This window comes from Leucoraja erinacea, chromosome 20, assembly GCF_028641065.1.
Source record: "Leucoraja erinacea ecotype New England chromosome 20, Leri_hhj_1, whole genome shotgun sequence".
Classification (NCBI taxonomy): Eukaryota; Metazoa; Chordata; class Chondrichthyes; order Rajiformes; family Rajidae; genus Leucoraja; species Leucoraja erinaceus.
Window position 1 is genome coordinate 35,917,437 of NC_073396.1, and position 237,372 is coordinate 36,154,808.

At 43.0% G+C, this 237,372-nt stretch overlaps 3 protein-coding genes across 11 annotated transcripts; 2 read left to right on the forward strand and 1 right to left on the reverse strand.

Moving 5' to 3' along the window:
• The first annotated feature begins 20,666 nt into the window (after positions 1-20,666).
• Positions 20,667-79,211, forward strand: LOC129707083 (bMERB domain-containing protein 1-like). The gene is made up of 6 exons (XM_055651861.1): positions 20,667-20,890; positions 45,733-45,862; positions 64,828-64,901; positions 72,728-72,842; positions 75,819-75,901; positions 77,826-79,211. Exons 1-6 carry the CDS (start codon positions 20,785-20,787, stop codon positions 77,942-77,944), a joined length of 627 nt encoding a protein of 208 aa, XP_055507836.1. The 5' UTR covers positions 20,667-20,784; the 3' UTR covers positions 77,945-79,211.
• A 13,226-nt stretch (positions 79,212-92,437) lies between these two features.
• On the reverse strand, positions 92,438-177,692 carry LOC129707085 (meiosis regulator and mRNA stability factor 1). 7 transcript variants are annotated; one of them, XM_055651868.1, is made up of 27 exons: positions 177,571-177,692; positions 161,755-161,975; positions 160,166-160,825; positions 156,800-156,971; positions 153,567-153,793; positions 150,856-150,973; positions 150,316-150,488; positions 146,667-147,101; positions 130,716-130,870; positions 129,719-129,877; positions 129,368-129,551; positions 126,962-127,140; positions 124,733-124,813; positions 124,069-124,305; positions 123,533-123,652; positions 116,794-116,969; positions 115,055-115,275; positions 109,420-109,562; positions 108,227-108,360; positions 105,965-106,167; positions 104,777-105,004; positions 104,464-104,694; positions 102,196-102,408; positions 99,123-99,183; positions 96,979-97,074; positions 95,552-95,716; positions 92,438-94,669 (listed from the first exon to the last, which is right to left on the reverse strand). In XM_055651868.1, the coding sequence occupies exons 2-27, from the start codon at positions 161,911-161,913 to the stop codon at positions 94,434-94,436; spliced, it is 5,166 nt and encodes a 1,721-aa protein (XP_055507843.1). In that variant the 5' UTR covers positions 161,914-161,975; positions 177,571-177,692; the 3' UTR covers positions 92,438-94,433. The 7 variants fall into 7 exon arrangements, with proteins under 7 accessions (XP_055507843.1, XP_055507844.1, XP_055507839.1 ...); XM_055651869.1 differs by having other exon boundaries at positions 96,979-97,119; positions 106,121-106,167; positions 177,571-177,691; XM_055651864.1 differs by having other exon boundaries at positions 96,979-97,119; positions 177,571-177,691.
• A 106-nt stretch (positions 177,693-177,798) lies between these two features.
• nde1 (nudE neurodevelopment protein 1) lies at positions 177,799-230,403 on the forward strand. 3 transcript variants are annotated; one of them, XM_055651872.1, is made up of 9 exons: positions 177,799-178,012; positions 191,878-191,986; positions 192,595-192,748; positions 205,518-205,666; positions 208,194-208,330; positions 208,424-208,585; positions 210,401-210,483; positions 224,426-224,580; positions 227,564-230,403. In XM_055651872.1, exons 2-9 carry the CDS (start codon positions 191,901-191,903, stop codon positions 227,655-227,657), a joined length of 1,020 nt encoding a protein of 339 aa, XP_055507847.1. In that variant the 5' UTR covers positions 177,799-178,012; positions 191,878-191,900; the 3' UTR covers positions 227,658-230,403. The 3 variants fall into 3 exon arrangements, with proteins under 3 accessions (XP_055507847.1, XP_055507848.1, XP_055507846.1); XM_055651873.1 differs by having other exon boundaries at positions 177,984-178,007; XM_055651871.1 differs by lacking the exon at positions 177,799-178,012 and adding an exon at positions 187,942-188,106.
• Positions 230,404-237,372: the final 6,969 nt, after the last annotated feature.

The window sequence follows — 237,372 nt, forward strand, 5'->3', positions numbered from 1 at the left end:
GCTTTCACACAACAAATTTTGCAGAATTCAGAAGTTCAGATGAATACTTCTAAAAAATGGAGATATAGACACAAAAAGCTGGAGTAACTCAGCGCAGCATCTCTGGAGAGAAGGAACGCGTGATGTTTCGGGTCGAGACCCTTCTTCAGACACATAAAATGGAGATCAGGTTTCAATACACCAGTGCCATTTTGATGATTTATCAGAATTATTTGTTCGAGCAACATACAGTTCCAAGTTTTCCCTTTGTGATATATAATGAACTTTTATCCACCATGAGCGGGGTGGGAGATTGCAACCTTCACCTGCTCCACCCTGTTTTGACTAATGCAATCAACCCGACGTGCACAAGCAATAGATCAAATAGAACAACTTTAGGCTGTGCACGCCATACACAAGAAGAAGAAGATTCACCATGAGCAATGCCTCCAGTCTTTATTAATCGCCCAGAATATGGGAGCAAGAAGAGAAATTGTGTTGAAGAGGGGAGGAAGAATAAGGAAGCAAGCAACTTTCACTGAGTTAAAGTAAATATTTATGGAATTTCCATGAGCTTTAGCAATGGAGCGAAGGAAATAGACAACGTTTCGGGCCGAAACCCTTCTTCAGACTGATGGTTGGGGGGGGGAGAGAAGAAAGGAAGGAGGAAGGAGGGAGGAGGAGGAGGAGGAGGAGGAGGAGGAGGAGGAGGAGGGGGAGGAGGAGGAGGAGGGGGGAGGAGGAGGAGGAGGAGGAGGAGGAGGAGCACGAGGGCTGTGGGAGAGGTAGGAAGGGGAGGAGACAGCAAGGGCTAGCAAAATTGGGAGAATTCAATGTTCATGCCCCCAGGATGCAGACCACCCAAGCGGAATATGAGGTGCTGTTCCTCCAATTTCCGGTGTTGCTCACTCTGGCCATGGAGGAGGCCCAGGACAGAGAGGTTGGATACGGAATGGGAGGGGGAGTTGAAGTGCTGAGCCACCGGGAGGTCAGCTTGGTTAATGCGGACCGAGTGGAGGTGTTCGGCGAAACGGTCGCCAAGCCTGCGCTTGGTCTCACCGATGTAGATTGATGTTGATGTTGATGCTGCTGCACCCACTGAGTTTCTCCAGCATTTTGTATACCTTTGATTTTCCAGCATCAGCAAATGACAAATGTTGGGACAGATTTTCATCATGTAGTTGGCCATCAAATATCACTCTAGATTGAACCCAGATAAAATTCAGGGGAGGAGGATTGCGTGGTTGAGGCAGATCTGACGTTCCATCATTCACCAGATTCCATAACTGGTGACATCTTTCCGACCCGTGCACCTTACAACTAATTATATAGAAGAAGGAAATGTTCCCCTATGCAAGGCCTGTAAGTACCAGAATCTATGACCAATCTGCTTCGCCGAGCAGCAATACACCTCAGAAATTCCAGTTCCTATCTTGGATTAGTGATGGGTTCACTGAGGGAGACCCACTGTTTATTACCCATTCAACTACCATCGGTGCAATAAATGGACTGTGCTGCAAATCTATCCTTGCACTTCAAAATTCCCCAGATCATTCCAACCGCTGCTTTATCCCTGATGGGTGTTGTTTCTTCAAAAGAAGCTGTCTCAAAGAAAGACACAGTGCTGAAGCAGCTCAGCGGGTTAGACCTGGAGAACATGAAGAGGTGCCTTTTTTTGGTCGGGACCCATCGTCAGATCTCTACTGCACTCACACCTCACCAAGTTGCAAGTTCACCATGATGTAGAGCTCTTCTTCTGTGCCTCTGACTCTGGATCCTTTTCTATCATAAGGAGTCCTCACCTCCTGGTAACAACCCGTCCTGCCGTCTCCAACATTCCTTATTATGAGGAAGGATCCTGATCCAAAACCTAGCATCTGAAGAAGAGTCTCGACCCGAAACATCACCCATTCCTTCTCCACAGAGATGCTGCCTGTCCCGCTAAGTTACTATCGACCATCGACGCCCTACACCTAGCCTGGTGTGGTTAGCAATATACTGGCTGTCAAAACAAAGATGGTAAAGGTATTTGCTACAAAGTTTGATCTCAGCGTGGATGCCAACACTCTCAGTGACTACTTAAAAATGAAACTGGGTCGGGAAGTGATATGTAGAAAAATAGAGACAACACAGAGTAGATTCAGCTCCTTCTGTGTCACCGCTGAATGTAATGATGTGGCAGAGCTGTACGATCCGCAGCTTTGGCCCGCTGGGTCTTTTGTCCGACGCTATTATGAGCCTCGTCGCCTTAGAGGAGCAGACTGGTCTGGTCCAGAGGATGCCCCTTGCTCTCAGGATGAGGAGCTGCTGCACGGTAACGATGCTGGGGTGCCTGTCGCATCTGTGGGCGAGGATGGGATGAAGGCCAGCTGTTCCGCAGGGAGCGACAAAACACATTAAATGCATGTTGTTTCATAAAACACTCGCGGTTTGCGAGTAGGACATTCTGCTACTGATAGATCAAGACGTTTGGTGGTGGACACACTGCTAGACCAATGTGACATTCTGTGCCTGCAAGAAACCTGGATGGCGAAACAAGATCTGGATAAGTTGCACACTCTACACATGAACTTCCATGGGGCTGGAGAGTACGAGGCTGGTTCGAGGTAGGATAGCTGGTGGTGTAGCTATACTGTGGAACATCAAATATGATTCACTGGTGAAGGTGGTGCGTCTAAATGTTGACTGGGCCATAGGGCTGGAGTATAATTATAATGGAAAGAAATTTACTGTCTTAAATGTTTATACACCGTATGAATCATATGAGCATGAGGACGAATTTCTGGACAGGTTAGCTTTTATTCAGTCCTTCATAGAGGTCAACAGCTCATCCTGTGTCTACGTCATGGGTGATTTTAATGCTGACATGTCAGATAGCAAATCTTTATTTGCAGCACACCTACAGCAGTTTTGTAATGAGTCTAAACTAATTCTATCGAGTAAAGCTCTGTTGCCTGACACAAGTTTTACCTATGTTAGTGAGGCGTGGCACACAGCATCTCGGCTAGACCATATTGTGACCACAGCTGATGCTCATGCCACACTGGGAAATGTGGAGATTTGTTATGAACTTGCCACCTCTGATCACATACCTATTGCTGCACGGTTAAATGTTGAGAATGTCCCCCTGCTGTCCAGTAATAATAATGTTGCTTCCTCAAGTAAACTGGACTGGTCAAAACTGAGCAGAGAGGTTATGGCTGGATATTCACTGCGAACGGACAGTTTTTTAAATAATATTACATTGCCTCAAGAGGCCCTAATGTGCTCAGATATGAATTGTAAGGATGTGCAACATGCTGAAAAACTCTGTGCCATGTATGATGTTATTGTGAAATGTCTCAATGCCTCCAGTGATCCCTTTTGTAAAAGCAGATGTAAGGTACCCAACATCAGACCTGGGTGGAATGAGTTTGTGAATGAGCAGTACGCTGAGGCAAGAGAGGCCTTTAGACTCTGGTCAGAGGCAGGTAGGCCTAGACAGGGGGCATTGCTAGATATGAAAAAACGCACAAACAAATGCACTTCGTGTTATTAAGAAAAATGAAAACACAATGAGAGCAGACTCGCTTGCCAGAAAGCTACAGAACAACAACCTTACTAACTTCTGGAAAGAGGTCAAAGTAATGAATAACAATAAAACACCCCTACCGTCTGACATTGAAGGTGTTAGTAGCCCAGAAAAAATAGCTGAGATTTGGCGTGAGCACTACTGTAACCTTTTTAATTGTGTTAAAAGTAACCCAGTTAGAATCAATCATGAACATATTGATCTCTCAGCAGATATGATAGTTAGGGCAGCAGATGTCTATGATGCCATTAACATGTTGGATAACAACAAAGCCTGTGGTATGGACTGCATTACTGCAGAACATCTAAAATATGCCAGCTATAAGCTCTGCCCCTTGCTTTCCATGTGCTTTAATGGTTGTTTGGTTCATGGTGTCTTGCCAAATGATATTATGTCTGTAATGTTAGTGCCTGTGATTAAAGACAAGGCTGGTAGGCTCAACAGTATTGACAATTATCGACCTATTGCATTAGCCAGTATCTTGTCTAAAGTACTGGAGAGAATACTGTTGACAAAGCTAGAAATGTATGTCCTTACTAATGACAATCAGTTTGGGTTCAAAAAGAAAGCATGGAACACTGACCTGTGTCGGATTTCGGACATTAAAGAGATTGTGTTCAGGTAATGGAGCCTGAATTCGTAGATCTGTATTTTTAGTTTATTGATGCTGCCAAGGCATTTGATAGAATTAATCATGACTCATTGTTTGTAAAATTGTCTAGTATAGTTTGGAGGCCCCCTAAATTTTAGTGTGGTGGTTTAGTGTTTTGGGGTGCCCATCAAACGTTTAAGGTTAAATGGGACAATGGTCGAAAACACTCCAAACATAGAAATTAGGTGCAGGAGTAGGCCATTCGGCCCTTCGAGCCTGGCACCGACCCCGGCAAATATGATCATGGCTGATCATCCAAATCAGTAGCCCCGTACCTGCCTTCTCTCCATCCCTCTGATCCGGGAATGTCGGCCACAAGGGCCACATCTAAACTCCCTCTTGGGATACCAGCGGGGATGGGCTGGCCTCGGGTACCCCGTGCGGCAGAGAGTTCCGGAGATTCACGACACACAACATGTGAAAAAGTCGCTGGATTCTCAGCCTCGGAGGTTTTAAAGGGCGGCCCGGTTATCCTCCAACCCCGGCTGTGACCCCTGGTCCTGGCTTCCCCAAATCCAGCGACGCTTCCTGCATGTTGTGTGCCGGCGGCCACACCGCTCCGGAATTTTGTACGGTTTCTATAAGATCCCCTGCTCGCTCCTCCTAAATTCTAGAGAGTATAAATCAGGTCTATCCAGTCTTTCTTCATAAGACAGTCCTGACATCCCAGGAATCAGTCTGGTGAACCGTCTCTGCACTCCCTCTATGGCAATAATGTCCTTGCTCAGATTTGGAGACCAAAACTGTACGCAATACTCCAGGTGTGGTCTCACCAAGACCCTGTACAACTGCAGTAGAACCTCCCTGCTCCTATACTCAAATCCTTTTGCAATGAAAGCTAACATACCATTCGCTTTCTTCACTGCCTGCTGCACCTGCATGCCTACTTTCAATGACTGGTTTACCCTGACACCCAGGTCTCGCTGCATCTCCCCTTTTGCTAGTCGGCCACCATTTAGATGATAGTCTGCTTTCCAGTTTTTACCACCAATATTGATAACCTCACATTTATCCACATTATACTGGATCTGCCAAACATTTGCCCACTCACCCAGCCTATCCAAGTCACCTTGCAGTCTCCTAGCATCCTCCTCACAGCTAACACTACCCCCCAGCTTAGTGTCATCCGCAAACTTGGAGATATTGCCTTCAATTCCCTCATCCAGATCATTAATATATATTGTAAATAGCTGGGGTCCCAGCACTGAGCCTTGCGGTACCCCACTAGTCACTGCCTGCCATTGTGAAAAGGACCCGTTTACTCCTACTCTTTGCTTCCTGTTTGCCAGCCAGTTCTCTATCCACATCAATACTGAACCCCCAATGCCGTATCTGCTCCATTCTGTGTTAGTAACGGAGTGCGGCAAGGAGGAATTTTGTCTCCTATTTTATTTAATGTTTATATGGACGAATTGTCAAATCAGTTAAATAGGTTAAAAACTGGCTGTCTTGTGGGCAACACTATTGTTAATCATCTGATGTATGCAGACAACCTGGTCCTGCTCTGTCCATATAGTGCTGGGCTGCAGCAGATGCTGAAGGTGTGCTCTCAGTATGGCCTTGATTATGACATAAAGTATAACGCTAAGAAAAGCCGCATAATGGTAGTTAGAAGCGCTGAGGACAGGGAATCAACTTTTCCGACCTTTTATTTGTCAGACAGTCCTCTAACTGTGTGTGAGGAAATTAAATACTTAGGTCATGTCATATCTGATGACTGGACGGATGACAAAGACCTCTACCGACAGCGCTGTAAAATTTATTTTCAAGCTCACATACTTATAAGGAAGTTTTCTATGTGCTCTGACCATGTGAAGTGTTCCTTGTTCAGAACCTACATCACACCGTTATATACTGCTCAATTGTGGTCTAACTATAAGAAAAAGAGTATGCAGAGGCTCAAGGTAGCATACAATGATGCAATGAGGTTGCTGCTTCATGTCTCTAGGTGGCATAGTGCCAGTCAATTGTTTGTGTCCACTAGAGTGCCAACCTGTGAGGCACTCTTAAGACAGCTGATGTTTAGTTTTATGTGTCGCCTGGACAAGTCAGAGAACCACAGAACTGAAGCCCTAGTCAGCCCTCTGAAAAGCTGCTATAGATTCACTTCTAGGCTAAGATGGCATTGGTGCAATAGCTTATATATCTTATAGGCTAATATGCAATTTTGTATGTATTTTTTGTATCTCCTTATACTGTATGATGTGTTATATGGACCTGTGTCTGAAATAAAAGCTTTATTATTACTCACACATTTTGCGTCTATCTTCGGTTTAAACCAGCATCTGCAGTTCCTTCCTACACACTCTGTATCTATGTTCCCCATGGGTGCTGCCTGACCCGTTGAGTTACTCCAGCACTTTGTTTCTTTTTTTGAAAACCAGCACTTGCAGTTCCTTGTTCCTGCAATCTTAAAGAAGTTGGGTGGCTAATTAATTCATAGATTCAATTGGAGGTAGGGTTAAATTAAGGTTGCCTATATTGATGAGTTAATAAATAGAAGCTGAGCATTGTATTCCCTCATACGTCTGTAAGTTGTACAGAGGGAGATTCGTGTTCTATTAGGAAACTATGATTCTGAACTTGTCAGTGTTTACTTGACCAGGGGTGCAGCCAGGAAGGTTGAATTCACCATCTGGTATCAGAATAGGTATTGGGTGTTTGAGGGGGCGGTGGTGGGAGGCAGGTTAGGAAAGAAAAGTTGACATATCTGAAAGCAAGCAGCCATGGCTTAAAATTACATGTGAATTGCTTTCATGCGAGAAGTCTAGTATAAAATCTCAATGCAGCAATTTTTGTTGTTAACGGACTGCGATGATGGCCTATTTTATTTGGTCTCAAATAAGTACAGTTTTTTTGGTTTACGATACTTTAATAATTTAGGAAACAAGAACGGTAAAAAATATCCACAGATGACAATATCCACCATCCTTTATTTTTATCAATCCTCTAAGCTAGGTATGAAACATCATCCTTACCTCTGCTAGACACAAAATCGTGGAGTAACTCAGTGGGACAGGGAGCAAATCTGGAGAGAAGGAATGGGTGACGTTTTGGATCGAGACCCTTCTTCAGTCTCTCCAGAGATGTTGCCTGTCCCGCTGTGTTACTCCAGCTTTTTGTGTCTATCTTCCGTTTAAACCAGCATCTGCAGTTCCTTCCGTTGCATACAGTTTTGGTCTCCTAATCTGAGCAAAGACATTCTTGCCATAGAGGGAGTACAGAGAAGGTTCACCAGACTGATTCCTGGGATGTCAGGACTTACATATGAAGAAATATTGGATAGACTTGGCTTGTACTCGCTAGAATTTAGAAGATTGAGGGGGGATCTTATAGAAACTTACACAATTCTTAAGTGGTTGGACAGGCTAGATGCAGGAAGATTGTTCCCGATGTTGGGGAAGTCAAGGACAAGGGGTCACAGTTTGAGGATAAGGAGGAAGTCATGAGATGAGAGATGAGAAAAAAACATTCACACGGAGAGTGGTTAATCTGTTGAATTTTACTTCGGAGTCACGTGAGTGATTCCGTGAAGATCCCAGCCCAGTGCGCAGGTGCGGCATTATCGCACAGCTGTGCAACGCGGCCAGCGGGAGTCGGCAGCTCCCGCATCCAAGGACGTGAGGTAAGTACTTACCTTAATCGGGCCTTGTGGTTTTTTTGCTCCAGGGGGAGCAAAGTAGAGAGGAAGCGGCCCCCGTTCGACTCCAGTGAAGGAGCCGACAGTGGAGGGGGAAAGGCGCTAACGGGACCGCACAGGCTGCGGACCGCTGCAGGGAGCTGCGCTGATGCCGGTCCATTGAACAGCTGTTTGATTAACAGCAACGGACCGGCGGGAAATTTAAAAACCCGACCGGCAGCCCAGCAGACCCCTGACAAGGAGAATCGCCGCCCGGGAACCGCTACAATGCCGCCTGAAAAACGGCAGGCAGCCTCTACATACAGGTAAGACAAAAATCTTACCAATTTACAGGTTCTACAGGAGCCAACTTCCTCCAAAACTGGAACAGGTTGGAGACAGCAAAAATAAGAATGTCTGTCTCCCCAAGCCAGAGGAGGTCATGGAGTTCAAAACCTCCAGGAAAAAAGGGGCACTGGCTGAATGCCAAGGGAGCTGACACTCCTACCCCAGTGCTATTGCACTAGCCATCTCCCTTGACGAGGGATTGATGCAACAGCGGAGTTTGAGCTATGCCTCCTCCAATTTATAGCACACCCTTTTGCTCCCTCTTTTGAGGCTAGCTAAGGAGGCCAGGGCTGGGCTGGCTTAAACGCTGGGCAGGTGGACGAGAACAGCAGTATGCCAGGGGAGCAGGATCAGGAAGAGCTACTGGGTGTCGTGGGCCACTACATGGCTCCTCCACGCGACCATCTTCCCAACAAAGCCCTGCAGGAGCAGGCCTTTCTAGAGGCAAATCCGCAGGCAGCTGGGTCAGCAGACTCGCAGACAAGAGCTAAAAGCAGCGAATTCTGAAGCTCCTAACAGAAGGGTCAAGATGTTACCGCCTTTGCTCGTTTTCCACGGATCATACTCACCTGGCAGGCGAGACGCCATGATCACCAAGGTGGTTCTCCCAGGATGAGACTATCCCGTTGCACTACCAGGGTGCTGACGCCTAAGATGTTCCCAAATTTGGGATACTCGACTGAACAATGGTGCATATAAGACCTGCCCGCAACCCCAAATATACGGGGCTATGCAAACCGCTGCTGCGGGAAGAGAGGCAGCTAAACCTGTGCGCCTCATGAGGGCAGGCCATGGAACGAGCAGGACATCGCATCCAACACCCAGCTGGCAGCACCCCTCGGCATCCACCAGCAATATCAAACAAGGACTGGTGAAAGCCTGGCGACCGCTTCACATTACCCCCAAAGTTCTTTTTAGACAGGGGCCCAGAGCGGAGCCGTGGGAAAATGCGCCGCCCCACCGACAGCACCAGCATACCAGCAAACTAGGCCTTCATGAAAAAACAATAAACATGGAGGTAGGTAGTCTGGTTCCTCCCAGTTTACACTAAATAAGGGTGTTCTACTAACTGCGGGGGGGGGCATTTACACTTGTTGATAAAGCATGGGATGCTGTCACAAATAACTAAAATATACTCAACAGTATTAGTGGATAAAAACGAATTCAAATTGGGCATATTACCGCCAGTTCAGCAATGCGCCCAAAGGGCATTTTCTCCCTCTAAGAAAGAGAAGTGAGAAGGTCAAGCTGAACTAGAAAGGCTCATTACTAAACGGATCATGGGAGTAAACATGAACCATTGGAATTTGTATCGAATATATTCACCAAAACTACAAAAGATGGTGAATGTAGCATCATCATTGATCTAATATCACTAAATAAATCTGTTGAGTATATACACTTTAAGATGGAGACGGGTTTTTGTCACTGCCAGACATCTGATCTCCAAAGGATACCTATGGGGAGCATTGATATGGAAGATGCTAACTATCTTATACCCATACACTAGGATCATTATAGATACCTAAAAAAAAAAAAACCCTGGTATACCCATGTATGGGATATTGGTGTGATATTGACATATCTCAGAGAATGGCACCAGCCAGATCCCTCAGCTTGCTCAATCTATGTTAAAAACGCTCATGCTTATGGCTCTCGTACACGCTCACAGAGTCCAGTCACTCCATAAAACTAGACTGGATAACATGGTGATTACCCCAGACGCATCACGTTCATATTCTAGGTCTGGTAAAAATCTAACTCGCAGGTATATGGGACTAGGCGAGATTATGAGTTCGGCACGGACTAGTAGGGTCGAGATCGCCTGTGCTTTCCGTGCTGTAATCGTTATATGGCTATATGGACCAGGAACGCCCAATTCACTGGTGGGATTCCGGGCCTACCCACCAGAGTCCAGGTTGAGTGTGGTGACCCATCTACTACAATATATAGACACAACCCACAATCTTAGAGGGAGAGGAAAGCCTATGGGTCAACCACAGAAACCCCAAGACGGGGTACGAGCCAACCACTCCAAGGTGGCTCAAACAGGTACTGAAAGCTGCCGGAATAGCTAATAATACATTTTAATCCCATTCCACTAGGGCAGCATTGATATCAGCGGCTGAACGAATGGACATCCCGATTGACCACATTCTCAATACGGCAGAATGGTCAAGGGAACGACGTTCAGAACATTTTTTATTATAAACCGTTGATAAACCTGATTTAATTGCAGAAAGAATATTACAAACTGCAATATTAATTTAAGCTCAGGGGAGCTCTTTATGTTGCTATTGTTAGCAAATACCTTTCTGTTTCTTGTGAAAGCAGATCCACTGGTTGATTACGATAACACTTCCTCCCTCAAAAACTTCGGCAGTGAGTGAAATTAAAAACTGTTACACGGTTTGAAATCACAGACCTTTGAAGTCTTCACGGAATCACTCACGTGACTCCGAAGTAAAATAGTAAGATTAAACGAGTACTTACCAGTATGAAGTTTGATCTGTATTTTATGAGGAGTTACGGTGAGGTATTACGTGCCCTCCGCTCCCACCCTCAATATATAGATCAAACTAATAAACTGATGTCTCATGATCTTTACTATCTTACTTCAAATATTGTGTCTATCCTGTGATTTCACACAGCTGCTTCGAAATATGCCGCACCTGCGCACTGGGCTGGGATCTTCACGTAATACCTCACCGTAACTCCTCATAAAATACAGATCAAACTTCATACTGGTAAGTACTCATTTAATCTTACTATTCTCTGCCACAGAAGGTGGTTGAGGCCAGTTCATTGGCTATATTTAAGAGGGGGTTAGATGTGGTCCTTGTGGCTAAAGGGATCTGGGGGTATGGAGAGAAGGAACGTACTGGATACTGAGTTGGATGATCAGCCATGATCATATTGAATGGCGGTGCAGGCTCGAAGGGCCGAATGGCCTACTCCTGCACCTATTTTCCATATTTCTGTGTTTCTTCCAACACATTTTGTCCTAACCTTTGTTCTCACTTTCTGTTGTTATTGTGATGGTAGTATTTTCCGTCAATGTAAAATTCTTCAAATCCATCCTCTCTTTGACTTCCTCAAATAATCTGGCATGGAGAAAAGGCTCACAAAACAATTGTGTTTCGTTTATAATTTTTTCTTAATATTTTCACCTTGCAGAGGATGAAGAGAGGACTGATGTGTGTGAGGTTACGTCTGCTCTCAGTTATACTTTCAGGGTGTCACCTGGTCTGGATGCACGTGTTAAACCAAACAGAGCGTTGCTCTGTAGATAGACACAAAATGCTGGAGTAACTCAGCGGGACAGGCAGCATCTCCGGAGAGAAGGAATGGGTGACGTTTCAGGTTGAGACCCTCTGTTACTACCAGTGCTGAAAGAAGTGCCTGTAAATCTGAAACAAAACTCGATCTTCATAGAAAGGAACTGAAACAGTAATGGCACCATTGATAAGTTATAGGAACGTTGGAAATTGTCCAACATTAGTTTTCAGGAGAGCAAAACCTTTTATAAGTCAGTTTCATTCTTTACAGCGACAAAAAGCTATTAAAATGTTCAGGTGTCATTACTTTATCCATTTGTTCTTGTATGCCGAAATATTGCTTCTTAATTTATGGAAGATCAGCGTTCTAGAATTCCAAGTTGTTGATGTTGAAATTCTAGTTGAATTTTAACATTTTAACTACTTATTTTAGTGATTTATCTATGAACTTCTGATTATCTTATGAATTTCCGTGAAAATATTGGGTTTTATTGTGGTAATCAGTATGGCTTCCTTTGAAATGAAATGGTAATTAATAGCGTTACATTGTATTTCAAGTTCAAGTTCAAGTGAGTTCATTGTCATGTGTCCCTGTATAGGACAATGAAATTCTTGCTTTGCTTCAGCACACAGAACATTGTAGGCAATTACTACAAAACAGATCTGTGTGTCCATATACCATAATATAAATATATACACACATGAATAAATAAACTGATAAAGTGCAAATAACAGATAATGGGTTATTAATAATCAGAGTTTTGTCTGAGCCAGGTTTAATACCCTGATGGCTGTGGGGAAGTAGCTATTCCTGAACCTGGTTGTTGCAGTCTTCAGGCTCCTGTACCTTCTACCTGAAGGTAGCAGGGAGATGAGTGTGTGGCCAGGATGGTGTGGGTCTTTGATGATACTGCCAGCCTTTTTGAGGCAGCGACTGCGATAAATCCCCTCGATGGAAGGAAGGTCAGAGCCGATGATGGACTGGGCAGTGTTTACTACTTTTTGTAGTCTTTTCCTCTCCAGGGCGCTCAAGTTGCTGAACCAAGCCATGATGCAACCGGTCAGCATGCCCTCTACTGTGCACCTGTAGAAGTTAGAGAGAGTCCTCCTTCACAAACCGACTCTCCGTAATCTTCTCAGGAAGTAGAGGCGCTGATGAGCTTTCTTGATGATTGTATTAGTGTTCCTGGACCAGGAAAGATCTTCAGAGATGTGTGCGCCCAGGAATTTGAAGCTCTTGACCCTTTCAACCATCGACCCTTTGATATAAACAGGGCTGTGGGGCCCCATCCTACTCTTTCCAAAGTCCACAATCAGATCATTGGTTTTGCTGGTGTTGAGGGCCAGGTTATTGCGCTGGCACCATATGGACAGTTGCTCGATCTCTCTTCTATACTCTGACTCATCCCCATCAGTGATACGTCCCACAACAGTGGTGTCATCAGCGAGCTTGATGATGGAGTTCACAGTGTGACCGGCTACGCAGTCATGCATATAGAGTGAGTACAGCAAGGGGCTGAGCACGCAGCCTTGAGGTGCTCCCAGGCTGATTGTTATCGCGGCTAATACATTTCCACCAATACGAACAGACTGTGGTCTGTGAATGAGGAAGTCGAGGATCCAATTGCAGAGGGATTTAGTTAACCATTTTGACCTTCACAAAGGCAGATTGCTTTATTTATGACTGGTATCTCCAGGTATTCAGACCTTTCTGTGACAGTTTATATTTCAAGGGGATAACAGGTAATGTTGTTTACAGTTCAGTATTTGTTGGATACCATATCTCATTCAGTTACCACTGCAGAATACACAATAGACATTTCTGGGTAATATCATCTCTACCTTGTTTATCAATTTCAGATTTATTTTTGTTTGCAAATGTATTCCTTAACACACCTACAGAGTGGGAAATTGCATTTGTTAAGGTGGAGATATCATGGACAAGTAACTTTGTGTTATTCTATCTTAATGGATTTTCCGTCGTGACTTAGACATGGCATTAGAGTAACAGCTATATTGCAGAACGTAAATCTTTAAATTTGCTACGGGCAGCTTGTGGAACATTATTTTAATGGGAATTTCAAGCTACAGTACATTTAAAATTTGTCTTGACCTACCATAAACATAAATTATATTCTTTTCAATTTTTAAAAATACATTGTGCAGCAAAATTAGATTATACCTCTTAGATTTAATCCTTCACGAGGCTTGGGAATTAAACTGCAAATACCTGATCTATGGTGTGTAGGAAGGAACTGCAGATGTTGGTTTAAACCGAAGATAGACACAAATGGTGGAGTAATTCAGCGGGACAGGCAGCATCTCTGGATAGAAGGAATGGGTGATGTTTTGGGTCGAGACCGAAGAAGGGTCTCAACCTGAAACATCACCCATTCAGAGATCCAAAGATGCTGCCTGTCCTGCTGAGTTACTCCAGCATTTGTGTCTATCCTGATCTATGGTAGTTGAGCTTCATGTTCTCCTGAGATTCTACATATTCCCCTTCTTCATATTCTCCTAGAGAAAAAAATGATTTTGGATTGTTTCTTGTTTATATTCTTCTTCTCATTAAAAAAACTGATAATGGTCTTCAGTTAGTTTAAGCACTCTTGTAATTGGGACAGATTAACTGTGAGTCTTTGGTGCATATTTGCAGGTGGAATAGTCACTCTTTTATGGGGTTAGGGAATACCAAAACATGTAAGTGACTTATTTTTAAGGGAAGTAAATCCAGAATTTGTGGTGAGGTGAGTGAGTGTTCCACGCAACCTGAGAATCCATTAATGAGTTTTTCTTTGAATTCATCATCATAACTTTCTGGAATAGGAACCTAGCATTTGTCAGCTCATCCCATAAGAAACACGAGCCAAATATTTAACCCAAGTGGCACCTTTCTCTTAAAAATAAGTCACGTACATTGTTTGGTTCATACAGTACACTTTGCTGATTGGGAAATTAAATTTCTCCCAATTAGAAGAGTGCATATAACCCTTCTTCCCGCCCCCTCCAACCCCTACATCAGTCTGAAGAAGGGTCTCGATCCGAAACATCGCCTATTCATTCGCTCCATAGATGCTGCCCCATCCGCTGAGTTTCTCCATCATTTTTGTCTACCTTCGATTTTTCCAGCATCTGCAGTTCCTTCTTAAACATCTGCAGTTCCTTCTTAAATATTACTGAAGATCACTATCAGCTTTTTAAAATAATAATAATTGTTATTATGATTAATAATAATAATAATAATAATAATAATAATAATAATAATAATAATAATAATATTATTATTATTATTACAGGCACCTTGTGGTTTACATTTACTTGATTTATGCAATAAGGCGCTTTAGAATAATGCACTTGTGTAATCACTACCGAAATTTAATTTATGTGATCCTATTTTTGGATTACTGTGCTCACATTCATGCCGTATGGCAGCGTAGGCATGTGCGGGGCCTGGCATATATTTGATTTACGTGCTTTACGAATTACACACTGCTATTCAAGCACTAGCTTCAGCGTAAAACGTGAGGTGCCTGTATAAAAAAGAAGCAAGAATACAATTTATTATTTTACCAACACGTAGACTGTCCATTTCCCCCTCCATGACATTATCTGATGCCACCTGGTCTCAACTCATCTGCTGCTGAAACCTCTATCCAGGCCATGAAAGTTTAAATGCAACCCACGTCAGATCTTTAGTTCCGCCATCTGTACCACTGCAGTCATCCAAAACGTTGCTGCCTGTGTCCCAACTCGCAGCAAACTTTATCTGCCCACTAAAGACAATAGTTAGTGTGCTTGACGTGCCTCACTGGCCATCCTCACCTGTCGTATAGCCCTGCAGACCCAGCCTATATACAGCCTCCCAGTGATCGTGAGGCCTTGCTTCTGTGGCTGACACAAAGTTAGTTTCCCGAGTGCAAACGAGTACAAAAATATACATACAGCCCAAATCTTTTGTTATTTTTTTTACAAATTTCACACAGTTATGGCCTGAATGCAGGGGTGGAAACAAGGATTTATACCTCTTTCGTCAAATAGTGTGTAAAAGGCTTCAGATATGTTCAAACTTTTATTTTGACTGGTTTGTGTATTCCGCCTCTCCCAGACACTGCTCAACCTTTGACACTTCATACTGGAGGACCTTTGTTACCTTACGCTGAAAATAATTTGCTTTGCAGTTTATAATGTCTTTGACAAAGAGAGCGCTTTAAAAACTGTTGAAATTGATTACAAAAATCATAAAGATTAAATATGTATTAAACCAAGTAAGAGGTAATACATTTATTTTAAAACGTATTAAAAAGATTAATTTTATGTCATCGTGAAATATGAACATTAGGATTGTTAATGTACGGTAGTGATGTAAAGAAAAAAATCTTAGCTCACTTTGCATTCTATGGTGAGGATTGGCAGATGTCAAAGAATGGGGCCTCACCAGATGAGCCAGCTATGTAAACCTGAGGGACCACATATCAAACTGAACCAGCCAGCCTCAAGAGTAAGTACGGCAGTGAAGTGAGAGGTCAGATACATTTCCATTTGTCTTCCAGTGATGTCCACACTTCTGCAAAACCGCGGTCAAAGCACGCAAGGAAAATTCACAACTATTGACTCCTTTTCCACCCACAAACATTGAATTTTGTGTGTGTGTGTGTGTGTGTGTGTGTGTGTGTGTGTGTGTGTGTGTGTGTGTGTGTGTGTGTGTGTGTGTGTGTGTGTGTGTGTGTGTGTGTGTGTGTGTGTGTGTGTGTGTGTGTGTGTGTGTGTGTGTGTGTGTGTGTGTGTGTTTTTGTCTTTAGTTCACAGTGAATAGTGTGCGTGGGTGGAAAAAGAAAGCAGCAAAGAGACTTACATTGTTTAAGAGAATGGGAAAAATAATTGGAGAGGGACATCAATTTAAGGAAATGTCATCTGCTGTGACTCCATAGCGCAAATGCACTATGCATTGTAGCCAATGCGTAGTTCTCAGCAGGACTATCTCCCTGCCTTTAACCTGACTCACTCGATAATTAGCACCTTAATTATAAGTTCTCATCCCATTTTTCAAATCCCTTCACGGTTTCTCTTCTCTTTGTTCACCAGTCTCCAAATTATCTATGCTTCATCAATTCTGGTCTCTGATCACCTCATGTTTACTCACTCTCATGCTGGTAGCCATGCCTTTAGCCGTCGAGGCTCCAAGTTCTGGAATTTCCTCTCTAACCTCAGGGATTCACGTACCCTTATATCTTCTGCTCCTCCAAACCCAAGGTGGAAAATATCCTGGCCCATCTTTATTTGGACATAATGGATGATCACAATTACCCTTTCCATCTCCAATTATTTCTGCCTTGCTCTCAAATTATTAATACCTCTTTGCCACTTTCTGTTTCTCCATATGCCATTGGACCAACAGCTTATGAACCATAAATGGTCATGCCTACTTTTATCAACGATTTTCTTATAATAGGAATCGTGAAGGAACCCTTGTATCCTCCTTCAATCTGAATGCATCCGAAACTTTGCTACTCAGTGCCTAACTTGCACCCACTCTCATTCATTCCATCATCACCCTATGTTTGTTGACCATATTTAGTTAAGTTTAGAGATACAGCACGGAAACAGGCCCTTCGGCCCACCGTGTCCGCGCTGATCAGCGATACTCGCACATTAACACTATCCTACACCCACTAGGGACAATTTTTACATTTACCAAGCCAATTAACATACACGTCTTTGGAATGTGGGAGGAAACCGGAAATCTCAAAGAAAACCCACGCAGGTCACGAGGAGAATATACACACTCTTTTACAGACAGCCCCCGTAATCGGGATCGAACCCAGGTCTCCGGCCCTGCATTTGCTGTAAAGCAGCAACTTTACCACAGTGCCACTGTGACTACCCAAACACCTTTGCAACATTGGCAACACCTCAACTTACAAATTCTTGTGGGCAAATAAAAGCAAGAGGTCATAGAGTCATAGGATGATACAGTGTGGAAACAGGCCCTTCGGTCCAACTTGCCAACACCGGCCAACATATCCCAACTACACTTGTCCCACCTGCCTGCGCTTGGTCCATATCCCTCCAAACCTGTCCTATCCATGTACCTGTCTAACTGGTTCTTAAACGTTGGGATAGTCCCTGCCTCAACTACCTCCTCTGGCAGCTTGTTCCATACACCCACCACCCTTTGTGTGAAAAATTTACCCATCAGATTCCTATTAATTCTTTTCCCCTTCACCTTAAACCTATGTCCTCTGGTTCTCGTGTCACCTACTCTGGGCAAGAGACTCTGTGCATCTACACGATCTATTATGATTTTATACACTGAACTATATAATTATCCAGCCATTTTCACTTTGACATGGATGAACTATAACTTAACTTACTATATATATGCCTTTTCCATGGACATCTAATTAATAGAAATGTATGAGGCTCACATTTATAAGCAGCAATTGACTTTAGCATTAAATTCCATTTTACTGGAATGATAATTCAATATTCTACCACATTGCATAAAGATTTATTCTGAAATGAACAGTTGAGATGTCTGGCTCTAACTTTTAGACCACATTTCTATCTAAAGAACACCATATATTTTTTAACAACACATAAGTTTATATTGAACATTCTCCAAACCTATGCACCCTTTCTAAGATGCAGTGCCCAGAATGAAGCAGGGTGTTCTAAATAGAGCTTTGTCAAATCTCTATATTCTGGCCCACTAGGTATGTGGACAGCTTTAGTAGACTTTTGATCAATTTTAGTTCAGTTCAGCTTAGAGATATAGCACTGACACAGGCCCTTTAGCCCACCGAGTCCATACCGAACAGTGATCTCCGCACGCCAACACTTACCTACACACACAAACAACAATTTACATTTATGCCAAGCCAATTAACCTACAATCCTGTACTGTACATCTTTGGAGTGTGGGAGGAAACCGATGATCTGGGAGTAAACCCACGCAGTCACGGGGAGAACGTATAAACTCTGTACAGACAGCACCCTAGTCAGGATCAAACCTGGGTCGCCTGCACTGCATGCGCTGTAAGACAGCAGCTCTACCCCCGTGCCATAATTTCTGTACCTGAATGTGATGGGTCATTGCTGTATTTAGGTTTAGATTTATATTCTTATATTTAGATAGCACTCTGATCTATTTGTATTAGTTCAAAATTGAATGATATCAGGATTACTGGATATATACTGGAAATCTTTTGCAGCAGAATTCATCCTTCCATTGCATTGTCATCTTCACGTCAATAGCAAACTTGACATATGGCTGTGTTTCATAGGGTGGTAGCATCATACAGTACATCATGCAGGCCCTTCGGCCCAATTTATCTATGCTGACAAAGATGCCCCACCCAAACTAGTTCTATTTGCCTATATCCCTCTAAACCTTTCCTATCCATGTAGCTACCCAAGTGTCTTTTAAATGCTGTTCTTGTACTTGGATCAACTATTTCATTGGGCAGTTCATTCCTTCTACTCACTACCCTCTGGGTGAAAAAGTTGCCCCTCAGGTTCCTACTAAATCTTTCCACACCCATCGTAAATGTATGCCTTCATAAATCCTCCACTGGGAAAAAGATTATGTGCATTCACAATCACTATTAAAGCATACAATACTCGTGCTATAACACCAAGATAAGTGCTCAACCAACAAAACCAAGCACTGATATCATCTAAACACTGTGCTGCCCTTTTAAAAAGGCATTCAATAAGCTCCCACACAAAGGTTGCTCAACAGGTTTAGAGTGCATGGAGTACAGAGTAATGTACTGACATGGACCATGAATTAGTCAGTGACTGAAAAGCAAAAAAACGTGATCTGGGATTGAGAGACTGCGTTTGTCAGAGTGGTTCAGTGCTGGGCCCAGGCTTCCACAATACATATCAATGTATTGGCTAAGGGGACCAAATATCATCTTTCAGAGTTTGCTAATGATACTAGACAAAATGGGGCAGTGAGTATGGAGGTGAATATGTTTTAAGGGGGAGGAACAAGATGAGTGAACACGTGGGTACTTGGCAGATAGTGTACCATGGAGTACCATGGCGCATAGTTTGTAGTATTTGATGAGGACGCATCTGGAAAATTGTAGACCGCTTTGGTCACCTTACCTAAGAAAGAAGGTACTTGTCACAAAATAAAGAGTTACTAAATTGGTTCCAGGGATGAGGGCGCAGGTAGAATTCTCCATGTAATGAAAGATTAAATAGACTGGAAGAGCACTTTCTAGAGCTTAGAAGCATGAGAGATCTCATCAAAAGATATAAAAGTTCTTGATGGCCTTTGCCAGGGTTGATGCAGGCTAGCTGTTTCACGTGGCTGGGTGGCAACAGTTTCAGAACCAGGAGAAGGCCAGGAAATGTCTTCACTGAGGAGATGGTGAAGCTTTGGAATTCTCCACCACAGTAAGTCTTAGTTGTGTTCATTCCAAACACAGACCAATACATTATTGGCTATTGAGGCAGAAAACGACCTCACCGCATGTGGCAGGGCAGACTGCAGAAAGGCCTGCTCACATTTATCCTGCACTTGTGTTCCAGGGTTCTGATGGCCTCACTGTGCTGGATGGTTAGTCTAGTGTAGTGTAGTGAAACATCACCCATTCCTTCTCTCCAGAGATGCTGCCTGTCCCGCTGAGTTATTCCAGCATTTTGTGTCTGTCTTTGGTGTAAACCAGCATCTGTAGTTCCTTCCTACACATTCCCTCTGTGTCCCTCAAGTGCAGGACCACGGATGCTCTGGAGCTTAGGTTCCAAGTGTCACTGGACGACTAAGGCGGGTGTGAACTTAGATCTGGTGTGGAGGTGATGAAGGTCGGGGAGCTTGTTGGAGGGAGGTGAATTAAGGTAGCAAGAGAGAGCCAGTAAAGGATTTGTCTGATTGCACAACCGGTTGGCACTCTGAAGATAGACACAAAATGCTGGAGTAACTCAGCGGGACGGCCAGCATCTCTGGAGAGAAGGAACGGGAGATGTTTCGGGTCTGAAGAAGGGTCTCGACCTGAAACGTCACCCATTTATTTTCTCCATATATGCTGCCTGTCCCGCTGAGTTACTCCAACATTTTGTGTCTATCTTCGGTTTAAAGCAGCGTCTGCAGTTCCTTCCTGCACAACAGGTTTGCACTCTGCTTTGGCTTATGAGGCATCCCCGCTTCTTGATATTGGTACTCAGCCGGGGAGCTGTAAGCATGCGTAGTGCCGGCTCAGCTCAGCCTCCGACCAAGCCGCCTCCCCCTCGCCAGCCCACTGCTGCCACACACAGCCTTGTACCAGCGGGACCTGCAGCGCAGCGGCCGGCGGTATGGAGTGAGCGGCAGACAGCGAGCTGAACCATGGAGCTGAAGACATCGCCCTCAGCCTCCCTCGACAGCAAGCGGTCGCTGAGAAGCTATGGGGCGGTGGAAGAGACCGAGTGGAGCAGACTTACGGTGGGGAAAGGCAAGTACTCGCCTGTGGATGGACTACCAGTCCATGTTATACTCGCGGCTCTGCTTTATTATGGGGGGAAATTACAGGACATAGATGGATGCAGCTCACGATGATGTGCGCCCAGAATTAGTGTCCAGTAACCTTGGTTATTGCTCAGTCTCTGTGTAAGAATCCACCAGCAGTATTTCATCTCAGCCGGCGCTCTGGTCATGTTCACGGGGACAGTTACATTGGGAATATTTCTGCACGTTACAGATCAGCGCTGTGTGGGTGGTGTGGAAATCCCCACAGCTTCCCTGTGTAACAAATGGACTTAACCCGAGGCTCAGTTCTTTATTTTGCAATGTAAAAATGCAATTACAATTCTGTTGTTTCAATTGTCATTTCTTTAAGTGGGTTATTTTTTAAACAACAAAGTTTCTAGTATACATGGCTAATGTTTAGTTTGGACAACATGCGTGTTGTTATTTTCGCGCCGGCTTTTTATATGAAGCCATTCACATCCAAATATTCAAACTTAAATGACAGTGTTTGAAAATATCACCAGGAGGATTAAAAATCATTTATATGAGGCAATGGATTATGATTAGGTAAATGTGTTTTAGTGCTAAGTTGATGACAAATATATTAAGAAGCAGACACAAAGATACAATATTTCTGGGTTTTACATCAAGTACAAATACATTAAAATGTTCATTATCATTAAAGAAAACAGGTTCGTGTTTTATCATGATTCCTCTTTTGGAGTTCAGTATATTCAAGTAATCGGGGAAAATTCACATAATGGACACCAACAATTTAATTTCCAAAATCGTATTCCTATAACGTGCTAGTAAATCGGCCAAGGCGTTTGAAGAGTAGGAAGCAGATCTGAGTCAACAAAGATTAACCATTTGAAAAGCTGGCAAGCTTCATCAATAATCCATCTAAACAATCACATCCCTGGATGGCTCACTGGAACCCACGCACACTGTGCAACGCTTAAAACAAAATGTGCTCCATAGTTCGCTGCTTGATGAAGATGGCCGTTTTGTAAAATAACAAAAATCTCTATATAACAATAAAGCTTGTTTTTAATGCACGACTGTTTTGTTTCCATTGCTACTTATTCATTGGAACAATGAAATGCAATGCATGTCATTAAATACTGGATGTTTAAAATGATCAACTGGAATAAGGATGAATGGATTGCAGTGTTCCTGGATGTAACCATTTGTAAACGGTATACAAAATTGCTGGAGAAACTCAGCGGGTGCAGCAGCATCTATGGAGCGAAGAAAATAGGCGAAGTTTCGGGCCGAAACCCTTCTTCAGACTGATGGGGGGTGGGAGGGGAGAAGGAAGGAAAAAGGGGAGGAGGAGGAGCCCGAGGGGGGGGGGGATGGGAGGAGACAGCTCGAGGGTTAAGGAAGGGGAGGAGACAGCAAGGGCTAGCAAAATTGGGAGAATTCAACATTCATGCCATCAGGATGCAAGCTGCCCAGGCGGAATATGAGGTGCTGTTCCTCCAATTTCTGGTGTTGCTCACTCTGGCAATGGAGGAGACCCAGGACAGAGAGGTCGGATTGGGAATGGGAGGGGGAGTTGAAGTGCTGAGCCACCGGGAGTTCAGGTAGGTTATTGCGGACTGAGCGGAGGTGTTCGGCGAAACGATCGCCCAACCGCCGCTTAGTCTCCCCGATGTAAATCAGCTGACATCAAGAGCAGCGGATGCAGTAGATGAGGTTGGAGGAGATACAGGTGAACCTTTGTCGCACCTGGAACAACTGCTTGGGACCTTGAATGGAGTCAAGGGGGGAGGTGAAGGGACAGGTGTTGCATTTCTTGCGGTTGCAACGGAAAGTGCCCGGGGAGGGGGTGGTACGGGAGGGAAGGGAAGAATTGACAAGGGAGTTGTGGAGGGAGCGGTCTTTGCGGAAGGCAGACATGGGGGAGATGGGAAGATGTGGCGAGTGGTGGGGTCACGTTGGATGTGGCGGAAATGGCGGAGGATTATGTGTTGTATTTGCCGGCTGGTGGAGTGAAAGGTGAGGACCAGGGGGACTCTGCCCTTGTTGCGAGTGCGGGGATGGGGAGAGAGAGCAGTGTTGCGGGGTATGGATGAGACCCTGGTGTGAGCCTTATCTATGGTGGCGGTGGGGAATCCCCGTTCCCTGAAGAACGAGGACATTTCCGATGCCCTGGTATGGAATGTCTCATCCTGGGAACAGATGCGGCGTAGGCGGTGGAATTAGGAGTCGGGGATGGAGTCTTTACAGGGGGCAGGGTGGGAAGACGTGTAGTCCAGATAGCCATGTGAGTCAGTTGGTTTGTAGTGTATGTCGGTCAGAGGTCTGTCCCCTGCGATGGAGATAGTGAGGTCAAGGAATGGTAGGGAAGTGTCGGAAATGGTCCAGGTGTATTGGAGTGCCGGATGGAAGTTGGTGGTGAAGTGGATGAAGTCAGTCAGTTGTGTGTAGGTGCAGGAGGTGGCCCCAAAGCAGTCGTCAATGTAACCATTTTAAATGTTGATTGCGTAAGGTGTTAAAACTTGCACATTGTTACTAACAATTTTATTGAATACACTGCTTATAATGTGATAATGAACTTCACATCAGAACTCAGAGGAATGATTCTTGTATAACTTGTACAACTAGAAACTATGTCAGAGTAACATTTAGTATGTTTAGTTGATTTATTTTAATGTTAATTTTAATGGTTATGTACTTACCCTATAGAGATGGTTTGATGACAGTGAAATGTAGTGGCTTTTAAGAAAACACATTTTTCACAATCTAGCTCCGTTAGGATATTCTATCATACCATACTATGGTGAATATTTTGATTAGCAATGATTCATTGTAATGTACAATCCAATTGGAACAAATGAAACAGTAAAGATAAACATTAATTTGGAATATGATATGAAAATGTCCCCCCAAACACTGTGGATTTAATATATTTTTAATCTTGGATAAACATTTCCTTTCTTTAAATACATAAATAGAAAATGTACATTTTATAATTTTACTACCTGACCAGGAAATATTTTTATACCTAAATATACTTTTTTCACCATAATTTGCCACACACACAAACACACACACACACACACACACACACACACACACACGCACGCACGCACGCACACACACACACACACACACACACACACACACACACACACACACACAGAATATGCTTGTGTAATCGATATAAATCACTATAAAGTTCACAGCTGATAGCATTTCTTATTTACCTCCCATAGTAATTATACATGCATGTAAAACTACTATGGGAGTATGTATACAAAATTATACATCCATACTACACCCTGCCCTGTCAAATAATTTTCCAATGCATCTCTGATGATCTGAGATATTTAGAAATAGTTGAAAAATATTTAAATAATTCAATAAAAACTTGTTATAAGAAGTTTATAAGAAGGGCTGCACGGTAGAGTTGCTGCTTTACAACGCTTGCACCTTCAGAGACCCAGGTTCGATCCCGACTACGGGTGCTGTCTCTACAGAGTTTGTACGTTCTCACCGTGACCAACATAGATTTTCTCCAAGATCTTCGGTTTCCTCCCACACTCCAAAGACGTACAGGTTTGTCGGTTAATTGGCTTGGGTTTGTATACTTGGTATAAGTGTTAATTGGCCCCAGCGCGTGCAGGCTTGTGTTAATATGCGGGGATTGCTGGTCGGTGCGGACTCAGTCGGCCAAAGGGCCTGTTTCTGCCCTGTATCTCTAAACTAAAAAACAGAACTAAAGTGGTTAAAACACATTAACCATGTAAATTAATTAGAAACATGAATATTATTTTGAATAAAGTGAAAGGATATCCAGCCATTAACCCAGCAGAGGTCAGTAACCCCTTTCAGATGAATGAGACCACACGAGATATGTTGGCTGCAGTTGGGGTGAAGCTGAAGTGCCAGAAATGAAATATAATCAGCTCAATACTCTACGGATGTCCCTGAATTCACTGGTGAATGTGGTGGTTGGAGGTCAGTGGCACTGTAGTCTCTAGTGTCCAGTGCATTCAATACTCTGCACCACACTGGACCAGATGTAGTCAACGCCATAATGTAGATTAACAACATGGTGGACCTGTCAGATTGTGAATGTAAAATCGAGTTTCACAGGGGAGGAAGAAGGCAAATTGATGCTGCAAAAGGAAACTTTAAAATAGATCATTAAATCTTTGTGCATTTAATACAAATTTAAAATGAAGATATGTGTCTATCAGGGCAGCAGGAGCTGTGTCATTCCTACACCTCACCTCCAACCAGCTTCCAGGTGGAGAGAAGCCAACTGGATAAATGGGAAACTGTTCCATCCACGTTACCTCTATTCCAGACCGACATCCTGCCAAAAGCATCCGAAGAAGGGTCTCCACCCGAAACGTCACACATTCCTTCGCTCCAGAGATGCTGCCCGTCCCACTGAGTTACTCCAGCATTTTGTGTCTATCATGCCAAAGGCAGTCATTGTGCTGCACCACACAATGACTCTTGTGAATGGACAAGCCAAAAGGGTGACCCCCAAGTTCTAGACAACTTACTCACTGAAGCTTATGAGATAAATGGTCTTGTGTTTAACATCAGCAAAACCAAGGACCTCTTTCAACCTTTCCTCTCTGTACAATGCCATCTTCAACACTAACGGATCACGGCCATACCCTGGAATATGTAGATCACTTCCTACATTTTGGTAGCTGCCTCCCAACAAAGACAGACATCAGTATGGATGTTATCTTCAGTGTGCTAGCACATCTGCAGAAAAGAGTGTTTAAACAAAGCTCAAAGTCTGGTGGGAAGCTTTGATCCCTATCTCACCAAGCATGCATTGCCTACAGGGTGCATTTCAAAGCACCAGAGAGAAGTCATTACTGTGTCGTCCACCAGCAGAATAAATGAACCAGTGCCAATGTCCCAATCTGCAGCATACCATGCCTAATTACATTCGGTTGGCTCAATGCCACGTTGTTTGCCTGTCCAACGGCAGAGTTCCAAACAGGTTCCTATCAGAACGTCACCAAGATGAGAAATTGCCAGAGCGTAGTTCAAAGTTCAAAATTCTTCAAACTTCTTTCACTAAATGTAACAGCCCCCCCCCCCCCCCCCCCCCCCCCCCGACTAAGTAATGAGGATCCTGGGGCCACAATTTTCCAAATGGCAAAGGAGACTTTGAATGCATTTTACAACATCAGGTGCTTTCTATGAGAGCAGACACCAAAACTAGCTACCTGCCTGCTCCATCAAGCACCTGCGGGCTCACCTGCATCTCTGCTGCATATTGCCTTCAGCAGCCACCTTGGCACCAACATAATTGGAGCGGAAGAATGTTACCTTTGATCCTGAGGGACTGCGTAAGAAGAGGAAGACACAGGAATATAATTAAATTCTTCAAGTAATCTATGCGATTACTGATTCTCATACTTTTTTTCTGATGCATAAAGAGGTCCTAATCCTCACTGAGTCTATGCTGACTCTCAGAGCAGCCCCACCAATCCTGTTCCCCCACTTATTGAAAGTACCTACCACCAGATTCAGGAACTGCTTCTTCCCGCTGTTATCAGACTTGTGAATGGTCCTCTGAGAAGCTAGAGCTAGCCCTGATGCTTCAACCTACCGCATTACGGATGTTGGATATTATCTCTGCAACTGAAATGCTACGATGCTACAAAACTCAATATTCTGCACTCTGGGCTCTGTCGTGAGAAATTCTGCGATCGACGAAAAATTCAAAACTCATATCAACTGCATGGGCCGCGGGTGTTGGAGAGGGTGTTGGATGGAAGCAGAAGCAGTGGCGTGGACATATGCGGATGGGGAGCCGGGGCTGGCGAGTGTTTGCCGGGCTGGCGAGTGTTTGCTTATTGTAACTGCAGGAAAAATGTTCCCGATGTTGGGGGAGTTCAGAACCAGGGGTCACAGTTTATGAATAAAGGGTACGCCAGTTAGGACTGAGATGAGGACAAACTTTCTTCACACAGAGAGTTGTGAATCTGTGGAATTCTCTGCCACAAAATGCAGTGGAGGCCAATTCAAAAGAGAGTTACATTTAGCTCTTGGGGCTAGCGAAATCAAGGGATATGGGGAAAAAAAAACAGGAAAGAGATACTGATTTTAGATGAACAGCCATGATCATATTGAATGACAATGCTGGCTCGAAGGGCCAAATGACTTATACCTGCACCTTTTTTCTATGTTTCTATGCTTGAGTATATGGCAATAAAACTCAACCACTTGATTTTGAAGCATTCATTCATGGTGGAGCATCAATGTACAACTCATTTGGAATGATGTAAATACATCTAAAAAATAGTTAATTTGTCAAAAAACTGATAAAACTAGTTATGTGCTTGTAATTTTGGTGCCAGAAGACATGAACAATCTTCCTGCTATAGTAGTGGCCAGAGGACCTGGGGTGACGGAGGAACTGAAGGAAATCCACATTAGGCAGGAAATGGTGTTGGGCTGACTGATGGGACTGATGGCTTATAAATCCCCAGGGCCTAATGGTCTTGGATTGGATTGGATTAGATTGGATTCCTTTATTGTCATTCAGACCTTTCGGTCTGAACGAAATTTCATTGCCTGCAGTCATACATATAATAATAAATAACAAAACAATAAACACAAATTAACATCCAACACAGTGAGTTCACCAGGCACCTCCTCACTGTGATGGAGGCAAAAGTCTTAAAGTCTCTTCCCTCCTTGTTCTCCCTCTGCGCTGAGGCCATCCAGGCCTCCGATGTTGTGACCCCACCGGGTGAAGGTAAGTAAGTCCCGCGGCTCAACCGAGCACCGCGAACAGGCTGGTTCAAGTTCTGTGGCCCGGGGTGGTCGAAGCTGTCGAAGCTGCCGCCCTCCAGTCCAGCGGACGCAGCTGTTTTTGCGGGAGCTCCGGAAAAACAGCTCACGAACCTGTAAGCTGCGAGCTCCCGATGATGTCGTCCACTGGCCCGTGGCCGAGCCCCAAATTCAGGTCGCTGCCGCTGGAACGGCGGAACGCCGCCACAGCTCCGAATTCGGCCAACCTCGCGTTGGTAAGTCCTAGCTGGAAGGGGCTCTGCCTCCGGAGCCTCGAGGTCGTGGTCATTTAAGGAAGTGGCTCTAGAAATTGTGGATGCATTGGTGAAAATTTTCCAATGTTCTATAGACTCAGGATCAATTCCTGTGCATTATAGGGTAGCTAATGTTATTCCTACTTTTTAAGAAAGGCGGGAGAGAGAAAACAGGGAATTATAGACCAGTTAGGCTGACATCTAGGGCCGGATTTAGATAAAGAGAGGCCCTCGGCTGTTCCACTTGTGAGGCCCCTCTCAATCCCCCACCCCCATGACTAGAGGAAAATGGTCCACCAGATTGACCGATTTGCAGCCGAGTGTGGCCAATGAGATAAGGGGCTGGAAAGCTGCACCTTTTATTCATTTATTTATTGCCAGTGCTAGTGTCGAGTTATTGGCTTAAAACACTATTATTCTGAAATGGAAGGCAAGAAAAATTACCGAAGGGTTGTTTAGAGACTACAGTGCGTTGTGATAGCGTATGTAAGAAAGGCCTATGACAGTGTCAAAAATATTATACACCTTGCAGGGCTCTCACTTAATTTTGTTTTCTCTGTTGTCAGCCGGGCAACCGTGGCAGCTTTTTAAGTTGCCAAATTACAGTTTAGGTGGCCATGTAAGATGGCTTGCATGACGCATGCGAACTAACTAAACATATTCACCAATCAAGACATGATATATACCACAATGACATGCAGCAAAATTATAATACAGTATCTCAACTCTTTTTATACGTTGCAATTAATGCAATTTCTATTATTTCTTTCCATTTCCAAACAAAAATGTGGTTGGATTATTCAGCGTATGATCTGCCTCGGTGAGACCAAACGCAGGCTTGGCGATCGCTTCACACAACACCTCCACTCAGTTCGCAATAACCAACCTGATTTCCCGGTGGCTCAACTCTTCAACTCCCCCTCCCATTCCGAATCCGACCCTTCTGTCCTGGGCCTCCCCCATGGCCAGAGTGAGGCCCACCGCATATTGGAGGAACAGCACCTCATATTTGCTTGGGTAGTTTACACCCCAGTGGTATGAACATTGGCTTCTCTAATTTCAGGCAGTTCTTGCTTTCTCCCTCCTTCCCCTCCCATTCCCAGCTCTCCCACAGCCTACTTTCTCTGTCTCGTCCTTCATCATCCTGTCCCCCCCACCCTCACATCAGCCTGAAGAAGGGTCTCGACCCGAAACGTTGCCTATTTTCTTCGCTCCATAGATGCTGCCTCACCCGCTGAGTTGCTCCAGCATTTTTGTCTATCACCCATTCACACTAGTTCTGTTATCCCACTTTCCTCACCCACTCTCTACACATTAGGGGCAATTTTACAGAGCCAAGTAAACCTACAAAGCCAATGGGACTTTGGGATGTGGGAGGAAACCCACATGCTTGCAGGGAGAATGTGCAAATTCAACACAGACAGTGCCCGAGGACAGGATCGAACACAGATCTGGTGTGTGAGGCAGCAAGTCTACCAGCTGTGCCACTATATTTTGCTTTCCAACACACAAAAAATTATACGTTGATAACTTTGGTTACTGAAAAAATAAACTATCCATTTTCAGTCTTAAATCTCTAAGTGACGCTATGTACCCCTTTACAGCTACTGTATGTTTTAATTAAGTTCAAGACTATGGGGCAGTACATTGGCCATAACGTTGCTGCCTAAAAGTGCCAGAGACCCGGAATTGATCCTGAATGTGGGCGCTGTCTGTATGGAGTTTGCTCCTTTTCCCTTTGATTGCATGGGTTTTCTCCGGGTGCTCTTGTTTCCTTCCACATTCCAAAGGTGTGCAGGAACCTATTTCAGACCCAACCCAAAACGTAATATTTTCCTGTTATCCAGAGATTCTGGTTGACCTGTTGAGTTGATCCAGCTTTTTGTGTCTACCTTCAGTTTAAACCAGCATCTGCAGTTAGTTGTAGGTGGAGTGCTGACATGGATAGAAAATTGGTTGGCACACAGGAAACAAAGAGTGGGGATTAACGGGTCCCTTTCGGAATGGCAGGCAGTGACTAGTGGGGTACCGCAAGGCTCGGTGCTGGGACCGCAGCTATTTACAATATACATCAATGATTTGGATGAAGGGATTCAATGTAACATTAGCAACTTTGCAGATGACACGAAACTTGGTGGCAGTGTGAACTGTGAGGAAGATGCTAAGAGAATGTCCAAGTCAAAGCAGGTTGTGGGAGTGGGCAGATGCATGACAGATGAAGTTTAATGTGGATAAATGTGAGGTTATCCACTTTGGTATCAAAAACAGGAAGGCAGATTATTATCTAAATGGCGTCAAGTTGGGAAAAGGGGAAGTACAATGGGATCTGGGGGTCCTTGTTCATCAGTCGATGAAAGTAAGTATGCAGGTACAGCAGGCAGTGATGAAAGCGATAGACTGATTCCTGGGATTTCAGGACTTTCATATGAAGAAAGACTGGATAGACTCGGCGTGTACACGCTAGAATTTAGAAGATTGAGGGGGGATCTTATAGAAACATACAAAATTCTTAAGGGGTTGGACAGGCTAGATGCAGGAAGATTATTCCCGATGTTGGGGAAGTCCAGGACTAGGGGTCACAGTTTAAGGATAAGAGAGAAGGCTTTTAGGACCGAGATGTGATAATCATTTTTTACACAGAGAGTGGTGAATCTGTGGAATTCTCTGCCACAGAAAGTAGTTGAGGCCAGTTCATTGGCTATATTTAAGAGGGAATTAGATGTGGCCCTTGTGGCTAAAGGGATCAGGGGGTATGGAGAGAAGGCAGGGATGGGATACTGAGTTTGATGATCAGCCATGATCATATTGAATGGCGGTACAGGCTCGAAGGGCAGAAAGGCCTACTCCTGCACCTATTTTCTATGTTTCTATGATATCATGTTGGCCTTTATAACAAGAGTAGTCAAGTATAGGAGCATAGAGGTCCTTCTGCAGTTGTACAGGGCCCTAGTGAGACCACACCTGTAGTATTGTGTGCAGTTTTGGTCCCCTAATTTGAGGAAGGACATTCTTGCTATTGAGGGAGTGCAGCGTAGGTTTACAGCTAATTCACGGGATGGTGGGACTGTTGTATGCTGAGAGAGTGGAGTGGCTGGGCTTGTACACCCTAGAGTTCAGAAGGATGAGAGGATATCTTATTGAAACATATAAGGTTGTTAAGGGTTTGGACACGCTAGAGGCAGGAAACATGTTCCCGATGTTGGGGAAGACCAGAACCAGGGACCACAGTTTAAAGAATAAGCCATTTAGAACGGAGACGAGGAAACACTTTTTCTCACAGAGAGTAGTGAGTCTGTGGAATTCTCTGCCTCAGTGGAGGCTGATTATCTGGATACTTTCAAATGAGAGCTAGATAGGGCCCCGAAAGATAGCGGAATCAGGGGATATGGGGAGAAGGCAGGAGCGGGGTAATGATTGGGGAAGATCAGCCTTGATCACATTGAATGGCCGAATGGTCTACTCCTGCAGCTATTGTCTATTGTCTGTTGTCTATTGAGACATGATTGTGCTGACAATTGATATACAAAACCAACAGAGAAGTCAACCCTCTTAAATATAGAACATTTGTGAATCCCATGTTTAAACAACACAAGCCAATAATAATTAAATATCATAGTGCACTTAGAGTCACAGCTAAATAATAAAGCTTCACTTAATAATACTCATTAATTCCAATGTTTGAGAGCCAGCAAAATATGGTGGATACAAAAAGCTGGAGTAACTCAGACTTTAGTCTGAAGAAGGGTCTCGACCCGAAACGTCACCCATTCCTTCTCTCCAGAGATGCTGCCTGTCCTGCTGAGTTACTCCAGCTTTAGTCACTATCTTTGGTTGAAACCAGCATCTGCAGTTCCTTCTTACCCAAAATAAGGTGGATTGTGTATAACAGAACAAAGTGATGGAAATGAATTGGAAATAAGTAACTAAAGTGGACAATTAGAAAGCACATTGATGTTACTAACGTGACACGTTTTTAGAATAGTCTACTTACCATGTTAAACCAGTTCTTCCGTCCAACAAGTGGCGTAGAACAGCACAGCAACAATGTCTGTGCTGACCAAGATGACAAATTGAATGAATCCCTTCTGCCTGCACTTTGATTCATATCTCTCCATTCCCTGCATGTTCATATATCTATCCAAATGCCTCTTAAATGTTACTATCGTGTCTGCTTCCATCACCCTCACTGTCTGTGTGTGTTCCATGCACCCATCACTCTTTGTTTCAAAAACACGCCTTGTACATCTCCTTTCAGCTTTCTCATTCTCACCTTAAAGCTATTTACTCTATATCTGACATTTTTACTCTGAGGCCTAAACTCTGACCCAATAAAAGCCTCTCATCGTTTTATAAACTTCTGTCTCCCTTCAGCCTGTGATGCTGCAGAGAAACAGTTTACGTTTATTGAACCTCTCCTTACACTGTAATCCAGGCAACTTCTGCACCCTTCTCGAGGCCCCTATATTCTTCCTGAATATGGTGACCAGAACTTCAGTTTGATAATAGCTGCTCTATACTTCAACTATTTTTACTTGTCCTTTGTTCTATGGTTGTCATTTCTCACTTGTTTTTATAGAATTCTTGCCCTCTATCCGAGGCAGATGGGTTTGTGTTTAAACATCTCTCCAGAAACTTGACCTCAAACATTTTGGCTGAAATTCTATCAAGAGAGCTTTTGTTTGTGATGTTTAATTCTGGCCCTTTTTATTCTCTTGGGTGGAGTGGTAGTAGAATGTTAAAGAACAGGAGTGATAAACCCATGATTCAGCCAATATTCACACCAACTCAAATCAAAATAGATTATTTGCCCCAAATCAAGCATCCAGATTTCCAGGATGACTTTCAATGGAAAAATGTTTAACTATTGTGGATGGACACAAAAACCTGGAGTAACTCCGCGGGTCAGACAACATCTCTGGAGAAAAGGAATAGGTGACGTTTTTCTCTGGAGATGCTGTCTGACCTGCTGAGCTATTCTAGCTTTTTGTGTCTATCTAGGGTTTAAACCACATCTGTATTTCCTTCCTACACAACTATTCGTTGTGTTTATCACATTAGATTTATGAAATCATTCTTGGCATTTCAAACGTTTATTTAACTTATTCATTGTTTACATTTGCACAAAAATCCTCCATGCTGTCAACGATAATATTAATTCATGTTTTCCTTTGTTCTGTGAACCATGTTACACTTTGAGGGTTGAACCTGCTTTCTGTTTGTTTTTTGCTATCTTCCAAGCTTGGTTTTTATTAACATTTTGTTCCAAATACAAGTTTTATATAAATTTAATATTTAAGGAACAGCAATGAACAAAGAATTGAGATAAAAACTGAAAATAATTTTATTTCACAAGCAAGGTAAACAATTTCAAAGCTGACATTAAAAGTATAAATTTTAGCCTGAAGATATTTTGTAATTTAATAACATTATAAAATATCTTAAGGCTAAAAATTATACTTTTAATGTCAGCTTTGAAATTGTTTACCTTGCTTGTGAAATAAAATTATTTTAACTTTTCAACCAAATTCTTTATTCATTGCTATTGATGTCGATTTTACATTTAAATTGTCTAATTATTTTGCCTCATTTTGTATTTAATTGGCAACACCATTTTACATTCGGTGCTGCTGATGTGTTCACCATTTAGCGCTTTCTTTGTTTTTATGCAAAGTGATTCCATTATGCATTTGCAACATAAGGAGGCAATTTCAGCTGCAGGCATTGAATTGAATTGAATACTTTATTGTCACATGTGACAAGTCACAGTGAAATTCTTTGCTTACACGCCCAAGATATGCAAATGGTCGCCACATAAAGGGCGTTGACACAGTAAACGGCCTGTCCCACCAGCATGCGATTGCATGCGTCTAGCGCGACCAGACATGGTCGCTTGAGGCGTACGGCCTCGCGGGGCCGGTCCCACTTCGATCGGCGGAGGCGTATGGAGTTGTGCGGGGCTGGTCCCGACATCGTGTGGGGCTCCAAAAATTGTGCACTGTTCGAAAATTCCGCGCGCCAACTGCCTGTTGGCCCGCAGGCGCATTGAGGCCGTACGCAACATCTCGATGAGCGTACGCAGCGTCTCGATGCCGTACGCAGCATCTGGACATCTTGAGCGTCTTGACGGCGTACGCCTAGCACGTGGCGTTGCGCGATGACGTCACTGTCCGGCATGCCGTTGCGCGATGACGTCACCGCCCGATGCCGTGCAACATCCAAATTCATTCGGCCCGCCTCCTGCCCAGCTGATGGGTGAGTTTGACGTAAATTACGTCACGTGCGAACTTTGCGCATACTTACTGCGTACTTAGCGCGTACTTACCGCATACTTAGCGTGAACTCAACCGCGAACTCCGCTTCCATTTGGTCGCGCTGGACGCATGTAATCGCATGCTGGTGGGACAGGCCCTTTACAAAGTATCCCGCGCCAGGTCCTCTGTTGTCCCCTCACAGCGGTCACCTCACACCGGGTCCTTTGTTCTCCCCTCCCCCCCTCCCACAGCGGTCACCTCACACCGGGTCCTTTGTTTCCCCCCCCCCCTCACAGCAGTCCTCTCACACCGGGTCCTTTGTTCCCCCCCCTCCCCCCCTCATGGCGGTCCCCCTACGCCGGGATTTCCTTTATTCCCGGCGGCGCGCCATCCGACTCCCATGTGGCCCGTCCTCGACCGCCTGCGCCCTCATCCATTGACCTTGGCGACCGATGCTCTTAGCAACCGCTGCACCAGTAATTATCCGAGCTGCATCATTCTGAGAACCATTGTTGTCTCCCTCTCAAAGGCAAATGACCTGAAAATGTAGGAATTACGAATTTGCATGTGTATCATCATGTTGCAATCTCAGAATGCATCAGAAACGTTGCTTCTAACAAATTGCATCCAAGGCCTCGTCCTGGTGATATGTAGACAAATGCAGTTGCAGGCATTGTGTATAGCCAGAGCCAACTGGCAACAAATAGACATTGTATATCTTGAACGTGAGGTGGAGATATTGAGGTGGGGGTGAGGTGGAGATATTGTTAAAGGTCTGGCTAATTTCTATATCTTTTCTATATACTTACATGGCAAAGCTTTGAAACACTACAACATTAGTGCAAGTGACGATGGCTTATCAGAGAATAATGGCCACATTGTCAATGATTTTCTGCCTCTTTCAACATTGCACAAATGCTCCATCTAAATTGACCTGAACATTGGAGATAAAGACTGAGAAGTCAAATCGTGTTGTGCAGCATCTTGTTCTGCTTTGCCATGCATTAGCATTAAAGCAGCATTGTAAAGAAAAATGAAGAACTTGCTGTTCGACAGAGCCCATGGTTGTCCTGCTGGATACTCAATACATTAGACGTGTAGAGAGAAGGAAGAGTTCTGTTATACATAGAGGTGTCCAAAGTGTACAGCTTTAGCTGGATAATATATAATTTTGGTTTGGTTATGCGTGATCCACAGCCTTCCTGTTGCAACATGTCATGAAGATGCATGGGAAGGAAGGACGTGATGAGCCCGTGTTCACCTTCTCTGCAGGTTCAGGTTTAGTTTAGTTTAGTTTAGGTTTAGTTTAGTTTAGTTTAGTTTAGTTTAGTTTAGTTTAGTTTAGTTTGGAGATACAGCATGGAAACAGGCCCTTCGGCCCACCAAGTCCGCACCAACCAGCAATCCCCATACACTTACACTATCCTACACACACTAGGGACAATTTACATTTACAACAAGCCAATTAACCTACAAACCTATACGTCTTTGGAGTGTGGGAGGAAACTAAAGATATCAGAGAAAACCCTCGCGGTCACAGGGAGAACATACAAACTCCATATAGACAGCACCTGCAGTTGGGATCAAACCCGGGTCTCTGGTGCTGCAAGCTCTGTAAGGCAGCTCTCCCAAGTAGTTGTTATAAACAGATCAAGGTCTGGTCAAACAGCATCTCTCAGAAGTATCTGCATTTTGCAAATGATCAGACTACATCAGCTTACCATGATGCAATCACTATAAATCGCTATGCAGTACTTGAAATAAGAGTTCCAGAAGAAGCTTTGGAACAGTCATTGCCAAGAACAAGCCAAGTTTCATTTTAAATATCGCCTCTGATAATAACCCCACCCCAAGAGTTCCATTTACAAGTAATTAGAATCATTCTATTAAAAATACATGGGTGTTACATTTACAAAAGAGTTTCGCACAAAAATACAACAAGCCCAATACGGAGACAATTGTTGTCGGACAGCAATTCACGATTTCTATTTTCAGCATGCTCGTTGAATTTCCAATTCTGCTTCTAGTTCTTGACTTCCTTCCTGGAACTGAATTAGTTCATCCTGAGAACCCTGTGCACTAATAAAGTTGAAGTGATCAAGAGCAGAGCAGTTGCCATACCAGGCTGAGATGCATCCCGTTAAATTATTTTCTATTCAGTATCTATGGACGTTTGAGAGAGATCCATGGGGGCATAACAAATCATCTCACACACCTAAAGAATGTAAATACACTGATGAGCTTTCTTGACCACCGATCATTGGGGAAGGTACTGAATTAGGTTACTGATATGGATGCTGAAAGTTGTCAACCACCTCGACAGCATCTCCATTGATGAGGTTGTGTTCACTCCTTGCTTCCATGGGTCAATAAACAACTCTGTCGTCTCGCCGTTGTTAAGAGCTAGCTTGCTGTTCCGACACCATGACACAAGAATTTCGACATCTTTCCTGGAATTTGTCTCATCAAGGTTGTAGATCTGGTGGATATCAATGGAGATTTTAAAGATCAAGTTGGGCGTTGTACTTGGCCGGGTGTACAGCAGGTGACTGAGCACACAACCCTGATGGACACCAGTGTTGAGGGTCAGGGTGGGGGATATCTTATGACTAATTCTAACTGACTGAGATCTGCCACAGGTTCATTGTTAATTAAAGGAGATTTGTGATTGGCCTCATCAGCAACAACGATGAGCTGGCCTACAGGGAGGAGGTCCAGCACTTAGCAGCATGGTGCGCTGACAACAACCTGGCCCTTAACTCCAAGAAGACCAAGGAGCTCATTGTAGACTTCAGGAAGTCCAGAGGCGGCACGCACACCCCCATCCACATTAACGGGACGGAGGTGGAACGTGTTTCTAGCTTCAGGTTCCTGGGAGTCAACATCTCCGATGACCTCTCTTGGACCCACAATACCTCTACTCTGATCAAGAAGGCTCATCAGCGTCTCTTCTTCCTGAGGAGACTGAAGAAGGTCCATCTGTCTCCTCAGATCCTGGTGAACTTCTACCGCTGCACCATCGAGAGCATCCTTACCAACTGCATCACAGTATGGTATGGCAACTGCTCTGTCTCCGACCGGAAGGCATTGCAGAGGGTGGTGAAAATTGCCCAACGCATCACCGGCTCCACGCTCCCCTCCATTGAGTCTGTCCAAAGCAAGCGCTGTCTGCGGAGGGCGCTCAGCATCGCCAAGGACTGCTCTCACCCCAACCATGGACTGTTTACCCTCCTACCATCCGGGAGGCGCTACAGGTCTCTCCGTTGCCGAACCAGCAGGTCGAGGAACAGCTTCTTTCCAGCGGCTGTCACTCTACTCAACAACGTACCTCGGTGACTGCCAATCACCCCCCCCGGACACTTATTATTTTTTTTATTCAAATCGTTTGCTATGTCGTTCTTCAAGGGAGATGCTAAATGCATTTCGTTGTCTCTGTACTGTACACTGACAATGACAATTAAAATTGAATCTGTGTGTGAAGACTGATGCTGGGAGCTTGTTCTGCTGAGATCACCACCACCACCATCCCTCCCAATCCGTATTCTAGCTTGACCAAAAGTCAGGTTCTCAACCTCTACGCTGACCCTTACATTCTACCCCAACCCAGACTGACCATTAGAAACTTGAGCCGGCCCCCTGCCTACACTCCGTAATTCATCATATCCATCTCCATCCTTGATTGCATCTTCAGTCTCAGTAACCCCGCAAACAAAAGTACAGTGTCTGAAAGTTTAATCTGTTGTGGTTGTTCTTCTTAGTTTACATGTGTTATAAAATTCCATAGCAACTGGAGCTGAACTAGAATAGAGGCATGGAGCCGTTGATCACAGCGTCAGTCTTACTTGTCCATGCCAACCAGGTTGGTACCTAAGCTTGTCCCATTGGGCTGCATTTGGCCCATGTCCCTGTAAACCGCTGAAAACGCCCACTAAATTAATATCCCCTTCCTAACTATTTCCAGACCAAAACCCCTCTTTGAAATCTAACCCAAATAGGGTACAGTCAACCAAAGCAGCTCTCCCTCACTAATTTATTAAAGACTCAATCCAGCATGTGTGCTGGTGTAGACTTGAATCTCGCAGCATAAAGGCAGGGGTTAACAGATCCATTCATCTTATGTTGACCATTCCAACACTAAGTTCTGAAATTCCATGAATAATAATGGGTTTCGAGGAGTTTTACAAATGCCATCATTGGTGAAATGAATGTTTGCAAAGGCTACAGCTCTGCTTTCAATCCCTTTACCTCAACCAGGCTCATCTCCAAACTTGTGGAACTTGGTATCAGCACCCCCCTCTGCAACTAGAACCTCGACTTCCTGCCCAAAAGATCACAATCAGTGAGGATCTGGGATACATCATCCTCTATGCTCCTCAACACTGGTGCCCCACAAGGTTGCATTCTCAGTCCCCTACTATACTCCTCATACACTAATGATAGGGCAGCAATATAGCAATGCAACTCAATTTACAAATTCGCAGACAACATCACCATTCGCAGTGAGCCGCATATAAATAATGATGAGATGGAGTACAGTAATGAGATTAAGAACCTCATAATCTGATGCCAAGCCAACACCCCCACCCTCAGTGTCAGCAAGGCAAAGGAGATTGTGATTGCATCTCTTCCTGAAGTCAGTTCACAAACACCAATGGCGCCAAAATAGAGATAGTTGAAAGTTCCAGGTCCCCCGGAAGAAACATCACCAGAAACTTGTTCTGCACCAGCCATGTCGAAATTGTGGCCAAGAAAGCCAAACACCAATGCCTCTACTTCCTTGGAAGGCTTAGGAAGTTCGATATGTCCCCACCAGCCCTCGCAAACATCCACCACAGCATTCCTCACTGTGGTGGAAGTCACAAAATGTGGCCAGTCCTCCTCCATTTTCCCTCGTGGTCAGGACCTCAACCCTCCGCAGCCACCGCTGCAGGCGTCCAGATGAGTAGACAAGGTAAAAGTCCAGGTAAGTCCTGAATCGGTGCCTCACCAGCGGAGACCACGGCTTCGGGTTGGTGTAGGCCACAGGCCGGCGGTCGAAGATTTAAAGTTCACGCTGCAGCCAGAAGCGTTGTAGAAAGCATACGTTGTAGAAAGCATTTTATTGGGAAGCATCAGAGAATTGTTTGGGAACAGCTCCATTCAAAACCACAAGAGTTGTGGATGATGCCCAGACCATCACGCAAATTAACCTCCCTTCCATTGACTTCATCTACACTTCATGCTGCCTCGGAAAGGCCAAGAGCATAATCAAGAACCAGTCTCACCCCGGTCATTCGCTACCCCCCCCCTCCCCTCTCCCATCAGGCAAGAGGTACAGAAGTATGAGAACGCATACGTCCAGTTTCAAGGGCGGTTTCTTCCCAGCCGTTATCAGTCAACTGAACGGTCCTCTCATCAGCTTGCGTGCCATTCTGACCCGTCTATCTCATTGGAGACCTTTGAACAATCTTTTATCGTGCTTTATCTTGCACTAAATAGGTATGTTACAAAACCTACCTGAATCGTCATTGGGAATCTGCCCACAGCCATGTCCGCGATTTTGGCGCTGTTTGGAGGGGGCGGGTTTAAAACGCGATTTTTACTAGGCTGTTCTAATCGCAGATGTTCAGCCTAGTAAATCATTAACGAAAAATCGCTGCAAGACCCGGTCGCAAAAGGTATTATTAGTTTTATAGGCCTCGGTAATATAGTTATAATAGTTTTAAAATTACTTTCTCATTCCGCAACCTCTCGCAGCCCCAGGGTTTTATAAAGCAAACAATTAAAGGTATGTACCTTATTTTTACATTAAATGGGGCATATATATAACCCTGTTTATCAAGTTACCTATAGCGAGTAGTTCATTTTGGGCTTTTTATATCCCGCAGTATTTTTCTCGGCATTTGAGGGCACTAATCCAGCGCGATGCGAACGTTCTAAACCAGCGCGTTCACATGAACACACTAGAAAGCCGATTTAAATGGGCATTTATTTACAGCAATTGAACACTAAATGCCTTCCATTTGGCCTATAAATTAATGTAAATTAGATATAAAAATCATGTTATATTGTGAATTATTTGTGAATAATCTTTGGACACTTAGGCTATTTAAAAATGTTAATCTTTCCTTAAGAAATTGGCTTTTGACTATCCAAGATCACAGCTTTTTTGTAATGTCCATTGAAAATCAATAGGGAACAAGATGCTAATTTCCGAGTATGAAAATGGCCATAACTTTTTTAATGCTTGAGATATGAAAGTGGTGTCAAATTAAACTTGTTGTTATGCTTTATCTGATGGGATAAATTGCAGACTTGAATTTTAAAATCTCAAATTTTGTAACATTGCTACACTAAATGTTGTACCCTTTATCCTTTATCCAGGCATCTTGATTGTAATCATATACAGTCTTTTCTTTGACTGGATAGCATGCAAACAAAATTTGTTCATTGTACCTCGGTACAACTGCCAATAATAAACTAAACTAAACTAAACTAAAAGTTTAAACTCAGCACCTGAGAGGAAACTGCCTGGAAATATCCTGCAGTGAGATCAGTGAGAGATGCTATTAATTTGTCCGCTGCTGCTGGTTTTGATGCTGCTGGAGATTGGACAAATGCAGCACAGTGATCAGCGTGGGGAATTGGGCTCCCAGTGCAGAGAAGCTGAAGTGAGATTCTAATCTCCTCTCCTCAGTCTCGGGGGAATTTTGGTGATTGGAAGAATAACCTCTTAATTAAACTTCAATCTACAATCGGACTCCATATCAAACGCTGAGGTCAACACTGCAATGTTCACAGGCCCATGATTGAAAAATTAAATTTTTTTTGTGAATCAATTGAGCATGAATTGTGATTCTGAGGCAGATGAGATGCTCCCAGGATAGTCACCTTCACAATATTACAGAAATTAGTTTGCCTGACTAAACCCTATGAATGCCAAGGAACATTATTTAATTTTGCTTCTTTATACAATGATTTTGGCTGTCAGAGCTCTTGGTTCCATATTGCAAAGTTCTTGCATTCAACACACCTAGCATGTTGATGTAACCTTCACGCTGCTTACTCCCACTCTCCTGGGTTTGACTCCACTGGGTCCTAGTGCCAGTCGACCCAGCCTGGTCTACCTCAGTGGCAGTTCGACTGAGTCTCCTCCCCCCACCCCCTCTAACTGTGTGGCCCCTGCTCTTCCCCACCCACACCACAGCCCTCTCACCCCCCCCCACCCCCCTGACCACCCACCACCCCCCCACCACACATCGCCTCGTCCCCAGTCCGCCCACCTGCCTTCCTCCGGCCCCAACCCCCCTCCCTCTCCGGTGTTCACCACCCCCCCCCCCCGACCTCCCCCTCTCCAACACCGAACGGTCTGTCCTCAACAGAGGTCTTACCTTTGTCCCCCTCCGTCCCCACCTCAATGAATTCCGCGCCCACCACGACTTGGAGCGCTTCTACCGTCGCCTCCGCCTCACAGCGTACTTCCATGGGAAGGAGTCCTCGCCCATCACTGATGACCCCTTTTCCCGTCTCCAACGCACCCCCTCCTCGTGGAACCCCCCTCGTGGCCAATTTCCGGCTTTAGAACTTTTTATCAATAACTGCCGTCGCGACATCAACCGCCTCAACTTCTCCACTCCCCTGTCTCACTCCAATCTCTCACCACATGAACGTTCTGCCATCGACTCACTCCGCAACAACCCAGATTTGGTTATCAAACCCGCTGACAAGGGAGGTGCCATGGTAGTCTGGCGTGCCGATCTCTACAAAGCTGAGGCCACGCGCCAACTATCGGACACCTCCTCCTACTTACCCCTGGACCATGACCCCACTGACGAGCACCAGGCCACCATTTCCAGCACCATCACCAACTTCATCCACTCCAATGCCCTACCCGACCGAGCCTCCAACCTCATCGTTCCCCAGCCCCGCACAGCCCGATTTTACCTTCTCCCTAAAATCCACAAACCTGACTGTCCCGGAAGACCCATTGTCTCCGCCTGTTCGTGCCCCACCGAACTCATTTCCAAATACCTTGACTCCATCCTATCACCCTTGGTTAAATCCCTCCCTACCTATGTTCAAGACACCTCAGACACTCTCCGTCGTCTCCGCGCATTCAATTCTCTAGGCCCTCACCCCCTCATCTTCACCATGGACGTCCAATCACTCTACACCTCCATCCCCCACCACGATGGCCTCATAGCCCTCCAGTTCTTCCTCGACCAGAGAAGCAACCTATACCCAGCCACTGACACTCTCCTCCGCCTCGCGGAGCTGGTCCTTACCCTCAATAACTTCACGTTCGACTCCTCCCATTTCCTCCAAATACAAGGCGTAGCTATGGGCACACGCATGGGCCCCAGCTATGCCTGCCTATTTGTAGGTTACGTCGAGCAATCCTTGTTCAATACATACCAGGGCCCCATCCCCGACCTCTACCTCCGCTACATCGACGACTGCTTTGGTGCCACCTCCTGCACCCGCACACAACTGACTGACTTCATCCACTTCACCACTAACTTCCATCCGGCACTCAAATACACCTGGACCATTTCCGACACTTCCCTACCATTCCTTGACCTCACTATCTCCATTGCAGGTGATAGACTTCTGACCGACATCCACTATAAACCCACTGACTCCCATGGCTATCTGGACTACACTTCTTCCCACCCTGCTTCCTGTAAGGACTCCATCCCCTACTCCCAATTCCTCCGTCTACGCCGCATCTGCTCCACGGATGAGGCGTTCCACACCAGGACATCTGAAATGTCCTCACTATTCAGGGAACGGGGGTTCCCCTCCTCCACCATAAATGAGGCTCGCACCAGGGTCTCTTCCATACCCCGCAACACTGCTCTCTCTCCCCATCCCCGCACTCGCAACAAGGGCCGAGTCCCCCTAGTCCTCACCTTTCACCCCACCAGCCGTCACATACAAAAAGTAATCCTCCGTCAGTTTCGCCACCTCCAACGTGACCCCACCACTCGCCACATCTTCCCATCTCCCCCCATATCTGCCTTCCGCAAAGACCGCTCCCTCCATAACTCCCTTGTCAATTCTTCCCTCCCCTCTCGGTCCACCCCCTCCCCGGGCACTTTCCCTTGCAACCGCAAGAGATGCAACACTTGTCCCTTTACCTCCCCCCTCGACTCCGTTCAAGGACCCAAGCAATCGTTCCAGGTGCGACAGAGGTTTACCTGCATCTCTTCCGACCTCATCTATTGCGTCCGCTGCTCTAGATGTCAGCAGATCTATATCGGTGAGACCAAGCGGAGGTTGGGCGATCGTTTCGCCGAACACCTCCGCTCGGTCCGCAATAACCAAGCTGACCTCCCGGTGGCTCAGCACTTCAACTCCCCCTCCCACTCCGTCTCCGACCTCTCTGTCCTGGGTCTCCTCCATGGCCACAGCGAGCAGCACCGGAAATTGGAGGAACAGCACCTCATATTCCGTTTGGGGAGTCTGCACCCTGGGGGCATGAACATCGAATTCTCCCAATTTTGTTAGTCCTTGCTGTCTCCTCCCCTTCCTCAGCCCCCCTGCTGTCTCCTCCCATCCCCCAGCCTTCGGGCTCCTCCTCCTTTTCCCTTTCTTGTCCCCACCCACCCCCGCCCCCGATCAGTCTGAAGAAGGGTTTCGGCCCGAAACGTTGCCTATTTCCTTCGCTCCATAGATGCTGCTGCACCTGCTGAGTTTCTCCAGCTTTTTTGTGTAACCTGTTGATGTAAACATTGGCTTCATAGACAATCAGGGTGCTTTGCTGCTTTTCCTAAATATTTGGTTAAGATAAGAACTGGAGCGGTCAGAAATCACCTGCCACTCCTCCCTGCAGTATCCAGAAAGTGTCTATGTAAACACTAAAATAATATTCTGTATTGGACCTTAGATGCACTTAAGAAGAAATACTTAGTAATTACTTAGTAAAGCTCATGGACTATCTTCTTTCTATACATGCAGAGTGGCTTCTTACTCTGGGACAAATTGTTGGGATTGTGAATAATCTGCATCCGTTCCAATTCTGAGGGATGAGGGATGTTTGTACATGGACTCTTAACACAGTTACACCACATGGACTTGACAGAACAAAGTCTTAGTCCAGTGGCAAGCTGTTTGATTGATCGTACAATAGATAGACACAAAAAGCTGGAGTATCTCAGCGGGACAGGCAGCATCTCTGGGGAGAAGGAATGGGTGCCGTTTCGGGTCGAGACCCTTCTTCAGACTGGTTAGGGATTATGGAAACGAGATTTAGAGACGATGATGTAGAGAGATAAAAAACAATGAATGAAAGATATGCACAAAAGTAACAATGATAAAGGAAACAGCCCATTGTTAGCTGTCTGTTGAGTGAAAACCAGAAGCTGGTGTGGCTTGAGTGGGGGAGGGATGGAGAGAGAGGGAATGGCGTGGCTACCTGAAGTTAGATAAATCAATACTAATCCCACTTAATACCTGTTTGCTGCCCAAGCAAAATATGAGATGCTGTTCCTCCAATTTACATTTAGTCTCACTCTGACAATGGAGGAGGCCAAGGACAGAAAGATCTGTGTGGGAATGGGAAGGAGAATTGAAGTGTTTAGCAACCGGGATTGATCGTGGACCAGGCGACACTGCACAAACATCGAACACAATGCACGTGTGGATCTGTACATAAGCAACACAGATGCACCCCAGCTACACACACACACACACACACACACACACACACACACACACGCACACGCACACACACACACACACACACACACACACACACACACGCACGCACACACGCACACACACACACACACACACACGCGCGCGCGCACGCACGCACACACTCCCACACACACACATGGACACAGACACACACTTGCACACACACTCACACACACACACACACACACACACTTGCGCACACACACACACACACACACACACACACGCACACACACACACTTGCACACACACACACACACACACACACACACACACACACACACACACACACACACACACACACACACACACACACACACACACACACACACACACACACACACACACACACACACACATGATCTTGCCCAGGCTATTTTCCTCACATCCTTCTCTTCACTTCACCTGGATATTGACTAAACTTCTACAGCTCACACGTATAGAAAATTCTAAAGCACTGAATGAAGAAGCATCTTCTCATCTTAGTCCCTGGTTGGCAGCAGTACAGTCCAATGCTTCTGTTCTCAGTAGAAGATTGTGGCAGTATCATGGACTGGGTGAGTACATTAACTGTGGTTCCTGAACCTGGAAATATAGCTGTTATAATTAATTAAAAATGTAGAGTCTAATGGAGCAAGTACATGATTATCTCATTCAACTAATGATTTGTATTTCACAAAAGAATGGCACTGATTAATTAAAATAGAATGTGCTGTTAGAAACGAATTCTATGCAAATTGGGGACATTTGGTTTAGTGTCACTCAATAAAACCACAGCAGAGATTGTTTGGATTCATGAGTGAGGCTGAAACCTGTCATTTTCACACTTTGTTTATCGAGGCTTTGGTTTCTCTCCACAGTTGCTGACCAGCTTGACATCATCTCCATGGCTGATCTGACTGCAACTCCGGATGAAATTGAAATGGAAATGGCACGGATTCAGCGGCTTCGGGAGGTGCTGGTCCGGAGGGAATCGGAGCTCAGATTTATGTAGGTACCCAAATGGCTGTCTGCTTGACCATCAAACTCTGTTTAATGAATTATTTTTATGGATGTTAGAACTGCAACTGTTTGTTCTTGACAATGGAAAATTATCAAAATGGAAAAGTAAATATTATTATGTTGGACCATCTTATTGATATATTTTTTAATTTTTGGTTCTGTTCAAGGGCAATTATCGCGTTTTTATTTTATTGGGAAAAATTGCTTAATTTCAGTTATTAAAAAACATTGGTCAACAAGATGTACTCACGTCAAGTTTATTTTGCCATCTAATAGTACAGCTGACAACAAAATGAAGATCTGTGCACCGTTCCATTTCTTCATCCCTCTGTGATTCCACACGCTGTGTGTTGAAACTCTTCCATGATTTGAAATCCCATTATCCTGGTTTAGAGGAGTATACATACAGGACCCCTGCCATTTGTGAAGCATTGACAAAGGCGGGCTTTAATTCTGGAGACACAAGAAACTACAGATGCTGAAACCTTAAGCAAAAACAGTAAAGTGATGGAGGAACTGAGCAGATGAGGGAGCATCTGAAGAGGAGATGAACAGACGGCATTTCAGGCATTAGTTTAGTTTAGTTTAGAGATACAGCGCGGAAACAGGCCACTTCCGCCCACCGGCTCCACACCGACCAGCGATCCCCGCACATTAACACTATCCTACACACTAGGGACAATTTACATTCATACCAAGCCAATTAACCTACAAATTTGCACGTCTCTGAAGTGTGGGGGGAAACCAGAGATCCAGGAGAAAACCCACGGTGGTCACAGGGAGAATGTACAAACTCCGTACAGACTGCACCCGTAGTCAGGATCGAACCTGGGTCTCTGATGCTGCAAGGCAGGAACTCCACTACTGTGACATAATTCTGATTATTTTAAGGGGATGGTGGAAGTTGCCATTCATGCTGCTGTTCCATTCATAGTGTGCGAGTTGGAGCAAGTTTTCAAGAGAGAGTTAGAGTTTGATTTAGCTCTCAGGGCTAACGGAATCAAGGGATATGGGGAAAAAGCAGGAACGGAGTACTGATTTTGGATGATCAGTCATGATCACATTGAATGGTGGTGCTGGCTCTAAGGATGGAATGGCCTACTCCTGCACCTATTTTCTATGTTTCTATGTTACTTTGCAGTCTAACAGGAAATAGGTTCACCACTAAAAGCGATTGCCCTCAATTGTCGGGCTCATCCGTATCTGTGTGTTTGGATTAATAGCTCTTTGCTTGAATACTGGAAGCTATGTGCAATATTTGTATTAGGCAACACAGCCTCAGAAGCAGAATCCCTCGGAGTGAAAAACTTAAAAACATTTTTTTTTTTGTTTTTTTTTTTTTGTTTATTTTATTAGAAGTTAATACATCACAAAACAGTACAGTGGCACCTAATTTTAGGTGCCAACTATGTAATACCGTAATCCATTCTATGTACAACCTCTAGTTTTATGTTATAAGAAAGAAGTAAGCAGAACAAGAAAAGAAAGCAATAGAAAGGGGAAAAAGTGGAGAAATAGATGGTAGAGAGTAGAAAAACGTGAAGTGTGTATATAAAAAATAAAAAAAGGAAGAGAGAAAGAGGAAAGTAGAAATAGAAGAGAAGGCCCCTTAAAAGAGAATTTTTCAAATCTGTATTCGGAGATGTAGCTCTATCCGCGTCATGAACTGAAATCAGCAATCCTTACGGCACCGCTGCATCACATGATTCCAAAAAGTCGACTGAAGCCAGGATTCTTCTTCAGACAGGACTCTTTAAGAATTGGTCATATTTATCTATTAGTCGGAGTCTCATTTCTTCAAGGCGTGCTATGTCCATCATATTCCTAATCCACATTTTAACAGTTTGGTGTGGTTGTAGATTTTCCAAAATTTAAGTATCATTTTCTTTCTAATTATTAACCCATAATTAAAAAAAACATTTTGATCTTTATTTAAATTGGTATCTTCTCCTATTATTCCAAATATAATCCATTCCGTTTTGGGTTCTATTCTTGACTTGAAAATCTTTGTCAATATATCAAATATATCACTCCAAAATGTATTCAACTTTGTACATCCAACAAATGATTAAAAACATTTTTTTTTCATGTCTTTGCTTTTTCACCTCAATTCCACCTGTGTAATTTTTCCGCATTGTCTCAATGCATCCCACTGACAAAATAAATTGCTCTGCAGACTATTTTCAAATTTTGTGAACCATGCGTAACTTATGAAAGCAAAAAGAAATCCTGCATGGTTGACATTTATTGTTGGCACATGGTTTTATTGGTTAAAAAATCGGAATCGATTTTTACAAGAAGGCCTTTAAGATTACTTGTTCATTTTTTATTTTTAAGGTGAGGCAGATTTAAGAGCTTGACTTATAATCAAACATTTCCCATGCATGCAGTAGCAAACATATACACTAGACAAGGATTTTATACAGAAGAATGAATGGTGGTCCAATGATGCAGTTCGAGCACTGATTTAATACACCAATTGTATGTACATACATAATTGCCAATATTACCCCACTGCACAAGAAGGGAGCAAGGCAGAATAGTGGGAACTATAGGCCGGTTAGTCTGATTTTGGTGGTAGGTAAGATTTTAAATTCCATTATAAAGGATGAGGTTACGGAGTGTTTAGAACTTCACTATAAAATAGGTTGAAATCAGCATGGCTTTGAGAAGGGGTGGTCTTGCCAGACAAATTTGCTGGAATTCTTTGAAGAAGTAAATAGCAGGGCAGACAAAGGAGAGGCAGTAGATGTTGTTTATCTGGATTTTCAGAAAGACTTTGATAAAGTGTCAGACGAGTGGCTGAGAAGATGAGAGCCCTTGGAATCAAAGGGCAGATACTAGCATGGATATCCAGTCAAGAGTGTTTTATTGTCATGTGTCCCAGATAGAATAATGAAATTTTTACTTGCTACAGCACAACGGAATATGTAAACATAGTACACTGTGAACAATATGATAAACGAGAAAGAAAAAAATGTTCAGTGAGTATATATACACACACACTCGCAAGTACACACACATATATATACACATACACACATACTCAACAAACAAATAATAGTCGTGCAATAATAATAATAATAATAATAATAATAATAATAATAATAATAAGTATAATAATAATAATAATAATAGTCTATAGAAGTTCAGAGATTATTTGAGGTTGTAGTGTTTAATAGCTTGATGGCTGTGGGGAAGAAGCTGTTCCTGAACCTGGATGTTACAGTTTTCAGGCTCCTGTACATTCCTCCTGATGGCAGGAGTGAAATGAATGTGTGGCCAGGATGGTGTGGGTCTCTGATGATGCTGGCTGCCTTTTGGAGGCAACGACTCCGATAAATTCCTTTGATGAAATGAAATGAAATGATTCAATTTATTGTCATTGTCAGTGTACAGTACAGAGACAACGAAATGCATTTTTAGCATCTCCCTTGAAAGGGAGACACAGGGCGTCGCGGTGTGCCCGCGCCTGCCGCCATTCCATTACAGGCAAAGGTGGGTGAAGTGTCTTGCCCAAGGACACAACGACAGTATGCACTCCAAGCGGGATTTGAACCGGCTACCTTCCGGTTGCCAGCCGAACTCTTAGCCCATTGTGCTATCTGTCGCCTAGTGGGGAGGTCAGAGCCGGTGATGGACTGGGCAGTGGTCACAACTTTTTGCAGTCTTTTCTGCTCCCAAGTTGCCGAACCAGGTCATGATGCAACCTGTCAATGTGCTCTCTACTGTACACCTGTAGGAGTTCAAGAGAATCTTCACTGACATACCGAATCTCCGTAATCTTCTCAGGAAGTAGAGGCGTTGATGTGCTTTATTTATAATTGCATCAGTGTGCTGGGTCCAGGAAAGATCTTCGGAAACATGCACGCCCAGGAATTTGAAGTTTTTGACTCTCTCCACCATCGTCCCATTGACATAAACAGGATTGTGGGTCCTCATCCTTCCACTTCCAAAGTCCACAATCAGCTCATTGGTTTTACTGATATTGAGAGCCAGTATTGTTGTGTGGAGGATACCAAATATCCCAGAGAAAACCCACGCGGTCACGGGGAGAAGGTACAAACTACGTACATACAGCGCCCGGAGTCGGGATGGAACCCGGGTCTCCGGCACTGTGAGGCAGCAACTCTACCGCTGCGCCACTGTGCTGCCACTTCATTAGAGTGAGACATGGAAAACTAAACAAGTGTAAAATGTAATAAAGAATTCCAAATCTTTACTAAGATGGGAACATAAAAGTACACTTTAAAAAAGATCATTGTAGGAATCATTTTGATGATAAATATTCATTTTAAACGCTATTATTTTGCTTGCTGTTGTTGCCAACCTCCTGTTCTTCGCTGTGATTCAGTATTGTGAAATAGATTGTTTTAAATTTACCACCTTTAATCTCATAGATGATTATTTAGTGTTAAATAAATTCCAAGTGAGTTAACTGGTTAAATAAGCTCCTTGTTGGTTAACTTTGTCAGGCCTATAGATACCCGAGAAAGGAAGAAAAGGTGACAGCTTGGCGGCCTCAGATTTACTGCTAAACCACGTGGGTTTTCTCTGGGTGCTCTGGTTTCCTTCCACATCCCGAAGATGTGTAGGGTTTATAGGTTAATTGGCCTTTGTCAATTACCCCCTGAAGTGTAGGTGAATTGATGAGAAAGTAGGATAAGATAGATTTGGAGTGAATGGGTGATTCATTGTCAACATGGACTCAGTTGGCCGAAGGGCCTGTTTCAATGTTGTATCTTTCAATGAATCAATGAGTAGCATTATCACAAAAATAAAACAGAGTTATATATTTAAAATATATTTGATTTCTGTCACTTCACATAAAAACAGATAGCTTAGATGGCTTGATGGGGTGGCATGTGGTGCAGTAGATAGAACTGTTACCACACAGGTTCTGCGAGTATGTTTTAATACTGACCTTCAGTGCTGTCTCTTCAGAGTTTGCATGTTCTCCTCATGTCCATGGGCGTTCCAATTTATGACTGCCCTACGACATGCTGGTGGCTGAAGTAGCTGCGGTACATTATCCCATTGTCGGCAGGTGATAGAGGAAGCTGGGTGTGGGGCAGAGAAGGTGATGTTACAAGAGTGAGAATAGCTTACAGGGAAATAATTGGAGAGACGGGACTGGTGGGATTGCTCTCGAGAGCTGACACAGAAGCAATGGGCTGAATGGTTTCTGGTGTTGTAAATAAATATGGAAACTAATGTTTTAGTTTAGTTTAGTTTGGAGATACAGTGCGGAAACAGCCCACCGAGTCCGTACTGACCAGCGATCCCCGCACATTAACACTACCCTACACATACTAGGAACAATTTTACATTTACATTTATACCAAGCCAATTAACCTACACACCTGTACGTCTTTGATGTGTGGGAGGAAACTGAAGATCTCGGAGAAAACCCACACAGGTCACGGGGAAAATGTACAAACTCCATACAGGCACCCGTGGTCAGGATGGGACCTGCGTCTCTGGCGCTGTAAGGCAGTAGCTCTACTGCTTTGCCACCGTGCCGCCCCTCTCTCGATTAAACAAATTGATTCTGGAAATGTATATATTTTATACAGAATGATTCACATTTTCCTTAATAGCCTTGGCTTCAGAACTGAACAATGAAAATGTAAAGCTTCTAATGTAATTTGTTCCTCTCATTAATCCTTAAAGCTTGAATTCTAAACACAATGAAGACAATTTTACTGCTGGTGAGAGGTACCGGAAGTTTCAGATTAAATCCTTGAACTGCCCCATTTTTATATGTTTCTATCTTTTTACTGCAGAATAGTTATGTTGCTCACTCATGTTATTAGAGTCATTAAGTCATACTGGCCCTTCTGCCCAACTTGCCCACGCCAATCACGATGTACCATCTACACTAGTCCCGTCTGCCTGCACTTGGCCCATACAAACCTTTCCTGTCCATGTACCTGTCTAAATGTCTGCTAAGTGTGTGATAGTACGTGCCTCAACTACTTCCTCTGGCCGCTCATTCCATATACCCACCACTCTTTGTGTGAAAGGTTTGTTCCTCAGGTTTCTATTAGATCTTTCTCCTCTCATCCTAGTCCTATGATAACTATTAGAGACAAATATTATCAGGGGTGGAGAGAACAGAGAAGATACGTCTTTCTCATGACTCTCGAATGCTCACTGCCTTCCCACTTAATTTTCATCTTAACGTCAATTAAAATGTCCACTGATGTGTATTACCTTCCAAAAACTCATCTAGAAATAATTTGTTTAATAGTCACTGTTGTGACACACTGCTTCTGGGAGTCAATGGCTCACTGCACTTCATCATTTTACTGAACGCAGCCTCATTAGATATAAGCAACGTGGGCTTTGAGCTTTAATATATTTTGAAATAAGAGGTTTCACAAATAGTTATGTGTGAAATTTACACCAGTCTAAGAGTTTGAACGTCAAATTGCCTCCGTGCATTGATAGGGCAAGTACATAGGAGATGATCCCCATATGAAAGTGGATAGATTTCCTTGAGTGCTTTAAAATCCCTATCCGGTTACAATCCCTGTGTAGACCTGCTCCAATGGGAGCCTGTTGCCATGGAGAAGGGCAGGAAACATGAGCAGTTTCAAGTCTGATCATCATTGGAACCCCTCGGGTTTGCACAGAAGCAAAGCCTTAGAAATACAAAACCCCGGACAGATCAAAATGCTGAACAATTGCCTAGATTGTAAAGGACATGTTTTGCCAAATATCACCAGCCGTAAAGGTGTACAGTTGATTAGCAGGATGCAACCTCATTGAGGCTGTGAAGTGAGAAGTACATTTCATATCAACCATTTTAAGGTATTGCCAAAGCTCATTATAACGCATGACAGCACACAAACAAAAAACAGATTCCATTTAAAACACATTTGAAGTTGTGAACATTGCTTAACATTGTTCTCAGATATCATGTATCAAATGCAGCCGTAATGATCAGAGTCAAGAGAGTTAAGATGTTTTATTGTCCTATGTCCCAGATAGAAAAAAAGAAAAGAAACAGCCTGCTGATTCTACTCGTCCTGCAATATGGGTGTCACGGTGGTGCAGCGGTAGAGTTGCTGCCTTACAGCACCGGAGTCCCGGGTTCGATCCCGACTACGGGAGCTGTCTGTACGGAGTTTGTACGTTCTCCCCATGACCTGCGTGGGTTTTTTCACACAGAGAGTGGTGAATCTCTGGAACTCTCTGCCACAGAGGGTGGTTGAGGCCAGTTCATTGGCTATATTTAAGAGGGAGTTAGATGTGGCCCTTCTGGCTAAGGGGATCAGGGGGTATGGAGAGAAGGCAGGTACGGGATACCGAGTTGGATGATCAGCCATGATCATATTGAATGGCGGTGCAGGCTCGAAGGGCCGAATGGCCTACTCCTGCACCTAATTTCTATGTTTCTATGTTTCAATGTTTCTATGTTTCTCCGAGATCTTCGGTTTCCTCCCACACCTCAAAGACGTATAGGTTTGTAGGTTAATTGGCTTGGTATAATTGTAAATTGTCCCTAGTGTGTGTAGGATAACATTAATGTGCAGGGATCGCTGGTCGGTACGGACTCAGTGGGCTGAAGGGCTGTTTCTGCGCTGTATCTCTAAACGTAACTAAATGAAACTCTATCAGAGAAAATTCAATCCTCTCTGCTCCCACATGCAAATCATCCTGGACGTTCACCAGCTGCGTGGGATGAGAATTTTAAAGACAGTTACCAGTAATTCCCATTGTAACATGGTTTGGGATGCTTCCTGCTTTCTGACTCGGTGGCCAGAACTTTCTCCAGCTTGTCAGCTGGCATGACCAAACCCCCCAGCAGCATCGGAACCTTTCCCAGAGTGACGTTCCTGCCAGTTCCTTCCCAACTGATAATCATCAAACCTGCTTGCCAGGGGATTCATTTTGTAATTGGCAGTGTTCTCATAGCAGGTGGAAAAAAGCTGTCAACAGTCACTGCCAGACATTTGAATCAAGCTCATCACTATGCCAACTTCAGGCACCACAAAGGATTTATAAAGCCGTTGATTTGCTGAGAAAATATTACAATTGTATATAACTTCATTCTGTGCTAACACAATTTCAATTAGTCTTTGGGTATTTCAAATGTTTTAAAGTTTGGCTTGATCACTATATCCCACTATATCCCATTACACCCAACTGCTTTGGTTTGATGTTTACATGCCGGTCAGTGAAACAGTCTTGGTCTGGAAGATTACTTAGGCATATGCTGCCATAAGTGATGAATTTATAACTAATCTATACTGCAAGCTTCTCATTTTTACCTTGACATCTGAATATTAGTTTGGAAAGCAGATTTTTAGAAATGCAGAATTTCTTCAACTATTCACAATTGGTGACAAATTCCTGCAGCACAATCAATTCCTGCAGCACAATCAATTCCTGCAGCCCTCAGCAGAACATTACGGAAAGTGCTAAAATAATGGGAGCAGCTTGCAGGTTGATGGTGAACCATTGTAGATTCTAGCTCTTCCCACCCCATTCATTGTTTGACCCCACTACATGGGGGTGCCATGCATGTGTGTAATGAGTCTGCAAGGGTCAACACTAATGTTGTTCCCACATATGTTAATAGTGATAATAAAACGTTTTGCTCATTTAAAAGGGCGGCGTGTTGGCGCAGCGGGATGCTCGCTGCCTTACAGTGCTTTCAGCGCCAGAGACGCGGGTTCGATCCCGACTACAGGAGCTGTTTCTATGTTCTCCCCGTGACTGCATGGGGTTTCTCCGAGATCTTTGGTTTCCCCTGACTATTCCAAAGATGTACAGGTTTGTAGGTTAATTGGCTGGTATTGATGTAAATTGTCCCCAGTGTGTGTAGGATAGCGTTAGTGTGCAGGGTTCGCTGGTCATTGCCCCAAGGGGCCTGTTTCCACGCTGTATCTCTAAAATAAACTAAAAAAAATGTTTATAGGCACATGGAAGAGAACAAACTAGCTATTAATGGTGTGATATTATCACACTTCATTTGCAGGGTGGCAGTGTGCCAGATCTGCTTTCTCAAAGAACATTGGCCCAGAGATGGCCCCAATCATTACACCATTTCCCTCATTCTTCAGTTTAAACCTTTATTTGTGGTGCATTCAGAAGAGTGGTCAATTGCTGATCACTAACGAGTTTGTATATTCTCCCTGTGACCATGTGGGTTTTGTCTGGGTGCTCCGGTTTCCTCCCACACCCCAAAGACGTACCGGTTTGTAGGTTAATTGGCTTAGGTAAAAAATTGTCCCTAGTGTGTAGGATAGTACTAGTGTACGGTGTTTGATGGTCGGCGTGGACTCGGTGGGCCAAAGGAAAAGGGATTAGGTTGAATTAAAGCTAAATCAGATCAGAAAGGTGAGAGCCAAAACAAAAATCAGATTAAGTGAACAAAAAGAGGCAGAAAGCAAAAAAGTAAATGGAATGTAACAAGGTAATAATCCTCAGAGATCTTTTGCTAGAAACTTTCAAAATAGGTTGAGGGGCAGGCAGTGTAGATAATGCAGGGACTCTGCAGAAGGACTTCGACAGGTTGGGATAGTGGGCAGAGAAGTGGCAGATGGAATATAATGTAGCAAAGTGTGGAGACATGCATTTTGGCAGTAGGAATAAAGGTGTAGACAATTTTCTAATGGGGAGAAAATCCAGAAATTGGAGGTGCAAAGGGACTTGGTAGTTCTGGTGCAGGATTCCCAAAATGTTAATCTGCAAGTCGAATCAGTAGTAAAGAAAGCAAACGCAATGCTAGCATTTATTTCAAGAGAGCTTGTATACAAAAACAGGGATGTAATGTTGAGGCTCTATATGGTGCTGGTAAGGCCACATTTGGAATATTGTGAGCAATTTTGGGCACCATATCTGAGGAAGGATGTGCTGGCTCTGGAGAGGGTCCAGGGGAGGTTTCCAGGAATGATCCCAGGAATGAGTAGGTTAACCTATGATGAGCGTTTGACGGCACTGGGCCTGTACTCACTGGAGTTTAGAAGAATGAGGGGGACCTCATTGAAACATACAGAATAGTGAAAGGCTTGGATAGAGTGGATGTGGAGAGGATGTTTCCATTAGTGGGAGAATCTAGCACTAGAGGTCATCGCCTCAGAATTAAAGGATGTTCTTTAAGGAAGGAGATGAGAAATTTATTGAGTCAGAGGGTGATGAATATGTGGAATTCTTTGCCATAGAAGGCTGTGGAGGCAAAGTCAGTGGATATTTTAAATGCAGAGATAGATAGATTCTTGATTAGTACTGGTGTCAGAGGGAATGGGGAGAAGGCAGGAGAATGGGGTTAGGAGGGAGAGATAGATCAGCCATGATTGACTGGCGGAGTAGACTTGATGGGCCGAATGGCCTAATTCTTTCCTATCCCATATGACATGACCTTATAATTTCCATCGTTTTTTTCGAAACAATGCAGTCAAATGGCTATGGCTATAAATCGTATTATTAAGGGAGTCCTTGTGGCACCACCTTTAAAATGATACCTTCTAGATTGCTTTCTTTGTTCTTTCTGCAAGAAAATGTCTCTTCTGGAAGAAAAGATTATGAACACATAACAATTTTGTGGTGGAAAGGCTTGTGCAAGAGGCATTGACCCCACTGAAAAATTCATGCAGCCGGGTTATTTTTGGCCATTCTGGATGAATGTGTAAAAGCACTGTTTTAGACTTTATTAATATGCAAATAAAGTGCTTAAAGGGTTTATCTTACATTTCCATCTCCATTGGGACGTGGGGGGGGGGGGGGGGGGGGGGGGGGGGGGAAGGATGTTGACCTACAACAAGGAAGAATTCTGTGTTTCACATATTTGTTGTACCAGACACAGCTGTTAAGAGTTTGCTGCATTTGATACGTGACGATCGATCTGTGAATAACCATCTACTCCCCCCCCCCTCCACACCAGGGGTCCTAATTGTTCCAACACCCCCCAACCCCCCCCCCCCCCCCCCCACCACCGGGAACCTTGTTCTCGCCACACAACCATCTCTCCTCGGCTTGTCCTGGGCTCGATCACATTTCCCCCTCATGCAGTGCACCTCTCGTTCCTCTCCTTGCCCGTCATTCTGCCTTCTAGGGGGGCACCTCCTGCAGCCGCCCATGAAGGCGCGGGAGATTAGACCTTCCTGGTCCACCTCCCACTGGCCCTTTGACCAGTGTCCACTGATGCCTACCAGGGGGCGAGTGGGAGAGGAGTCTCTGACCCACTCCAGGGGGTTTCCTGCACGATCACGCCGGTGGCTCGGGGCCGGGTTCAGAGGCAGCTCCCACTACGGGCGGGTTCCAAGACTAAGGACCTGATGCGCTGTAGAGCTGAGAACTCCAGTATATTCTGCACTCGATGGCTTTCCCTTTGCTCTATATATGGTACTAGAGTTTGTTTGATTGTATTTGTGCATGGTACATTTCTTCTCCGTGGATTGTCACCTTGTCGTGATGGAGAAGCTTGTGTGGTCCTGAGATCCTGAGAGCGATGCCGTCTGGAGCTATGCTCCTGGTAGGGCCACCCATGGCGGTAATGTCGAGGGGGAGGTCTCTGACAAAGATCCAATCTTACCAAGACCTCAACGGTGGAACAGGCGGAGGATGATAGCTGACCTTAGTGGAGCATCACAACGGCTGGGAAGGCGGATGAAGGCTGCAGCAGAAAAGGGTCTCTGGTTGTCTTGGACTCCATGCCACTGGATCCTGACCCAGATCTGTCAAGGACCGTGTGGTGGCTGTCTGTGCACCAGTCTTCCCACGTTAAACAAAGTCACTCACAGGTGTCCTCCATGAGAGGACGTTCATACTCGTTTCGAGTGAACGCCGATGATGATGATGATATCTGATTTGTTTCCAAGCAAAACAACATTTTTCACCATATCTTGGTACACATGACATTTATAAACCTCAACCTAAAACTAATGTTGTTTCTTTGTTTATGAAGGGAAGTAGAGAGAATCCAGGTAATTATAGGCCAATGAGCCTCACATCAGTGGTGGGAAGCTACTGGATTTAGCTTAGTTTAATTTATTGTCATTTGTACCGAGGTACAGTGAAAAGTATTGTGTGCTATCCAGTCAGCGGAAATATAATGCATGATTACAGTCAAGCCATTCAGATACAGGTACATGATAAAGGGAATATCGTTTAGTCTGCAGTTGGTGTCGTGGTTTAAAAGAGTTTTGAATGTGTGATTACAGATGCACTTCTGTGACCAGGGTACAAAGAGTTGCCTGGCTTGGACGCCATCTTGGACCAGTTCAGAGATGATTCTTTGGCATAGGATTTACTCCCATTTGGAAGAGAATGTGTTAATCAGTCAGCATGGGTTTGCACACGGCAGGTCATGTCTTATTAACTTGTTCAAGCTTGTTGAGGAGGAGACGAAGGTGATTGATGAAGGTAGGGCAGTGGATGGTGTCTGCAAGGATTTTAGTAAGTCCCTCTGTGTAGACCAATGTAGAGGAATACAATGCAGTGGATTAACAGTGATGTTGTCATATAGATTCAGAACTGGTTTATTGATAGAAGATAGATGGTAGTGGTGACAGGACAATATTCAGGCTGGAGGTCCGTGACTTGTGGAATTCCACTGGTATCTGTGCTGGGACTTCTGCTGTTTGTGATACTTATAAATGACATGGACATAAATGTAGATGGGTTGGTGAGCAAGTTTATGGAAGTACCAAGATTGCTGGTGTGTTGGACTGTGGTGGCGGAGGTAGATATGATAGTGACATTGAAGAGATTTTTGCTGGGCATATGGACAGGCAGGAAATGGAGGGATATGGATTCTATACAAAGGGTCAGCCTTGGCATCATGATTGGCACAGACAATGTGGGCCGCAGAGCCTGTTACTGGGCTGTACTGTTCTACGTTATATTGTGTCTCTGACTGCATGGGCGGCTAAAATAAAATTATTCTGGCACTACGCTAGGGCACTTTCCAGTGAAGGAGATATCTGCGTCTTCAGTCAGGCAAGCTGCCTTCAGAGCTGTGATATACCCCAACACTAAATATAATTACAAGGCCCAAGGATCATTAGCAATGAATCATTGGCTCACCCTCTTTTGGTGGGCCTTGGTGAGCCTTTATTAGGAAGCAGATATTTCCTTAAGGGGAACCTATCCAAACATCTCTTAAATACCACCATCGTATCTGCCTCCACCACCCCCAGTGGTGAGTTCCAGCCACTCACCACACTCAGTGTAAAAAGAATACTTGCCCACACAACTCCTGTAATCCTTGCCGCTTTCAACTTAAAGCTTTGCTCTCTGGTATTTGATATTTCCATTCTGGGAAAAGGTCCACACAACCGTCACTAATGGCCATGAGTAATAGGGATGAATACATGATTCTTAATGAACTCATGCACCTGAAATAAAGCATCGATGTCAAGTAAATATTCTCACTGGAAGTTCAGATCCTACTCAAGGGACAAGCGGTTTATTCTCTTGCAAGAGTTTTGCCCATCAGCTATGCGGTTTATATCCTTCCTCCAAGGAAGTCAATTTTAGCATCTCAAGGAACTAGATCAACCAATGCTTCATTGAGACTGAGATCTTGTGGATTATATAACTCAGTACGGTATTGTGCAGTGTCTTATTAACCTAAATTACCAGATGATCTAATGATATACTTATTTAATTATTTTTATGCATGAAATAAAATTGGATTTAGTTTATTTAGTTTAGTTTAGAGATACAACGTGGAAACAGGCCCTTCATCCCACCGAGTCCGCACTGACCAGGGATCCCCGCCACACGTTAACACTATCCTGGACTTTCCTACACACACTAGGGACAATTTTACATTTATACCAAGCCAATTAACCTACAAACCTGTAAGTCTTTGTAGTGTGGGAGGATACTGAAGATCATAGAGTGATACAGTGTGGAAAACAGGCCCTTCGGCACAACTCGTCCACACCGGCCAACAATGTCCCTGTTACACTAGTCCCACTTGCCTGCGCTTGGTCCATATCCCTCCACACGTGTCCTATCCATGTACCTGTCTAACTGTTTCTTAAACAATGGGATTGTCCCAGCCTCAACTACCTCCTCTGGCAGCTTGTTCCATACACCCACGACCCTTTGTGTGAAAAAGTTAATAGGATTCCTATTAAATCTTTTCCCCTTCACCTTGAACCCATGTCCTCTGGTCCTCGATTCCTCTACTCTGGGCAAAAGACTCCGTGCATCTACCCGATCTATTCCTCTCATGATTTTGTACACCTCTATAAGATCCCCCTCATCCTCCTGTGCTCCATGGAATAGAGACCTCTCCCTATAGCTCAGACCCTTGAGTCCTGGCAACATCCTTGTAAATCTTTTCTGAATCCTTTCAAGCTTGACAATATCTTTCCTATAACATGGTGGCCAGAACTGAACACAATATTCTAAATGCAGTCTCACCAACGTCTTATACAACTGCAACATGACCTCCCGACTTCTATATATACTGTGAGTGATGAAGGCCAATGTGCTAAAAGCCTTTTTGACCACCTTATTCACCTGTGACTCAACCTGCAAGGAACCATGCACCAGTACTCCTACATCCCTCTGCTCTACAACACTACCCAGAAGCCTGCGAATTACTGTGCAGGTCCTGCCCTTGTAGACGTCCCAAAATGCATGACCTCACGCTTCTCTGTATTAAATTCCATAAACCATTCCACCACCCAACTGGCTAGTCGATCCAGATTCTGCTGCGATCATTCACAACCATCTTCACTATCTGCAAAACCACTAACTTTTCTATCATCAGCAAACTTGCTAATCTTGCCCTATATGTTCTCATCCATATCATTGATATGGATGACAAACAGTAATGGGCCCAGCATCGAATCCTGTGGCACACCACTAGTCACAGGCATCCCCTCTGAGAAGCAACCTTTCATCATTACCCTCTGCTTCCTTCCATGGAGCCAATTTGCAATCCATTCATCTACCTCTCCTTGGATCCCATGCAATCTAACCTTCCAGAGCAGCCAACCATGCAGAACCTTGTTGAACGTTTTACTGAAGTCCATGTACACAACATCTACAGCTCTGCCCTCATCAACCTTTTTCGTCACGTCTTCCAAATATATCAATCATATTTGTGAGGCATGACCTCCCACGTACAAAACCATGCTGACTATCCCTAATCAGCCCTTGCCCATCCAAATGCCTGTATATCCTTTCCCTCAGAATACTCTCCAATACCTTACCAACTACAGATGCTAAGCTCACTGGACTACAGTTCCCAGCATTTTCCCTGCAGCCCTTCTTGAAAAGAGGTACAACATTTGCCACCCTCCAGTCTTCCAGCACCTCTCCTGTATTTAAGGAGGACTTGTTGAAAACCCACGCAGTCACGGGGAGAACGTACACATTCCATGCACACAGTACCCGTGGTCTGGGTCGAACCCGGGCAGCAACTCTAACGCTGCGCCACCGTGCCACCCTAATAAAATGCTTAATATTTTTAAATGGAAATGTCACATGAATTGTAGATTGCAAAACTAGAGCGATGACATCATCGTAGCTAATAAAATGGATCCAGTGAGCAAGGATATCATCTCCTGAGCAAAGTGCCGTGAGACATGTTCGAGTCGCAGCTGCTCAACTAATGATAGTGACGCCTGGCATGGATGAGTAAATAACTAGTTAGGCTGGCGCCATGTTCTTGTTGATGGAGTGTGGGAGCAGATCCAAGGACACGCTCATACCTCCAGGCATAGTTGGGACTAAGCACTGTACTGAAGAGATGTGTGCTTCACATTGATCATTAAATTAGATTTCAACCGAGTTAATCACTTCAACTGAGTATAAACTCTTGAGGCAGCTTCATTTCTCATGAAATCACAGTGACTCCATTAAAATGCTTGAACATTTTCATTACTCTAGTGGTGATATGTGAAGCTAATAAAGCTGTGACAACTGAGTACTGGAGGATTAAACACTGCCGAGACAATACAAAGTTATGGACTTCATTTGGTATTTAAAGACAAGCATGCTCATTAATATAAATTTGGCTGAAAATGACTAATATCTGCTGATATTTCATGTGGATTGTGGGGCTGATCACAATAGCCCATGAGCTGGGAGTCGCCACACACAATACAACATCATTGTTTTTGAGTGACGTGTGCTGTTCACGCTGTAACTTATGATGCTCATTAGATACACATCAGTCTGAACAAGGGTCTCGACCCGAAACGTCGCCTATCCCTTCGCTTCATAGATGCTGCCTCACCCGCTGAGTTTATCCAGCATTTTTGTCTACCTTCGATTTTTCCAGCATCTGCAGTTCCTTCTTAAACATGCTCATTAGAATGATCGTTATGAAAAATCCAAAAAACTGCAGATGCTGGAAATCTGAAATAACATGTGTAGGAAACAAGTGCAGATGCTGGTTTAAATTGAAGATAGACACAAAATGTTGGAGTGACTCAGTGTCCTGCATTTTGTGTCTATAAAACCTAACATGTTGGTTTATAGCTCTGTCAAAGGGATCCTGGACCTGAACATGTAAACTATTTCTCTTTCCACAGAGGCTGACTGATCTGCTGAGTGTTTCCAGCATTTCCTGTTTTGGGAATGATTGTTGCATCTCACCAGCAAGAACTTACTGTTCATAACATGTACTCATCACCACAGGGCAAATGCTTTGAATGGCTTACATAGTTTAAAACTGGCCTGCATCTTTTAAAGTAAGGGCTGGTGCTTTAGTTTAGTTTAGTTTAGAGATACAGCACAGAAACAGGCCCTTCGGCCCACCGAGTCCATGCCGACCAGCGATCCCCACACATTAACACTGCCTTGCACCCACTAGGGACAACTTTACATTCATACCAAGCCAATTATAGCAACATTTATACCAAGCCAAGCCAAGCCAAACCTGAACGTCTTTGGAGTGTGGGAGGAAACCGAAGATCTCAGAGAAAACCCATGCTGGTCGTGGGGAGAAGGTACAAATTCCATACAGACAGTACCTGAAGTCAGGATCGAACCTGGTTCTCTGGCGCTGTAAGACGATGCCACCGTGCCGCTCCTGGTCCTCGCCCTTTATTCATCTCTGTCAAGTTGCCCGTCCTTCTGACAAAGTAGCTGGCATTGGCAGGTATTCAGCATCCTCCCTTCTTGTCAGGACCACCACTAGCACCATTCATATTACCTTGGTCTCCAATCTATCACAAACCATTGCCTTTGCACTCTCCACCCCCCCCCCCCCCCCCCCCCCCCCTCATCCCCACCACCCTCATCTCTCCACTACTTAAAATATGTTTCTTTCCTCACGTTTCCTGCTCTGATGAAAGATCATTGAGATGGAACTTTAACCCTGTTTCTCTCTCCAGAGACATCGACTGAGTAATGAACATTTTCAGCATTCCCTGGTCTTATTTTGAAATTGTGTGTTTGGAACAGGGTCTGAACTTGTATTTTTCTGGCTGAAGGGATACTATTTTTTCTCTTTTATGGTTCTTGGATTCCAAACTATAAGTGATATAACAGGCTGTGGACACAAGGAACTGCAGATGGTGGTTTACCAAAAAAAAAGACACAAAGTGCTGGAGTAACTCTTCTTGTTCTTGTTCTCGGTTCTTGGGTCCTCCAAAATATTCCAACTGGAATTTAAACTGGAGGTGGTAACTCAGCAGGTCAGGCAGAATCTCTGGAGAAAATTGACATTTCAGTAGACAATAGACAATAGGTGCAGGAGTAGGCCATTCGGCCCTTCGAGCCAGCACCGCCATTCAATGTGACCATGGCTGACCATCCACAATTAGTACCCAGTTCCTGCCTTCTCCTCATATCCCCTGACTCCGCTATCTTTAAGAGCCCCATCTAGCTCTCTCTTGAAAGTATCCAGAGACCCGGCCTCCACCTCCCTCTGAGGCAGAGAATTCCACAGACTCCCAACTCTAAGGACGCCACATGATGGCAGCCTCTGCCTACAGTCTGTCTGGTTTTCTATCTTTTTTTTATTTTTAGTTTGTTTAAAAGTACGTCTTGGAGGATTTTTTAAAGTATTTCTATGTGGGGGAGGGGGTAGGGTAATGGGGAAGCAGTTTCTCAGTCACTTCCTGGCGAGCATGTTTCTCAGTCACCTCCGAGTCTCATCTTCGCCCCACACCTGGATTGGCGCGGCCTTTCCTGCCGGGGACCGGACCAGAGCTTGAGCAGCGGTGCAGCACTGGATTCATCGCAGAGCAGGCGATGCTTTACCTGGATCGCCGTTTGAAGCTCCGGAGTGTTGGGCCTGCTGCTTCAACATCGCGGAGCTGTGGTTTGCAGAGCTTCCAGCGCGGGCGGCACTGACTTCAACATTGCGGAGTCCTGGGATCCCTTTGCCGAGGGCCGCCAGCGTGAATCTCCGCCCAGCTCAGCCTGTGGACTTCGGGAGCCACGCGGTTTCCGGTAGGAAGTGGCCGATTTGGAAGTCCAAGCCGCTGAGAATGTTCTCCCGTTCCGACGTCGGAGTTCCATCATCCGGCGAGAGGGCCTGAACATCGGGCTGCCCGTAGCGGTGACAGTGAGGGGTTCGGGAGCCCCCCCGACCACGGGTGAACAACAGAGGACAACAGAGGACAGAGGAGGATGACTGAACTTTGGTGCCTTCCCTCACAGTGGGAAACTTTGACTCCACTGTGTGGGGATGTCTATGCTAAAGACTATCGTGTTCTGTGCTCTTTTTTATTTGTATGGCTGTGTGGTGACCACAAATATAACTGTACCAATTGGTGCACGTGACAATAAATGTCTCTTGTCTCTTGTCTTGTCTTGTCTCTGTGTGAAAGTTGTGAGTCTGTGTTTCAGGTCGAGACCTTCATCAGATTTAATAATGAATGTGCTGTATTAATCTATTCATTTTCCAATTGATTGCAGGATGAGGATAAGTAGCCACAAATTACAAAAACTGGTGAATACATCTCTTATGGATAATTTTCTTTTGTCAACCTTAAATAATTAATAACACTTATGTCGATTTGCAGGATAGATGACATTCAGCTGTGCAAAGAAATAACGAATCTAAAGCAGGAGCTCCAGATATTCGTCTCCATTCCAGGTAATTGATGTTTTAACCTCCAATGCTCCTTCAGAATTATGTGGCTGGTTTAATTTTCCATTCAACCACAGTATAATTATAAAGAACTGAAAGCTTGGGGATAGTGAGTCGTTTCTGCTCTAATAAATATCCCTTGGGCTTTTGGATTCTCATGTGCTTTTGGAGCTGTTGACAACTAGATGTATTAGGGCTGGTCACTTGTATTAGGCTGCACTACGCTATTAGAAAATGCTGTAGTGTTCTCTGATCGAATGGCAGTAGTATTTGATAAAAATTAATACAAAAGGAGGAAAATCCAGCTGATGACATTTGTAGAAAGCATTTTCTATCGCTCGGGAAAACAAAATCAGTGCCTGGTAAGTAATAGGATGAAGCATCAAATGATGCGATAACATTGCTACTTGTGAAGTGACAGCATCATTGTAGCCGCACGCACTCGGGGGAAATGAGTCCTAAAGCTTTGCAGAAACTGGAAAAGATTTAATTGTGTTTGCTTCAAAAAAAAAAATAACCTAGAGATGTAGTATTTACTTGTTAACTGAAGTTCTACTTTCATTTGTCAGCAGCTCATGGCTCTCAGTGATGGAACACAATCCATTGTCATTGGAAAATATTATGAAGCTGCAACAATCATTTAATGTCTCAGTCTAAAGGAGGGTTTCGACACGAAATGACACCCATTCCTTCTCTCCAGAGATGCTGCCTGTCCCACTGATGTTACTCCAGCATTTAGTGTCTATAATCATTTACACAATCTCAGTTAAGGGCCTGTGTCATTTGCGCGTAATTTATGCGACATTTACTCGTCATGACGCACGATGCGTGCATGGCGTGCATTACACGCGCATGGTACATGGTGACGTAGGCAGTGACGCACGGTAGCACACGGTGACCCAGGGTTCTGGGATTCACAAAATCTTCGTACGCCATCTGCGTGATGCGCAAATGACGCCCAAGTGGGACAGGCCCTTTATGCTCTTTCAGGAATGAATGGGCAGGAGGGTTTTATATTCAACCCAACAAGATTCACAAACATGAGATCATTGTGAGGATTGGATAGAATGAGTTAGTAAAAGCCCAAGATAAATCAGTGGAAATTAAAACACGGTTTCCTGTGTAATCCACCTGTGGCCAGCATGCAGAACGTGGAGATGGCAGCAATCCTTTCTATGCACTAACGTTGCAATGTGGCAGTGCGCCTGGACCACAGTTCTCAAATTTAATTCCATTGTTTTCAATGCAGCCAACTTTCAGAAACAGAGTTTAATGCATTCCTATATCCTATATCGTACCATTACTATCCTGACATGCAACTCTGCTATTTTACTTAGGTCCCAGAATCTTCCTGGTAGACAGTCTTCTCTTCACTGAATTCAAACGACTTATGTCAGAGGATAAGGAAGTGTTCAAATTCTCTCATCCCGTACCCAATCCCACTCCTCATTCATATCTCTTTCTTGTCATTCTCAGATCAAGATGGTTAAATCTAGGCTCCTATTTCTAATACTAGACTAAGTGGGACCCATTGGGTTCCATTGTCACAAGGGAGGTCTGGTCCCCCAACGCAATATTCCATCACACACGCATAGCCTCCAACTGCGCAGGCGCAGCTGATGTGTTCCTGTTGCGACGCCCCTGATCCCCCCTCCTCCCCTCGTCCCCACCCCCCACTCTCCCCCCTTGCCGTTCCCCCCCCCCCCCCACGCACTCACTCCCCCATCCCCCCTCAACCCCCCCCATCCACTCTTAGCGGCTCTCCCATTGGGCTCCCATTGTGACGTAGAACACGCAGGTATTACTGCGCAGACGCAGCTGATGGGCACGGCAAGTGGAAAAGGGATTTATTAAAGCTTAAATGGAATCAAAATCACCTTATCTGAAAATGTCATGCTTTATTTCTCGAGTTATTAATGAAAATGTTCAATAATCTGGCAAAACTTTGAAATAGAAACTGTCAGCTGTCTTTCGCTGATGATGTCACAATGGGTTTGCGCCGTCTTGCTCGCACTCAGAGTGACGTCACCCACCGTCGGTGGGCTGAAGTGCCTGTTTCATTGCTGTATTTTACACTAGTTTACACTAGTTTACACTAATCCTATAATAATCCTCTATGAATCCTCCAAGAAGGAACTGCAGATGCTGGAAAATCGAAGGTAGACAAAAATGCTGGGGAAACTCAGCAGGTGCGGCAGCATCTATGGAGCAAAGGAAATAGGCAACGTTTCTGAAGAAGGGTTTCGGCCCGAAACGTTGCCTATTTCCTTCGCTCCATAGATGCTGCCGCACCCGCTGAGTTTCTTCAGCATTTTTGTCTACTTCCTGTTTATTGGAATGAAATGTGGAAACACTTTATTAGAGAGGTGAAATTAGCACAGGGAGTGGGAGAATTGTCACAGGGTGTCCCTGGCAGTTATATGCAGGAAGGATCTGCAGATTCTGATTTAAACCGAAGACAGACACAAAACGCTGGAGTAACTCAGCGGGACAGGCAGCATCTCTGGTCCTGAGAGTTATTTTTTGTTATTTATAATTGATGGGGACCGAGGAAAAGATTAGTAAAACACTAGCATTAAGAGGCAGTCCGGAATCACCATTGAGTTACTGGAAGATTGGCAAAAGGCCAATGCAATGCCTGCATGCAGCAGTTACAGGCCAAAATGTTCTCATTTGTTTTGGTTTCATTCCATCGAAGGTAATGGAATCTGAGAGTGAACCTGTGTGCAAGAAGCCAAGTCCTTGTTATCTGTGGTCTGTGGACACTGACGGGGATGTCACTGTCTGCCCAGTTTCCAGGACAGAGTAAGATCGATTGCAGTAACTCCAATCCTTTTGATCACCTTGATTACCAAAAGTCTTTTGACCCATTCTACTCATTAAATTCAAAGGAGTTGGATTTGCTGTAATAAGTAACACACAAATAAGAAAAGCTGCTCAACATATTGAGCACATGATAGAGAGGTTACACTGGAATCAGCTTGGCCACTCCAACCTCACATTAACCTGTGGTACACATACAATGCTTGTGCAGATATATATTTGAGGTTATTGTCGGTGTGTTAACTCAAGCATACTGAAGTTCTACACTAAACATCTGCAAAACTCACTTAAACCCCAACTCTAAATGACTCTGATGAGATAGAAAAAAAATCTTACCTGGTAGTTCTTGGTTAGTGATATTGAAATTCAACATCACCTTCAATAAAGCAGCATAATATTTGGCTGTCAGAACCTAAGTATTTGAAGATCACAAACTCAAAGCTGGTGTAAAACCTCTGGTTTATAGGGCCACAATTGATCCCTATCTCCCTGTTTCCTTCTGAAACAAGGATTACCTGGAACGGATACTTTAATACACTGGAGTATTATCACCAACAGTGTTTATGCAAACTCCTCCAACTTCACTGCCCATTTCAGTGAGGGTGGCCTCTCTCCAACCAGCTTTCCCAGCATGGGGACTCTAACCGCTCAGAGCCATCTCAAATGAGCAGGCTAATTGTTCACCATACTGAAACAGGCGTTGCATTCTGAGGTCAGTCTCAGTTAGTGAATACCAGGAGCAAGGAGGCACCAATTCAAGGATGTTCTTAAAACCTCCTTGAAAAAGTGAAACATGCCCATCACTTAGGAGGAATGAGTAGGAAGGAACTGCAGATGCTTGTTTAAACTGAAGATGCTGGGGTAACACAGCGGTTACAGGCAGCATCTCTGGAGAGAAGGAATGGATGACGTTTCGGGTCAAGACCTTTCTTCAGACACTTGTGATCATAGAATAATTTGTGATCATAGAATGATTAATGGCAAAACATAAGTAAAAATGCTGCCAATATTTACCAGGTCAGGCAGCATCCATGGAGAGAGAAACATAAAAGTACTGCAATCATTGTAGGGTCTGGTATAAATGGAGCCACATTATTTACCTATTACATGATGGTTTCTATTACAGGATCCTGGAATCTTCAAATATAATGTTTGCACTTAAAAGGGATTATAGTGTACATGAGGCTCATTTTGTACTTCTGGGACTGCAACAATTCCTGGAAACTAAAGTTAATGCTTCAGAGAAGATTACGCAGGAAATCTAAATATAACAAAATGGATCTGCAAGTTTCCAGCAGCCTGGTAAAACTTTCCACTTCAGGAACTCAAATATTTTAATAATAAGCAGAGGTAGATATTGTTGCCATGTTTATGTAAAGGATAAATTATCATCTGTAAACTGCATTAAATTAATTTGGAAGCAAAACAATACTTATGCAGTGATATCACAGTCTAAGCACCAGAGCTTTCAAAGTATAGGAAGGAACTGCAGATGCTGGTTTGAACCGAAGACAGACACAAAATGCTGGAGTAACTCAGCAGGACAGGCAGCATCTCTGGAGAAAAAGAATAGGTGATGTTTCGGGTCGAGACCCTTCTTCAGACCCTTCTTTCAAAGAGTCTAAATTAAAGCCTCAAATGTTTTGTTTAATTTTTTCATTTTGTATTATGTCAAATGTGATTATATTTTCCCTTTCTTTTTGAATGGGTTTTTAAAACAGGGATATGTTTCAAGTCCAGTTTTTAATAGCTGGGCTGTTCCTTGTTCGTTTCACTTCATTTCAATGTTTATGAGCATTAGACACATCATAGAAATCTAGCAACAAACAGACAATTTCAGTAAACTAAGTGGTTCCCAAAGGCTCAGATTTTAAAACCAGAAGTGCCAAAGGCAATATAATGTAGCCAATAGGGGAATAATAATAAAATAATAGAAGCAAACCGTGTACCAGCGTTTTAAATTTCAAAACATGTCCATGCTTACAAAGACCTGAAAGGATTGTTAGAAGATACAGTTTTAAATCCAAAATGTAAATAAAAACAAAGCAGGAATTGTAGATGAATGGTAATGCATATTGCAGTATATGAAATATGCAGGCATTGACCTTAATAAATTGGTTGGTAATGGGTTTCATTCAGCTCCAGGCATGATAATCAACTTCTGCCATGCATGTAAAACGTGCCCTGGATTTCAGCTTCCTGCTGATTCAGTAAGCTTGTATTAATTAGTTAGAATATAGAACAGTACAGCACAGGAATAGGCACAAGGAACTGCAGATGCTGGTTTACAAAAAAAGGCACAAAGTGCTGGAGTAACTCAGCTTGTCAGACAGCATCTGTGCAGAACGTGGATAGGTGACGTTTTGGGTCAGGATCCTTCTTCAGACTGATTGTGCTGGGGGAGGGAAGAAAGCTGGAAGAGAGGAGGGGCAGGACAAAGCCTGGCAAGTAATAGGTAGATACAGGTGAAGGGGGATTTCAACAGGTGGTTGGACAAAGGCCAAAGATGAAAAGACAAAACAATTGAATTGTGAATTGTGAAGCTGGAGGAAGGAATGTAGGGGAGGGGGAGAGGAAAAATAGGTGCGGGTCCAGTTGGAGTGCAGGGAAGGGGTTAAAAGACAAGGGGGGTGAGTGGGGGGGGGGGGACGGGGGGGGGATTGGGGGGGGGGGGGGGGGGGGGGGGTGAGGGTTGATGGTACTAACCTAAAATTGGAGAATTCATTGTTTCTATCATTGAGTTGTAAACTACCCTAGCAGAATATGAGGTGCTGTTCCACTGGTACACGTGTGGCTTCACTCTGGCAATGGAGGAGGCCCAGGACAGAAAGGTCAGTATGGTAATGGGTAGGGGAGTTCAAATAGTTAGAAGATGGGAGACCCAGTAGGCCTTGAAGAACCAAGTATAAGGCTCCAGCAAAACAGTCATTGATTCTACGCTTGGTCTTGCCGATGTACTGGAGCCCGCATATTGAACACCTGATGCAGTAGATGAGGTTAGAGGAGGCGCACCTGAACCTCTGTCTCATCTGGAAGAGCTGCTGGGGTTCCTGGATGGAGGTGAGGTAGGGGGAAGTATAGGGACAGGTGTTACATCTCCTGCAGTTGCAGGGGAAAGTCCCTGGGATGTGGGTGGTTTGGGTGGGAAGGGACGAGTGAACCAAGGGAGCAGTCTTCGTGGAAGGCAGAAAGAGGCGGGGATGGGAAGATGTGACTGGAGGTGAAATTATGTTGGAGCTGATGGAAATGTTGGAGAATGATGTGTTGGATGCGGAGGCCGGTGGGGTGAAAGGTGAGGGCCAGGGGAACTCTATCCCTGTTCCGTCCACAGGGAGGGGGAGCGAGGGCAGGACTAAGAGTTGAAGAGGAGACACAGGTGGGGGATCCATCTATGACAGAAGGGGAAAACCCACATTTACTAAAGAAAGAGGACATCTCCTAGAATAGAACGTCTCAGCCTGGAAGCGGATGTGGTGAAGATGGAGGAATAATGAGTAGGGAATAGCATCTTTGCAAGAGGCAGGGTGGGAGGGAGTGTAGTCCAGAAAACTGTGGGAGGTGGTAGCTTTATAGTACATGCTAGACTAAGTGCAGACCCATTGGATCTGCCCCCCCAACGCAATATTCCACCACTCACTTGTTCCCCCAACGTAACCCGTTCCCCCAGCGCAATATTCCACCAGCATGCATAGCGCAGGCACGGCTCATTTCCCCTCATTCTCCAGCACTCCCTTCCCCTCCTCTTCACCCTCCCGCTTCTTTCCCCTCTCCTCCTCCCCTCCCCCAATCACTCCCTCACCTCTCCCTCCCTCTCCTTTCCCCTACCCTCAGTCACTTCCTCCCTCCCTCCATAACTACTCTCCCCTCTCTACCCCCCTCCTATCCCTCTATCCCACCTCTCCCCCAATCCTCACCTCCCCTTATCCTCCCACTATCCCTCGTCACCTCTCCCTGTCCTCATATCCCTCTATTCCGCACCCTCTACTGCCCCCACACCCCCTCCTCTTCCTCTATTCCCCACGGATATTGAAATTCGGCAATGATGTCCCACCGCTGCCATGAGGTTCCACCGCCACCACGGCCCCATCGTGGCGAGGCCTCACCACCGCGGTCTCGATGCCTCCTGGAGCGCCACGTAGAAGCCCGGCCGGGGCCTCGCGGGTAGAAGCCCAAGTCAGGCGAAGCGGCCGACGGCGCCCGCGGCTGGGAACTACGGAGGGCGCAAAATGGCCGCTCGCCCGCTTGGCACCACGGAGGTGCCCGCAGATGCAGCTCTAGCCAGCCAAGCTTTATATTCTCCTCGCTGAGTGCCACCCGTGACTGACAGCGGACACGGCCATTCAGTGCGGCGATGGTGCGGGAAGGGGCGTCACTGTCCCGGCGACTGACAGGAGAGGAGACCAATCTGCGCATGTGCGGTTTTAAAGATTTTTAAACCTTAATAACTTTAAATATATACCATCGATCGGAACAAATCGTGTTGCCCTTGTAGCACAGGAGAATGTGAGTATAGTGGTGGTGAAATAGCGAAGCACTCTAGTGTACCGTTTTTGCGCAAATAGAAATAAACGCAAAACCAGAAGGTCAGAGTTTGAGTTATGTATAGATAGAAGATTAGTCGATAGTCTGTCCCCTGTGGTGGAGACATAGAGATCAAGAATGGGGAGAGTGGTGTCGGAGATAGTCCAGGTGAATTTGAGAACAGGGTGGGCGTTAGTGATGAAGTTAATGAAATCTACGAGTTCTGCATGGGTGTAGGAGGCAGCCCCAGATGCAGTCGTCAATGTAGTGGAGAAACGGTTCGGGGAGAGGGCCGGTGTCCGCCTGAAAGAAGGAACGTTCCATGTAACCGGGAAAAGACAGGCACAACTGGGGCCCATGCCAGTGTCCACGGCTACACCCTTAACTTGGAGAGAAGCCAAAGGAGTTGTTGAGGGTGAGGGAGTGTAATCGGAGTGAAATCGATTGGTCTTTATTTAACATTACCTTGCTTTCGATGTTATTTACAGAAAAGGATAAAGGCAAAGAGGACAAACAGAGGGAGGATATACTGATCCAGAAAATCCAGAAATTGGTGGAGAAAAGGGACTTCCTGGTCGAAGATGCAGAAGTGGAGAGATTAAGGTCATTTGATGGTCACTCATTGTATTGACTTTTTTTCATACCTATTTCAATCTCCACGTAGAATAAAAGGAGCATGGAACTGGTCTCCTTGACAACACTGCTAAAGATAGACACAAAAAGCTGGAGTAACTCAGTGGGTCAGACAGCATCACTGGAGAAAATGAATAGGTGATGTTTCGGGTTGAGACTCTTCTCCTTTAATTATTATTAATTCATTATTGCCCAATTTATTTATAGTACTAGCAGTAGTAAATTAAAATAAATGTGATCTGAACAATGTCAGAGTCTATTATCAATGCCTAATTAACCTTGTGGTGGCAACTTTGTGAACTACTGCAGTTGTTTTGGTGAAGATACTCCCTCAGTGGATAGGGAGTTCCAGGATTTAGACGCGGAGACAATGAAGGATTGTGAACATATGGCGGTTGTGACAGGGGCCTTTGTTCATCTTGCTGATGGAGACTGGGGAAATACCGCTGGAGTAGCCAGCAGTGCTCATGGTGAAGGGAATGAAGGTTACATAAAAACATAGAAACATAGAAATTAGGTGCAGGAGTGGGCCATTTGGCCCTTCGAGCCTGCACCGCCATTCAATATGATCATGGCTGATCATCCAACTCAGTATCCTGTACCTGCTTTCTCTCCACACCCCATGATCCCTTTAGCCACAAGGGCCACATCTAACTCCCTCTTAAATATAGCCAATGAACTGGCCTCAACTACATTCTGTGGCAGAGAATTCCAGGGATTCACCACTCACTGTGTAATTTTTTTTTTTCTCATCTCAGTCCTAAAAGATTTCCCCTTTATCCTTAAACTGTGACCCCTTGTCCTGGACTTCCCCAACATCGGGAACAATCTTCCTGCATCTAGCCTGTCCAACCCCTTAAGAATTTTGTATGTTTCTATAAGATCCCCCCTCAATCTTCTAAATGGGTTTCGGTTGGTGGGTGCAGTAGAAACAGTGTGTGCACCTTTTTCTCGAATATTAAAACATTCATGACATTTGATGCTGGCTTGTTTATGTTACTCTGTGTTAATGGGTGAATTAAATCAATACATAACCTTCCAGATTAGTCTATCATGGGGCCAAGGCCAAGGCTTTTTTTGCTAAACTCCATATAAACAACATGCCATTTGGTCCTCTTGGAAACCTCGTCAGAAAACTCTATCAAAAATTTGAGAGACACAATTTCTCTTTCACAAAGCTGTGCTGACTATCCATAGTCAGTCCTTGTCTGCCCTAATGTTGGTAGATCCTGTCCCTAAAATTCCTCTCCAATGTTACCCACCACGTATGTCAGGCTCACCAACCTGTGATCCCTGGCTTGTTCTTGTACCTGACCCTAGTTTCCCCACAAAGTCTAAGGACACGCTGGGTCAGAACCTGAGGAGATTCACCTTAACCTCATTCTCGCCATGGACTCCGGCGACTGTGCAATCCTGCTCCTTCTCGACCTCAGCGCAGCATTTGATACAGTGGACCATACCATCCTAATTGACCGTCTCCGGTACAGGATTGGTGTTGATGGTATTGCCCTGAGCTGGTTTGTTTCCTACCTAAAGAAACAGGAGTTTCTCTACGAACATAGGCAATTCTTTCTCCTCCCCAGCTAGCCTTTTCTGCGGGGTTCCACAAGGCTCCATCCTAGGCCCCATTCTCTTCTCTCTCTACATGCTCCCCCTCGGCCAAGTCTTTCAAAGGCATGGCATTTCTTCCCACTGCTATGCAGATGATACTGAGCTCTATCTCCCCCTGAAACCCAACAAACGGTCTAATTTAAACAGCCTCATGCACTGCCTCGATGATTTAAAATGTTGGATGGCTCAGAACTTCCCCCAACTTAACGAGAGCAAGTCTGAGGTCATCCTACTCAACCCCTCCGACCCCATCAAAACAATAACAGGCGGCCTTGGAAGCCTAACCTCCTTAGTCAAATCGCATGTCAAAAACCTTGGCGTGATATTTGACTCTGCATTAAAGTTTGATAAGCAAGTCAACTCTGTGGTAAAACCTGGTTTCTTCCAGCTTCGTACAATAGCTAAAATCAAATCAATCCTCAAATTCGACGACCTTGAAATAATCATCGACGCATTCATCTTCTCCCGCCTTGACCTTGCAACTCCCTATACATCAGCCAATCATCCCTGTCCCACCTGCAATTGGTCCAAAATGCCGCAGCAAGACTTCTGACGGGTACCCGTAAAAGGGACGACATCACCTCGATCCTGGCCTCTCTCCACTGGCTCCCAGTACGGTATAGAATCAACTTCAAGCTCCTCTTATTCATATAAAAAGCCCTTAACGGGCTTGCCCTCCCCCCATATAAAAAATCTTCTAACCCACCATTCTACCTGCAGGTCCCTCAGGTCAGCCGACTTGGGGCTACTGACTATCCCAGGGTCTAGGTTTAAGCTCAGGGGTGACCGCACTATTCCAGTTGCAGCACCTAAACTGTGGAATAGCATCCTGCTCCTCATCAGAACTGCCTCCACCAGCGACTCCTTTAGGTCACAACTCAAAACCCATTTCTACTCCCTAGCTTTTTTGAGCCCCTCTGAGGGGGGGGCGCTGTAAACAGTTTATGTATGTATTGTTAGGTCTGTGTACCGTTGTATATATCACATTAGTACCTGCACTGATGTGAAGCGCTTTGGTCAACATGAGTTGTTTTTAAACGTGCTATAAAAAATAAATTTATTCTTCTTCTTATTATTATTATTATTATTTAAGACTGGTAGCATCTCCTCTTTTGTAATTCAGCTATGGTTCAATGCATTGTTACTCATTTCCCTCAGTTCCTTTTCTTGCATGACCATCTTAGATGCAAATCAAAAGATGTGTATCCTAAAGGTGCAATGGCAATATGCCAACATTTAATAAATTAAACATTCATAAATCAAGGATGACCCATGTCTGATATTTAAGACTAGAAAATGATTCTAATTCTATTTTGTGGGAATTTATTCTCACAGAGAAAGAGAAGAAGACAAGGAAATGGAAGAATTCCTCCAGTCAAAGTTAAGACCACTAAAACATGTAACTAAAGCACCTCTGGGTAAGTCAAGATTAAAACAAGTCAACTTTGAAAACAGCTTTAACCTTTTGATTGTCACTTTGATTGATTTTCATTCCAGGCTCTTCTGACATCCAGGCCCTCTTCCTCGCTCCTCCTCATTTCATCGTATGATAAAAGGGATCTTGGCATCATCAGCTGGTCTTGGCAATCTTTGCGTTGCCCAAACTGCCTGAACCATGTTGCTTGCTATATGTTGGAAACACACAACAGGTCAGGCAGCATCTATGGTGCGAGGGTCAGAGTTGGCTGAAGACCCTGCTTCACAACTGGGAAAGAGAGTTTTATGTGGTAGAGAAAGTGGGGTTCTCTACCACATAAAACAAAGGATAGGGCAAAGTCAGTTTGTCATTGTGTTATGTTGCAGAGGTCATTTACTCTTGGGATCTTAGGAGACCGTGGCATTGATTTGTCAATGTTGCGGGGATGCAGGCAGCTTCTGCCGGGTGGGTACTCTGTTTGCAGCAACTTCTGGATGGTTGAGTTAAACGCTCTGGTTCAACTGCACATTGTCCTGGGCTGGCCTATATTTTAATGTAAATATATTACCTGGCAGCTGCAATTCTGGGAGGAAAGCCAGGGCAAAGGGAATATCTCTGATAGTGTCAGGCCAGGATTGCTCAGGGGATTCCAATATTTATGGAGCTGGCTGCTTAATAGATTAATGAGAAGAACTGCAGAGAATGATAACAAGCAGAGGGATATGATAACAATGTGGAATGCGGGCCAGAGCTGTTGCTGAACCTGAAACCAGAAGGAGAATGCAGGAAGTGGCCAACAGGTGGGGCAGTGTCTCTGGAGAGAGAAATGCTGAGTTAACATCACAGATGAACTGTGACAGTTCTGGTATAAAGACTTAGAGGGAATATTGATTTCTGAAGGCTGCAATTGTCAATTTTGCCAAAAGTCAATATCAAATTTACAATGAACTTCATTGTAGTAGCACAGAAGACCATGGACATATAGTGACTGGGAGAATAAGACAGGAAATTGACCCGTGGGCTGGATGGCGAGGGCAAGAGGAACATTATTCTTGCTTTGCCAGAAGAGCGGTGAGAACAAAGAACAAAGGTGCAAGAAATATAAGAAATACTGTCAAGGGCTCGTGTTAATTATGGTGGAGGATATGGGAAATGGAAGAAATCTCACAGGAACGAGTGTGGAAAGTCTCGTCATCAAAACAGATGAAATTGAGATAGAAGACCTGGGAGAATGGAATTGGCATAAAAAAGAATGACATTTGAGTTCTATATGAGTGGAGGAAGCTGTCAATATGTGGGAAAGAGAGTTGACGGCCTGAGTAGGAGTGAAACGAAAACCGTTCCATGGGTTCCAGAAAGAGACAGACAGAGCTCAAGCCCATGCAATTTAAATCGACCTTTAATTTGGAGAAAGTGAGTGAAGGAAGAATTGTTCAACATGAGAATGTACTTTCAAGCAGGTGAGTTTGCTGGCAGAAGTGATCAATATCCAGCTGTATTCTGATCAATATCCAGCTGATCCAGAAGTGATCAATATCCAGTATTCTTTGATTACCTTTCTCACTACCAAGAGCTCTGTCAATTTTTATGCCATCTACAAAGTTATTAACTTTACTAATCTAATGCCCCTGTCCCACTTGGGAAATCTGAACGGAAACCTCTGGAGACTTTGTGCCCCACTCAAGGTTTCCATGCGGTTCCCGGAGGTTTTTGTCAGTCTCCCTACCTGCTTCCGCTACCTGCAACCTCCGGGAACCGCACGGAAACCTTGGGTGGGGCGCAAATCCTCCTGAGGTTTCCATTCAGGTTTCCTAAGTGGGACAGGGGCATTAGTGAACATAGGTTGCTCGCTTTATTTTTAAACATGGGAACCGATTATGTACTTGAAATAAAATCCCACTATTTTCATTATTTTAATATTGCAGACACACCAAAAGAGATATCGGCTGTTAATGAACCTCCTCCAAACAAACCATCAGTCGCCAAAGCTGGAATGGCCTTAATCAAAGATTGCTGTGGAACTACGCAATGCAATATTATGTAGTTCCCGCTAATTATGTTTGCATCTCGTCTCTCAGTGTTTGTGAAAGAGATTGGCACCCAAGCTGGATGAACAGCTGACCATACCATACTGTGGTACAACACTGCATTGAAGTGAGTCTGCCCTTCATGCATGGATCACAAACTCTGCATGCTGAAAAGGAAAACGCATCTTGTTTCCAGTGGTAGAATAAGAACTGTTTTTTATACCTGGCATGTGTGATAACAAAGTAGTTTATGAAATTGTTCCAGAGGTAAAAACACGACACAATGCACACACCACGTTTAAAACCTCCTACCTACACTGATAGGATGTTACAGGGCTTGCATGGAACAAATCTTCAAGGCTTATTTCATACGATTCTCTAGATTCTGCCAGGCATTTCAGCTTGGGACACCAAACAATTACAACACTTGCCGTGAAAGAGCACATTCAACTACTGAAAGTCAGGTAACCAACTTTTCAAATTTAAACCCAGTGACTTTACATGCTTGGAGACAAATTCTCTTCTGTAGAGACCAAGTAGAGATTGTGATGTATCATATTTTAAAATGTGTTCTTATTGTGTTACAATCAAGTGTTTCCTTATTGATAACTAGGGGATTGTTAATGTACTATAAAGGTAAATTGAGATGTGTCTGTCATAGAGCAGCAGCATTGATAAAACTTTGCAAGTTAGTTCTGAAATAAAAAGATCTAAGAATTCAAGAGTTGGGGTTTAGGGAAAAGATATTCATCTTTGGGTGGGACTAAAGTTGTGTGGAGGTTGATCACTGTTAAAGTTGAATTTCTTCCCCACGTTCTTTGAAGTACGTAATTAGATCAAATAATATTTATATTTCTTATTTATATTCTTGTTGGCTATGTTTGAATAAAAGTTTGTTTCCTTCCTTTGTGCACCACTTTCTATGCTCAGCACAAAAGCAACTGGTTACTGTCAGGCACTCGCTGTAGAAGGCAAGAAAGAGGATGGTGGGCTAATGAAATGTGACAGAACCACGCAATGCTAAAACTAAGTTTAAAGCATATTTGCACTCACCTGAACTTAGAGGAAAATAAACTTTTGTCTCTCTCCCAACTAATTGTCGTCCTTGTGTTTAAATGCTATCAAATTCTCCAATATTTGTCATTATTTAATGTTGAATCTTTTATCTATTTCGAAGGTCTATTTTAATGAAATGTATAATTATCGAAAAGTGATTAAACAGTTGTGTGTTTAGATCTTGAATATAATAAAGTTATTTGCTTGGGTATGAGACTTTATTTTATTATGCAGGGGGAAATGCAGTGTTCATGTTGGTTGTGTGAAAAAAAAAGTCGCACACGTTGAAAATCTGAAATAAAAATAGAAAATGTTGGATGCATTGAGCAGTCAGGCAGCATCTATATTTGTTCATGTTTTTGGTTAAAGACTCAGAACTGGGAAAGAGAAAACAAATTAGTTTTAAATTGCAGTTTAATCAACTTGGCACAGCAGTAGAGTTGCTGCCTTAAGAGCCTGTCACACAAGCATGCGACAGCATGCGGCGAGCGCGACCAAACCGGAAGCGGGGGCCGCGCGGAGGTCGAGTGAATGACGTGAAGTTCGAGCGAAATAAGCGCGTGACGTTCGGCGTCAAGACGCTGCGTGCGGCGTCGAGACTCTGCATATGCCCGTCGAGCCAGTGCGTACGCCGTCGAGGCAGCTGCGGGCCGGCAGGCCGTTGCCGCGCGGAATTTTTGAACACTGTCAGTTTTTCGGAGCCCCGCATGATGTCGGGACCAGCTCCGCACAACTCCATATGGATCCGGCGATCGAAATGGGACCAGCCCCGCAAGGCCGTACGGCTCCAGTGACCACGTTAGGTCGCGCTCGCCGCATGCGACCTCTCGTGGGACAGGTTCAAATCCTGACTACGGGTTCTGTCTGTATGGAGTTTGTACGTTCTCCCTGTGACCGCGTGGGTTTTCTTGGGGTGCTCCGGTTTCCACCCACACTACAAAGACATGCAGGTTTGTAGATCAATTGGCTGCGGTAAAATTGTAAATTGTCCCTTTTGTGTGTGTGTGTGTGTAGGATAGTGCTAGTGTACAGGGTGGACACAAAAAGCTGGAGTACCTCAGTGGGTCAGACAGCATCTCTGGAGAAAAGGAATAGGTGACATTTTGGGTGGAGACCCTTATTCATACTGATGTACGGGATCATTGCTGCTGGGCTAAAGAGCCTGTTTCTGCACTACGTCTCTACATTCTGAAGTCTAAAGGGTGGGGGAGAGATGGATAGGACAATGAAAGGATATCAAGAATGTTGAATAATGTAGATAGGACATTGACTTCTTCTGTAATCTGTGTTCATATCCCACAAACTCCAAGATCACTCTGTACAACATGGTTGTTAAGGGTCATGCCATTAACTGTGCACTTTCCTCTTGCATTCAACCTCCCAAAGTACAGCTCCTGACACGTGGTCAAATTAAACTCCATCTGCCATTTCTCTCCCCATTTCATTAACTGATCTATATCCTGCAGCCACACTATCCGCAACTCCAGCAATCTTAGAATTGTCCACAAACTTACTAACCAACCCATCTACATTTATGTCATGAGTGCTGGAGTATCTCAGCGGGCAAAGTAGCATCTCGAGGACATGGACATTTCTGGTCAGCTAGAAGTGTCCCGACCCGAAATGTCATCTATTAATGTCCTCCAGAGTTGCTGCCTGACCTGTTGAGTAACTCCAGTACTTTGTGTTTTACTCTAGGTTCCAGCATCTGCTATTCCTTGTGTCTACATTAATGTTCATCACAGATCACTGGAAAACTCCAGTGGTCAGATATTCAGCCTGAATGATTTAATGTTATTAAATCTTACACACACCATTTGCTTTTTGACCAAATGCACCTCTTTGGTCATTGCAGGTTTCCGCACCATGATATCCTTGCCCCTATGTCTTTGGAACGGAACTTTTTTTTTCTTTTTTCTGTTTATTTTATTGAAGGAAAGATACAATACAGCTGACGTAATGCATTACATTTCCCTCCATTTTGGTTTTTATATGTAACAACAAAGTTACCCTCACCCACCCTCCCTGAACACCCCTTGGCAGCTGATGTGTTCGCAATACAACATATCACAAATACAGGTGCACATTTTGACAGCAATACCTCTACATTCTTCCAAGGCCCATACATACCGACAACATGTCAGATGGTTCGGAATACACTCATTCATTATGCATCAACTGTCCTGTGAGGTCATCAACATTTGTGTAAACAAAAATAAGTAAATAAATAAAAGTAACACATAAATAATGCAGATCCCCAACTACAATTAAGTGCCCTCAGTCAGTGGGTAGTTCTTGTAGACTCTCAAAGTATGACAAAAAAGGTTCCCATTTCGAATAAAACTTTTTCACAGTGTAAATTTAATCATATCTAGTTTTAGAAAAAAAATTACATCCTCCAGCCATGGAGGAGTGGTAGATTTCCAGACCAGCAAAATTCTCCTATGGGCCAAAAGCGATGTGAATGCAATGATGTCAGACTGGTTTGTATTTAAACCCAAAGTTTAATCTGCTACACCGAATGCATCTACAAGCGGGCAAAGCCTCACTGTCACCCCAAGGACTTCACTGATGGTTTTAAAAACCACTGCCCAGTAGTTACCAAGTTTGGGGCAGGACCAGAATGCATGAGCTAGATTGGCTAGAGAGAAGGAGCACCTGTCACAGCCAGCATCTGTCCCCGGATATATGTCAGCAAGTCTGGTTTTGCTTAGATGAACACTGTGTAAAACTTTAAATTGTATGAGCCCCAATCTAGCACATGATGACGAGGAATGGACTCTTTTCAGCGCTTCTGTCCAGCATTCCTCAGGCAGATCGATACCAAGATCATCCTCCCACCTAGTTTTAACTTTGTTCAAGTGTTGATCTCCTAAAGACATCAGTTGAGAATATACTAGAGATCAGTCCTTTATTTGCAAAGGTAAGAGTGAGTTTATCCAACACAGTGACAGGCTGGAGATCAGGAAAAGAGGGAAATGTTTTCATGACAAAGTGGCGGATTTGAAGATATTTAAAGAAATGATTATGTGGGAGGCCATGTTTTCTGTACAGGTTATCAAAACTACCAAATATGTTGTTAGTGTATAAATCCGAAATGTACATAAGACCATACAAACCCCACTGTCTAAAGATTGAGTCAAGTGTGGAGGGGGGGGGAGTAAATGGTTACTGTGAATGGGACCCAGAACTGAAGCTGATGTGAACTTATAGTGGCAGCAAAATTGATTACAATTTGAGGGTGGATAGTACGACAGGATTGGATGTAAATCGAGAGGGTTTCAATGGCAGGGAGGAATATACTAAAGCTGGGAGAGACGATGAATAACAAGACTGTGACTCAAGCAGGCACCAGTCTGTATCTGGTCGGTGGAGCCAGAATAATATCTTTTGGATATTGGATGCCCAGTAATAATGAATAAAGCTAGGAAGGCCCAGTCCACCTACTTCACGACCTCTTTGGAGAGTGCACTTATTAACCCTTGGAACCTTGTTACCCCATATAAAGGAGGTTATAGATTGGGTAACTGAGTTAAAAAATGACTTGGATTGGAACAAGTAAAGCAATCTGGGAAGTACAGTCATCTTCACTGACTGCACTCTCCCAGCCATAGTAAGTGTTACGACTCCCGAATGCAGGTACTTCAGAGCCGCGTAACATAATTCAAAAACCAGGTTCAAGTTCAAAAATCTTTTAATTATTCAATGGAACACAAAACCCAAACCTGATTTAAACAACCCAGTCAGGGATATGGATGGACTAACAAACAATTAAACAGTGCTCCAGCCAGCCACGTAATGGACCGTCGAACCGGAGACTCTAAAACCTGCCTAAAGAGATATAACCCTGAAACAAAATACACAAAAACACTAAGGTCAGCCCTTATCCGTCCCAATTCAATATTTGTTACAAGTAATGGTGAAAGTACATAAAGTTCTATGCCATGTGGCCAGGCCTTCCTCAGCTCACACCAGCAGACTGCCCACAAGTCAGGGTCTACGAAGAAGAGAGAGAATCCTGGGACACTCTGGTATTTAAGCTTCAGATGAGTCACCCGTCACCTGACACAGCTTGGCTAATCAGGTACAGGAGCCTTTTAACCCCTTGATTCCAGACTCACAGCCACAAGGCCTGTACTCGGGAGAGAAACAGACAAAGGTAAGTACATAGCATTCACCAGGGGGGGAGCGCCTAACAGTAAGGTAGACTACGCCATCTCTCAACGTCAGCCTTCATTTGGCTAACTTGAGGCGTATAATTAGCTTCAAACAGAGATGTGAAAGAGCAGGTAATGCGTAATCCTAGAGAAACAAAACCACCTTGAGATAAGGGAAAAGGCAAGGATTCCTGTCGGATCTGTAGGCCTAGGTTGATGGGAAAGCATTCGCTTTTTTGGAGGTTTAGTTTATAGCCAGAGAAAGTTCCAAACTGATCTAACAAGGGCACAATTGCAGGGCCACTGGCTATAGGGTTGCTCACATAAAGAAGGAGGTCGTCGGCAAATAGAGACACACGATGTTCCCTGTTTCCTCTCCTAATGCCCTGGAATAATGTGGTTGATCTAAGTGCAAGAGAGAGAGGCTCAATTGCAATTGCAAAAAGAAGCGGAGACAATGGGCAGCCTTGGCGAGTGCCACGTGTTCATAGAAAATAATCAGATCGCAAATAATTTGTCTGTACACATGCTAAAGGTGAATGTTACAATAGCTTAACCCAGGCTACAAATTTTTTGCCGAATCCAAATCTCTCCAAGACTCTGAACAAGTATGGCCACTCCACTTGATCGAACGCCTCTCCGCGTCCAAAGAGATACAACCTCTGGGCATGGAGAAGCACCAGGTGAATAGACCATGCTGGCCAGTCGACGGATATTAGAAAAGGAATGACGATTTTTTATGAAACCTGCTTGATCTTCTGAGATTATTTGGGGAAGTGGGCATTCTAAACGGGAAGCCAGAGCCTTAGCCAAAATGTTTACATCTACATTCAAAAGTGCGATGGGGCGGTATGATCCACATTGAGCCGGAGGTTCCTTGTCTTTTTTTAAGAAAAAGTGAAATAGATGCCTGTGAAAGGGTGGGGGGGGGGGGTAAGGAACCATTTCCCAAAGATTCTTGAGACATTTCTCTAAGAGCTGATGTGAGCTTATCCATAAACCTTTTATAAAATTCTGATGGGTAGCCGTCAGGGCCCGGGGTCTTACCACTCTGCATCGCCATAACGGCATTATTAATCTCTTCCTGCCCAAGAGCCTGATCTAGATCTTCTGCCTCTTATGTTTCAAAGTTGGTATTTCCAAATCATCAAAAAAACATTCCATATTTGTTGTATCTAAGGGGAATTGTTGATTTCTTTTGGATTGCTTGTTATGTCTTGGTGTGTGTCTCTTATCTGAGGAATAAGTCGTGACGCGGATTGACGCTTCAGCTGGTGAGCCACAAGCCGGCTCGCCTTATCACCGTATTCATAATAGAGACCACGAGTCCTGAGAATTAGTTGTTCTGTTTGGTTAGTAGATAGAAGATTGAATTTTGCTTGTAAATCAGCACAGCTTTTACATAATTGAGCAGTGGGTGCCTCAGAGTATTGCCTGTCCAGAACCAAGATGGATTGTGACAGGGTTTGCATTTCCTTCTTACGTTCTTTATTGGCGTATGAGGTATAAGATATGATTTGACCTCTAAAGTAAGCTTTTAAAGTTTCCCAAAGTAAAGGGCATGATACCAACTGGGTTTTATTAGTCTCGAGGAATGTGTCTATGTTAGCCAATACAAAACTGCAGAGTTTCTCATTGGAAAGCAAAAGGGAGTTGAGTCTCCAAAGGTGTCGTTCTCTAATGTTTAAAGGAAAACCTAGGTCCAGTGAGAAAAAACCTTTAGCTCTTTTAACAGGACCATTAAGCCCCTTTACATTCCAAGATATAAACCTCACAGAATGGCCTCCATCAATGTCACCATTAGTCATATTTCAAAAATATACAGGGCCTGCCATCCAAAACAACGCAAAGGCTGCATGTGAGAATACACAATGGAAAAAAAAGTCTAGTGCATTCGTGACATTCAAAGAATAAGCTGCCATTACCCAAAACATTTCCCTAGTCCCCTTCCAATAACAAGAAAGAACATTTAACCCCCAAAACCTAGATCATCTTCCCCAACTGAGGATGATCGCAGGCATTACAAAACAAAAAACTTCCAAAGCGTTCCCTAACTAAAACTTTAAATCCAATTGAGGGTGGCACCCTTCTTCGAAAATTGTACGGTCGTTTGTTCTACCGTTAAGGTATCTGGACTAAAGATAACACAGGTCAAGCAAAGCATTATGAGAAATAAATAAATAAAAATTGTATCCCAGAGAACAATTCTAGACATTTACATTTCCGCTGGTTGAAAGTCCTCGACTCATTAATCAGATTCAGCAGCATGGCAGTTTAGCTCAGTCGAGTTCCACAATTACAAAGATTAAGTTTGCCGCCACAGGAGGCCGTGCCAATGCCGCATAAATATCCTAAAAAGTAATTGCTCTTCACAGCCGTCACGTCCCCAGCGCGAGTGGTAAAACTCTTTGGCAGCCTCTGGTGTATTTATGTAATGTTTTTTACCTTCACGAGTGACCTGGAGCCGGGCAGGATACAGGAGGCCAAACCAAACCCCTTTCTCGTAGAGCAGGGATTTTATTTCCCTAAACGCTGCACGATTTCTCCCCAGCTCCGTGCTGAAATCCTCATGAAAAAACACCTGTTGCCCACGGCAGGACAGTTCCTGCCTCCGTCTGGTGATGATGCGAAGTTTGTCCTGAAAGCAGTGAAAGAGAACCAGGAACACTCTTGGTCTAGGTGGCTTGGTTGGTATGGGTCCATCTCGGTGGGCATGCAAAAGCATGAGAGATCTTGGGAGGAAATCAACCTCCAGCACTTCTTCAAAAAACTTGGTCATAAATTTGACAGGGTCCAAACCTTCCAAATTTTCGGGAATCCCGACCACCCTTAGTCGGGATCTCCATGGCCGATTCTCGAGGTCATCTAGCTTCATAGATTGGGTGAATCAAATTGGCAAGGGTGCTGAGGAAGAGGATTTCTTGGAATGTATGCGGGACAGTTTACTAAACCAACATGTAGAGGAACCAACGAGAGAGCAGGCTATTCTAGACTGGATATTGAGTAATGAGGAAGGGTTAGTTAGCAGTCTTGTTGTGCATGGCCCCTTGGGCAAGAGTGACCATAATATGGTTGAGTTCTTCATTAGGATGGAGAGTGACATTATTAATTCAGAAACAAGGGTCCTGAACTTAAAGAAAGGTAACTTTGAGGGTATGAGACGTGAATTGGCCAAGATAGACTGGCAATTGATTCATAAAGGGTTGACGGTGGATATGCAATGGAAGGCATTTAAAGACTGCATGGATGAGCTACAACAATTGTTCATCCCAGTTTGGCAAAATAATAAAGGTAGTGCATCCGTGGATAACAAGGGAAATCAGGGATAGTATCAAAATAAAAGATGAAGCATACAAATTAGCCAGAAAAAGCAGCTTACCAGAGGACTGCGAGAAATTCAGAGACCAGCAGAGGAGGACAAACGGCTTAATTAGGAAAGGGAAAATAGATTATGAAAGAAAATTGTCAGGGAACATAAAAACTGACTGCAGAAGTTTTTATAGATATGTGAAAAGAAAAAGATTAGTTAAAACAAATGTAGGTCCCTTTCAGTCAGAAACAGGTTAATTGATCATGAGGAACAAGGAGATGGCAGACCAATTGAATAATTACTGTGGTTCTGTCTTCACTAAGGAAGACATAAATAATCTGCCGGAAATAGCAGGGGACCGCGGGTCAAATGAGATGGTAGAACTGAGTGAAATCCAGGTTAGCCGGGAAGTGGTGTTAGGTAAATTGAATGGATTAAAGGCCGAAAAAATCCCCAGGGCCAGATAGGCTGCATCCCAGAGTACTTAAGGAAGTAGCCCCAGAAATAGTAGATGCATTAGTGATAATTTTTCAAAACTCTTTAGATTCTGGATTAGTTCCTGAGGATTGGAGGATAGCTAATGTAACCCCACTTTTTTAAAAATGGAGGGAGAGAGAAAACAGGGAATTACAGACCAGTTAGTCTACATCGGTAGTGGGGAAACTGCTAGAATCAGTTATTAAAGATGGGATAGCAGCACATTTGGAAAGTGGTGAAATCATTGGACATAGTCAGCATGGATTTATGAAAGGTAAATCATGTCTGACGAATCCTATAGAATTTTTTGAGGATGTAACTAGTAGAGTGGATAAGGGAGAACCAGTGGATGTGTTATATCTGGGCTTTCAGAAGGCTTTCGACAAGGTCCCACATAAGAGATTAGTATACAAACTTAAAGCACACGGTATTGGGGGTTCAGTATTGAACTGGATAGAGAACTGGCTGGCAGACAGGAAGCAAAGAGTAGGAGTAAACGGGTCCTTTTCACAATGGCAGGCAGTGACTAGTGGGGTACCACAAGGCTCAGTGCTGGGACCCCAGCTATTTATAATATATATTAATGATTTGGACGAGGGAATTGAATGCAACATCTCCAAGTTTGTGGATGACACGAAGCTGGGGGGCAGTGTTAGCTGTGAGGGGGATGCTAGGAGGCTGCAAGATGACTTGGATAGGCTGGGTGAGTGGGCAACTGCATGGCAGATGCAGTATAATGTGGATAAATGTGAGGTTATCCACTTTGGTGGCAAAAACAAGAAAGTAGACTATTATCTGAATGGTGGCCGATTAGGAAAGGGGGAGATGCAACGAGTCCTGGGTGTCATGGTATACCACTCATTGAAAGTAGGCATGCAGGTGCAGCAGGCAGTGAAGAAAGCGAATGGTATGTTAGCATTCATAGCAAAAGGATTTGAGTATAGGAACAGGGAGGTTCTACTGCAGTTGTACAGGGTATTGGTGAGACCACACCTGGAGTATTGTGTACAGTTTCGGTCTCCTAATCTGAGGAAATACATTCTTGCCATAGAGGAAGTACAGAGAAGGTTCACCAGACTGATTCCTGGGATGTTAGGGCTTTCATTGAAGAAAGACTGGATAGACTTGTCTTGTACTCGCTAGAATTTAGAAGATTGAGGGGGGAATCTTACAGAAACTTACAAAATTCTTAAGGGGTTGGACAGGCTAGATGCAGGAAGATTGTTCCCGATGTTGGGGAAGTCCAGGACAAGGGGTCACAGTTTAAGGATAAGGGGGGAAATCTTTTAGGACCGAGATGAGGAAAACATTTTTCACACAGAGAGTGGTAAATCTCTGGAATTCTCTGCCACAGAATGTAGCCGAGGCCAGTTCATTGGCTATCTTTAAGAGGGAGTTAGATGTGGCCCTTGTGGCTAAAGGGATAAGGGGGTACGAGGAGAAGGCAGGTACAGGATACTGAGTTGGACGATCAGCCATGATCATATTGAATGGCGGTGCAGGCTCAAAGGGCCGAATGGCCTACTCCTGCACCTATTTTCTATGTTTCACTTTCAGAAGTGTGTTTTCACAGAAGTGTGTAGCTATGGAGGCTTTGGCGCTGCCCAGTTTGTCACTGTGGTCATTCAAGCCGTCTTCAACCTCGCAAATGCGTTCATCATGTGTTTCGTAGTAGGACTTAACTTGCTCCAGAGTGGTGTTCACCGGCGACAAAACATCTTCAAGTTCCCTTTTTAGGGCAAAGTTAATGGCTTGTGTCATATTGGCAAGGAGTACTGAACGAAGCCTCTCGAGATCCTCTGGTTGCTCAGGTCCAGCACCAGGCAGTGGCTCCACGGCTGCAGCATTCTTGTTTGACACTTCGCCGTCTTTTCCCCCAGTTTTAGCTTGGCGGCGCATTTTATTTGCCGTTTCGGTGCCCAACAATGCCTCGAATCGTACACAATGTTCAATAGCGGGTTACCTCAAGCATATGACAAAGATGAACAGGTAGACTTTAAGCAGAAATCGGGAGCCACGCTCACAATCACACACACACATCTGTTCACTCCATGTCCAACCCGGTAGCCAGAACTGAACATTATCAACTGGCCTTTAAATGGCTTCCACGTCTTTGGTGCCAACATACTCAATAACATCTCTCAATTTACTCTCCCTAGCTTCTGCCCTATTCCTATTTAGTACCTTCCCCTCACGCCCAGATTTAGCATTATCAAAATCAATCTTAAAACTTGCGTCATCGTGAACACCATCCCCAAAATGCTCTTCCACTAAAGAGTACCACTCACCTGGCCAGACTAGTTTCCCAACACAAGGTCCAGTACGTTCACTTCTTCATTTGGATGTCCAACCCCTTGGATATACCCCCAAATTCTGCTGAACTAAGAGGTCCCTACGGTGGAAAACCCGGACAAGTACAACGGGATTGTGGGGGGGTCATCTGTATATATATACCTGTTCCTCAGTCAACTTGGAAAATAGTAAGCATGCAGGTAAAACAGGCAGTGAACAAAGCAAAAAGCATGTTGGCGAGAGGAGTTGAGTATAGAAGCACAGAGGACCTGCAGTTGTACAGTGCCCTAGTGAGACCACACCTGGAGAATCGTGTGCAGTTTTGGTCTCCTAATTTGAGGAAGCACATCCTTGCTATTGAGGGAGTGCAGCGTAGGTTCGCAAGGTTAATTCCCGGGATGGCGGGACTCATGCTGAGAAAATGGAGCGGCTGGGCTTGTATATTCTGGAACGTAGAAGGATGAGAGGGATCTTATTGAAACACAAGATTATTAAGGGTTAGGACACGCTAGAGGCAGGAAACATGTTCCTGACGTTGGGGGAGTCAGTTTAAGAATAAGGGGTAAACCATTTAGAACAGAGATGCACGAGGAAACACTATCACACAGAGTTGTGAGTCTGGGGAATTCTCTGCCTCAGAGGGCGGTGGAGACCAGTTCTCTGGTACTTTCAAGAGCGCTAGATAGGATTCTTAAAGATAGTGGAGTCAGAGGATTAAGGGGAGAAGGCAGGAACAGGGTACTGATTGTGGATGATCATCCATGATCACATTGAATGGCGGTGCTGGGTCAAAGGGCCAAATGGCCTACTCCTGCACCTATTGTCTATTGTTGGGGGCCTCTAGGACAATTCCTTTGGAATGAAAGATGGCAAGGTGAAATTAATTAGAATGACTGCACTTTTCTTATTTTGGAGCTCGACCCTTGTCCCGAGTGGCTCCATGACATTCTTCCCGATTAGAAGAGCAACTCCTCCATCTCATTTACCTCCCCTTCATATCTAAAGCATCAATACCCTGGAACATTGAGTTGAACTCATGTCCCTCTCACAACGAAGACGTCGCCACACCATCAGTCCCAAATACTGATCCAGGCTTTAAGTTCACTGGAGTTGGTGGCGGCGTGACTCACTGTTGCAGCGCCCCCTACAGACTGTCTGTCTTTTATTATTTTTTGTCTAGTTAAATGTAGTTGTTTGTGTTTTTTAAGTGTTTTTAAACTGTGTATATGTGGGGGGCTGGGTGGGGAGGGGGAAACGTTTTAAAATCTCTTCCCTGTACGTGAGACCCGACCTTTTTCCTGTCGGGACTCCGTTGTCGTTGGGGCCTAGCACCGTGGAGCTGCCTCCAGCCTGAACGACCTGGAGGCTCCAGTCATGGAGCTGCGGACTTACTATCGTGGGGCTGGCCGGCATCGGAGCATGGGGAGCTGTGGTGACTCACTGCTGCGGCCCGACCACGTAGCTCGGAGGCTCCAGCTGCAGGTCCGGTGGACTGTCGGGGTATCGGGAGCTCGCGGGTCCGGTTGGAGCAACCGCTTTCTAGCCCGTGTCGCGGGGTTGGAACGACCCGGAGTGGGGACGTACATCGGCCGGCTCGGCTTCATGGCCGTGGGACATTCCAGCGCCCGCCGGGGGCTCCAACTTTGTGACATTTAGACCGGGAGCGGGGCCGTACATCGCCCAGCGCGGCCTAAAATGGCCGTGGGACTCATCATCGCCCGCCTGGGGCTTCGACATCGGGAGAAATGGAGAACGGGAGAGAAAATACTTTGCCTTCCATCACAGTGGGTTCACTGTGATGGATGTTTTTGTAAATTGAATTGTGTGTATGTTTGTAGGATATTGTCTTTGTTTGTATGGCTGTGGAAACAGAGTTTTGTTTGAGCCTCACTGAGGTTCAAATGACCTGTAATAAATATTGATTGATTGATTTACCCACGACTCTCCTTGCATTCAAATAAGTGCACTTTAGCCCATCAGCTTCAGTGTATTACTTAACCTCTCCCCGCCTGTCCTTCCTTTGAGTATTAGTCTCTAAACTCTACCTTCCCATCAGTCTTTCTATTTACTGTCTTTCCACTCCGCTTCCAACTCCCCTGCTCCTCAAGTTTTTCCAAAGATGGCAAGGTGAACCCTTTGCACCAACTGTGTTGCTCTCATGGTAGCAGTGTCCCATTGTTTAGAACAAGGTATTCAAAGTTTTGCATTACTATTGAAAATGAACGATCTGATTTGCTGTAGACTTTCTACATTTCCCTGCCATTCAAATTTTTCTCCTACAGGAAAACATTTCTAACCTATTTAGGTTGATAAAGAACAGGTTTCCATTTTATTTATTGCACGATTCAGAGAAACAAATGAGTCCACAGTGCAGACCTGGACGCAATATTACACGGACAAATTTTATCCCCAATATAAACCCACTCTCTATTTAAAAAAATAAAAACTAATGTAGAACATACAAGTGACTTGGAACTCTGATAAATGTCATTAAAGATCAAGATACAAGACATCCTCTTTCTGAAATAACTTTGGCAAAGAGTTTTTCAATCTAAAACTTTATCACCATTTCCCTTTCCATAGATGTTGGTTTCCAACACTTATTATTTCCTCCTGGGTTTGCTCATATTTTCTCATTGCAAATTCTTACAATGTCCACAAATAAATAAATTAACTTTAAAAAAAAAAAAATTAAAGTAGAAGTCGATATAGAACTCCAGATGTCCTCATAGGTAGTTCCTAGAGATTCCAGACAATTATGTATGACATGCCCCGACTCCCCCAATTCCAACTCAAATATAATGTAGAAACGTTACACCAACTGTACAGCAGTGGAGCAGCTGGTAGAGTTGCTGCTGCTGCTTCGTAACACCGGAGACCCAGATTATCCTCGGGTGCTATCAGTGTGCGTTCTCTCCAAGATCAGCATATTTGTTGCCATGAACAAGTTGGGCTGAAGGACCCATTTCCATGCTGTAATACTTCATGATCACAAGTGCTTTCTCCTGGTGCTCTGGTTTCCACCCACATATCAAAGTGTGTAAGCTTGATTGACACTTTGGAAAATTGTCCCAGGTATGTAGGGAGTGGGTGTGAAATTGAGATAATAGAATGAGCATGAACGAGTGATCGATGGTTGGCATGGACTCAGTGGGCTGTGGGGCCTATTTCCATGCAGTATCTTTCAATCAAAATAAGACAATCCAAACACAAAAATATGCTTGCTGTAATTTTTATTTATTTATGGCAAAATAAATTTGGTCCAAAACAAAAGCATCCAGCATGATCATTTATTTTGGACTGGTTTTAATTTAGTTGGACATTCATAGAAATGAAACAAAGCAGAAGCCTCTCATATTTTCAGAAATATCCAATACTTAGCCAACATAATAATGTTTGAAGTCGTCAAATCAATCTGTTTCTACCAGTTTACATAAGTGGTACAAAGTTTATTACTCAAAATCAATCTAGTGAATATCAAGACAAATTTATGCAAAACTGCATAAATAAACCACGCCAGAACAAGAACTATGGACACTGTGGATTGTAGATATAACAAACCAGAAACCTAGCATCATGTGACTTGAGTGGCTTGTAATAAAGATAATGTTCCTTTTTGATTAAATTCCAAACAGAGACCGTGAAAAGGTATTGAGCAATAGTTCCTGCAAAGCAGCCTCCCTAGTAATATCTAAACTGCTGCTTTCAGCAAGATTTTTCTTTAAAAACCCACATATGTACTGATGCACAAACATTGTTCAAATTTACCTTCAGCATTTGGGTTCCAAACTTAACATGGAACAGATCTCTATAAAAGTGTTACATTTTATTTTGCAATATTTCTGAAGTTAAGTTCAGTGTTTATGCATGTTATAAACCTGCAGTCACTGGTACATGCCCATAGAAAGAGTTCATTTCAGTAAATACACCTTTTACAACAAAACAACTTGACACCAGTGGAGAACCTCTCTTATATAAAAAGAAAATAGGTTAACTTGAAAACGTGTGTTCTGGCAAATACAATCCATTGTAAAAGCCAGGTTTTTATGCAGAAGGCCTAATGAACCCACTGCCACAGTTTCAATCCTTCCATACTTGTCTAATGTCCTCACACTGACACTGCTATCATAGACATAAAACATCCCAACAGCAACTACTGACAAAACAATGGAATAAAAGCACTCCACAATAAAAAGACAACCTTCAGCGACTTTAAACAAAGCTCCCCAATGAAACATGGCTTTAAAAAAAGGTTTAACAACAAAACCTTGACATTTCCACTTTCAGGGGAGATTCAATTACATTTAACTGTCAAGTGGAAATGATAACTTTTAAACAGTTTTCCATACCTGACCCATGACCTGTGATTTATGCAATGAATGCATATTTCACATTAAATTCACTTCTGAACCAGTGCCACTGGCATCAGACTAGAGACACACCATAAGAGTAGCAAACTGCTAAAGCAATGGTGACTACAGGTTGTTGATGTAATTCACAAGGTCAGGCTTCAAGATAACTGATTAAACCAACTTGCAGTAAAATACTCAACCCAAACTCTTATGGGACACAAGCACACCCCAGCATAATTTGCAATACTGGGAGATTTTTAGATTCATTCTTTAACTACAGGACACTAACACTCATCAGTGAGCAGGATTCTATTCTTTCTACAGACACAAACAAAACTGGAAGCTCATTTGCAATTACAAGCCATTCAAGTGACATTCTAATCATTTCAAATACACCTGTACTATTACATTATACAAGACCTACTGTTGTTCTGTAGGTAGTGGATCAAAGAACCGTAACAAGATTGAGCTGTCAATATTTCCACAGAAGCTGGAGAGATAGTACATGAATTGGCATTTTAATACAAGAAAAATATAGCTTTCTTTGACCTTCGAAAAAGATTGGTCGAACAGGCCAAATAACTAAATTATAACAAACTATATACAAATCTTGGAATCTTAAGTTGAAGCCAAGAAAGCATATGGACTGTTGTAAATTGAACAAATTGTTTGGGTCAAGCTCAAAATACAAATTATGTTTGTTTTCTACAGGCTTTACTTCTGTGGTTCTTTTTAAATAGATTAAATACAGAAATTAGCAGAGATAAAAAGGGTGTCCAATTCTTTGGATTTAGCACTTCAGAATCAATTTTTATGCTTTGAGTAATAAAAACTGCAGGTACAAGGCTTTTCTTAAACTCATTTAAATATTACTGGAAGATGCCATTGAGAAGTTTGCTGCCAACTTCACTTTATTCCTGGGCTTCTTAACAGGGCTGTTAGTCACTTCCACATGTGGCGATCTGGATTCATGGACATCTTGAGATACACTGGGAACATTCTCTTCCATCTGGTTGTTAACGCTCCCGCTGGTAAATACCTCTTCAGTCATAGCTGCAGGAAGGATAATTTTCTCCTCCTCTGTCAAGACCAACATGTCTGTTCAGAAAATTGTACAGCATTACAAATTATTACAATAAAACTTAATTACTTAATAAATTTCCCCCTCTCTATCCTTCACAATTACTGTGGTTTTAACTAGTTCATACTTGATTAATAACCTTTAGAAAGGAGAGGAGGAATTTCTTTAGCCAATCCGTGGAATTCATTGCCACATACGGTGGTGGAGGCCAAGTCATTAGGTTTTTTTTTTTGAGCGGAGCTTGACAGATTGTTTAGTAAGGGCGTCAAAGGTTCGGGGAGAATGCAGGAGAATAGGGTTAACAGGGAAAGATAGATCAGCCATGATTGAATGGCGGAGTAGACTCTTGGGCTGAATGGCCCAATTCTGCTCCTATGACATAACTTATACAACAATTAGATGGACATTACTACTTAAAAAAAAATCTTTTTAAATAGCAACTTATATTTATTTGCTTGAGGTACCTGTACAACGGGGGATTTTTGGGAATCTAGAAGCATACAGGCTGGTTCAGCCAGCACTGTAAGCTTGCATAGGATGAAAGTAAACCTGAATGACCCTGACCCAAAACATCATCTGTCCATTTCCTTCACAGATACTGCCTAACCTGCTGAGTTCCTCCAGCATTTTGATTTTCTGCTCAAGATTCCAACATCTCAATTTCTTGTGTCTACATAAGAGTGGACCTGGTGGGGATGGCAAACGTTTTGGGTGCAGATGCACCAAAGCACTGCCTTTGCGCACCACGGCTGTAAAGGCAGTGTGAAAATATTTGCAAGGACAGACTTTAATAACAGATCGGGTTGGAATTCTGTCAATGGTAGAAATTCCTCAACCTGTCATATCGTGGGATCCAGCTTTAATCTTATTCATGTCAAACAATAAAAAAAGTTTTTAACCTGCAACATTAGGTTCCTCAAACTGAATCAGATCAGCACTTTCAGGAATAACTGGGTCAGGTCTGAGCTGAGGGGATGGCAAGCAGGATGGCACGGGTCCACACAGCAAGTCGATCGGAGAAGGGTTACGAAGGCTGAGAAGCTCCTGTTCAATCTGGTTTACACCTATGAAGGAGATACAAGTTTCAAAATTGTACAAAATTACTGACCACAGTCCAATATTCTATGCATTATCTTATAAAAAAAGTTCTATATTGACATGTAGACTATTTTCTAAATGGTGTGAGAATCCAGAAAATGGAGGTGCAAAGGGACTTGGGAGTGCTGGTGCAGGATTCCCAAAAAGTTAATCTGCAAGTCGAATCAGTAGTAAAGAAAGCAAACTCAATGCCAGCATTTATTTCAAGAGGACCTGTATGCAAAAACAGCGATGTAATGTTGAGGCTCTATATGGCGCTGGTAAGGCCGCATTTGGAATATTGCGAGCAATTTTGAGCACCATATCTGAGGAAGGATGTGCTGGCTCTGGAAAGGGTCCAGAGGAGGTTTACAAGAATGATCCCAGCAATGAGTAAGTTCACCTATGATGAGCGTTGTCAGCACTGGGCCGGTACTCGCTGGAATTTAGAAGAATGAGGGGGGACCTCATTGAAACATACACAATAGTGAAAGGCTTGGATCGAGTGGATGTGGAGAGGATGTTTCCACTAGTGGCAGAATCTAGACCTAGGTCATAGTCTCAGAATTAAAGGACATTATTTTAGGAAGGAAATGAGGAGAAATTTATTTAGTCAGAGGGTGTTGAATTTGTGGAATTCTTTGCCAAGAAGGAAAGAATCCTTGTGGAGGCCAAGTCAGTGGATATTTTTAAGGCAGAGATAGATTCTTGATTAGTACAGGTGTCAGAGGTTATGAGGAGAAGGCAGGAGTATGGGGTTAGGAGGGAGAAATAGATCAGCCATGATTGAATGGCGGAGTAGACTTCATGGGCCGAATGGCCTAATTCTACCTATTCCTTATGACATGAGTTTTGGAACAAATACTGCATGAAAGATTGTGTAAAATTACACACCGCATCGTACTTCATCAATTTGCAAGACAAAATATCACAGTATGTTTTTAAACATTAGTTTAATACCCATCCACAAACAGTTCTATTTCTAAAATAAAATCAAGATATGCTGAAGTATCAGAAATAGCTTGCAGAAAGTAAGCAAGTTCCAGAATATTGGATCGATACCATGAAAGAAGCAGTACGGTTCCAAATCAGGCAGTGGAAAGAAAAATCAGGTGATATTTCAATGCACCTCTATCCTTCTGAATGGATTATATTGTTGGTTTGAAAGGTTCCAAAATATTCTATTCAAGGTCCAGTGGACCAATTGTTTTAATATAATCGATTTACCAAAAAAAAATCTACTACTTACAGGAGTCGGACATTTCAAACTCTGTCTCCTTTTCACTCGAGTTCTCCAAAACCAAGGTTACTGGTCGATTTGGGTTTTCCTGTATCTGCTCAGGTTCTTCAAACATAAGTGCAGGAGAACAATTGGTAGAATTGTTTCGAACTTTGGGAACGAAGAACAAATTATTGGCAATGCAGTTACTTTAGGAGGAAAAACTGGCCTCAATTTTGCAGTGATATGGCGGAGTAATTGCGGTGGACTCAGCAATGACCTCCAGTAAAGCTTTCTGAAAACATGTAGCGCCCGCTATAGTATTCTACTTGTTTGATAATGTTTGCTGTTGGACATCAGTTCAGAAGTAACTGCTGGCACCCAGCAACAATGACATTATCAATGACGTAGTGAACAACAAAAAGGGAAATCGCAATTCAAAGATAATAATTGACATTTTTTATGGTGCAAAATAAAGATCAAAATGGATATTTGATTGAAGTACCAAGTATATGTTAAATGAACGATATTTGAAAAATTAAAAAATTGTTTTTGCACAACAGAAATTAATTTTAGTTAATTAATCTCCCTTCAGCTCATGCAAGATCTCCATTTACAGTATATTTTCCAGCAAGGCAGTTGTTTTCATCATTTAATTGAATTGAGTGCAACAGCCAAGGCTAGAAGACAGTGAAGCTGATAGAATAAAATAAATAGCAATTTCAGGATTTTCACCGTAAACTGCAAATACGCAGAAATCCAAGTTGCCTGTATATTAATGAAATATACCGGCAGTTTTGTGGTTATCAAAATCACAAAACCCAGCCTAAAAGCTCGTCAAAAGGGTAAATATGTGGCATTATAATAAGTTATAAAGAGTGCAATTCAATTCAAAGGCAGGCATGGGTTATTGATCGGGGACGATCAGCCATGATCACAATGAATGGCGGTGCTGGCTCGAAGGGCCGAATGGTCGTCTCCTGCACCTATTTTCTATGTTTCTAATTGCAAATCAGTCATTAAGGCAATCTAAAACAAAACTTGTTTCATCATGATCTTTTTAACGTCTCCAATTGGTCTAGTCTACAGATGTAGAAAACATACCAGAATTTTTGGAAATCGTATTTCTAAATTTGAAAAATAAAATTTGGTATGTATATTAATATGTACAAATCACCGAGAAGCAAATGTAGATGGGTTGGCGAGTAAGTTTGCAGGCAACGCCAAAACGGGAGGAGATGCAGGCAGTGAGGAAGGCTGTTAAAGAGGATACAGCGGGATAGAGATCAGCTGCAGAAATAAGTGGTAAAATATCATTCGGAGTTCAACATGAGCAAATGTGAGGTGTTGCATTTTGGGAGGTTGAATGGAAGTATACAATTACTGGATTGATGTGCAGAGGGATCTTGGAGTCAACTTTCATTGCCCACTAAAGGTGGCAGCACAAGCAGATAGGGTAGTAAGGCAGGTAAATGTTATGCTTGCCTTCATTACTAGGGGCATTGAATATGAAGATTCAGGAAGTAGCTTTTGTTAGGCCCTATTTGGAGTATTGTGTGCAGTTCTGTTTGCCTCATTACAGGAAAGACATGGAAGCTTTGGAGAGGGTTTATCAGAACGCTGTCTGGATTAGAGGGTCTCAGAGGTCACATAGAAAGATTCTTTTCTCTGGAATGTCAGAAGTTGAGGGAAGACTTGATGGTATATAAAATTATGAGAGACATGGATAGGATAAAGTCAGAACCTATTTTGCAGGATGGAAATGTCCAACACTAAAAGGCGTAACTATGTTGAGAAGGGAAAACTATAAGTTAATATTTATGGAGATCTGTGTAGCAAGTTTTATTTTTAAACATGGAGGGTGGCGAGGGCCTGGAACACAATGCTGGGGTGGTGGTGAAGGCAGATACAATAGTGGCATGCAAGTAGCTTTTAGATAGGCACTTGAAATTGCAGGGAATGGAGAGATGTGGATCACTTGCAGGCAGATGAGGTTAGTTGTTAGGCAGGCAGATGAGGTTAGCATCATGTTCAGCACAAACATTGTGGGCTAAAGAGCCTGTTCCTGTACCACACCGTCATATGTTAATAAAGAACATTAATTCCCAACTCAACAATTATATTATTAACAAATGTGATGTGGAACAGGTACTATATAAAAAGTTATATTTTACCTTTCATATCGTTTTTTAAAACCACTATTCTTTTCTGTCCATGACCTTTTATCCAGATGACCTGTTTCAAATGGAAAACGTTGAAAAGTTTGAATAGCTTGTCTGTAAAGCTTTTCTTTAAAAGAAATGGCTGAAATAATCCAATGTATTGATCAAATGTGTTAATCATCTGTCAATGTCATCTCGGTCTCATGCAACACAAATGGCAAAATTCGCAACTGTAATTTGGTCGACATGATCTAAAACAGAAAATGCTGGGAATACTCAACTGAAATTTGACGCTGTCTGAGCTGCTAAATATTTTCAGCATTCGATTCTAATTTGATCATTTTATGGGTTAAAATAACATTTACTATGTTTAAAGAATCCTTCAATAACCCAGGGCAAATATTATCTCACAAATGTACGGCCACTTCAATGAGCAGCAAGAAACAAGATTTTAATTTCAATTTTGAATTCATATCCTGTGGAAACTCATTCTAACCCATCACAGCAAAATGTTTTCATCTAGGATTGAAAAGCAGTTGAGCATAGATCTGATCAAACCCTGTCAGCAGTACGATTGCAAACCCACAAGTCCATTTATTTACAATGGTTGATGGTTGGAGTAAAGCATTACCATGTTAACACTAACTTCCTATTCAGACTTTACAATGCTTATACTCAGATGGTCAGTGTTATACATCACTAGAGTGATTCATTTCCGTGTAGTTTACCCAGTTAAATCATTGAATTGCTCATTTTGCTCACATAAAAGTAATCTACCGAATATATTATTATAGTTACAACTAGTGACATAATGAACGATAGGACAATGACAAATCCCTTAAAATCAACTATCTAATACTTAGAAGCAATTTACTTGTTGAGCTCACTGCACTTCAAGGCTTCTATTGAATTTGTCATCAGAAAATTTCCTATTGAGAAATTTTATAGTGCCCTCCACAATGTCAGTCTGATGAAGGGTCTCAACCCGAAACGTCACCCATTCCTTCTCTCCACAGATGTTGCCTCATCCGCTGAGTTTCTCCAGCATTTGTGTCTACCTTCAATTTCATCCAGCATCTGCAGTCCTTTCTCACCCATCATTTATTTATTTGTCTCTGTACTCCACAATTTGAGATTTGTAATAGAAAATAATCAAATGTGGTTAAAGCGCACATTGTCAGATTTTAATAAAGGTCATTTTTATACATTCTGGTTTCACCATGTAGAAATTACAGCAGTGTTTATACATAGTCCCCCCATTTCAGGGCACCATAATGTTTGGGACACAGCGATGTCACGTAAATGAAAGTAGTCATGTTTAGTATTTTGTTGTATCCTTGGCATGCAATGACTGCTTGAATTCTGCGATTCATGGACATCACCAGTTGCTGGGTGTCTTCTCTGGTGATGCTCTGCCAGGCCTGTTTTGCAGCCATCTTTAGCTTATGCATCTTTTGGGGGTTAGTCCCCTTCAGTTTTCTCTTCAGCATATAAAAGGCATGCTCAATTAGGTTCAGACCGGGTGATAGACTTGGCCACTCAAGAATTGACAAATTTTTAAGCTTTGAAAAACTCCTTTGGTGCTTTAACAGTGTGTTTGGGATCATTGTCTTGCTGTAGAATGAACCGCCGGCCAATGAGTTTTGAAGCATTTGTTTAAACTTGAGCAGATAGGATGTGTCTATACACTTCAGAATTTTACTACCATCAGCAGTCGTATCATCAATGAAGATAAGTGAGCCAGTACCTTCAGCAGCCATACATGCCCAGGCCATACACCCCCCACCGTGTTTTACAGATGAGGCGGAATGCTTTGGATCTTGGGCAGTTCCATCTCTCCTCCATGCTTTGCTCTTGCCATTCACTCTGATACAAGTTAATCTTCATCTCATCTGTCCACAAACTTTTTCCAGAACTGTGGTTGCTCTTTTAAGTACTTCTTGGCAACCTATAACCTGGCCATCCTATTTTTGCAGCTAGCCAGTGGTTTGCATATTGCAGTGTAACCTCTGTATTTCTGTACATTAAGTCTTCTGTGGACAGTGGTCATTCACAAATTCACATCCGAATCCTGAAGAGTCTTTCTGATCTGTCGGACAGGTGTTTGGGGATTTTGCTTTATTATAGAGAATTCTTCCGTCTTAAGCTGTGGATGTCTTCCTTGGCCTGCCAGTCCCGCTGCAATTAGTCAGCTGACCAGTGCTCTTTCTACTTAATGATGGTCCAAACAGTTGATTTTGGTAAGCCTAAGGTTTGCCTTATGTCTCTAACAGTTTTATTCTTGTTTCTCAGTCTCATAATGGCTTATTTGACTTTCATTGGCACAACGTTGGTCCTCGTGTTGATAAACAGCAATAAGAGTTTCCAAAGGTGAAGGAAAGACTGGAGGAAAGACTAGGTGCTGAGAGCTCTCATATACCTGCATTAAGGAGGTAATTAAACACACCAGAGCAGTTACAAACACTGGTGAAGCCTTGTGTCCCAAACATTATGGTGCCCTGAAATGGGGACGGGGGGGACAGGACTATGTATAAACACTGCTGTAAATTCTACATGGTGAAACCAAAATGTATAAAATGTCCCTTTAATAAAATCTGACAATGCGCACTTTAACCACATGTGATTTTTTTTCTATTACAGATCTCAAATTATGGAGTACAGAGGCAAATAAAATGATGGGTCTTTGTCCTAAACATTACAGAGGGGACTGTATGACTAATTAAAATGTTCACTTGATAAGCACATTTTATCATTTAATTCCCCTTTATAATGTCACACAAGCCAACAGTGAAAAGGTTTGCATTTTCGGTGGCGGGGGGGGAGAGGAAGAGGGGGTGGAGAGGAAGAGGGGATGGAACAATATAATAAATAGAAAAACTTTTCTAAAATATATTTTAAGAATAACATTGTAACATTTGCAATATTACTACAAGCAATAATGTTTAATCATAGTAATCAGTGAAACTGATTAGCTGCAACAAGCAAACTGCTGCTCATAGATGAATGGAAATAGCAAGTGATTAAATGACAAGAAATAAAAAACTTTCAAATTCATGGTTTAAAATCAGAAAGAGGCACACCGTACCTGTGGTATAGCAACAAGGAGATCCTCAATGCTTGCATACCCATACATTTTAGGTTGTAGAACCTCACCAGTGTACTTGTGATAAGTAGAGGGAAATTCGGTCAGAAAAATTTGTTGATAGTGATAAGTGCGTAACAAGGCTCGCACATTCTTAGCAAACTGGTACACTTTGGTGAGTTTCACATATTCTTCTCCCTTGTCATCAGTGAATACCTGTAATAGATTGACAGCCCCAAAATTTAGGAAACCATATATTTTTTTCCATTGCAACATCTAGTTAAAAAGCAAACAACCTCAAAATTGAAGTTTGCGGGTGATACCAAAACAGTTGGCTTTGCAGACAGCGAGAAGGCTGTCAAGATAGACAAAGGAATATAGATCAGCTGTAGAAATGGTCAGAGAAATGACAGATGGAGTTTAATTCAAACTAGTGCAAGATGCTGCACTTTGAGGTCAAATTAAATATGTATACAATTAATGGCAAAATCCTGAACAGCATTGATGTAGAGAGATTTGGGTCTCACAGTGCATAACTCCCTGAAAGTGGCAACACAGATAGAGTAGTAAAGAAGGCGTATGGTGTGCTTGCCTTCATCATTTGGGGTATTTGGCATAAGAGGAGGTTGGTCAAACTTGGATTGTTTTTTTCTGGAACAGAGGCCGAGGGGAGACCCGATAGAAATAAAAGATTATGAGGGGCACACAGTCAGAGCAAAGTCAGAATCTTTTTTTCCAGGCTGGAAATGTTAAAGACTAGAGAGCATAGTTTTATGGGGAGAGTGGCAAGTTTAAGGCAGAAACACAGTAGTGGGTGGCTGGAATGCACTGCCTGGTGGTTGAGGCAGATACGTTAGGGGCATTTAAGCAGCTTTTAGATAGGCATATGGATATGCAGGAATGAAGGGATATGTATCACATGCAGGCAGAGTTCACTAAATTGGCATTCATCCGGCATAGACATTGTGAGCCATAGGGGCTCATTCCTGTGCTGTACTATTCAATGTGTAGGAAATAACTGCAGATCTGAAGAAGGGTCTCGACCCGAAACATCCCATTCCTTCTCTCCAGATATGCTGCCTGTCCCTCTGAGGTACTCCAACCTTTTGTGTCTACCTGTACTATTCTATGTTTTGTGATCCAAAATAAGAGACAATATCAACATTAAAATAAATATTTAACTACAATATCGAAAATTACTTTGTCCTTGAGACAAATTCCACCTTTGTCTGAATTTTTCTTTCAACTGAAGACTTAGTGCATTTGAAAAGGCCGGAAATTTGCAACCTGACATCACCAGATAATACTTGCTACATTGCCTTGCCAGGGCCTCTGCTCCTGTATTCTTTACGTTTATCGGGGTCGCTGGGAAAGAAATACCACGTGGCCCACTAAAAAGATGAATTAAACATATTGAGGCATCAGCATGAATAACATTCATTCGTCAGGAAAGCTGCTAATTCGTAGAGCCCCGAGTGTGCCAGTGGTTTCCTATAATACAAACTGAATGTGAACTCTATACGATGGGTTATTATAAAAAGGTCACATTTTACAACAGGGCAGCTCCAACATTAGCAACTCTCACCAAAGTTGTACACTGCACATAAAGGACATACTTGATTACTACAGGTGTCATAGGTTATGGGGTGAAGGCAGGAGAATGGGTTAGGTGAGAGATTGAATGGCGTAGTAGACGCGATAGGCTGAATGGCCTAATTCTACTATTCTTACGACTTCAAATAATTGGTTAAAGTAGTTTAGTTTTGAGAAGCAGGTGTTTCAGGAAGCGAGTCCACACGGACCAGCGATCCCCACACCAAGACTATCTCACTAACACACACCCGGGACAATTTACATTTATATCAAACCAATTAACCTACAAATCGGTCTTTGGAGTGTGGGAGGAAACCTGAGCACGTGGAGAAAAACCATACAGATTGTGGGGAGAACGGCCAAACACATTGGCTCTGTAGTCAGGATCGAATCCAGGTCTCTGGAAGGCAGTAGCTCTACTGCTACGCCGCCGTGCAGCCCAAACCCTCATTTATTAATTATTAATATATCAATTTCTCGAGGGCTGTAAAATCATTTTCTTGCAGGACGATAATGATTGTACATCAGTACGATGGTGTTACATCAGTAAAATTATGAGAATTTCTTATACACAGAGGAACATACAACAATTTCCATGTTGATCTAGAGATTGCACTAGAACAAAACTGACTTTCATACATCATAAGAAACAACGCTAGATAATTCTTGAATTCATACCTCAACCAAGTATGGCACGCTCTTCAACAGCTCTGCCATAGATAAAAAACCATATTCAGATGGGACTAGAGGACTCCCATAAGTGGAATCAAAATGTTTTTTAAGTTCATCAATTGTCAATTGTGAAGTGTCATCCAAAGACATCAACAGCACAAGAAGTTGTGCAGTTAGGGTGCGAAGAGACTTCCTGTTTATCAGTTGGAGCTGCTTACCCGATGGTGTGTTACTAACCTTTAAAGAAAAAAAAACACTTTTATTTACACAAATAAAAACTGGAAAGGAGAATTTGTATCAGACTAGCCATACAATATACCTTTGCAACATGGCAGAATTTTTGCATAAGTTCACCAATAGTATTGACATCATAGTCTTGGAGTCGCAGACTATATCCATAAATGGTGTTATACTCCATAAGGAAATCTGATAATTTCATACAATTGTCCTTCTGTGACCGCAGCAACTTAACAAGTTGGGCTGTCAGTGCCTTTATTTGCTCATTTTCTGTTAAAACAAGATTTTTTTCCTCTCCACACTCCAGGACCTGCGGAGAATATTCACAAATGCATCATGATCGCTTCGATCTTTAAAAATATATAAACGTAATGTACTATCCAAATGATTACTTTTGGGATAGACACAAAATGCTGGAGTAATTCAGTGGGACCTCTCGAGTGAAGGAATGGGTGATGTTTCGGGTCGAGACACTTCTCCTTTTGAAGACGCGTCTCACCCAAAACGTCAACCGGTCCTTCTCTCCAGAGATGCTGCATGTCCAAGTTATTCCAACATTTTGCATCTATCTTTGGTTTAAACCAACATTGGCAGTTCCTTCGTGCATGATTACTGTTGGACATCTAAGTGCTAAAAGTAAGCAAATGGAGCACCAAAAAACTACATTTTGCAAATAGAATAAATGAGAATACAATAAAAAGCTTACTGCAATGTCAATAAATTCTTCGTTGAAGTGGTTAATTGTGAAAGACAGCTGCACTTAGATTTGTTAAAAATATTAACTTCTCTAATACAACAACCATTTGAATACACATTGCAATGTATCAATTTTGCTATTGGGCTAAAAAACCTCAATTACGTATTGCTATTTATTCGTACCATTGAATAAAAATATAAAATTATAAACAATGCAACTTGTTAAGAGTGCCAAATTCATGGAAAATTCAAATGAGTTGGACCAAGTCGAATTGGAACATGGGTGTTTTAAACACTTAACTCTAGATTTAACTAAGCACTTTGTTTGGTGCGTCCACTTTACCGCCAAATTTATAAACACAAGACCAAGCAATAAATTTAATTTTATCTCAAATTTTATGTTTTCTTTACATAATGCTGTTAAATATAAACGGTCAAAACCAAACAATGCAGATTCAATTATAGTTTTTCAGCAGTGCAAGAAGATGGTTTGAATTTCCAGACACTGCTCAATTTATTTGAAATACCAATGTCATAGTGAAGTCTAATTTCAGTTGCATGTCCTTATACTTACCTGCAACACTTCTGGTATCGATTCAAACAGTTCCATGAGCTTGTTAAAGCCATAATATGCAAGTTTGCACTGGCGTCCAAAATGGTGATGGTATGTAGGTATAAATTTACTAAAGGGCATACGGCAATGAGACTGATGTCGCAATAGGTCCACTACCTCTTTTGCAAATTGCTTTGTCCTCTCAATTTCCTCTGGCGTACGATCTAAATTAAAATGTATTAAGTTTGAACAGGTTTTGCAGCTTCCAAAGTTAAAAGTTGATGCAAAAACAAATCACATGTTAAATGAAATGGTAGAAATAATTTAGAATAGTCCCAAATGTTAACTTTTATTTAAAGATGTGCAAGATGGTACGATCACACAAGGTTTTGTAAACTCACTATGTACAGCCAGGCATCTGCTAGCTGTAGCATGCAGTTGTTGGGAACTTTGCACAGGAGATTTTCATTCTAAAATTTCCATACATTTGGCTTACAATAATCAAACGCACAAGTACAGCAGTTTGCTCATATGCTATTGAACAAAAACCTAAATTCAAGTTCAACCCTGGCAGATTATGAAATGGAATTCAATGAAGAAATAAGTGCTCGATGGTCTTAAAAATGTTCTTCTGGATATGGAAACTGACACAATATACCAAATCTGTCCTACACCAGGCAACAGTCACACACCAATGACTTTCTAGTTTTGGAGTAACTGGGAATACCACCAAATCCAAGAATTTAAAAAAAGTAATAACTGGAAGGAGAACAAAACGTGCAGACTTAAGCCTGGATCCAGCTCCACTTCCTCCACAACCCCAAAACATTTATATAACAATAAAAACAAATCAATGCTTTGTGTCGTGTGGGTGGGAAGGACAGAAAGTTTGGCTTGGGTGGGGGCAGGGAAGATCACAAAGGGGGCTATGTTGAAATAGCTCTATCTCCATACTTAAAACAATTTTGCTAAAATATAAAAATAATTGTTGATCTATTTCCTTTCATTCTATCAGAAATCAGAAAAATTAAATTTTCTTTGCCAAGGTAGAGAGAAAAATAATAAGGTCAATAAAAATGGGCACCTCAACAAAAGTTCCCTCCTTGCTCCAGGGAATGATGTCTGCTCAACCAGGACTCAAGGTACCCTTGCAGAGGGACATTTTAAAATAAGGAATTACACTATATTGCACCATCAATTTGTATTCCAAGATTATGTATTAATTATCAAAATTTACAAACCAAGGAAATGCCAAATCAAGTCATCCAATGTTCAGAGGTTTAAATCTATTTAAGGCTTCTCCATATTTTCAGAAAAGCATCTCAGAAGAGGAAATGGTGGCCGATTAGGGAAAGGAGAGATGCAACGAGACCTGGGTGTCATGGTACACCAGTCATTGAAAGTAGGCATGCAGGTGCAGCAGGCAGTGAAGAAAGTGAATGGTATGTTAGCTTTTATAGCAAAAGGATTTGAGTATAGGAGCAGGGAGGTTCTACTGCAGTTGTACAGGGTCTTGGTGAGACCACACCTGGAGTATTGCGTACAGTTTTGGTTTCCTAATCTGAGGAAAGTCATTCTTGCCATAGAGGGAGTACAGAGAAGGTTCACCAGACTCATTCCTGGGATGTCAGGACTTTCGTATGAAGAAAGCCTGGACAGACTCGGCTTGTACTCTGTCTCTCCGTACCCCCTGATACATTTAGAAGATTTGGGGGGTGGGGGGGGGAATCTTATAGAAACTTACAAAATTCTTAAGGGGTTGAACAGGCTAGATGCAGAAAGATTGTTCCCGATGTTGGGAAAGTCCAGAACAAGGGGTCACAGTTTAAGGATAAGGGGTAAATCCTTTAGGACTGAGATGAGAAAAACATTTTTCACACAGTGGTGAATCTCTGGAATTCTCTGCCACAGAAGGTAGTCGAGGCCAGTACATTGGCTATATTTAAGAGGGAGTTACATGTGGCCCTTGTGGCGAAAGGTATCAGGGGGTACGGAGAGAAGGCAGGTACAGGATACCGAGTTGGATGATCAGCCATGATCATATTGAATGGCGGTGCAGGCTCGAAGGACCGAATGGCGTACTCCTGCACCTATTTTCTATGTTTCTATCGAAATCAAATTACCTGGGGATTTATCATTTTATATATTTATACATTTCACTCTAGTGACAAGGATGGCAGCATTGCTGATTTTGGAAAACAGTAATTTATTTTTGATTAATAATGTCACAGTATTACCTCGCATTACATTCACTGCAGCAAGATAAAATTAAAAATAAGATACCTCTCTTAGGGATAGAAATCACCGTGTCTTCATCTTGTTTTGAAATGCAGATTGTAGTATCTGGTATTTCTGAAAGCAGATCAGCCAGTTCGCATACACCGTAGTCTGTAACATCCCAATCCTTCGAAAAACACCTAACATAACCGAATAATGCAGAAACTTTAATATTCGTGATCCAATAAAACATAACTGTTATTTCGAATATGTTCTGTACCTTAGCAATATTTCTATAAATATGCTTCTGTCGTCTTACTATTAAGAAAAACAATAAATATGCAAGTTTGGGACTTTCAAAAAGGTCTGCTTGTTTGTTTCTCTATTTACTAATTAACAACAACAACCATTGTATAGCAATGTCACAGTAAGCATTGATTTTCTGAGCTCGTGGAAATAACCCATCCTCTTGCATTTCTGCAGTTCTCACACATTATTGCAGGTGGAACTCCAGTGCATTTACATCCATTGTCCTCGGCTGTGAAAGCTGTGTGGAAGATGTGGTAGAGGTAGCCAAGGCAGGTAGCTGCAGTGCAATTTGGAAATAGTAGTTATGTTGTGATGGCAGTGGAGGTAACAAAAGTTTAAGGAGCTGGATGGGGTTCCAATCAAGTAGGCTGCTATGTCCCAAATGGGATCAAGCTTTGTGAACTTTTTGATCTGCACTCATCCACACAAGCAGAGTGTTCTATTACAGTCCTGACTTGCACCTTGGTGGAAAAGCTTTAGGGTGTCAAGAGGCAAGTCACTTGCCACATGATATATTTCAGCCTATTTCCTTCGCTCCATAGATGCTGCTGCACCCGCTGAGTTTCTCCAGCTTTGTGTACCTGCCACATGATATACATCTGTTGACCTACTCTTGTATCGAGTTCCCAGTCTGGTCGAGTTTCGCATTGGCATTTCTCAATAAAATTTAGAAAAATAATAAGGTATCCTAAAGAGTTAATTTGAACTTTTAAATCACCACAGTAATCATTAATATATTATAGAAGAAATTTGAGCTACTATAGTTTCAATCCAGCTGAAAATGTGTAAAGGCCAACCAAATCCATGACATTGACACACTTAGAAGTTAGTGGAATGGCTATGGAGGAAATGATACGCCATTGTGTTTGGATTATCTGCTCAGGTTAGTGATAATAGAGAAAGAGAGTCTAAATAATCACATTGAATGTTGGCATGTAAATGATACTTACCAGTGGTATGCTTGTCCAAATTCTCTTATGAATACCTGTTTGCTGGCCTGAGATTTAAGAAGTTTAAGCATATCTTGCGTAAAGCGCTTTACTTGTGCACGATGAGTTAATGTAAGTAGGCGTTTGGTGCCCAACCCAAGGATCTAAAAACAAAAACAGTTAAATGGTATTACAAGATGTTGAGCAACCTGGAGATGACCCTGCAGGAGGAACTCCCACATTTAAAAAAAGATTTTGTTTCAAGAAGTGATCTAGTGACTTACAGGTGCCCTCCATAATGTTTGGGACAAAGACCCATCGTTTATTTATATGCCTCTGTACTCCACAATTTGAGATTTGTAATAAGAGAAAATCATATGGTTAAAGTGCACATTGTCAGGTTAAAAAAAAAAACACGCTATTTTTATACATTTTGGTTTCACCGTGTAAAAATTACAGCAGTGTTTATACATAGTCCCCCCATTTCGGGGCACCATTATTTTTGGAACACAGCAATGTCATGTAAATGAAAGTAGTTATGTTTAGTATTTTGTTGCATATCCTTTGCATGCAATGACTGCCTGAAGTCTATGGTTCATGGGCATCACCAGTTGTCTTCTCTGGTGATGCTCTGCCAGGCCTGTATTACAGCCATCTTTAGCTCTTCAGTTTTCTCTTCAGCATATAAAAGGCGTGCTCAATTGGGTTCAGATCGGGTGATTGACTTGGCCACTCAAGAATTGACCAATTTTTAGCTTTGAAAAACTTCTTTGTTGCTTTAGCAGTATGTTTGGGATCATTGTCTTGCTGTAGAATGAACCGCCGGCCAATGAGTTTTGAGGCATTTGTTTAAACTCGCGCATAGGATGCGTCTATAAACTTCAGAATTCATTATGCTACTAGCATCAGCAGTTGTATCATCAATGAAGATAAGTGAGCCAGTACCTTCAGCAGCCATACATGCCCAGGCCATAACAACCCCACCACCGTGTTTCACAGGTGAGGTGGTATGCTTTGGATTTTGAGCAGTTCTTTCTCTCCGCCATACTTTGCTCTTGCCATCACTCTGATACAAGTTAATCTACATCTCATCTGTCCACAAGACCTTTCCCGAACTGTGGTTGCTCTTTTAAGCAAAGATCATAGAGCCGAGCAAGATGGTCTACTCCTGCAAAATCCAATGGACTGATGTGTCGTACACAACGGAGCGTAACTTCCGCCATTTCAGTAAACCCGACCAGTTATGCCTCTCGCAGTGCAATCAGCGTTGTAGAGGAACAGTCTGTTTACGCTATGTTTATAGTATCTTTGCTTGGACACTATGTAATATTATGTTTATTATAATACTATGTTTATAGTATCTTTGCTTGGAGCCCTGCACACAGACTGTGTATCCAGCCCCCGGTGCAACACTCAGACTCTGCTACCAGAAGGCAGGCTATTAAATCAATCCAGAGTTTAACACTGTCACTACACAGACTACAACACTATCCAGAAAACAAGTTAGAGTCAGGGTGGATTTTCAGTACATAGAACTCTGCTAATGGAATCCCACAGTAGGGATACCAGCCCCAGCGCTAACAGCCCATCTGCGACCTCTCTCATCTGGTAACAACGTTTCCAATAGAAACGACAACCGCAACAGTGACACCGATCCTGGCACTCCCTGCGCAAGATGCTGTTCCTAGTGGAGAGAAACTGCCCTCTCTACCTCTCGTTTCACATTCGTAGCTCCAGGACAGGATGTGCGCAGAGAGGGGTAAACAAACAAACGAGGAATCATCTCACTGGGGAGAGCGAGGTACCTCAGAGCATCTATGATCTTTGTCACAGAGAGGGGGAGAGGACGATGTGGGGTTTTTACACTAAAGGTTGAGAGGGACCAAAAAAAAGTGTGGTAATTGGTAAAAAAAAAAACAAAAAAAAAACAACGCAATATGGAGATGCCATGACCAAAGCAAAGATACTAGAGCGGAGAAGGAAGCCAGTTACGGAACTGGTGCTAAAGATTACCCATGACCTACTACGACTTTTTCGTCGAGTGGACTGTCTGCTTTTGCTATCTCAGAGCATCTATGATCTTTGCTTTTAAGTACTTCTTGGCAAACTGTCATCTGGCCATCGTATTTTTGAGGCTAACCAGTGGTTTACATCTTGCAGTGCAGCCTCTGTATTTCTGTTCATTAAGTCTTCTGTGACAGTGGTCATTGACAAATCCACACCCGACTCAAGGAGTATTTCTGATCTGTCGGACAGGTATTTGGGGATTTTTCTTTTTTTTTTATAGCGAGAATTCTTCTGTCATCACCTGTGGAGATCTGCCTTTTGGACTGCCTGTATAAACTAGCAATGTTACAAAATTTTGAGATTTTAAAAATCAAGTCTGCAATTTATCCCATCAGATAAAGCATAACAATAAGTTTAATTTGACACCAAATTCACTTTCATATCTCAAGTATTAAAAAAGTTATGGCCATTTTCATACTCGGAAATTAGCATCTTGTTCCCTATTGATTTTCAATGGACATTACAAAAAAGCTGTGATCTTGGATAGTCAACAGGCCATTTCTTAAGGAAAGATTAACATTTTTAAATAGCCTAAGTGTCCAAAGATTATTCACAAATAATTCACAATATAACATGATTTTTATATCTAATTTACATTAATTTATAGGCCAAATGGAAGGAATTTAGTGTTCAATTGCTGTAAATAAATGCCCATTTAAATCGGCTTTCCAGTGGGTTTCTGTGAACGCGCTGGTTTAGAATGTTGACAGCGCGCTAGATTAGTGCCCTCAAATGCCGAGAAAAATACTGCGGGATATAAAAAGCCCAAAATGAACCACTCGCTATAGATAACTTTAATTACAGGGTTATATATATGCCCCATTTAATGTAAAAATAAGGTACATACCTTTAATTGTTTGCTCTATAAAACCCTGGGGCTGCGAGAGGTCGCGGAATAAAACAGTAATTTTAAAATTATCATAACTATATTATCGAGGCCTATAAAACTAATAATACCTTTTGCGACCGGGTCTTGCAGCGATTTTTCGTTAATGATTTACTAGGCTGAACATCTGCGATTAGTACAGCCTAGTAAAAATCGCGTTTTAAACCCGCCCCCTCCAAACAGCGCCAAAATCGCCGACATGGCTGAGGGCAGATTCCCAATGGCGATTCAGGTAGGTTTTGTAACATACCTATATAAACACAGCTGTAATTTGTACATGGTGAAACCAAAATATATAACAAATGGCCTTTATTAAAATCTGACAATGTGCACTTTAACCACATGTTTTTTTCCCCATTACAAATCTCAAATTGTGGAGTACAGAGGCAAATGAATAAATGATGGGTCATTGTCCCAAACATTATGGAGGGCACAGTGGAAGAACTGCAGATGCTAATTTACATAAGGCGACTTAAGTGCTGGAGTAATTCAGTGCGTCAGAAAAAACATGGATAGGTGACCTTTTGGGTCAGGACCCCTCTTCAGACATTGTAAGGGTAGAGAGAAAGTTGGAGTGGAGGAGCAGAACTAAGCCTGACGGCTAATACGTTGATAGACGGGGGGGGGGGGGGGGGGGGGGGGGGGGAGCTGCTGTACCTTGCCCGGTGTACAGGAAGGGGGTGCGAGAGCAGGGCTACAGGACACAGAGGAGATGTGGGGCGAGGCATCCATCTATAATAGTAGGGGAGAACCACATTTACTAAAGGAAGAGGTAGAAGATCTTGGAAGCACATGCAGTGAAGCCGGAGAGATTGAGGAGGGAGATAAAACCTTCGCAACAGGCAGGGTGGAAGGAAGTGTAGTCCAGATTACTGTAGGAGTCGTACAAAGTTTTACTGCAAAATTTACACACAACAAATATGGTTAGACTTGCATTCCTAGTTTTCCATTATATGATATGATATGCCATTTATTGTCACTATACATGTACAATGAAATTAAAAGCTGCTCGTACTCAGTGCATACATATAATTTAGTACAAAAAACAGAAAACAAAAACAGAAGGGAGAGGGGGGGGAGGAGATAGGTGCACAATTCTGCGGCGCTATATACATATATACAGATGGAGGTCCGGGTGTTGGGCTGTGAAGTCAGTGCATGTGTGAATTTAGAGTAGTTATAATTTTCGGAAAACAACTATTCCCGAGTCTGTTTGTCCTGGATTTGATGCACCTATAGCGCCTTCCAGAGGGCAACAGGTCGAACAGTCCAAATGCAGGATGGGAGCTGTCCTTGATAATATTCTTTGCCCTGCTAAGGCAGCGGGAGGTGTAAATATCCATCAGGGAGGGTAGAGGGCAGCCAATGATCTTCTGTGCTGTCCTAGTTACCCTCTGAAGCCTCTCCCTGTCTGCCATAATTCAGTTATGAAATCTTCCACTGCTTGCTTGTATCAAGTTCTTAATTACAATGATCTGCAGAAGTTATTTTATCCTGCTGCTTTTATTTGGATCTTCATTTATACCCTTTTGGTACTTTGATATTTGCTAGTCTCTTAAGGCAGACATTTAAGCAGCAAAAGGATATAAATTAATTATATTGTTCAAGATCAAAGACACCTCAAAGACTTCCTGGTTTGTAGGTTAATAGCATCAGTAAATTGCCCCGTGTGCAGGGAGTGGATGAGAAAGTAGGATAACATAGACCTAATGTGAATGGGTGATCCATGTTCAACAAGGACTCAATAAGATGAGGCGTCTTTTTCAATGCTGTATTTTTCAATTTGATTGCGTTTTAAATCACAGCACATCTAAAATATGTTGTGGTCTTTATCTTTTGCATATGCCCGTAAGCACTCAATGACATTTTCTCTTTTTGATTTGTTTCACTCTTGCCCTTTGATGTTTTATGCACATTCTTAAGTTTCACTCCATGTTCTATGTCTTCCTTATTAATCTTTAAAACAATTTGGCTCCGTTTCATAATTAATTTTATTATCCCTATGCTAATTAATTTCCATGCTTCATGTTTGAAGTCACGAGTAACAAGTTCTAGGCTTTTTCCTAACCAGCTCGTGTCCTAATAGGCTAAGCACAAAAACACATGTGATGGTGAGAAAGGAGCAGAATTAGACCAAAAGCAATGGACAAAAACTGGGAGGGCTGGAAAGGGTACTAATAATATCATACAGGATTAAAAAATACAAATAGGTAATGCCATAAAGTAGGAATAAAAAGATTTTGTTGATGAACCAGAATGAAATTGGAATACCTTTGAGCTAAGGCTATTGACAAGAGTGATATTATTTCCTCAGAATAGGCAGTGATGGGCAACAATAATGTCCAGATCACACCCATCCAAAGATTGTTCCAAAGGAAGTAGGGGTACGATGAACAGCAAGGGCAAATACAGGACATAACCAAAATTTGCCTCCTCAATACAACCAATTAGTTCTTTCAAAATAAATCTTGAAAAGGTGTGCAAATTGAGCTTGGAATATTTGTTATCCCCACCAGCCTGAATTGGGCAACCCAAACTACAATTTTTGCCCACACGCCCTACAACTTGTTTTTGGAACTGGAACTTGCACAGTTGCTATAGTTTTGAATCATATCTTTCTACAATTTCTACAACTGTATTTACTGAAAGGAAAATAGTACGGTGAGTCATAAGTACAAATTATTTTCTTGTCATAAAATTCACCTGCAAAACATGAGGCACTGCTTCCAATAATTCCATTAACTTGGAATAGCCATAGTCCGAAACTCTGCACTGTTTCCCAAAGTGATGATGATAGGTTGGAATAAATTTATGTTGAGATATGAGGCAGTGAGCTTGGTTCTTCATAAGATCAATTATTTCTCTACTCAACTGAATGAGCTGAGGATTTCCAACTGGACTCTTGCAGCGCGGCAAACAATGATCTAAAGTGGAAAAAAAAAAAAAACAGGCGAACTGTTACTTAACGCCAATAGTAAGCGAGCGTGAAATGGCATAGCATTAATCCATAATTTATATTATCTGGACCAATACAATACGAAACAAATTCCAGATTTTACCAGCATCTGCTCAACTTTGATTAACAAGTTAACATCATTTTAAATTAAGATGATTTATGTGCAATATCCTGATGCACTGTCACATCATTTACACGGTACCTTTAAAATAACAGAACCTCCAGTGTTTCAGAAAAGGTGTTGACAAAAATAAATAGAATGGCAAAGGCTCATGTAGATCAGTTGGTCTGAATGGTCCAGTTCTGTGTTTTATACTCTAGTCAATTATAAATTACTGTTTTGACATTTAAGAAATGTTACCATCGAACAACTTATCATAGACCACTAGCAGAATTCTGCCAATGCAATGTCTGTTTCCCAAGCTAGTTTTGGTGATAAAAGTGGATGCAGAATATTTATAGAAGTGTATAAGAATACAATGGAGGATTATGCTTGGGACTGATTTATATCCATTTATCCTTCATGCATTAATACACACAATCTCTTTACTTTGACTAGAAATCTGATTGCATAGTGTAATCCGATTGAAATAAGACTTTTTAGATACAAAAACAAACGGCCAGTGTGCTTGTCATGACTTGCGTGCAATTCCCACGGCCACATGAACCTCTTGCAGCAGTGTAATTGCAATGTCCTTAAGGCGTTACAGCAGCCATTTAGCCAGAGGAGGCACTCCTGAACAAACAAGGCTCCCTGACAATTCTGCTTCAAAGATCTGTTCCACTGTCTCAATGTTTTCAATGACTGGAAACATTCAGAAATAATCAAAATACATTTATTTTGAATTATTTAAATGTAAAATTAGATAACATGCATGTTAAGTGCCTTTTAAATTAAATATTAACAAATATTAATTTGAGGGAAAAAAATTGACTTCCTTAATCTTTTCAATGATCATTGATCTAGTTCCCAGAAGGGCTGGCATAATGCCAAGAGATGTGTCAACATAGGCAAGTTGGGCCGAAAGGTCTGTTTCCATGCTGTATGCCTTGACAAAATGTGCCAAGCCCAGGGGCTAGATACATTACAGATCATCTGACCAATATATGCACTCAAATTAGTCAGATAGTCTCTATAGAATCGACAGCCACACAAAATAAACATTTTGCCCAATGAACACTCGAGCTGTTTGGTGTCACTCTGGAAGTTTAACTGGACAGTTAGTTGCACAAATCGTGTTTGTGCACCGGATGTGATTTACACAAGAGACAGTACAACACCCCGGCCCTGTCCATTAGCCACTATTTATATACGCAGGTATAATAATCTATAACTTGTACAAGTACTTACAAAATGAAAATTACAATTTTACCTAAAATTAGGCTAACCAGCGCTATAATATACAAAACTATATTTATTTTCTAGGCCACAGATTAATCAACATTTTCCATTAACTTGCTTTAAATGGAGAACATGTCACCTTACCAGCATTAGGTGGTGGTGGATTGTTATGAACCCATTTTACAACTTTAATACCATTTTGTGCTGTGACAATGTTAACACCAGGGACACAGGTTATGAGGTGTTCCAAAGGAACGCCACCTTCTCCTTCTTCCACTGTATTCAGAACTGTGAACTCAGAAGCATAGCAATCTAAAAAGCTGCAAGGAAAAAAAAAAAAAAAATCAGAATTTCTATGAGAAAAATCAAAATTGGAACAAGACATGAAAGAATGCAAATCTTGGTAACATTTCATACAATAAAGCCCTCTTCCTTATTCAAAAGCACTTTGAAACAGGAATTTTCAAAATAATGTTTGAGAGTCTAGGATTCAAGGAAAATCTCAAACATTTGGCTACAAATGCATTCCATGAACTGTACAAATTGTAAAGCAGAAGGCATAACAACCGAGGGTCTTACTGAATAGATCAGCAAGTCATTTCTTGGCAATTTAGATTATTTTTAAGACCAGCTCAAAAACATCACAGCTTGTAACTGATTTAGGAAGTATGGGGAAGTCATCAACTACAAAGTTGATTAGAGAGAGGTAAGATAAATCTTTTCCTAAAGGCTCATTGAAGCTGAAAATGCACAACAATTGGCAATAATTAATGGAGACACCAATGTGATTTTTTCTTGAAGGCAAAAAGCATTGCCAAACAAAGTTATATAAAAGGCAACATAGAAAACGCTGGCTTGCTCAAGGAATGTGTAGATACGTAACGTGTAAAGTGGTCTTGTGTTCCAAGTTATTTTAATTGCTGGAAACCGGTCGGGGTGACATTTGATAGGTTTAAAATAATCAGGTTTCTGGAATGTGTAATGGAAGCCTGCTCACTTTGTTGGAGGGATTAAGACTGAAGTCACAGCCACAAGGGGAACAGAACGAGGAATAGCATGCTTAAAAGGTGTGTGGTTGCAATATGGAATGTACTGCAGGGGAGATCAGAACTGCTGCGCTGGTTGAACTGCATAAACATGGGGCAAATGGCACTCTTTTATCCATTCTATGGTTTGATGAGCTATTGAACAAGAATTTTACATTCAATTCATAACTGTGTAGTTAACCGATTTCAATTAGCGTTGCAATACTGTACTAAAATTGTCTCATTATTCCTGGGATAAGGATGGGCAAGATTCGGCAGGCTTTAATTTCCTTACTTGATCGAGTGACTGCCTACATTGATAAATGCGCAGATCAATAGAACAGGATATTACAACTGGGCTGATTAGAAATGCTCAATTATTTTTACACACCTATGGTTATTAAATAAATTGTTCACTTTCTAATGTTTTATTTAATTCAGCACATCCCCAATTTGATTAAAAAGGCCTACTGGTCATTTGCAGAACTCCTCACACTATATCCAAATTTTTTCAAGCAACTAATCTCAAAAATACATACATAGGGTGGAATTGAAGCAAAGAATAAGCGAGTTCCATATTCCGACTGTGCATGCTCAGGTAATAGACCATTCGCTATAAACATTGTCGGGAGCTGAGCTGCTGTGTGTTATCAGACCTTCAGTTAATTCGTATTTTCCAGCTTTGATTCTTCTAGATAAGAAAACACAGCTTTCCAACTTTGTTGTATTTATTGTTCCTTCATGCTGCGGTGAGTGAGCGAGATAGTGCTGCTGCATGGGTGTCTTTCATCCGTAGTCGGGGTCAGGCCCGGGTCTCCGGCGCTGTTGAGTTGCTGCTGGGCCGTCCCTGTCCTCTCCGGAGGTGGCCCTGGGCTGGCAGTGAGAGAACGGGTTGGGGGGGGGGGTCGGACGCTAGCTCCAGGGGAGGTGGGGGCGGCCGTTGGCTGCACTTCTCTCCGTGTCCAGTGGCTGTTGGTTTGCCTCTTCGGTGCCGGTGGGGGCCGAGCGCCGGTCATCGGCGGAGATGCACACGGAATGCTGCGGTGGCTCGGCGGGACAGGCAACATTTCTGGAGAAGGATCTCGACCAGAAACGTCACGCATTTCTTTTCTCTGGGGATGCTGCCTTACCCACTGAGTTGCTACAGCGTTTTGTGTGCATCCCCGTTGGTGGCTGGTGCTCTGCTTTCGCTGGGAGAGTTGCCTGGCGGCCGCTGGGTGGTGCAGGGGTGCGGCTGGCAGTCCCAGGCTCGTTGGGGAGCGGGTTCGGGCTAGAGTTGGCACTTCCCCGCATGGCTGTGGGCCTGGGGTCGCCGCTGCTCCAGGCCAGTGTCCTGTTGGTTGCCTGGCGGGGTAGGCGGAATAGAGCTGGGGTTGGCGCTCATTTGCACTGGCTGAGGGCTTGGGGTGCCATTGCTGCGGGACGGTGTCCTGACGGTCCGGGGCTGTCGGTTGGCCCAGCGGAGTCGAGCTGGGGTTGACGCTTCTTCTCTGCACTGGCTATGGGCTTGGGGCGCTGGTGCTCTGGGCCGGTGTCCCTGTCGGTGTCTTGTTGGATGTCTCCGGCCGACCCCGGGCAGGGATGGGACACTCGGGTGGGGATGGGGACGGTCCAGTAGCAATTCAACAACGTTTGCCGTGCCGGAGACCTGGGTTTGATCCTGACTACGGATGAAACGCAGGTCTGTATACATGCAGCAGCTCAGCTGGCGAGAATGTTTATCACGAATGACCTATGACATGGGCATGCTCAGTTGAAATTCCGAACTCGCTTATTGCCACACCAGGAAATGATGCAACTGCTCAGCATGCCTTCTACAGTGCACCTATAGAAGTTTGCTGGGAGTGTTGAGTGACATGCTGAATCTCTTCAAACATTGAAGAAAGTCGAAGAGGTGGCGCATTCTTCGTGATTATATCTATATGCTGAGCCTAGGATTTTCATTTGAGATGTTAATAGCCAGGAATGTGAAGGAAGTGGCCAATGACACCAATTCACTACCCCTCATGCAGTATTCGTTTGGTTCAAGTTGGACTGATCCATTAAGACATTCTCAGTTCAGATTTGACAATTCACGCAGTGTGTCAACAGAGTTCAAAGATAACAACTCACTGTAATTTCAAGTTGCAACTCTGTGGGCTAAATACTGAAAATATATTGATACTGTTGATTTAGACCATCCGGATATCACCAGTACTCCCAGACTCAATAAAAGTCCCCAAATCCTTAGAGTACCAAATCATGGAACTATGGAGCAGACACTCCCTGACTTACACAAAGGTTATGTTCCATAATGCCTTACTCGTCATATTTTACACAAGTTGGAATCACCTTGAAACTAGATAGAAATAAGGAACTGCAGATGCTAGTTTACACAAAAGGACACAAAGTGCTGGAGTAACTAAACGTATCTGTGGAGAACAAGGATAGGTGACGTTTCAAGTCGGGACCCTTCTTCAGACTGATTCAGTCTGCTGAGTTGTTCCTCCAGCACTGTATTTTCACCTTAGAACTAGGCACCGATGTCGCTGGTTTGCACCAGGTGCCACACTGTCCAGTTGACGCAGCTATTGCTTCAGCACATATTGTAGCCCCTAGCCGACAGGGCTTCCTTCAGATCACCGCCACTGACAAGACTCGCTCGTTCACTGTGGGGCTCCCTCCCCTTCACCAGTTGCTGCTTCTTCTTGTCGACCATCACTTTGTCTGCTCACCCTTCCACTGCCACCTCGTTGTCCTTTTTCCCCTGGACTCACCAACAGCTTCCACCTTGGACTCCGAGGTAGATGGAGAAGGCAGCAGAAGGGGTCAAAGCGACAGGAGGGGGGGTGCGGTGGATGCAGCTGGTGAGGGCAGGGAGCCCCATAGTGACTGAGCTCATCCAGTCGGGGCAGAGTAGCTCTGTTGGTGAGGAATGAAATTCAGGCCCTGGCAAGGGGTGACATAGAATCAGGTGTAGTCAGTATGGATTGAACTGAGGAACTGTAAGGGGAAAAAGATCCTAATGGGAGTTATCTACAGGCCCCTAAACAGTAGCCTCGATATAAGGTGCAAGTTGAATCAAGTTAAAATTGGCATTTCGCAAAGGTGATGCTACAGTTGTTATGGAAGATTTCAACATGCAGGTAGACTGGGAAAATCAGGTTGGTACTGGACCCCAAGAAAGAGAGCTTGTGGAGTGCCTCTGTGATAGATTCTTAGAGCAGCTTGTACTGGAGCCTACTAGGGAGAAGGCAATTCAGGATTTAGTGTTGTGTAATGGACCGGATTCGATAAGGGGACTTGAGGTGAAGGAGCCATTAGGAGGTAGTGACCATAATATGATGTTTTAATCTACTTTTTGAGAGCGAGAAGGGTAAATTGGATGTTTCAGTGTTACAGTTGAATAGGGACTATGGAGCCATGAAGCAGGCATGACAGTGGAACAACAATGACAGGTATTTTGGGGAATAATTCAGAAGCTGCAGGAACAGTTCATTCCAAAAAGAAAGATTCCACGGGGAGTACGGGGGGGGGGGGGGGCGGGGGGGAGGAAGAAAGATTCTGTGGAATATGAGGAGGATAGTAAAAGTCAGGGGACACAAGTATCCCCCGATGTACTAGTGGCCAGAGGAGCTAGGGTGACAAAGAAACTGAAGGAAATTCACATTAGGCAGGAAATGGTGTTGGGTAAACGGATGGGACTGAAGGCTGATAAATCCTCAGCCTGATGGTCTGCGTCCAAGGGTACCTGAGGAAGCGGCTCTAGAAATCATATAACAATTACAGCACGGAAACAGGCCATCTCGGCCCTACAGGTCCGTGCCGAACAATTTTTTTTCCCCCTTAGTCCCACGCACTCATAGGAAAGATATTCCCTTCTAGCCAGGAATATTTTTAAAGGATACCAAGGACTGGAGTAAAACCGCTCTCTTAAGGAAGACACATAACCCCTAAAATTCTGTCCCCCTCTTGTGTGAATCCTCCCTATTCCAGAGGAGAAAGCTTGTGACATCAAAAGAAACATTTTGAAGGAAATTCAACTTCTGCGGCAGAGAAATGGTATTCAACCTATCTCTGTAACGTTGTTGGGACTAGTAAAGTACTCTCTCTGATAAATCCTTCCTATAAGAGCGACCGATGGTACACCATACTCCAGATTGGTACCTGATTTTAACATTACATCCCAGCTCTATACTCAAATCATGGAAGCATTGGTGATCATTTTCCAATGTTCTATAGATTCAGGATCATTTCCTGTGGATTGGAGGGTAGGTAATGTCATCCTACTTTTTAAGAAAGGCGGGAGAGAGAAAACAGGGAATTATAGACCAGTTAGCCTGACAATGGTGGTGGGGAACATGCTGGAGTCAATTATAGAAGATGAAATAGCGGCACATTTGGATAACAGTAACAGGATTGGTCCGAGTCAGCATGGATTTACGAAGAGGAATGAAGTACATCAAGATCTTGGGGTCCTTGTGCATCAGTCACTGAAAGTAAGCATGCAAGTACAGCAGGCAGTGAAGAAAGCGAATGGCATGGTGGCCTTCAAAACACGAGGAGTTGAGTATGGGAGCAAAGAGGTCCTTGTACAGGGCCCTAGTGAGACCACGCCTGGAGTATTGTGTGCAGTTTTGGTCTTCAAATTTGAGGAAGGACATTCTTGCTATTGATGGAGTGCAGCATAGGTTCACAAGGTTAATTCCCGGGATAGCGGGACTGTCATATATTGATAGAATGGAGCGGCTGGGCTTGTTTACTCTGGAATTTAGAAGGATGAGGGGATCTTATTGAAGCATTTAAGATTATTAAGGACACGCTTGAGACAGGAAACATGTTCCTGATGTTGGGGGGGGGGGGGGGGGGGGGGGGGGGGGGGGGGGGGGAAGAAAGGAAAGTCCAGAACCAGGGACCACACTTTAAGAATAAGGGGCAAGTCATTTAGAACGGAGACGTGTTAAAAACTTTTTCACAGAGAGTTGTGAAACGCGTGGAATTCTCTGCCTCAAAGGCAGTGGAGGCCAATTCTCTGGATGCTTTCAAGAGTTAGATAGAGCTCTTAAAGATAGTGGAATCAGGGGATATGGGGAGAAGGCAGGAACGAGGGTACTGATTGTGGATGATCAGCCACGATCACAGTGAATGGCGGTGCTGGCTCAAAGGGCCGAATGGCCTACACCTGCACCTATTGACCATTGTGAAGAAAGGCTCAGGTGTGCACCTCATAGGAGATGTTGGCAACGCGGCCTAGAGTTGCTCTCCACTACCTCCCTCATTCTCGCTCACCTTCCCAGTGTTGCACCTACAGTGGCTGAAACTGGAGGAGCAGCGAGCCCAGAAAACACTTTAATATCTATGAAGTGGACAGGATGCCATTGCCATCCTCCATCATCAGGTAGTGCCTGTATTCTCCTTTTTCTAGCCTTCAATTTCTTGCCTCCCTTTAATATGCTTCTTGATTATCAGAATTTACCTTGCAGCACACTTCCCTATTCAGGACTCATTGTCTAGAGTGAACACATTTGCAGAAGTCGCCTGATCAGAATGATTAGCAGTGAATCTTGATAAATGGCTTCAAACTGTCAACCTCAGTTCCTCCAATAGCAGAAACTTTCTAGCCAACACATCACCTTTGAAGTACATGTGTGTGACTGAGTGAAGGATCAAATTAATAGTAACATTGTACACGTATAAAATTAGAAACTTTAAAATTGTGGCATAAAGCCAAATTGCAGTAGGCTTAATAATTTAGGGCGATTAAAATGCAGACATTCTGAAGAGCTTGCATGTAAACACATGGCAATAGTGAAACTTCTAAGACATATTTTCTTCATTCTACTATTATCCCAGGATATCCAAAAGAAGTTCAAACTAACCTGAGAAGTGGCACGGTTCCTTCATGTGTATGTAAAAGACTATGAACCTGCGGTGCAAATGTTTTTAGCGACAATATTATAAATGGTATTTTGTAAGAATCCGGATCAAAGTCATTCTCGCTGCAAAACAAAAAAAGGAAACCAAATATTATGCCGGGCCTCCTACCCTGACGAACATTCATCCTTGCAGTATTTACGGATTTGTGATTTTTATCAACTACTTTAAGAAATATCTCAAGCCGAATGAAACGTGTTCCTTTTTACCCTCTACATTGATTGAAGATGTTAAGAGAAACACATCCACGTCCGAGGTAATCTACAGACCTATCTTTTGGAATGCTAACCAAATATTTCACAAGCAGAGGTCGAGTGCAATTACACAGACAATCGTAATGGAGACATTCACCACGGAAACTGTCTAAAATTAGAGTCGATGCCAAGCGTGAGAAAAAAGCACATTGGTTCTTATTCTTTACAGTTTAACAGCAATATGGTACATCAATAGATGCAAGAACCGATAGAAACAGGATTCCTACCTGTAACCTTTCTCTGAACAATGAAGTTTGCAGATTGGTTCATGATATTCCAGTTCTTCAAATATCACTGGACTACAATTGGCTGACGAACTATCATATGACAATACAGAAGACAACGGACTCTGTCTTGCCTGACTGCTGGGCAGGAGACAAACCATTCGTCCGTTTACTTGGTCACGGATAGCTACGGTGTCAGTTAATTTGTACAAATCAGACACAATCAATTTGTGTACAAATCTGGAGATGAAATAAAACAAAGTTACTTATGAAAAGCTATGGTATTTTCTGAATTCTGTAATCAAGTTACATGGTACAAGCAAAACTAGCATGCCACTGCTTGATGGTACAAATACTGCTGAACTGAGCAAAAGTATATTTGAAAATGTGACCAAAGATAAGTAATTTTAAATTTTGTCTAAAAAAATCAATTTTTTGATATAACTACAAAAATAAAGGAACATATGGACAATAGCATCTGTCGATTTAAAAAAAAAAACTTTATTAGAATTGACTAAAACAAAGAATTAAAATATCAATTCAACATTTAACTTGCATCTAGCACATATATTCAATTCCTTTACACATCTGAATTCAGAGGCACAAAAGTACAGGACTTAATAAACAGAAAGATAGTGCACTAATAACCCAGATTTAAAATTTGTACCTTTTCTCATAGAGTTCGGTGAATTTTAGCAATGGCAAGCAACATGCTGGAGCATCTTGCAGGATCAACATGGCCTCAGAGCTATAATAATAAAAATACATTAATTCACGATATTTATAAACATTGTATCGTTTATTAAGACAGGTTGATCTGCAGTATTTCTTCTTGGGAGTAAAATAGACATGCTGAGCATCCAAAGACCCAGGTGCAAGTGCGAATTTTTGCATTTAATATCTTATTTCAAACATCCAAACTCAACCTTAAATAAAATTTGTCCAGAGTAGATGTTAGAAATTTGATACTTCTATTAAATGCTTCACAAAGCATGCTTCAAAGCTGAAAAGTCTTCATAATTTGTCAGAACCATAGAACGGTATAACACATAAAAGCGACTCTTCTGGCCCACCATGAAGACTAAGTGTGCTAATCCTATTTCCCTACATCTCGCTCATATCTCACTCATGCCTTTCCTATCCAAGCATCTGTTCAAATATTGTAATTGGATTTACCTCTACCATCTCTTCATGCAGCTTGCTCCAGACTACCATCACCCCCACTACCCATGTTGAAAAACATGCCCTTCTAGTTTCCTCCAAGTATATCCCCCCCCCTCACTTTAAATCTGTGCCCTCTACTTCTGGACGCCCGTGCTCTGGGAGAAATAATCTGTCTAACCTATTTATGCCCTCAGAATTTTATAAACCGGTATAAAGGTGCACCCCATAAACCTTCTACATCCTGGAAGAATAAATACAGCTTATCCAATCTCTACTTGTATGGCTCCATCCCAGGTAACATCCTGGTGATTTTCTTCTGCACTATCTCCATTGACACATTTTTTCTGTAGTGTGGCGACCAGAACAGTACACAATAATTTTCCAAGTGTGGGCAAAGAACATTTTGCACAGCTGCAAGATGAAGTTCCAACTCTTATATGCAGTGCCTCGACCTACGAAGGCAAGCATACTAAATGCTTTCTTCACCAGTGTCTCCATTTTCAGGAAGTTATGGACATGCAGACCAGGGTTTTCCCTGTACATCTCCCAAAGTTCCTACCATTTACTCTATATCTTAACCAGATTTCCTGCTCTGAAACGCGACCATCTTACGCTCATCTAGATTAAATTGTATTTCCCGCCATTTCACCCAACCTTCCAGTTGATTTACGTCCCACTGTCCCTTAGACAATCTTCTTGATTATCTACGACTCCACCAGTTTTCATGTAATTTACAAACTTACTAATCAGACAAACTGTATTCCCATCAAAGTCATTATTACAAAGGTCCCAGCACCAGTGCTCAATCTGAAAAAACACCCTCCATACATGTCACCAAGCCAATTTTGGATCCAGTTTGCCAAAGTCCCTCAGATGCATTGCTCTACACTTCTGGACCATCTACCATGCCTAACCTTGTTAAAAAGCCTGCATGAAGTTTATGTAAACATCTACTGTACATTGAGTTTTAAGATACGTGTTTGATCATAATTGGTATAACAGGCTTTTCATTTGAAATAGTGTTACAACTTTTGCAGTTGTTACTTTGTAGTTAAAATGAAAAGGAAATAATTCTTAAAACCAGTTGGCAAAAAACATGCCAGTGCAGCCATGCTGTTGAATTGGATTTGTTCCACTGATCAAACACGACACAATAGTTTGGCGGGAATAAAGAATACACCCTTTGTCAGATCAAAAAAGCAATTATGTACCATTACGATTTTTGCTTATAATTGTTCTCAAAAACAAAAAAACTAATGCAACTATTAATTTTATGAAAGACCTTTATAGTTATCTAAGATTTTCAATAAATCAATATAGGCAACGTTCAAAATGAATAAGCAAATACTTCTGAGCTATTCATCAGTTTGGCTTTGAAATAGAGAGTATAAAGGGGCAGTAGGTGCAGATCATCATTGCTTCAATACAAATATGGTAAGAGAAATCCCTGTAGCAGGGGTGCTAAATTCCTGCTTCCATTCTCAACCCATCAGCAATAATTCTGAAATAAGACCAACTCAGTGGAGTCAGACAGCATCGCTGGAGAACATGCATAGATGAGTCTTGGGTTAAATCCCTTCTTCTGATGAAAGATCCCAACCTGAAACATCACCCTTCCATGTTCTCCAGAGATGCTGCTTCACCTGCTGAGTTACTCCAACACTGTGTTCTTTCAATAGTTTTTTGCAAAATCAAGTGATTTTACATACAGTAGAGGCAGAAACAATTTTACCTAAGTAACGCCAAAGATTTATTGACATTTCCAGTGGCTAATGATACTTGGATTCTCTTGCATCCTATTCGGTATCTGTGTAAACTATTGACAGCTGAAATCGCTTCCTGGAGACTCTCCATCTGAACTGTTGCCTTCAATTGATAGTCAGTGTGAGGACTTAGTTCCACATTCTTCACCTATATATCCAATAGTTAAGATGAGAAAATAAATGTTCATCTTATTTCTAAAAATACAAATATCACTCGGATAAAATGTAAAAACATCAATTTCAGATTATTTATAAAGTAACATTGTAAAAACTTTACAAGTATCACCATCTTCCATTGGATGATGCTGGATAAAGGAATTACAAAATGTATCCAAGTCAGAACGCTCTGCCACTTGGAGGGAGGCTGGCACGTGGCAGTTACAAATGCCTGAAACCTTTGTCCTTTGCGATGATGAGGAGTGGGTGATATTGTTGATATAGTCTCGGCAAGTAAATACAGTGCAAATGGTATATACTGGAGGATAGGGTATCAATAAGGCGGGTGTGTTGTGCTGGATATGTCAAGATAATTAATCAGTGCCAGAGCTACAATCATCCAGGCAAATGGGCAGATTAAAAAATTAAATGTTCCTGACTTGTGCCTTACAGATCGTGGAAAGGCTTTGGGATGTTATTCTGACGTTCAGATACCGAAGATTTTACCTGGCTGGTCAATGGTGATGCCAAGGTTATTAATGGTGGAATACAGTTACTGTAATGTCATTTGTCGTCAAATGTAGACAATCATATTCTTTCATTGTAAGGCTCATTACCTGGTACTTCTGTGGTACAAATGTCACTCGTCACATTTACATAATTGTGAACAGAATTGAACATTGCAGTTAGCAGCAGACATCCCCACCCATGACCTTATGATGGAAAGAATGTCATCGATTGAACAGTTGAAAATGGTTAGGCCTGGGAAAATGCCACAAGGAACTCTTACAGTGATGTCCTTGGAGGTTGGATAATATCCTCCAGCTATCACAAACTTCCTCCTTGGAGCAATGTACAAATCTTACCATTGGAGTTTTCCCCCTTGAAGCACATTGACTTAAATTTTAACCACAACTCCTTGACGCCACTTTGTCAAATGCTGCCCTGTTGTCAAGGGCAGTCACTTGCACGTCACCTCTGGGATTCAGATCATTATTTGTACTAAGTATGTTAATGGGGATTGGAGCCAATGAGCCAGAGCAAACCCTAATGGAACATCAGCTGGGACTAAGTACCACCTTCCGTCACTTTGTTGATAATTGATCATAAACCGATAAGATGGCGATTAAACGGATTAGTTTTGTCATATTTTTGTGATCATGCTGCAAATGATATTGGCTGATGAGCGACTGTGTGGATCTCAGGAATAAAGCAAAGGGGATCATCAATTGGGATTTCTGGCTAGATTGATTTTAGTCTTTAACACTGTGTTTACAATATACTGAGCAGCTTCATACACTATTTCAGCAGTTACTCGAGTCAAGCACATCAGTGGGTCTTGAGTCACAGATAGAGTAGACCAGGTAGGAATGGTAGATTTTCTCCTCTTGAAGGGTATAAGGAAACTAGAAAACCTTGTGATCAATATTACTGACTTGTTTTTAAGTTAGATTTACTGAACTTAATAATTCCACATTGGCCTTTGGATGATTAGCTGGTAACAACTTTACACCATCAGTGTACCCATTAAATTTATTCATAGGAAATCTATTAAATCAACACAAGTCGTGGTCTGATCAACCACGGCTGGGTCGCCTGGATGAGGGCGTCTGATGTTGAAAGACCCGAAACACCCTATGGCCCCAGGTTACATCACTGATGATTTGTTCAGGAGCATCAATAGGTGCCTTTTTATCAAACAGAATAAACAATTTTTTGTTGAACTATGTCACACTGCAGAAAATATTTAAAGTTTAAATCTGAAATTGTTCAGAGATCAAATGCAAGTACATTTAAAAAAAATTGAGGATTGAGCTAACGAGCCAGTTTTTGGATCTCTATTGAAGTACCAAAACCAATTAATTAATGCAGAGCAAGAGCATTATATAGTGTACCAACAATATAGAATCAGATTTAAACAAACATTTCAAATAAGAATAATGCAAATTCTGAAAAATAACAAACATTCTTTCATAGCTTAAAAAAAAGGTATGAAGATTGAGATTTTCTCATTATTAAACTTACTACAGCTCACAGCCAAGAGAGAAGTGTTTACTTCTACCAGAATCCTAATTCATTAGGAAAAGTGAGGAAATACGAAAATGAACATGACAAAGGTTTCACACCTACGATAAACTATTCATTACATCTCCGCTATCCTAGCTGCAAAACAATATTCATTGTCTAGCATTTCTATATTCAAGCATTATGTCAGTTACCTTGCCATGCCTGAAGAAAATATCATGCAATATTTGATGTAGTTCCTTTCTGGACATTCTGTAATCCAAGTTGCTGACCTGCACATCTGCTCCATTTGCAAATGGGTCAGTCTGGGCATCAGAATAATGGTTTTGAGTTGTGCTCAAAGGCGAGGAACGGTTTGAGAGGCTTGGAGATAAACTCCTAGGATATCAAAAGTCAAACATTGTCACATTTAGAAAAAAAGTACCACTAAAGATTTACCAAACTAAACATCAAAACTTTGTAAATGCAGTAATATTCCCATTTATTATAACCCATTAATTTCAAATATTTATCCATTTTAAAGGATGGGTAAAATTGAAAGTTACCTTGCAGACCAGGAACCATGGCACATAATAGGTGGTGTATTATGCCTTGAAATTGTCAACTTAGAAAAAGCAGAAGGGGAACTGATACGGAAGTCAACTTTTTTCTCACTTCTGTCTGTTGGACACTCCAATGGATTTGAAGAAGTTGGAGTTTCTTGCCTATTTAAGAAAACATTGAATAATGTGCTTATTCTTCTTTGGCAGTTTCTTACAACTGCCTATAATACGAAACATTTGTCAACATGAGAAGATTCCGAATATTTCTATATACAGCGGCACAAGAAGAAAAGGTAAAATTAAAATGCTGTGGAAAAGGAGTGCTTGAGTAACAGAGAGTCCAACAGCATCTCTGGAGAACATGGATCAGAGCCGTTTTGGGTCGGGATACTTCTTCAGATAGGTTGTGGAGGGGAAGGAAATCTGGAAGAGAGGAGAGACAGGACAAATGTTGGCAGATAATAGGTTGACTTGGGCGAGAGAGGTTTTAATATGTTATGTTTGGACAGAGGCTAGAAATGAAAAGACAGGAAGTGTGAGACAAAAGGATTGAGTTGCAAATTGTAAAGCTGGAGCAAGAATGTAGGTAGAAGGTGGTTAGAAGTTACCCAAAATTAGAGAATTCAATATTCATACCATTGGGTTGCTAGCTACCCAAGTGGAATAAGATTTTGTTCCTCCAGTTTGTTTCTCTCTGGCAATGGAGGCGGACCAGGGCAGAAAGATCAATATAGAAATGATTAGAGTAGTTAAAATGGTTAGCAACCTGGATGCTGCTTGATCCACTGAGTTACTTCTGCACTCCGTCTTATTTTGCAAACAAGCATCTGCAGTGCCTTACATTTCAAATGAAATATGTGAAGGCAGAAACAATCTTTCATGACTTCTAATCATAATCGGAAAATGTTATGAACAGGGATAGATGGAAGGGGTAGAAAACAAAGTACAAAGTTTAGGACAATTACTCATCAACCAGAGTACACGTTAAATACAAACTCACTTAACGTTTCCATTGAAAGAATTTCCATTTCCTGTCTTTTTAGGAGTAGCTGCAGAACCCACAGAGTGGATTATTGGTGGAGATTCAGTTCCTTGCTTTTTGATCTGAGGTGCTGGTGCACTTGGTTTGGTTTTGGATTCCATACCACAGAGCTCCTTGTAAAATAAATAATGAATGGTTAAAATATATGCAACTGTGTGTATATCAGTAGGTTTTTTTTTTTAAATCAAGGAAAAGGTTTTATGTTTTGAACATGAAAAAACTTAAACGAGGTTAAGCATTGTTAACCCTTTCATAATTGGGAGGGACAAGAGTCCACATATTTGAAAAAGATGTTGCGTCAAAGCTAAGTTTGACAACAACAACAGAAGTCTGAAGAAGGGTTTCGGCCCAAAACGTTGCCTATTTCCTTCGCTCCATAGATGCTGCTGCACCCGCTGAGTTTCTCCAGCTTTTTTGTGTAACCAACAGAAGTAGGAGTTTTATAGACCTAAATTACATAAATTTAGAGTTGAAGACAACCACGTTGTTTTCCTTGAACATTCCAACAATTTGTTTAATACTTTCACAAGCATCAAACTCACTTTTACTACTCAAAGACTTACACACCTGTCATTTATTCTAAAGATACTTGCTTTCATTTCTCACAAATTAGTTTCAAGACATAACTATATTCAGTTTGAAAAAGTATGTAAACTACATTGTTCTCAGAGTTCAACAACCTCAGTGCATATGATCATTTAGTCAACACATTGCTATTAAGCTAAAAGATAAAACATTTAAAAGACCACTGGATATAAATATATTTATAAAGAAATGCAAGCAGAGATTATGAATTGTTTTGACATTTTTATTACTTCATATTGTATTAACTCACCAGTAGAGAATATTGTACTTACCATTTCAAGTTCTAATTATTTCAAGATGGATTATGATAATGAGACATTAAAAGCTAGTCTTTTTAAAATGATTTAATTTGTGTTCACTGAAACCGGAAAGGCTTTTGTAAACCAGTAGAAACACTGATAAAATTCAACTTTCACTTGCAGTGAAGCTGTTTAACCTGAATCCCTCATCACATGGGATATTGGTCAGTCTACCAGAGGACTAGAAGATTCCAATTGAAGTGTTAAGAATATAGTCTAAGCACTACAATGGACCTTAAACTTCCATACTATAAGGCAAACAACTGCCATATCAACAACTTAACTCCAAAGGCTAGGTGAGAAAATGGTTTCTCATCGTTTTACTTTTGGGTGGAGGGGTGAGGAGAGAAAATTGCTTGTTTCTACCACTTTAAGCAGCACACCTGTAGCACTTAAATCTATGATTACCTAATTAGTCACGTGAATTACAAATGCAGAATTAATTACCTCATTGGGAACTGTCTTATTTATTTAATCTAGGTAAGTCTATGTTTGGTTATATCTTGCAACTCTGCATTTCAAAACATACACGAGTCATGACAAAACTGTACAGTAACTAAATCTGTACATTTTGCCAAACTATGTGTATTTTCACTCCATTTAAATTAGCTTGATGTTGAACTTTCTGGACTTTTAAGAAAAAAACAGGGTTTTAAAAAATCAGGGAAATTCTCAGTAACTTTCACAGTTCAGATAAGGACAGACAAAGACATCCTGCTTTTCAGAAAACAGATATTATATACACCATTCGTTCCATCTTAATTAAAAAAAAAACAATTCAGCACGAGTCCCAGTCTTCCACATATTAAGTTTTTATTTCAAGAGAACACCTGTGTAGAATGCCACAGGATTGGGCTTCTTGGATTCTTTTCATATCTCATTTAAAAACTGAACTGATGGATATAAATCAAATGGCAAGATGTGTTTTTTAATTAAATGTTACTAGTGTCAAGATGTTTTATGTATATTAGCTAACTGTTTTAAAACATTGAATATTTTAAGATATCCTGTATATTACACATTTAAAAACGAGTTAATGGCCTTAAACATCATTCAAAACCAGCAACACCTAGATTGGGGCTGTTCCGGCTACGAAAGGTTTACTTAGAAGGATATGGCTCAAACACAGGCGGGGGCGGATTAGTGTAGATGGGGTATCTTGGTCGCATGGGCAAGTTAGGCCAAAGGGCCTGTTCCGTGCTGTATGACTCCATGAATGTTTTCAAGGTGCGTTTCATCAGTACACTTCATTAAGCTCAGGAAATGTTGCTGGGAAGCTTCTGAGCAGGGAGACAGGTAATTCTCATAATTAGTCAAACAAACTGATTCTTTGTCTAGAGGAAAGGGGGTCATTACAAGTCAACATCACCATGCCCTCGTGCAAATTCATGCATGTGATGGATTCCAATAAGGAATTATAAAAATTGATAACGATTTTGGTCAAATATAATTTACAGCCCAGGAATTAAATTGTCAATACAAATAATTTATTTGAAACAATGCATTTCCTATATGGTAGAATAGGATATGTAATGTGCATTCTTTCATCAATGTTTAATGATTATACAGACCCAAAATGAGTGGATTTAAAAATAAATGCCTTTCAACAAAAGCACTAATAGCACTGTGACTTGGCCAATAACCTTTCAGACAGGAATTGGATAACGAGGTAATTTGGCATTAAATTATATTGTTAAGGAGCAGACAATCAAAGGATTTATCTGCATGACCATGAGGCAGTGATGGGTGTGATGTCATTTAAGGAAGGCATGTCTCCTGGTTGAGATTTGAGTGTGGGTATATATATTTCTATTTTAGGTTTATATAAATGTATGCCTCACTTATGCTCGTGAACATTAATGGTTTTCTGTGCTTTACACTCTCTGGGCCTTTATTGGCTGGATTGGCTGATCTTGGCAGTAACTACTGCCATTTCTCTTCTTCAAAACACAACCTGCTGACTGCCAGTTAATGTGAAAGTAACTGGAAAATGGGGGGTGGGTGGGTGTGATCAGCAAATGGTTGAACAAAGGTCAAGATGTCAGCGACAAGGATTAAAGAGTAGAAGGCTTGGAGGGGAGAGGTGCATGCTCAAACATTCATCGTCCCTTCCCACATCCGTCCACGGGTGACTTTTTGCTAAATGTTGCTTAGAGCAAAGCCAATTGTCCGTCAATAATCTACGAGTGCTAAATATCTTGACAAAACCTGTTGCCGCTAGAACGTTCCCGTTACAAAAACTAAAAGATGCTTCACTGCTTGTAGCATCTTGAAGGACCAGTGAGCCAAAGCTCAATACCTCAGTAGGCAGTTATATCAGTCGTCTTTTGCTGTGAAAAGACAGACATTTTCCAGTTATTTTCACATTTCCATGTTATCCAGGGATGCTGCCTTAGTCACCGAGTTACTCCAGCTTTTTGTGTCTTTCCAGCATCTGCAGAACGTTGTTTCTACTGAATGACGGTGTTGCTGCATCAATTTAATGTTGATCTTTCTTTGTTACTGATATCTTGCGGTGTTTAGAGACGTGGCATAGTAATCGGCCCACCGAATCCACGTCGACCAACATTCACTAGTTCTATCCTATGCATTAGGGACAATTTACAGAAGCCAATTAACCTGAAAACTTGCATGTCTTGGCAATGTTGGGGAAACTGAAGCATATGGAGAAAAACCCATGCAAACACAGGGAGAGCATACAAACTCCAGGTTGAGATTGGACCTGGGTCTCTGGTGTAATGTAGCAACTCTACCGCTGTGCCACTGTGCTGCAACATTCACCTTGAGGATTGTATGAGCAAGGTAGGACAAACTGACAAGAGCTCTCCATTTGAGTGTCCTTCCCATTTGTTGAGGGATGGAGAATCTCCAAATCACCAGAGGTATTGTATTAATGAAGATCAGGCCTCTGTTTACCAACCAGATCCTGTTTGATTTGCACGTTTCTGAATCCCTTGATTTACCAAGTTAAGATTAGTTACTAACTATAATTATTTCCATTTGTATTGATGTTCTGTATTCTTGCATAACAGACTAGAGAGAATTGATTGGGCATGTTGAGTGATCCAAAATCCTGCAATGTCAGGAATTCCTAATGCATCCTTCTGACTAGTAAACCCAAGCACTTTCCAAAACCAAAAGGCAATTACTCTAATGCTGTATCTATACTGGTGATTGACTTCAAATGGCTTCAGAATGTAGATTAGTGCTTCCCAATGGAACACAGGAGCAAAGATTTTGTACTTAATTCTGTTCACCAAACACTGTACCACTTTGGTTATGGGTTGCTGTGCTGCGTCAGCAGATGACCAAATTTCTGTCCAAGTGGGAATAAAATTGGATGTAACAATTAAAACATATATGCATGGGGGATCCTATTTGACTAACACAGGAATAATGCTGTGTATCCACAAAACATGAGCATTATCACAGTATCCCAAATTTGATATTTATCATGGAATGGAGAAGGTAAAATGGGGTCATAGCGAGCAATGAGGTCCGGAGAGCAGTGGTGCAAATGATCAGATTATTGGAGACCAAGGCGATGGATGTCACAAAATCACTGGCTGAATGGGACGCAGAATAATAAGTGAAGCTGAGGTGATGACAACTTTGACTGAAGTGATGGCTGGCAAGGTATGTGTCTTTCTCCTGGCCTTGCCACTCCCATTTCCAAAACAGCCATTCGCAACAATAGCCTATCCCAATGAGACGGGAGTCAATTTCACTGTGTAGTAAAAATGTCAAAGTTATCCAATACAGTATTATTGAGTTGGCCTTATTTTAGACTGGTAGATTAATTGCTCTAATGCCTTTCTGAGACATTCCTTTACCTACCTAGTATTGGTGTGCACAGAATGTATATTTGGCATGCTGGACAAAACAGTGAAACGCTACTGGAACAGTGTAGCACAAGAACAGGTCCTTCGGCCCACAATGTCTGTGCCGAACGTGATGCCAAAACCAATTCCTACGTGGCTGCACATAATACATATCCCTTCATTCTATGCCTATCCCAAAGTCTCTTAAAAGCCATGATTGTATCTGCCTTAATCACCACCCCTGGCAGCATGTTCCAGGCACTCGACATTCTGTGTATATTTAAAAAAATTGCTCTGCACATCTCCTTTAATCTTTGCCTCTCTCTTTAAAGCTATGCCCTAGTGTTTGATTTTTCTTTCCTGGGAAAAAAGTTCTGGGTGTCTTTTCTATCTCAAATGTCAAGTGTGTTTTACTGTTGTGCTTCTGCTTGTTTACTGCACAACCACCAATAGCTGGGCTATCTCGTGCAGGTTACGCTCTCATGGGCACTGGTTGCAAAAGGGTTATTTAGATTTTTATGTGGGCAAGTTTGGTGAGATGATCTGTGTCCAAGTTGTCGACCTGTGACTTGAAGAGTGATAAGGTTGGTGCACACCTGGTGGTGTCAGCAAGGAGGTTCCACTCTGGGATAGTCCATGGATATAGTGACTGTAGATCGATATTTTTGTCTGGTTTAATTCTAGTATAAATAAAGTGACCTGAGAATATGCAAATGATACTAAGATAGGTGGGGTTGTGGGTAATGAAGTAGAGTTTCAAAGTCTACAGAGAGATTTATGCCAGTTGGAAGAGTGGGCTGAAAGACGGCAGATGGAGTTAAATGCTGATAAGTGTGAGGTGCTACATCTTGGCAGGACAAATCAAAATAGGACGTACATGGTAAATGGTAGGGAATTGAAGAATGTAGGTGAACAGAGGGATCTGGGAATAACTGTGCACAGTTCCCTGAAAGTGGAATCTCATGTAGATAGGGTGGTAAAGAAAGCTTTTTGTGTGCTGGCCTTTATAAATCAGAGCATAGAGTATAGAAGTTGGGATGTAATGTTAAAATTGTACAAGGTATTGGTGAGGCCAATTCTGGAGTACAGTGTACAATTTTGGTCGCCTAATTATAGGAAGGATGTCAACAAAATAGAGAGAGTACAGAGGAGATTTACTAGAATGTTGCCTGGGTTTCAGCAACTAAGTTACAGAGAAAGGTTGAACAAGTTAGGGCTTTATTCTTTGGAGCGCAGAAGGTTAAGGGGGGACTTGATAGAGGTTTTTAAAATGATGAGAGGGATAGACAGAGTTGACGTGGAAAAGCTTTTCCCACTGAGAGTAGGGAAGATTCAAACAAGGGGACATGACTTGAGAATTAAGGGACTGAAGTTTAGGGGTAACATGAGGGGGAACTTCTTTACTCAGAGAGTGGTGGCTGTGTGGAATGAGCTTCCAGTGAAGGTGGTGGAGGCAGGTTTGTTTTTATAATTTAAAAATAAATTGGATAGTTATATGGACGGGAAGGGAATGGAAGGTTATGGTCTGAGCGCAGGTATATGGGACTAGGGGAGAATATGTGTTCGGCACGGACTAGAAGGGTCGAGATGGCCTGTTTCCGTGCTGTAATTATTATATGGTTATTGTATTGTAGACTTCAGGAAGTCTCGGGGCGGCACGCACACCCCCATCCACATCAAGAGAGGTGGAACGTGTTTCCAGCTTTAGGTTCCTGGGGGTCAACATCTCCGATTACCTCTCTTGGACCCACAATACCTGAACTCTGGTCAAGAATGCTCACCAGCGTCTCTTCTTCCTGAGGAGACTGAAGAAGGTCCATCTGTCTCCTCAGATTCTGGTGAACTTCTACTGCTGCACCATCAAGAGCATCCTTACCAACTGTATCACAGTATGTTATGGCAACTGCTCTGTCTCCGACCGGAAAGCACTGCAGAGGGTGGTGAAAATTGCCCAAAGCATCACCGGTTCCTCGCTCCCCTCCATTGAGTCTGTCCAAAGCAGCGTTGTCTGCGAAGGACGCTCAACATCGCCAAGGACTGCTCTCACCCCAACCATGGAATGTTTACCGTCTTACCATCCGGGAGGCGCTACAGGTCTCTACGTTGCCGGACCAGCAGGTCCAGGAACAGCTTCTTCCCTGTGGCTGTCACACTACTCAACAATGTACCTAGATGACTGCCAATCACACCCCCCCCCCCTCCCCCCAACACTCTGCCCACAGGAAAAACACTATGACTGCATGCATGTAAATAGATATATTTATTGAAATGATATTCTATGTTGCTCCTCCAGGGAGATGCTAACTGCATTTCGTTGTCTCTGTACTGTATACTGACAATGACAATTAAAGTTGAATCTGAATCTGAATCTGACATGAGCGGGCTTTGGTGCGTCGCCATCATGTTTGGGACAAAGACCCGTCATTTATTTATTTGCCTCTGTACTCCATAATTTGAGTTTTGTAATAGAAATAAATCACATGTGGTTAAAGTGCACATTGTCAGATTTTCATTAAGGCCATTTTCAAACATTTTGGTTTCACCATGTTGAAATTACAGCAGTGTTTATACATAGTTGTGATTAATAAAGTCACCAGTGCATGCTTTCTTCTCAATGGTTCCAAACAGTTGATTTTAGCAAGCCTAAGGTTTGGCTGATGTCTCCAACAGTTTTATTTTTGTTTCTCAGTTTCATAATGGCTTTTTAAACTTTCATTGGCACAACTTTGGTCCTCCAATGTTGATAAACAGCAATAAAAGTTTCCAAAGGTGATGGAAAGACTGGAGAAAAGACTAGGTGCAGAGAGCTCTCTTATTCCTACATTGAGACAATTAAACAGACCCGAGCAATTACAAACGCCTGTGAAGCCATGTGTCCCAAACATTATGGTGCCTTAAAATGGGGGAGACTATGTATAAACACTGCTGTAATTTCTACATGTAATTCTAAAAATTACCCTTTATTAAAATCTGACAATGTGCACTGTAACCACATGTAAGTAAGTTTTATTTATATAGCATGTTTTAAGTCAACTCGCATTGACACCAAAGTGCTTTACATAAAATAGATAATAAGTTTCCATACAGACCATAGAAAAAGGTTAAAAAATAAAGTAAATGGACACAACACACTCAACACAAACGTCCCCCCCACAGCAGAATCAAAAATTTCCACTGTGGGGAAAGGCACCAGAAAGTTAAGTCCTCTTCCTCTGAAACACCCGAGGTCGGGGCCCATTTGTGGCCTTGCAGCCAGTCCGATGATTTTCAGGGCCCTCTTGCCGTGAAGATGGAACATCCGGCGTTGGGTGAAACATTCCTCAAGCAGCTTGGAAAGTCTGGAGCGGCTGTCTCTTCCCCGGAGACCGGGGCACTTGTAGCCCTCGGGCCGCGCCGGTTGGAGCTCCGACCCCGGCAACTCGATCCCAGGCTCCGCAGCGCTCCAAATCCAGCACCGCCCGCAGCCACAGCTCCGCGATGTTGGGAGTCGGCAGCCACAGCGTTCCGGAGCTTACCGCACGGCGACTCAGTAAGGCATCGCCCGCTCCCTGTTGGTATCCCAGTGCTGCACCGCCGCCGAAGCTGTAGTCCTGGCCGGTCCCGACAGGAAACGCTGCTCCATTCTTGATGGTAGGCCGCGAGGACGGGGCGAAGAAGCAGCTTGGAGGGATGCTGCCTCTCCGACCAGGTAGGGGACTAAGAAATAAAGCTTCCCCCTTCTCCTTCTCCCCTTAAAATAAAAAAAGGTGAAGAGACGGGCTGCAGGCAGGCTGCCATACACAGACGGCTCCCACTCCTGCACATCCGCCATTTAAGTATGTGATCTTGTTTAATTACAAATCTCAAATTGCGGAGTACAGAGGCAAATAAACATTATGGCATTATGGAGAGCACTGTAGGTCCTAAAATGGAACAATGAAATTCGTACTTGCGCAGCACAACAGGCATGTACATAGTGATCCACAAACACCATATTAAACAAACAATACAAGGACCGAATCGGTAAAAATGATGCCCTCCAAATCTATGCAGTTGAGTTTATTTGGAGGCTGTAGTGTTTAATGGCGTCATGGATGTTAGGAAGAAGTTGCTCCTTGACATTAGTTTTCAGGCTTCTATACCTTTTCTCTGGAGTAAACTGCGAGCATGACCAGCATGGTCCCCAATTCTTCCGTCTATGCTGCATCTGCACCCAGGATGAGGTTTTCCATACTAGATTATCGGAGATGTCCTCATTCTTTAGGAAACGGGCGTTCCCCTCGTCCATTACAGATGAGGGTCTCCTCGATATCCCACAGCTCCACTTGCTCCCCCTCCCCCTCCCCCCATTCACAAGGACAGCCCCCCTTGTCCACACCTTCCACCCCATCAGCTGTTGCATACAGCATATAATCCTCCCAACACTTTCGCCACCTCCAACCCCCTCCCCTGGTACATGCAACACCTGTCCCTTTACCTCCCCCCTAGACTCCATCCAAGGACCCCAACAGTCTTTTCATCTGAGGCAGAGGTTCACTTGCACATCCTCCAATCTCATCTACAGTATCCGCTGTTCCAGGTGTCAACATATGTACATCGGCGAGACCAAGCGCAGGCTCAGCGATCATTTCTCTGAACACCTCAGCTCAGTCCGCCTTAACCTACCTGATTTCCCGGTTGTTCAGCACTTTAACTCCCCCTCCCATTCCCAATCTGACCTTTCCATCCTGGGCATCCTCCATTGTGGCCCAGTGCAAATTGGAGGAACAGCACATCATATTTCACTTTGGTAGCTTACACAGTATGCTTGGGTAGTATGAACATGACTTCTCTAACTTCAAATAGCACTTGCTTTCCCTCTCTCTCCATCCTCTCCCAAGTTCTCCCACCAGTCTTACTGTCTCGGACTACATTCCATCTCTGTCCCACCCACTCCCCTGACATTAGTCTGAAGGGTCTCGACCTTAAACGTCACCCATTCCTTCTCTCCAGAGATGCTGCCTGTCTCGCTGAGTTACACCAGCATTTGGTGTCTTCCCTGATGATGTTGGCTGGCTTTTTGAGGCAGTGACTCCTGCAGACCCCTTCATCAGTGGGGAGGTTAGCACCCATGATGGACGGGTGTACACCAATTTTTGTAGTTTTGTTTGTTCCTTGGCATTTGAGTTGCTGAACCAGGCCATGCTATCAATATGCTCTCTACCATGCACCTATAAAAGTTTTCATTAACATACCGAACCTCCTCAATTTTCTTAGAAGGTAGAGGCATTGATGGACTTTCTTTATGATTGCATCGATGTGCTGGGTCCATAACAAGTGATTTGAAGTTTTGACTCTCTCCGCACTATCCCATCAATGAAGACAGGTTTGTGGATCCTTTAGCCTTGCTCTTCTAAAGTCACCGGTTCATTGGCTTTACTGACATTGAGAGCAAAGTTATTCTGGTATCATTATATCATTTGTTTCGTCGATTGATCTCCCTCCCTCCATTCGGACTCACCATCCTCCATCTTACAACGGTGGTACCGGCAAATTTGAACATGGAGTTGGAACTGTCCCGCTACACAGTTATGGGTATACAGTGAGTAGAGTAGGAGGCTGAACACACTGTCTTGAGGTGCTGAGCAGGAAGTGTTGTCACCAATATGGGCAGCACGGTGCCGCAGCAGTAGACTTGCTGCCTTGTAGCGCTTTCAGAGCCGGAGACCCGGGTTTGATCAAGGATGCTGTCTGAACGGAGTTTCTATGATCTCCTCGAAGGTTTTACCAGAGATCTTCGGTTTCCTTCCACACTATGTACCCATCAACAGAGTGTTAATGTGCGGGGATTGTTGGTCAGCGCAGACTTGGTGGCCTGTTTCCATGTTGTAGCTCTAAACTAAAAAAAATCATGCTGATTGTGTTCTGAGGCCCAGTTCCTCGAGCTTGTAACTAGTGTGGAGGGAATGATGTGTTGAATGCAAGGTGGAGTCTATGAGCAACAACCTAATGTATGCGTATTTATAGTACTCCAGTGCTGGGTGAAGAGCCAGTGAGATCGTTTTCTCCATTGACCTGTGGTGCTGGTAGGAAAATTGTAATGGGTCTAGGTTCTTGTTGAGGAAGGAGTTCATATGCACCTTAACCACATTCTCAAAAGACTTCATCATCATGGACGTTAGTACCACTGGCCAGTTGTCATTGAGGCATGTCCCCTTGCTCTTTTTTGGCACTGGTATTATTGATGCCCCTTTAAAGCAGGTGGGAACCTCAGACCATAGCAATGTGAGGTTGACGATGTCTACAAAAACTCCAGCCAGTTGGTCCAGCCCATCTATGCTGTTCATCATTTTATGTACTTCTGTCAGGTCTTTTCACTACCTCTGGCATTCCAGAGAAAGTAATCCAAGTCTGTCCAACCACACTGTAGCTAATTCCCCATATTCCAGGCATCATTCTTGTGAATCTCCTCTGAACCCTTTCCAAATTCTCCACTTCCTTCCTGTAATGGGACGACCAGAACTGCATTCTTTATCGAGTTGTCTGCTGAAAACGCACTGTACATTAAAGTTTTGGTATACCGAACCATAAAAAGGGAGAGGGGGAATGGTGTTCGTTATTGCTGATTGTCCGCTATAACCGAGTACGGGATGATCATTGTCGTAGAAACAAGGAACTACGGATCCTGGTTAATACACAAAAGTACACAGTGCTGGAGTGAGATCAGGGAGCATTTCTGGAAAACAAAGATAAAGTTATGTTTCAGGTCGGGAACCTTCTTCAGACTCTTGTACTGGAACTGGGTCTAGAATCCAGGTTAGCGGCCAGGGAATAGTCAAGGTTTCAGCGGAGTCAATGGTCACCACCCACGGGCGTCAGGTGTGCAGATAAGGGACGCAGTGGCAGCAGCAGACCCGACTTGGAAGTGGCCAGGAAGGCGGTGTGAGTCAGTGGTGGTGCCAACAGCCTGGGCCAGAGCCGATATGGGTGTGTCGACAGCCTGGCCGAGAAGCAGTCGGGATGGTGTCGGCAGCTCAGCCTGCAAGCAGCCAGGGCTGGCATTGGCAGCCTGGCCTGGAATCGGCTGGGGTGGCAGTGCAGCTGAGGGTGGCATTGGCAGCTGGGCCTGGAAATGGCCAGGGATACCGTTAGCAGCCTGGGTGGCAGAGCGGGGCGTGGGTGACGTCAGAAGCCCAGCCTGAAAGCGGCTGGGGGTGGCATTGGTAGCCTGGCCTGGAATAGGCCAAGGTGGCAGTGCTTTTTAGCGGTGGCAGTGCGGTTCAGGGGTAACGTTGGTAGCCTGACCTGGAAGTGGCTGGAGAGGCTTGCAGGGTTGATAGCCTGGCCTGGAAAGAAGTCCGTAAAAACGAGGGTTTACTGTAGTCAATCTTTGTTAAAAAGAATGTAATTACATTTTTGACCACAAGACATGATCAAAATAGGGCATGGGACTTAATATTGTTTGGAAACATTCAATGCATTCTGATTTCAATGTTAAACATTTTTCTGTATTTGTCAAATGTGCACAATTCAAATTGGAATTTTTTTATTCACATATTTTTAATAATAAGAAAATTCAGGTTTAATGTTACCTGTCAAATAGCAACACAATTTTTTGTTTTTAAATGGTGGGGCGTCTTTAGTGTACCATCAACATGTGTGAGAACTGAAAAGTTGATCTCTTGGACTAGCCAAACTCAAACGCCTGTCTCACGGTGCGAGTCCACCCTACGAGTGATCCCGAGTTAAAAACAAATCAAACTCGTGGTAATCACGTAGAATTAACGTAGCGGGAACGTCGGAGCGCGTGGACGTAACTTAGCGACTCGTTACGCTAACGGCAAGTACTCGGGAAAGTTGTTAACTCGTGAAAAATTTTCAACATGTTGAAAGATTTCCACGAGTCAAATTTACTCTTGAAGGAAATATTTGAAACTTTTAAACTCGTTGTACTACCGTAGTAGCCCATGCGTTTACCGTAGTGAATTGTGAGTTTACCGCATTAACTCATGAGTACTATCAGTATGTTTATGTTGTTTTTTGTGTTTATGCGCGAAAGCTGCCGGTTTTAATCAGCATTGTCTAAGGCCCATCGTTAAAATGCATCAGCCTCTGTGATATTGGAGTCATTCTCCTCAACTGCTTGGCGTTAACGGAGAGCTCCCGAAGCAGAAGGCGTCCCGATATGAATAATGACATGTTTCACTTAACTAAACACACGACCGGATGGCAAACACATATCAAAAGTTAAACTCTGCGCCCGGTTGGAGAGTGGGGATGGTGGAAGAGGAGACAGTTCACATACACCAGCATCAAATACAGTCCCGAGAATTCATGCAGCTATGCAGTAGGGGTAAAAAAGTGAACAAAAAATATATTCCGCTCGGTAACCCCCCCCCCCCAGACCTTAATGACAAAAAACACCGATAAATGAATGAATGTGATTTTAAATATCCAGCTGATATTTACACCGTGAAAGTTTTAACATATAGGTCAAATAAGAAAATGGTGTAAGCTCCAAAGACGTGGGTAGGTTAATGGGCTTGGTGTAAATGTCAATGTGCGGGGATCGCTGGTCGGTGCGGATTCGGTGGGCCGAAGGGCTTGTTTCTGCACTGCATCTGTAAAACTAAAAACTAAATAGGGAATATACAATACAATATTTATTACATGTCATTTGAACCTCAGTGAGGCTCAAACGAAACTCCGTTTCCACAGCCATACAAAGACAATTTCCTACAGACATACACACTATTCAATTTACAAAAACATCCATCACAGTGAACCCACTGTGATGGAAGGCAAAGTCTTTTCTCTCCCCTTTTCCATTTCTCTCCCGATGTTGAAGCCCCAGGCGGGCGATGGTGAGTCCCACGGCCATTTTAGGCCGCGCTGGGCGATGTATGGCCCCGCTCCCGGTCTAAATGTCACAAAGTTGGAGCCCCTGGCGGGCGCTGGAATATCCCACGGCCCGGGCGATGTACGTCCCCGCTCCGGGTCGTTCCAACCCCGCGACACGGGCGGGAGAAAGCGGTCTCTTCAACCGGACCCGCGAGCTCCCGATACCCCGACAGTCCACCGGACCTGCGGCTGCAGCTGGAGCCTCCGAGCTACGTGGTCGGGCCGCAACAGCAAGTCACTACCGCTCCCCACGCCCCAATGCAGGCGAGCCCCACGATGGTAAATCCGCAGTTCCGCAGGCTCCATGACTGGAGCCTCCAGGTCGTTCAGGCTGGAGGCCGCTCCACGGAGCTAGGCCCCAACGACAACGGAGACCCGACAAAGAAAAGGTCAGGTCTCCCGTACAGGGAAGAGAGTTTAAAAATGTTCCCCCTTCCCTCCCCCCGTCCCCCGCATATACACAGTTAAAAAAACGATTTAAAAAACACAAACAACTACATTTAACTAGACAAAAAATAAAAAAAGACAGACAGCGCCGCCACCAGAATATGAAGGACAGTGGGGAAATTGGCCCAGAAATGTCAGTAGTGTGAAGAAAGGTCTGGACCCGAAACGTGGGGGACAATAAATAGGAAGAGCGGCGTGCTTTGTAACTTTGTGTTGAAGAGAATATCTGAGCTTTGTCTATCATTCAGAGGTTCGCGGGCGGGCTGGGGTGACTGTAGGGCTCTGAAAAAGGGCTCTGTTTCCCAGGGCTGGGGTGAGTGTGAAAGGGGTGGTTTCTGTGCAGATCTGCCCAATCAGCAATGTTTTGAGCCACTGCTTTTTATACGGTTTAAGTCGCGAAGGTGGGACGGCTGTTCTGACGGACATACTGGGTGAGTAGAGACACATACTGCTAACCCTCTTGTCTACGGACCTTGCTGTCAGGGGAAAAAAATAACGTTCATGTTCAATTTACCTAATCTTTTTGTTAGAAGTTTACCAACGTTTTGATGAGATAAATTAAGGGAATAAAACAATCTTACTCGACACAAAAAGCTGGAGTAACTCAGCCAAGCCGGCAGCATCTCTGGAGAGAAGGGTCGAAACGTTTTTTCAGTTTGAAGAAGGGACTCGACCAGAAATGTCCCCCATTCCTTCTCTCCGGAAATGCTGCATGTCCTGCTGAGTTACTCCAGTATTTTGTGTCTATCTTTGGTGTAAACCAGCATCTGCAGTTCCTCCCGATACAAAACAGCCTATGCCTTTCAATGATTGATGCCAGATCTTGAACAAATGCAGTTCAAATGGACTTTTGAATGCTTTTGGAAGGATTGTTTCTTGAAACAAACTGCTCTAAAAAGTTTGAAGGAAGGAATTGCAGGTACTAATTTAAACCAAAGACAGACATAAAATGATGGACTAACTCAGCTGGTCAAGCAGCATCTCTGGAGAAAAGAAATAGGTGATGTTTCGGGTTGAGATCGTTCTCCAGGCTGGGTATTTTTATAGTGTAAAAAAAAAAAAACTGCATGACATCATTTTAACAGATGTGATGATTTTTCCACACGTCGGTAGTCGTTGGCTCAAGAGTAACTCGGGAGAGGAACTTGGTATATCGCCGAAATGAGAAGTAAACGTCAAACTTAGACATACACGTGGGCACTCGTTGAAACTCGTGAACATAAACTTGGATCCTCGTAGACAACCACGAGTTTGATTTTTATCTTTCACTCGGGATCACTCGTGGGTGGACTTGCACTGTGAGACAGGGTCATGACCAAAGTAGCACAGGTTTTCCAGAAAGAAATGCTGAACTTCTGGCTTGAGCAGGCTTTGTAAGTAGCCAGCGTTGAGGCTCTTACTACTGGATAAGTGAACGAACAGTTGGTTGAAGACAGGTGGATAGTGATTGCTCTCCAGTATTTCAATGAAATGGCAATCAATTCTGTCAGTGAGAGCAGTGAAATTATTTGGCAATGTTGAGATAACAATTGTGTTCAAGGACCTCTTTGTTAACTGCTGATGGATAAATGCAGACTTTAAATAGATTTATTGCATTGCAATAAGTATGGGAGGTATGAATTTAACACCTTGTGCGTCAGCTGCATAATATTTGAGTCGTGTTACTCCACTCTTAACCTTAAATTCCTTGGCAGATTAATAATCATACCCCATATGAACCTAATAAAATGAAACTTCATGTTATGTTGAATGCAGATACATTACTTCTATCTACCAGTATTATTCAAACATTTTTTATACTTTCTCCATTTGAAAAAAAAAGAAATAAAACACACTCATCTTACTGGCCTGCTTGTGGTGCCATGTATAGTAAGTGGTAAAATAAGTTAACTATTTACCTGTAAGCTTCTGACCTTTCCATTTTTAACTGCTGATCCTTGGGACGTCCTTGTGTTCTTTGCAGCAGAGTTTTTTCCATTATGTGATTGTTCATCAAGGTCTTTATTCAGCTGAGATTGTTTTGTAAGTTTACTCGCCTTTTTGGGGGATCTTGTCTTTTCAACTGTTATGCAGTTAGTTTTGCTTTCACAAAAATCTTTATTTTTCGGTGTAAATGATACAAGGATCTTGTTGCCAAATACATCTTCATTCTCCATTCGCTTCTGTGCACGCTCAGCGTTTTCCTGGCTTGTAAAGCGAAGGATTGCACTGCTGCCAGTGATGCTTAAAACTTTTCCACCACAATTATCAGATAAACGACGCAGTCTGTTGCCGACTTGCTTGCTATCTCTGTTAATCGGCAAATTGTATGCATACAGAAGAGTATGGCATTGCTGCAGAACAGAAAAGAAAGTGAATGGGCAGAAAGGGAAACAAGCCTTCTATCATTTTATTGTTTCCCTTTTCTTATATACTATTTTTCTCTACCTTGTCAGACCAGTATATTTCTTGAGGGCCTGTCCCACTTATGCAATTTTTTCGACGACTTGATGGCACCCGTCATATTCGCAGCAGGCTGGCGAAAATTTTCAAAATGTTGAAAATCCAGAAAAAGGTACTACTCTTTCGGCGACTACTCACGGCCATGCAGGTCACATGTCGCAGGGTGACGCCTGTTTGGTCATGAGTAGCTGCCCAAAGAGTCGTACCTTTTTCTGGTCGCCGCTGGATTTTCAACATTTTGAAAATTTTCGCTGACCTGCTGCGACTATGACGGGTGCCATCAAGATGTCGAAAAAATAGCATAAGTGAGACAGGTCCTTAACTGTTCTGACATTTGACGCAAGACCATCAACCTGATACATTATTTGTTTCCTTCTGTGAAGATGTTGCTTACATATTGCTGAGTAGTTCCACGATTCAGTTTTTATTTCAGGGTAACAGTATTATTATTTCTTCAATCGTGGAAAATTTGATTATTCACTCCAGTATGAAAAAGCCTAGTCAGAGTTCTTGTAAACAAATATGAGTATCACTGGTAACATAGTCATTAAGTTACTGGACTAGTAGGCCAGTGGAACAAACTCCATGGCAGCTGTGACATTTAATTTCAGTCAATGATCTGGAATTTTCCAAAATAACACGCAAAAAACTATTGGACAGCTATAAAATCCCATCTGGTTCATTAGTGTCTTTTTGAGAGAAAATCTGTTGTCATTATCTAATATGACCATAAGACATAGGAGTATGACCATTCACCCCATCCAACATGCAATCACAGCTGATCTATTTTTTCCTCTCAACCCCATCTCCTGCTTTCTCGCCGTTAACGTTTGGTGCCCTTCCTAATCAAGAACCGATCAAGCTTTGCCTTACAAATACCCAATGTGTCAGCCTCCACAGCCACCTGTGACACTGAAGTCCACAGAATTACTATCCTCTCTCTGCCTGAAGACATTCCTCATCTTCATTTTGAAGATGCACCCTTGTATCCAGCAGCGGTACACTCTGGTTCTAGACTCTCCCATTACTGGAAACACCTTTTCATGTCCACTATCTAGGCCTTTCATTATCTTGTAGATTTCACTGAGATCCCCCATCATCTTTCTAAACTCCAGCAAGTTAATCTGCCATTTCTTTGTTCCACATTACAGCATCATTTTCCAGCGGTCCAATGTCCACTCGTGCCTCTCTTTTATTCCTAGCATATCTGTAAAAACATTTGGTATCTGCTTTTATATTATTGACTAACCTACCAATTATGTACCTACATATTTCATGTTTTCTCCCCTTATTGATTTTTTAGTTGCCTTCTGTTGGTTTTTAAAAGCTTCCCAATCCTCCGGCCTCCTGCTAATCTTTGCCATGTTTTATTGTTTCTCCTTTGCTTTTATCCCATATTTGACTTCCTGCCTGCCACGGTGAACTCATTCTCCCCTTGGTATGTTTCACCCTCTTTTGGGATGAAAATATCCCATGTCTTCCTGGGAACTCCAGCCGTTGCTGCTCCACTGCCATTCCTCTCTCACACCTCTGTAGCCACCTTTACCCAACAGTAATACCAATTTCAGCTTCTCCCTCAAACTACATTGAATTCTTTCATATTATGATCACTGCCTCCTAGGGACTCCTTCACCTTAAGCTCCTGAATTAAGCCTGGTTCATCACGCAGCACCAAATCCACAATTGCCTTTTCTGTAGTGGGCATTCAGAAGCCATCTCATAGGCATTTGTAGAATTCATTCTCTTGGGACCCAGTAGCAACCTGATTTTCCCAGTCTACGCGCATATTGAAATCCCCCATGACCATACAACATTGTCTTTCTTACATGCCTTTTGCTGATATAATTTGTGCCCTAGGTCCTGACTACTATTCAAAGGCCTCCTATCGGAACAGCACCCTCCTTACTGATACTGATGCCAACGTCCCACAAATTCAAACCCACTTCTGCAACACCAATCTTTGAGCCACACATTTAACTTTCTGATCTTAATGACCCTACGCCAATTTGTTCATGGCTCATGTAGCAATCTAGAGATTATTACATGTTTGGTTCTGCTTTTTTAATTTAGGTTATAGCTACTCAAGTGCTTCAGCAGAAACTCTTTCCTTGCTTTATCTATGTCATTGGTACCAAAAGAATCACAACAACTGCATCTATACCCCCTACACTAAATTCCTCTGTAGGTCAGACGATTTGTCCCGAATCCAGGCAGGCAGCAGCAGTCTTCGGGACTCGATCCTTGCGACAGCGAATTGTGTCTATTCCCCTGACTGTACTGTCCCCAATTACAACTCTTCTACTCTGCCCTCTTGAATGGCTCCCTGATCCACGTACCATGGTTAAGTTGCGCATCGTTCCCATGGCCCCCACTCTCATCCACTGAGCACGATTTTTAGACCTGTTAGACAAGCTCAAGGATTCTCAAGCCTCTCAGAGGTTCCTACAACACTGTCTCTTGGATTTCTCTCTTCCCTACCTGCTTCACTCGCAGTCACACCCTCTTCCCCCTGAACACAGACCGAGTTGGGAGTAGAGAATCTAATGGGTGTGACTGCCTCCAGGTACACAGCATCCAGGAAATTCTCCCCATCCCTGATATGCCGCATTGTTCTGAAACTCAGATTCCAGGTCATCAAGTTTGAGCCTGAATTTGTCAAGCACCCAGCTGCGGATGTGGTCACCAGGAATCACACTAGGGTCCACCAGCTCCCACATTGCACAGCTACAGCACATCACATAATCCTGCATCCCTACTTTATTTATTCGCAACAGCTCCCTTTCAAAACTCCCCGCGTCTTGAAACCAGGTCTTAGAAATGTGATTGAATCCGAAATGGCACAGCGTTCAAAAGCAATTGGGATTGGGGAATGTATGTTGGGTTTGCCAGCAATCACCATGTATTGAAAAAAGGAAAAAAGTAACTGTGGAAGGAGAAAGATAATATTGCGTCTGGAAAAACAGATAATTTAAAATCAGCAAAGTATCTAAACATTGTATCACTTAAATTCTCATTAGCAAGAATTATAATTTCATGGAAAGACATATAATATTAGAACATTATATAAGAAAAACAAATGCTAAGTTTAATTGAGAAGTGACTTACTTGTGTTTTCTCTGGCAACCTTGGTGGTAAGTTAAAAACAAATTCCTCAAATTTGATATGTTTGTGTGCATGTTGTAAAAGTGCATCTGAAACTTGATTCTTATGAACCAAAATGATCTGAAAACCATGCCGATGTCGAAGGTCACTGAGTTCCGAGGCAAAGTTGACATCAGCTGTTAAATGAGCAAGCTACAATTATTAGAAATAACAAATAATGATTGAAATCTCTTCTATTTTAAACTTAAAAGATGCTGAGAAAAGATTTATCTATATTTAATCATTGGCAAACTATTCAGAAATTATAACGTATAACATTCAATGGACCTTCATTGCATTGATATAAATCCAAAAATATTCCTGCTCTGATCAAGACTCAATTTTCATTATGCTATGCATTCTGGATCTTCAACACCTAACGCTACATTTAATACAACTCGCATCATTTCCAGTTAAGCATCCTCCTACTGAGTATTGGCTGGTATTCTGATGATCAATTTTACCAAATGTAGTTAAATTTGTCTTATTGCATCGGTTACTTACAGGATACCAAAACAACCGTGGATGGAGCTGTGTGAGTTTCAGCAAATCGCCTTAAACTCTGTCTAAGCTTGTCATCTGCAGCATTCTTTGCAGTTGCATTGATATGAGCAACTGTAACCTGGGTCAAAAAAAAGCGATTACTTTTTTTTTATCACAACTTCATTACTAAAATGTATATAGAAACATAGAAATTAGGTGCAGGAGTAAGCCATTCGGCCCTTCGAGCCTGCACCGCCATTCAATATGATCATGGCTGATCATCCAACTCAGTATCCCGTACCTGCCTTCTCTCCATACCCCGATTCCCTTAGCCACAAGGGCCACATCTAACTCCCTCTTAAATATAGCCAATGAACTGGCCTCAACTACCCTCTGTGGCAGAGAGTTCCAGAGATTCACCACTCTCTGTGTGAAAAAAGTTCTTCTCATCTCGGTTTTAAAGGACTTCCCCCTTATCCTTAAGCTGTGACCCCTTGTCCTGGACTTCCCCAACATCGGGAACAATCTTCCTGCATCTAGCCTGTCCAACCCCTTAAGAATTTTGTAAGTTTCTATAAGATCCCCTCTCAATCTCCTAAATTCTAGAGAGTATAAACCAAGTCTATCCAGTCTTTCTTCATAAGACAGTCCTGCCATCCCAGGAATCAATCTGGTGAACCGTCTCTGCACTCCCTCTATGGCAATAATGTCCTTCCTCAGATTTGGAGACCAAAACTGTACGCAATACTCCAGGTGTGGTCTCACCAAGACCCTGTACAACTGCAGTAGAACCTCCCTGCTCCTATACTCAAATCCTTTTGCAATGAAAGCTAACATACCATTTGCTTTCTTTACTGCCTGCTGCACCTGCATGCCTACCTTCAATGACTGGTGTACCATGACACCCAGGTCTCGCTGCATCTCCCCCTTTCCCAATCGGCCACCATTTAGATAATAGTCTGCTTTCCCATTTTTGCCACCAAAATGGATAACCTCACATTTATCCACATTATACTGCATCTGCCAAACATTTGCCCACTTACCCAGCCTATCCAAGTCACCTTGCAGTCTCCTAGCATCCTCCTCACAGCTAACACTGCCCCCCAGCTTAGTGTCATCCGCAAACTTGGAGATATTGCCTTCAATTCCCTCATCCAGATCATTAATATATATTGTAAATAGCTGGGGTCCCAGCACTGAGCCTTGCGGTACCCCACTAGTCACTGCCTGCCATTGTGAAAAGGACCCGTTTACTCCTACTCTTTGCTTCCTGTTTGCCAGCCAGTTCTCTATCCACATCAATACTGAACCCCCAATGCCTTGTGCTTTAAGTTTGTATACTAATCTCTTATGTGGGACCTTGTCGAAAGCCTTCTGGAAGTCCAGATACACCACATCCACTGGTTCTCCCCTATCCACGCTACTAGTTACATACTCGAAAAATTCTATAAGATTCATCAGACATGATTTACCTTTCGTAAATCCATGCTGACTTTGTCCAATGATTTCACCACTTTCCAAATGTGCTGCTATCCCATCTTTAATAACTGACTCTAGCAGTTTCCCCACTACCGATGTTAGACTAACTGGTCTGTAATTCCCCATTTTCTCTCTCCATCCCTTCTTAAAAAATGGGGTTACGTTTGCTACCCGCCAATCTTCAAGAACTACTCCAGAATCTAAAGAGTTTTGAAAGATTATTACTAATGCATCCACTATTTCTGGAGCTAGTTCCTTAAGTACTCTGGGATGTAGCCTATCTGGCCCTGGGGATTTATCGGCCTTTAATCCATTCAATTTACCCAATAACACTTCCCGGCTAACCTGGATTTCACTCAATTCCTCCAACTCCTTTGACCCGCAGTCCCCTGCTATTTCCGGCAAATTATTTATGTCTTCCTTAGTGAAGACGGAACCAAAGTAGTTATTCAATTAGTCCGCCATATCCTTGTTCCCCATGATCAACTCACCTGTTTCTGACTGCAAGGGACCTACTTTTATTTTTACTAATCTCTTTCTTTTCACATATCTATAAAAACTTTTGCAGTCAGTTTTTATGTTCCCTGCCAGTTTTCTTTCATAATCTATTTTCCCCTTTCCTAATTAAGCCCTTTGTCCTCCTCTGCTGGTGTTTGAATTTCTCCCAGTCCTCCGGTATGCTGCTTTTTCTGGCTAATTTGTACGCATCATCCTTCGCTTTGATACTATCCCTGATTTCCCTTGTTATCCATGGATGTACTACCTTCCCTGATCTATTCTTTTGCCAAACTGGTATGAACAATTGTTGTAGTTCATCCATGCAGCCTTTAAATGTCTTCCATTGCATATCCACCGTCAACCCTTTTAGAATTAATTGCCAGTCAATCTTGGCCAATTCACGTGGGTCTATCCTCCAGTCATAACGTATGGAAATTAAATTAAATCAGAGATGATGATACTAACCTAAACCATCTTGAAATCAATGTATTCACACCGACTAACTCTTTTGCAACACATCTAATTTTGACGTCAATGGTACGTAGCATGTGGTGTGTGTGTGTGTAAGGGGAAATGCATGGGGCATAACCATATATTTTACTAAGGTTCAAAACTTTAAAATGTTAACATTCTTCAACTTCAGAAGTTTTTTTTAAGCTGAAGTTCAGCATTAAAAAAAAAATAACAGCATATTAAATTCTTCAGGTTCAAAAAAATATGACCACTGTTATAGGCAAGTTGTGCAAATGGCTTACCTGGCAGTTGTTAAGTTCCTGGATAACTTCCTTATTCTCTTTGCTGATATCACACACACACATGAATTCTGCCTCTCTGTGGCCTTGGAAAAACTGTTGACGGATTCGCTGTACTATTGTCATGGCTGATCGCCCCGTTGGGACAGAGCAATTTTCTATATCCCAAAACACCCCAATAGGTGGTAGATTTTCCTGTTGTTGACCTGGTATTCCCACATCAGATGAGCCTGTTAATATTTATTAAAATTAGTCCCATTTTCTACTATACTTCCTCAATAACTTGCATTGCTGATGGTTTCTATTTTTATTGTTGTGTTACTGAATAAAATACTTCTAAACTGCTTATTAAAACATCATTTACATTCAACTTGCATCTGCTTATCAGGGCATCTGCAACATTTTGATAAACAAGTATAAGAATAATCAATCTATTCATACGCCGTATAAAGAAATACCATGCGAAGTAAATAACATTCTTGGACAGCATACAAAAAAAGGAGCAAAATTGATTTGTTTGTGGAATGTGTTTTAAACTGTTTTGAAATAAACTTTGCCAGGGAAATAAATAATGATACATTTGATATTTTGAAGTTTCAGAACAGTTTCAATCATCAGATTATCAAAATTAAATCAACTTGCTTCTTAAATCTAACAGCGATTTACTGTTTATCAACTGTAGCAGATTGTGGCCTGGCTTTGGTGATTTTGGACAAATTTCACTGGTGGAAAGCAGCAACTAATTGTATGCAATTTTGGACCAATGCATATTAAACAAAAAATATTCAAATATAAAATTGTGTGCCTAATTAATAAATTAATCTTAAAGATACCAGCTTGTACATTTAAACACAACTGCCTATAAATTGGACCAGTTGAGATGTTTTTAATGCTTAAATCTAATAATTAAAACACATTTTAGTTACCTGTTTGCTTCCATTTCCTGTTGAAGTCTCACCCAGAGTGGTGAATCTCTGGAACTCTCTGCCTCAGAGGGTAGTTGAGGCCAGTTCATTGGCTATATTTAAGAGGGAGTTAGATGTGGCCCTTGTGGCTAAGGGGATCAGGGGGTATGGAGAGAAGGCAGGTACGGGATACTGAGTTGGATGATCAGCCATGATCATATTGAATGGCGGTGTAGGCTCGAACGGCCGAATGGCCTACTCCTGCACCTAATTTCCATGTTTCTATACACAAATTGACTGGTATAAGTCTGTGACCAGTGAGCAATGCAGGGACCTTTGTTAATGATATATATTAACAACTTGGATGTGCATGCATGATCAATAGTTTGCAGATGAAACAAACGTTGGTGGTGTTGTGGATAACAAGGAAGGAAGTTTAAGGCTGCAGCAAAATATAGATCTAATGAAATGTTGGGAAATGTATTCATAAGTGATAGGGAGCACAATTTGGCCATTTGGCCCATCAACTCTCACACTAGTGGAAACATCCTCTCCACTTCCACTCTATCCAGCCCTTTCACTATTCGGTAAGTTGCAATGATATATCCCCTCATCCTTCTAAACTCCAGTGAGTAGAGACCCAGTGCCGTCAAACGCCCATCACATGTTAACCTACTCATTCCCGGGATTATTCTCGTCAACCTCCCCTGGACCCTCTCCAGAGTCGGCATATCCTTCCTCAGAATTGCTGACAATACACCCAATGCAGCCTGACCAGCGCCTTATAAGCCTCAGCATTACATCCCTGTTTTTGTTTTCTTGAGGAAATATTATATAAATAGAACCGCCTGGATAGTTACTTTTATATAAGCTAGGTCATTTGCAAAAGAAAAACAAAGTTTTCCTGAACTGAAATAAAGTGCAAACAGACAGATACACACAGGCAAAGATGAATCAAAACATGGAGGCCTGAACCCGAATCTGCTTGGCTTAGGTTTATTGCTGAGGCACTGGAGGAAATTGTATTTGATATGACTTTGTGTTGAAGAATAGATAACTGAAAAGGGGCCTCTTCTTAGGCCAGAGGTCAGTTGTTCTTAGTTGTTCTTTCCTTTGTGGACATTCTTGAGCTGTGAGGTTTGGGCTGAGTGTGAGATAATAGGCCCTGTAGATAGCCTTGGCTATGTTGAATTCGGATGGATATGAGGGGAGTAGTTGTAAAATACCTTGTAGAGATATAGCAGGAAAAGGGGAGGCTGTAGGTTAAGCTGTATGAAGTCTGTAAGTTAAGTGAATGAAGCTGTATCCTGGAACCAAACACTAATTAAGTAAATTGACAGATTTACGACCCATGTATCTTTGGATGGGAGATGGAAATGTGCGTTTTGAACTTAGAAACTGTAATTCAGCAAACTTATATTATTAATGTTTTAAAGACATAGGTAATGGTATTTCAAATGGTGTGTAAAATTATAGTAACACCAATTATGAAATGTATTGTCTTAGTAGAAAGGTACACTTTAGACTTACACAAATTGTTTAGATTTATAGAAATATATTTTCTCTTGGTATAGAAAGTGTGTATCACTTGTGTGATCATTGTGTTATATACGTATCTTGTATTTTGAGGAGTGGTCTTTCATAAGAGCCTACTGGGGTTTTGCTGTGTTGAAATAAAATAATTCTAAAACAGTTATAAAGCACAGGCAAACGAAGGCTGTAATTAGGCCAGGGAAGGGGGATCATGTGACTGATGTTGTAAATCCCCAGAAGGACTCAGATGATTGGTTACTAGCTTGACATACCCTCTGTATCTGAAATGACCAATGCCTATATAAATGCCATGAGTTTGTATCAAAGTTACTCCTCTCTGGACTCGCTCCAGAGCATCAGCTCTGTGTTGGAAGGTTCAAGAGACTAGTCTCAGCTGAATAAAGAATTGATTTTAACAGCAACAAGTGTTTGAGTCAAGTTGACTTTAGATTGAAAGAACTCAGTTTAACATTCTAGTCTTCTTGAAAGGAGTTTTTAAAGAAGATTGTGGGGAATTTATGCTTTATATAAAGAGATCTGTTAATAATCTGGAATTTGCTGCCAGATAGTGGAAGCAGATACAGTGTCTATATTTAATGGACATGTGGACAGGCACTTGAAAGGGCAGAACATAAATCAATGGAGATCTAATGCAGGCAAATGGGTTTGTGGAAATGGGTAAAACGGTCAGCATGTTTGCCAGCTGTCAATACAGAATTTTTTAAAAACTGAAAGAATTCTCACAATGTCCTAAAATTAAGAATTAACATGAATGGGAAAGAATATTAAAGCTCGTACCATACTTCTGAGGCTGGAGGCCCAAGTTTCCTCCTGTTAAGATTGGCGCCTCAGTCATTTGACTTTCGCTCTGAGCACCATTACATGTTGACATTGAAACTGGAGCAGACTGAGTTGATGGGGGAATATTTGGCCAAATCTTCATTGCATCCAAAACAGGACGCCTAGATGGCTGCAACAAAAATTGAAGAATGAATAAGTTAGGGCTGCACTTTAGACTTCATGTTTGCAAGTCATTTTGAGAAATGCATGCAAAACAGTTAATTCTGTAACTAATTCAACATGCAATAGATAATCTATGGCACAGATAAACCAGACGCTACTACACAATGCAAACGTTCTGCTTTACAATATTTATATAAGATTTTGGGAGAAAGAAATTATCCTTGAATTGCACCTTGTTTGAACGATTACAACATCTTCTAACATCATGAGGTGTATTTGCTTTTATATTTCAATAAATTGACCACTGAGTGATGAATTACATATTTTTCCTCCACATTAAATCAACAGGAAATCAGTTCAATACTTAATAGTATTGGGAATAGCAACTTATTGAAGGGCTATTACCTTTGTTCCAAGTTGTGGCAGACAGGAACAACAATGGACAAGGTTTAGGAAGAGTTATGCATCAGAAAAGTATAAGGGAAATAAACTGGAGATACGAGAGACTGCAGATGCTGGAATCTTGAATAAAAAACAAACTGCTGGAGGGACCTAGCAGGTCGGGCTGAATAAGGGTTGACACAAGATGCGGGAGTAACTCAGCGGATCAGGCAGCATCTCTGGAGAGAAGGAATGGGTGATGTTTCGGTCCGAATGGGTTGAAAAAAATCGCCCATTCCTGTCCTGCAGAGTTACTCCAGCATTTTGTGTCTACCTTTGATTTAAACCAGCATCTGCAGTTCTTTCCTACACAGGCTGAATAAGGGTCCTGACTTGAAGCATAAACTCCACAAATAACCCTCCACAAATGCCTTGACTCTCCACTAATGCTTCATGGCCCAATGAGCTCCTCCAGCAGTTTGTTTTTTATTTGAGAAAGAAATTAGTAGGCAATCGCATATGTTCAACATATGACACAACAAGGTGAATAAATGTACAGTAAATTTAGTTAACGGTTTCAGCCCACATCCAGGTACTGAAATGACTTTTTGAAGAACATCTTATGGCCATCAAAATACAAAGTATTTTACAAAATCTGTGGAGGGAATGGTTGGATGATATTTTGGGTCGGAACCCTTCTACAGACTGATTGTAGGGAGAAAGCTGGAAAAGAAAGGTGGTGGTGTGCCAGAACCTAGCAAGTAATAGGTGGACACAGGTGAGGGAGTGGGGGAATTGATTGGCAGATGGGTGGTATAGGTGACAAAGGCAAGAGATGAAAAGGAGTCAAAAGGGTGAGAAGCCAAACTGAGAGAAATAGGTGGATGGGGACCTGTGAAAAAGAGGGACAGGAGAGTGGGAGAAATGGCCATGCACTAGGGTAGGGGGTGGCAAAGGAATGAGAGAGTGGATAGTGGGAGTATTACTTAAAATTGGAGAATTCAAAGTTCATACCACTGGTATGCTACCCAAGGAATATGAGGTATTGTTTCTCCAGTTTGTGCATGGCCTCACTGGTAAAAGAGTAGGCCAAGGACAGAAAGGTTGGTAAGGGAGTGGGATGAGAATTAAAATAGTTAGCAACCAGCAGATCCAGAGTGTATTTGACAAAACAGTTACCTAGTCTACGTTTGGTCTCATCGATGACTGAGGCCAGAGATACAAGAACAAAAACATGATTTTTAAAAAATTTGCTTGTAGAGGATTTGCACATTAATATTATTGGTGTAATTATATCAAAACGGTTGCCTTAATGTCTGCAATACCTTGTAACACAACTGAAGGAGAAATGCATCATTAAAGTGGCGAGTGGAGTGCCGCAAGGCTCGGTATTGGGGCCGCAACTGTTTACCATATATATTAATAATTTGGAAGAGGGAATTAGGAGCAACACTAGCAAGTTTGCGGATGACACAAAGCTGGGTGGCAGTGTGAACTGTGAAGAGGATGTTAGGAGGTTACAAGGTGACCTGGACAGGTTGAGTGAGTGGGCAGATGCGTGGCAGATGCAGTATAAATAGATAAATGTGAGGTTATCCACTTTGGTGGCAAAAACAAGGGGGCAGATTATTATCTCAATGGGGTTAGGTTAGGTATGGGGGAGGTACAGCGAGACCTGGGTGTCCACTGAAAGTTGGCGTGCAGGTACAGCAGGCTGTGAAGAAAGCTAATGGAATGTAGGCCTTCATAACAAGAGAATTTCAGTATAGGAGTAGAGAGGTTCTTCTGCAGTTGTATAGGGCTCTGGTAAGACCACATCTGGAGTATTGCGTACAGTTTTGGTCTCCTAATTTGAGGAAGGACATCCTTGTGATTGAGGCAGTGCAGCGTAGGTTCACGTGATTGATCCTTGGGATGGCGAGACTGTCATATGAGGAAAGATTGAAAAGACTAGGCTTGTATTCACTGGAGTTTAAAAGGATGAGGGGGGATCTTATAGAAACATATAAAATTATAAAAGGACTGGACAAGCTAGATGCAGAAAAAATGTTCCCAATGTTGGGCGAGTCCAGAACCAGGGGTTAGTCTTAGAATAAAGGGGAGGCCATTTAGGACTGAGGTGAGAAAAAACATTTTCACCCAGAGAGTTGTGAATTTGTGGAATTTCCTGCCACAGAGGGCAGTGGGGGCCAAATCACTGGATGGATTTAAGAGAGAGAGAGAGAGAGAGAGTTAGATAGAGCTCCAGGAGCTGGTGGAATCAAGGTATATGGGGAGAAGGCAGGCACAGGTTATTGATTGGGGACGTTCAGCCATGATCACAATGAATGGCGGTGCTGGCTCGAAGGGCCGAATGGCACAGAGAGTGGTGAATCTCTGGAACTCTCTGCCACAGAGGGTAGTCGAGGCCAGTTCATTGGCTATATTTAAGAGGGTGTTAGATGTGGCCCTTGTGGCTAAGGGGATCAGGGGGTATGGAGAGAAGGCAGGTACGGGATACTGAGTTGGATGATCAGCCATGATCATATTGAATGGCGGTGCAGGCTCAAAGGGCCGAATGGCCTACTCCTGCACCTAATTTCTATGTTTCTATGGCGTCCTCCTACACCTATTTTCTATGTTTCTAACATCATTACATACTTTTAAAGTGACTTGTGAAAAAAGAAATGTGTCATATAAACTGAACAAAATGCTCAAGTGCCAGCGTCAATATTTCAAAAGGGAATTCAAGCCTGCGAGCTAAAGAACTGAGAATATTTAAAAATAACTTGTAAACTTAATTTTATATTCAAATCAAATAAAATGAAAAATTAAACAAACCTTGTTTAAACAATCATCACAGCGGTGTGAACTCTTCAGATACATAGAACCCATGTGCAAAGGTAAAGGGTCAGTGCACACACGTTTAAGTTGGTCAGCTTGTGTCCCGTGGTCTGCCAAGCGCTCACTAACTCCAGCAGTGAGCTCTGTGCAGGAAAAGAGACTAGACGTGTTGTAGCTCTGAAACATAGGAACTTGATGCAGTTGTGGAACACTGCCATGGTAGGGTTTGAAAAGGGTTCCACAACAGGACAGCTTCTGGGAAAGTGGTGACTGAAGCTGATAGCTGGAAACAATATTCTCAACATACGGACTAGTCAGGTGGCATGGAGCTCCATCTAAATGGTTTTTAGCAATTGCTGTTTTACAAGACTTTGGTGTGTGGAAATTAGGCCTTGAACTTATTTGACATGTTACAGTTCCAGTATTTGTGTGTTCTAAAGCTCCACTACGTACTGAGTGAATGCAACCACCACCATTGTGAATTTGGGGGGAGCAATGTGGACACCAGCTTACTTTCATGCCACTTGACGGCTGCTTTGGAAAAGATTGAAGGTCAGATGAGGGGGCACTTGCAAAGAAATTAGAATTGGTACGATGAGAGGGAAGTGAAAAATCCTTTAACTCAAGCACGGGTTTGTTGCTCTCCATGTAATTTTTCTGGAAGAAGAAAAGACAAATGTCTGGATTAGTATTTTTCACACAAGCAAAGAACGTTGCAAATGGAATTCATACGCAAAGTATTGGGGCTCAAAATGTTACGTAAATTACTGTAAATAATGATATTCAATTTAATGTTTCCGCAAAGAACAAAAAACAGCCATTTAAATCAAACATTTTATGGCACAGAATATGTGCAAATATATGGAAACAAAGGTAAGGCACGTGTGTAAGGATTTATTTTTCCATGCTTTCAAGTTAGAGGAAAATGTGCATAATACCTGCTAATATTTGTTTATCATTAACCATGTCTGAGAAACGTGATGAATAAATTTTACTTGACTTTTCCCATACCTCTTCACCGCCCCAGTTACAGCAATTAAGACTTCCCCAGTCCTTTGTCTACGTCAGCTCAGAGTTCCCATTTTTCCTTCTACACTGCAAAAGCCAGAATTGTGCGCATTTATCTTCATTATTGCATGGACATAACCTTGTAATCTTACATCATTTTCTATCTGATGCAAAGCCACTCACTAACTTAAAATCAGGAATACATACCAACCAAAAACAATTTTCAAATCTAATTTATTATTCTAGCAAGTAACATCATGGGACAATTAATACAGCAAACACTATTACATGTCTTAGACTGATAACATTTGTTTTCCCTGATTCCTACTTAGAAGACTTTAGAACAGACAAAATAGCTAAAAGATAATCTCAAGACTATTATAAAGATACTTTTTGCTACCTTCCGACATGACTGTTCAACTTCAAAATTCAACTCCTTATGGAGAAATCAGAAAAAAACATGATTTGCACCAAATAGGTGAATGTATTCATGCAACTGCTACACTTTGTCAGTAACAGTGGGTGTTTTATAATGTTCAGAAATGTAGAAGATGCAACAGGTTGTAAAGAGGATTTACCGTTTTTTTATTAGATGGTAATATCTGCTCAACTGTTGAAAAGCAATTTGAGATTTTCCAGAGCCACTGTTTAGAAACATTACCATCATCATTTGGTAGATTCAGGCTTCCAACAGGCCTACTGCAGAAATCATTCTCTTTTCTGTTGCCATCCATCATATAGCCTTACATACTTCCTCAGCATCATTTCATCTGTCTTTCCTTTCATTCTTTTCTCCTGTCTTTAAAAAGTAAGCACATTTTGTTCAAAAGGAAATTATGAAACAGCAGTTGGAGTTTTCTACATTTGTTTTTTTCCAACCTGCGTCACTTTCCAATAATACCAGAAATTTAGATCTGCAATAGCAAAGTCAACATGTGGCCTCGGTGTCATTAGACAATTTGGCACATGAATACGTAATGACAGCAGATACGGGTTTATACCAAAGAGAAACACAAAATGGAGCAACTCAGTAGGTGAGGCAGCATCTCTGGAGAACAAGGATAGTTCAGACGATTTGGATAGGGACCCTTCTTCAGTCACAAAGACATGAATACTTCACTCGCGTGCACAAAGCAATAATGGTATGTACAAATCAGAGTTGCTCCTTCCCAATTGGGTTGTGAGATAGTAGTAACCAAATTAACTTGGAGACAGCTAATTTTACAGCTGTGTGTTTGGAGGGCCTTCAATCACATGGAGAGCAACAAACCCGTGCTTGAGTTAAATAAAAACAAACTTGCTGTCAACTTTAGATTTTGTACTCTACAAAAATGTGATTTAATTAAACAGACACACAAGATATATTATCACAGCCTAAGACACCTTAAGTGTTCCAATCTTGTACTAGACCAAGTGCAGACCTGTTGGGTCTGTTCCCCCAACGTGCGGTTGTTGTGGGGGGGTGGGGGGGGGGGGGGGGGAGGCGGTGCAGGGGGGGGGAGAGGCGGCATGCAGCGTCACACACACTATTAACTACCCCCCCCCCCCCCCCCCCCACCACTGGTGCTAAGCCCCCAACTTGCCCCCCTTGATATTATATTAATATTATTAATTTGCTCCTTTTACCCCATAACCACCCTATCTACTGACGAATAGCCCCCAACTTGCAGTCTTAGGGGAGGGACGGTGGGGAGGGGATGAGGGGGAGGAGAGGGGGGGAGGGGGGAGAGGGGGGGAGAGGGGGAGTGGGGGGGAGAGAGATAGAGAGAGAGAGGGAGAGAGAGAAGGAGACAGAGAGAGAGAGAGGGGGAGAGAGAGAGAAGGGGAGAGAGAGAGGTGGAGAGAGAGAGAGAGAGAGGGATAGGGAGAGAGAGAGGGGGAGAGAGAGAGAGAGTGCCTTTTTACTTCAACCCAAACAACCATTTGCAGGCAGTGCTTTTTTTTACTTCAAACTAACCATGTTTTCATTTTCAAACCACATTAAGGGTACTCACAGTTGTGTAGACATTTGTTCAGTGTCATTCAGAGCTCAGAGTGACCTCCATCTTGCAGAGACTGATTGAGGCACACCACTTCCTGGTTTTGTAGTCCCTCCCCCTCCCTCCAGCAGGGGCAGCAGAGAGAATGGTGAATTATTTAAAATCATTAATTTCTCTCTGATTTTTCATCAATGGGAAAAATACTCTGGTCCAGGAAGGCCGACGTGGGCTCTGATCGAGGTGGCCAAAAATGACGGCCGTAGGTGGCGGCGTTCTCTCGGAAATTGCAGCACAGTGGGCCAAAAGCGGTCAAGATCAGACTTTTAGTAATATAGATGGTCTTTAACATCTACTCATTGTTGCTACTTAATTCACTATTTGAGCAATGAGCAGCACAAATGTGGCATTTTGGATCTGAACAAGGAAAATTGAGGTAATCCTATCCAATCAAAACAAAAATAAAAATGACTACTTTCAATCCGGTTATCCAAGTCAAGTTGGGTCTATTGTCATACAATCTGATGAGGTAGAGTTACAATAAAAATCTTCCTTGCAGCAGCATTAAATTCATTCAGCACAAGACAAGATAAACCATGCATAAATCACAGGAATTCGGCAAGGCAGAAAAAATTAAAGACATTATTGCAAAGCACAATGATATAAAAAAAACAAGCCCATGATAGTGCAAGGGGTGATCTGTACTGTTCTGAGGTTGGATTAGTTTTGTGCCTGTTCAATTATCTGATAGTTGTAGTAAAGTAGGTGTTCCTGAACCTGCTGGTGTGTGACTTCAGGCTTCTGTAATTCCTGCTTGCTGGTAAAAAGCAAAAAGAAGGCACGAAAGGTGGCGATTCTTGATAACCTTCTTGAGGGAATGCCGTAAGTAGATGCTTTCGATGGTGGGTTAAGTCCATCACTTGTGTTCCTGTACGTTGGAACTGCCGCACTAGGCCATGTGGCAACTAGTCAGGATGTGTTCTACAGTACATCGGTAGATGTTTGTTAAAATATTTGGGGACATGCTGAATCTCTTCAAGATGCCAAGTGGAGGCACTGGTATGCCTTCTTCCTGATTACACTTGGGTGCTGGGCCTGTGAAAAATCTTCCTTGCAGCAGCATCATATTCATTCAGCACAAGAAAAATAAACCATGCATAAATCACAGGAATTCGGCAAGGCAGAAAAAATTAAAGGTTATTGCAATGCACAATGATATAAAAAAATTAAATAATGAAAATGTTGCACCTGTACACCATCTGTACAAAAGATGGATGGAAAGCATGAGGGAAATCTTTTTATGATGCAGAGGTTCTTGCTTCGTATCGAATGATGCCTAAAATTTTCTTCATTGCCGTTTCACCCAACTTTCAGAAACATCTGTTCTTCTCATGACCCAAGCCGAAGACCTCAATGGTGAAACAGGCTGGTGGCAGGGTAGCGGGTGAAGCACCACAATATTGGAGAAGATGGAAGAAGGTTGCAGCAGGGAGTGATGCTCAAACTATGTAGTCCATGTGATTGGACTCTGGTCTCTCAGTCAAGGATTGTATAGTGGCAGTATGTGCACTAGTCTCCCCATGTTAAAAGATGTCTTGCATCCACCAGAAGGGATACACCATATGCACAAATGGAGCTGTGGCTCCAGGATTGGCCACTTCAAACATCTCAAGAGGCACAGAAAATACCTATCAGGAGGACAATCAAACCCAACTCTGAGTTCTCGAGTACTGATGATGATAAGCATTTGATTAATGAGGAGATACAGAACAGTTTGAAATTATTTAAGCCGAATGAGAACTGAAACATGTTTGTTGAGGAAGAAAAAGTAACATTCAGGGAAGTTACACCCACTAATTTACACAGTGGTTACTGAACAGATGCAGTGAACTACCTAGATTTAGTGAAAACAGATAGTCGAAGCAAAATTTAATAAAACGTTTATATATCTTATTTGGTGACCCTGATCTGCTCAATTAAATGATTTACTGTTCAAATTAAATTTGACTACAACATTTTGACAAATATTCTGAGCAACTTTTTTCCAAGCCAGAATTTGTTTTTATCAGTCACCCAGATTCAGGAAATAATTATTGGATAAAGAAACCCAGTCATTGATAGACTTGGGTCCAGGTCCACAGAACAATGGATATTTTGAAAATAAGTTTAACAGATTCTATTGCATTAGGTGACTCAGCAAGAAATCATCTACCAAAAGCTCAACTGGGATTATGCAATACCTGCAACATGTTTGAATTACATTACAAGTCTTAGTTAGCATTATAACTTAGAAAGCATTATAAGTCTTAGTTAAACAAAACCACATTAAAAAGACTTATGAAACATTGCCATCCGGTACTGCAAAATATTTTCATAACATGATGATAGCCTTTGTGGAAAAAATACATGATATGCTGAACATTAAGGAAGGCAAACGCAATGCTAGAATTTATTTCAAGAGGGCTAGAATACGAAAGCAGGGATGTAACGCGGAGGCTCTATAAGGCAATGGTCAGGCTGCACTTGAAGTATTGTAAACAATTTTGGGCCCCATATTTGAGGAAGGATGTACTGGCTCTTGAGAGGGGCCAGAGGTTTACAAGAATGATCCCAGGAATGAGTGGGTTAACATATGATGAATGTTTGACGGCACTGAGCCTGTACTCACTGGAACTTAGAAGGATGAGGGGCAAACCTCATTGAAACTTACTGAATAGTGAAAGGCTTGGATGGAGTGGATGTGGAGGCGATGTTTCCACTATTGGGAGTGTCTAGGACCAGAGCTCATAGCCTCAGAATTAAAAGACGGTCCTTTAGGAAGGAGATGCGGTGGAATTTCTTTAGTCAGAGGATGGTGAATCTGGGAATTTTTAGCCACAGAAGGCTGTTGAGGCCAAGTCGATGGATATTTTTACGGCAGAGATAAGATAGATTCTTGAATAGTACGGGTGTCAGGGGTTATGGGGAGGGCATGATAATGGGGTTGGAAGAGAGAGATAGATCGGCCATGATTAAATGGCGGGGCAGATTTGATGGGCGAATGGCCTACTTCTGCTATCACTTACGGCCTTATGACCATGTAACTACAATAAATCTATAACAATATAAACCATTCAACTTTGCATTCACACTTTAGGATATCAGATCAGTTTGACTCTATAACTAAGTGCATAATTACACCCACTAACCCGCAGTGTTAGTTGTAGCTCAGTGGCAGTGTTACATTTAAAGATGCCACCGTTTGAATAAGACATTAAACCTAATCTGCCTGCTTTCAAGAATGCAACTAAAAATAACAATTTTTAAAAAGACCAGGGACATATTCCTCATTATCCAGATCAATATTTATCCCTCTTGCTATTACCTACACCAGAGTTCGGCAACCTACGGCCCCCGGGCCGAATGCGCCCTTAACCCGAAATTATCCGGCCCGCATGCATATCGCTCCCCCCGTAATTATCCGGCCTGCAGACTTCTATCATCTCCGGTACCTCCCGAGGCCGCGGCGCAAGGAGGCCTGCGCTGGTGGCCGCAATGGCGGAGCCGCCGAGCAACGCCGACTGCTAGCTGTACCACGGCCGCGTACCTTCTGTGTCTGGGCTTCACTGTCGGGATCGGGGTTGTCAATAGGCCGGGACGAGTGAGTGTACCGCCTTCAGGACAGAGCCACGGCAATGGTCCGTAGGTACGCCATGTTCGTGAGCGCCCGTAACTAGGGGCCAGTGCACCGGGTGGGGTCCTTGAAGGGCGGGATCTCTGTGAACACGTGATTGGATGCCTGCCATCCGGGGCGGGATCCATGTGTACACGTGATAGATATGGCCCGCCATCCGTTCACAACCATGCGTCCTAGCCCCTAGGCAGATCTAGGTTGCCGACCCGACCTACACCTTTCCTATGTTACAATGACTGCACTAAATAATGTGACACTGCTGGAGTCCTTCCCTAGTACAACCTTAGTTGCAAAAGGCATTGTATAAATGCAAGACTTTTTTCCTTCCTCCCAAAAGTACAAAGTGTAACAATTCCCTGTGTGAAATGCCTTGCCATGAAACTTGATCAGGACTCAAAATTAGCGGTTGCCCGGGTGCCACTGACCACCAAAGTGTCGCCGGGCAACCTAAAAGCCGAGTCATTTTGCCCGGCTTGGCACTGCAGATACTGGTTTGTACCGAAGATAGACGCAAAAAACTGGAGTAACTCCGCGGGTCAGGGAGCATCTCTGGAGAAAAGGAACGTGACGTTCCGTGCCAGCGACGGCTGTATTGCAGGGCAAAGATGCTAGATGCGGGGTGACGAAGCGTCCGAGCGAATGACGGACCCCGAACAGCGGCAGCAGCGGCCGCGACAGCGGCTCCATCCCCTCCTCCTCTCTGACAGCGGCCGCTGCGTGCAAATCCGCTAACGCCGCTTTCAAAACAAACTCCCTCCCGCACACCGAGGCCGGGAGAAGGGAGAGGCCTCGGCGTGGCCGCTGCTGCCGCTGTTCGGGGTCCGTCATTCGCTCGGACGCTTCGTCACCCCACATCTAGCATCTTTGCCCCGCAATACATCAGGGAGGAGGAGGAGGAGATGGAGCCGCTGTTGCGGCCGCTGCTGCCACTGTTCGGGGTCCGTCATTCGCTGTGCGGACACCTTTAAACATATTACCAAAAGAACATTTGCTGCAGTTATGTCCTTTAGCCATCTCTTGTCAGTTAGTGTGATGTTTAACCTGTCAGGTGGGTATAGTCGGTTTTAACAGCTATTATCATGAAATGCCTATAGAAATTTCCTTGCAACCTGTATTTTTTTTTTTGGATAAATTATGTGGGAAGCGAGAGTGTTTCTGTACCAATAGCAATAATGACCCATGATAAGGCCATGTCATGATAATTTTCGGTCCTTCACAGAAAACATGCTTGCTTCAATCTGTAGTGTGCATGGTTAAGCATATATGTTACCATGGTCCAGGATTTATTGACACAGGTTGAAGCTGCCAAGGTTGCCCGGCTGGCAATAGGGTAAAAAAGTTAAGTGAGAGCCCAGCTGATATTGCTGTAACTCACAGCACTGTTATAAATAAACTAACATAGAAACATAGAACATAGAAAATAGGTGCAGGAGTAGGCCATTCGGCCCTTCGAGCATGCACCGCCATTCAATATGATCATGGCTGATCATCCAACTCAGTATCCTGTACCTGCCTTCTCTCCATACCCCCTGATCCCATTAGCCACAAGTGCCACATCTAACTCCCTCTTAAATAAAGCCAATGAGCTGGCCTTAACTACCTTCTGTGGCAGAGAATTCCAGAGATTTACCACTCTCTGTGTGAAAAATGTTTTTCTCATCTCGGTCCTAAAAGATTTCCCCCTTATCCTTAAACTGTGACCCCTTGTTCTGGACTTCCCCAACATCGGGAACAATCTTCCTGCAATGTATCAGTTAATAAACAAATTGTACTTAAACAGGTGTCCCACTTGGCACTCATACCTTCCTCAGTAGGTCAGTTTTAACAGATCAATCAAATGATAGCTTCAGGGAAAAATAAACACAAGGCATTGAACACATACACTGAGAATCCCCACAAACTAAAATGCACTCTAACAAAATACAAACATATAAACACATCACAGCAGCATTATATATTATATTTTGGACATGAAGTGAAATATGCAGCTGGGAAGAACAAGAAATAAGGAGGAGATTATTGGGATTGCATTATGGGAACCAGCATGAACCTAATGGGGCTTACTCCTGTCAGGATATTGCTGCTGCTTAGATTCAGTGGCCCAATTTTCTCCACATCCTAGTCATCTTAGAAGGTTGATATCAATCGAGCTTTGAGTTTAAGGTAATTTTCCCCACAATAACATTTCACTTATTGGGCAAAAATATGAAATGAACCAATGCTGCAAAATAACTCATCTCATCTACAGTGAAGACAACCTGGGGAGATTGCTGCCATTTGATGATGACTTTGAGGCTGTCAAAGAGTACTTCCAGACTGACTGCTTGCAGTGCTTGCAGCATCACCGGATGGAAATGTTGCCGTTACTGAAATGTTTATATTCCGGCACGTGGATAAAGATGCTGCTGGCTTTCTCTATCATCAATTTGACATGAAGATATGTGGTGGCATGACTGATTTCCCACATACATGCGAAATCTGTCAATTTTCTCCACAAAATGCTCACTGAACAAGTTAACCTACAGAATTAATCAAAGGTAGACAAAAATGCTGGAGAAACTCAGCAGGTGGGGCAGCACCTATGGAGAGAAGGAATAGGTGAAGTTTCTGGTCTCGACCCAAAAAATATGTTATCGAAAGATATTGTCAAGTTTGAAAGGGCAGATAACACCAACGTCTTATACAATTGCAACATGACAACCTCTATACACTGACTGATGAAGGCCAAAGTGCCAAAAGCCTTTTTGACTACTTTATCCACCTGCGACTCGACCTTCAAGGAACCATGCACCAGTACTCCTAGATCCCTCTGCTCTACAACACTACCCAGAGGCCTACCATTTACTCTGTAGGTCCTGCCCTTGTTTGATGTCCCAAAATGCAACACCTCACACTTCTCTGTATTAAGGTGTGGAACTGCAATAGAGTTGTTGCCTTACAGTGCTTGCAGTGCCAGAGACGCGGGTTCGACCCCGACTACGGGTGCGGTCTGTACACAGTTTGTACGTTCTCCCCGTGACTGTGTGGGTTTTCTCCAAGATCTTTGGTTTCCTCCCACAATCCAAAGGCGTACAGGTTTGAAGGTTAATTGGCTTGGGTTTGTATACTTGGTATAAGTGTAAATTGTCCCTAGTATGTGTAGGATGGTATGCAGGGCTCGAAATTAACGGTTGCCCGGGTGCCAATGACCACTCAAACTACCGCCGGGCAACCTAAACGGCGAGTCATTTTGCCCGGCTTGGCAACTTGGTTTATACCGTAGACACCAAAAACAGGAGTAAATCCGCGGGTCCGGCAGCATCTCTGGAGAAAAGGAACGTGACGTTTTGTGTCGGTGACGGTTGTGGGAAAGATGCTAAGTGTGGCGTGACGGAGGGTCAGAGCTAAAGACGGGCAGCAGCGGCGGCGACTCCATCTCCTCCTCCTCCCGTACCGCCCGGCCTGTTAGCGGCAGCTGCTGCCACTCCGCCAACGGCGCTTTCAAAACAGACCCTTGGAGGGAGGTGTCGGTCAGAGGCGGAAGTAGAGTAGGGGGTAGGGGAGTGGTGAGTGGAGGAGGGAGACGAGCCAAAACACTCTTGACAGACCTGCACCGCAGCCAGGATCCATCCCGGTCTCCGGCGCTGCAATTGCTGCCGAACCACCACTGGACCATCCCCGTCCCCGCCCAATGCCGCTGGCTATCCCGGGGATGGCCAGAGGCGTCGGGTGTCAGACGGGCGCAGAGAAGCAGCGTTAAACCCAGCTCACTCTGCCTGTCCCGCCAGGTTAACCTGTAGCCATGTCTGGATTGAGACAGGGCTGTAGGCGAGACAGGCAGTTGAGCTGCATTTAGCGCTGGTTTGAGATGAAATTACTGTTCACAGAAGCCTCCAAAGCCTCGCGCGTGTGTGTGTGTGCGCATGGCCGCTAAGATAATCTGTCCGCTGTCCCCTCTATATTTTGGTTGCGATTTATGTGCCTGACAGGTGTTGTCCAAGGAGCGTTGGCCTTCCTTCCCACCTGCCCCTTCCTCTCTCTCTCTCTCCCTCATACGGCCCCCTCCAATCCCCTTATCCTGAGACCCCTCCTCTCCATCCCGCACTGATCCCCATTCCTGTCTCTATTCAGTCCTCACTGACATCCCATGTGCTCCCCACTCACCCCCCCCCCCCCAATCTATTCATCCTGCACTGATCTCCCTAGCCACTTCGCATTGATTCTCCTGCCACTCCCCATCAATCCTACACTGGTCCCCCAATTCATCCTGTACTGACCCCCTTCCCATCCATCCTGCACTGCGCACCCCTTCATCCTGCACTGCTCCCCCCATCCATCCTGCACAGATCCCCCCCATTCAACCCCACTGGCACCCCCCCGCGCTCTCCCCTCATAATTTTACCTACTCCAACCAACACTCACTAATTCCCCTGCCTCAATCCATCCAATCCACACCGATTCATGCACCCCCCCCCCCCCCTCCCGACCCTATTGTGCTGGAAATGTCTTCAGAGCTAACATTAACTATGTTGATAACGGAATGCAATCAAATATGTTTTAATTCCCAATGTTATTATTTGTTTTAATCCATAAAGATGGATTAATTAAATTTTGAACACGTGAAACATTAAAACCGCAGTGTTCTATTGTCACTGACACGTTATTACAGAATTCATTTTAATGGCAAATCAATGCTGGTAATATGGAGTATCAGTACTGTAGTTATTTAATAAGCAACATTCACAACTATACGTTGGATTTATCCAGGTTTTACTTCTACAGTCAGTCATATACATCACAAATTTGGTCAGGAGATATTTCAGTTGAAATTTTAATGTTAATTCTGAAATGGGAATGATGGAAAATGTTTTTTTTTTAAATGGTGCTTACAAACTGGGTATCTTCATTGCCACATACATCTAATCTGAATGTCTGGTAATGTGGCATCTTGACACCTTTAAATATATTACCAAACATTTGCTGCATTTATGTCCTTTGGCCATCTCTTGTTAGTTAGTGTAATGTTTACCGTAACCTGTCAGATGGGTATAGTCAGTTTTGTCAGCTATTATCATAAAATGCCTTTAGACAATTTCTTGCAACCTGTATATTTTGTTGTGGATAAATTATGTCGGAAGCGAGAGTGTTTCTGTACCAATAGCAATAACGATCCATGCTATGGCCATGTCATGGTAATGTTCGGTCCTTCACAGAAAACATGCTTGCAGTGTGCATGGTTAAGCATATATGTTATCAAGGTCCAGGATTTATTGACACAGGTTGATCATACGCTGAATAATCCAACCATATTTTTGTTTGGAAGTGGGAAGAAATAATAAAAGTTGCATTAATTGCAATGTGTAAAAAGAGTTGAGATACCGTATTATAATGTTGCTGCATGTCACTGTGGTATATATCATGTCTTGATTGGTGAATATGTTAGTTTGTGACTTTATTTGAAGCAGAAATAATTTGTGAATGGATAATTCCGACTGGTAACTACGCACTTCGTCCGAGCACGCGTCATGCAAGCCATATTAAATTACCACCTAAAATGTCATTTGGCAACCTAAAAAGCTGCCAAGGTTGCCCGGCTGGCAACAGGGAAAAAATGTTAAGCGAGAGCCCTGGTATGGATGTGCGGGGATCGCTGGTCGGCGAAGACTCGGTGGGCTGAAGGGCCTGTTTCCGAGCTGCATCTCTAAACTAAACACAAAACTAAATTCCATCAATCATTCCTCCGCCCATCTGGCCATGGTCGATCCATGATCCTGCTGCAATCTTTCACAACCATCTTCAGTCTGCAAAACCACTAACTTTTGTTTCATCAGCAAACTTGCTAATCTTGCCCTGTATGTTCTCATCCAAATCATTGATGTGGATAATCCTCCGACATTTTCGGAGGATTATCCAATGGGATCCCGACACTAGTCACATCTTCCCATTTCCACTCTTTCTGCCTTCCGCAGAGACCTTTCCCTCCACAACTCCCTGATCAACTCATCCCTTCCCACCAAAACCATCCCCATCCCAGGTACCTTCCCCTGCATGAGATGCAACACTTGTCCCTATACCTCCTCCCTCGACTCTGTCCAGGGACCACAACAGTCCTTTCCGGTCAGACAGAGGTTCACTTGCACCTCCTCCAACCTCATCTACTATATCTGCTGTTCAGATGTGGACTCTTAACATCGGTGAAACCAAACGTAGATTAAGCGCTCGTTTCGCTGAACATCTTCGCTCAGTCCGCCTGGATCCACCTGAACTCCCAGTTGCTAAACACGTTAATTCTCCTTCCCATTCCCACACTGACCTTTCTGTCTTAGGTCTCCTCCATTGTCAGAGTGAGGCAAAATGCAAATTGGAGGAATAGCATCTCATACTTCACTAGGGCAGCTTACAGCCCAGGAGTATGACCATTGATTTCTCGAACTTCAAGTAACCCCAGCATTCCCTCTCTCTCCATCCCTCCCCCGTCCAAGTCGCATCAGCTTCTCGTTTTCACCCAACAGTTCACAATGGCCTGTTTCCTTTATCATCATTACTTTTTTTCATATCTTTCAGTCATTGTTCTTTATCTCTCTACATCATTGTCTATATCTCGTTTCCCTTTCCCCTGACTAGACTGACGAAGGGTCTCTACTCGAAACGTCACCCATTCCTTCATTCCAGATATGTTGCCTGTCCCGCTTAGTTACTCCAGCTTCATTTATTACTACTTCATTTGTGAACTTAGCTGTCAAATTTGAGTTGTGACTGCCTCTAGTAAACAACATTTTCCAAATAAATGGAAGTTGTGTTTAGTATGTATATTTCAATGTATGTTTAATTGACTAGTTTCAGCATTTCCCTTGTGCTAATAAGGTTGGTTTGTTCTGTTTCGTAATATAGAACCACGTGATCTTGATGTAAATCTAATCTAAAACTAGGATTAGTTGTGAAACATCTGCAACTACAATATATATTATTGAATTTTTTAAGATTTATTGGCTCAGATTGTTTTAATAAAATATCATAATATTTTTCTAGATATATCAATTTGAACTCTTTTCCGACATAACTACATTAGATGAAGGTACCATTTTGCCAAGTTTGAGGTACTTTCCTGACCAACAACAAAGGAAACACAGCGAAATGAAACTGAATGTAATTCCTCTATCAGAGCATCAAATACAAGTGGCATGTCAGATTAACTTTTGGGCAGTCGGCTGACTTCCTTGTTTAACTGTTTTTTGTAGTTTGCAAAAAAAACCCATCCTTTCTGAGCCTGATCCATGTCTTCTTTTTTTGGATGGTATTTGTTGTTAATGACATTAGGCTGTCTTTTTGAGGCAATGCTTCCCGTGGATCTCTTCAATGGTTGGGAGATCAACACCTGTGATGGACCAGGCAATGTCTACCACTCTCCGTAACCTTTCATTCCTGAACGTTCAAGTTACTGAACCAGACTATGATGCAACCAGTCAGAAAGCTCTGTAGGTAGACAAAAGTGCTGGAGAAACTCAGCGGGTGCGACAGCATCTATGGAGTGAAGGAAATAGGCAACGTTTCGGCCGAAACCCTTCTTCAGACTGATGTAGGGTGGAGGGGGGGGGGGGGGAGAAGAAAGGAAGAGGAGGAGCCAGAGGGCTGAGGGAGAGCTGAGAAGGGGAGGAGACAGTGAGGGCCCAATAAGTCAATGTTCATGCCGCTGGGGTATAAACTGCCCAAGCAAAATATGAGGTGCTGCTCCTCTAATTTCCGGTGGTCCTCACTCTGGCCATGGAGGAGGCCCAGGACAGCAAGGTCGGATTTGGAATGGGAGGGGGAGTTTAAGTGCTGAGCCACCGGGAGATCAGGTTGTTTATTGCGGACCGAGCGGGGGTGTTCGGCGAAGCGATCGCCAAGCCTACACTTGGTCTCACCGATGTAGATCAGCTGACATCTAGAGCAGCGGATGCAATAGATGAGGTTGGAGGAGGTGCAGGTGAACGTCTGTCGCACTGGGAACGACTGCTTGGGTCCTTGAATGGAGTCAAGGGGGGGGAAGGTAAAGCGACAAGTATAGCATTTCTTGCGGTTGCAATGGAAAGTGCCCGGGGAGGGGGTGGTAAGGGTGAGAAGGGACGAATTGACCTAGGAGTCATGGAGGCAGCGGTCTTTGCGGAAAGCAGACAGGGGAGGAGATGGGAAGATGTGGTGAGTGGTGGGGTCACGTTGGAGGTGACGAAAATGACGGAGGATTATTTGTTGTGTCACGGCTAGTATGGTGGAAGGTGAGGACTAGGGGGACACTGCCCTTGTTGGGGGGAGAGAGAGCAGTGTTTCGGGGTATGGAAGAAACCCTGGTGAGAGTCTCATCTATAATAAGAGAGGGGAACCCCCGTTCCCTGAAGAATTGTGGAACATCTCATCCTGGGAGCAGATGCTGCGTAGATGGAGGGATTGGGAGTAGGGGATGCAGTCCTTACAGGAAGCAGGGTGGGAAGAAGTGTAGTCTAGAAACGTCATGGGAGTCAGTGGGTTTATAGTGGATGTCAGTCACAAGTCTATCACCTGCGATGGAGATAGTGAGGTCAAGAAATGGTAGGAAAGTGTCGGAAGTTCCCTACTTATAGGGTGGTTTCACGGCAGTCGGGTCACAACCCATGACCCGTACTGTTGCTACGCTACTCCAAATGGAGTACACGCGATGAACTGCAGGTAGGCACTTACCATTGTTTCCAGCGTAGCAGGCCTGTTAAAACCCGCCGAAAATGTCAATTTTTACGCTGTAAATAATTATGGAAATCGGGGTTTTATGGTAGATTGAAGCGAGAGCTGAAGGGACAACAACAGCCAGACTGCTTAGCGAACATTGGCCGTTTGCTCACTGCATTTCATCAACTAAGGCATTATTTGTGTTTTTTTCTTGATTCCTTTGGCATCTAAAAAGTTTCAGAAGTGATAAATCTGGCTGTAATTTTTTTTAATCGCCCATGGTTCTCAAGTGGGTTTTTACAAAATGAAAACGCATCTGAAGAAAAATGTACAGCCAGATTTATCACTTCTGAGACTTTTTAAGATACCAAAGGAATCAAGAAAAAACACAAATAATGCCTTACTGTTGATGAAATGCAGTGAGCAAACGCGATAATTCCCAATATTTTCAATTCCGATATTTGCACAGCCAATGTTTACCAAACACTTTAGCTGCTGTTGTCCCTTCAGCTCTCGCTTCTCTTTACCTACATTTCGCTTCATTTTTGAAATTGTGAAGTTGTGTAGATGTCTCTCACACTTACCCCGACTTCCACAATCTTTTTCGTCGCAAAAATTCAACATTTTGGCGATTTTTAACAGGTAGGAAAGTACGCGTTTCTTGCATTAATAACATATACCGGAAGTTACGGATGTCATCCAGATGGATTGCGCGGCTCTGGCGTCAAGCCCTATCACCCAGTGACCTTACGTGCGACCCCCCTATAAGAACTCAGCAATCAAGCTGGATATATGGAGGCAAAGGGCGACCCTGTGTTTCTCCCCGAAATGGCAACTGCCCCATTGTGGAGTTCTTGGCAATCCGGCAATGTCCCCGTCAGCTGTAGCAGAGTTGGGTACAGCCCGGTCCCTCAGCTCACCCGCACCAGACCCCCACACCAGGGTGATTTACCACCCCCCCCAGGCCGCGGGGATACATGATCCAGGGCCCGCGAGTATGGAATCAGTCAGCGTGGAGTCCGAATGCTGGCTGTACTGGCAGCCATAGTGCTTACCTGACGTTCACCGCTTGTACTCCAGAAGGCGTTGTGTGACAACAGTACGGGTCACGAGTCGTGACCTCGACGGCTGTGCAACCTCCCTATTAATCACTGGAATGTTCTACTCCAGAGGATAGCAGATGATGAATCATTATGTAAACTCAAAGCTAATAGTAATTCATTCTTGGACTATAGGGCAAGCAAAGCTCATGGGGAACAGGTGGAAAAGCGGAATTAAGGTCAACGATCAGTTGATTAAATAACTGAGTGGGATCAAAGTTGTTCTATAAATCACCATTTCTAAAAGCAAAATTCCAGTAGTACAGCTTTTTTTTAATTAAAAAATCTGCTTAAATATCCCGACTAAAGCAGTCAAAAAATGGAAATATTTATTTCTGAAATCCAAGCTGAAATAATTCCAAATGGACGAAAGATGTTGTTTTCAAAGAAACAACGTACAACATCCTCTCAGTCAGAGAAGTAAACAAAGCCACACACGAGACGTGATGCACACCAATCCCGATGGGCGCGGGAGAGCCAAAGCAACTACGTGCGGGGGCGCGTTATTAAATTAAGTTAATATTTATCTACATACAGACCATTCTGTTATAAAACGGGCCTGGTCTTTTCCCCTCGAGCCACTGATCAAACTGAAAGTAAAAGCTTTGACGCAGCAACATTTCGGTTTCTTTTTCTCCCTCATCACAAATAAAACCCTGATTTGTGTCGGGTCTCACCCGAAACGTCCAGAGATGCTGCCTGTCCCGCTGAGTTACTCCAGCATTTTGTGTCTGTCTTCGGTGTAAAACCCTGAGGTTGGTTGGATTTTAATTCCTCGGCCGATGGATCTACCCCGGTCCCTGCCCGGCCCGGCCCGGATTTCATCGCAATCTGGCTCAGCAGCCGCCACATATCCCCGCTATCTGGCCATCCAGCCGCCCTGCCCCGCTCACCGCGCCGCGCTCCTCCTCGGCCTCCCTCTCCAGCCGCTCACCCCGCTCCGACCAGCCGCTCACCGCGCTCTGCCCGCTCCGACCAGCCGCTCACCGCGCTCCGCGGGCCGTCCAGCCGCTCTGCTCTGCTCTGCTCTGCCCCGCTCCCCGGGCGGGCCGCGCTTCTCCTCTGCCCCGCTCAACGCGCTCCACCAACTGCCGCAAAGGTGCGCTGTCGCAAAGAGACTCGGGCCTCGCCGGGGTTTCTCGGGTGTGCGGGCAGGGGCAGGGGCAGGGGCAGAGCGCGGCCCAGGCGCGGCCCCGCTGGAGGAGGAGGAGGGCTGTGTGACTCTCACACTCTCACTGGTTAGATTACTTCAGTTGGGCTCAGCATGGTGGGACTTTTCCAGCTTCTGCAGATGCCTTCTGTACACTGTGTTTCGTACGGCTGACACCAGGCGCTGAAACAATCACGCAGTTCCGGAGATGGACACAACATACTGGAGTAAAAGCGGGCCAAGCAGCATCTCTGGAGGATAAGACACACACTGGGTCAGGTAGCATATCTAGAGAAAAAGAATGGGTGACATTTAGGATACCATTCTTCAGACTGAGAGTCAGGGGAAGGGGAATCTGGAGATATGGAAGGGTAAGGCATGAAAACGACAGATTAAAGCAGAAGTTCAAATTGAAAAGGAAATGTAGAATGGTTCATTGTTAGCTGAGGGGAAGGTGTGAGATTATATGTGATAAAACGTATGGGATGAATGAAAGACTAACGCATCAATTTTAACACGAGGAGCCAGATTAGTAAAGCAGATGACTTGGAGTGTTAATTAGCACATGGGAGTATGATATTGTTGCCATTGCAGAGACAGTTGAAAGAAGGTCAAGACTGGCACATCAACATGGTATAGAATCTTCAGATGTGTTGTAAAATAGATGGTGGTATTGTAATATTGATTGAGGAATCCATTGCTGCAGTAATGAGGAAGGATATCCTCGAAGGTTGTTCAAATAACATCTTATGGATGGAACTTAAGAAGAAAAACAGGATAATCACTTTGCTAAGGGGTTTACTTATTGGCCTCTAAACAGTCAGCAGGTGTTAGATGAGCAGATGTGTACAAAACTTGCATAGAGATGTAAAAGTAATGGGGTTATAAATGGTAGGTGATTTCAATTTTCCCAATTTTGAAAGTTCCCACTCTGAACTCTCTTTAATCCCCAATATTGCTTCAACAGAGTGTAAACTTTATCTTCTGCTCACACACATATTTGATATTCAATTTAACAATTTCAGGTGACAACCTTTTCCGTTTCAATATATATTTATTTTTGTTTCCTTCTGTCTTTTAACTGCTGATTTTAAAATCATTTATTACCTGGAAAGCTTTCCTCTCCATCCCAGGAACATTCCTTCTGTTGTCACTATCCCATCTCCTCCTTGCAACTAATAACACATGATTTCGGTTCTGATGCAGGGTCACAAACCTGAAGGTTGAGTTTGTTTCTCCTTCCACGAATGCCACTTGACCTGCTGTATGTTTCTGACGTTTTCTGCTTCCATTTCAGTCTATCAGTTTGACTACTTGACCATCACAAGTTATTCCATCTCTGAGTACTGTACATGCTGAATCTTAAGTATACCCAAAGCTTTTCAAATACAGATATCAGATATTATGGAGTTTAATCAGGAAAATGTTGAGGCCAAATATCAGATCAACCATGAACTCATTGCATGGGTGAAATAGGTGTGGCATGATACGGCCTACTGTAAGTATTTTTATTCATAAGATTATTGCCTCATGTAGGTAAGATTTGCCCAAGCTTACTCCGCAATGTAATAAGATCATAGCTGGCCTTTCAACCTCAGCACCAATTTCCTGTTCAATCCATTAATAATCAATAGTCTAATATTCAGAAATCTATTAGTCTCTGTCCTTAATATATTAAATGACTGAGCTGCCATGACTCTCTTCACCACAGAATTTGAAAAATTAGCTGCTTGAAGACATTTCTTCTCATCTTGGTCGTGAACAGTCGACCTATCATTTTGAGAGTTTGACTTCTTTAAACTGCTCTCCTAGGCAGGGGTAGAAGTTTTCCTATCATCATTCCTACATCTACCCTCTCAATTTTCATGAGAATTAGCTGAATCACCTTTAATTCTTCTCAAGTTCAGAGTTATCAGCTATATCTTTGGATGCAGAGAAAGCATTTGATCAGGTCGAGTGGCAGTATTCATACACAGTACTCCAAAAAATTAATATGGGAGATAATGGTGAACAGAGAGTGGTGAATCTCTGGAACTCTCTGCCACAGAGGGTAGTTGAGGCCAGTTCATTGGCTATATTTAAGAGGGAGTTAGATGTGGCCCTTGTGGCTAAGGGGATCAGGGGGTATGGAGAGAAGGCAGGTACGGGGATACCGAGTTGGATGATCAGCCATGATCATATTGAATGGCGGTGCAGGCTCGAAGGGGCTGAATGGCCTACTCCTGCACCTAATTTCTATGTTTCTATGTTTCTATAATTTTATTAGATGGGTAAAATTACTACAGGTATATGATAATAACATATTTCTCTCTTAAATTAAAAAAAGGAAGTTGTACAGAGAATGTATTATGATAACATAATTTTGACAACCTGTAAAAAGGTACCACTGTATTGTACTTCTAATAAATAAATTTTAAAAAAAGAAGACATTTTTTTCTCATCTTGGTCGTGAACAGCCGACCTATCATTTTGGGAGTTTGACTTCTTTAAACTGCTCTCCTAGGCAGGGGTAGAATTTTTCCTATCATCATTCCTACATCTACCCTCTCAATTTTCATGAGAGTTAGCTGAATCACCTTTAATTCTTCTAAAGTCTAGAGATAATAGGCCCAGACTTTCAATTTCTCCATTCATGGCTTAATCTGGTGAACATTCACTGGTAAATTTTTCCTTGGATATGGAGAATTGACCTATATGCAATATTTCAAATACAATCCCACCCGACCACATCTAACAGACCCTAACTAATTTATGCATGACATTTTTAATATTTTCTTCAAATCCTCTTGCAATAAAGGTCGACAAAAATGCTGGAGAAACTCAGCAGGTGAGGCAGCATCTACAAAGTGAAGGAAATAGGCAACCTTTCAGGTCGAAACCCTTCTTCAGACTGCTGTGAGTGTGGGGGGGGCGGGAAGAAGAAAGGAAGAGGTGGAAACAGTGGGTTGAGAGAGAGCTGAGAAGGGGAGGAGAAAGCAGGGACTACCTTAAATTAGAGGTCAATGTTCATACCGCTGGGGTGTAAACTGCCCAAGCAAAATATGAGGTGCTGCTCCTCCAATTTACGGTGGTCCTCACTCTGGCCATGGACGAGGCCCAGGACAGAAAGGTCGGATTCGGAATGGGAGGGGGAGTTGAAGTACTCCGGTAGGTTAATGCGAACCGAGCAGAGGTGTTGGGCGAAGCGATCGCCAAGCCTATGCTTTGTCTCACTGATGTAGACCAGCTGACACCAGAGCAGCGGATGCAATAGATAAGGTTGGAGTAGGTGCAGGTGAACCTCTGCCGCACCTGGAAAGACTGCTTGGGTCCTTGAATGGAGTCAAGGGGGGGGAGGTAAAGCGACAAGTGTTGCATTTCTTGTGGTTGCAAGGGAAAGTGTCAGGAGAGGGGGTGCTTTGGGTGGAAAGGGACAAATTGACCAGGGAGTTATGGAGGAAGCGGTCTCTGCGGAACGCAGGCAGGGGAGGAGATGGGAAGATGTGGCTAATGGTGGGATCCTGTTGGAGGTGGCGAAAATGTTGGAGGATTGTTTGTTGTATGTGACGGCTGGTCGGGTGGAAGGTGAGGACAACATAGAAACATAGAAAATAGGTGCAGGAGGAGACCATTCGGCCCTTCGAGCCAGCACTGCCATTCATTGTGATCATGGCTGATCGTCCCCTATCAATAACCCGTGCCTGCCTTCTCCCCATATCCCTTGACTCAATTAGCCCTAACAAGGGAGACTCTGCTCTTGTTACGAGTGGGGGATGGGGAGTGAGAGCAGAGTTACGGGCTGTAGAAGAGACCCTGGTGAGAGCCTCACCTACAGTAGAAGGGGGGAACCGCCGTTCCCTTAAGAATGAGGACATCTCCGATGACGTGTGGAACACCTCATCCTGGGTGCAGATGCGGCGTAGACGGAGGAATTGGGAGTAGGGGATGGAGTCCTTACAGGAAGAAGTGTAGTCCAAATAGCCATGGGAGTCAGTGAGCTTATCGTGGATGTCGGTCACCTGTGATGGAGATAGTGAGGCCTAGAAATGGTAGGGAAATGGCGGAAATGGTTCAGGTGTATTTGAGTGCCGGATGGAAGTTAGTGGTGAAATGGATGAAGTCAGTGAGTTGTGTGTGGGTGCAGGTGGTAGCACCAATGCAGCGGAGGTAGAGTTTGGGGATAGGGCCCTGGTAAGCCTCGAACAAAGATTGTTCGACGTACCCTACAAAGAGACAGGCATAGCTAGGGCCCATGCGCATGCCCATAGATACGCCTTGTATTTGGTGGAAATGGGAGGAGTCAAACAAAAAGTTGTTGAGGGAATAAAAGTTGCAATAAAGGTCAATATACTGTTTACTTTCCTCATTTTTTCCTGTCCCTTTTAATGATGCATATACAATGACATCATAGACCCCCAAATTCTAACATCTGTCAATCTCTCACATTAAAAATAAACATTTTGCTAATATTATGCCTAAGTAGATGACCTCACATTTTCTACATTATTTTCTAGGTGCCATAACTTCACCCATGTATTTAACCTATCAATTTCTCCCTTGAAGCCTATCTGCATCCTCACAATTTGTTTAATTGGAAAACTTGAATATATTATACTTGGCTCCCCAATTCAAGTTATTGATAAGGATCAGGAATAGACGGCATTACATACACTTCCCATTCCAAACATAGTTTATTCCAACCCTGTTTTCAGTCGATTAACAATTCTTAATTCTGGTTGGCTCTAATTTGCTTTGGTGACCTACTGTGTGGTATTTTAACAAAGACCTTCTTAAATTCCAAATACAAGCAACTGTGGTTCGTTCTTATCAATGACATGGCATTTATGATTCCCTTTTGCAAATAGACATTAACTTGGGCCTGACCTATTATTATCCAAATGAAGGGTTTTGACCCAAAAAAAAACACCTATTCGCATCCTCCAGTGATGTTGCCTGACTTGAGAGTTTTGCTAGCCCTTGATTTCTCCTCCCCTTCCTTAACCCTCGAGCTGTCTCCTCCCATCCCCCCGCTCTCGGGCTCCTCCTCCTCCCTTTTTCCTTCCTTCTCCCCCCCACCCCCCATCAGTCTGAGGAAGGGTTTCGGCCCGCAACGTCGCCTATTTCCTTCGCTCCATAGATGCTGCTGCACCCGCTGAGTTTCTCCAGCATTTTTGTGTACCTGCTGCCTGACTGGCTGAGTTACTCCAGCACTTTGGGTTGTTTTTTTTAGTAAACCAGCATCTGCAGTTCCTTTTGTCTCTGCTACTACTACTTTAATAATAGATTTCGGCATCAATGTCAGCTAACTGGTCTGAGTATCCCCTTTTCTCTCACCCTTTGTTATTAAAAAGTAGGACTTTTTAATGAAATGTTAATTTCTGTTACTGGATAGCTTGGTTACATGTGCGAATAGTTTTTGAGCATTGGAGCCTTTGCTCTCAGTATATTGGGATATGTTGATATACAATTGTAATATGGCTGTCAAGTGGATTGAATCAAATTGAGTGAAGACTAGCTTCTGGGATGAATGCTGCCAGGTAGTGGGTCATCACGATATGATACGATCAAACTTTATTCATCTCCGGTGGGAAATTGGTCTGCCTACAGTCACAACACACAAGGTACACAAAAACTTGAAATTAAAAGTGAAAACATAAAGATAAAAGGAAAAAAATTGTTGGCTGGCTGCCGTGTGCACAGCGCCTTCAACGGAATAAATGAACAAACAAACAAACAAACACAGACGTATCCCCTGGGCAGAAGATTCTAAACTAGAGTGCCCCCTCACATCCCCACACACCGGGTCCCCCTTTGTTCTCCCACCGTCCCCCACGACGGGTCCCCATTGTTCTTCATGGCAGTCCCCCCAAGCCGGATCCCCATTGTCTACCCCTCCCCCCTCACGCTCATTGACCTTGAGGTCCCGCCGCCACTGAGGCTACCGCTGCTGCCAAGGCCCACGCTGCTGTCGAGGCCAAAGCTGCCACTGCCGAGGCCCCACTGCTGCCACCGAGTCTCCCGCTGCTGCCGAGGCACCCCCTGCCGAGTGTCTCCCATGGCACTACTGGCTAAAGCTGATTGCGGATGCTTCAGTTTTCTTGTGCTAAATTACAAAGAGTATCTAAGGTGACTTTCCAACCTATCATGACCTTTCTCTCTTGCTCTCTTCGCCACCCATCCCACCTGACATTTCCATCTTTGGTTTAAGCCAGCATTTGCAGTTCTGTCCTACACTTTTAAAATCTTGAATCTTGCTTTATCTCTAACTTATCAGTTCTGATGTTTGAATGGTGTACAAATAGGGACATAGCCTGATATCACACAGATATGTGTCCTCTCCATTGGATACGCCAAAATTTATAAATTGTATCAATTAAAAATAAATTGTACTGAGATGTTAGCAGATTGAAAACATATTTTCCCTGAACTTTATGTTCCAGCAATCCTGTTTGATTATATAATGGTTGACTGTATTTGGGTAATTCATGTGGCATTTGAACACAGCAACATACTTGTTACAGCTTTGTTTCTCCCGTAAATTATGTTCCTCACTGGAAGAAGAGAAATGCTATGGGAGATTCGAAATATGCAAGAGTGCTTTACTTGAGCTGGGAAAAGCTGTCTTGCCATGCATTGTTTACAGCTCACATTGAAAATGTATATACTGCATTGTTCAGCACCACCCCTCGTGGTAATTTATTTTAAAAAGTTAAGCTTCTCCATTGTTCATGAAGAATCTGCATGGAACAAGGAAGTGCATTTAATAGAACGTTGTTAACAACTATCATGGTCCCCAGTAGAATAAAATTGAATCTTTGCTGCTAACCTTAATACAATCGGACTCCAGTTAAATGCCTCTCCATTCATGTTGTCTATATTTTACAAATCACATTTTCAAGCCAAGAACTATCACTCCTGTTTTACTTTTAAAGGTTGTTTCTAATATCCAGTTATCAGCTAATAAACTGGTATTTGTTTACTTGTGCACCTTTCCGTAGTTCTGTAGTTATTGTCATTTAGCATTGCAACCACATTATTGTTTTGATATGCACCATTTCCCTGCACATTGATGGGAAACTTGGATCTGAAGTAACACCACTAAATACTACAAAAGGGCGCTTGGTGGGAACTCCATTTGCATTTGAATTTGCTATTTATGGTGATCAATAGATTCCTTTGTAAAATGATTCTATTGAAAAAGGGTGGTGAGAAAAGGCGTTGTTTGTAGAAGACACTGAAAGATTTCTTTGCTTGAACCCAGTAACAATTTCTCATGGAAACAGCGAGAGACTTGACCATGCATTAACATTTGTAATTTAAGAAATGTTGACATGTCAATTTATTCATAACAGGAGGGACAATGCAAGTAATAAAAATGAATATGCAGCTAGTTTTAAAGTCTCTGAAAGTATGTTTCGAAATGTTAATTGTTATTCCCGACATCTAATTTTTAAATTGCATTTCATAATGATTAATATCTTTACAAACCTTCCATATTCAACATAGACCACTGGAGAATCAAAACATTTACATTTTCATAACTTTTCCTCATAAATACAGAGAAAGGGAACACGATGAACATGGTGATACAACACGAAACAAGCTCTTTTTCCCCATCAAGTCAATGCTAACTATTATGTAGAGGAGAAATAAAGAACTGCAGATGCTGATTTACAAAAATAAAAGCAGCGTTTTGGAGTAACTCAGTTAGTCAGGCAGCATCTCCAGAGCACATGGACAGGTTATGTTTTGGGTCGGATTCCTTCTCCAGCATTTTATGTCTAACTATGAATTACACATTTATTCAAATTCTGCATTAAACTTTTATTCTCTGCATATTCCCTTCAACTCCCCAGATTTGACACATGTGAGGGCTATTTATAGTGGCCAATTATCAACTCACAAGTCTTTTGGGATGTGGGAGTAAAGTGGTGCACCCAAAAGAAACTAACAGAGACTAACCTCCAGATAATCAGCGCTGAAGGTCGGAAATTAATTTGGGTTGCTGGTGTTATGAGGCATTGTGCCACACAATTTGAATTATAGAACACTTTCAATTTTGTTCTCATAGTCAAAATAATTATAGAAACATGGGCAACTCTTAAATTATATTACCTTGCACTACCAAGTAGGTTGCAAATTAGCCCCCACCTTCTTTCCAATATGTTCTGCAATCCATTATATCCAATATTTGTCAATTATCATTACCTGTAGGGCTACACATTTTAAGCAGTGAATAGTTAACTACAGAGGCCAATACTGTTCTTTATAGAATTCCTGGACCTTATTGAATGCAGGCCATAGACTACAGAATCCCAATTATTTGGTTTGCTTCAGTTAACACAATACATAACTAGTGAAGATGAATTTCTGATAGTTGACCGAAATATTAATTTCCTGATATTGGCATACAATGTTAAGGGGAAATCATTAAGCTAATTCTTGCTGGAGGATCACTACTGCCAAATGTAATTTATGGTGCAAATGCTATTTTCAATTTTTCAATCTAAGTCTTCTTGCACAAGCCTTGTAGCAGTGCACACGTACTGCTTCATCATCTGATGAATCGCAAAAGATTACTGTGGAATTGTCATTGACAATGGCGGTTCTTGAATTTGTGATGCAGGGAGTGAGATTTCAGATGAGTTGACTGGCCCCGTAACAATAGGCATATTTAGTAGTAAACCTAATTCTAGCAATCAATGCCTTTTCCATTGAAGTCTTCTGACTAATTGTATCGGGGATATCTGGTGTCCCATCCTTAATGTCAATATAGTCAGTCACCTTAAATTTATTTCAAGGCTTATGTTTAAAGGCTACAATGAAATTTTGAACCGTTGTTAGAAACTCTAATTGAGGATTATTCATATTTTGGACTGGTTGACTCAAATTGAGCATTGTTAAGTAGGTTATTACTGAGTTAGGGCTTCTTAGAGTTATGTAAAAAGTTAATTAATCAGGTCCCTTTTATTTACTCTTTCACTCCTCCCTTCCTGTATCCCCAAACTCTTTCCTTTTCCCTTACATTTATCTGTATTTGCAATCCCTTCACCCATGGCAATTGTGAAATCAAACATCTGGTTATCAACATTAATTTTCCTTGTTCATTTCTATTTCTATCCGGGCAATCCACCTCGGCAATTTTTAAACAATTTTACTAGGTTATGAAAGATCTGCTTTAAGGAACATCTACAAGTTCTGAAGAAGGATCTCGACCCGAAACGTCGCCCATTCCTTCTCTCCAGAGATGCTGCGTCCCGCTGAGTCACTCCAGCTTTTTGTGTCTACAACAAATTCAGACATGGCTGGGAGTCATCCTAATGCACATTAGAATGTCACGGCAACAGTGGACATTTGGAAATCATTAAAATAAATTCAATTATTTAAATATGCAAGGGTATCGAAATTAAGAAGACCCAAAAAGGCATTCTGTTTATCCCAACGTAATTTAAAACCCCTGCGATCTATTCAGGAAGTCAATTGTATTCAAAGGTTCACATGTGGAATTCACATGAATATTCATTCTCTGCAAATCTTGAGTATTTTGCATAATGACATTGCTTCACAAAACACAATGTCATTGTTGATTTATTTTGATTACATTGCTATCATGAACTGTTAGTATGTCTGTTTAGTCTTGCATACGCTGGGGAATAATTTATATTTGAAAATGATAGTCTGGGCATTCGATGACAAAAAGATGTTTAGAATGGCAAATTTAAAGTTTGCTTCAAGTCACATGGTTACAGGGCCAAAAAATATTACATGGTTACAGGGCCAAAAAATAAATTAGGATTAATTTCTATATTGCATACATTTATAAAATAATGTAGGATTAATTTCTATATTGTATAACTTTATAAAACGATTAAATAAAAGTCGGCTGTTATGGCAGAAGGATTGTGAATCATTCTCCAGCACTTTGTGCCTGTCTTTAATCAGAAAAAGAAACTGCGTTGGATTTTGGAAAGAAGCGATCAGCATTAGAAATGCGTGTTGTGCAAGGGGAATTAAACAAGTGAATGTTTCAGAGGCGAGAGTCGGCTTTGAAAGTGGCAGTAGACAGGTGGGAGGCTCAGCTGATGGGAATAAAGGTCAAGGGCGCTGCGGAGCGGGCTGCCATTCATTGAGCGAGGCAGCTGAGTGCTGGAGCGACGCGGCTCCCAGGCCGCCTGCAAGCGAGGGTGGGTGAGTCAGTCAGTCAACGCTCCGCCTGGTTGGCCGCCGCCTAGCGTATGAGCTGGGTTGCTCGGAGCCGGCGGCCAATTGCGGCCGAGAGCTGCCTGGTTGTGATGGTTTGGATTTAAAGAGCTGGGAGCCGGCGGTGAGGTGACAAACACCGGTGGTGGTGGTAGTGGGCGGCGACCAGCGAAGAGTGGTCAAAGGGACAAGCGGTGAGTAACGGTGGCTGCCTCCCTCAACCACCCACAGGCTCTAGGACCGGGCACCGGGGCCCGGCCCGCTCATATCTCCAGTCTCTTTCCCCCTCTGTCTGAACAAGGGTCTCCACCCACAAACGTCACCCATTCCTTCTCTCCAGTGATGCTACTCGTCCCGCCGAGATACTCCAGTGTGTTATCCATCTTCAGTGTAAACCAGCAGCTTCCTGCACCCCGGTAGTGGCTGCGGCCGCCGTACAGGCCCATGCCTTGGGGGAGGTTGGCGTCACCCTGTCGCCCCCACCCTCCCCCGCCCCTGTGCCCCACCCGCTGCCTCTGTGTGTGTGTGTGTGTGTGTGGTGCGGATGAAGCACCATGTTATGGGCACCGAGTGACCGAACATCGACTGCTGCCGTTCAACTGAATCTGTGGACAGGCGCGGTTTCCGGCCCAGTCAATCCCTGGTTTCCCTACAAACCAATTCCCGAATTCCCTGACTCCACGTCCTAGGAATTTGCCACGTGTCTGTTCTTATTCGGAACTTCTCCCTAACTTTTGTGTTGAATCAATTCTCGTTTGAATTCGCAAATCATTTCGTTGAAGTTTTTTTTGTAGTAATGTAAGATATTTGGATCAGTAGTTCTGTTTAATTGATGCTTTGCTTCCTTCTGTGAAATACATAACCCCCTCTGGTCTCTTTTTGGACGGATAGTCCAATACAACGTGAAATAGTCGAATTGGCTGTAGTGAGCATCCGCACCTCTGCAGATACTGAGGATCTTGTGGTTAGTCTGCTGCCCGTTACAATGCTGCCTAATAGAATGGAAGTAGTCATTAATTACGTGGTTGACTTGCAAGTTAATTAAGACACAATGTGGCCATTCACAGCTGTGTATGGTTTAGTGACAGTTATGCATATCTAAATCCACGAATTGTTTACTAACAGATCTAATCTCTTTTTTTATATTAGATCTTAGCTCTATTCAGATGTAATTAGATGTTTCTAACTAATTAACAACCAACTATTCCCTTCTCTACCCCTTTGAGACATGGCCACTGGAAATAAATGATTTCTGCGGAATGTTGCTTTTTCAGTTTTATTTTCCTTAAAGTTGCATGTGAGCACAAAATATCTATAAATACCCACATAGACTGCACTTGAGTAACTCAGCGGGCCAGGCAGCATCTCTGGAGAGAAGGAATGGGTGACGTTTCGCGTCGAGACCCTTCTTCCGATACCGACCTATTCGGTTGGAGGGATGCGCCAGGCTATATTGTCTGTGCTGTGATGGTTATACTTTTTAAAGAATTGTGTGAATTTCGTTTAGTTGTGCTTTATGGAAACAATATTAATGCTACTTGTGGAAAGTGTTTTAATTTTTACTTTAAACTTGCCATAAAATTGAACCAATATAAAAATGAACAGAAATTAAATACTTTGAATGCATGATAACTGACCCTCAAATCTAGATAATGTCTTTAAGTCCAGAGATGGAGGGACATTATGTGTGATTTGCTAAAACTATATTTAGTTTTATTAGGACTGAATTTGAGAGAACTGCTTTGTAAAGTTGGTGAGTGGGATCAATGAATGATATTTGGTGAGTGAGAGGGGGAAGATTGGAAGAGAGACTAAAGGGAAGTGTGTATGTACTTATCAAGTTGTTTGATTTGTCAAGTAAGCAAAATTCTCTACATCCAAGATGATTTTTAAGACCCTTTTGAAGTTCTTGGATTCCAGCATGGAAAGAGGTGTGTGACAAAGAATGAGTTAGTTTAAAGTTATGCATTTCATTTTTTTTAATTGGTTCGCTTATTAATTGTCCATAAATGCTCCAACCCCATTATTTTCACTGATGTTGTTTTATTTGTCCTTTACCCTGCGTAATGTACTGGGTACAGTAGATGACCAAACTAATGGAATTGATATATTGTCATTTTGATTAGGCCTTTGGAACAAGCCCCACATGATGTTAGTGTGCAAAATTAATGCGCATTAGATTAAGGGCATACTAATGAAATCTGGCAGTCATGAAACTGCATAGGAATAAATGTTTTTTGCAAGTAATGGCCTATGGGTTACTATGGGCTAAAGAACAGTGCTTGTGCTGCAACCAATTTGGTTTGGAGAGGGAACCAAATACAAGTTTAATTCAAAATTGGGCAGGGTTATGTGGCGAATATAAAGATGTTTAAAAAATCAATTAGACAAGTTGAGTGAGTGGGTAGATGCAGTACAATATAGATACCTAGGAAGTCATCCCATTTGGCAGGAATGCAGAAGAGTATTAAATAATGATTGGGAAATGTTGATGTATAGAATCTGGATGTCCTTGTACACCAGTCATCGAAAGCAAACATGCTGGTGCAGCAAGTAGTTATGAAGGTAAGCAATGTGCTGGTCTTCATTACAGAAGCAAATATGTTTATGACAAATATTCAGAGCCATTGTGAAGCTACATAGAATGTATTGGCTGCAGTTTTTTTATCTCCTTGACTAAGATCAGCCATGCTGTGTGTAATGTCCACCACACTGATTTCATGTGATGGCAGGACCATTGTATGAGGAAAGTTGAGGTGGACAAGACCTGTAATAACTGGTGTTTGGAAGAATGAGAAAAAAATGTCATTGTAATGTGCAACATTATAATTGTTTGATAGGTGCATGTTCTTACAGAGGGATGGAGGCCAATTGATTAAATCTATTTAAGTAGATGGCTGAATGCAACAGGATTTGGATGCAATTGATTTGGAAGAATGGGAATATGGTGCTGAGATAGTCAGCTATGATTATATTGTATTGGAGGGTAGGCCAAAAGCCCACTATATTATCAGGATTTCCTTGCCTTGATTTTGCAATTCTCAGTTTGTTTTTCACATTAGATCTATTCCCTTGAGCACTCTTGCTTTCATGTCGACTATTTTGGGTATTTTGATTCCAGGTGCACTAGCTAATGATTTTCTGATCTCTGCTAACTTATGTTATATCTACATTTTGGCCGTGATTGGTGGATCTGAGATTTTCTTCCTCCAATTCCCTCATTGAATTTTCCAGGGCTTAAGGCCATTTGGCAACCACGCTGACCTGTTGCCAAATGGCCTGTAGCATCCAATGTAGTTCATAACGCCCATCGTGCCCTTTTCCAGTTCTGAGATTGCATGGTTTCACTCTATTGCAGCCAATGTATCTCCAACCAATTACATATGTTCCTGGAAATATAACTAGGTTTTAACATTGTATCCATGCAATTTTCCATAGGAAATATGGGTTCAGATGATATTGAGCTTTATTTTGTAACAAATTATATACAGTACATGAAATGGCTAAGGAGCAAACATTCTTTCTGCTGAAGTTGTTTGTCTATTCCCTTTTCAGTAACTATATCCTTTCCTATCCACTTCCTGCTGCACTAAACTATGGTAACTTGATAGACTTGGATCTAGACCTGTGACTGTTAATTCCATTCATTAATTTGTTCAATTATACTTGCATAATATCACATCCCACAAAATTCCTCCCCATGGTGTTGTTATTTCTCACTTAATTTATTTTCCTCCACAATTATTCTTGCTACTTGAATTCATGAATTCTAATTTGTTCAAACTTGATAAACAAATGACTTGTGCTCAATTTACCAGTTGCTATAGTTTGCTTTTGTTTAATGTCTTACATTGAGTAGATCCTCGTGTGAGAAAGAGTACAAACTTGTAAGTTCTTTGGATTTGTTGTTTTGCATGAAATATTTACTGAATTCTAACAAACCCAATTACCTTTTTGATTTTTAGGTAGCAAATTTGAAATAGTCGCAATGGATGATTTAGAAAGATGTAATTTCAATTCGGTTGATGAAGAAATAAGTTATTGGAAAGAGCTTGCTCTGAAATACCAACATTGGTAAGAAAAAGTCCATTTATGGCCTCCGAGAATGCTGTTATTGTAAGATGTGACCCATGGTAGCACTTTAAAAAAAAATATATATATATATATTAATGCAATAAATTTAGTCTAGTCATTTTACAAAAAGCCAATAAGGTCTGCAGATATTCTTATTTGTCGATTGACATAATTTCAACATATTTCTCACAGTTAATATAGATATAGATATATATACACATTCATTTATACAATAAAGTGTGTGTTGACACAGTTGTATAAGAACGTATGGAATTTGAAAATTTACAATAAATGTTAGGCTGTTTGGCTGGTAATTATAATCTGTGTGGTGCTGGCTTGAAGGGCCAAATGGCTGCCTCCTGCACCTATTTTCTATTAACCCACAACTTACTCTGTTCATTTAAAAAAAATCTAAAGCTATTTTAGTCGTAATGGAGTAATGCATGTAATAGGAAGTTGCACCTTCTGATCAGTCACCAAAGAAAATATTTGGAGATGACATTACTGGATTTATTGCTGATGCTGGCCTTAAATTTGTATCTGAGTGGAAACAAAGAATAATATTAAAAGGAAATCTATGGCTTTTCCTAATTTGTCAACTTTATTAGTGCACAGAATTCTCGGGATGAACTAATTGAGTTCCAGGAAGGAAGTCGAGAACTAGAAGCAGAATTGGAAATTCAACTTGAGCATGCTGAAAATAGAAATCGTGAATTGCTGTCCGACAACAATCGTCTCCGTATGGAGCTTGAGTTGTTTAAGGTATTTTGGTGGGAAACTCCTTTGTAAATGTAACAGCCATGTATTTTTTAATAGAATGATCCTAATTACTTGTAAATGAAGCTCTTGGGGTGGGGTTATTATCAGAGGTGATATTTAAAATAAAACTTGGCCTGTTCTTGGCAATGACTAAATCACTGTTCCAAAGCTTCTTCTGGAACTCTTATTGCAAGTACTGCATAGCGATTTATCATGATTGCATCATGGTAAGCTGATGTAGTCTGATCATTTGCAAAATGCAGATACTTCTGACAGATGCTGTTTGACCAGACCTTGATCTGTTTATAACAACTACTTGGGAGAGCTGCCTTGCAGTGCTTGCAGCACCAGAGACCCGAGTTTGATCCCAACTGCGGGTGCTGTCTATATGGAGTTTGTATATTCTCCCTGTGACCGCGAGGGTTTTCTCTGATATCTTTAGTTTCCTCCCACACTCCAAAGACGTATAGGTTTGTAGGTTAATTGGCTTGTTGTAAATGTAAATTGTCCCTAGTGTGTGTAGGATAGTGTAAGTGTACGGGGGATTGCTGGTCGGTGCGGACTTGGTGGGCCGAAGGATCTGTTTCAGTGCTAGATCTCTAAACTAAACTAAAATAAAATATATTTTTTCCTGAATTTAGAGATATTGGTGCATGCTGCCAGCATCCTACTTTGTATTAATTTGGGGAATAATTGCTAATTCAGTGAATTATATCTATTAGCAGAGAAAACTCACTCGTGATGCTTAATGAGTATGATTTTCCACATTAATCATCCTTAAGCTCTCTCTGTATAATGTGTGGACTAGAGCAAGATGTATTACCCTGAGAAACACATTAATGTTGGTTGATTTTGGGTTTCAAGGGACATAATCAATACAAGCAGGCTGTCTATTCGTTGTTGGCATAAAACTCTGTCTATGGTGGCTCTTTTTATCATGGTGCTAAGTTGGCACACGATCAGGTCATTACTGGTGGCAAGAGATTTGTTCCTTAAATGAATCTAATCATAGTTTGACACTGCAAATGGGTTTTAGATGCATTCACTAAGATGGGTTTTCAATGGGTTGGTAGTATTAAAAGATTTGAAACTAAATGTTTCTTTATCTGATACGATTCTGTCTGGGTACACATTTTAACATTTGACATACTTTTTAGCATTTGTTTGAAGCTTAAAATATGCAATTCACTTTAATCTGCATGTTTTCAATTTCCTGTAGGAAAATACTTTAAGATTTTTAAAATCTGTCTCTTCTATTAAAGTTGCTAACTTTTGGGTTTCCAGTTAAGACATATTTTTAGAGCAAACCGTATAGGCATTTGTTACTGAAAACTTTGGAAAAGACTGGTTGGAAAAAAAAGAATTGATTGCTAAAACAATCAAAACAAAAGATGAAGCATACAAATTAGCCAGAAAAGGCAGCCTACCAGAGGACTGCGAGAAATTCAGTCCAGCAGAGGACAAAGGGCTTAATTAGGAAAGGGAAAATAGATTATGAAAGAAAACTGGCAGGGAACATAAAAACTGACTGCAAACGTTTTTATAGCTATGTGAAGCGAAAAAGATTAGTTAAAACAAATGTAGGTCCCTTGCAGTCAGAAACAGGTGAATTGATCAAGGGGAACAAGGACATGGCAGACCAATTGAATAACTACTTTGGTTCTGTCATAAATAATCTGCCAGAAATAGCAGTGGACCAGGGGTCAAATGAGATGGAGGAACTGAGTGAAATCCAGGTTAATCGGGAAGTGGTGTTAGGTAAATTAAATGGATTAAAGGCCGATAAATCACCAGGTCCAGATAGGCTGCATCCCAGAATACTTAAGGAAGTAGCCCCAGAAATAGTGGATGCATTAGTGATAATTTTTCAAAACTCGATAGATTCTGGAGTTGCTGAGGATTGGAGGGTAGCTAATGTAACACCACTTTTTAAAAAGGGAGGGAGAGATAAAACGGGGAATTACGGACCAGTAAGTCTAACATCGGTAGTGGGGAAAATGCTGGAGTCTGTTATTAAAGATGGGATAGCAGCACATTTGGAGAGTGGTGAAATCATTGGACAAAGTCAGCATGGATTTATGAAAGGTAAATCATGTCTGACGAATCTTATAGAATTTTTCGAGGGTGTAACTAGTAGAGTGGATAAGGGAGAGCCAGTGGATGTGTTGTATCTGGACTTTCAGAAGGCTTTCCACATGGTCCCACATAAGAGATTAGTATGCAAACTTGAAGCACACGGAATTGGGGGTTCGGTATTGATGTGGATAGAGAACTGGCTGGCAGACAGGACGCAAAGAGTAGGAGTAAACGGGTCCTTTTCACAATGGCAGGCAGTGACTAGTGGGGTACCGCAAGGTTCAGTACTGGGACCCCAGCTATTTACAATATATTATTGATTTAGACGAGGGAATTGAATGCAACATCTCCAAGTTTGTGGATGACACAAAGCTGGGGGGCAGTGTTAGCTGTGAGGAGGATGCTAGGAGGCTGCAAGGTGACTTGAATAGGTTGGATGAGTGGGCAGATGCATGGCAGATGCAGTATAATGTGGATAAATGTGAGGTTATCCACTTTGGTGGCAAGAACAGGAAAGTGGACTATTATCTGAATGGTGGCCGATTAGGAAAAGGGGAAATGCAACAAGTCCTGGGTGTCATGGTACACCAATCATTGAGTCATTGAAAGTAGGCATGCAGGTGCAGCAGGCAGTGAAGAAAGTGCATGGTATGGTAGCATTCATAGCAAAAGGATTTGAGTATAGGAGCAGGGAGGTTCTACTGCAGTTGTACAGGGCCTTGGTGAGACCGCACCTGGTGTATTGTGTACAGTTTTGGTCTCCTAATCTGAGGAAAAACATTCTTGCCATGGAGAGAATGCAGAGAAGGTTCACCAGACTGTTTCCTGGAATGGCAGGACTTTCATATGAAGAAAGACTGGATAGACTCGGCTTGTACTCGCTAGAATTTAGAAGATTGAGGGGGGATCTTATAGAAACTTACAAAATTCTTAAGGGGTTGGACAGGCTAGATGCAGGAAGATTGTTCTCGATGTTGGTGAAGTCCAGAATAAGGGGTCACAGTTTAAGAATAAGGGGGAAGTCTTTTAGGACCGAGATGAGAAAAACATTAGATGTGGCCCTTGTGTGTCGGCACAAATGATGGGAGTTGTTACCAACTAAAGTAATGTGACAAATGTCAGATCAACTCTCCTGAGAGCAAATGCCCACAAAGCACCTGACCTGGGAGGTCCCCTGTCTTGTGCTTGGAAACTGGGCGGACTAGTTGGCAGCAGGTTTTCAAGAAATCTTTCACTCTCCCTGTTCCATTCCACTACTATCAATCCCATGCCAGAGAAAGCAAGGTTAACTTGTGGAGTACCACACAGTGGCTCCAACCTCCTTCATCGTGAAATGCTTCAAGGTATTGGTAATGGCGTACATCAACTCCAACCCCCAGATGAACTTGATCCTTTGCAATTTACCAATAAGTGTAACAGGTCCACAGCAGGTGCCATTTTCCTGGCCCTACACTCAACAAGGAGACCCATGTCAAACCCCTATTCCTTGACTAGAGCTCCGCCTTCAACATCATTATCCCAACTGAACTCTTGGACCTAGGGCACGACGCTCCCTTCGATAACGGGATAATTGACTTCCTGACCAATGCAATGCAATCAGTAAGGATTGGCGACAATACATTCTTTGTGACAATTCTCAACACTGGCACCCTGCAAGAATGAATTCCCAGCCCATTATAATACACTTGTACACTTGACTTGCTGCCAAATTGTGATCTAACTCCTTTTGCTAATGACACAACCATAGTAGGTCAGATCTGGAATAATGAGATGGAATACAGGAAGTGGATTAACCTTAGTAGGGTGGTGTCAAGACAACTCCCTTAGTGTCAGCAAAAGACAGGAATTGTGTCATTGATTTCAGAAATTGGGGTGGAATACTTGCCCCAACCTGTATCAATGGTGCTAAAGTTGAGATGGTTGCGAGTTTCAAGTTCTTCAGCATAAATATCACCAACAGTTTATTGTGGTACAATCACATTGCTGCCACAGCAAAGAAAGCATACCAAAGCCTTTACTTCCTCAAAAAAACAAAGGAAATTCAGCATGTCTCAAATGATTCTCACTAAATTCTATGGAAGTACAGTGGAAAACATCTTAAGTGCAGCACGGCTTGTGTGGCAACTGCTCTGCAAGAGACGGCAATAAATTGTGGAGAAGTGAACAAATCTCTCAAGCATTCCTTCAGATACGTCCTTGTATCCTATTTTCTTTCTACCTACCAAAATGCAGTACTCGCATTTTTCGAAATTGTTCTATTTCACGAACCTGCCCTTTGCAATCTGTCCATCTGTTCCCATTGTTCATCATGCCTCAAAGCTCTGTTATAGTCAGAGTGAAACAGTGTGGAAACAGGCCCTTCGGCCCGACTTGTCCACACCGGCCAACATGTTCCAGCTACACTAGTCTCACCTGCTGTGTTTGGTCCATATCTCTCCAAACTTGTCCTGTCCATGTACCTGTCCAAATGTTTCTTAAATATTGGGGTAGTCCCAGCCTCAACTACCTCCTCTGGCAGCTCGTTCGATACACCCACCGCTCTTTGTGTGAAAAAGTTACCCCTCGGATTCCTATTAAATCGTTTCCCCTTCACCTTAAGCCCATGTCCTGTGGTCCTCAATTCCCCCACTATGGGCAAGAGACTCTGTGCATCTACCCGATCTATTCCTCCCATGATTTTATACACCTCTATAAGGTCACCCCTCATCCTCCTGCGCACCAAGGCTTAGAGACCCAGTCAACTGAACCTCTCCCTTTAGCTCAGACACTCTAATCCTGGCAACATCCTCGTAAATCTTCTCTGAACCCTTTCAAGCTTGACAATATCTTCCTATAACATGGTTCCCAGAACTGAACACAATACTCTAACTACAACATGACCTCCCAACTTCTGTACTCAATACTGATCAAGGCCAATGTGCCAAAAGCCTTTTTAACCACCTTATCTACATGCGACTCGACCTTCAAGGAACCATGCACCTACACACCTAGACCCCTCTGCTCTACAACACTTCCCAGAGGCCTACCCAGGGCTCTCGCTTAACTTTTTTCCCCCTGTTGCCACCGGGGCAGCTTTTTAGGTCGCCAAATGACAGTTTAGGTGGTCATTTAAGACTGCTTGCATGAAGCGTGCGATTATGTGCGCGGACGAAGTGCGTAGTTACCAGTCCGAATTATGCTCAATGAGGCATTCACATATTATTTCTGCTTCAAATAAAGTCACAAACTAAACATTCACCAATCAAGACATGATATATCCCACAATGACATGCAGCAAAATTATAAGACGGTATCTCAACTCTTTACACATTGCAATTAATGCAATTTCTAGTAGTTCTTTCCACTTCCAAACAAAAATGTGCTTGGATTATTCAGCATATGATCAACCTGTGTCAATGCATCCCGGGCCATGGTAACATATATGCGTACGTATAGTTGTGACTGTTGCTCATTAAATAACTACAGTACTGATACTCCATATTAATAATAATAATACATTTTATTTATGGGCACCTTTCAAGAGTCTCAAGGACACCGTACAAAAATTTAGCAGGTAGAGGAAAAACATGTAAGGGGAATGAAATAAATAGTAGAGACATGAGAGTCAAGTCAAGAGTCAATTTAGTTGTCATTTGGACCCCTGGAGGTCCAAAGGAAATGCCATTTCTGCAGCCATACATTACACACAAATAGACCCCAGACACAACATAATTACATTTTACATAAACATCCATCACATAGCTGTGATGGAAGGCCAAAAAAACTTATCTCTCCACTGCACTCTTCCCCCCCCCCCCCGATGTCAAAGTCAAAGCCCCCGGCTGGCGATGGCGATTGTCCCGCGGCCATTGAAGCCACGCCGGGTGGTGCGAGGTCGCACACCGGGTCTTGGTGTTAAAGACCCCGGTGTGCGCTCGCAAAGTTCCGCGGCCATTCCAGCCGCGCGGGGCAGTGGTGTCAGGCCCCGCTCCAGGAGCTCTTCAACCCCGCAACACGGGCGGGAGAAGTCGCCGTTGCAGGAGCCCCGAAAAGCGGTCTCCCTCCAGGGATCCGCGGGCTCCCGGTGCCGCCGTCCGCAGACCCGCAGTAGCAGCCTCCGCATCAGCAGCAGCAGCAGCATCGGCAGCAGCAGCAGCAGCAGCAGCGGCAGCAGCAGCAGCAGCGCTCCTCCACCGCTCCACCCGCTCCGGTCTCGGCCAGCTCCGCGACGGCAACGGTGAGTCGGCACCAGAGTCCCCGGCTTCTTCCCGTTGGAGGCCGCTCCTCGTTGCGGCCTCAACGACACCTGAGACCCGACGAGAAAAGGTCGGGTCTCCAGTGCAGGGAGAGATTCAAAAGTTTTCCCCCCCCCCCCTCCCACCCCACCCCCCCCCCCCCCACACACACACCCCAACATAAAATAACAAAAACTACATAAAAACACAGACAAAAAATAATAAAAACGCGGACAGGCTGCAGAGGCCGCTGCTGGCCAGAGCCGCGCCGCCTACCGGAGTTATGTGATTTACTAGTACACAAAGTAAAGACAGAATTCAATTCAAAACACAATACGAGGCAATTAATGCACAGATGAAAAGGGAGGGGGACGTGGGGCTAAGGATAGGCAGAGGTGAAGAGATGGGTCTTGAGGCAGGACTGGAAGATGGCGAGGGACACGGAATTGCGGATCAGTTGGGGGAGGGAATTCCAGAGCCTGGGAGCTGCCCTGGAGAAGGCTCTGTCCCCAAAACTGCGGAGGTTGGACTTGTGGATGGAGAGGAGACCGGCTGATGTGGATCTGAGGGACCGTGGGGGGGGGGGGAGAGGAGGTCAGTGAGATATGGGGGGGCCAGATGGTGGAGGGCTTTGTAGATGAGGATAAGGATTTTGTAGGTGATCCGGTGGGAGATGGGAAGCCAGTGAAGTTGTTTGAGGACTGGAGTGATGTGATGCCAGGATTTGGTGTGGGTGATGAGTCGGGCGGCTGCGTTCTGGACCAGTTGGAGTCGGGTTGATGTAGGTGGAGCTGATGCCAAGGAGAAGTGAGTTGCAATAGTCCAGTCGGGAGGAGATGAAGGCATGGATGAGTCTTTCAGCAGCGGGAGGTGTGAGAGAGGGTCTGAGTTTGGCGATGTTGCGGAGATGAAAGAGGGAGGTTTTAATGACATGGCGGATGTGAGGCTCAAGGGAGAGGGTGGAATCAAAGATCACGCCAAGGTTGCGGGCCTGGGGAGATGGGGAGACGGGGAGACAGTGGTGCCGTCGTTGGTGAGAGTGGGGTTATTGATTTTGCTGAGTGTGGCTTTGGAGCCTATGTGGAGGAATTCTGTCTTATCGCTGTTGAGTTTGAGGAAGTTGTGTTGCATTCAGGTTTTTATAGCTGACAAACAGGAGTTTGTCATTGTCATTTGTCATATTAAGAGCATTGATTTGCCGTTAAAATGAATTCTGTAATAACGTGTCAATGGTAGCAGTGACAATCGAACACTGCGGTTTTAATGTTTCACGTGTTCGCAATATAATTAATCCATCTTTATAGATTAAAACAAATATTAACATTGGGAATTAAAACACATTTGATTGCATTCCGTTATCAAACATAGTCAATGTTCGCTCTGAAGATAATAGGGTCAGAGAGGGGGGTGTGTGTGAAAGTGCGGGATGAATAGATGGTGAGGGGGGGGGGGGGGGGGGAGGTTAGAAGGCAATCAGTGCAGAATGGATGGATTGAGGCAGGTGAATTAGTACGTGTTGGTTGGAGTAAGTAAAATTGTGATGGGAGAGCACGGGGGATGTCAGTGGTGTTGAATGGGGGGGGGTTCAGTACGGGATGGATGGGGGTAGGAGAAACTCAGCGGGCGAGGCAGCATCTATGGAGAAGAGGGATCGGAACTGGAGCAAAGGAAATGGGCAACGTTTCGGGTCGAGACCCTTCAGACTGTTTCCCCCCCCCCATTCTTCTTGAATGGGAGGATCAGTACAGGATGGATGGGAGGGGAGATCAGCGCGGGATGAATTGGGGGGGGGGGGGGGGGGGATCGGTAGTCAGTACAGTGTGGATCGGAGGGTCTGTGCAGGATGGATGGGTGATCACTGCAGGATGAATGAGGGGAAGGTGCAGGGTAAATGTCAGTATGGGATGAATGCGTGGATTAGTACAGGGTGAATTGGGGAACCAGTGTAGGATGGATGGGGGGGGGGATGGCAGGAGAATCAATGCAAGGTGGATAGGGTGATCAGCGCAGGATGAATAGATTGGGAGGGAGATGGGGAGGGGTGCACAGGGGATGTCAGTGAGGACTGAATAGAGGCGAGAATGGGGATCAGTGCAGGATGGAGAGGAGGAGGTCCCAGGATATGGGGGGGGGGGGGGTGGAGGGGGCGTACGAGAGAGAGAGAGAGAGAGAGAGGGGGGCGAGGGGGGCCAAGGTGTGGAGGAAGGAAAGGCAGCGCTCCTCAGACAACATCGCCCCGCTGCCTTGGCCATTGGGAACTCCTCGCCACCGCCTCCCTCCTCCGCCAGCCAACAGCAAGGTGCAGGGCCGAGCAGTGCAGCTCAAAGATCCTATAGCTATAGGATCTATGGTGCAGCTGCTTCAGAAGTGTGGGAGTGAATGACGGGCCCCGCACACCAGCCGCGACAGCGGCTCCATCTCCTCCTCCTCCCTGTTAGCAGCAGCTGCTTGCAAACCCGCTAACGGTGATAACCGCTTTAAACAAAAACCCGCACGCCGAGGTCTCCTCTCTCCCTCTTCCCAGTCTTGGTGTGTGGGAGGGTTTTTTTTTTGAAGCACCGTTGGAGGGTTTGCAAGCAGCGGCCCTTATCAGGGCGGGGGGAGGGAGGACGAGGAGATGGAGCTGCTGCTGCCGCTGTTCGGGGCCCGTCAATCGCTGCATCCCTTCGTCACCCCGCACCTAGTATCTTTCCCACGCATTACAGCCGTCACCGCCGACACAAAACGTTGCGTTCCTTTTCTCCAGAGACGCTGCCTGACCCGCGGAGTTACTCCAGTTTTTATATCTATCTTCGGTACAAACCAGTATCTGGTTGCCAAGCCGGGCAAAATGACTCGGTGTTTAGGTTGCCCGGCGGCGCTTTGAGTGGTCAGTGGCACCCGGGCAACCGTTAATTTAGAGCCCTGCTACCATTCACGGTGTAGACGTCCTAAAATGAAACACCTCAATTCTCTGTTTTTAATTCCATCAAGCGTTCCTCCGCCCACCTGGCCAATTGATCAAGATCCTGCTGCAATTTTTCACAACCATCTTCATTATCTGCAAACCCACCCATTTTTGTATCCTCAGTAAACTTGCTAATCTTGCCCTGTATGTGCTCATCCAAATCATTAATGGAGACAACAAACAGTAACGGGCACAGCACCGAACCCTGATGCACACCACGACTCGCAGGCCTCCAGTCCAAGAAGTAACTTTCCACCATCACCCTCTGCTTCCTTCCATGAAGCCAATTTGTTATCCATTCAGCTATCTCTCCTTGGATCCCATGCAATCTAACCTTCCAGAGCAGCTTACCATGTGGAACCTTGTTGAATGCCTCACTGAAATCCATGTATACAACATCTATAGCTCTGGCCTCACTGACCTTTTTGGTCACATCTTCAAATAAAACTCAGATTTGTGAGACATGACCTCTCACGTACAAAACCATGCTGACTATTCGTTATCAACCCTTGCCCATCCAAATGCCTGTATAACCTATCCCTCAGAATACTCTAGTAACTTTCCAACAATAGATGTTAAGCTCACTGGCATATAGTTCCCAGAACTTTCTCTGCATGCTGTCTTGAATAGAGGCACAACATTTACCATCCTCCAGTCTTCCAGCATTTCTCCTGTATTTAAGGACGACTCGTAATTTTATCTGCAAATTAGTATATTGTATGTGGCACACACTGGGCATATGTGCAAAAATGACCATGTGCATAGAGAGAGACCCCTCCAATCGAATAAATAAATAAATTGCGACTATTTCATACTAAATTAGCAAATGGTCTATCTCTGGTGCACAACTTCCGTCAGCTTGAATATTGGTGACAAGCCTATTATGCCATTTTAGAACAAAGAAATAACACATTTTCACTACTTCAAAAAGATTAATCAATTTGGGGACTAATTACCATTAGTAAATCCATGCTGGTTTTCTCTGATCGATTGATTCATGTACTACAGGTGCACAACCTTTTATCCGAAGTTCCAAATAACGAAAAGCTCTGAATAGCGGACATTTTTTCGGTCCTTGAAAAAAGGTCCTTGAAGACGTTCACCGAGGGCGGCCCGCAGAGGTGACTGCGGAACCTCCGGTCGGTCCTCGAAGAAAGGGGAACTAAATCCCCATTCATAAAAGAGAAGGTGAGGGTATATTGCGCAGGAGGGTTAATAATTGACAATCTGCTGCTGCCTGCCCGCTGAGTTAAAAATGTTCCCATGGTAGACACGATACACAGTGTATCGTGAGTCTTGCGTGGGAACTTTTTAACTCAGCGGGCAGGCAGCAGCAGATTGTCGCTCCCTTCAGTTTCACCCCACCTACACGCCTCTGCTTCCCGGCCACGTGTGTGACCCCTTCCCTCCCCTCTCCAGCTCCCCGCCCATTGCACCGGCGCGGGGGCTTTGCACTGTCTTCACGTCGGAGCCAGTGCCAGTCACCGGAGACGTCTGGACCAACGGTACACCGGCCCCCAGGCCCACTGCAAGCACGGAGATCCCAGAGACCCACAGCCAGCAGCAGCCCAGCCCCGCTCCAACTACAGAGGAACACGCTCCCCGTAGGGACAGAAGCTGATGGTGTGCAAAGTACGTCTTGGTCTTGGGGTTGCGGATGAGGGGGCGCAGCTCGGGCTGTGACGTCTCCGGCCACCCCCTATACAGGAGCTGAGACTGGGAACTGTGGAGTTGTTTGCAGTTGCAGAGGGAGGGGGCAAGGGCGGTACAGTTCCCAGTCTCAGCTCCATTCTAGGGGGTGACCGGAGACGTCAGGACCAACGGGACACCGACTGCAAGCACGGAGATCCCAGAGACTCACAGCCAGCAGCAACTCTAGCCCAGCCCCGCTCCAACTCCAGAGGAACCCGGGTTGCGGATGAGGGGGCGCAGCTCGAGTTGTGGGCGAACTGCCACTTGTCGCTGTAGCGGCGCATCGGGGAGCGGGTTCCTGTTGGTCCTGACGTCTCCGGCCATCCCCCTGGACAGGAGCTGAGAGACGTCAGGACCACCAGAAGCCGCTCCCCGATGCGCCGCTACAGCGACAAGTGGCAGTTCGCCCACAGCCCGAGCTGCGCCCCCTCATCGGGACACCCACCCCCAGGCCCACTGCAAGCACGGAGATCCCAGAGACTCACAGCCAGCAACAACTCTAGCCCAGCCCCGCTCCAACTCCAGAGGAACCCGGGTTGCGGATGAGGGGCCGCAGCTCTGGCTGTGGGCGAACTGCCACTTGTCGCCGTAGCGGCCCATCGGGGAGCGGATTCCTCCGGAGTTGGAGGGACAGGGAGACACAGCGGCTTTTGAGAATGGTGGGCAATCACTTCCAAAGTTCTGCCCACACAGTCAGTACACCTCTCCTACACTTGTCTCTCGCACTAAGATCATCTCGCAGAGAATGATCCCAGCCTAACCCTCCCTATTCTCTCCTATTCTGCAAGAAAAAAACTACATTGAAGACTCAAACTCGCGATTGAGTAACTGCCGGGATCGAGGCGCAAACTCGCGACCTTGCGGATATGAGCCGAGCACTCTACCACTACGCTAAAAATCTTCCATTCCGAAAGCCGAAAAATTCTGAATTACGAAAAGTGTCTGGTCCCAAGGCTTTCGGATAAAAGGTTGTGCACCTGTACTTCTGTTGTTGACTTTTGTTTGCAGAACCACTTCCATTAAGGGCTAAACTGACTAGTCAGTGGTTGCTGGATTGATTCCGACATATTTTTTATTGAAGGATGCAACGAGTGCAATTTATGATATAGGGCTTCATCCATGAATCTTTAATGCATGCAGAAATGCATATGGAATTTACATTATAGCCAATGCCTCTGCTTTCTTCTTTCAGCAGCTTAGGATGTATTCCATCTGGGATACTTGCAAGTGCATCTAGTTCATCTCGTACCTCCCTTTTTGTTATTTTAGCACATCCAGCATTTTAACTACATCCTTTCAAAGTTTAGTTAATTCCTCAGAATTGAAAATGAGGTCAGATTCCCATGGCAAGTGAATGGCCAGTGCTGCAGGTGTTTCTTGTTGAATTTGTCTAATGGTAAATGCATTAAAAAAAATTTAAATCCAATAGATGTCATTTAATGGCAGATATTGCCATCTATTACAAGAGCAATTTGAATATGTTTTTCAATTTTCTATTCCTCCTATTTTCCAACAAACAAAATATGGCTCGGTGTTGGTGTGTGGTGCTTTGGGTGGTAGGAACCTCAGTAAGCTATTGCAGATGGTACATATTGGCTGATCAAAGACCTGCTAATGCTGGAAAACAATAAACAAATGTTGGAGGTACTAGAGTAATTCTAATGAAGGATCATTGATATGTAATATTAGTTCTTGATTCTAGACTTGATTAATTTGGACAAAGGAGAAATGCATAAAGAATTTGAGCCAAGGAGAAATTGCTTTTATTTACCCCATATTAGACTAACACGGTGAAGCAAGTCATCAGTCCTTGTTAAACCGGCTCCTCATTTTTGTATTTCAGGAAAAGCTAGAAGAACACCATTCGGAGAATTATAAACGCATTAGTTTTCTGCAAGATGGGCTCACTGAAACCACAGCAGTTAAAGATCAACTGCAAAAGTACATCAGAGAACTGGAACAAGCCAATGATGACTTGGAAAGGGCAAAAAGGTATTGTTTCTTTGCGTGTAACACTGTGTCGAAGGTTTGCAATAGCTGTTAGTTTATGATAAAAATAAAAGGGACCTTGGGTGAGCTGTTTCCATTGGCTGGAGAGTTTATAAATTATCCACGTCTTAAAGATAAAGGGTCAACTTTTAAAAAATTGTTTGTTTTACTACTTTGGTTTTTCCATGGGCTGAGTGCTTAGAATACGGAGTATATTTAAGCCAGACTAATACGTTTTTTAAAATACTAAGGATAACGGGGATTGGGCAGGAAAGGGGGGGCTGAAAGAGAAGATGAGGGAGTAGGAAGGAACTGCAGATGCTGGTTTACACTGACAATAGACACAATGCTGGCATAACTCAGCGGGACAGGCACCATCTCTTGGGAGAAGGAGTGGGTGACATTTTGGGTCGAGACCAGACAGAGTGGGAGGAGAGGGAAACCTGAGATATGGGTAGGTGCAAAGAGAATGTAAGGTGTAAAACAACAAATCAAAGCAGACGTTGATCAGGGAAATGTAGAGTGGTTCATTGTTGGTTGAGGGGAATGTGACAATGAGGTATGCAAACAGTAAAATTAATCAGGAGGACAATGATTTGTGACAGACAGAGAACTAGGGTGGGGGAAAGATGGGGAGGGAAAGCACGGGTTACTTGAAGCTGGAGAAATCAATATACATATTACTGGGACATGATCTGTAAAGCAAACAGAGTCCCAACAGTTTATTGCTATGTTCTTGGGTTAGCATGTGAGAGAGATGAGCTATATGGATGTATTGGTGGGGCTTCATTACCTAACAATGCTCCTTTGAACAATTGCACATTATTCAAGGAATTCAGTGAAGTTGTAAACTTGTACAACTTGTGATCAAACTGTTTTTGACGAACTATCTATGATCAAAATTGAAAGCTTCATTCTTCAATCTCAGTCATAGTTTTCACATGGAAATGAGCCCTTCAGCCCCACTTGTCCATGCCAATCTAGATACCCCATCCAAGCTAGTCCTATTTGCCTGCGCTTGGGCCATATCCCTCTCAAACCTTCCTATCCATGCACCTGAATGAATGTATTTTAAATGTTATGTACCTGCCTTAACCTCTGGTACAATTATGTAATCTTAATCCGGCTTCCATTCTTGAATACCATTGAGGATGATGGTCCTTGAACAAATGACTGGATAGGGTGGACATAATACAACATGGAAATGCATCAGTCTGAAGAAAGGTCTCAACCCGAAATGTCACTTATTCCTTTTCTCTAGAGAGGCTGCCTGAATTGCTGAGTTACTCTGGCATTTTGTGTCTATCTTCTGTATAAACCAGCTGCACAGAAATGGTTCCTGTTGGCCAAGTCACAGTGAACTGCAGGGCATTCAATACACAAATCCTATTGCTACAGAATTCAGAGGCAGAAAGGCCTTTGATTGTTGCCAAAGCCAAGATTCCTGATTTGTCCACAGTGAATTAAACTGTTAAATGTTTGAATGCATCCAATAAATAAAAATCCTTGAACTATTATGTGTTAAACTAGTAACGTTTATACTTTAACGTTGGCAAATGATTTGATTAAAGTTTAAAAGTTTAACAATTTAATATGAGACATTTAAACTTCCAAAGCTCATAACTCATATATAAATGCCTTAATATTTATCTCCCTCTGTCTTTCTGGTCTGTTGGAATAAATGGCGTTCCTGTTCACGATACGAGTTTAGGTGTATTTATATGGAATTTCAGGAAGTTTGTTTAACAAAAAAAAGACTGAGCAGAAGGAATGCAAATGTTTAAGAATATTTCGATGGTATGACTTTTAGTAAGTTTATTAACCAATTATTAAGGAATCGAGGAGTTCTGTGATTTGTTTTTACAATAAGTGTGGTTTCTAGCTTTAGCTTTTCATGAGCATTTATTTCTTGAACAGTTATGACCAAAATACCTTTTTTAGTTTGAGAGTCATCTAATAACATGCAGCTTTAGTGACTGTGTCCAGGTAGGGGGCCTTTCATATATGATAAACAGAAAATGGTCCATGCCTACTTGAAGTTAAGTAGTCAAATACAGACAGTGATTTAACAATAGATACTTTCAGGTTTTCACTTTTCCGAGAACTGCGCAGCCATTTGTTATTAATTGTTATTTGTATGGAATAATAAATATTGACAGTTATTGTAGTACATATTTTAATGTACAGATTTTTCACTGTCAAAGTGAGCATATGGAATTTTGTAACCAACATTGAGAATTTTTAAAGAACCATTTTATTACGCACACTTTTTAAAAACAAATTCCATACTAGTTCAACAATGATATAGAATCTAATTGTATAGTGAATTAACAAGCATTGGTTTAAGAGACGATTAGGAAGTATTTATATTGTAATAGTGTTTGCAATGTACAATTTTTAAATTTTATTGCAGTTGTACTTGCATTTTAAATAGAAAATCATAACGTTGCCTTTGTTTTTGGACCTTTGTTGTCTTGTGAAATTTGGTACTTGTAGTTATTGATCCTATATACCTTTATAATTCTACTAGAGCGACTATTATGTCACTGGAAGACTTTGAGCAGCGCCTGAACCAGGCAATTGAGAGAAACGCCTTCCTGGAGAGTGAACTCGATGAAAAAGAAAACCTTCTGGTTTCTGTACAAAGACTGAAAGATGAAGCAAGAGGTGCATGTTTATTTTATTTTACATGTGCAATTACATGCTTGAGTTTTGTCAGAACATTTAGCACTTTAAAAAAAAAAAAAAATGTCCTTCCAGATCTGAGACAAGAATTGGCAGTACAGCAAAAACCAGAATCGATCGGAAAACCCTCCGTGGAGTCTGAAAATACATCATTGCAAGCATCCACAATACCTTCAACCCCATTCCTCTGCAAAGGACCCAGCAGTGTGTTCCACACACCTTCCTTAATTACAAAAGGTAATTACAAAACTTTTATTGATGTTTTAATGATCTGAGATGTTTTGGCATTTGTTTCTATCAGTCATTAAATATGTCAAGAGAATCATGACAAGAAATTAATCTTGCAGGATTTGTGAGAAATATGATAGGTGTGGAAAATGAATGATTTTCTATTTCCACGAGTTTTATTTATATTTAAAAAAAAAATAAAAAATTACAGTGGGCTTGTTTAAAGTTGGATTTAAATCCAGTTGGTGACAAAAGACTACTAAACTATATTGGGCAGAATGGTGGCCGTTAACCTTAAACACCTGTTTAAATGGTGCACTTTGGATACTCATGCAGTGATATATTTACATTGGTAGCTTGGAAGAAAGGGCTGATTGTACTGTATCCAAGTTTGATTAAATAATGTAGGTGGGAAATTAACTAAAGGCTGCATAGAAATGTATAAGCAGGTTTAGTGACTATGAGCTGAAACATAAAATGGGGAAACAAGGGTTTTTCATTTTAGTTACATAACAAGGCACAATTTATATATTGGTGTTCAGAAGCAACATGGGTGGTACTGTCTGCTAGGAAGAGTAAAGCAAATGGTTCTGCAGCTTTTTATCACAAGTTATTAAATGGGAGTTGGCGTACAAGTAAGAAATTCTTGCTGCTGTTGTACCAGGCTTGAGACCAGAGACCAGATGCAAGATGCATGTTTTGGTCTCCTTTCTTGAATGTTCTTGCCTTTTGGAGGAAATGCAGTATAAAGTCATTTCCTCTGCTTGAAATTGCCTTTTATGAGAAAAGTAAATAGATGTTTACTTGAGTTTAGAATCTGATGTGGTCGCATTGAAACTAGTTAATCACACAATTGCATAATTAGCTGAATTAGGCTGGCTGTAGACCCTTGTGTGCAGAGCTTTCATCCCAGAAAAGTTTGGCCATCTCTGATAAAGATGAAGGTACACAAAAAAGCTGGAGAAACTCAGCGGGTGCAGCAGCATCTATGGAGCGAAGGAAATAGGCAACGTTTTGGGCTGAAACCCTTCTTCAGACTGATCGGGAGTGGGGGGGGGCGGGGAGAAGAAAGGAAAAAGGAGGAGGAGCCAGAAGGCTGGGGGATGGGAGGAGACAGCAGGGGGACTGAGGAAGGGGAGGAGATAGCAAGGACTAACAAAATTGGGAGAATTCGATGTTCATGCCCCCAGGATGCAGACTCCCCAAGCGGAATATGAGGTGCTGTTCGCTGTGGCCATGGAGGAGACCCAGGACAGAGAGGTCAGAGACTGAGTGGGTGGGGCAGTTGAAGTGCTGAGCCACCGGGAGGTCAGCTTGGTTATTGCGGACTGAGCGGAGGTGTTCGGCGAAACGATCGCCCAACCTCCGCTTGGTCTCACCGACATAGATCTGCTGACATCTAGAGCAGCGGATGCAATAGATGAGGTTGGAGGAGATGCAGGTAAACCTCTGTCGCACCTGGAACGACTGCTTGGGTCCTTGAACGGAGTCGAGGGGGGAGGTAAAGGGACAAGTGTTGCATCTCTTGCGGTTGCAGAGAGGTTATCATCTGATAAAGGTGACTTTGGACTCTCAACCATTTAATATATGTGAGATAAACTCCGATTGTTAGATGCCAAAGAGAATAGAGTTGGTGGGGTGGTAATGAATTGAGGATCAATCTTTGGGTGAGGGGATTAACTCAAGCCTCATGTTTAAATGGCCTTATTCCCTGTAAACTAAAGTTTCAAAGCACTTTGGTATGCTCAATGAGTCTTTATCAGTCTATGATTTGGTTAATATTATGTCTCCTAATTATTTGTCTCTTTGTTTAATCTTTTCCAGATGGTTACACTGGCAGTCCTCTGACTCCATCAGCCAGGATATCTGCACTTAACATAGTGGGAGACTTGCTTAGGAAAGTTGGGGTAAGAATCGCAGCACTAAGTGCAGGGTTAATTGAATATCTTGGTTCTTTAACTCTTATCCTCGCCTTCAGTAAATTTATGACTATATTGCACAAACATTAGATTGTGGGCAAGTCTGGGCATTTCGCACGGATCAGTGGCAGCTCATTTTTCCTGAAATTACGTATTTAAATGTTTAATAATACCTGCCCTTTTTAAAAAAAATTTGTGAGCTTGTGATGAGAGAATCTTTTTGAACTCCTGTGGGCCTTCAAATATCTACAAGTTTTGCAACGCACTTTTATCACATTGAACATTTTCTTCATTCTGCAGTAATTTAATGATTTATATTTCACTAATTTATCCCTTGGTGAGTTAAATAGAAAAAGCTGAAAAGTTGAATTATCCAGAATATCTGCAGGAATTGGTTGATGTAGTTCTCTAAAACAGCAAAGAAGCTGACATTTATGTTTTGCTCTGGTGTTCAATCGTGTGCAGTTGAGGATGTATTTCTTTCTTTCCTGACTCTGAAGTCGGACCAAGTTGTTTTTTGTTCATGGGTCATTTTATATTAAATGGTTTGCACCATGTTGTGGCACTGGCTGCCTGTTTCATTGGCCCTGTTGCCCTTGCTAGGAAGCTTCACTGTTTACACTCTTGTTATTGCTTGTGGTCACAGTGACTCTTAAAATCAGTTGTAGATTTTATGCCATTCTTGGGGCAATTAAGTAAGGGTGGAGGGGATTTGGGATCGATGTTAATTGAGGTGAAGAGCCTAGCTCCTTGATAAATTAATGTCTTTATATTAACTATTTCACAGTGTGGCCTATGTTCATAAGCAACTTGTTAGAAAAGTGTAATCGTTCATTGCTTGTGGAATTATGTAATTTGACCACTTGAAACATGCCATATTCTTTAAAGAATCTATTGGTAATTTTATGCAATGTTTTTGGCGATGCAATTAAAAATGGGATGTTTTGGTTCTGATATAAATTTGATGGCACCAGAGCTGAACTATTCAGGTGAAGCATCTTGACATGTTTGTATGTACTCATTGTTACAAGTTTTGGATGCAAAACACTGAGTGTTATGATGATGTGGAATATTCTGTTTAAGGCATTTTGAAAACCATTCCTATTTGAGTCATCTCCAATATCTCATAGCTTCTCTGTCAATGCAAATTATTTAAAGTCAACTGCTATTACAGGCAATGTGAAAGGATATTGCATCATAAACAAATTGTAGATATTGTATATTTGCTTCCGTGTTAAATTAACTTTGATGCCTGGATTTGATGTATGAACTATAGGTTGCTTCCAGGTTTGATACTTTATTAGGGTTTGATACTTTGAATATTTTGTGAAGTGTAAAGACTATGCTGAGAATTATTTAAAAAAACAAAACAATAAATTGTACCATGTAATTCAGTTTTCCAATGTATTGTGACTGTTTGCAAAGTTTTGCCAATTCATCAACATTCATACCATTTATACTGAAGTCAATTAAAATATGTGTGTACAGAATGAACAGCAAATCTTGCAATAGATAAGTTAGGGCAGTGCAGTGGTAGAGTTGTTGCTTGCCATGCCAGAAACCTAGGTTCGATCCAGACTACGGGTGCTGTCTGTACAGAGTTTAAACGCTCTCTCTGTGGGTGCATGGGTTTTCTCTGGGTGCTCAGGTTTTCCTCCCCCATTCCAAGCGCTTGTAGGTAAATTGGCTTCTGTAAATTATCATTGGCGTGTAGGATAGAATTAGTGGTTGTTGGTCAGCACAGATTTGCTGTGCCAAAAGGCCCGTTTCCATGCTGCATCTCTAAAACTAAAACTAGATACAAACAGCTGATCCCAATTGCTTTGAGAATGTGTGATAGTAAACTGCTCAAGAGATATGAGAATCAAAAGAAAATTGGCAGCCAATAGGGCATTACTTTTTTAAACTTGGAAATTCTATTGGAATATTTATTCCATTCTGTTGGATGGTCAGCATTGTGCATAGGAAACATGTCTCATTTAACCATATAACCATATAACAATTACAGCACGGAAACAGGCCATCTCGGCCCTACAAGTCCATGCCGAACAAATTATTTTCCCCTTAGTCCCACCTGCGTGCACTCGTACCATAACCCTCCATTCCCTTCTCATCCATATGCCTATCCATTTTATTTTTAAATGATACTAATGAACCTGCCTCCACCACTTCCACTGGGAGCTCATTCCACACCGCCACCACTCTCTGCGTAAAGAAGTTCCCCCTCATATTACCCCTAAACTTCTGTCCCTTAATTCTGAAGTCATGTCCTCTTGTTTGAATCTTCCCTATTCTCAAAGGGAAAAGCTTGTCCACATCAACTCTGTCTATCCCTCTAGGATAGAATTAGTGGGTGTTGGTCTCATCATTTTAAAGACCTCTATCAGGTCCCCCCTTAACCTTCTGCGCTCCAAAGAATAAAGCCCTAACTTGTTCAACCTTTCTCTGTAACTTAGTTGCTGAAACCCAGGCAACATTCTAGTAAATCTCCTCTGTACTCTCTCTATTTTGTTGACATCCTTCCTATAATTTGGCGCCCAAAATTGTACACCATACTCCAGATTTGGCCTCACCAATGCCTTGTACAATTTTAACATTACATCCCATTTGATTGAAAATCTTGACAGGACGAAAAGGATTAATTAGGGCCTGATGGGTATGTGCTGGGTCCAATGTTTGTCATTAATCTTAACACCTTTTGAGAATGTATTAAGTAAATTTGTGGAAGGCATAAGTTGGTCGGCTGGTAGATAGTGTAATCTTAAACTTTGCCTAGATCAAAGTGGAAAACGGGCCAAAGAGAAGCATATTGAAGTGTTGCAGTTTGGTAAGTTATAAGTGGGTAGGACTTCTGGGCCCTGCCATTTACAGTGAGTGTTGTAGACCTAGAGGTATGAATACATAATCAGCAGCACAGGCAGACAGTGCTGCTTTAAGTGGTCAGAGGGACATACAAGTTGCAACTGTACAAGAGGTTAATGAGATTGCACTTGGAATCATCGAGCATGGAAGCAGGCCCTTCTGCCCAACATACCCATGCTATCCAAGATGTTCTGTCGGCATTTGACCCATATCCCTCTATATATATTTCCAAATGTATTTTAAATGTTGTTATAAGCACCTGCCTCAACTAGTTCCTCTGGCAGCTCATTCCATAAACCCACCACCATTTGCATGGAAAATGTTGTCCATCTGGTTCCTATTAAATCATTCCCTTCTTGCCTTAAACCTCTGTCCCCTGTTTTTTTGTTTTTCTTTTCCCCCTGCTGTGGATAAAAGACTGCATTTACCCTAATCTATTCCCCTCGTGATCCTGTCCACCTCTAGTTTGGTTGGTTTAGCTTATTGCTCTGCGTACCGAGGTATAGTGAAAAGATTTTGTTGCGTGCAAACCAGTCAGCTGAAAGAAAATGCATGATTACAAACAAGCCATTTACTGTGTATAGATACATAAGGGAATAACGTTTAGTGCAAGGCAAAGTCTGATCAAGGCATAGCGTTGGTGTGCTTTCTTGGTCATTGCTTCGATATGGATAGTCCAGGAGAAGTTGTTGGTGATATTGACTCCTTGGAATTTGTCGTTTCAATCATCTCTACTGTGGCGTGTCAATGCACACTGGGGTGTGTGTGCCACTTCACTTCCTGAAGTCGATGACTATCTTCTTTGTCTTGCTGACATTGAGAGAAAGGTTGTTGTCTCGACACCAGCACAAGGTTGTTGTCTCTTTCCTGTACTACTTATCATTATTTGGTATCCGACCCACAATGGTGGTGTTGTCTGTGAATTTGAAAATTGCATCAGATTTGTAGATGGCTGCACAGTTGTGGGTGTACAAGGAGTAAAGAAGGCGGCTGAGAACGCAGCCCTGCAGAGCACCAGTGTTGAGGATTATCGTAGAGGACGATTTGTCCCCTATCCTCACTGATTGGGGTCTGTGGGTCAGGAAGTCGAGGATCCAGTTGCAGAGCCTCGACAGTTTGGTGCTTGGATGGTGTAATGTTATTAAAGGCAGAGCTGTGGTCTATGAATAGGAGTCTGATGTACGTGTCTCTCTTATCCAGGTGTTCTAGGGATGAATGTAGGGTGATGGCATCATCCGTGGAACTGTTATGGTGGTAGGCAAACTGCAATGGTCAAGGCCGCTGGGTAGACTGGATTTAATGAGTCCAAATCTAGCCCCTCAACGTTTCATGATGGTGGATGTCAAAGCCACAAGCCAATGCCATCTTTTAGGCATGAGGTCTTGGTTTTCTTCGGTACTGGGATGGTGATCTTCTTTAAGCAGGTGGGTATCTCTAAGATTACTCATCATCCTGCCCTCCGGCAAATAAATTCCAACCTCTCTCAATAGCTGGGGCCCTCAAGTCCTGGTAACATACTTGTAAATCCCCTGCTGTCCTATAGGTGGGTGACTAAAACCGAACACAATACTCCAAATGCTGCCTCACCAACGTCTTGTGCAACTGTAACATAACATCCCAACTTCTTTACTCAATACCCTAACTGATGAAGGCCAATGTAGCAATAGACCTCTATTTACCTGTGGTGGCACTTTCAGGGAACTATGTATCTGCACTCCTCGATCCCACTGCTCTACAGCACTCCCCAGGACCCTATCATTCAATGTGAAGGTCCTGCCCTGGTTTGACTTCCCAAAACACCTCACATTTAACTGCATTAAACTATATTAACCATTCATCAGCCCACTCGCCCATCTGATTGAGATCCTGCTGTAATTTTTGAATATTATCTATGACACCACCTATGACTAATTTTACATTCTTGTCCAAATTGCTGATATAAACCACAAGCAGTCATTGTACTGAAAAGATCCACAAATATGTTATCAGGACTAGCGGGGTTATGTTATTAGGAGAGACTGGATAAGGCTTGGGTTTTCACCCTAGGAAATTGGAGCCCGAGATATATAAAATCATGAGGCACATAGATTAAAGTGGTCATTCTTTATTCCAGGGTTGAGTCTAACATCAAGGTGTGTATTTAAAGGAGAGGAGAAAGATTTAAATGGAACTGAGCAGTAACTTTTCCCACGCATGTGGAATACATGGAGCAAACTGCTGGAGTAAGTGGTAGAGTTAGGTACAGGTGCAACATTTAAAAGGCATTTATTCAGGTACATGACAGGGAAGGTTTATGAGGACGTGGGCTGAATACTAACAAATGGATACAAAATGCTGGAGTAACACGATGGTACAGGCAGCATCTGTGGATAGCATTCCTTCTATCCATGGAAGCTGCCTGTTACTCAAGCATGTTTGTGTCTATCTTCGATGTGAATCAGCATCTGCAGTTCCTTCATATACAAACAACCGGGACTAGCTAGAGAAGGTAACTTGGTAGGCATGGACACGTTGGGCCCCAAGGGTCTGTTCCTGTGCTTTGACTCTAACTCTATGAATAGCAGTCTGAAACTGCTTAAATGTCAGCTGAAAATGACATTTAATATGGAATAGATCAGTTTTGGAATTAAAGCTCTCATTTGTTTTACTTCCAGGATGAGAATTTGGGGTAGCTGACTTAAAGGACTAATTTGCATGTGGGCTGAATACTTGCACGGAAAGATTCCACAGCAATATCTGGAGGCATTGGTTTATTTATAGTGTTTCTGACAATGTGTATCATATTTTTAGGTTTGAATTGTTGCTTTGTCCTGTGTGTTTTTTGCCTAGTCTTTAGTTTAAAGTTGTAGTCGGACTTTTACTGGTGTACTTTTAATGCTCTAATGGATTTGAGCTAAATTCATATGCTATGGCAATACTGTATATATATATATTTTTTAAACATATTCAATTGTGGGCAAGATATATTAAGATTTGGCTTGGGTAGCTAGCCCAGGTAACTGCCACAATGCCCAATTGCTGATCAGATTTGTTAGTGCTGACATCTGTTTACTGTTATTCTTCCCACTTCAATTGCAGGATTGTCCCTATTAAGGGATAGTAAGTAGTTGAGATGATTTTTGTGTTGGAGTAATGATTTGTGAAGTATTGCACAGAAGGAGCCATTTAACCCATCCTGATTGTCCATCCTTTGAAAGCACTGGCCAAATACGTGGATAGTATGAGAAACTAGTTTATTCCCCCAACAGCAGGAATTATTAATAATAATAATAATATATTTTATTGTCATTGCACGTCAGTGCAATGAGATTTAGTATGCAGCTCCAACCAATGAAAAAGAAAAGTAAAATAAATAAATAAGCTGTGTGTCGTGACCATCCGAGGGAGAAAGTCCAGGGTTGGGGGCACTCAGCAGGGCCGGTTCAGAGCCGCTATAGCTCTTGGAATAAAGCTGTTTCTGAGTCTGGAGGTACGGGCGTAGAAGGCCTTGTAACGTCTGCCGGAGGGAAGTAGTTCGAACAGTCCGTTACAGGGGTGTGATGAGTCTTTATGGATGCTGACGGCCTTCCTGAGGCACCGTGTGTGGTAGATGCCCTCCAAGGCTGGTAGCTCTGTCCCAATGATCCTCTGTGCACTGTGGACGACGCGCTGAAGAGCTCTCCTCTCCGCATCCGTGCAGCTGAGATACCACACAGAGATGCCATACGTTAATATGCTCTATGTGGTGCAGCGGTAGAACGTTGTCAGCAGCTGTTGGGGCAGACCAGTCTTTTTTAATGTCCTCAGGAAGAACAGTCGTTGCTGTGCCTTCTTGACCAGTGCAGCGATGTTGGTGGACCATGTGAGGTCTTCAGAAATGTGAGTGCCCAGAAACTTAAAGCTGGACACTCTCTCCACACTTTCCCCGTAAATGGAGATTGGGGCATATTCTCCATTATGTGACCTCCTGAAGTCAATAATCAGCTCCTTTGTCTTTGAGGTGTTTAGTGACAAGTTGTTACGTGTGCACCAGTCCGCCAGGTTCTGCACCTCCGCCTTGTATTTTGTTTCATCACCGTTGGTGATCAGCCCAATCACTGTTGTGTCGTCTGCAAACTTCGTGATGGTGTTGGTGTCGAATGCAGGAGCACAGTCGTGAGTGAAGAGGGAGTAGAGCATGGGGCTCAGTACACAGCCCTGTGGTGTGGCGGTCGGTGCTCTTTAATGTTTCCAAGAGAATGGTCAGTAATCTCAACTGGAGAATAGATTAAGAATACAGAGGATTGCAAATTCATCCCTTGTTTATTCAACCCCCTTTTTAATCAATCTGTTTCTGCTATCATTTACTAAGTCTAGTTGAGCTCATCACAAACCCCACATTGTACTTTAAAATAAACTTTGTATCCTGGACATCCGGTGGCGCTGTTGCTAGCTGTCCCCGCCCACGGTCAGGCTGTCTTTTTTTATTTTGTTTTGTTGAGTGGTTTTTTTTTTTTTCCTTTCGGTATTTTATGTGGGGGGAAGCGGGTAGGGTAATGGGGAAACCGTCCTTCAATCGCTTCCTGGCGAGGATGTGGCTATGATCCGAGTCTCGTCCTCGCCCCCACCCCCACCACCTCACGGCCTACCAGCTGGATTGGCGCAGCCTTTCCTGCCGGGATCGGTGCAGAGCTTCAGCTGCGGTGGCGAGGCACTGAAAACATCACGGAGCGCGCGGGGCCTTCCTGGGATCGCTGCTTGGAGTGCTGGGCCGCTGCTCCAACATCGCGGAGCTCCCAACGTGGGCGGCGCTGACTTTAACATCGCGGAGACCTGGGACCCTTTGCCGGGGGTCGCCAGTGCAAATCTCCGCCCAGCGCGGCCTGTGGACATCGGGAGCCGCGGACTCCGGTGGAAGGTGGCCGACGAGAGGTTCCTGGTGAGAGGGCCTAAACATCGGGCCGCCTGTAGCGGCAACTACGGGGTGCTCGGGAGGCCCCGACCACGGGTGAACATTGGCGAGGAGGTTGACTACACTTTGGTTCCATCCCTCACAGTGGGGAACTTTAGTGCCGCTGTGGCGATGTTTGTGGTGTGAACTATTGTGTTCTGTCTCTTCATTGAAGACAATGATTATAAATTAAATCAGACCAAAATCGTATCATTTTTATACATTTCGGTCTCGCCATGTAGAAATTACAGCAGTGTTTATACATAGTTTTTCCCTCCCCATTTCATGGCACCATAATGTTTGGGGAAACAGCAATGTCATGTAAATGAAAGTAGTCGTGTTTAGTATTTTGTTGCATATCCTTTGCATGCAATGACTTCGACAATAGACCATAGGTGCAGGAGTAGGCCATTCGGCACCGAGTCAGCACCGCCATTCAATATGATCATAGCTGATCATCCACAATCAATGCTCCGTTCCTGCCTTCTCCCCATATCCCCTGACTCCGCTATCTTTCAGAGCCCTATCTAGCTCTCTTGAAAGTATCCAGAGAACCAGCCTCCACTGCCTTCTGAGGCAGAGAATTATTGACTCGCAACTCTCTGTGAAGAACTGTTTCCTCATCTCTGTTCAAAATGGCTTGCCCCTTATTCTTGAAGTCTGTGATTCATGGACATCACCAGTTGCTGGGTGTCTTCTCTGGTGATGCTCTGCCAGGCCTGTATTGCAGCCATCAAAGCATGCTTGTTTTAGCCAATAAAGAATTTACCAATTTTTTAGTAGTGAAAAACTCATTTTTTTTAAACGGTATGATTGGGATCATTGTCTTGCAGTAGAGTGAACTGCCGGCCAATGAGTTTTGAGGCATTTGTGTGAACTTGAGCAGATAGAATGTGTCTATACACTTCAGAATTCATTATGCAACTACCATCAGCAGGTGTATCTCAATAAAGATAAGTGAGCCAGTACCTTCAGCAGCCATACATGCTCGGGACTTAACACCCCCACCACCGTGTTACACAGATGAGGTGGTATGCTTTGGATCTTGGGCAGTTCCTTCTCTCCTCCATACTTTGCTCTTGCCATCACTCTGATATGTTCATCTTTGTCTCATCTGTCCACAATACATTTTTTCCAGAACTGTGGATGCTCTTTAAAGTACTACTTGGCAAACTGTAACCTGGCCATTCTATTTTTGCGGCTAACCAGTGGTTTGCATCTTGCAGTGTAGCCTCTGTATTTCGGTTCATGAAGTTTTCTGCGGACAGTGGTCATTGACAAATCCACGCCTGAGTCCTGAAGAGTGTTTCTGGTCTTTCGGACAGGCGTTTGGGTATTTTTCTTTATTATGGAGAGAATCCTTCCGTCATCAGCTGTGGAGGTCTTCCTTGGCCTGCCAGTCCCTTTGCCGCTTAGTAAGGTCACCAGTGCTCTCTTCTTAATGATGTTCCAAACAGTTGATTTTGGTAAGCCTAAGGTTTGCCTGATGTTTCTAACTGTTTTATTCTTGTTTCTCAGTCCCATAATGGCTTCTTTGACTTTGGCACAACTTTGGTCCTCATGTTGATAAACAGCAATAAAAGTTTCCAAAGGTGATGGAAAGACTGGAGGAAACACTAGGTGCTGAGAGCTCTCTTATACTGCATTTCGGAGGCAATTAAACACACCTGAGCAATAACAAACGCCTGTGAAGCCATGTGTCCAGAACATTATGGTGCCTTGAAATGGGGATCTATGTATAAACACAGCTGTAATTTCTACATGATGAAACCCAAATGTATAAAAATGGCCTTTAATAAAATCTGACAATGTGCATTTTAAACACATGTGATTTTTTTTTTCTATTACAAATCTCAAATTGTGGAGTACAGAGGCCAATAAATAAATGATGGGTCTTTGTCCCAAACATTATGGAGGACACTACCTATTCCTCCGCAAATTGGGATGCATCCCATTGACATCAGAAGTTTGTGGTTCCATTTACTTCCAGAGTTACACAGCATGGAAACAGGCCCTACTGCCCAATTTTGTCCATGCTGATCAAGTTGCCTAGCCAAGCTAATCCAACTTGTTTGCCCCTTATCCCTCAAAACCTTTCCTATCTGTGGACCTGTGCAAGTGACTTTTCATAGTACCTGCTTCTGGCAGCTTGTGTTTTCTATAGTTAGTTGTAAACCCAAGGCAACATTTCATCCTTGATCCAGTGAACAGTTACAATCCTTTCACTGTCCCAGCCTGGAGTTGAGCTGCAGTCGGGAGAATTAACATTTTGAAATAAGATTATCCAATTTGGTAGGTAGGATTAAAAACAGTAGACCACTGGTGTTGTGAGATTCATATGCGTTGGTGTTCAAGGGAGTTGTTGGTATTCACGTATATAAAATTAAGTTAATATTGATAATACATTGCAAAGGAGATTGAGTACCAAAGTAGAGATTCCTTGCTCCACTGGTTCTGCTGACTCCAAATCTGGAGTATGATATGATCTCTTTATTCTTGGTATTGGTGCAGAGAAGGCTTGCAGAATTGATAACTGTGGTGAGGTAGTTGTCCTGTAGGAAAGTACAGTGCAGTTGTGCACCCAGTAAAGAACCCGCCTCAATATCCCAGAGGTCAGGTCTTTTCCTGATCTTGGATGCTTGAGTGGGTTTGCACATTCTCCCTCTAATATTGTTTTCCTCCCATGTCCCAAACGTAAATGGGCCATTGCAAATTGCCCCAGGTATGTAATGAGTGGTAGATTCTGTTGGAGTTTGTGGAGATGATAGAGAAAAAAAGAGATTGGTGTAAGTGACACAATGCCTCAGCAGATCAGCCAGCATCTCTGGCGAAAAATAATAGGTGATGTTTCGGGCCGAGACCCTGCTTCCGAGGAAGGGTCTTGACCCGAAACATCACCTATGTTTCCTATTCTTTTTCTCCAGAAATGCTGCCAGACCTATTGAGTTACTCCAGCATTTTGGGCCTATCTTTGGTGTAAACCAGCATCTGCAGTTCCTTCCTACACAAGACTTGCAAATGGGTCCTTTAAGCCATTGTGGTGTGTATCTCTGACCCTATTTCTCTGAATGTAAAGAGTAGATTAGGACTCTATTTGTGATTTGTGGAGATCTTATGGAAACTTGTAAACATGACAATTGGTATGAAAATGTTTCCCTTTCTAGGAGAGTCTATAACTAATGAAGGTGGGGGGGTGGGGGGGGGGGGGGGGGGAGGAGAGGAAAGGAGAACATTAGTATTCAAATGGTTGCCTGTAAGACAGAAGAAAGATGTGTGAAGTTTAATGACCAAGATCCATGGCTGCCTCAGTGTGAGACATGTGGGTCATTCAATATTTTAGAAACATAGAAAATAGGTGCAGGATTAGGCTATTCGGCTGTTCAATGTGATCATGGTTGATCATCCAAAATCAGTACTCCGTTCCTGCTTTCTCCATATATCCATTGATTCTGTTAGCCCTAAGAGCTATATCTAATTATCTTGAACACATCCATTGAATTTGCCTCCACTGCCTTCTGTGGCAGAGAATTCCACAGATTCACAGCTCTCTGGGTGAAGAGGTTTTCCCTCATCTCAGTCCTAAATGGCCTAGCCTTTATTCTTAAACTGACCCCTGGTTCTGGACTCCCCCAACATAGGGAACATTTTTCCTGCATTTAACCTGTCCAATCCCTTAAGAATTTTATGTTTCTGTAAGATATCCCCTCATCCTTCTAAATTCCAGTGAATATAAGCCCAGTCGATCCATTCTTTCATCTTTTTGGAACTAACAAATATTGAGGGTTTTAAGATAAGGTAGAAAAGTAAATTGGGGCTGAGATCATACCAGCCATAAATTCTTTTACAAATGGTGCTGTGGCAATTAAATTAAACCATTAATCGGTTCCCTCTAACAGTTACGTCTAATTGGGAAAATGTCAGCTCTTTTTTGGTATCTCCATCCTGAATTAACAGTTTGAGATGCAGCCATCTGGACCAGGTGACATTCAATCTAAGCATAGCCAGTCTGTTTAGTACATCCTGCCTGCCAGCTCTCAATCGACAGTCTGCCAGCTCTCAATCGACAGTCTGTAATACCAATCAGCATTACCTTGTTCAAGTACTGGCACAAAGTACTTAAATCTAGTCTTCTAGCCTTGCCCCATTCTTATTGACATATTATCTTCTTAATTGTCCCTGATAGTTCCCCACGACCACATGCCACCTATTTTTAATTTCCTTATAAGATATTAGGGTTTGTTTTTGTTAACTTCCATTTTATTCTCTCATTAAGCTAATTATATTTTCCTTTATATCTTTTCTCAGCTTTTTGTAATGTCAGGTGCTTGAATTTACCTGATGTACATTATACACATTTTAATGTTTCTGCCATGCCGAGCCTCTTCCTCAAAAAATAAATGCCTCAAGACCACTTGTTGCTCTGTTACATTTTTCCCTGTCGGCCTTTGGTTCCTCTTTACCCTGGCTAGTTTCCTTCTTATCCAATTGAAGTTGGTGTTCTTTGGAGTTAAGTTGATTTGGATTTAGTAGAAGTATAAGGAATTGTGAATAATCCGTCTCGATGTTCTCCCACTCTTCCACTAGTGTGAGAGTCTAGGATCACAGGCCACAGCTTCAGAATAAAAGGATGTACCTTTGGAAAGGTGATGAGGAGGAATTTATTTAGTCAGAGGGTGGTGAATCTGTGTAACTCATTGCCACAGACGGCCATGGAGGCCAAGCCAATTGATATTTTTAATGCAGAGTTTGACAGATTCTTGATCAGTACGGGTGTCGGGGGTTATGGGGAGAAGGCAGGAGAATGGGGTTGAGAAGGAAAGATTGATCAGTCATAATTGAATGGCGGAATAGACTTGATTGGCCGAACGACCTACATAAACTTATGATATTTGATCCATCTGTCTTGCCTTGTTCCTTGCAACTAATTGCGACCAATTTCAAATTCTACACGGTTCCCAAAACCTGAGTGAGTTCAATAGATATTCGGTAAAATTCCCTGTACTAACATAAAGCAGAGACCAATAATTCCCAAATGGGATTGTAAGTGAAGCAGATGCTGCCTTGAGGGCATAAAGTGGATGATTATGGAGATTTGAAGATTTTTTTCTTTAGTTCTATGGAGTGAGCTTCAGGAAACCAGGGAACAGTCAAAGCTTTTACCCAACAGTACCTTTAAAGGTAATCCAGAAAATCTTTGAAACTGGGCTCAACAACATTATGTTCCAAACATGCAACCTCTATCATTAAAAAACAAACAAACAAGGGCTCCTGCCTATAGAACACGATTATCTGCAGGTTCCCTTCCAAACAACATACCATCCGAGTTGGAAATGTTGTTCCTACATGTTTGCCATATCTAAATCTTGAAATTCGTTCCAGCAACATTCCACAAGTACCTTCACTGGTAAGCCTTCAGCTCGCCATTACCTTGAAGGTAATTAGAGATGCATTTTAACAAAGAAAATGCGGATTTAGCCTAAAATAACCAAATTTCCCCAACCCACCTAAAACAAAAATTCAGTGCAGAGGTATCAAATTCGGCATATTTGCCGCACCACATCCCGTTGTTTAAAAGTTCTAACTTTGCTAACTTTTCTAATCCTTGGCCACAGGACAACTTTGGGCAAGCTTTTAAGTGCCAATGATATTTTCAAATTATGAAGAGAATTTTATTCCAAATTCATTAAGAAACACAAACTATCTGTCGCCTTCAGTTTTTTTTTTTGTGCCATAGGACCTTATTTCAAACCCAAGTTGTTGATATGAGAGGAATCTAAGGTTTTTTTCAGTAGGTGAATTCTCAAATTTGCTAAAAATCTGATTGAAGCATCCATCCACTTGAAGATGGAAAGGAAAATCATCTACATTTGCTTAGATGTTATTAGATTACTTAATAAAAATATAATCAGATCTAAAATGCACAAAAAAGCAATCTACTAACAAATAATGAAACCCTTGAAATACCAACTATGGTTTAATGAAAAACTGGTAGGACCAAATGCTTCCAGTGATTGGGTGATCACTCAGCATGAAAGTAGGCAGTTTAGGGTAAGAATTTGACATCTTGCAACGGAATTGGGATTGTGACCGTCTCTGAGCAGTGTTTGTTTTCATTTACCTCTAGGCATTTCTAAATTTGGAGTTTGTTTTTTTCAACAGGCTCTGGAGTCCAAACTTGCATCCTGTAGGAATTTTGTCTGGGATCAGTCTCCAAACCGTGGAACTTTGCCATCTGCTCAGAATGGAAACCACTCCATCAAAGACAACAATGATAATCGGATGTCAAATGCAAACCTACCCCAATATGACAAAGGGTCAGTGAAACATTTTAATAGACTTGCATTGTGCATAGCTGAAGTAACTAATGTAACTGTAAAATATTACTTATGGAAGTTTAGCCAGATCTAAGTTGCTTCCAAGTTTAAAAAAAAAAAAAAAAAAAAAAGGGTTTCAGACGTAGAAGTTTTCTTCAACAAAAGGTGCTATTAGGCCAAACATAAGCATTGTCAGTGGTGTCCAGGCAATATTTTAGGGGAAAACCTAGAGGTTGATTTTTAAAGTGGCTTGAGGTGGTGGAAGTCCCAAAGTGGCAAAATTAAAAAGCAAAACTTTAAGGCAGAAGATGTAGTGTAGTGCAGAACAAGTACTGTTATTCTATGGGAATGGACATTTGAGTGAATGATTGCAAGTTTCATCGAGCATGGGAAGCTGTTCCAGAGCAATGTTTTCATTAGTGAGTTTCAGGGGGCAAGATTATGCAGGTGTATTTAGGCAATCTTTTGAAGAGAATATGGTCTGAAAATTGACCCGCACAACTCATTGGCGTAAAGAACTGAGATTGACAGTGGCTGTAATGGATAAAGGAAATTGTAAGAGGACGTGATGAGAAATTCTCACACACAGTATGTTCCTGATTTCAAACTGAAGCCGAGCATCTGAAAGGAAAATATCCATAGCAGGGATGGGCAGGGAAGCTGGTTCAGCTGGATGGTACTTGGATCTGGCATGGGCTGTAAACTTTATAATTCTATATAATTCCACTTGAGAACACAAATCTACACTGCATTATAGCAGCAATATGCCATGCAGTTTGAACAATAAATGTTGGCTTTTGGATGCTCTCTGCATGACTGCAATTGGAAAATTGCACTGTGGACAGTTTTCTATGCACTCAACCCCACCATGCAACCCCCCAGCAATACTGGGGAGGGGGTATGTATGCATTGTTATTCGTGGGACACTGCTGTAGGCACATCTTATTTACATGTTTGTGTGCAGAATGCTGTACAATAATCTCATACTCATACTTTATTAGCCAAGTATGTTTTGCAACATATGAGGAATTTCAGGTTACATGTGCAGTCTTTTTTAGGGTATAATCTGTTAAACAAATGTTGTTGCCATAGATAATTGTGGTGAGATAAATGAATGATGTGAATGAATAGTTTACTGTATATTCACTTTATCAAATCGCTAGAAAATTGATTTGCCTTGGCTTGGGGTATCACTTTGGGGGAGGGGGAAGTGAATTGTGGTATCACTGACAGACAATAGCATCAGAGATCGAACCCGTTAAACCTTAATCCTAGAGATAGGAGCAGAATTATGCCATTTAGCCCATTGAGTCTACTCCGCCATTCAATCATGGTTGATCTATTTCTCCCTCCTAACTCCATTCTCCTGCCTTATCCCCATAACCCTGACACCCGTACTAATCAAGAATCTATCTATCTCTGCCGTAAAAATATCCATTGACTCAGTGGCCTGCACAGACATGTGTGGCAAAGAATTCCACAGATTCGCCGCCCTCTGACTTAAATATTCCTCCTCATCTCCTTCCTAAAGGAACGTCCTTTAATTCTGAGGCTATGACCTCTGGCCCTAGACTCTCCCACTAGTGGAAACACCCTCTCCCCTTCTACTCTATCGATGCTTTTCACCCTTCAGTAAGTTTCAGTGAGATACAGGGTCCTGGAGTATTGCATACAGTTTTGGTCTCCAAATCTGAGGAAGGACATTATTGCCATAGAGGCAGTACAGAGAAGGTTCACCAGACTGATTCCTGGGATGTCAGGACTGTCTTATGAAGAAAGACTGGATAGACTTGGTTTATACTCTCTAGAATTTAGGAGATTGAGAGGGGATCTTATAGAAACTTACAAAATTCTTAAGGGGTTGGACAGGCTAGATGCAGGAAGATTGTTCCCGATGTTGGGGAAGTCCAGGACAAGGGGTCACAGCTTAAGGATAAGGGGGAAATCCTTTAAAACCGAGATGAGGAGAACTTTTTTCACACACACAGTGGTGAATCTCTGGAACTCTCTGCCACAGAGGGTAGTTGAGGCCAGTTCATTGGCTATATTTAAGAGGGAGTTAGATGTGGCCCTTGTGGCCAAGGGGATCAGAGGGTATGGAGAGAAGGCAGGTATGGGATACTGAGTTGGATGATCAGCCATGATCATATTGAATGGCGGTGCAGGCTCGAAGGGCCGAATGGCCTACTCCTGCACTAGTTTCTATGTTTCTATGTCTATGTTTCTATCCCCCTCATCCTTCTAAACTACAGCAAGTACAGGCCCAGTGCTGTCAAATGCTCATCATATGTTAACTCACTCATTCCTGGGATCATTCTTGTAAATCACTTCTAGACCCTCTACAGAGCCAGCACATTCTTCCTCAGATAAGGTGCTCAAAATTGCTCACAATTCTCCAAATGTGGCCTGACCTGCGCCTTGTAGAGCCTCAGCATCATCCCTAGCCCTGGGCTTTGGTGACGGTGGGTTCCATGGGTGCGAGAAGGTTCTGATTGTCGGCCGGCTATTGTGTTTTTTCCCACTTCGAGCCGCCTACTCGCCCCCTCCTCCCATCCGTGGGAATATTTAGCATTTTGGCTGAGGGAAGCAGCTCTTTCAAAGTAGGGACAGTTTGGTGTGATGGCAAGTCCGTTTACTTTGCCCGTTTAATGCCAGTACCAAACACTAGCTTTAAATCCCTCGTGGGAAGTAAAATGTCTTCACTGTGAATGAGAAATGCATATTACTGGATGCAAGATTATTTCAGGGACATGATGTCATTTTACCAACTTCTATTCTGGCAATTAGACATTTAAGCAATCTTGTAACTGAACAATAGTCATTAAGCATGACTCCGACAAGGTCAGGACATCCCTTGCAGCAAAAAGGTTGGGGGAAGAAGTACAAAACAGCAATAGTTTAAGCAAAACCATTTTGCATGTCTATTCCTGAAATAGTTCATTTCTATTTCCCTAAAATAATTCTTGATTTTTATAATTTGCAGGTTGGCCAAAAGACTTGAGTTTGGAACACTTGCCTCAAAGGTCTGCATGCAAGCAACTGTGTCACCACAGGGTGTTGTCAAAATCTTGCTCTGAGCATGGTCATTTTTAAATTTGACTTGTTTTTAAATCTGACATGTTTATAAATTAATATTTTTGTAACATTGCTTTCAGTGGGGAAGTTAGCGAAGGAAAAGTTTTTTTTCTGCTGGTGCATTTTGACGTTTAGTTTTTGAAAGCTAAAAGTAGATTTTTCTTTCATATTGAAGGTGTATGGCCGATATTTTGTGATTATGTAGAAGCCTGCTCCACCTTGGGTGTGGACAAAGAGCTCATTTAAAAAGGGCAAGTCTAAACAAATAATTAGAAGGGTTTTTATGGCCTAAAAATTTTAGGTGAAGAGCTACATTATTCTAATTGTAGCATTTTAGTAACATCGCATAAGGAAACTGGCTAATTGAGGATATATCACCAAAGGGAAGTTTTTCCTTTTGACATTTTTATTTTTGTAGATTATGTAGCTCCTTGGTAGCTGGTCATAGAACCTTGACGTTCTAACTTTAAATTATTAGAACCCAAATTATTTAATTTAGTATTTAATTGGATAACCTTTTGCTTATTTGAAGATGCTGCCTCAACCTGCCTCAACAAACTTGTGCTATTAAGGATTGCGACTTTTTTTGTTTCGGAAGCTTTGTGTGACACTTAAGGATGCCAATTTACCTTGATTATTCCAAGAAAATAGTATTCAATGATGCACCAGTATACAATGTACCCATTCTGTATATTCTCCACCTTCTGTCCAACTATGGGTTAAACTATTAGTTTGTTTATAATTGTCGTTTATTTCATTTATCAATTTGTATACTGTAATATCTATATCTATCTATGAGGATTGTGCGCATGTTTGTGCTAGCAAAGCAGTCTACCTATCCGTCTCGCACTTTGTAAATATTTAATCTGTTGCCTTTATCTAAGCTGACATCTTGTAAAAGGAAATCCAAATTTGTTCAACGCTTTAAATAGAAGTTTAAATGGAATCCTGTTCCAATATCTGTGTGTGGTGCTTTATGCAGAGCTAGTCCAAAATGTATGCAGAATTAAAACGTGACAGCGAGGTTCATTTATGGTACGTATACTGAACTTTTTTTTTTTTTTGTTTCACTTGAAGGACGCAGGAATATAAAGGATATAGGTCACCGTATTTAGTTCAATGAGTTCTAATGATTAGCAAACACTAGAAGTTAAATACATTCCACAAACATTGGTACATTATATGATAATACAATGCTATTTGTGCAGAGACATGATGATACATCCATTGGTGTTTGTAACAAGATAGGCAGTTCAAATAATAACTTGATGCAAACTGCATTAATTGAAGAATTGTGCTTGGTTCCCAAGGGAATATTGTTCCGAATGTTAGATTGGTGCATTGGAAAATGTATCAGAAAACTGGATTAGTCTTGGAAGTGGAAAGCTAACAATTTGAATATAAATTTCTTTACTGGCAAAAGAATAGCAGTGAAATTCTTGGTAAATAAGCAAGTAGATGAATAAGACCATAGAATGGATAGTGCCTTAATGATCAGTGCCTTTTTTGATTTTTATGGAAGAATTAGTTGAGGTCCTTTGTTCTGATTTGGTTTGGTTGTTGAATGATGCAATTGGAAAGCCAATAAGTTCTAAGGATTTAAGTTGAGTGAAGATTAGTTGACCAATTAGAGAAAAATGTCCATTGATTTTTCATAAAGAGTGCAAAACCTGCATCAAAGCTTTGTTTGCAGCATTAGGAAGCAAGCTCCGAGGTTGTATTACTTTAAGCTGTAGCCTATAATAGGTATGTCCAGGTTGTATGTCCAAATCCGTCCGTTGATTTCCAGGTTAAAGCCATTGACTTGCAAAAAGGTTTCTTGTCTGGTCAGAAAAATTGAGTAACCAAAGCATATGGCAGCATACAGGGTGAGCAGGATCTTGCTATAATTGCAAAGCTCAACTGGAACCTATTCAGGATCTCCTACCCAAGATTGGGAAGTACTAGTTGGGGGCAAATCATTTTTGTAAACCAAAACTGGTATTTGTATTTTTGCATAATGCAAACTGGTTTACATGGGGCCACCCTGTCTTTGCCGAATCACGCATGTTGTCTCTTGTAGGGATTTATGAGGTAGACTATGAATGGATTGATTGCCTCTGATTGCCTTTGTCTGCTCAGTGCACCAATGTTTTGTTTCTGCATAAAGTTTTGAATCCACGGTTATCCTTTAAATCATGGCTGCATCTCCTTGGAGAGCAACATTTCCAGACTTTTGCACCTAGTGCCCGTATTTTATTTCTGCACTGTTATTTGGTGCCTTCATTACCATCTCCAGCATCATCCACTGTGATGTTTTGATTTGCCATATAAGACCAAATTTACTGCTGTTAGGGTGATTGGTGCCTATTTTTTTCACATAAAAAAAATTATGTAGTGAGCATCCTGTATGTTGGGTTATTGGTGCTGCGATGTTTGCTCATTGTCAGCTTATTCTCATGGCAGGATTATATACTCTCCCAACTTGAAGGATGGTTGTCATGGGATACTGCTGCAATAGGTGGGAAATACCATTGTTTTCATGCCAGCAACTTCTGAGTTGACCATACTCACCCTGAGAATGCAACATTTCATAAATTGCAAAATCACTTGAAGATTTGGAGTAATGTGTACAGTTTATGGTTGCAGATTTGAGTCGCCATGTCTATTTTTACAATGTTGCCATATCTAACTTGTAATCTTGCAATGTATGTAAATTAACTGCATTTCTTAACCGGTCAACTGAAATAAAGTTGTTATCATTCCCCATTTTGTTTGAATTCTATTGCATTTTTTTTTAATGTACTTTAATGTTTGGATTATTTAGCATCCGCAATAGTTGTAACCACAACAATGTCAATGAATTGAAGATCGAGACAAAGCTGGAGTAACTCAGTGGGACAAGCAGCATCTCTGGAGAGAAGGAATGGGTGGCATTTCGGGTGGAGACCCTTCTGGCTTGGTGGCCTAGTGGGAAAATGCGCCAACCTTAAATTACAATACAATATTTATTACATGTCATTTGAACCTCAGTGAGGCTCAAACGAAACTCTGTTTCCACAGCCATACAAACAAAGACAATTCCTACACGACACACAAACAATTCAATTTACACAGACATCAATCACAGTGAATCTCCTCTTCACTGTGGTGGAAGGCAAAGTCTCTCCCCCGGCAGGCGCTGGAATGTCTCGCGGCCATTAAAGCCGCACCGGGCGATGTAAGGCCCCGCTCCGGGTCGTTCCAACCCCGTGACACGGGCTGGAGAAGTTGCGCTGCGGGATCTCCAAAAAGCGGTCTCCACCCGGACCCGCGAGCTCCAGATGTTCCTGTCCACAGGTCTGCATCTGGAGCCTCCGAGCTCCGGAGTCGGGCTGCAGCAGTGAGCCACCACCGCTCCCCACGCTCTGAAGCCGGCCAGCCCCACAATGGTGAGTAGTGTGCAGCTCTGCGACTGGAGCCCCCAGGTCATTCTGGTTGGAGGCCGCTCCACAGTGCTAGGACCCAACGACAACGGAGACCCGACAGGAAAAAGGTCGGGTCTCCCGTGCAGGGAAGAGATTTTTTTAAGTTTCCCCCTCCCCCACCCCGCCCCCCACATATACACATTTAAAAACACTATTAAAAAACACGAACAGCTACATTTAACTAGCCAAAAAATAAAAGAAGACAGACAGGCTGTAGTGCAGCTGCAATGTGAGATGCACCACTGCACCATGCAATGCAACAAATCACAGATTCAATTTCTGGTCTTGTAGCTCTAGCAAACACTGGATTGAAACCCTGGTGATAACAATTTGGGATCCAGCTTCTGTTCTTTGCTATGGATTTGCTGGTGGTGTACAGATTTGACAATATAGTGCTCCTTGCTGTCAAATCTGCCTGGAGACCAGAAAAAGAGGTGGCGTGTGTTGATGGATTAACCATATAACCATATAACAATTACAGCACGGAAACAGGCCATCTCGGCCCTACAAGTCCATGCCGAACAAATTTTTTTTCCCCTTAGTCCCACCTGCCTGCACTCGTACCATAACCCTCCATTCCCTTCTCATCCATATGCCTATCCAATTTATTTTTAAATGATACCAATGAACCTGCCTCCACCACTTCCACTGGGAGCTCATTCCACACCGCCACCACTCTCTGCGTAAAGAAGTTCCCCCTCATATTACCCCTAAACCTCTGTCCCTTAATTCTGAAGTCATGTCCTCTTGTTTGAATCTTCCCTATTCTCAAAGGGAAAAGCTTGTCCACATCAACTCTGTCTATCCCTCTCATCATTTTAAAGACCTCTATCAGGTCCCCCCTTAACCTTCTGCGCTCCAAAGAATACAGCCCTAACTTGTTCAACCTTTCTCTGTAACTTAGTTGCTGAAACCCAGGCAACATTCTAGTAAATCTCCTCTGTACTCTCTCTATTTTGTTGACATCCTTCCTATAATTTGGCGACCAAAATTGTACACCATACTCCAGATTTGGCCTCACCAATGCCTTGTACAATTTTAACATTACATCCCAGCTTCTATACGCAATGCTCTGATTTATAAAGGCTAGCATACCAAAAGCTTTCTTTACCACCCTATCTATATGAGATTCCACCTTCAAGGAACTATGCACGGTTATACCCAGATCCCTCTGTTCAACTGTATTCTTCAATTCCCTACCATTTACCATGTACGTCCTATTTTGATTTGTCCTGCCAAGGTGTAGCACCTCACATTTATCAGCATTAAACTCCATCTGCCATCTTTCAGCCCATTTTTCCAAATGGCCTAAATCACTCTGTAGACTTTGGAAATCCTCTTCATTATCCACAACACCCCCTATCTTGGTATCATCTGCATACTTACTAATCCAATTTACCACACCTTCATCCAGATCATTGATGTACATGACAAACAACAAAGGACCCAACACAGATCCCTGAGGCACCCCACTAGTCACCTGCCTCCAACCCGATAAACAGCCATCCACCATTACCCTCTGGCTTCTCCCATTCAGCCACTGTTGAATCCATCTTGCTATTCCTGCATTTATACCCAACAGTTGAACCTTCTTAACCAACCTTCCATGAGGAACCTTGTCAAAGGCCTTACTAAAGTCCATATAGACAACATCCACTGCTTTACCCTCGTCAATTTCCCTAGTAACCTCTTCAAAAAATTCAAGAAGATTAGTCAAACATGACCTTCCAGGCACAAATCCATGTTGACTGTTCCTAATTAGACCCTGTTTATCTAGATGCTTATATATATTGTCTCTAAGTATCTTTTCCATTAATTTGCCCACCGCTGAAGTCAAACTAACAGGTCTATAATTGCTAGGTTTACTCTTAGAACCCTTTTTAAACAATGGAACAACATGCGCAGTACGCCAATCCTCGGGGACTATTCCCGTTTCTAATGACATTTGAAATATTTCTGTCATAGCCCCGGCTATTTCTACACTAACTTCCCTCAATGTCCTAGGGAATATCCTGTCAGGACCTGGAGACTTATCCACTTTTATATTTTTCAAAAGTGTCAGTACTTCTTTTACTTTGAACCTCATAGTATCCATAGCTACTCTACTAGTTTCCCTTACCTCACATAATTTAATATCCTTCTCCTTGGTGAATACCGAAGAAAAAAAATTGTTCAATATCTCCCCCATCTCTTTTGGCTCTGCAGATAGCTGTCCACTCTGTCTCTCCAATGGACCAATTTTATCCCTCCTTATCCTTTTGTTATTAATATAGCTGTAGAAACCCTTTGGATTGACTTTCACCTTACTTGCCAAAGCAACCTCATATCTTCTTTTAGCTTTTCTAATTTCTTTCTTAAGATTCTTTTTACATTCCTTATACTCCTCAAGCACCTCATTTACTTCATGCTGCCTATAATTATTGTAGATCTCCCTCTTTTTCCGAACAAGATGTCCAATTTCCCTTGAAAACCAGGGCTCTTTCCAATTTTTACTGTTTCCTTTCAACCGAACAGGAACATAAAGATTCTGTACTCTTAAAATTTCCCCTTTAAATGTCCTCCATTTCTCTTCTACATCTTTCCCATAAAACAAAATGTCCCAGTTCATTCCTTTTAAATCATCTCGCATCGCATCAAAGTTAGCCTTTCTCCAATCAAAAATCTCAACCCTAGGTCCAGTTCTGACCCTCTCCATAGTTATATTGAAACTAATGGTATTGTGATCACTGGACCCGAAGTGCTCCCCAACGCATACCTCCGCCACCTGTCCAGTCTCATTTCCTAACAGGAGGTCCAGCACTGCCCCATCTCTAGTAGGTACCTCTATGTATTGCTGCAAAAAACTATCCTGCACACATTTTACAAACTCCAACCCATCCAGCCCATTTACAGAATGTGTTTCCCAGTCTATGTGTGGAAAGTTGAAATCTCCCACAATCACTACCTTGTGCTTACTACTAATCTCTGTTATCTCCTTACATATTTGCTCTTCCAGTTCTCGTTCCCCGTTTGGCGGTCTATAATACACCCCTATAAGTGTTGCTACACCTTTCCCACTTCTCAATTCCACCCAAATAGCCTCCCTAGATGAGCCCTCCAATCTATCCTGCCAAAGCACTGCTGTAATATCTTCCCTGACTAGCAATGCAACACCTCCACCTCTTGCCCCTCCAATTCTATCACACCTGAAGCAACGAAATCCTGGAATATTTAGTTTCCAATCACAGCCCTCCTGCAACCACGTTTCACTGATCGCCACAACATCATACTTCCAGGTGTCTATCCAGACTCTAAGCTCATCCACCTTTCTTACAATGCTCCTAGCATTAAAATATGCACATTTAAGAAAACCCCCGTCCCTTATTCTCTGTTTATTTCCTTTTTTTCCTTTCTCCTCTTGCGTCCGAGTGCTTCCCATTTCTGCTTCCTGCCTCCCATTCTGTCTACTACCTTTCGCTATTTGAGTCCCTCGCCCCAACCATTCTAGTTTAAAGTCTCCCCAGCTGCCTTTGCAAATTTCCCCGCTAGGATATTGGTCCCCCTCGGGTTCAAGTGCAACCCATCCTTTCTGTACAGGTCCCACCTTCCCCAAAAGAAGTCCCAATGATCCAGGAACTTGAATCCCTGCCCTCTGCACCAGTCTTTCAGCCACGCATTTATCCTCCACCTCGCTCCATTCCTACTCTCACTGTCGCGTGGCACAGGCAGTAATCCTGAGATTGTTACCTTTTTGGTCCTTTTTCTTAACTCTCCTCCCAACTCCCTAAATCCTCCCTTCAGGACCTCTTCCCTTTTTTTACCTATGTCATTGGTACCTATATGTACCACGACCTCAGGCTCCTCTCCCTCTGATTTAAGGATATCTTGGATGCGTTGAGACACGTCCGAGACCTTGGCACCAGGGAGGCAGACCACCATCCTGGTCTCCCGACTACGTCCACAGAATCGCCTATCCGACCCCCTAACAATAGAGTCCCCAATTACTATTGCCCTCTTTTTTTCCCTAGCTTTTGGAGCAACAGGGCCGGTCTCTGTGCTGGAGGCCCGTCCGCTGTCACTACCCCCGGGTAGGCTGTCACCCCCATCCGTACTCAAACAGGAGTACTTATTTGCGAGGTGTACCGACATTGGAGTACTCACTCGTTCCTGCCTCTGCCCCTTGCCCTTCCTTAACGTGACCCACATGTCTCTCTCCCGTGGTTTTGGAGTGACCACCTCTCTATAACTCCCCTCTATGACCTCCTCACTCTCCCTGATCAGAGCGAGGTCATCGAGCTGCTGCTCCAGGATCCTAATACGGTCCCTTAGGAGCCCCATCTCGCTGCACCTGGTGCAGATGTGGATGTCTGGAGGGCCATCCGACACCATGACCTCCCACATCTGACATCCAGAACAGTATACTGCTCTGACTGTCATTCTCCCGCCTTACCCTGGATCTGATACCAGTATAATACAAAAACACTGCACCTTTACTAAAGCACTGCACCTTTAACCCACTGTACCTTAACTAAAGCACTGCCCCTTTAACCAGAAAGCACAAATGCTAACCTGATGTTGCACCCAATCAGCTGCTTCCTCTAGTCTGCTTCCACCAATCAGCGGCTTCCACCAGAACCCTCCCTATGGAGTGTGGAACGTTACGGATTTCGGTAAAAGCCCTGACCCTCCTCCACTGCTCACCAACGGTCCTGGGCCTCTGTGAAAACAAGCCCCGCGCCCGATTTATATACTCACCGCCCTGACCCTCCTCTACTGCTCTCCGACGGTCCTGGGCCTCTGTGAAAACAAGCCCCGCGCCCGATTTATATACTCACCGCCCTGACCCTCCTCTACTGCTCTCCGACGGTCCTGGGTTGATGGTTGATAGAAACGTTAGGAGGGGAGAACGTTGCCGAGACAATGTTATGTCATCCAGGTTGAGTCTCCCACTTGAACACAATCATCCACAAATCTCCAACGATGTACTTCAAATGTAATTCTATCTTTGAATGATTTTGTGCTTTAGGTCAGGTTTGAGCTGCTGTTCCCTGGTTTTATGAACTGCACCTTGCACAAACCAAATATTTGAACCAGTTTCCATTGTGCACCTAACTCAAAATTGGGTTTCAGAGTTGAAGTGTGGGTGGCGCAGTGGTAGAGTTGCAGCCTTGTAGCGCCAGAGACCCAGGTTTGATCATGACTATGGGTGCTGTCTGAAAGCTCTCCTTCTGACCACATGGGTTTTTTCTGCATGCTGGCTTGAGTTATTTGGCTTCTGTAAATTGTGTCCAGTGAGCAGGATTGAACTAGTGTGCATGAACTAGTGTCCCCACCAGACTGGCCGGGAAGCTAATGGAATTCTCACCGCCAGGCCCCAGGTAGTCAAGATGGGAGGGAATACATCGAAGTCCCTCACCCTGAGCACAGGATCGCCCCAGGGTTGCGTCCTCAGCCCCCTATTGTACTCCCTGTACACACATGACTGTGTGGCTAGGTTCAGCTCCAACTCAATAATTAAGTTTGCTGATGACACTGTGGTGGTGGGCCTGATCTCAGACAACGAGGAGAAGGCCTACCGGGAGGAGGTGGCTGGTCTAGCACTCTGGTGCCAGGAGAACAGCCTCCTCTTGAACATCAAAAAAACGAAGGAGCTGATCATGGACTTTAGGAGGGCACATCATCCGAGGACGTACACTCCATTGAGGATAAATGGGGATCCTGTGGATAGGGTGAACTGTTTTAAATATCTGGGAGTCCACATCTCCGAAGATATGACATGGGCATCACACGCCGCAGCACTCGTGAGTAAGGCAAGGCAGCGCCTTTACCACCTCGGGCAATTGAGGAAATTCAGAGCGTCTCCGAGGATCCTCCAGTGCTTCTATGCAGCGGCAGTGGAAAGCATCTTGTCCGGGAACTTTACCATCTGGTTTGGGAATTGCTCTGCCAAGGACAAGAAGGCTCTGTAGAGAGTAGTGCGTTCGGCCGAACGCACTATGGGAACTTCACTTACCCCGCTGCAGGAACTATACATCAGGAGGTGCAACTCCAGAGCCAACAATATCATGAGAGACCCCTTCCACCCCTGCAACAGACAGTTCCAGCTGCTACGGCCAGGCAAATGCCTCCGTTGCCATGCGGTGAGAACGGAGAGGTTGAGAAGGAGTTTCTTCCCAGAGGCCATTCGGACTGTAAACGCCTATCTCACCAGGGACTAACTACTGAACGTTTTTCCTTCCATTATTTATTATGTAAAAGAATATGTGTGTTATGATTGTGTTTATAGTTTGTT

Bases quoted from the DNA above. Each gene is read 5' to 3' on its own strand.
- nde1 (XM_055651872.1), top strand. From the start codon at position 191,901: ATGGATGATTTAGAAAGATGTAATTTCAATTCGGTTGATGAAGAAATA. The intron at 191,987-192,594 runs GTAAGAAAAAGT...CAACTTTATTAG, and splicing joins GCTCTGAAATACCAACATTG to TGCACAGAATTCTCGGGATG. The intron at 208,331-208,423 runs GTGCATGTTTAT...ATGTCCTTCCAG, and splicing joins ACTGAAAGATGAAGCAAGAG to ATCTGAGACAAGAATTGGCA.
- LOC129707083 (XM_055651861.1), top strand. From the start codon at position 20,785: ATGGAGCTGAAGACATCGCCCTCAGCCTCCCTCGACAGCAAGCGGTCG. The intron at 20,891-45,732 runs GCAAGTACTCGC...TTCTCTCCACAG, and splicing joins CAGACTTACGGTGGGGAAAG to TTGCTGACCAGCTTGACATC. The intron at 72,843-75,818 runs GTCATTTGATGG...TTATTCTCACAG, and splicing joins GCAGAAGTGGAGAGATTAAG to AGAAAGAGAAGAAGACAAGG.
- LOC129707085 (XM_055651864.1), bottom strand. From the start codon at position 161,913: ATGATGGATGGCAACAGAAAAGAGAATGATTTCTGCAGTAGGCCTGTT. The intron at 153,794-156,799 runs GTACGAGCTTTA...AAATATTAACAG, and splicing joins CCTCCAGCCTCAGAAGTATG to GCTCATCTGATGTGGGAATA. The intron at 97,120-99,122 runs GTAAAATATAAC...TCGTTCCCAAAG, and splicing joins TTTAAAAAACGATATGAAAG to TTCGAAACAATTCTACCAAT.